Genomic DNA, 255,886 nt, shown 5'->3' with positions numbered 1-255,886 from the left:
CACTCCACTATCTGCATTGTCTTTGAGTGAGTTTGCTTCCTGGAACGCGTGGCTACAACACACTGTTAACTACCTAGGCTTAAGGCATATGAATCACGGGTTAACTGTGATTGTATCTTTCTCTTCCTTCCTTCAGACTAGTTTCAGGGAGTTTGGGGAGGTGGGTTTGGGCACGTACACTTTGGGTATATAAGGTTTTCACAAAAACTGGTTGTGGTCCTTGACTATTAGGAGACTCTACCTTGGGCCCACCGGTGTAATAAACTGCACTGAACTATCTGCATTGTCCTTGAGAGTGAGTTTGCTTCCCGGAACACGTGGCTGTAACATTTGGTGCATTGGCTGGGAATCTCCTCGCTTTGAGGGACAGGTCTCTGAGGCCACCCCGAGGCTTTGTGGCTCGAATCTCCTAGAGAGGGGAAGGCGCCTTGCTCCTTGGAAGAATTCGGCCTTTCAACGCCTGGTTTCTTCACTTTGGCAGGTAGTGAACGGCAGCAGGGGAACTGAGCGCTCAGGTGGGGAGGAGCCCAGCCTGCAGGGTGGAAGAGGGGGCCTGATCACCCCTCTGCAAGGAACCAGAAGAGAGACGCACAGGAAACTGGTTTAGGTTGGCGGCAATAGCTGTTCGGCACTCAGGTCGAGCACCGTGACAGGGATAAAGAAAGGGAACTTAAGGTTTGAGAAAGCCAGTTAGGAGGTGTGTCCATGCCGTCTTAGGGAACGTGCCGAGCTTTCTAAAACAGGGTTTTAGAAAGAGGCTATGGATTTCTGCCTCTGGTATTCTGCCCTCCCCAGGAGGTACCCATCTGCTCTGTGACCCATCATCTCCCCTATCAGTGAAAAGATAGATTGGTTTCTGGGGAAGGCCCTGGGACGTGGGAATCCAGAGATAAGGAAATGGGAGGGAGTGGCTCTAAGGCCACTGTATTGGAGAACATGATTAAGAATTTTAAGGATTCGATGGAGACTATGGGAGGAAAATGATGCCTGGCCAGCTGCGTACCTTTTGTGAAGTCGAATGGCCTTCAGTGGGAGTTGACTGGCCACCAGAGGGAACTGTGAGCTTAAATCATAAAGGCAGTCTATGCTATAGTTATGGGAAAGCCTGGACACCCCAACCAGTTCCCATACATAGACTCTTGGCTGGGAATAGCCCAAGACCCTCCCCCAAAATGGGCCGGTTTTATGCTCATGGTGGGGAAGGAAAGATCTTGATGGCCCCAAAGGTAACCAAGGATGAGGAGGAAATTTTACAGGACCCTGAAGAAGATGAGCTTCCCCCACCTTGTATTGGATGATGGTTCTGCCAGCTAGTAGCACCGCGGCCACCAGAGGCCCAACCGGAGGAACCAGCCGGAGACCGGTAAGCCTCCCAGACTCCTCAATGGTCCTGACAGCTCCACAGGTTGTAGAGCCGCCCTGCCCCCGCCAGACCCGGCAGGCTCCAGCCTCAGCTGGAGAGACAATGAGCCCACTGGACTCTACTACCAGCCCGAGTGCTGCCCCTACGTTCCCTAAACTCTACCCTCCACTCCCAGTAAGTACTCCCAGACAAGGGGGAAGAACTCCTGGGATTAAACAAAGGCTCCGCTCCGCCAAAGAGCCAGAGGAAAGAATACCCTTGCAGATGCCCCTCAGAGAAGCTCAGCAACCCCCAGTGATACGGGAGGGCAGTGACTATCAGCAGGCTCCTGTAACCTATTACTATTAGCCCTTTTCATCAACCGATATACTGAACTGGCGAAACACACCCCTCTTACTCGGTGGAACCCCAGAGCATGGCTAGACTAGTGGAGACTATTTTCCGCACTCATCGACCAACCTGGGCCGATATAATGCAATTACTAGCATCTCTCTTCAGTACAGAAGAGAGTTATAGTATCAACACCGAGGCAAGGAAATGGCTATAGGAGATGGTTCCTGAGGGCACTGCTAATGCACAGAGGTGGATAGAGCAAGGCTTCCCCACTGACAGACCTAATCGGGACTATAATACAGAGGAAGGAAAAATCCAATTAGACAGATAACAGTCGGAGATTATACAAAGACTTAAAAGGGGAGCCCAGAGGCCAGTGGACATGTCTAAACTATTTCGGCCAGAGTAGTTCAGAAGGGGAATGAGTCACCTTCCGAATTTTATGAGAGACTTTGTGAGGTCTAAAGACTCTATACACCCATAGATCCAGAAGCTACTGGCTCCCAGATTGTTATCAATTCAGCATTTATCTCGCAAGCATGTCCTGACATAAAACTAATGCTTCCAAAGACCGAGGGAGTTCTATCCGTGTCTAGTTCTCGGCTGATTGAAAGAGCAGATAAGGTGTTCTGGAACAGGGACACGGAAATAGAAAAGAAGTAGGAGAAAAGGTATAAAGACGAGCAGAGGAGAACAGACGAGAGGTTTGCAATGTTGGCTGCTGCGCTTGGAAAGTCTTCCGAAGACTTTTTCACCGCCGAAGCAAAGAAGCCCCCCCTCATCCCCCTAGCTTCGAGGTCAGGACAGCCCTCCAACCGGTCCCGACGGAGGCCAGGGGCTCAACTACAGCCAAATCAATGAGCCCGAAGCCGTGGGTTCGGTCATTGGAAGAATGAGTGCCCAGAAGGAAGTTCAGTTCAGTTCAGTTAGTCGCTCAGTGGTGTCTGACTCTGCGACGCCATGAATCGCAGCACGCCAGGCCTCCCTATTCATCACTTCTCCCGGAGTTCACTCGGACTCACATCCATCGAGTCCGTGATGCCATCCAGCCATCTCATCCTCTGTTGTCCCCTTCTCCTCCTGCTCCCAATCCTTCCCAGCATCAGAGTCTTTTCCAATGAGTCAGCTCTTCGCATGAGGTGGCCAACGTACTGGAGTTTCAGCTTTAGCATCATTCCTTCCAAAGAAATCCCAGGGCTGATCTCCTTCAGAATGGACTGGTTGGATCTCCTTGCAGTCCAAGGGACTCTCAAGATTGTTTCCAACACCACAGTTCAAAAGCATCAGTTCTTCGGCTCTCAGCCTTGTTCACAGTCCAACTCTCACATCCATACATGACCACAGGAAAAACCATAGCTTGATGAGACGGATCTTAGTCGGCAAAGTAATGTCTCTGCTTTTGAATATACTATCTAGGTTGGTCATAACTTTTCTTCCAAGGAGTAAGCGCCTTTTAATTTCATGGCTGCAATCACCATCTGCAGTGATTTTGGAGCCCCTCAAAATAAAGCCTGACACTGTTTCCACTGTTTCCCCATCTATTTGCCATGAAGTGATGGGACCGGATGCCATGATCTTCGTTTACTGAATGTTGAACTTTAAGTCAACTTTTTCGCTCTCCTCCTTCACTTTCATCAAGAAGCTTTTTAGCTCCTCTTCACTTTCTGCCATAAGGGTGGTGTCATCTGCATATCTGACGTTATTGGTATTTCTCCCAGCAATCTTGATTCCAGCTTGTGTTTCTTCCAGTCCAGTGTTTCTCATGATGTACTCTGCATAGAAGTTAAATAAGCAGGGTGACAATATGCAGCCTTGATGTACTCCTTTTCCTATTTGGAACCAGTGTGTTTTTCCATGTCCACTTCTAACTGTTGCTTCCTGACCTGCATACAGAATTCTCAAGAGGCAGGTTAGGTGGTCTGGTATTCCCATCTCTTTCAGAATTTTCCACAGTTGATTGTGATCCACACAGTCAAAGGCTTTGGCATAGTCAATAAAGCAGAAATAGATGTTTTTCTGGAACTCTCTTGCTTTTTCCATGATCCAGGGGATATTGGCAATTTGATCTCTGGTTCCTCTGCATTTTCTAAAACCAGCTTGAACACCTGGAAGTTCACGGTTCATGTATTGCTGAAGCCTGGCTTGGAGAATTTTGAGCATTACTTTACTAGCATGTGAGATGAGTGCAATTGTGCGGTAGTTTGAGCATTCTTTGCATTGCCTTTCTTTGGGATTGGAATGAAAACTGACCTTTTCCAGTCCTGTGGCCACTGCTGAGTTTTCCAAATTTGCTGGCATATTGAATGCAGCACTTTCACAGCATCATCTATCAGGATTTGAAAGAGCTCAACTGGACTTCCATCACCTCCACTAGCTTTGTTCGTAGTGATGCTTTCTAAGGCTCACTTGACTTCACCTTCCAAGATGTCTGGCTCTAGATGAGTGATCACATCATCATGATTACTGGGTCGTGAAGATCTTTTTGAACAGTTCTTCTGTGTATTCTTGCCACCTCTTCTTAATATCTTCTGCTTCTGTTAGGTCCAGACCATTTCTGTTCTTTATTGAGCCCATCTTTGCATGAAATGTTCCCTTGGGATCTCTAATTTTCTTGAAGAGATCTCTAGTCTTTCCCATTCTGTTGTTTTCCTCTATTTCTTTGCGTTGATTGCTGAAGAAGGCTTTCTTATCTCTTCTTGCTATTCTTTGGAACTCTGCATTCAGATGCTTATATCCTTCCTTTTCTCCTTTGCTTTTCACCTCTCTTCTTTTCACAGCTATTTGTAAGGCCTCCCCAGACAGCCATTTAGCTTTTTTGCATTTCTTTTCCATGGGGATGGTCTTGATCCCTGTCTTCTGTACAATGTCATGAACCTCATTCCATAGTTCATCAGGGACTCTATCTATCAGATCTAGGCCCTTAATTCTATTTCTCACTTCCACTGTATAATCATAAGGGATTTGATTTAGGTCACACCTGAATGGTCTAGCGGTTTTCTCTACTTTCAATTTCAGTCTGAATTTGGCAATAAGGAGTTCATGATCTGAGCCACAGTCAGCTCCTGGTCTTGTTTTTGTTGACAGTATAGAGCTTCTCCATCTTTGGCTGGATAGAATTTAATCAATCTGATTTTGGTGTTGACCATCTGGTGATGTCCATGTGTAGAGTCTTCTCTTGTGTTGTTGGAAGAGGGTGTTTGCTATGACCAGTGCACTTTCTTGGCAAAACTTTATTAGTCTTTGCCCTGCTTCATTCTGCATTCCAAGGCCAAATTTGCCTGTTACTCCAGGTGTTTCTTGACTTCCTACTTTTGCATTCCAGTCCCCTATAATGGAAAAGACATCTTTTGGGGGTGTTAGTTCTGAAAGGTCTTGTAGGTCTTCATTAAACTGTTCAACTTCAGTTTCTTCAGGATTACTGGTTGGGGCATAGACTTGGATAACTGTGATATTGAATGGTTTGCCTTGGAGACGAACAGAGATCATTCTGTCGTTTTTGAGATTGCATCCAAGTACTGCATTTCGGACTCTTTGGTTGACCATGATGGCTACTCCATTTCTTCTGAGGGATTCCTGCCCACAGTAGTAGATATAATGGTCATCTGAGTTAAATTCACCCATTCCAGTCCATTTCAGTTCGCTGATACCTAGAATGTTGACGTTCACACTTGCCATCTCCTGTTTAACCACTTCCAATTTGCCTTGATTCACGGACCTGACATTCCAGGTTCCTACGTAATATTGCTCTTTACAGCATCGGATCTTGCTTCTATCACCAGTCACATCCAAAACTGGGTATTGTTTTTTCTTTGGCTCCATCCTTTCATTTCTTCTGGAGTTATTTCTCCACTGATCTCCAGTAGCATATCGGGCACCTAATGACCTGGGGAGTTCCTTTTTTGATATCCTATCATTTTTCCTTTTCATACTGTTCATGGGGTTCTGAAGGCAAGAATACTGAAGTGGCTTGCCATTCCCTTCTCCAGTGGACCACACTCTGTCAGACCTCTCCACCATGACCCGCCTATCTTGGGTTGCCCCACAGGCATGGCTTGGTTTCATTGAGTTGGACAAGCTGTGGTCCTAGTGTGATTAGATTGACTAGTTTTCTGTGAGTATGGTTTCAGTGTGTCTGCCCTCTGATGCCCTCTTGCCACACCTACCATCTTACTTGGGTTTCTCTTACCTTGGGCGTGGGGTATCTCTTCATGGCTGCTCCAGCAAAGCACAGCCATTGCTCCTTACCTTGGACGAGGGGTATCTCCTTACCGCCCCCGTTCCTGACCTTCAACGAGGGAGAATAAATCCCTCCCGGTTGCAGAACTCATTAACATAGAGACTGAAGAGGGATGCCGGGGCTCGAAGACTTCAGGTCCCCGAGAGTCCATGGTAACTTTAAAAATTGGGGACCAAGACATTGACTTTATGGCGGACACCGGGGCAGAATTGTCCGTGGTAACTAAACCCGTGTGCCACTGTCTGGAAGGACCGCCGCCCTAACTGGGGTTTCAAGAGTAGAAATAGTTACGCCGTTTTGCCAACCCAGGAAATGTCAAATGGGGGGTCACCAAGTGACTCATGAGTTCCTCTCTATCCCTGAGTGCCCAGTACCCCTGCTGGGGAGAGTCTTAGTCTCCAAGCTGGGAGCACAAGTGACTTTCTCTCCTGAAGGGAGGCCCGCTTTTTGGGTGGGCACAACAACCTACTTACTCTCCCTCTCTGTGTCCCCTCAAGACGTTGGAGGCTACATGAGCCCCCTGGAGATAAACAAGACCAGGCAACAGAGTTGGAGAGAAGGCTAACTCAGCAGTTCCCTGAGGTCTGGGCTGAAGATAACGCCCCTGGGCTGGCCAGACACCAAGCCCCTGTAATAACAGAACTCACACCTGGTGCCACCCCAGGGAGAAAGCGTCAATACCCAATGCCCGTAGGCACCCAAACCGGGATTCTGCCTCCCATCAGCAGGCCTAAACAGGCAGGCATCCTGGCGGAATGTCAGTCAGCCTGGAAAACACCAATCTTACAGGTAAAGAAGGAAGGAGGACAAGGCTATAGGCCCGTACAGGATCTCAGCTTGGTCAATCAGGCCACTGTAACTCTGCACCTGTCTGTCCCAGACCCCTATGCCTTACTTAGCCTCCTCCCACCTAAGACAAGGATCTATACTTGCTTGGACCTCAAAGATGCCTTTTTCCATATACGCCTAGCACCTGCATCACAACCCATCTTTGCCTTTGAATGGGAGGACCCAATCAGAGGCAATAAGGAGCAGCTCACTTGGACACACCTCTCACAAGGATTCAAAAACACACCAACCATCTTTGGAGAAGCCTTGGCCTCGGACCTGGAACCTTTCCAGCCTGAAAGGTATGGATGTTGGCTCCTACAATATGTGGACGACCTGTAGCTAGCCACTGGGACCTGGGAGGAATGCTGTGAAGGGACCCCAGCGCTCCTCCACTTGCTGGCAGAGGCGGGATACCGAGTGCCAAGGAAAAGGCGCAACTCTGCAAGGAGGAGGTAAGGTATTTATGGTTTGTCTTAAGGGGAGGCACAAGGTTGCTAGACCAATCTAGAAAAGAAGTAATTCTGAGGCCCCCCACACCTAAGACTCGACGGCAAGTCAGGGAGGTCCTAGGGGCCACTGGATTCTGCAGGATTTGCATTCCAAGGTATTCTCAAATAGCCCAGCCCCTATTTGAGCTCCTGACAGGGCCTGGGGAAAATCCAGTAAACTGGACTGAGAAACAGCAGAAAGCCTTCGAGGAGCTAAGGCTAGCAATCACCTCCACCCCCGCCTTGGGACTGCCGGACCTCACCAAACCATTCACCTCGTATGTGACCGGGAAAGATAAAACAGCCATGGGGGTTTTGACTCAGACCTTGGGAACACTCCAGTACTCTTGCCTGGATTGCAAGGCAGTCTTAGAGGAGGTCTATGTTAGACGTCCAGACCTCCGAGACAGGCCGATTTCAAATCCTGACTGGACTCTGTATACTGATGGCACCAGCCTGGTAAAGCTAGGACAGCGACTGTCAGGCTAGGCTGTAGCCACAGAGAGGACTGTTGTCGAGGCCGGCTCCTTACCACAGCACTGGTCAGCCCAGCGAGCAGAGTTATGGGCCTTAGTCCGGGCACTGCAATTGTCAAAGGGTAAGAGAGTGAACGTCTACACCGACTCCCGATAAGCTTTCCGTATGCTCCACGTACATGGGGCGCTGCACCGGAAGGGAGGCCTTCTAACACCAATGGAGAGGACATTAAGAATAAGGAGGAGATTCTGACTCTGTAGATGCTGTCTGGAGCCCCACGGAGGTAGCAGTCGTGCACTGCCGTGGGCACCAGAAGGAAGACATCCCACAGGCTTGAGGAAATAGAGTGGCTGATGAGACCCCCAGACGAGCAGCCGAGGACAGAAAGGAATGCACGGAAATCCCCATGACAACATTTGTCCTAGCTGAGCTACCCGAGCTGGCCCTAGACTCCCCGACATACACTGAGGCTCAAACCCAACTAGCTGAAGCAGAGGGAGCCACCCAAACAGACAAAGGATGGTGGGAGCTGCCAGGTGGTAAGCTACTAGTGCCTGAGGAGACGGCCCCCTCTCTGGTGAGCCAAGCTCATCGTACGACTCACCTAGGACATGACAAATTGGAGGAATCGATCCGAAGGTATTTTCTGGTTCCTCGCCTCGCCTCTCTGTGTAGAACGGAATCCCAAAATTGCAACACCTGCTTTCAGATTAACGCCGCTCCAGGGTGCACATCAGAACCCCCAGGCATCCAATTAAAAGGTACCCTTCCTTTAGAACATCTGGAAGTGGACTTCACTGAGATGGAACCATATCGCCATTTTCGTTACCTGTTGGTCTTGGTATGTACATTCTCGGGATGGGTGGAGGCCTTCCCACCTGAACTGAAAGAGCATCAGAAGTGGCTCGGAGCCTGCTTAGGGAAATAGTTCCTCGATTTGGATTCCCCACCAGCATAGGATCAGATAACGGCCCAGCCTTCATATCAGCTCTGATACCGCAAGTAAGGAAAGCCATGAATATAAACGGAAGTTACACTCTGCCCACCGGCCTCAGAGCTCCGAAATGGTAGAATGAACTAACCGGACCCTAAAGGAGACGCTTTCTAAATGGATTACAGAGAATGACTGTTCCTGTGTAGATGTGCTGCCCACGGCCTTGCTCAAACTCAGGATGACTGCACGGATCCCATGGCTCCTCTCCCTACGACACTGCATGTGGGAGGCCTCCTCCCATAATAAGACAGAGTAACAGCTGATATACTTCAGGTGAGAGGAGACGGGATATCACAGCAGATGGAACAACTAGGTAAGGTAATGAATCCAGTAACTAAGTTTGTGCAAGAAAGAATACCGTTCCCCCTGGGGGAGCAAGTGCGTGAGTTTATACCAGGGGACCAGGTATGGGTGAATGACTGGAAACATGACCCACTAGCCCCTGATGGAAAGGTCCTTATGCTGTTGTTTTAACCACCCCTGCCGCAATTAAAGTTGCAGGAATCGCCCCTTGGATCCATCACACCAGAGCGAAGGAGGCATAGCACGCTGACCCAGAAGACGCCGAGCGGACCACCCAGAAGGACCCAACCGACTCCCGGGAAACCAGGATCATCCTGAAGAGGAAGAAGAAAAGGAGGTCCCGGACGAGCCCTCTATAGGATGGAGCTGGGTAAGCGACTCCTGCTACTCGGCCTCACCAAGGCAATTCTGAGCCTGATCGCTGTTCCGGTACAGGGCAACCTCTTCATCTCATGGGCACATTCTTATGCAAAGTTCCACAACTCCTCCAATTGCTGGGTATGCGGGGCTATGCCCCTGTCAGCAATGGACGGACTCCCCTGGTGGGTATCGCCACTTCAGAAAGGAGACCTTGTACCACTGTGCTCCTTCTTGGAACAAATGAAAAAAAGTTTCGTTAGCCTCAAAAATCATGATGTTTCTTTGCTCTCCTGGTGTAAGAAAGAGCCATCAACGGACCCGGGACATAGGGTTACATTTGACGTCGACGCTAGTTATGCAGCATTACGTAGTGCTTATAACTCATATATAAAACACTCAGATAAGAACAACACCTCTGCAAAAGAGAAAAAGTTCGCTCGGTACCTTGCAGAATACTACCAGGTCTGGGATGAACATTTCTGGATGACTTCTGAGAAAGGACAGGTGGCTGCTCCAGCTACAATTTGCTGGGAACAAAAAGAACACAAAATTGGATTTGCAGGTCGCCCCCTAGACCCAAAACATTTAAAATACATGGGTTATTTGTCCCAGCAACAATGTAAACAAATCTTGGACGTAACCTATCACCCCAGTCAGTCTACTCAGTGGCCCGGTTCTGATTGGAAATATGGTCTTGAAATCCGCTGGGTAGCCCCCAACGGGACCAAATGGATCTGTGGGTCTAACATATGGCCCTGGTTACCAGTCGGCTGGGTAGGGCGTTGCACACTAGGATTTGTTTTCGCTCCTGGCAGAATTAGGCCTAACCTACACCATCCTCCAGCAAACCTGCCCTATCTGCAGGCAAGATGGACACGATCCACGTTCCGATGGTATGACTATCTCGCTGCCGCGTTTGTACCTTCTTTAGGGACAGTGGATATCATGGTTAAGGTCAATGCCTTAAATAATTTCACTCAAAGGGCCCTCTTAGACACTAAAAAGCCATTGAAGCTTTGAACGAAGAACAATCTCAGATGAGGAAGGCAGTATTGCAAAATAGGATGGCATTAGACATACTCACAGCAGCCCAGGGCGGGACTTGTGCCATAATTAAAGTCGAATGTTGTGTATATATCCCTGACCTGTCTGGGAATGTATCTGCTGCCATGGAGGATATGCAAAATCAAGTGGATGCCATGTCGAATTTAAGTGTTCCCTTTTGGAATTCGGTCTTGTCCTGGGTAAAGTCAGACTGGTGGAAAACTGTTTTTACTATTGGTATAATAATCTTAATCATACTGCTTTGTGGGCCCTGCTTATTACAATTCCTTAAGAATTTTGTAACCCAGAGGTTGACAGCGTTCTCTCATGTGGTTGCCCAGAAGAAGCATAATGAATCTCTCGATGAATGATGCTCATTACGGAAACTAAGAGCATCAAGAGGGGGCAATGAAGAAGGAATTCACAGGGCCTGGACCACATCTCAGGCCTGTTTGTGCTGATCATGCTCGGCCACCTTTTCCAATGGACTCTGGACTTTGTGCCTATGGAAACTACAGCAGAAGGATAAGCCCCGCTCTGGACAGGGGAATCTTGAAGATCACTTCCAGGTTGCTCATCGCCTAAGAGAAACCATACTGTAATCACTGCTGCCTCCGGACAGGTCATAAATCTTTTCTGTATCTATCGGAATGTAGCCACAGGCTTGTCGATTATTAACTGGTTGGAGTGTAACCACGAGCTTATTGATTATTAACTGTCTGAACACATAAGACATGAGTGATGGGGTTATTGTGATTGTATTTACCCTTCCTTTGTTTATGTAAGTCTCAAGGAATTAGGGGTGGTGGGTTCAGACACGTACACATGGGGTATAAAGATTTTCACAAATGCTGGTCGGGTCCTTGACTAAGAGGAGACTCTGCCTTGGGCCCGCCGGTGTAATAAACTGCACTCCACTATCTGCATTGTCTTTGAGTGAGTTTGCTTCCTGGAACGCGTGGCTACAACACACTGTTAACTACCTAGGCTTAAGGCATATGAATCACGGGTTAACTGTGATTGTATCTTTCTCTTCCTTCCTTCAGACTAGTTTCAGGGAGTTTGGGGAGGTGGGTTTGGGCACGTACACTTTGGGTATATAAGGTTTTCACAAAAACTGGTTGTGGTCCTTGACTATTAGGAGACTCTACCTTGGGCCCACCGGTGTAATAAACTGCACTGAACTATCTGCATTGTCCTTGAGAGTGAGTTTGCTTCCCGGAACACGTGGCTGTAACATTTGGTGCATTGGCTGGGAATCTCCTCGCTTTGAGGGACAGGTCTCTGAGGCCACCCCGAGGCTTTGTGGCTCGAATCTCCTAGAGAGGGGAAGGCGCCTTGCTCCTTGGAAGAATTCGGCCTTTCAACGCCTGGTTTCTTCACTTTGGCAGGTAGTGAACGGCAGCAGGGGAACTGAGCGCTCAGGTGGGGAGGAGCCCAGCCTGCAGGGTGGAAGAGGGGGCCTGATCACCCCTCTGCAAGGAACCAGAAGAGAGACGCACAGGAAACTGGTTTAGGTTGGCGGCAATAGCTGTTTGGCACTCAGGTCGAGCGCCGTGACAGGGATAAAGAAAGGGAACTTAAGGTTTGAGAAAGCCAGTTAGGAGGTGTGTCCATGCCGTCTTAGGGAACGTGCCGAGCTTTCTAAAACAGGGTTTTAGAAAGAGGCTATGGATTTCTGCCTCTGGTATTCTGCCCTCCCCAGGAGGTACCCATCTGCTCTGTGACCCATCATCTCCCCTATCAGTGAAAAGATAGATTGGTTTCTGGGGAAGGCCCTGGGACGTGGGAATCCAGAGATAAGGAAATGGGAGGGAGTGGCTCTAAGGCCACTGTATTGGAGAACATGATTAAGAATTTTAAGGATTCGATGGAGACTATGGGAGGAAAATGATGCCTGGCCAGCTGCGTACCTTTTGTGAAGTCGAATGGCCTTCAGTGGGAGTTGACTGGCCACCAGAGGGAACTGTGAGCTTAAATCATAAAGGCAGTCTATGCTATAGTTATGGGAAAGCCTGGACACCCCAACCAGTTCCCATACATAGACTCTTGGCTGGGAATAGCCCAAGACCCTCCCCCCAAAATGGGCCGGTTTTTATGCTCATGGTGGGGAAGGAAAGATCTTGATGGCCCCAAAGGTAACCAAGGATGAGGAGGAAATTTTACAGGACCCTGAAGAAGATGAGCTTCCCCCACCTTGTATTGGATGATGGTTCTGCCAGCTAGTAGCACCGCGGCCACCAGAGGCCCAACCGGAGGAACCAGCCGGAGACCGGTAAGCCTCCCAGACTCCTCAATGGTCCTGACAGCTCCACAGGTTGTAGAGCCGCCCTGCCCCCGCCAGACCCGGCAGGCTCCAGCCTCAGCTGGAGAGACAATGAGCCCACTGGACTCTACTACCAGCCCGAGTGCTGCCCCTACGTTCCCTAAACTCTACCCTCCACTCCCAGTAAGTACTCCCAGACAAGGGGGAAGAACTCCTGGGATTAAACAAAGGCTCCGCTCCGCCAAAGAGCCAGAGGAAAGAATACCCTTGCAGATGCCCCTCAGAGAAGCTCAGCAACCCCCAGTGATACGGGAGGGCAGTGACTATCAGCAGGCTCCTGTAACCTATTACTATTAGCCCTTTTCATCAACCGATATACTGAACTGGCGAAAACACACCCCTCTTACTCGGTGGAACCCCAGAGCATGGCTAGACTAGTGGAGACTATTTTCCGCACTCATCGACCAACCTGGGCCGATATAATGCAATTACTAGCATCTCTCTTCAGTACAGAAGAGAGTTATAGTATCAACACCGAGGCAAGGAAATGGCTATAGGAGATGGTTCCTGAGGGCACTGCTAATGCACAGAGGTGGATAGAGCAAGGCTTCCCCACTGACAGACCTAATCGGGACTATAATACAGAGGAAGGAAAAATCCAATTAGACAGATAACAGTCGGAGATTATACAAAGACTTAAAAGGGGAGCCCAGAGGCCAGTGGACATGTCTAAACTATTTCGGCCAGAGTAGTTCAGAAGGGGAATGAGTCACCTTCCGAATTTTATGAGAGACTTTGTGAGGTCTAAAGACTCTATACACCCATAGATCCAGAAGCTACTGGCTCCCAGATTGTTATCAATTCAGCATTTATCTCGCAAGCATGTCCTGACATAAAACTAATGCTTCCAAAGACCGAGGGAGTTCTATCCGTGTCTAGTTCTCGGCTGATTGAAAGAGCAGATAAGGTGTTCTGGAACAGGGACACGGAAATAGAAAAGAAGTAGGAGAAAAGGTATAAAGACGAGCAGAGGAGAACAGACGAGAGGTTTGCAATGTTGGCTGCTGCGCTTGGAAAGTCTTCCGAAGACTTTTTCACCGCCGAAGCAAAGAAGCCCCCCTCATCCCCCCTAGCTTCGAGGTCAGGACAGCCCTCCAACCGGTCCCGACGGAGGCCAGGGGCTCAACTACAGCCAAATCAATGAGCCCGAAGCCGTGGGTTCGGTCATTGGAAGAATGAGTGCCCAGAAGGAAGTTCAGTTCAGTTCAGTTAGTCGCTCAGTGGTGTCTGACTCTGCGACGCCATGAATCGCAGCACGCCAGGCCTCCCTATTCATCACTTCTCCCGGAGTTCACTCGGACTCACATCCATCGAGTCCGTGATGCCATCCAGCCATCTCATCCTCTGTTGTCCCCTTCTCCTCCTGCTCCCAATCCTTCCCAGCATCAGAGTCTTTTCCAATGAGTCAGCTCTTCGCATGAGGTGGCCAACGTACTGGAGTTTCAGCTTTAGCATCATTCCTTCCAAAGAAATCCCAGGGCTGATCTCCTTCAGAATGGACTGGTTGGATCTCCTTGCAGTCCAAGGGACTCTCAAGATTGTTTCCAACACCACAGTTCAAAAGCATCAGTTCTTCGGCTCTCAGCCTTGTTCACAGTCCAACTCTCACATCCATACATGACCACAGGAAAAACCATAGCTTGATGAGACGGATCTTAGTCGGCAAAGTAATGTCTCTGCTTTTGAATATACTATCTAGGTTGGTCATAACTTTTCTTCCAAGGAGTAAGCGCCTTTTAATTTCATGGCTGCAATCACCATCTGCAGTGATTTTGGAGCCCCCAAAATAAAGCCTGACACTGTTTCCACTGTTTCCCCATCTATTTGCCATGAAGTGATGGGACCGGATGCCATGATCTTCGTTTACTGAATGTTGAACTTTAAGTCAACTTTTTCGCTCTCCTCCTTCACTTTCATCAAGAAGCTTTTTAGCTCCTCTTCACTTTCTGCCATAAGGGTGGTGTCATCTGCATATCTGACGTTATTGGTATTTCTCCCAGCAATCTTGATTCCAGCTTGTGTTTCTTCCAGTCCAGTGTTTCTCATGATGTACTCTGCATAGAAGTTAAATAAGCAGGGTGACAATATGCAGCCTTGATGTACTCCTTTTCCTATTTGGAACCAGTGTGTTTTTCCATGTCCACTTCTAACTGTTGCTTCCTGACCTGCATACAGAATTCTCAAGAGGCAGGTTAGGTGGTCTGGTATTCCCATCTCTTTCAGAATTTTCCACAGTTGATTGTGATCCACACAGTCAAAGGCTTTGGCATAGTCAATAAAGCAGAAATAGATGTTTTTCTGGAACTCTCTTGCTTTTTCCATGATCCAGGGGATATTGGCAATTTGATCTCTGGTTCCTCTGCATTTTCTAAAACCAGCTTGAACACCTGGAAGTTCACGGTTCATGTATTGCTGAAGCCTGGCTTGGAGAATTTTGAGCATTACTTTACTAGCATGTGAGATGAGTGCAATTGTGCGGTAGTTTGAGCATTCTTTTGCATTGCCTTTCTTTGGGATTGGAATGAAAACTGACCTTTTCCAGTCCTGTGGCCACTGCTGAGTTTTCCAAATTTGCTGGCATATTGAATGCAGCACTTTCACAGCATCATCTATCAGGATTTGAAAGAGCTCAACTGGACTTCCATCACCTCCACTAGCTTTGTTCGTAGTGATGCTTTCTAAGGCTCACTTGACTTCACCTTCCAAGATGTCTGGCTCTAGATGAGTGATCACATCATCATGATTACTGGGTCGTGAAGATCTTTTTTGAACAGTTCTTCTGTGTATTCTTGCCACCTCTTCTTAATATCTTCTGCTTCTGTTAGGTCCAGACCATTTCTGTTCTTTATTGAGCCCATCTTTGCATGAAATGTTCCCTTGGGATCTCTAATTTTCTTGAAGAGATCTCTAGTCTTTCCCATTCTGTTGTTTTCCTCTATTTCTTTGCGTTGATTGCTGAAGAAGGCTTTCTTATCTCTTCTTGCTATTCTTTGGAACTCTGCATTCAGATGCTTATATCCTTCCTTTTCTCCTTTGCTTTTCACCTCTCTTCTTTTCACAGCTATTTGTAAGGCCTCCCCAGACAGCCATTTAGCTTTTTTGCATTTCTTTTCCATGGGGATGGTCTTGATCCCTGTCTTCTGTACAATGTCATGAACCTCATTCCATAGTTCATCAGGGACTCTATCTATCAGATCTAGGCCCTTAATTCTATTTCTCACTTCCACTGTATAATCATAAGGGATTTGATTTAGGTCACACCTGAATGGTCTAGCGGTTTTCTCTACTTTCAATTTCAGTCTGAATTTGGCAATAAGGAGTTCATGATCTGAGCCACAGTCAGCTCCTGGTCTTGTTTTTGTTGACAGTATAGAGCTTCTCCATCTTTGGCTGGATAGAATTTAATCAATCTGATTTTGGTGTTGACCATCTGGTGATGTCCATGTGTAGAGTCTTCTCTTGTGTTGTTGGAAGAGGGTGTTTGCTATGACCAGTGCACTTTCTTGGCAAAACTTTATTAGTCTTTGCCCTGCTTCATTCTGCATTCCAAGGCCAAATTTGCCTGTTACTCCAGGTGTTTCTTGACTTCCTACTTTTGCATTCCAGTCCCCTATAATGGAAAAGACATCTTTTGGGGGTGTTAGTTCTGAAAGGTCTTGTAGGTCTTCATTAAACTGTTCAACTTCAGTTTCTTCAGGATTACTGGTTGGGGCATAGACTTGGATAACTGTGATATTGAATGGTTTGCCTTGGAGACGAACAGAGATCATTCTGTCGTTTTTGAGATTGCATCCAAGTACTGCATTTCGGACTCTTTGGTTGACCATGATGGCTACTCCATTTCTTCTGAGGGATTCCTGCCCACAGTAGTAGATATAATGGTCATCTGAGTTAAATTCACCCATTCCAGTCCATTTCAGTTCGCTGATACCTAGAATGTTGACGTTCACCCTTGCCATCTCCTGTTTGACCACTTCCAATTTGCCTTGATTCACGGACCTGACATTCCAGGTTCCTACGTAATATTGCTCTTTACAGCATCGGATCTTGCTTCTATCACCAGTCACATCCAAAACTGGGTATTGTTTTTTCTTTGGCTCCATCCTTTCATTTCTTCTGGAGTTATTTCTCCACTGATCTCCAGTAGCATATCGGGCACCTAATGACCTGGGGAGTTCCTTTTTTGATATCCTATCATTTTTCCTTTTCATACTGTTCATGGGGTTCTGAAGGCAAGAATACTGAAGTGGCTTGCCATTCCCTTCTCCAGTGGACCACACTCTGTCAGACCTCTCCACCATGACCCGCCTATCTTGGGTTGCCCCACAGGCATGGCTTGGTTTCATTGAGTTGGACAAGCTGTGGTCCTAGTGTGATTAGATTGACTAGTTTTCTGTGAGTATGGTTTCAGTGTGTCTGCCCTCTGATGCCCTCTTGCCACACCTACCATCTTACTTGGGTTTCTCTTACCTTGGGCGTGGGGTATCTCTTCATGGCTGCTCCAGCAAAGCACAGCCATTGCTCCTTACCTTGGATGAGGGGTATCTCCTTACTGCCCCCGTTCCTGACCTTCAACGAGGGAGAATAAATCCCTCCTGGTTGCAGAACTCATTAACATAGAGACTGAAGAGGGATGCCGGGGCTCAAAGACTTCAGGTCCCCGAGAGTCCATGGTAACTTTAAAAATTGGGGACCAAGACATTGACTTTATGGCGGACACCGGGGCAGAATTGTCCGTGGTAACTAAACCCGTGTGCCACTGTCTGGAAGGACCGCCGCCCTAACTGGGGTTTCAAGAGTAGAAATAGTTACGCCGTTTTGCCAACCCAGGAAATGTCAAATGGGGGGTCACCAAGTGACTCATGAGTTCCTCTCTATCCCTGAGTGCCCAGTACCCCTGCTGGGGAGAGTCTTAGTCTCCAAGCTGGGAGCACAAGTGACTTTCTCTCCTGAAGGGAGGCCCGCTTTTTGGGTGGGCACAACAACCTACTTACTCTCCCTCTCTGTGTCCCCTCAAGACGTTGGAGGCTACATGAGCCCCCTGGAGATAAAAAAGACCAGGCAACAGAGTTGGAGAGAAGGCTAACTCAGCAGTTCCCTGAGGTCTGGGCTGAAGATAACGCCCCTGGGCTGGCCAGACACCAAGCCCCTGTAATAACAGAACTCACACCTGGTGCCACCCCAGGAGAAAGCGTCAATACCCAATGCCCGTAGGCACCCAAACCAGGATTCTGCCTCCCATCAGCAGGCCTAAACAGGCAGGCATCCTGGCGGAATGTCAGTCAGCCTGGAAAACACCAATCTTACAGGTAAAGAAGGAAGGAGGACAAGGCTATAGGCCCGTACAGGATCTCAGCTTGGTCAATCAGGCCACTGTAACTCTGCACCTGTCTGTCCCAGACCCCTATGCCTTACTTAGCCTCCTCCCACCTAAGACAAGGATCTATACTTGCTTGGACCTCAAAGATGCCTTTTTCCATATACGCCTAGCACCTGCATCACAACCCATCTTTGCCTTTGAATGGGAGGACCCAATCAGAGGCAATAAGGAGCAGCTCACTTGGACACACCTCTCACAAGGATTCAAAAACACACCAACCATCTTTGGAGAAGCCTTGGCCTCGGACCTGGAACCTTTCCAGCCTGAAAGGTATGGATGTTGGCTCCTACAATATGTGGACGACCTGTAGCTAGCCACTGGGACCTGGGAGGAATGCTGTGAAGGGACCCCAGCGCTCCTCCACTTGCTGGCAGAGGCGGGATACCGAGTGCCAAGGAAAAGGCACAACTCTGCAAGGAGGAGGTAAGGTATTTATGGTTTGTCTTAAGGGGAGGCACAAGGTTGCTAGACCAATCTAGAAAAGAAGTAATTCTGAGGCCCCCCACACCTAAGACTCGACGGCAAGTCAGGGAGGTCCTAGGGGCCACTGGATTCTGCAGGATTTGCATTCCAAGGTATTCTCAAATAGCCCAGCCCCTATTTGAGCTCCTGACAGGGCCTGGGGAAAATCCAGTAAACTGGACTGAGAAACAGCAGAAAGCCTTCGAGGAGCTAAGGCTAGCAATCACCTCCACCCCCGCCTTGGGACTGCCGGACCTCACCAAACCATTCACCTCGTATGTGACCGGGAAAGATAAAACAGCCATGGGGGTTTTGACTCAGACCTTGGGAACACTCCAGTACTCTTGCCTGGATTGCAAGGCAGTCTTAGAGGAGGTCTATGCTAGACGTCCAGACCTCCGAGACAGGCCGATTTCAAATCCTGACTGGACTCTGTATACTGATGGCACCAGCCTGGTAAAGCTAGGACAGCGACTGTCAGGCTAGGCTGTAGCCACAGAGAGGACTGTTGTCGAGGCCGGCTCCTTACCACAGCACTGGTCAGCCCAGCGAGCAGAGTTATGGGCCTTAGTCCGGGCACTGCAATTGTCAAAGGGTAAGAGAGTGAACGTCTACACCGACTCCCGATAAGCTTTCCCTATGCTCCACGTACATGGGGCGCTGCACCGGAAGGGAGGCCTTCTAACACCAATGGAGAGGACATTAAGAATAAGGAGGAGATTCTGACTCTGTAGATGCTGTCTGGAGCCCCATGGAGGTAGCAGTCGTGCACTGCCGTGGGCACCAGAAGGAAGACATCCCACAGGCTCGAGGAAATAGACTGGCTGATGAGACCCCCAGACGAGCAGCCGAGGACAGAAAGGAATGCACGGAAATCCCCATGACAACATTTGTCCTAGCTGAGCTACCCGAGCTGGCCCTAGACTCCCCGACATACACTGAGGCTCAAACCCAACTAGCTGAAGCAGAGGGAGCCACCCAAACAGACAAAGGATGGTGGGAGCTGCCAGGTGGTAAGCTACTAGTGCCCGAGGAGACGGCCCCCTCTCTGGTGAGCCAAGCTCATCGTACGACTCACCTAGGACATGACAAATTGGAGGAATCGATCCGAAGGTATTTTCTGGTTCCTCGCCTCGCCTCTCTGTGTAGAACGGAATCCCAAAATTGCAACACCTGCTCTCAGATTAACACTGCTCCAGGGTGCACATCAGAACCCCCAGGCATCCAATTAAAAGGTACCCTTCCTTTAGAACATCTGGAAGTGGACTTCACTGAGATGGAACCATATCGCCATTTTCGTTACCTGTTGGTCTTGGTATGTACATTCTCGGGATGGGTGGAGGCCTTCCCACCTGAACTGAAAGAGCATCAGAAGTGGCTCGGAGCCTGCTTAGGGAAATAGTTCCTCGATTTGGATTCCCCACCAGCATAGGATCAGATAACGGCCCAGCCTTCATATCAGCTCTGATACCGCAAGTAAGGAAAGCCATGAATATAAACGGAAGTTACACTCTGCCCACCGGCCTCAGAGCTCCGGAATGGTAGAATGAACTAACCGGACCCTAAAGGAGACGCTTTCTAAATGGATTACAGAGAATGACTGTTCCTGTGTAGATGTGCTGCCCACGGCCTTGGTCAAACTCAGGATGACTGCACGGATCCCATGGCTCCTCTCCCTACGACACTGCATGTGGGAGGCCTCCTCCCGTAATAAGACAGAGTAACAGCTGGTATACTTCAGGTGAGAGGAGACGGGATATCACAGCAGATGGAACAACTAGGTAAGGTAATGAATCCAGTAACTAAGTTTGTGCAAGAAAGAATACCGTTCCCCCTGGGGGAGCAAGTGCGTGAGTTTATACCAGGGGACCAGGTATGGGTGAATGACTGGAAACATGACCCACTAGCCCCTGATGGAAAGGTCCTTATGCTGTTGTTTTAACCACCCCTGCCGCAATTAAAGTTGCAGGAATCGCCCCTTGGATCCATCACACCAGAGCGAAGGAGGCATAGCACGCTGACCCAGAAGACGCCGAGCAGACCACCCAGAAGGACCCAACCGACCCCCGGGAAACCAGGATCATCCTGAAGAGGAAGAAGAAAAGGAGGTCCCGGACGAGCCCTCTATAGGATGGAGCTGGGTAAGCGACTCCTGCTACTCGGCCTCACCAAGGCAATTCTGAGCCTGATCGCTGTTCCGGTACAGGGCAACCTCTTCATCTCATGGGCACATTCTTATGCAAAGTTCCACAACTCCTCCAATTGCTGGGTATGCGGGGCTATGCCCCTGTCAGCAATGGACGGACTCCCCTGGTGGGTATCGCCACTTCATTATGGAGACTTTCTACCACTGTGCTCTTTCTTGGAAGAACAGAAAGGAACTTTCGTTCTCTCAGCAATGATAATCTCTCTTTGCTCTCCTGGTGTGACTAAGAGGCATCAAATGGCCTGGGATATAGCGTACATTTCACATGACCACTAGTCTTTCAGGGGTAACAAGGGCTTATACCTCATGTATGAAAATTAAAACGGTGAACAGTGCCATGACAAAAGAGGGACAAGACTCCGGTACATTGAGCAGTACTACCAGGTCTGGGATGAACATTTTGGGTGACTCCTGAGAAAGGACAGTTGATTGCTCCCACTACAATTTGCTGGGAATGAAAAAAACACAAAGTTGGATTTGGAGACCACCCCGTAGACCCAAAAGAAAAAACATGTGGGTTATTTGTCCCCTGAACAATTTCAAGAAATCTTGGACTTAACCTATCACCTCAATCGGTCTGCTCAGTGGCCTGGTTCTGACTGGAGATACAGTCCCAGAATCCGCTGGGTAGCCCCCAACGGGACCAAATGGGTCTGTGGGTCTAACATATGGCCCTGGTTACCAGTCGGCTGGGTAGGGCGTTGCACACTAGGATTTGTTTTCGCTCCTGGCAGAATTAGGCCTAACCTACACCATCCTCCAGCAAACCTGCCCTATCTGCAGGCAAGATGGACACGATCCACGTTCCGATGGTATGACTATCTCGCTGCCGTGTTTGTACCTTCTTTAGGGACCGTGGATATCATGGTTAAGGTCAATGCCTTAAATAATTTCACTCAAAGGGCCCTCTTAGACACTAAAAAAGCCATTGAAGCTTTGAACGAAGAACAATCTCAGATGAGGAAGGCAGTATTGCAAAATAGGATGGCATTAGACATACTCACAGCAGCCCAGGGCGGGACTTGTGCCATAATTAAAGTCGAATGTTGTGTATATATCCCTGACCTGTCTGGGAATGTATCTGCTGCCATGGAGGATATGCAAAATCAAGTGAAAGTCATGACGAATGTAAATATTCCCTTTTGGAATTTGGTCCTGTCCTGGGTAAAGTCAGACTGGTGGAAAACTGTTTTTACTATTTGTATAATAATCTTAATCATACTGCTTTGTGGGCCCTGCTTATTACAAATCCTTAAGAATTTTGTAACCCAGAGGTTGACAGCGTTCTCTCATGTGGTTGACCAGAAGACTAACGTATAATATATCTCTCGATGAATGATGCTCGTTGCGGAAACTAAGAGCATCAAGAGGGGGCAATGAAGAAGGAATTCACAGGGCCTGGACCACATCTCAGGCCTGTTTGTGCTGATCATGCTCGGCCACCTTTTCCAATGGACTCTGGACTTTGTGCCTATGGAAACTACAACAGAAGGATAAGCCCCGCTCTGGACAGGGGAATCTTAAAGATCACTTCCAGGTTACTCATCGCCTAAGAGAAACCATACTGTAGTCACCGCTGCCTCCGGACAGGTCGTAAATCTTTTCTGTATCTATCGGAATGTAGCCACAGGCTTGTCGATTATTAACTGGTTGGAGTGTAACCACGAGCTTATTGATTATTAACTGTCTGAATACATAAGACATGAATGATGGGGTTATTGTGATTGCATTTACCCTTCCTTTGTTTATGTAAGTCTCAAGGAATTAGGGGTGGTGGGTTCAGACACGTACACATGGGGTATAAAGATTTTCACAAATGCTGGTTGGGTCCTTGACTAAGAGGAGACTCTGCCTTGGGCCCGCCGGTGTAATAAACTGCACTCCACTATCTGCATTGTCCTTGAGAGTGAGTTTGCTTCCTGGAACGCGTGGCTACAACACACTGTTAACTACCTAGGCTTAGGGCATATGAATCTCGGGTTAACTGTGATTGTACCTTTCTCTTCCTTTCTTCAGACTAGTTTCAGGGAATGTGGAGAGGTGGGTTTGAGCACGTACACCTAGCGTATATAAGGTTTTCACAAAAAATGGTTGGTGTTCTTGGCTGTTAGGAGACTCTGCCTTGGGCCCGCCGGTGTAACAAACTTCACTCCACTATCTGCATTGTCGTTCTGAGTGAGTTTGCTTCCCGGAACACATGGCTACAGCATTTGGTGCATTCGCGGGGAAACTGCTCTCTTTGAGGAGAGAGGTCTCATCTGAGGCCACCCCTAGGCTTTGTGGCTTAAATCTCCTAGAGGGGGGAAGGCGCCTTGCCCCTCCGGAAGAATTCGGCCTTTCAACGCCTGGTTTCTTTCCTTTGGCAGGTAGTGAACAGCAGCAGGGAACTGAGCACTCAGGTGGGGAGGAGCCCAGCCTGCAGGGTGGAAGAGGGGGCCTGATCACCCCCCTGGGATGGACTAGAGGGAGCGGGGACCCACAGGAGCCTGGAATAGACAGGCTGCAATTGCTTGGTACACAGGTCGCCAAGCGTGTTAGGGCTTAGAAAGGAAATTTGAAGGTCATTTAGGAGGTGGTGTCCACGCCATCTTGGGGAAGATTATTACCAAGCAATTGCCAGGGGATTTTTAGGAAAAGAAAGTTGGTCCTTGTGTACTCGTATTCTACCCTCCCCCGGGATGTGTCCCATCTGCTGTGAAATTCTTGACCCCGTCGGAATTGTCAGGCTAGAAGGAGGGAAATATATAAGTGAGTACGAATTGGCTTTTTCAGAGATGGCCTAGGACATGGGATATTAAACCCATCTGTGTTTTCATCTGCACCTGATCAAGTCCACCAAAGCAGAATGGACTTTGAAAGTTAAGGGGAGAAACAGTCTTGGACCATGTGGTGTTCTGGTTCAGCTGTGCTGACCGGCAGGTGAAGACACGCCGATCCCCCTTCTCCCTCTGGGATCTGGCAGGTAAGGCTCTTCTCACCCCAGTTAGGAAGGAGGCGGAATGGCAATTTAAGTGTTTCATTGAGTGGAAATATCAGAAGTACATAGGATACTGAGAACTTTGTAGACAGAACGAAAAGGAAAAGTAGAAGTTCCCAGAAGGTAAGCAAGATGAGGGGAAGTGAATCTAAGGCAACTGTATTAGAGTACATGATTAAAATTTTAAAGAAGGGATCTGGAGGAGACTATGGGGTGAAGATGAAGCTTAACTGCCTCCACATACTCTGTGAGGTCGAATGGCCCCCTGTGGAGTAGGATGGCCACCAGAGAATACCATGAACTTAAAAATAGAGGAAGCAGTCTATGCAGTAGTCACAGGAGGGCCAGGACACCTGGCTCAATATCCATATACTGACTCAAGGCCAGGCTTAGCTTGAGACCCTCCTACCTGGACAAGGTTCTGTACCCAGAAGGGAAAGGGAAAAATATTAATGGCACAAAAATTGATGATAAAAAGGGAAATTCTACAGGATTTTGACGGGGATGACCTGACCCCTCCCCCATAGTGGATAATGATGTGCCGGCCGCCCAGTGCTCCACCAGGACCGGAGGCCGCCTTACTGCCTGATCCAGGGCCGAGTGAAGTCCTGCAGCAGCCGCTGCTCCTCCGCCAGCTCTCCCCGAGGTCATAGAGCCGCCACCTCGGCGGGCTCTGATCCCAGTGACAGAAGCCTCTGGCCAACACTTCCAGGATCCGGCTCCAGCTGAACCACCCAAGCTATACCCGCCTCTCCCGGTGAGTACTGATAGGAAGGGGAGGGAGACATTGGAATTAAGCAGAGACTGCGCTCTGCCAGAGAGCCTGAGGGAACGAAAGAGGACAAGAGATTTGCAATGCTAGCTGCTGCTTGGGAAAGTCTATCTCAGGCCCTCCAGAAAACCTCATCTGCCCCAGGGACAGGACAGTCCTTCCCCGGTCCCAGAGGAGGCCCCAGGCCCCATTACGGCCAAACCAGTGTGCCCAGTGCCAAGCTTTTGGACACTGGAAGAATGAATGCCCTAAGGCAAGAAAGGAGAGGAAGCTCCCGCAGTTGTGGGGCTTGCTGACTTGGAAATTAAATAGGTCTGCTGGGGCTCAGAGATATTAGGTCCCGAGAACACATGGTAACCTTAAAAGTGGGGACCAAACATTCTTGAGTGCCCAGTACCCCTGTTGGGAAGAGACTTGCTCTCCATACTAGGAGCACAAGTGACTTTCTCCCCGGAGGAGAGGCCCACCTTCCAGATCGACACTATGACTTATTTGCTCTCTCTCAATACCCCTGCAAGACAAGTGAAGGTTGCATGAGCCTCCGAAGGAAGAACCAGGTGGGCTGGAAAAGAATGAGAGAGAGCTAACTCAATTATTCCCTGAAGTCTAGGCGGAAGACAACCTCCCCCACCCCGCCCCTCAACCAGGCTGGCTAAATAGAGGCCCGGGCTGGCATACTACCCCACATCAATAGATTGAAACAAGCGGGCAGCCTGGTAGAGTGCCAAGTAGGCTTGGAATACGCCAATCCTGCCAGTCAAAAAGGAAGGAGGACAGGACTATAGGCCTGTACAGGATCTCAGGCTAGTCAACCAGGCTACTGTGACTTTACACCCCACTGTTCCAAACCGCTATACCTTACTTAGCCTCCTCCCGCCGAGGACTAAAGTTTATACTTGCCTAGATCTCAAGGATGTCTTCTTCTGCATACACCTCGCCTCAGCATCACAGTCCATCTTTGCCTTTGAATGGGAAGATCCAGTCGGGGACACCAAACAACAGTTCACCTGGACTCCCCAACAAGGGCTTAAGAATTCCCCAACCATCTTTGGGGGAGCCTTGGCTTCTGACCTGGACTCATTCCACCCGGAAAAGTATAGATGTTGGCTCCTACAATATGTGGATGACCTGCTGCTGGCTGCTGAGACCAAGGAAAAATGGGAAGGGGCAAAAGCACTGCTCCAGCTGCTGATGGAAGCAGGGTACCGGGTGTTGAAGAAGAAGGCACAGATCTGCAAGGAGGAGGTATGGTATCTGGGGTTTGTTTTAAAGAAGGACACAAGGTTCCAGTTTATAGTTGGGTCCTATATACTGATATCACTAGCCTGGTAAAACAAGGACAATGGCTGTCAGATTAGCCAAAGCAGAAGGGGCCATCAAGATTGAAAAGGGATGGTGGGAATTGCCAAGTGGCAAATTATTGGTATCAGAGGAGCTGGCACACACTCTGGTAAGCCAAACACACCAAGCGACCCACCTAGGCCATGCTGCCTGCTCACAGGTTAATGCTGTCTCTCAACATAGACAAAAACCTCCAGAGATTCAGCTGAAAGGCACGCTGCCCTTTGAACACCTGGGAGTGGACTTCACTGAAATGAAACCTCACCGACACTACCATTACCTGCTGATCATGGTATGTACTTCTTGGGATGTGTAGAAGCTTTTCCTGGACTGAAAGAGCATCCGAAGTAGCCTGGTGCCTGCTTAGGGAAATAGTTCCCAGATTTGGATTTCCTACCAGCATTGGACCAGACAATGGCCTGGCTTTCATAGCTGATCTAGTACAACAAGTAAGCAAAACTTTAAATATCAAATAGAAACTGTACATGGCATATAGGCCCAGAGTTCTTCTGAGATGGTGGAATGAACCAACCGGCCACTTAGAGACTCTCCAAGTGGATCACAGAGACTGACTGCTCCTGGGTGGACTTGCTTCCGATGGCTCTGCTTAGACTCAGGATGACCCCACAGTCCCAAGGCTATTCTCCATATGAAATTGTGTATGGGAGGCCCCTCCCATAATAAAACAGGTGTCAACAAATTTGCCTCAGGTAAGGGGAGATGGGATTTCATAGCAGATGGAACTAGGTAAGGTAGTAAATTGGGTAACTAAGTTTGTACAAGAAAGGGTGCCGTTCCCCCTTGGGGAAGAGATTCACGAATTTGTGCCCAGGGATCAGGTATGGGTCAAGGACTGGAAACACGACTCCTTTGGCCCCACATTGGAAGGGTCCCTGTACTGTTGTTCTAACCACTCCTACGGCAGTTAAAGTTGCAGGTGTCACTCCCTGGATCCACCACATGAGGGTGAAGAGAGCATATCATGCAGACCCAGAAGACGCCAAGGGGTGAAACCAAGATCACCTTAAAGAAGAAAAAGAGGTGAAGCTCTACAATCAACTGCTGCTACAAAGACTTGCTGGTATCATCTTGAGAATAACCATAGTTTCAGCATAAGGAGGGACCTGTGCTATAATTAATGTTGGATGTTGTGTATATATTCCTGATTTATCTGGCAATATATCAGCCACCCTAGGTGACATGAAAGGTCAGGTGAAAGCTATGTCTGATGACGATCTTTCTTTTTGGACTTCGGTCCTATCTTGGGTGAAGAGTGATTGGTGGAAAACTATATTTACCATTGTTATAGTTGTCTGGATAGTTCTGCTTTGTGGATCCTGCATTTTACAATGTGTTATGAACTTTGTAACCCAGAGGTTGGTGTCATTCTCCCATATTGGCAGTCAGAGAGCCAGGGTGCAATATATCCCTAGGAGTGATGCTCATACTATGAGTTAAGAGCGTCAAGAGCGGGAAATGGACAGAACAGGCTCCATCTCGAAAGCACGACTCCATCTTGGGCCGGACTGTGAACTTTGAGCTCTATGCCCAGTATCTATGGAAACGACATACCAACTGGAAAACAAGGTCCCCCGGATGAAAGAACCCCAGGGCTCATACCTAGACTCTCCATTGCGTAAAAGAATACCTTAATTATCTGTGTAACCAAATAGAATCATAAATTCTATTATGCTTATTGGGGTATGACCACAGGCCTATTGATAATTGTCCACTGTTAACTACCTAGGCTTAAGGCATATGAATCACGGGTTAACTTTGATTGTATCTTTCTCTTCCTTTCTTCAGACTAGTTTCAGGGAATTTGGGGAGGTGGGTTTGGGCACATACACTTAGGGTATATAAGGTTTTCACAAAAACTTACCTTGGGGTAAGTTTGGTTGGGGTCCTTGGCTAAGAGGAGACTCTGCCTTGGGCCCGCCGGTGTATAAACTGCACTTCACTATCCGCATTGTCCTTCTGAGTGAGTTTACTTCCTGGAACACGGGGCTACAACAATATGAGAGAAGAGGAGCAAAGATTACTGATAACGGATGGTTATGGTCCGAGGATGGACAATTAATAATTCCTGAGAATGCTCAATGGAAAATTCTTAAGGGTTTACACCAGAGTTTTCATTTAGGTGTAGAGAGTACTTACCAGATGGCTTCTCATTCATTTGAAGGTAAAAATGCAACGAAAACTTTAAAGAACATCATCAAAAGATGTGAGGTTTGTCAGGAAAATAACCCAAAGCTGAGAAGCTAGCAAAATCTGGATTACAACAAAGTGGAAAGCATCCTGGAGAGGACTGGGAAAGTGATTTTACTCATATGTCAAAAGCTAATGGGTATTCTTGCTTACAATTTTGGTTGGATATGTTTACTGGATGGATTGAGGCTTTTCCCTGTTGTAGTGAACAGGCTAAGGAGGTTATAAAGATTTTAATCCATGAAATTATCCCCAGGTTTGGGCTGCCATGGAGCCTTCAGAGTGACAATGGCTCCACCTTTAAAGCTGCTGTAACTCAGGGGGTATCAAAAGCTCTAGGAATAGAATATCACTTACACTGTTCCTGGAGACCCCAATCCTCAGGAAAGGTTGAAAAAGCTAAGGATATTATCAAAAGACATCTGCTCAAATTAACTCAAGAGACACAGGACAATTGGATTAAAGTTCTCCCCATAGCCTTAATGAGGCATCTTTCATGGTTCAACAACCTTTCACCCCCAAGACCCTCCCATGGAGACAGCCTGGATCTGCCACTGCAAAGAGTTGACCTTCACAGCAGAGGTTAACATCGGAGCTCTGAGTCAGACCTGAATTTGAATCCTGCTGCTTGTTAGCTGTGTGACTGTGGGCAAGACGGCTTGGCTCTGGGGCTCTTTTACCTGTATAATCAGGATAACACACTGGGACTTAACTGGGGTGATTCTGTCCTCTGGGAACATTTGGTAAATTCTGGAGACATTTTCGGTTGTCACCACTAGCAGAGGGCACTACAGTCATCTAGCCAGGGATGCTGCTAGAATATCCCACGGTGCAGCCTGGTCCCACACAACAAAGAATTACCTGGCATGAGCTTCTCTTGGCTCAGATGGTAAAGAATTTACCCGCAGTGCAGGAGACCTGTATTTGGTCCCTGGGTTGAGAAGATCCCTGGAGAAGAGAATGGCAATCTGCTCCAGTATTCTCGCCTGGGAAATCCCATGGACAGAGGCGCATGGCGGGCTACAGTCCATGGGGACACAAAGAGTCGAATACAGTCAACTAACACACACACAATGTCAATAGTACCGAGACTGAGAAACCCTGAGGATAAAGTGATCCCCACATCATAGGGTTATGGCGAGGATGAAGTTCTTGAAGTAGCCCACACAGGTGTCAGGATTGCCGATGCAGCTGCTGTTCCTTCCTGTTTACTTCCCCCTCCTCTCTCCTGGCCCAGCCTATCTCCTAGCAGAATGTCAGGGCACTGCAAGGTCTCTGCAGGGAGAACCCCGCCTGTGCTATTTCCACATTCCAACCTCAAGTGCATCCTAGGGCCGCCTCCTCACTGGTCTCCCTGCCTCCATGCTTCAGCTCTGTTCAGTTCAATCTCAAAGTCGTGTCCGATTCTTTGCAACCCCATGGACTGCAGCACGCCAGGCCTTCCTGTCCATTACCAACTCCTGGAGCTTACTCAAACTCATGTCCATTGAGCCAGTGATGCCATCCAGCCATCTCATCCTCTGCCATCCCCTTCTCCTGCCTTCAGTCTTTCCCAGCATCAGGGTCTTTTCCAATGAGTCAGTTCTTCACATCAGGTGTCCAAAGTATTGGAGCTTCAGCCCCAATCCTTCCAATGAACACTCAGGACTGACTTTCTTTAGGATGGACTGGTTGGATCTCCTTGCTGTCCAAGGGACTCTCAAGAGTCTTCTCCAGCACCACAGTTCAGAAGCATCAATTCTTCAGCACTCAGCTTTCTTTATAGTCTAGCTCTCACATCCACATATGACTACTGGAAAAACTGTAGCTTTGACTAGATGGACCTCCATGCCTGCTCCCTTCCAACCCTTTCTTCACATCACCACCATGGCGAGTCCCTAAGCACCAGTGATTTTGAGCACTATAAAGGTTCTAGGTTTTCAACCTGTGTTGAGCCCTTTATATACATTATCTTACTTGGTCTTTAGAAGAACCCTGAGAGACAAAGATTAAGATTGTCTTCATTTTAGAGACGGGGAAACTGAGGCTCAGAGAGATTCAGTAAGTGTCCTAAAGTCACACAGTGAGTGAGTGGCAGAGCTGGGATTTGCAGTCAGGTCTGGCTGAGCCCAGACCTTTAAACTAGAATGTTACCCAGCATCTCTGGACTCACTAGAACAGTGGGTGTGCCTCAGAATCACCTCGGAGGAGGGTGAAGAGAAGAGATGAAGAGCCCATCTATGTTAGATCCCAGGAGTCTGTGGGGCATTTTTTTGCTGGGGGGGGGGCTCATAGGAGCATTTATTAATTATGGCTGCACTGATGTGCGATTTTACACAAAATGGAGTTTCATTGATTTATAATTCCTGTACTTTCCCCAACATGTATATTTAAAACTGTACTGCCTGTTATATTCTGAAGCATCCATGAGTGGTTAACATTTCTTTGCTGTTTTTTTAAAAATAATTTTTATTGGAGTATAGTTGATTTCCAAGGCCAATTTTACCTGTTACTCCAGGTGTTTCTTGACTTCCTGCTTTTGCATTCCAGTCCCCTATAATGAAAAGGACATCCTTTTTGGGTGTTAGTTCTAAAAGGTCTTGTAGGTCTTCATAGAACCGTTTAACTTCAGCTTCTTGGAATATGGAATGTTGCAGGGCAAAGACTAATAGTCTTGCCAAGAAAATGCACTGGTCATACAAACACCCTCTTCCAACAACACAAGAGAAGACTCTACACATGGACATCACCAGATGGTCAACACCAAAATCAGATTGCTTATATTATTTGCAGCCAAAGATGGAGAAGCTCTATACTGTCAACAAAAACAAGACCAGGAGCTGACTGTGGCTCAGATCATGAACTCCTTATTGCCAAATTCAGACTGAAATTGAAGAAAGTAGGGAAAACCATTAGACTAAATCAAATCCCTTATGATTATACAGTGGAAGTGAGAAATAGATTTAAGGGCCTAGATCTGATAGATAGAGTGCCTGATGAACTATGGAATGAGGTTCATGACATTGTACAGAAGACAGGGATCAAGACCATCCCCATGGAAAAGAAATGCAAAAAAGCAAAATGGCTGTCTGGGGAGGCCTTACAAATAGCTGTGAAAAGAAGAGAGGTGAAAAGCAAAGGAGAAAAGCAAAGATATAAACATCTGAATGCAGAGTTCCAAAGAATAGGAAGAAGAGATAAGAAAGCCTTCTTCAGCGATCAATGCAAACAAACAGAGGAAAACAACAGAATGGGAAAGACTAGAGATCTCTTCAAGAAAATTAGAGATCCCAAGGGAACATTTCATGCAAAGATGGGCTCAGTAAAGGACAATGGTCTGGACCTAACAGAAGCAGAAGATATTAAGAAGAGGTGGCAAGAATACACAGAAGAACTGTTCAAAAAAGACCTTCACAACCTGGATAATCACGATGGTGTGATCACTCATCTAGAGCCAGACATCCTGGAATGTGAAGTCAAGTGGGTCTTAGAAAGCATCACTACGAACAAAGCTGGTGGAGGTGATTGAATTCCATTTGAGCTGTTTCAAATCCTGAAAGATGATGCTGTGAAAGTGCTGCACTCAATATGCCAGCAAATTTGGAAAACTCAGCAGTGGCCACAGGATGGAAAAGGTCAGTTTTCATTCCAATTCCAAAGAAAGGCAATGCAAAAGAATGCTCAAACTACCGAACAATTGCACTCATCTCACACGCTAGTAAAGTAATGCTCAAAATTCTCCAAGTCAGGCTTCAGCAATACGTGAACCGTGAGCTTCCAGATGTTCAAGCTGGTTTGAGAAAAGGCAGAGGAACCAGAGATCAAATTGCCAACATCCCCTGGATCATGGAAAAAGCAAGAGAGTTCCAGAAAAACATCTATTTCTGCTTTATTGACTATGCCAAAGCCTTTGACTGTGTGGATCACAATCAACTGTGGAAAATTCTGAAAGAGATGGGAATACCAGACCATCTGACCTGCCTCTTGAGAAACCTATATGCAGGTCAGGAAGCAACAGTTAGAACTGGACATGGAACAACAGACTGGTTCCAAATAGGAAAAGGAGTGCTTCAAGGCTGTATATTATCACCCTGCTTATTTAACTTCTATGCAGAGTACATCATGAGAAACTCTGGGCTGGAAGAAGCACAAGCTGGAATCAAGATTGCCGGGAGAAATATCAATAACCTCAGATATGCAGATGACACCACCTTTATGGCAGAAAGTGAAGAGGAACTAAAAAGCCTCTTGATGAAAGTGAAAGTAAAAAAGTAGGCGTAAAGCTCAACATTCAGAAAATGAAGATCATGGCGTCCGGTCCCATCCGGTCTATTTCCCATTTCCCATGGGAAATAGATGGGGAAACAGTGGAAACATCGTCAGATTTTATTTTTTTGAGCTCCAAAATCACTGCAGATGGTGACTGCAGCCATGAAATTAAAAGACGCTTGCTCCTTGGAAGAAAAGTTATGACCAACCTAGATAGCATATTGAACGGCAGAGACATTACTTTGCCAACAAAGGTCTGTCTAGTCAAGGCTATGGTTTTTCCACTGGTCATGTATGGATGTGAGGATTGGACTGTGAAGAAAGCTGAGCACCGAAGAATTGATGCTTTTGGACTGTGGTGTTGGAGAAGACTCTTGAGAGTCCCTTGGACTGCAAGGAAATCCAACCAGTCCATTCTGAAGGAGATCAGCCCTGGGATTTCTTTTGGAAGGAATGATGCTAAAGCTGAAACTCCAGTACTTTGGCCAGCTCATGTGAAGAGTTGACTCTTTGGACAAGACTCTGATGCTGGAAGGGATTGGGGGCAGGAGGAGAAGGGGACGACCGAGGATGAGATGGCTGGATGGCATCATGGACTCGATGGACGTGAGTCTGAGTGAACTCCGGGAGTTGGTGATGGACAGGGAGGCCTGGCGTGTTGCGATTCATGGGGTCGCAAAGAGTCAGACACGACTGAGCGACTGAACTGAACTGAACTGATAGTTGATTTCCAATGCTGTGTTAGTTTCAGGTGTGCAGTAAAACGAATCAGTTATCCATATACATCTATGCACTCTTTCTAGATCCTTTTCACATACAGATCATTACAGAGTATTGAGTTCCTTGTGCTATGCAGTAGGTCCTTATTAGTTATCTATTTTACATATAACAGCATGTACACCTCAATCCCAACCTCCCAGTTTATCCCTCCCCAGGAATCTGTTTTGACTGCCTTCTCCTCATCCCCACTGTTGTTCTCATGCTGATGGTCTGGGAACCACACTTGGAAAGAGACTCTCAGGTCTAGCTGGTCCTCTTCCTAAAAGCATCAGTGGTTTCCCTTTCTCCTCAGAATTGAGTCCAAAGTCCTGGGTATGTGACGTAGCCCCCTTTCTCTCCTCCGCCTGAGTTTCCGAGTCTGTGTCCCGCCTCTCACCCCCAGGCATTTACACACACCACAGGCCCTGCCTGCAGGGTTTCCTCTCTTTTTGCCAGGTTGGCTGCTACAGGTGCTGGGCTGAGGATCGTAGCCGCGTCGGGCAGCATAACTCTGGACAAGGTCTTCATTCTTTTTTGGGTCTCAGTTTCTCCACGCAGACCATGAGGATTTGAGTAGATATCAGCTCTGTGAACAGGGACAGTTAAAGCAGGTTTGAAAATCAGGCATCTGGGACGCCCCTCCTGGTCGTGAGTCAGCAGCCCGTTTTCCTGGCAGGTGCTAAGTTCCAAGTCATGCTGCTGAAAAGTTCCAGAAAAGTCCAGACCCAGCGCTTTGGCCAAATCAGTGTTTCCCCACCTTATCTCCAATTGGCTTGCTCATAATATTTAAACACTTGACCTTAAGTTGAGAAATCTAGTGACTCAGAAAGAAAGCAGCTGCAGCTGTCCCCTGCCTCCACCCCCAAACCTCTACCCCTGACAGGGACACGCCCTTCTAGATAGAGAATGCACTTTCCCCAATAACTGTTCTTCATGAAGGCAGGAGGAAACCAAGCCTCAGAGAGGGAAAACAACTTCTCTAAAGCCACGCAGTCAGCCTGTGGCATGCGTGCATTAAATATTTACTGAGGACCTCCTGTGTGCAAGTCCCTACTATGTGGTGGGTGCTAGGAAGACAGTGGTGAACAGGACCAAGATGATAGCTGTCCTTCCGAGGAGTTGCATCGTAGCAGAAATGTCTTGATCATATTAAAACCTACCGTGTGCTGGTCACCCTTTGAAGTAATCTTTATGTGATTAATGTATGTAATTAATTTATTTGATCCTCATAATAGCCTACAGAGGTGGCTCCTATCATTTTACAGTGAGAAAAATGACACACAGGAAATTTAAGACCTGGGCTTAATTTGCCTGGGCTCCCACAACTAGAGCAATGGGCTAGGTGGTGAACTTCTAAGATATCAGGTCATAAATTCCTGTGAAGGTTACCCTAATATGGTGAAGTCTTTGCAGGTGTGGTTAAATTAAGGCTTTTAAAAAATATTTCTTTACTTATTTTGGGCTGTGCTGGGTCTTTGTGGCTGCGTGGGCCTTTCTCTAGTTGTGGCGAGCAGGGGCTCCTCTCTAGTTCCCGCACGTGGCCTCAGAGCTTGTTTGTTTCAGAGCACGCGCTTTAGGCGCGTGGGCTTCAGCAGTTGCAGCACGGGGGCTCAATAGTTGCGGTGCAGGGACTTAGTTGCTCCACGGCATGTGGGATCTTGCCAGACCAGGGATCGAACCCTCATCTCCTGTACTGTCAGTGGATTCTCTACTCCTGAGCCACCAGGGAAGCCCAAATTAAGGCTTTTGAGATGATATTCATCAATAATACTCTGGACTGTTCAGGAGGGCTGTAAGGGCCAGCACATTTGTCGTTATAAGAGCAAGGCTGAGGAAGCGTAGATGGACTTGCAGACAAGGAAACAACTTGAAGACAGAGGCAGAGGTGACAGTGATGTGGCGGCAGGCAAAGGAATGCCAGCAGCCACCAGGAGCTGGAGGAAGGATTCTCCCCTAGATGCCCCAGCGGGGGCTCTACCCGGCCAACATCTTGCCGTGGTGCTCTGATCCCATGAAACTGATGTTGACCATCTGGCCTCCAGAACCATGAGAGAATGAGTTTCTGTTGTTGCAGATCACCAAGTCTGTGGTAATTTGTGGCAGTCACAGGGAACTAACACAGCTAGTAAGTGGCTGAGTTAGGGTTTGAACCTTAGCAACCTTTCAATTTTCAACTTTACAAATGCACGTTACCTCTGTTCCCTTGCCTTCTGTCAGTTCCAGTCCCACCAGGAAGATAAATAAAATTATTCAAAAGCAAACTCTTGCTTCTTCCCATTTTCTGATGGTTGGAGGACATGTGTGATGGCAGGTGCTAGAGCAGCCACCCTGCACCCAGAAGGTGAAGCTGCATGGGAGGAATGGCTGAGGCATCCCTGGATCGGTGATCTCTAAATTGTTACACTAGAGACAGAAATAAATTTCTATATTGTTAGAAAGAAAGAAAGGAAGACATGAGGGAGGAAAGAGGAAAGAAAGAGAAAGGATCTCATTATCTGAGTTCCTCTCAGAAAAGCCTGTGAGTTCATAGGCTGCCTTTAACTTTCATGGGGAATGAAATGAGTAGCATCTACCATAAAGACCTTTTTTTTTTTTTTTTCTCCTGTTAGATTCCTTATGTAAGAAGCCCTTACTGCCATCTTGGAGTCAAGGCTAGAAAAACATTTGTCTTCAGACAGTCTTGGATATAGTTTTGTTTTTTCTTTCCTTAGATATAGTTCTTTTCAACCTTGAATATAGGTCTTTTTCCTTTTTTTCTTTCCTCCTTCTCCCCCACTTCCTTCTTCATTAAATATCAAGTAAAGAGATTGAAGCAACTCAATACATTTCCCTTTTTACCTTGGCTGCCAGGAAACTCAACTAAAATCAGTATTCAACTGTCATGATTGATTCATCTCAGATGCATGATCACATTTGTGTCCATGTTCCACTGAATCCAGGTTCATAACTCAATTTTTGTACTTGTTCTGGGAAACTTGGACCAGGCTGAAGGGCAAATTGATTTCTCTCTCACTCACCAGTTGAAGAAACTTTCTGAGCTTCAGTTTCTTTACTTGCAAAATGGGGATGATAATTGTAGAGTAAGAAATAATAGATTGCCCAAGATTCTTCCTGCCCTTCTGGTAATAGAACACATGTCTCCTCTTAGCAAGCACCCCTCCTCCACTCAGTCCACATCATTCCAGTGGACTGACCCCTGTATCTGTCAGTTTTTGGTACATAAATTGTCCTGAATCTCAGTGGCTTAAAATAATAAGTATTGGGACTTCCCTGGTGGTCCAGTGGTTAAGAATCTGCCTTGCAATGCAGGGGATGCGGGTTCGATCCCTGGTTGGGTAGGTAAGATCCCACATGCCGCACAGCCACTAAACCCATGCACCATGACTACTGAGCCCGTGGGCCACAACTAGAGAGTCCAAGTGCTACCACAGAAAGACTCTGCATGACACAAAGATATGGTGTGCCACAGCCAAGACTTGAGGCAGCCAAAAATAAATGTATAAATAAAAAGTATTTATCGTTTCCCACAAGCGAATGGAAGCACGGAGCAGTTTTCGTCTCAGCTTGTCTCATGCATCTGAGATCAGCTTCAGGTCGGCTAAGCAAGTCTGCTGAGTTTGGCTGGGCATGCCCACATGTGGGGAGGTCAGGTGGCTGTCTGTTGGTCTAGGCCAGCCTCTGCGGGGGACTGGACTCTCTTCCCTGTGGTTTCTCATCCTCCAGGCTGATTCTCACAGTGGTTATGCAGGGTTCCAAGAAAGAGCAGAAACTGCAGAGATTCTTGAGGCCAATGCTGGGAACAGGTACAGCATCACTTCCCAGCCTTCTATCACTCAGAGCACGTCTCAAGGCCAGAACATGTGGGATAAACTCACAGTGCAAAGGACTTGAGTCCAAGCAGGCCACTAATTACTCATCATTGTAGTGAAACTACTCCAGTCTCCAACTCCACCTCCAGAAGCTGGCAGGAGATCCAGCCTGGCCCATGTGAGCATCCCATATGGCTTCAGGGATTAGTAAAGGGATTTGCATCTGACTTAGATAAGGCCGACCTGAATAAGCCTCAGACTTTCACTAAGATTATTGACAAAGAGACGCTTCTCCCATTGTGGTTGCTGAGCCCCCAGCAAGTGAGCGCTGCTAAAAGCCAGCACGATGCAACACAGGAACAGACTGTCTATCGGTGAAGCCAACACAGAGGAAAGAGATCTGAAAGATGGAGTGAAATGAATCCTGACATCCTTGGGGTTCCTGCTGTACCTGAAGCTGTTCCCCTCATCCTGCCCTTCTCCTACTCCCATCTCCCCAATGCCAGGGTTGCAATCCTGGAATTTCCCTGTTTGAGCTAATAAGTTACTGTTTTGTTTGTTTGTTTGTTTTTGTCTCAAGCCAGTTTGAGTTGAATTCCTATCATTTGCAATGAAAAACGTAGACAAATGGCTGTCATACTGAACACATCTTGTGGATAGGGTAGAAAAAGCTTTTCCTTTAGGGAGCAAGTGACATGGCCACTTAAAACTGAGAAGCTACTGAATCTTGTCCCAACACTGGGAAGGGATACAGAGTTGATAGGAGCAGAGGAAAGCCAGGCTTTGGAGTCTGACATGCTGGAATCTCATACGTGTGCATTGCCTGCAAGCTCCCCAACACTGGTGCAAGGAGTCGCAATTCCTCCCGCCCAGGGCTGGTTATGAGCACTCCTTGAGCTCACACACCTGCTGCTGCTGCTGCAGGGGGGACACTCACTAAATGGCACTTCAGAACCTAATATTTCTCTTGGATGAGAAGCCAACTTGGAGAGGAACAGGGGACAACAGGGAACTGAACAGCCATGCTTGTCCCTGAAACACCCAAGTGAAGGTGGTCTTCCCTAAACAGTTTAAATGATTAGCCTGGCTTAAGGTTTTGCTTTTTTTTTAACCACATGAATCTCATGACAAGATCGGACCAAGGACCAAGGACAATAGCAGAGCCTTTTGTAGTCTTTACTATATGTGATGCTGGGGAAGATTGAAGGCAAAAGGAGAAGGGGGCAACAGAGGATGAGAAGGTTGGATGGCATCACTGACTCAGTGGACATGAAATTGAACAAACTCCAGGAGATACTGAAGGACAGGGAAGCCTGGCATGCTGCATGGAGTCGCAAAGAGTTGGACACAACTTAGTGACTGGACAACAGCAACAACAAAGCCACTGTTTACGTGTGTCCCCACACCTCACCAAGGGAGGCTGGGGCCCAGAGAGGTTAAATGACTTGCCTGAGGCCACACAGTATGTGTCAGAGCTGGGGATCTGAACCCAGATTCTCTGGCTCCAGAATACCCCTCGCTCATAATTGCTGCACTTGATTTTTCTTGGCATGCCTGAATTCAAAGTGAGGAAGTCTGCAAGCCTAGCACAAGCCTAGTAGTATCTATGAATATAGGGCTTTAACGTTTGTGCGCAGAAAGGAGCATTCCAGGACTTACAAATTAGCCATCTTTGGGCTGCCTCCAACCCAGACATGTTTTATTTGGTCCATGCAGTGCTTGACATATTGGAAAAATAGGCTTTTCCCCCTAGGCTTCTTCTAAAAACCTTAGGGCTGGAGTTGAAGGGCAGGGCCACATGTGAAGGGGGTCTGGTCTGTCTACGGTAAGAGGAGCCAAAAGAGGAGGTCTCAGCTCCTGAATGCAGCTCAGTGTGAGGTGGTTTCCTGAGCCGCAGAGGCCTCATCTGGGTCAGGGCACGTCCCCAAGAGCCAGCCATTCATCCCTGCCAGAGTCACAAGGCCCTCTTGTTCCCCTGCCAGCCTGGAGCCCCAGGAGGGGAAAGGCAGCTGGGGCCTCCAATCGGATCCCAGAATCCACTGTCCCTGGGCTCTGTGGCCTTGCCAATCCCTCTCTGTCTCTGGGCTTCCCTTTCCTCATCTGTGAAATGGGCATGTGGCCATCCCTGCCCAGCTTCCAACCTTCCCACCCCACGTTCTGGTCCTCCTGTGGGGACTCAACATTTCACACCTTGTTTGACTGTCCATCCAGATCAGTGGGTGGGCACATGACCTAAACTAGCCAATCAGACTTTCTCTTGGGAGAACCAGAAACTTAAGGGGAACCAGTGCTAAGCAGAAAAAAATATTGGCATCCTACACCCTTTGATTCCTATTCCCCAAGCCCCTGCTCCCACTTCTCAGTTCCCTAGAGTTGATCTGTTACTATCATTTCCAAGTATTTCTAGAAAATACAACTAAGATCCCACATGCTGCTTAGCGTGGCAATAAACAAAACAACAGCAACAAAAAGAAAACCAAGATAATACAACGTGCCACATTAACTTCATCACATCCTAAATTCCTGAAAGGATTCGATATATTTCTGGGCTTTCAGTTTTGTTCCATTAATCTATCAAGACAGCCCAGTACCACAGTGTCTGAATTACTGAGATTTTATGACATGGTTTAACATCTGATAATGTTGTTCCCCTCTCTTCCAGAGATTTCTTGGATATTTTTGCTTAATTTTTCATAGGATTAATTTTAAAATTAGCTTCTCTGTTTAAAAGGCTGATGGTACTTTTATTATAATAACAAGGATTTATAAATCAATTTAGGGATAACAGACATTGTTTGCATGGATGAAACTTGCCATCTGAAATCATGGTGTACCTTTCAACTTGTTAAGTATGTTTTGGGTCATTCCATAGTGAATTCAGGTTTTCTTTGGGTAGGTCTTACTCACCTTTTGTTTAGTTTTATTCCTAGGTTTGGTTTCTCCAGTAGTCGTGTACAGTTGTGAGAGTTGGACCATAAAGAAGGCTGAGCACCGAAGAACTGATGCTTTTGAATTGTGGTGTTGGAGAAGACTCTTGAGAGTTCCTTGGACAGCAAGGAGATCAAACCAGTCAATTAAAAGGAAATGGACCCTGAATATTCACTGGAAGGTCTGGTGCTGAAGCTGAAGCTCCAATACTGTGGCCACCTCTTTGGACTTCCCTGATAGCTCAGCTGGTAAAGAATCCGCCTGCAATGCAGGAGACACCGGTTCAATTCCTGGGTCTGGAAGATCCCCTGGAGAAGGAATAGGCTACCCACTCCAGTTTTCTGGCCTGGAGAATCCTATGGACTGTACAGTCTGTGGGGTTGCAGAGAGTTGGACACGACTGAGTGACTTTCACTTCCCTTCACTCTTTGGAAAAGACCCCGATGCTGAAAAAGATTGAAGGCGAAAGAGAGAAGGGGCCGACAGAGGCGTGAGATGGTTGGATGGCATCGTTGACTCAATGGACATGAGTTTGAGCAGCTGTTGTCCATGGAGTCACAGAGAGTCAGACACGACTGAACAACAACAACATTCAATCTTAATTTTGTTACTGTAGATGGGAACTTTCCTTTCAGTAAATCTTCCAACTGATGATTGCTGGAATAAACGAAAGCTACTGATTTATACATGTTAATTTTGTATCTCAACACTTTCCGGAATTATCTTGTGTTTCCTACACACAGAGTCATTTTATTATGTGTAACACTGACAATTTTATGTCATCCATTTGTACTGATTCAGTTCAGTTCAGTTCATTTCAGTCGCTCAGTCGTGTCCGACTCTCTGCAACCCCATGAATCGCAGCACACCAGGCCTCCCTGTCCATCACCAACTCCTGGAGTTTTTAGTACGTCTAATACTATCTTAAATATGCAGTTCCGGGTTCAACTACAGCAGTGAAAATGGACATTTTTGTCTTGGTCCTCTAGTCAAAATGCCCCAAGGGTTTTTCCAATTAAGTATGATGTACTCCAATATATTTTACCATGTTAAGAGGTAAATATCTATTTTTATTTTACTGAGTATCCATGAATTCTTATTGAATATGTGTGTGAGTTTTTTATAAAGAATGGACGTTGAGCTTTCCCAAATGCCCTTTTAGCCCTAAGAAGAACTATATGACCTTTCTCCTCATGAATTACATTACTAGGTTTTCTAACATTGAACTAGCTTTGCATTCCTAGAATAAAACCCACTTGGTCATGATGTATTTTTCTTTTTTCTTTATTTTTGTATCTTTCTTATGGTTCTGTTTACTAAAATTTTATTTAGAATTTTTGCATTACAGGGAGCTATATTCAATATCCTGTGATAAAAAGAATATAAAAACAGAATGCCTATATGTGTATAACTGAGGCACTTTGCTGTATAGCAGAGATTGGCACGGCACTGTAAATCAACTATACTTCACTGGAAAACTTGAAAAAATAGAATTTTTGCATTATTACTCACAAGTGAAATTTGTTACTCTGTGTAGTTCTTGTCAGGCTTAAGTATCAACATGATATCTGCTTCATAAAAAGAATTGTAGAGTTTTCTTTCTTTGCCTTGCTTTCAAAAAATTGGACTACCTTAGAATTGTTATCGAAAGAGTGTGGTGGGTCCAACTGCTCGCCACTCAAAAGCCTGTAAACAAGCCAGATTGGTGGAAAGGAAAGTTTGCTTTACATCAGATGCCGGCAGCTGGGGGTGGAGGGGAGTGGCGGGCGTCTGTCCAAACTCCAACTCTCCCTTACTGGCAATCAGAGGAGCAAGAACTTTTATAGACAGAAATGGTGGAGGGGTGAGGGGCTACATGCAGAAACAGCACAGAGATCTCTGACCGTCATCTTCAAATTGGTCATCAGTGGTCTGAGCAGCAGCTTGTTTCTTTTAGGTCCAGTTAACCTTCAGTTCCAGGGCCCATTTGTTCCTATTTCTTTGTAGCGAGGGCTTGGAACTGCGGCAGCTCATGTCCTGGGTCCAGTCTGGTCGTCGTGTGGTTAAGTTCCTCCGCCTGGGGTTTCAGTATCTATGACAGCTCACAGGATATGGCTCAGAATATTATCTACCGTCCTCGAGAAGGAACTAAAGGTCCTTGACTGTGCTTAATGACTATATTATTATTACTTGGTTTCCTTTCACTGTTTTCCTTTGTGTTTATATGGTCACACTTCCTTGATTAAACTTGTTCTTTGACTCAAGTTTTCCACAGGCAAAAAATAGGCAGAGAACGCGGTGAAGGGGGCAAGGGCCGTAGAGTCCTGCTCCGTTTCCGAATGATCTAGTCTTTAAAAGTTTCATAGAATTTGACTGCACAATTCATGAGATAGGTTTTTTTGTGGCCAAATTTTTGTCAGCCTTTATTTCTTCTACGGCCTTGACACTTACCAAATACAGCAAGAGCATCTCAGGACTGTATAGAATTCAGGATCCCGGGCAAAATCCCAGAACCAGAGTCTGAACTTGAATATGAACTTTGGGTGAGGAACCTCCCTGTTGGTCCAGTAGTTAAGACTTCACACTTTCACTGCAGGGGGCGCGGGTTCAATCCCTGTTAGAATTTTAGTCAGGGAACTAAAATCCTGCAGACCAAAAAGTAAAACAGCAGCCCTGAGAATTAAAAAAAAAAACAAAACACAAAACAAACTTCAGGTGCTTTCTGTGTCCATTAAAGTTGGAGAAGCATGTCTATGGAGCTCTGTTTTCTGTTTGTTCTGAAGCCAAGTAGTAAATTATATTTTCCTGACAAATTATCCTTTTCATCCATATTTTAAAATTTAATTATATAGAGGTAAACAAAATAGACTCTTGTGACCCTTTTAATTTTTTCTTTTTTCCCCCCCTGTGGTTAATTCTCTCCTTATCATGTCTTACTCCACATACTTACACTTTGTCCATTTTTCCCGGATTGTGTGAACTGTTTATCTGTTTTATTGTTGTTGCCTCCATTCCCTGCCATCATCAAAAGAGCAGCTTTGGTTATTTTCCTTTTTTTTTCTTTTTTGCATCTCCACGATTTCTGCTTTATTCATATTAGTTACTTTTGCTTTCCTTCCATTTGTTTGGTTCAGTCATTCCTTTTCATAAAACTTTTTGAGTCAAATGCTTAATTCAGTTTCTTCTTTTTCTTTTTTTTTAGTGATAAAATGAAACTGTTAGTCACTCAGTCGTGTCCTACTCTGCAGCGCCATGGATGGTAGCCTGCCAGGCTCCTCTGTCCATGGAATTCTCCAGGCAAGAATACTGGGATGGGTTACCATTTCCTTCTCCAGGGGATCTTACTGACCCAGGGATTGAGCCTGACTCTCCCGCACTGCAGGCAGATTCTTTACCCTCTGAGCCAAGGCTAATAAGGATATTTATGGCTAAATATTGCTTTAGATGAATCTCCCAGGTTTTGATGTATAGAACTTCTATTATCATTATTTTGATAATTCTTCAATATTGGGTTTATTTCCTCTTTCATTAAACAGATAAGAGATAGGTTAAAGCATTTCAAGGTGAATCAGTTCAACTACTCAGGCGTGTCTGACTCTTTGTGACCCCATGGACTGCAGCACGCCAAATCTCCCTGTCCATCACCAACTCCTAGAGTTTACTCAAACTCATGTCCATTGAGTCGGTGATGCCATCCAACCATCTCATCTCTGTTGTCCCCTTCAGCTCCCACCTTCAATCTTTCCCAGCATCAGAGTCTTTCCCAATGAGTCAGTTTTTTTTGCATCAGGTGGCCAGAGTATTGGAGCTTCAGCTTCAGCATCGCTCCTTCCAATGAATATTCAGGACTGATCTCCTTTAGGATGGACTGGTTGGATCTCCTTGCAGTCCAAGGGACTCTCAAAAGTCTTCATCAACACCACAGTTCAAAAGCATCAATTCTTCAGCGCTCAGCTTTCTCTCAGGGCTCAGCTTTCTTTCAGCGCTCAGCTTGAAAGCTCAGCTTTCAAGGTGAATATACCCTCTTAAATCAGTGTATTATTTTTTCCTAGCCTTATTGCATTGTGACCTGAGAGTATCATTTGTACTATTTCACTTAAAAAATTATTGAAGCTGTCTTTCAATATCAAAGCTGTAGTCTGATATATGTTCATTATTTTTGCTTCTATGTCCTTATTTTCTGTCTTCTTGATCTATCAAAGGTGGAGAGAAGTGCCTTAAGTTCTTAAATGACTAACTTTGGGGTTATTTGGTATATAGTTGCTCACATCTTCCTATCTTTAATGACAGTTGAACCCTTAGCACTAGGCAGAGCTCTTCTTCATCTCGCTTACTACTTTCCTCCTCTAATTTCATCTCACAGAAGACTGCAGTCTCTCCCTCCATCATGTTTGCATTTGTGTGATATATTCTACCTCTCCTTCTTTCTCAGACACTTATTTTTGTGACTGTCTTCTATAAAACATATAGACTGTCTTCTATACAACATAAAATCAGGTTCTGTTTTGTGATTCAATCTGAAAATGTTCTTTCTTTCCACGACTAAGCACATTTATATTTCTTGCTATGTTGTTATGGTTCTGTGGCTAAGTCGTGTCTGGCTCATAGTGACCTGATAGTCTGCAGCACGCCAGGCTTCCCTGTCCTTCACTATCTCCCGGGGTTTGCTCAAACTCATGTCCATTGAGTTGGTGATGCCATCCAACCATCTGTTGCCCACTTCTCCTCCTGCCCTCCTGCCTTCCCAGCCTTAGGGTCCGTGTAGGATCTTAGTTCCCCAACCAGGGATTGAACCCTCGCCCCCTGCATTGAAAGTACAGAATTTTAACCACTGGACTACCAGAGAAGTCCATTAATTGCTATAGTGATACAGTTAGTCAGAATCCTTCCATTTTGGGTTTCTTTTTGTGGGGGGAGTGGAAGAAAGTAGTTAAAAGTATTCCACTATGATGTCTGCTTTTTAAAAATTTGCTTTGTTTCTTGTAGATAGTTCTTCCAATATTTAGGAAAGTTTTTGTCTGTTTTTGTTTTTGTCTATTGTTTAACTTTATGCCTATATCTTTAGTCCTTTATTTTTTAAGACAGTGCGTATTAGTTCCTTCTCATAAAATTACATTTTCTCATCCTCCCTTTTCTTTCCCTCCATTTTCTAATTTCAGTTGATCTTTTTTACTGCTTAGTTTTGTGTTGTTAAATAGCCTTGTAGTATAATCACTTGATGTATCAGCATTGAGTTCTACACTCTGGCTCCCTGATACTGCAAATGAGACCATCTGGGGTTTTTTTTTGCCCAGTTGTCTAAAGGATTCTTTCTTTATCTTTAATGTAAAATAACTTTACAAGCCTGTGGTTTAGTGTCAGCTATTCTGGGTCGTTTTCCCTGGCACATGGTGTTGCCGTTCACTGAGCAGGCCTGGGGCTTCTTTTATATCAAGCTTTCCTGACTTGGATCTACATATTTGTCCCGTTCATTTATTTTGTGTTTCTCTGCTGAAGTTTCCGATTATGCATACACTGGCTCCCCCTTACCTATTATTTCCTTTCTAGTCTTTCTTCCGCTATTTTCCCTTCTTTTTCATTTTTCCCTTTTCTCCCGTCTGTCATCCATGTCCCTCATTGTATTTTCTGCAAGATCTGTCCTCCTTCATGCTCTTTCCAAGTCTTCTTCATTTCCATAGTTTTCTCCCTTCTGTTTTTCTCTTGAGCTCTGCCAGCTCACATTCATTACCTCCTTTTGCCTGCCAGCTTCTTCCTGAGTTGTTCAATTATATCTGTTTTATTATTTTCCTTCACAGAGGTAATTGCTCATTCAATTTTTTAATTCATGCCAAAATTATTTGGATATAACATTTTTCATTTGTGATAGATTTTTATGCTCTTTTCTGCATAGTTTATTATAATATCATGGTATCAAGGCTTTTACACTTGTCTTTCTTTTAGCATATCATTGAAAGCGCTTGGTCTTCCTGGGTCAGGTACTTACTGACTGTCTCTATGGGAAGAAGGAGGGTACTTTCTTGGACTTTGTAACTAAAAGATTATCTCATCTCTGTCAAAGAGACACACTGTTCCCTAAAAATATGTCTCCTTTTTCTAATTCTTTGTTACATCATCTCTGTTTCTCAGAATCAAATCAGGTCTAACAGGGCTTCTGCTACTCACCCTGGTTCTACCTTCAGTTTTATAAATAAAGAATCCAGTTGTTCATCTCAAGATAAACACTCCTCCCCAGAAAGTACATCTTTGCTGATACTTTCTAAGATTTGCCATCTCTGAACCCACTCGCTACCTCCTGTATGACTTCTGCCCTATTTCAAAGCCACTTTTGGAAATTTCGCACATAGTATGAAGCTTATGAATTACAACTCTCTCCTGTGTGTGTTAGTCACTCAGATGTGTCTAATCCTTTGCAAGCCATAAACTGTAGCCTTCTGTCCATGGGATCCTCCTGGCAAGAATACTGGAGTGGGTTGCATTCCCTTTTCCAGGGGATCTACCCAACCCAGGGATCGAACTTGGGTCTCCCACAGTGCAGGCATATTCTTTACCATTTGAGCTACCTGGGAACATGGTTTTCCTAAAAATGGAGTTTGTGGGGTTTTTCCCTTTCATTCTCTTCGATACTTTGGTATAATTTCTAGAAGGAGGAGGGGAATATGTTACCTTCTGCAACCATTTTCCTATTCCCATCCTCTTATTGGGCCCTTTCATCTCTGAGACATAAACAGAGTAGTTTTGACTGTTGTCCCCTTTTTAACATGAGAAAGCAGAGGTCTGAAGGCTCTCAGGGCGCTGCAGGTGGCAGCAGGGCCAGCACTTGAGGTCCGTCTGTGAATCTGACCAACACAGGTCTTTTATCTCCTTATCTTCTGGGTCAGGCTAGCGCTCAGGCAGGGCAGCAGGGAGTTGAAGAGACTGAAGTCTGGCAGCCTCATTTTTTCCATTCCAAAGTGCCAAGGCAGCTGGTTGGGAGCCATGAGGCCGCCTTGGCCCCTTTTCCTGGGGCATCAAAGGAGCGCACACTTGCTGCAGCCCCATCTCCCCTAGCCCCCAGCCCCATCCCTCCCCTCCCCCTGGCAAATAGCCTGGAACATGGGCAGGACAACCCCCAAGCATCATCTCTCAGCCCCAGACTAGGCGCAAGTGGAATTTGCCTGGGAAAGTGGAACAGAAGCCCGCCCAGCTCAGTTCTGCTTCCATCTGGGCAGCTGCACCCTCCCCCACCGCCACCCCCCACCGCCCCCGCAACTGCCCACCTCTGGGCTTTCTGCCGACTCCATTCCCTACATAATCCTGGCTCTCCTCAGGGAAGGACGCTGGAGGCTGGCCTTATTACAGCTGAAATCCTTGTTCATTAGAGACCCTCAGGTGTCCTAATCCACAGACATGCCCCCACCATACAGACAATTCAGCCCCAAGGCCTGGATGTCAGAAAAGAGGTCATTTCCTCCATCCCTCTGCCTCTAATCCTTTTCTAATCCTGTTGGAAAATGGAAAAAATGGGGGAGGTTGGCCTTCTCTATTTCTTCCTCTAAAATTCTTGACAGAGAGGCTAACAGAGTGCTGGTAAGTATATGGTCAGCAAGTGAGTGCTGAAAGAATTATACTTCTCTAATAAAATCCTTTTATTAAGGGCCTACTATATGAACTAGATCCATGACCTTCTTGAGTCCTTTCAGCCACCATGGGAGGGAGGCCTTGCCATTATCCCCTTGTACAGATGAGAAAACCAAATATGAAAAGTATGGAAAGTAGCCTATTCTGTGTCAAACTGGTACAAAGAACATCTAACCAAATGGACTCCAAGATGATAAGAGATAAAGCCTAGAACAGTCAGTTTTTGCTGCCTAACAAAATCCTCAAAACCTCCATGACTTTTAATAGCAAATTTTCATTTTCCTCACTCACAGCTCTACAGGTCAGCTGTGGAGTCTTGCTTTAGGCTGCAGGCTAAGTTCAGTCTTGTTCCATGTATCGTGGCCAATGGCAGAAAGCAAGAAGGTCACATGGAGATACGTGGTTCCTTTGTATGTTTTGGTTTTTTTAAGGTGTACACATTTAAGGTTTTTTTTAATATAAAGTAACCTAATTTTATTTATTTATCAGTCACATGGTGTGGCATGTGAGATCTTCATTCTCTGCTGCTGCTGCTAAGTCACTTCAGTCGTGTCCGACTCTGTGTGACCCCATAGACGGCTCCCCAGGGAGCCCGCCAGGCTTCCCCGTCCCTGGGATTCTCCAGGCAAGAACACTGGAGTGGGTTGCCATTTCCTTCTCCAATGCATGAAAGTGAAAAGTGAAAGTAAAGTCGCTCAGTCATGTCCGACCCTAAGCGACCCCATGGACTGCAGCCTTCCAGGCTCCTCTGTCCATGGGATTTTCCAGGCAGGAGTACTGGAGTGGGGTGCCATTGCCTTCTCCGACTAGGAATCAAACCCACAGCCCCTGCAGTCAAGCATAGAGTTTTAACCACTGAACCTCCAAGGAAGTCCCCCTTCTCTTGTATCTTTACTCAGAACTGGCACCCCATCATGGCTGGGTGAGGGGGATATTCTCTGTCCATAATGGGAGGGACTGCAGACATGTGGCAGAGAGTGTGTGTGTTTAATTCCAATACAGGGAAAATGTCAGAATTAGAGACCGAGTTCCAATCTACCACAGGGCCGTTCTGGGGTAGTTAATTAGCTGTGTGACTTGGCGATGACTCTCCTCAGGGTCTAAGATGGCAGTCAGTCACTGAACCAATCTCCCGCCAGCCTCACCCACTCACGCACTACAGATGTGGGCTGATAGTGTGACCAGCTCTCGTGCTTGTCCAGGACCGAGGGATTTCCTGGGATGTGGGACTTTCAGAACTAAAACCAGGGAAGTCTGGGTAAGCCAGGCTGAGTTGGTCATCCTGTGTGTGTAGCTGACTGTTTGGTTTGTGACCTTTAGGATGCAGACATGAACCTGGAAGAGAGGAAGCAGGGGCATGGGGTAGGAAGGGCTGCCCTTTCCCAGGCGAAGCCCCCTCGTTTTCTGAAGGAGTCGGGGCTTGACATTATCCTTATGACCCGACAGCAGTCAGATAAGAGAGTGGAGATCGGGCGGGCTCGGGGATTGGCCCAGATGTCTCCACTCTAGTGGACAGCAGACATCTGGACGTACCGAGACGCCTACAGGGGAAAGTCCAGGATGCTTGTCACTGGGTGGCAGCCTCTGGTGGAGCTGGAGGGAAGGAATCATTTCCTGAGGTCCACCTGACACGTGGGCTTCACTTTTCAGATGAAGGCTGAGATGCTTCATCTTCCACTGGATGTCTGCCTGCAAACATCACTACCAGCAACATGCCCATTGCACAGATGAAGTAGTTGAGGCTCTGAGAGATGAAGTGACTTGCTTAGGTTTTTTTTTTTTTTCAGTTCAGTTCAGTCGCTCAGTCGTGTCCTTATTTATTTATGGCTGTGCGGAGTCTTCACTGCCACACACAGCAATGACGTTGTGGCAAGTGGGGTCTACTCTCTAGTTGCGGGGCGCAGGCTTCTCACTGTGGTGGCTTCTCTTGCAGAGCACTAGGGCATGCAGGCTTCAGCAGTTGTGGCTCACGGGCTTGGTAACCCTGCTGCATGTGGGAACTTCCCAGACCAGGGATCAAACCTGTGTCCCCTGAGTTGGCAGGTGGATTCTTAACCAGGGAAGTCCTTGCTTAGGTTTCATACAGCAAATGAGTGGACAATGTTTGGGTTTGAACCTGGTTCTCCAGCCGTTCTTCACGGGCTGAGGGGTCACCCTTAGGGCTGTCGCCCCTCCTCTTTATTCCTGAGGCCACACCAGCCCTGCCCTCTGCAGGGCCCTGTCAGTCCTCATGGGTCAGGAGAGTTTGGGATTTTTCTACTGCTTTTCAGAGCCTGCCTGTTCCTGCAATACTCTATAACTGGAGAGCTGGATCCTCTGTTAGCCTGATAAGCACAGAAAGACTGAGCTGTTAAAAAAAAAAAAAAAAAAGGCAAAACTAACGAGGAGAAGTGACATTTTTGAATGCTCCCCGGGGCCAAGGCACTTTGGACGCCCAATGAGATCATGTGGTCCTCAGCACAGCCATAACTGAAGTCATCTTAATTGGGGAAGGTTTTGGCTGCAAGGAAGAGAAAATCTGACTCATGGTGTCCTCAGCAACACAGGCGTTTGGTTATCTCATTAAACAAGAAGTTTGGAGGTGAGTGGTTCCAGGGACAGTTCTTCGGCAGCTCTGGTTTGGGGTTCTGTCATTTTCCTGCCCCCTCAGGAGATGCCCCCTTCACTAATGCCTTACACAATGCCCCCCACCCCGCCAAAGATAAGGAGGCAAATAAGGAGGAAAAAATTCCCAGAAGCCCCCAACAAATGTCCAGATGGTGCCCACATGGCCAGCCTTGACCGAGTCTCTATCTAAGAGGGATGTTCCTGGCTGGCTCAGGCCGTCGCTGGTTCACTCCATGGGAACAGGGGTGGGGCCATCTCCCTAAACACCTGTTTGATTCCTGAACAAAATCAGATTCTACTAGATTCCACTCGCGAGGGAGAAGCCCGCAAACGTTCTTCTCTCCTTGGTATGTGAGCTTTGACCTCCTTCCCCTGGACTGAGAGGGGAAGAAGGACATCTCATGGCTGGGGGGCATTTGGGCTGAGGCGATGGTGGTTTGCACTCAAGGGTGTGGGATTGCAGAGATAACATTTATTGAGCACCTACTGTGTACCAGGCCCTGTGCTAAGGGATTTCGTTCCCTCATTTAATTCAGCCCTTATAATAGTCTTATGAGGAAAGAACTGCCCTTCCCATTTTTCAGACCAGAAGCTGAGACCAAACCTTGATCTCGTATGGTGAGAGGCTGGGCTGGAATAAGTGCTAATGGCAACCGACTCCCACTGCCGTTCACTGGGGGTCTGGCCCCCTGACAGGTGTACCACCTGCATCAGGTCATCTCCTCCTCACCTCAGCCTCATTTCACCCACGAGGCACCTCGGCTCGAGGATGAGGCGCAGACCACCCGGGGTCACCCTGTTTAGCACTTGCCCGGATAAGCTGTGAACCCCGTTGCCAGAAAGCCGCCCTGTGGGGCTCCCCAAATTTGGAGAAAACCCTCCAGGGCCCGTTCCATGGCCTTTTTGGGACTATTGGCTTCGCCGGCGGGTAAGCTGGATAAATAAACAAGTGGTTCAAGAAACTCCTTTTGACTCTTGATGTTCTAAATCTGCTGGAGGCCACACGAGGGTCATCCAACTGCCTTGACAGCCGACATTAAACAGGCAAATAAATGAATCTTTAATATGATAGCAGGAAATGTTAAGTACTGTCAAGAAAAACAAACCGGTTCAAGGCAACAGACAAGGTTGATGGGGCTGCTTGAGACCAGACAGGCAGACAGGGAGGGCTTCTCTGAAGAGATGACAACTGAGCAGAGACGGAGGGGCGAGGGGTGCAGTGGAAAGAGCCAGCTGTGCACAGATCTGAGAGGAGTGTTCCAGCCAGCGGGAGGAGTGAGTGCAAGGGCCCTGAGGTGAGAGTCTGGCACACTCGTGAGGGCACAGGAGGTGGGCGTGGCTGGAGGAGAGCTAGGAGAGAGGAGGGCAGGGAGGTAACAGTGGTTGGGGGCAGGTCAAAGTCCTTACAGGACCCTGTGGGCTGAGCGACGTGGAGCCATGGAGGTTCTGAGCAGGCTTCACTAGAGGATCTGACTGAGGTTCTACAAAAGCTCTTCTGAGAATGAATTGCAGAGAGATGAGGGCAGAAGCCAGGAGGCCCGGGGAGAGTAGCAACTCCTCCAAGGGCTATCAGTAAGATGAAGCAAAACCTGCCTTAATTCACCAAGCAGCGAGTGGCAGACACAGGATTAGGATCAGACCTCCTGGGCCCTACCTCCACGCTCTGCCCCACCGCCTCAGAAAACCCCCATGTGCGCAGCACTCCTAGTTTGCAGTTCCCTTCACTGACAAGCTCTCATGGATTCTTCACAGCAACCTGCCAAGGTAAAGTGCAGCTCTGACCTCTCTGTTCCCAGACAAGGAAGTGGCTTAAAAGAGGTGAAGCTCCCTGGCCAAGGTTAGTGCTAGTAGCTCAGCTGTGTCCGACTCTGTAACCCCATGGACTGTAGCCTGCCAGTCTCCTCTGTTCATGGAATTTTCCAGGCAAGAACACTGGAGTGAGTTGCCATTCCCTTCTCTAGGGGATCTTCCCAACCCAGGGATTAAACCCGAAATGGCAACCCCACTCCAGTGTTCTTGCCTGGAGAATCCCAGGGACGGGGGAGCCTGGTGGGCTGCCGTCTATGGGGTCGCACAGAGTTGGACAAGACTGAAGTGACTTAGCTTAGCTTAGCCTGCACTACAGGCAGATTCTTTACCATCTGAGCCACCAGGGAAGCCAAGGTTTCCCAGGTGTAGGTCCAGGCCTTCCAGCTGGGAGCCCAGTTCTTGCCAGCGCCCAGGGGTGGTCTCCTCCAGAGCCACTGGCACCAGAGACCAGCACTCAGTGTGTGCTCCATCGTGTCTGACTCTTGTGACCTCATGGACTGTAGCCCACCAGGCTTTTCTGTCCATGGGATTTCCCAGGCAAGAATGCTGGAGGGGGTTACCATTTCCTTCTCCAGGGGATCTTCCTGACCCAGGGATCGAACCCATGTCTCCTGCACTGGCAGGCGCATTCTTTACCACCGAGCCACCTGGGAAGCCCAGCCAGCCCTCTAAGCACCAGGTGATGGTAACAATGGCCACCGTATTCTGAGTGTGTACTGTGATCCGGAACAGGTGATGGCTCAGGCTCATTGATTGGTCCATTACAATTGAGAATGGGCGACTCAGAGCCAGATGCCCTGAGCTCTTGTGTCCCCTCCACTGTAGTTCAGTTCAATTCAGTTCAGTCACTCAGTCGAGTTGGTCTCTTTGCAACCCCATGGACTATAGCACGCCAGCCCTCCTTGTCCATCACCAACTCCTGGAGCTTACTCAAACTCATGTCCATTGAGTCGGTGATGCCATCCAACCATCTCATTCTCTGTGGTCCCCTTTTCCTTCTGCCTTCAATCTTTCCCGGCATAAGGGTCTTTTCCAGTGAGTCAGTTCTTTGCAATCAGGGGCCCAAAGTATTATTGAAGGCAATATAGGGGCGATATAATCCAGCCCAACCCCACTGCACTTGGACCAACAGAATCGAAAACTAATTAATGGTCTCTAGCCCTTCTGGGGTTGGGGGAGGGGGCGAGGGGAGGGCAGGGGGAGAGTCTTCCGTGGTGGCGGATACTTGGGTGGAGAGTGGAGGAAAGGCCCCTTCCCTCCCCTCCCGCTTCTGTCTCTCCTCTCCCACCATGGGACCCCTCATCGTAGCACTTGCCTCTCTATCCCCGCCACCCCTCCTTCCCCCCATACTCCTTTCCTTCCTCTTCTTCGGGTCCCCCATCCCTGCTCAACAGCCCCCCAACCCCCGCAGGATCCCTCCTTCTCTGTAGTCACCCCCCTCTCTCCTACATCACCCCTCCCGTCGTCCGCCTTTCCTTCCAGCTCGCATCTCCCCTCCCCAGCAGCCGCACTTTCCGCAGCTTGTCCGGCCAAGCCCCCTCTCCCGGGCCAGCGGTTGGGAGCCTGCCCCCTGGAGCTGAGCCCGGGAGCAATCCCACCCGCCCTGGGGACCCGGGAGCGCTCGCGGGCCCCGCCCCGGCGGGTGGGCGGGGCGAGGGATGGGGGCGGGGTCGCCCCCGGGACTGGGTCCCCTTGGCCCCGAGGCCCCCGAGCCAGCCTCCCGCGCTCCGCCGCCTCAGCCTGGACGCTACCCCTGCCATGTCCTGGGCCGTGGTCTTCGGCCTCCTGGCCGCGCTGCTGCTGCTGCTGCTGCTGACCCGCCGGCGCACGCGGTGAGTGCCCCCCAAGCCGGCCGGGTCCCGGCTCCCCCCACACCCCGCGCGGCCCCGGGCTAGACAAAGGGGCGTCTCCGCTCGGGCGCGCGCCTCCCGGCTGCAGCCAGGGGGTCGCCCAGCCCACTCAGGCCCGTGTTGGAGTCCCCCACCCCGGCTCCAGTTCCCCGGGCAGGAGGGGGTCACCTTCCCGCCGTCCCCACCATCCCCCAGGCGAGCCTGGAGTGGGGGTCCAGGTTCCGGTCAGGGGGACTTCTGCGCTCATCTCCCGCCCTGGGGAAGGCGCCAGGCCCAACGTTGGGGAGATGCGCGCGGGAAGGTGCCGGGACAGGGGTCCCAGAGGGCTGATGACCCACTGCACACACTAACAAGGCTGGACCGCAAGAAGCTCAGGCCTGGCCCAGAGCTCCGCGCCAGTACCTGAGAAGGGGTTTCAGTGAGAACCGGGGTGCAGAGTGGGTGCGTGGGCAAGCTCCGTGTGACTCCCGGGGGAAGAAGCTCTCTCCTGCCCTTCACCCTGTGACTGCGTCCTGCACCAACTCCTCATCAGCCCCCAGCCCTGCTCTTAGCATCGTGTGGGCAGCCTTGTTCCTCACCCCATTACACAGATGGCAGGGTTGAGGCTAGGAAAGCAGAGGCTCTGAATGATGCCCTCTTACCAGGCCTGGAACCACCTTCCACAGGCTTCCCCGACCCAGGGGAAGGGGCTGAGTAGTCTCGGTGTTTCCTTCTGCCTGAGAACCGCACTCCCGGAAAAGGGGCTCCCTTCTGCTGAGGTCTGGTAGCCTGGCAGAGAAGGAGAAACAGATGTCTCATCTTCCTAGTCCTAAAGATTCTCCTGCTCCTTTGACAATCTGCCATTTAGGAGAAAAGTAAAATTTAAATCAAGGAGATGGCAGTTAAGTCTCTTTTTAAAAGGTGTTTAGAAGATTAATTTAAACTGAACAAGGAATTACATTTGACTTAAGCATTTATCCCATTATAGATAAGACTGAAACCCTTCTAACTACCCTCCCAACAATTCGGTACCTCTCCTGTTGATTAATTTGGGAGGAACTTTCCAGATCTTTTTAAAAGTACGCCTTTTATTTTACATTGGTTTTATATTACAGGAAAGTTGTACAAAAAGTTCCCAGATACCCTTCACCAAATTCCAGCTATTGTTAATGGCTTACGTTATCGTGGTACAATCATTAAAGCTAAAAAAACCAACACTGGCCTGTTAAAATTAGCCAGACTCCAGGCTTTATTTGAATTTCGTCTGTTTTTCCATTAATGTCTTCTTTCTGTGCCAGGATCTCATCCAGGGTGCCTCGGTGCCTTTGGTTGCCATATCTTCTCAGCCTCCCAGCTTTCCTCATCCACGCAGACATTTGCCCATAGATAACTCAGGGCAGTGAAAGTGTGTTTAAATCAGTGTGTCTGAAGCTTGCAGAAATTTTCTGGAAACCTTTTAGTTTTAAACAGTGTTGGCTGAATTTCCAAACAATGATTTCACCCTAGTTTTCTTCAACCTCTAGACATCTTTCCAGGTGAAACTTAAAACCATACATTCAATCATTTGCCTGGAAAAATGAAAAAGAAAAAAAAGACCACAGATAAGTTTCCCCATGGATTATGAATTATTTTTCCTAAGTTGTCAGGCTTTTTGGAAATGCTGTAAAAAGTTGGTTTTGGACTGCACCTCTGCTGTTTCCCTCTGGAGTTTCATTTTGACATCTGTCCATGTAGCTCTATGGACTTCCCTAGTGGCTTAGCTGGTAAAGAATCCGCCTGCAATGCAGGAGACCTGGGTTTGATCCTTGGGTTGTACAGATCCCCTGGAGAGGGAAAGGCTACGCACTCCAGTATTCTGGCCTGGAGAATTCGGTGGGCTGTATAGTCCATGGGGTCAAAAAGAGTTGGACACGACTGAGTGACTTTCACATATAGCTCTATGGTGGGTATGAGGGTCACTGACAGCTGGTGGGGAGCGTTATGTAGACCATGGGGGCAGTTGCTTGGACCCTTGGAAGACCTCACAGGGACCCCAGTTGAGACCCCCAGTCTCATTTTCTTCTTCCAGCTCAGCGAGGGGGGTACTCTTGTTACCCCTGTTTTACAGAGGAGGAAACTGAGACTGAGTCACCTGGATTAAAAATCTAGGCTGTAAGAATTTTTAATTTTCAGAAGAAATGAATTTTCACTCTCCCCACACATTTTATTTGTGATCTGAATGCCCAAAAGTCTTAAACCACATGTTGTTAAGATAGTAAGAGAAGCAGCTACAATCAGATTCTTCAGTTCAGTTCAGTTGCTCAGTCATGTCCGACTCTTTGCGACCTCATGAATTGCAGCACGCCAGGCCTCCCTGTCCATCACCAACTCCCAGAGTTCACCCAAGCTCATGTCCATCGAGTCAGTGATGCCATCCAGCCATCTCATCCTCTGTCGTCCCCTTCTCTTCCTGCCCCCAATCCCTCCCAGCATCAGAGTCTTTTCCAGTGAGTCAGCTCTTCGCATGAGGTGGCCAAAGTACTGGAGTTTCAGCTTTAGCATCATTCCTTCCAAAGAACATCCAGGACTGATCTCCTTTAGAATGGACTGGTTGGATCTCCTTGCAGTCCAAGGGACTCTCAAGAGTCTTCTCTAACACCACAGTTCAAAAGCATCAATTCTTCGGCACTCAGCTTTCTTCACAGTCCAACTCTCACATCCATACATGACCAGTTGAAAAACCATAGCCTTGACTAGACGGAAAGAAGGACAAATAATCAAGTGCTGGAAAAGAGAGACATGAGACTGATGCTGTGTAGACAGTGATTCAAAGTTTGAGTCAAAACGCTCAAGGCCATGCTTCTCCCACAGCTCATTGCTCGTGCCTGCTCAGCACCCCAGGGAGGTCCATTACCCTACCCGACAGCTGGGACTTAGGAAGGCTAAGTGACCTCCTTACGTCTGCACGAAAGTTATACTGTACATCTAGCTGGTTCCAAAATTGTTGCTTTTCTCACTCAAAGGGAAAAAAAAAGCACTACTTCAGTCAGTCTGGAAAATCCCATGGTCGGAAGAGCCTGGTAGGCTACAGTCCGTGGGGTTGCAAAGAGTTGGACACGACTGAGCAACTTCACCTCACCTTCATCTTCAGTCCAGTCAGTTACTCTTGTCTTTACCTTTGGCCTTTAAAAAAAAAAATCAAAACATTTTTAATTATAAAAAATTTCAACTATATAGAAAAAATAAAAAGAATTGTATAGGAAACCCTTGCACCCACCACTTCATTTGACAGTTGATAATATTTAAAATTACAGATATTATGATATCTCAACACTAAGTATTTCAGCATACATGTTAAATTTTCTTTTTTAAAAAATAAATTTCTACTGTCTTTTTTTTTTTTAGATGCATCACACATCTTGTGGGATTTTAGTTCCCTCACCAGGGATCAAACCTGGGCCCTTGGCAGTGAGAACAGAGTCCTAACCACTGGACTGCCAGGGAGTCCCCTAAAAGATAATTCTTTTTTTTTTTTTTTTCAGTTTATTAGTTTTTTGGCTGTGCTGGGTCTTCATTCCTGTGTGGGCTTTTCTCTAGTTTGGGTGAGCAGGGGCCACTCTCTCGCTGTGGTACGCGGACTTCTCATGTCGGCGGTTTCTCTTGTTGAGGAGCACGGGCTTTAGCAGCCGTGGGCTTCACTAATTGTAGCTCCCAGGCTCTAGAGAGCAAGCTGAGTAGTTGTCGGATGTGGGATCTTCCTGACCCAGAGATCAAACCTGTGTCTCTTGCATTGGCAGGCGGGTTCTCTACCTTTGAGCCACGAGGGGAGCTGCCCCCCTACCCGACCCAAAAGATAATTCTTAGTATCTAGTTCCCAGTCCAAATTCAAATTTCTGCCATCAAGGTAAAGATTTTTCAAACCTGGCTCAGTTACCATGAGTGCTTTCCCTGGTGTGAGTGTGGAGTTAGGAAGTCTTGGGTTGGGACTTGGAAGTCTAACTCCTGGGCCCTCTGGGGCTAATGCTCTCCCTGGTGAGTATCAGAAACATCCTTCCTACATTCCAGGCCTCAGTTTCTCCATCTGTGCTCTGAGATCGCTCACGCAGCTGGTCTCCCATGCCCCATCCCACTGCAGCAGGCTGAATGCATTGGTCTTCCTCTTTGTGCTTGTGTGGCTGCTGCAGGGAGGATTGGAAGAGGTCTCCTGGGTGGGAGACCCTTTTCGGTGGTGGGTAGGGGGGGGCGGGCGGGGAATCAGAGGTCATGGTGGCATCAGATGAGGGTTCTGAGAGGCACAAGGGCCACTCTGGGCCCTTCCAGGATATAGAATTACTGGGCACAAATAATTCTGTCTCATTTCAACGTGCAGTAACTGGAGGTCCCCAAATGGTAGTCCATGGCTGAATTCAGACCCAAGTGGGTCTGGTATGGACCACACAGTACAAGGGGGGAAAACTGGGGGCGTCCACACACACAGTTCCAGACTTCCCGCCTCTCCTGGAAGATCTCCCGGCAATTGCCTGGCACTCAGCAGCAGAACCCTCTCTAAACCTTGCCACAGTCCCCACCACTCCCTATTGCCTCTCCAACGTGCAATTTGTCTACTTATTGCTGTGCTTGCTCTACTGTCTCTTTCTTTTGTTATGCTGAGAAACAATTCTGTGAGTCTGTGTCCATTGCAAAACTGGGAAAACAACAAGCTAGAGCAAGACAGCCATGTGGTTTTTCTATACCCTGGAGGCAATGGGAGGGAAAAGTGGAAGAGGGTTAGGGGGAACCCTTGGTGAGCAGCCAGCAGCCTGCAAATGAATCCTGGGAAAGGAATGGGTTAAGCAGTTTAAATAGAAGCTCAGGAGGTTCCAACTCAACTTGGCAGCAAAACTCTGGTCCCCCATGAAACCCTCCCCGAGGCCCTGAAGGAGTTGAGACTCCGGAGCAGAGAAGTCCGGCAATCCACCTACCCACACTGCTCAGCTAAACGAGGAGCTTCTGCTCTGGGCCGTCCAGAACATGGGCTGTGTGTCAGGCGTCTGACCTGCACTAGCTCTCTGAACCCTCTTTCAAGTCCAGAAGGCAGGTGCTGCTCACTGAGCACTAACTGTGTGCTTGACTCATTCATCTGAGACGTATGCATTAAGTGCCTGCTATGTCCCAGACAGAGAAGGAAATGGCAATCCACTCCAGGATCCCCACTGGTCTCAGTACTAGGTCTACAAGAAGTGTCCACCTTCTGTACAGAAAGGATGGGATACGCCAAGGGGCCCAAAGGTGGGTGATATCCAGGCATGACTTCCTCCCTGATTCTCTCAAAGTTTCAAGGGAGAGAGAGATGGGACAGGATGTGGGGTTGGCAGTGGGGTCTGTGAGCAAAGAATGAGCAGGTTTTGAGGAACTCCCATGGTGAGAATCAAGGCTCCCGGGAGGCATCAGAAGAGCTGCCTCCATATCTGAACCAGGAAGGGCGGGCAGTGATCAGCCGAATTGCCTGGAGCTGTGGATGAGAGGGTCAAGCCCAGCATCCCTGTCCCCCAGGGCCTGGCGGTGCCTCAAATCAGTGAGAGTGTCGGTGGGCGAGGCTAGAGACCGCAGACCCCAAAATAGAGCCTCCTCCGCCCTGCTGGCCTCCTGCTGAGTCACCCTGGAATGTGACTGGGGCCCAAGTTGGATTCCAGGCCCGTGGGCTGAAGGAGCCGCTGGCACTTCAAGGGTCAGACGCCCGGGCCCCCAGTTTCCTGCCTTTGTCTGCGCCTCCTCGGGACTTTTCTGGGGAAAGATGAGTGATGCCAGCAATAACAGCGGGCTCGCTGGGGAGCTCCGGTAGCAGCCTGAGTGAAAGGCATGGAGAGGAAGCCCCACCCACTCCCTGAAAGATGTCTTGGGCGAAAACCTCCTCCTGCATCTGGGCAGGTCACTGAAACCTCTCTGTGTCTCAGTCTCCTCACCGGAAAAGTGGGGGTCCACGTGGCCACTTGGGGTGAATTGGGGCCAGGGTTGCATGAAGACTGTGGGCTCCGTAGTCAGGCCTGCCTGGATTAGAGACATAGACTCTCCACGGTGGGCCCTCGGGCAAGTGGCTTAGCCCCTTCTGGGCCTCAGTTTCGTCTGCTGTAAAATGGGCTTGATAGGAGAACTTCCTTCTGCAAAGAATACTGAAAGGTTGTTGCTGAACCACGAAAAGACGCTAGGATCCTTGCCCTCTGGAGGAGAAGAATTCAGTCCGGGGTCAGAGATAAGGCTTGATCGCTCAGAGCTTTTGTGTAATAAAGTTTTATTAAAGTATCCAGCAATTAGACTGATTGTGGAATGCAGCGTAGGAATGAGCCCAGGACAGGAAAGCATTGTCTTGAGGGTCAAATGGCAGACTCAGGACTTTTGGAGTCAGCAGAAGTAGGCTCACATAGATTATCAGGCCCATCTGAAAAGTACAAAGTCAGCACAGAAAGTAAAGACATAAAATGATGTCACTTAGTTCTGGTCAGGGTGCCACCTCGTAACTCGAGTGTGCTGCACCCATGAATCAATTCCTGGCACTTTGACAGCTGTGGGAGAAGAAAGAATAACCTGGTAAGGGCCTTCCCAGAGGGGCCTGAGAGATTGGCCCCCAGACCCCAATGTTTTTATCAGGACCTCGGTTTCTGGCTCAAATAGAGGCTTGCTTTGACTAGGTCAGGAGTCATCTCCCAGAGTTCAGTTAGTGCCTGTCGGAAAGCTGAGAGCTGAGTTACATGATTAGTTAATTCTAAAGCTTTAGAAAAACTTTTCCATTGAGCAATTTCAGGAATTACTAATTGTCCATCCTCAGACTGTAACCATCCTTTATCAGGCATCTTTGTTCGTCTCTTCTCATATCTTTCTAATTCTTCCTCAGCGTACTGTGGTTTTTCCTGTTCACAGCACCTATCCAGATCAAAGGCGTCTGCAGTGAGGGGTTTCGTAAAGTGCCGCTTTTCTGGCTTGACAGTCTGGTTACCTTTGGCTTCTTTACTTGCATCCCTGCTGTGCCTTGCAATGCATAACAGCTACTTCTTTAGGACAATATATAGCAGTTAAAAGTCTCTGGATCTCTCTGAAATGCTTAATAGGTTCTCCTGTTGCCATTTTGAACTCTTTCTTTCCATGTTGCAACATGAGCATGTAAAGTCAAGTAAGCACACTTAGAATCAGTGTAGATATTTACACGCTGCCCTTTGCTTAACTCTAGAGCTTGGGTCAGAGCCACAAGCTCTGCTAGCTGAGCGCTGGTTCCCTGGGGGAGAGGTTTTGCTTCTAAAATCTGTTCAGCCATCACCACGGCATAACCTGCTTGACTCTTCCCCTTCCAAACAAAAGAACTGGCATCTGTAAATATTTCCATGTCAGGATTGTCTAACAGGGTGTCCATTAGGTCTTCCTGAGCTAAAGGAAGGAATTGGGAACACAAAGTTAGGAATTGGGAACAATTGTGATCAGGTGTTTCATTTTCCTTCTCAGGAAGGAAAGTGGCAGGATTTGAATTTCCACAAACTTTAAGCTTAGTTACTGGTCCTTCTAACAACAATGACTGATCTCTCATCCAAGTATTAACCTTAGAATTTAAGATTCCACTCACATCATGAGAAGTCAATACAGTAAGATTTCGTCCATGGATTATTTTTAAAGTTTCAGGAGTTAATAAAGCCATTGCCCCAATTACTCCTGGGCAGTGTGGCCACCCGCATGAAATTACGTCTAATTCTCTGCTTAGATAAGAAATAGGTTGCAGGTGAGGCCCTCTCAGGGTTGTATCAAAACTCCCAAGGCCATACCTTTTCTTTCAGTGACTAACAAATTAAATTCTGACCCTGTGGGCAAGCTCAAAGTGGGAGCTTGCAGGAGAGCAGTCTGAAGAACCTTAAAAGCCTTTTGAGTATCTGGAGACCAAACCAGTCTGTTGGCTTGGGCCTGCTGAGTCTCAGCTCTAAGTTCATACAAAGGCCGGGCAGGTTCCCCATAACCTGGAATCCAATGCAACAGTAGCCTGTGATTCCCCCAAATCCTCTCAATTGTCTTAAAGTCATAGGTAGGGGATGATTTAGTATAGGTTTAATCCTCTCGGGGCCTATGGCCCTAGTCCCTTCTGATACAATTAGGCCCAGATTGTTAACAAAAGTGAAGTGAAGTGAAGTGAAGTCGCTCAGTCGTGTCCGAATCTTTGCGACCCCATAGACTGTAGCCTACCAGGCTCCTCTGTCCATGGGATTTTCCAGGCAATAGTACTGGAGTGGATTGCCATTTCCTTCCCGACCCAGGGATCAAACCCAGGTCTCCCACATTGTAGACAGACGCTTAACCATCTGAGCTACTGCTGAGCCTTTTCTCTTGATGCCTGGTAACCGCAGCCTGCCAGAAAGTTTAAGAAATCTTCTGAGGCTTGTGAACAAGCTTCCTCTGTCTCAGCACAGAGCAGAATATCATCTACATATTGTAGCCCCACTGCTTCGGAGCTTCTTATCAACCTGTCTGACTCTCTCAATACCAGTGAGCCTCAGGCCGCATCAGGCATCAGCTGTTATTACCAAGCAAGGAAACCTCTGGAAAATTCATGCTGTTGTTGTTTAGCCACTCAGGTGCATCCGACTGTTTTGCGACCACATGGACTGGAGCCCACCAGGATCCTCTGTTCGTGGGATTTTCCAGGCAAGAACTCTGGAGCGGGCTGCCATTTCCTTCTTCAGGGGAATCTTCCCAGCCCAGGGGTGTATGTTCCTCGGTTCTTTGTCTCATCACAACAAGGATTTGGAGTGATGGACATTAAAGCCCCCTCGGCGTGTCACAGCTCTCAGGTCTTGGATAGACCGTGTTATAGCTCTCAGGTCTCGAATGGACCATGTTATAGCTCTTAGACAAATCAGTGTTACAGCTCAGTGTTACAGCTCTATTTTATTTACAAGATAGCAGGAAAGTCCATCTTCGAGGCGTGAGGGCACATCAATCCAAAGACATGAGGAGAAGAGCGCCCCAGTGCAGGGGAGAGAGAGAGAGAGACCTGGCTTTGGCTCCTCTATTTATATGTTTCTCTCTCCCTGGGCCTGTCCTGTGTAAATTGGGCCAGCCAGGAGTGTTGTTTGTTTTACCTGAGGTCCTCCTTCAGGTCCTCGGACCTTCTTTTGTTCTATTTTCGTGGGCTTTTCCCTTCCTTGTCTTTTTAGCCACCACCATTTTGGACTCCTTTTCCCTATTTTACCTACCTAACATTCCCCCCTCAAAAGATGGGAGGCCCAATTCTTTGGGAATAGGGGTGTTGAGGTCTTTCTGGCTACTTTCTGCTGAACTGGGATGGCAAGGGGTATTGGGCCTCCCCTTCTTGCTAATCTCAAGCCTCGGAGTCCTTATAGCGGTGCCCATCTAAGCGTGTGTGATATTTTTCGTGGTCGGCTGTAGTTTTATATCTTTGTTGAAATGGCACTGCATTTTGTAGCTTGTTGACCTGGGCAGAGACAAAACAGGTTAGACAGTTGACAGTACATGGTATAATCATAAGCATCATCAATATAGCATAACAAGGACTAGTAGGGGCATTAGTCAATTTTAAATTCACATCGCCAGGATGGCTCAAGTCCCTCCTTGTTTAGGGATCAGAAGATCTATCTCTTGTCTGTTTTGGAGTACAGTCTCTGTCAAGCTGTGTTGGCTCTTTAGAGCTATCCTGAGAAATCTTATCTCCAGAAACCAGATTTTGGGGGTGTTCATTAGAATGGCACTCATTGGTAGTCCTGAATAGGTATCTGAGATCTCCCAGGGGCTCACAGGTGTATTGAGTGTTCTCTTCTGTTTTTTTTCCACGGCTTGACTCGTGAGTAGTGAATCCAGGAGTCATGTCCTGGTACCTTGATTGCTGTAGGGGTAGAAAAGTATTACAGGGTAGGGGCCCTTCCATGTGGGCTGGAGTTGAGCCTTTGGGGACCCATCTTTCCAGACTTTAATTAGGACTTGAGTCCCTGGAGCATATAGTGGTGACTCCTTAGAATCTTCTGGGTCCTGGTTCATACCCCACAAGCGTATATCCTGTTGGAATTGCCCAATGGCCATGGTGTAAGACTGGAGCGTCTGAACCTCTGGATCTAGGAAGAGGTCATTGACATAAACGAAAGGTCTCCCATATAGCATCTCATAAGGACCAAGACCAAGCTGTTCCTTAGGGGCAATGTGGGTGCGGAGGAGAGCTATTGGTAAAGCCTCCTTCCACCCTAGGGAGGTCTCCTGGGTGATCTTTTTTATCGCTGATTTTAAGAATTGATTGGCTCTTTCTACTTTTCCTGAAGATTGAGGCCTCTAGGCACAATGGAGATAATAAGTAATGCCCAATGCTTTTGAGACCCCTTGGGTGACCTTAGAAATAAATCATGTCCCATTGTCACTTTGTAATGACCTGGGCAGACCAAATCTTGGAATGATTTCATGGAGCAGTTTTTTTACCACTTCCTCAGCCTTCTCAGTCCAGGTGGGAAAGCCTTCAGCCCATCCTGTGAATGTATCTATCATGACTAATAGCTATTTATACCCTTGAGAAACTGGCATCTGGGTGAAGTCCATCTGCCCGTCCTCTCCTGGGTAGGCCCCACGTCGTTGGATAGGCTGGGCCAGCTGAGGTCTTCAAGCTCCTTGGAGGTTGTTTAATTGGCAAGTGGGAGAAGAGGAGACCACCTGTCTTATGGTTGTTTGGAAGCCTGTTCCTCCGAAGGACCTTTCTAGTAGTCTTTGGAGGGCCTTTTCTCCTAAATGAGTACTGGCATGTAAGGAGTTAACCAACCTCCATTGGAGGTTCCCAGGCAGAAAAAGGAGCCCCTCTGTTTGGAACCACCCCATATGATATTTTTGAAAGCCCTCGTTCTTAGCTTTAAGAGTCTCACCTTCAGTATATGAAGGATTTTCTGGCAAATTAGTCTGTGGAACTAGGGTAGCAACCCCTATTAGGACATGGTTCTGTAATGCTGCTCTCCTAGCTGCCTGATCAGCTGCTTGGTTCCCTCGTGCCACTTCCGTGCTCCCTTTTTGGTGTCCTTTGCGGTGGGAGACTTAAACCTCGGTGGGCAGATGGACTGCCTCCAAGAATCTAAGAATCTGATCACCATATTTGATTGGGGACCCTCGGGTGGTCAAGTGGCCCTTTCTTTCCAAATAGCAGCAAGTGCATGTAGCACCAGAAAGGCATACCCGGAATCAGTGTAAATAGCTATTCTTTCTCCTTTTCCCAGCTCTAAAGCTCGAGTCAGGGCTATGAGCTCAGCTAACTGGGCTGAAGTACCTGGTGGCAGAGGCTTAGCCTCTATGGTCTCAAAATTGGAGACTACTGCATACCCGGCTCTTCTTTCTCCATCCAAGACAAAGCTGCTTCCATCAGTGTACTAGATTTCCTCAGGGTTGGTCAGAGGATCTTCTGACAATCCTTCTCGGGGTTTTGTCCATTGGTCCAAGGTTTCTAGATAAGAGTGAAAGGGGAGAGAGCCCTCGGGGGTAGGCAGGAGGGTGGCTGGGTTAAGAACCTCACAAGGGGATATAGTGAGGCCTGGATTTTCCATCAGCATTACTTGATATCTGAGGATTCTTTGATCAGACATCCATAAATGGCCTCTCCCATTTAGGAGTTGTTTTACTTGGTGGTTGGTAAAAATAGTTAGTTTGCCCCCCAAAGGAAAGTTTTAAAGCATCTTCTATCATGATTGCAATGGCTGCAAAACTTCGAAGGCAGGGAGGCCAACCTCGGGTAGTTGGATTGAGCCTCTTGGATAAGTAAGCTACAGGCTGGGGCTCAGATCCCAACCTTTGAGTTAACACTCCCAAGGCTATTCCCTCTCTTTCGTGGACGTAAAGTTGGGATGCTTTTTCTGGGTCTGGCAACCTCGAGGCAGGTGCCTGAGTTAAGGCCTGTTTTAGTGTAGCCTCTGCCTTTTTTTGAGGAGTTCACCACATCAGTGGGATTGAATCGTCTCGTCCCTTTAAGCTTTCATATAAGGGCTGGGCAATTAGACCATAGTTGGGTATCCAGATTCTACAATATCCAGTTAGCCCCAGGAAAGCTCGCAATTGTTTTCGAGTCATGGGGGAGGGCAACTGGAGGATTTCTTGTACCCGATCAGAGGACAGCCTCCTGGACCCGTGTGTAATTTGAACTCCCAGGTAAGTGACCTTTGTCTCGACCATCTGTGCCTTAGCACCGGAGACTTTATATCCCCTTTCTGCCAAGAAGTTTAGAACCTGAATTGCATGTTGTTGGGCACTTTTCTCATCTGGAGAGCAGATTAGTAGGTCATCTATGTATTGTAATATTTTTCCATTATGTCCCAGGTCCAGATCTAGGAGATCCCGGCTAAGGGCTGGTCCAAACAGGTGGGGGCTATCTCTGAATCCCTGAGGTTCAGTTCAATTCAGTCACTCAGTCATGTCTGACTCTTTGTGACCCCATGAATCTCAGCACGCCAGGCCTCCCTGTCCATCACCAACTCCCGAAGCTCACTCAGACTCACATCCATCGAGTCAGTGATGCCATCCAGCCATCTCATCCTCTGTCGTCCCCTTCTCCTCCTGCCCCCAATCCTTCCCAGCATCAGAGTCTTTTCCAATGAGTCAACTCTTCACATGAGCTGGCCAAGTACTGGAGTTTCAGCTTTAGCATCATTCCCTCCAGAGAAATCCCAGGGCTGATCTCCTTCAGAATGGACTGGTTGGATCTCCTTGCAGTCCAAGGGACTCTCAAGATTGTTTCCAACACCACAGTTCAAAAGCATCAATTCTTCGGCGCTCAGCTTTCTTCACAGTCCAACTCTCACATCCATACAAGACTACTGGAAAACCATAGCCTTGACTAGATGGACCTTTGTTGGCAAAGTAATGTCTCTGCTTTTGAATATGCTATCTAGGTTGATCATAACTTTTCTTCCAAGGAGCAAGCGTCTTTTAATTTCATGGCTGCAGTCACCATCTACAGTGATTTTGGAGCCCCCCAAAATAAAGTCTGGCACTGTTTCCACTGTTTCCCCATCTATTTCCCATGAAGTGATGGGACCAGATGCCATGATCTTCATTTTCTGAATGTTGAGCTTTAAGCCAACTTTTTCATTCTCCCCTTTCACTTTCATCAAGAGGCTTTTTAGTTCCTCTTCATTTTCTGCCATAAGGGTGGTATCATCTGCATATCTGAGGTTATTGATATTTCTCCCAGCAATCTTGATTCCAGCTTGTGCTTCTTCCAGCCCAGCGTTTCTCAAGATGTACTCTGCATATAAGTTATAAGCAGGGTGACAGTATACAGCCTTGACGTACTCCTTTTCCTATTTGGAACCAGTCTGTTGTTCCATGTCCACTTCTAACTGTTGCTTCCTGACCTGCATATAGGTTTCTCAAGAGGCAAGTCAGGTGGTCTGGGATTCCCATCTCTTTCAGAATTTTCCACAGTTGATTGTGATCCACACAGTCAAAGGCTTTGGCATAGTCAATAAAGCAGAAATAGATGTTTTTCTGGAACTCTCTTGCTTTTTCCATGATCCAGGGGATATTGGCAATTTGATCTCTGGTTCCTCTGCCTTTTCTCAAACCAGCTTAAACATCTGGAAGTTCATGGTTCACGTATTGCTGAAGCCTGGCTTGGAGAATTTTGAGCATTACTTTACTAGCATGTGAGAAGAGTGCAATTGTGTGGTAGTTTGAGCATTCTTTGGCATTGCCTTTCTTTGGGATTGGAATGAAAACTGACCTTTTCCAGTCCTGTGGCCACTGCTGAGTTTTCCAAATTTGCTGGCATATTGAATGCAGCACTTTTACAGCATCATCTTTCAGGAGTTGAAAGAGCTCGACTGGACTTCCATCACCTCCACTAGCTTTGTTCGTAGTGATGCTTTCTAAGGCCCACTTGACTTCACATTCCAGGATGTCTGGCTCTAGGTGAGTGATCACACCATCGTGATTATCCAGGTCATGAAGATCTTTTCTGTACAGTTCTTCTGTGTATTCTTGCCACCTCTTCTTAATATCTTTTGCTTCTGTTAGGTCCAGACCATTTCTGTCCTTTATTGAGCCCATCTTTGCATGAAATTTTCCCTTGGGATCTCTAATTTTCTTGAAGAGATCTCTAGTGTTTCCCATTCTGTTGTTTTCCTCTATTTCTTTGCACTGATCACTGAGGAAGGCTTTCTTATCTCTTCTTGCTACTCTTTGGAACTCTGCATTCAGATGCTTATATCTTTCCTTTTCTCCTTTGATTTTCGCTTCTTTTCTTTTCACAGCTCCCCAGACAGCCATTTTGCTTTTTTTTTTTGCATTTCTTTTCCATGGGGATGGTCTTGATCCTTGTCTCCTGTACAATGTCACAAACCCTCTGTCCATAGTTCATCAGGCACTCTATCTATCGGATCTAGTCCCTTAAATCTATTTCTCACTTCCACTGTGTAATCATAAGGAATTTGATTTAGGTCATACCTGAATGGTCTAGTGGTTTTCCCTACTTTCTTCAATTTCAGTCTGAATTTGGCAATAAGGAGTTCATGATCTGAGCCACAGTCAGCTCAGAGGTAATACTGACATGATACTGTCCAAGTCATCTGCTGGCGTTTTTCTCCTGGGACCTCCCACTCAAAGGCAAAAAGATATTGGAATTCTTTAGCCAGCGGTATGCAAAAAACTGTATCTTTGAGATCCAAGACTGTAAACCACTTGGCACTGGGTGGGATTTCTCCCAAGATTACATAGGGATTGGGTACTATGGGATGGAGGGGGACTATAGCTTCATTTATGATCTGGAGATCTTGAACCATTCACCAGGTTCCATCTTTTCTCTTTACTTAGAGGATTGGGGTGTTACATGGCGAACTGGTGGGGACCAATAGCCCAAAAGCAAGGAGTTGATTTATTAGGGGCTGTAGTCCCTCCTGAGCCTCTCTTTTGAGGGGATATTGTTTCCGGTTAGGAAACCAAGTGGGATCTTGGAGGACAATGATGACAGGTTCAGCTTGGTGGGCTCGTCCAGGAATCCCCTGGTCCCACACCTGGGGGTTAATTTTGTCTTCCCATAGTTTTTGGTCCCTCTCTATTGAAGGTGTAATGGGTTCTTCAGTAGTAACCAGGAGCCGTAGAGCTGTAGGGGCTGAAAAACTTCCCATCACAAGGGTGGTCTCCAGTTTAGTGAGTATATCTCTTCCCAGTAAGAGAGTAGGACACTCAGGGACCACCAGACACTGGTGGGAAAATATTTGTCCATCCCAGCAACAAAGAAGTGCTCGGGTGAATCTTTTAGTAGTTGCTTTTCCTGTAGCACCCCAAATGGTACAGGTTTGGGAGGAGACGGGTCCGGAGTAGATCAAGACAGAGTAGGTAGCCCCTGTGTCAACCAAGAAATTCTCGGACCTACCTGCCACATCCAGTCGCACCCTTGGCTCCAGCCCCGTGATGGTTATCTGTGACAGGCGGGCTGGCTGGAGCGGGCCGCTTTAGTCCTCTTGAACCATCGTGAGGGTAGGCTTGGCGCTTGACCTTGAGGCTCTTGCGTCCTGAGGGCAGAGTGCCACCCAATGTCCCAGTTGAAGGCATTTGTGGCAAGCCGTTCTAGACTTGTCACGGTTTGGACACTCTTTGGCTCAATGCCCCACCTGTCTACAGATCAGGCATTTGTCTCATGCCTTGTCCTTCAAGGACTCGGGGTTTGCCATAGGGCTTCTCTGGAGGGTGGCCAGCATCTGGGCATGCCTTGTCTCTTTCTTTTTCTCTTTTCCTGGGCCTTGGCCTCCTTCTCCTGTTCTGTTATAAAAGGTATTGGTGGCTGTCTGGACCATCTCATCTAAAGAGGCAGCAGGGTCCTGCTTTTGTAGCTGTTGTAACTTAATTCTGATATCTGATGCACATTGGGACAGGAATTTGTCCTTTAAAATCACCTGTCCCTTGTAACAGTCTAAGTCCAGATTGGTAAACTTTTGGAGTGCCTCTTTTAACCTTTCCAGAAAGGCAATGGGGTTCTCATTGGGCTCCTGAGTTATTGTTGAGACTGGGCACAGTCCCATGAGTAATAGGCTTCCTTCTGTTTCCATGGGTGGACTTCCTTAGGGGTGAGTCTTTCTGAAGCTTATCCTACCCAGAACTGTTGCAACCTGAGAGCCAGGCATCCCTGGGTCAGGATGCAGATCCCCAGGCAGGCTGAGGTGTGACAGCCTCCTAGAGATTGAATCCCCAGGCAGGTCGAGGCATGACGGCCTCCAGAGAGTTGGGTCCCTGGGCAGGTCGAGGCGTGATGACCTCCTGAGACCCCTGGGACTAGCGGATCCCCGAGCAGGTTGAGGCATGACAACCTTTCGAGGACCAGATCCCTAGGCAGGTCAAGGCGTGATGACCTCCTGGGACCTCCTTGGAGTTGGGCGTCCCCAAGATCTCCAGTGTAACCAGTACTGGGTAGGATTAGGGGTTGGATATTATAGAGTATTTCCCTCCCAAGGCCAGGTATTTTCTGGTTGTCTCTCCAGAGGATTGTAGAGGCAACCTTGTGGGTCTGGATGGGGCTCAGGAAAAGAGCATGAAACAGGAGGGAAGGGGGCAGAGCACAACCTTTGAAAGAATGACATTGCACAAGGGTATAATGTAAACCAATTAAAATCAATTGGGTCCAAGATGACAAGTCAAATTCAAGTAAACCTTAATCCCCAATCTGTAAGCCAGCAGACATACCCAGAGGTGGCAGGACAACTCCAAGTGGGTGGTTTCCCAGTGGTTGGGATGATCCTCCCACTGATTAGAATATGAATTCACCCGCTCGCAAAACCTAGCCAGGCCGCATTTCATGGCCAGTACCCTGTAGAATGGGCGCTTTTCTCTGAATCTTAAGTCCACCTCTTATTGCTTTCTCTCTCAATGAATTTTTGCAATGAGACCTCAGAACCTGAGCTTTATTAGGTACCCAAAGCCATTCTGGGTTTTGGTCGGGCTCAAGTCCCGGGAGAACGCTGAAGGACAGGAGGAAAAAGCAGTGGGGAAAACGTGCCAAGGAATCCCCTTCATAGCCCGCTGGAAAATTTGCTAAATATCTGACCGGTGCTCACAATTTCACTGGTCTGATCCTTGGCACAGAGAAGAGAAAGGACAGAAGAACCCCCACCAGCTTGTGTAACAGCTACTGGGGCTCGGCAGATAGCGCCTTTGGGACATGCTGAGGAGAAGCCTCTCCAGAGTCCCTCAATCGTGCCCCCTGCCACCTGCCTGTTTGCGGGAGGTTCGAGGGAACAAGAAACGAGAGATTGTAAAGGAATTAAGATTTCGTTAGGCATGTCCCTCCAGCCATAGGAACAAGGACCTCTTACCTTAACCGGAGGTCTTCTGGGATCTGAGACTGGGCCGCGTGGGCTTTCCGCTGTCCCGGTTTCCAGCACGATGGGCCTTCCCCTGTGCTGGGTCTCTCACCTTCTGCTTCTAGTGCGGGAGCTTTGCTGAGTTGGGCTCCTGCTGTGCTTGGCCTCTTCCACGCAGAGGTTGTTTCAGCCAGGTTACATCCGAGTCACGGCACCATAGATGTCACGCGAGTGTATGTTCCTTGGTTCTTTGTCTCATCACAACAAAGATTTGGAGTGACGGACATTAAAGCCCCCTCGGCGTGTCAGAGCTCTCAGGTCTTGGATAGACCGTGTTATAGCTCTTAGACAAATCAGTGTTACAGCTCAGTGTTACGGCTCTATTTTATTTAGAAGATAGCAGGAAGGTCCATCTTCGAGGCGTGAGGGCACATCGATCCAAAGACACGAGGAGAAGAGTGCCCCACTGCATGGGGGAGAGAGAGAGAGACCTGGCTTTGGCTCCTCTATTTATATGTTTCTCTCTCCCTGGGCCTGTCCTATGTAAATTGGGCCAGCCAGGAGTGTTGTTTGTTTTACCTGAGGTCCTCCTTCAGGTCCTCGGACCTTCTTTTGTTCTATTTTCGTGGGCTTTTCCCTTCCTTGTCTTTTAGCCACCACCATTTTGGACTCCTTTTCCCTATTTTACCTACCTAACAGATGGAACCTGCGTCTCCTTCACTGGCAGGTGGGTTCTGTACCACTGAGGCACCAGGGAAGCCCCCTTGGGGAATGCATAGGACCTGCCATATAGACGATGCACCCAAGAGTCATGTTGGTCCTGCTTCTCAGACCTGCTCCAGCTGTTCCCCGGTTGCCAGGCACCAGGCACTGTTCTGTAACCCACTTCATCTTTGTCACAGCCCGATGTGGTCAGTAGTGTCAACACTCCAGTTTTACAGACAAGGAAACGGGCAGGGAGAAGCAAAGTCTCGTGGCCAGCAAGAAGCAGGGCTGGTTGGAAGCCAGGAGGTGCTCAAGTCGGGCCCCTGACCTGGCCTGTCCCCTCTGAACCCCTGCTCTGGTGCAAAAGTCTCCACTCCTGTGTCCCGTCCTTGGGCTCAGACCTGAGGTGGGCGGGGGCTGGTGCACACTGGGCTCCTCCCACCTGTGCTCTGCCATCCTGGAAACGGAGCCTTCAGGAGAAGCTGGCTCCCAGAGAGATGAGGGGCGAACAGAAGGGTCCTCTGCTGCACCCACTTCAAGTCCCAGAGCCGCCTGCACCTTTGCGAGTCTGCTCAGTGAGGGGCTCAGGGGCAGGGTGGGGGTGGGGAGAGGAAGCGGTGGGTAGGGAGGTGCTTCCTGCTGCCCTGCACCCTCACCCCTGCTGGGGCTTCCAAACTGCCCAGACTCCCACCCTCCAGTCTAGCTAGTCTTGCCATACACCACCTGTCTCCTCGTTTGGGTTATGTTGGGGGACAGTCAGACCAAGGAGGCCAGAGGCCATGGTGGAGGAAGGTAGACTGGGATGGGGAAAAGAATGAAGGGAAGGTGGTCCCCTCTGGTCTGCTGGGCATGGCACCGAAGCCCCCTGTCCTGGGAGTGGGAAAGTCGGAGGCTAGGCCTGGCTTGGTCTCCTGACACATCTTCCTCTTGCGTCTCGCTCTTACAGCCTTTTTGGGGGGCTGGGGGTGTGTTGCGCGGCATGCACCATCTTAGTATCTTAGTTCCCCGACCAGGGATGGAACCTGTGTCCTATGCAGTGAAAGTGCAGAGTCCTAACCACTGGACAGTCAGGGAATTCCCTCTTGCAACCTTTTAAAAGCATAATCACATTACTTCCTAAATCCTATTTCAAACCCTCCAGAGGGTCTCTGGACTGTCCCCTTGGCCACCGGCCCTCCTGGTGCACAGGGTGTCTCCAGCCTTTCAGCCCCACAGTCTCCTCCATTCCAGCCACGTGGGTTCCTGCCACCCTGAGAGCCTCACCCTGTGTGCTCCTACCCCAGGGCCTTTGCACGTGCTGTCCCCTCTGCCTGTAAAGTTCACCCCTCTCTTTCTTCAGGTCTCTAGTCACATGGCACCTCCTTGGAGAGACCCTCCCCGACCACCATCTGTGAACTAGCCCTCTCACTGTATCATATCACCTTCTTTTTTTTCTTTAATGAGATATAGTTCATCTACTATAAGATTCAGTCTTTCAAAACGTATAATGAATTATGTGTTTTTAGTATCGTTTTTAGTATCATCACCGGTGGTGTAGCCATCACCGCTATCTAACTCCAGAGTGTTTTCATTTCTCCAAAAAGAAACCTGGTCCTGATGAGCTGTCCCTCTCCATTCCTTTCTCCCCTCAGACCCTGGAGACCACAAATCTCCTTTCCCTCTCCATTGGTTTGCCTTTTCTGGACATTCCATATAAATAGACTCACACACTGTGTGGCCTTTTGTGTCTGGCTTCTTTTGCTCAGCATGGTGATTGTGAGGTGATTCCACTTTGTGGCAGGAATCCGGATTCCACTCCTTTTCATGACTGCATAATCTTCCACAGCATGAATACACCAGGCTGTGTTTGTCCATTCATCAGTCAGTGGGCATTTGAGTTGGCTCCACTTTGGGGCTATTATGATTAATGTTACTATGAACAATAGTGTGTGTCTTGATGTATGAATGTGGTCCACTGGAGAAGGGAATGGCAAACCACTTCAGTATTCGTGCCTTGAGAACCCCATGAACAGTATGAAAAGGCAAAATGATAGGATACTGGAAGAGGAACTCCCCAGGTCAGTAGGTGCCCAATATGCTACTGGAGATCAGTGGAGAAATAACTCCAGAAAGAATGAAGGGATGGAGCCAAAGCAAAAACAATACCCAGCTGTGGATGTGACTGGTAATAGAAGCAAAGTCCGATTCTGTAAAGAGCAATATTGCATAGGAACCTGGAATGTCAGGTCCATGGATCAAGGCAAATTGGAAGTGGTCAAACAGGAGATGGCAGGAGTAAACGTCGACATTCTAGGAATCAGCAAACTAACAAGGACTGGAATGGGTGAATTTAACTCAGATGACCATTATATCTACTACTGTGGGCAGGAATCCCTCAGAAGAAATGGAGCAGCCCTCATGGTCAACAAAAGAGTCCGAAATGCAGTACTTGGATGCAATCTCAAAAACGACAGAATGATCTCTGTTCATTTCCAAGGCAAACCATTCAATATCACAGTAATCTATGATACTATGCCCCAACCAGTAAAACTGAAGAAGCTGAAGTTGAACGGTTCTATGAAGACCTACAAGACCTTTTAAAACTAACACCCAAAAAAGATGTCCTTTTCATTATAGGGGACTAGAATGCAAAAGTAGGAAGTCAAGAAACACCTGGAGTAACAGGCAAATTTGGCCTTGGAATACTGAATGAAGCAGGGCAAAGGCTAATAGAGTTTTGCCAAGAGAATGCACTGGTCATAGCAAACACCGTCTTCCAACAACACAAGAGAAGACATGTGTCCATGTCTACACATGGACATCACCAGATGGTCAACACCGAAATCAGATTGATTATATTCTTTGCAGCCAAAGATGGAGAAGCTCTATACAGTCAGCAAAAACAAGACCGGGAGCTGACTGTGGCTCAGATCATGAACTCCTTATTGCCAAATTCAGACTGAAATTGAAGAAAGTAGGGAAAACCACTAGACCATTCAGGTATGACCTAAATCAAATCCCTTATGATTATACAGTGGAAGTGAGAAATAGATTTAAGGGACTAGATCCGATAGATAGAGTGCCTGATGAACTATGGACAGAGGGTTTGTGACATTGTACAGGAGACAGGGATCAAGACCATCCCCATGGAAAAGAAATGCAAAAAAAAGCAAAATGGCTGTCTGGGGAGGCCTTACAAATAGCTGTGAAAAGAAAAGAAGCAAAAATCAAAGGAGAAAAGGAAAAATATAAGCATCTGAATGCAGAGTTCCAAAGAGTAGCAAGAAGAGATAAGAAAGCCTTCCTCAGTGATCATCAGTGCAGAGAAATAGAGGAAGACAACAGAATGGGAAAGACTAGAGATCTCTTCAAGAAAATTAGAGATCCCAAGGGAACATTTCATGCAAAGATGGGCTCAGTAAAGGACAGAAATGGTCTGGACCTAACAGAAGCAAAAGATATTAAGAAGAGGTGGCAAGAATACACAGAAGAACTGTACAAAAAAGATCTTCATGACCAAGATAATCACGATGGTGTGATCACTCACCTAGAGCCAGACATCCTGGAATGTGAAGTCAAGTGGGCCTTAGAAAGCATCACTACGAACAAAGCTAGTGGAGGTGATGGAAGTCCAGTCGAGCTCTTTCAAATCCTGAAAGATGATGCTGTGAAAGTGCTGCACTCAATATGCCAGCAAATTTGGAAAACTCAGCAGTGGCCACAGGAGTGGAAAAGGTCAGTTTTCATTCCAATCCCAAAGAAAGGCAATGCCAAAGAATGCTCAAACTACCACACAATTGTACTCTTCTCACATGCTAGTAAAGTAACGCTCAAAATTCTCCAAGCCAGGCTTCAGCAATACGTGAACCATGAACTTCCAGATGTTCAAGCTGGTTTGAGAAAAGGCAGAGGAACCAGAGATCAAATTGCCAACATCCACTGAATCCTCGAAAAAGCAAGAGAGTTCCAGAAAAACATCTATTTCTGCTTTATTGACTATGCCAAAGCCTTAGACTATGTGGATCGCAATATACTGTGGAAAATTCTGAAAGAGATGGGAATTCTAACCTGCCTCTTGAGAAAACTATATGCAGGTCAGGAAGCAGCAGTTAGAACTGGACATGGAACAACAGACTGTTTCCAAATAGGAAAAGGAGTACGTCAAGGCTGTATACTGTCACCCTGCTTATTTAACTTCTATGCAGAGTACATCATGAGAAAGTCTGGGCTGGAAAAAGCACAAGCTGGAATCAAGATTGCTGGGAGAAATATCAATAACCTCAGATATGCAGATGACACCACCCTTATGGCAGAAAATGAAGAGGAACTAAAAAGCCTCTTGATGAAAGTGAAAGGGGAGAATGAAAAAGTTGGCTTAAAGCTCAACATTCAGAAAACGAAGATCATGGCATCTGGTCCCATCACTTCATGGGAACTAGATGGGGAAACAGTGGAAACAGTGTCAGACTTTACTTTTGGGGGGGGCTCTAAAATCACTGTAGATGGTGACTGCAGCCATGAAATTAAAAGATGCTTACTCCTTGGAAGGAAAGTTATGACCAACCTAGATAGCATATTGAAAAGCAGAGACATTACTTTGCCAACAAAGGTCCGTCTAGTCAAGGCTATGGTTTTTCCAGTAGTCATGTATGGATGTGAGAGTTGGGCTGTGAAGAAGGCTGAGCACCGAAGAATTGATGCTTTTGAACTGTGGTGTTGGAGAAGACTCTTGAGAGTCCCTTGGACTGCAAGGAGGTCCAACCAGTCCTTTCTAAAGGAGATCAGTCCTGGGTGTTCTTTCGAAGGAATGATGCTAAGGCTGAAACTCCAGTACTTTGGCCACCTCATGCAAAGAGTTGACTCATTGGAAAAGACTCTGATGCTGGGAAGGATTGGGGGCAGGAGGAGAAGGGGACGACAGAGGATGAGATGACTAGATGGCATCACTGACTCGATGGACGTGAGTTTGAGTGAACTCTGGGATTTGGTGATGGACAGGGAGGCCTGGCGTGCTGCGATTCATGGGGTCGCAAAGAGTCGGACATGACTGAGCGACTGAACTGAACTGAACTGAACTGATGTATGAACATGTGTTTTCAATTCTTTGGGATCTATTGCTGGATCGTATAATCACTCTTCCTTTCAAGAAACTGCCAGTTTCGTTTCTGGAGTAGCTGCACATTGTACATTCCCACCAGAAATATATGAGGATTCCATTTCTCCACATTATTGCCAGCCCTTATTTTCCTTTTTTTGTTTTTACAATGATGGCCATCTCAGTGGATTTGAAGTGGTACCGCATGTTGTTTTGATTTGCATTTCCGCAGTGATTCATGATGTAGGGCGTATTTTTCATGTGCTTACTGGCCATTTGTGTATCTTCCTTGGAGAACTGTCTATGCAGATTCCTCTGTGTATTTTTAAATTGGGTTATTCGTTTTGTTCGTTGCCATGCTCGCCAACCTCATCCTCTCTTGGTGGACATGACAGGAAGTGTGAGATGACCAGGACCCTGGTCCTTGCTGGCTTAAACAGAGAGAGAGCTCTGTATCCTTATACACCTGCAGGGAGATGACCACCTTGATTGGACCCCCTGATATGTTGCAACATCAACTGGTTCCCCAGCTTCTACTCTCAGCCCCGTGTGGTCAATTCCCTAATCAGCAGTAAAAGGAATCTTGTAATAACCTGAGCCCAATCCAGTCCCTCCTCTGCTCCCACGTCACTTAGAGAAAAAGCTAAAGACCCCAGCGTTGCCTGCAAGACTCCATGTGGTCTGGCCTCTGTTACCACCCTGGCTCAACTTCCGCTATTTCTTGCTTCTGCCAATCCAGCCACACTGGCCCCCTCACTGTTCTTCGAACACACCAGGCATGATCCAACCTCAGGGCCTTTGCTCTTGCTCTCTCTGCCTGGGAGCTCTCCTTCTAGCCATCCATGTGGCTCCCTCCCTCTCTGCCTTCAAGTCTTTGATCAAATGTCTCCTCAGGGAGGCCTTGTTGTTGTTCAGCCACTAGGTCATGTCCCACTCTTCGTGACACCATGGACTGCGGCGCCCCAGGCTTCCCAAGGTCTCAGCACTGCACTGTTTATCTTCTTCTCGGCTTTATCCAATGGTGACAAGTGCCATGACTTCTGCAGGCGACCTGGCGAGCCTCCCCTGGACCTGGGCAGTATCCCCTGGCTGGGCCACGCCTTGGAGTTTGGAAAAGATGCTGCCGGCTTCCTCACTAGGATGAAGGAGAAGCATGGTGACATCTTTACTGTAAGTGCCTCTTGGGAAGGAAGGGGATGAGCAACTGGACCAGGTGTACCTGCTGTTTACTGATTTCTTCAATATCCATCCATATGCTAACTGTCCAGTGGTCCAGCCAACCTTCTGTATGCCTATCCAACTGTATATCCAACACTCACCTAACACACATCCCTTCATTACCCCTCCAGCATCTTCCCAACACCCAGCTATGCATTCAAGATCTATCAAGTGCATGTACATTCATCTAACTGACCTCTATCCATTCATTCAACTTCCATCTATCACATATCCACCCATCCAACATCTTATCCTCCTGCCTCTCTGCCCAGTATCTAAGCAGCCTTCTTCCATCTTAGTATCTATCTAGTATTCATTCGTATATTCCATTTCCATCAAACCTCTATCCACCTTTCTAAACATCTATCCATTATCTCTCTATTCATGTATTTGTCATCCAATCCTCCATCTGCCTACTCAGATTTATCTGGTATTCTTCCACTCATGGACCCAGAATCCCTCCACCCTCCATCCACAGATTCAATTTCCACCAGCTTCCATTCTTCTGCTTACCTGCCCACGCTGCCATTCATCTGCTGCCGCCACCCAGCATTCAATTATCCATCCTTTCAACATCCAGTGTCTGTCCGCTTCATACACGTCTATTTATATCTCTCTCCATCCACCACTTCAGCATCCCAACAGTCACCTGATCCGTCCACTTCCATGTATCCTTCTAACTTTCATCTATCCAGCATTCTCCTTTCAATCTGTTGATCCAATGTCCACTTAGCACCCTTCCATCTGTCTACCCAACATGCATTCATACATTTAGTTTGCAACCAACTTGTAGCCACCCATCCATCCATCTTTCCATCCAGTGTATATTCAGTGATCTGTCCTTCCACTTATCCACCCATCTAACTATCCATCCAGTAGCATTTTTTTTCTTGGGTATTGGGCCTGCATTTTATAAGAATTCGATTAACATGACTCATGGACCACATTTTGAAAACAGGGCCCAGACAGTGGGTGGTTACAGCTGTGACACCCTCCACCGACCTCTGAGGGGAAATACCCTTACCTTTGTTGACTACAAGATCACAGTTCTCCAGTTTCCTTCCCATCTTGAGTAGTGTGTTATATACAGAGTTCAGCCCCCCAAGAAGTAGATAGTGCTTTCACATCCACTAGCATTTACCCAACAATATCCTTCCTTCCTTCCATCCACGTGCGTGCGCACACGCACACACACACACACACACACACACACACACACACACACCCCTGTAATGGACCCACTACCATTTATCCACCAACATTCTTTCATCCATCCATCCATCCATGTATTCATCCACCCAGTTCATCCATTTGTCCACCACTCTTTCTGTCCTTAACCCATTCATACATTCACCCACATGAACGTATAATGTATCCACCAGCATTTATCTACCAACATCATCCATCCCTCCATCCATCCATCCTTCCATCCTTCCATCCATCCAGTCCCTCCACCTGTGATACACACAGGTCCATCTGCTGCCTTCTATGGACAGACTGTCTTCTGGCTTCTGGAAATACAACAACTAAGACAACCAAGGCAGATGCTTACAAGTGAGGTAGTTAAGAGCATAAACTCTAGTGCAAAAAATTGCTGAATCCAAGTCCCAGCTCTGCCCCTTCTCAGCTATGTCATCTCGGGCACAATTTGTGCCCTCTCTAAGCCTCACATGTCAGCTTTAAGTGGGTAAATGATAGTCCTTGCCTCCCAGGGTGGTTGTGAGGGTAGATGAGGGGACCTTGTCTGTAACGTACTTGGTGGGGCCAGCGCCTGGCACAGGGAAGCCCTCGGTCCCTGGGAACCGATGTTGCACACGGCTATGCTCCTCGCTCCATCCCCACCCGCTCCCCAGGTGCTGGTGGGCGGCAGGTACATCACGGTCCTCCTGGATCCCCACTCCTACGACGCGGTGGTGTGGGAGCCCCGCAGCAGGCTGGACTTCCACGCCTACGCCGTCTTCCTCATGGAGAGGATTTTCGACGTGCAGCTTCCACATTATAACCCCGGTGATGAAAAGTCCAAGATGAAACCGTGAGTGGCCTCAGACAGCACCCGATGGGTGGGCCAGGGTGGGCAGTCGGCTTCTACCTGTGTGGTTCAAGTCCTGCATGGGCTGAACCACTCTCCACAACAGGTGTCCAGTAAAGACATTTCGTTCTGGACTTCCCTAGCGGTCCAGTGGTTAAGACTCCTTGCTGGAATGCAGGGGACATGGGTTCAATCCCTGGTTGGGGACGATCCCACATGCCTTGTGGTGTGACCAAAAAAAAAAAAAAAAAAAAGATGTTTTGTTTTGAGAAAACAAAAACAAGGCAAAAAACAAAATGCAGGGAATTGAAATGAAGAAGAATTCTTTCCTTTTCAAGAGGCAGGGCTGATTTTTAGTAGAAGACTGGGGTTGGTGTCAGCCAGACATGGATTCAAATCCCAGCTTTCCCACTGCTTATCTTTGTGACTTTGGGCAAGTCACCCACCCTCTCTGAGCCTCTGTTTCTGCATCTGTCAAATGGAGGTAGTAGGGTGATTAATGTTTTTGAGTCCATACTCTGTGCTGGGCATCATATGATCTCATGAGACTTCCTAGCAATTCTGAAGGGTAATTTATGGCCCCATTTTATAGATGAGGACACGGGGGCTCAGAGAAGAGAAGCAACTTGCCTGAGGTCACACAGCAGGTCCCAAAACATAAAGGATGTTCACATCGACAAAAGGACCTGTGAGCACATCTGCTGTCTTCACTTACATGCTGGACATTGTCTTAGATTCACAAGCACAGAATGACACCAATTTGCAACCCCAGGGACTGTAGCCCACCAGGCTCCTCTGTCCATGGGATTGTCCAGGCAAGAGTACCAGAGTGGGTTGCCATTTCCTTCTCCAGGGGATCTTCCCGACCCAGGGATCGAACCCAGATATCCCGCATTATAGGCAGACGCTTTGCCCTCTGAGCCACCGGGGACGTCTGGTGGCTTCCCTTTGAAGACATCTGCCAAATGCCAGGTGTTTTGATAGGCACGTGTTCATATCTGTGCAGCAGCCTTAGAGGTAGTTATTTTTTTAATCCATATTCTACAGATGAGGAAACTGAGGGTCAGAGAAGTGACATGACATACCCAAGTCAACTACTAGCAAGTGGCAGCCCTGGGATTTGAACCCGGGTCTGCTGTGTCCACAGCCCATTCTCCTCCCCACGAGATACTGAGGAGAAAAGACTGCATCTGCGCCTCAAGAGTGCATACGGCCTGGCGGTCATCTTTAGAAAGAGTCACCTCCTGGAGTCAGGAAAAGCATCTAGGGGTCTGGGTTTTGCAGGACCGCTAAAGCTGAGGAGAGGCCAGCATCATAAGGTGAATATTGATGAGAGGCAGTACTCAGTCTGACCTTGGCTTTGTGGAGCAGATTTTAGGAGTATTCCTGAGCCTGAGTGTCCTGGATCCCGCTATTCCAACGGTCCCTTTAGCAACAAGAGTCCACAGTTAGTTCACTGCATGCTATCCCCTGACCCAGGGAAGATCCCAGGTTCCTCCAGTGTCTGCTCCCAAGAGCTTCTGGGCTTTTCTCACAAGCTGGCATGAGGTCCTCTGGGCATGGCTGCTGCACCTGTCAATGACCACAGTCCCCACTGAGGACTCACGCTTGGAGTAGGGTGATCAGTGTTGATCGCTGAGCCAGCTGCCAGGTGCTGAGCACTGTGTTAAGCCCTTTAACATATTGTCTCACGGGGTGATGTCTATTGTTTTTCCAGTAATGAAACATCCAAAAGCTTTTATTATCTGGAAGTTCACAAAACCCCCCTGGAAGTTTTCCCATCTTGAATTCTCAAAAAAAAAGAAAAACAACAACAACAACCAGGGGCTTGCTCTATCTAAAGGGATCTATCCTATTTCCAAACAGCAGGAGGCGACAGAGAGCTGGAGCACCTGATTGTGACATTAGTACTGTTCTCGTTGTTGTCACCAGGTGGCGCTGTTGAACACTGGCTCTGCACCACCCCGTGGACTCTTCGCTTGACGCAGTGGTCTAGGTTCTTGCAAACTGTAGAGGGGCCTTAAACTTAGATAGAAGACCTCATCTTTCCCAGCTTCTAATCATATGCTCAGTCATGGCTCAATGTTGAATGTTGTGGAGGCTCAGTACAGAGAGGCTTCTAGCGTCAGCCACACATTCTCCCAGAACTGGTCCTCTCCGCAGAATCCTAGGTACATACATAACGAGACCAGATCACCAGCCAAATTCCCTTACTCTGCATGTAGCCTTCACTCGGAGTCATGTCTTATCAGCAGTCCTTGGTTGGGGACACTTTATCCAAACAGATCTCCCTAACTTTGGATCTCAAGGAGAAATGGTTGGTTTCTTAATTATAACTCTTCTGTAAGTCTATGGGCTCCTTATCTAAGCAGGGACGACTATCATGGTTGAGCATTCGGACTCTGGAGACGGGCAGATCAGGGTTTCAGTCTCAGCTCTATCACTTACTGTCTGAGTGACCCTGGGCAAGTCACTGTCTTCTCTGTCCCTCAGTCTCTCCATCTATAAAGTGGGTATCATAACAGTAACTGCTATCCCTCGTGTGGTCAGAAGATGAAGTGAGATCATTGTGCTTGGCACAATAAATAGTAACTCTTGCTGTTGTTGACAGTGATAGAAATAATAATATCATTCTGTTTAAGCTGGTCATCCAAAGAGGACGGGAGCCCTGGGACTCTTGAGGTCTGGGGAAGGAGGTGCTTGTGTGCATATAGATATATTTTTGGAAGCTACACTCTCACTCCTTTGCTCCTTGCCCCAGGACTCTCCTCCACAAAGAACTGCAGGCGCTCACAGATGCCATGTATACCAACCTCCGCACTGTCCTGCTGGGTGACACCATGGACGCGGGCAGTGGCTGGCATGAGATGGGGCTCCTCGAGTTCTGCTACAGCTTCCTGCTCAGGTGAGCCCAGCACTCTGGACCGCCGTGAATAGTGGCCAAGGGGACCAAGAGGACTTTATGGGTGCAGAAGCAGTTTGGGATGCTCCAAAGCCAAGGCTGCAAGATGACATTTTGTACCTGGGACTCCGAGTGGTCGCCTGGTCCTCAGCCTATGGGCCATAAAGGAGACACAGGCCAGGAAAGGGGCCTTGCTGGTTACCCAGATGCTTGGAAAAGAGGGCCAGTGTGACTGGAGCCTAATGAGCTGAGGAGATGGGGCAGGGCAATGAGGATGAAGTTGGCAGAAACCAGGTCTCATAGAACCTCAAAGCTTCTAAGTAAGATGAGAGACATTGGGGGTGTAAGCAGGGGACGTGACACTATTGGACTTAGAACTGTTTTTCTGAATATTTATTTATTTCTCTGGCTGTGTTGGGTCTTAGCTGTGCACGTGGGGTCTTCATTGCTTCATGCAGGATCTTCACTGTGATGTGCAGGCTCAGTAGCCCCATGGCATGTTAGCTCCCCAGATCTTAGTTCCCCAACCAGGGAGCAAACCTGTGTCCCCTGCATTGGAAGGCGGGTTCTTAGCCACTGGACCACCAGTGAAGTCCTGGACTTAGAGTTTTAAAAGCTCTCTTTGTCTGCCAGATGGAGACTGGATCGTAGTTTGGGTGGGTAACAACAAAAGAGAGGCCGGGGGACCTGTTAGAAGGCTGCTGTAGCTGCCCAGGTGAGAGGATGGCGCTCTGGACTAGGCTGTGGGGAGAACGGGGGCAGCTTTGGGCTTCCTGATAGCGCAGTAGGTAAAGGATCTGCCTGCAATACAGGAGACCCTGGTTCAATTCCTGGGTTGAGAAGATCCCTTGGAGAAGGGATAGGCTACCCACTCCAGTATTCTTGGGCTTCCCCTGTGGCTCAGCTGGTAAAGAATCTGCCTGCAATGCAGGAGACCCTAGTTCGATTCCTGGGTCAGGAAGATCCCCTGGAGAAGGGAAAGGCTACCCACTCTGGTATCTTGGCCTGGATAATTCCACGGACTGTATAGTCCATGGGGTTACAGAGTTGGACACGACTGAGGGATTTTCACTTTCACTTCACTCTGGGGGATGAGGTTGATGGGACCTGCTGAGGGACTTGATGGTCTGATGGATGGAGGAATATGGCCACAGGTAGTGAGGAAAAGAGAGTCAGTAAGGACAGTGCGTTAATTTTTGGTGGCACCATTAATGACCAGCACCTCATAAAAGCAAGACATTTCAACCGCTCGAAAAAATTACAGCAACACAGTTTCAGAATAAAGGACAGGCGTTTCCTGACACATATGAGTACCCTGGGACGTTTATGATGCACGTGTACATGTAGGCTCAATGGGTGCTAATCATTTAATCTGCACAATAGCTCTATGAAGCAGGTGCCTCAGAAACCCCATTTGATGGATGAGAAAACTAAGGCCTGGAGAGCCTAGGTCATTTGCCCAGAATCTCACAGCTGGGGCCCTGGGAGGGCTGGCTGCAGAGCCTACACCCTCAAGCACAACCCTTGCTGGGTTCACTTTTTCTCATTTCACCCTGGACTGGTGCAGACACCTTCAAGTGCTGTGACTGGTCTGGGTGATGCTGGTCTGGTCCACCCTGTCATCATATGGTGGGGAGACTGAGGTCCAGAGAGGCTCTCCAAAGCAAGATCACAGTGGGGAGCCCCTGGATCTCCTGGTTCCTGCCATCCTGTATGCTTGTGAGGGCAGAGAAGTCAGAGGAGAAGCTGAGGCTCTGGGGGAGGTAGGGGCCGTGTGGTGGCAGCTGGGTCTGTTTCAGTTCAGTTCAGTTGCTCAGTCGTGTCTGACTCTTTGTGACCCCATGAACCGAAGAATGCCAGGCCTCCCTGTCCATCACCAACTGCCGGAGTCTACCCAAACCCATGTCCATTAAGTCAGTGTTACCATCCAACCATCTCATCCTCTGTCATCCCCTTCTCCTCCTGTCCTCAATTTTTCCCAGCATCAGGGTCTTTTCCAGTGAGTCAGCTCTTTGCATCAGGTGGCCAAAGTATTGGAGTTTCAGCTTCAACATCAGTCCTTCCAGTGAACACCCAGGACTGATCTCCTTTAGGATGGACTGGCTGGATCTCCTTGCAGTCCGAGGGAGTCTTTTGTTTAGGACCGTGGTAAGAGCAGGCTCAGTGCCGGGGGCAGGTTTAAGTGGATTCCTGTGTTTTCAAGGCCTGACCCCTGGCTGCAGCTTCTGCCTCCAGGCTTGGCAGCAGCCTCCCGCCTTTCCATAGCCACCTGCAGCCCCTGGGGCAGTGGGCGAGCTGGACAACAGGTGCACTGACGGGGAGGCATGTCTTCACGGAGCCCAGCTCACGGGATCCTGCCTGTCCTGTGTGTACCCCAGCCCCTCTCAGTCCCATCCAGAGTTCGGACTTTGATTCCTCTGGGGTCACCTCACCAGCCTCCTTGCTGAGCAGGCCAGACACGCTCCCGCCTCAAGGCCTTTGCAGTTTCAGTTCCCTTGCCCAAGAATGCTGTTCTCTACACGTCTGCACGGCTCCTGCCTCCCTTCATTCAAGTCTCGTCTCAAGGGTTATCTCCTCAGGGAGGCCTGTCCTGACCCCTCATTTACTATGATGTCCCCGGGGCTTCCCAGGTGGCTCAGTGATAAAGAGTCCATCTTCCAATGCAGGAGACGCAGGTTTGATCCCTGGGTCGGGAAGATTCCCTGGAGGAGGAATTGGTAATCCTCTCCAGTATTCCTGCCTGAAAAATCCCATGGCCCGAGGAGCCTAGGGGGCTACATCCAAGGGGTGGCAAATAGTCGGACATGAGTGAGGGAGTGAGCACACAGACCTCGTATTCCCAGCGTTATTCCAGCTTTTTCTGTCTGGCCCCTAGCGCCACCTACGGGCCAAACATGTATTTACAGGTCATGTAATCACTTCCTGCCTGTCTTCAGCTGTTAGGTTTTATTTAAAAGCGAAGGAGCCTTAGAAAGGGTGTCACGTCCACAGTGTGAAATCTCATGGTTCTTCCTGCTTTTCTTTTTTTTTCTCTTTTCTTTTTTGGAGGGTTTTTTTTTTTTTCATTGCCTATTTTTGGTAGAAATTTTATCTAAGGAACTAGTTTTCTGCTTTAAGAAAAAAAAAAACAAACCAACACCAGTACAAGTAGGATGACAAATGGTGACAGGCGTTTAACTGCCGTGTCACAGAGACCTCAGGGCCGGGGAGGACCGTGTGACTCTGCCAGCTCGTTCCCGTCTGAGAGGGGTGGCAGTGTCTCCACTCCTGCCCGGGGCTGCCAGGCAGGACTGCAGGCTGCCAGTGGCCAGACTCTCCCCTTTCTCAAGACGAGATGGAGGGGGAAATTCAGATTTTGTGTTCAGTTCAGTTCAGTCGCTCAGTCGTGTCCGACTCTTTGCAACCCCATGGACTGCAGCACGCCAGGCCTCCCTGCCCATCACCAACTCCCGGAGTTCACTCAAACTCATGTCCATTGAGCTGGTGATGCCATCCAAGATTTTGTGTGAATTTCCCCAAATGTTTAAACATGCATTCAGTTTGTTTTTAGGAAAACACGATTAACCAAACCAAACACATTTCTGGACTGAATCCAGGCTGTGGGCTGCACCTTTACTACTTCTGCCGTAAGGGGACTGAGGGCGTTTGTCTGGAGATGAGGACCCAGGGCTTACACGTTTGGAGGAGAAGGAGCAGGGAATTCCTTCCGGGCTGATGCAGCGGTATCAGTGGGGCCCGGAGGTAGACTCTGGAGGGACCTCGTTCCAGCCGCTCTGAAGGAAGGGTTGCTTCCTCCTAGTCCAGTGGGATGGGCAGGTCTTGAACTTGCCATCTCTGGGGGACGTGGAGGCTAAGATGGGAGGAGGGGAGGGGAGTGGGATGCAGGGAAAAGGTAGGAGAACAGCTCGGATAACTGAGCTCAGAATCATGGTGGCCCTGTATTTTCTTCTAAGATCAGTGTTCTTGGGATTGTGTTCTAGCTATCCATCCATCCACCCATCCTCCCATCTACCCAGTCTCCCTCCCTCTTTCCCATCCATCCATCCACCCATCCACCCATCCATTCATCCATCCACCCGTCCTCCCCACCTCCATCCCATCCATCCACCCATCCATTGATAGAACGTTCATTGAAGACTTATTGCACATCTGCACTGTAAATGAGGGGTTAAGTGGGGACTAGACAGGCGTCTCTCAGCCCCACCCCCCTCATCCCTGCTTCCATCCTCTCCTCGGGAGAATCCCTGACCTGGGCGATCCAGGGACTTAGGAGAAGCTGCGGGAGGCTGGTCAGGGCCTCTCAGTGTCTCTCTCAGAAGTCCTGGCCCCTCTCACCACGTGGAAAAGGTGAAAACCTGTGGTTTCCCTCCCAGGACTGAGGCCGGTGGGGCTGGGCTCCTGGAGCTTTGAAAGGGAAAACTTGGGTGGTGGAGACATTTCCTCTGGGAGCATTCCTGCGGGCAGTATGAATGTGTGTGTGTTGTGTGTACGGTGTGTGTGTGTGCACGCACATACTCACACGAGGGCTTACACTTGCTCTTGTGTCTCATCCTCTCTCCCTGCTCCCGCACCAGCCCCTGGCCCTCTCCTGCTCAGGCGCCTCCCCCCCGCCCCTCCCCCGCCTTCCCACGTTGACGGCCAGCCCTGTGTGACGGGCTCTGGCGACTCCCAGGCCACTCCAGCCCAGCACCTGGCAGTCCTCGGACGCAGCCGTGGCTGCTGCCTTGGCCCCAGGCCTTCGCCTGGGCTGTGCCCTCTGCCAGAACCCCTGTCGCCCGCTTATGCTGCAGGTTCCAGCTCAGATCCTGCCTCCTCCAAGGAGCCTGCCCTGACTTCCTCTCCAGGGGCAGGAGCCCCTTTTCCTGACCCAGGGCCCCCATCTCGCGCTTCCACCTGCTCTGCTTACTCGCTTCCAGCAGCGCATCCGCGCTCCTTCTGGCGGCAGAGGTTGGCTCTTCCCTGCGCCCTGGACCCCGCCCTCTGCCCATCCTGCCGCTTAACGGAAAGAGCGCTCCTCCCTCGCTCCCGCGTTGCGCCTCCCTCCGAGCCCCGGCTGGCCCACGACTCCTCCGCTCCTCTGTCGTGAGGGTTTTGTGTGTTTGCCTCTCTGCTGACTCTCTGGCCCAGAACTGTCCCTGGCACAGGGTAGGAAAACCTGGTACTCCCCAGGGGTACGAATGAAGAAGAGCTTGTAGGCCGCCCTGAGAGCTCAGCTGGGACCATTCAGAGACGGCCTGCTGACCCTCTGCTTGCCGCCCCCAGAGCCGGCTACCTGACCCAGTACGGCGTCGAGGCACCGCCGCACACCCAGGAGAGCCAGGCCCGGGACCGCGTCCACTCAGCCGACGTCTTCCACACCTTCCGCCAGCTTGACCTGCTGCTCCCCAAGCTGGCACGTGGCTCCCTGTCAGCGGGTAAGCACCGCGGGGTCTTCCGTGAGCTGTGGGGCTGGCACAGGGGCCCAGAGAGGGAGTCCACCCTCAAGCCGAAGGATCATAGACGACACGAGAAGGAAAACATTCTAATGCTTTTTGAGGTGGTGAGGTCCCCGTCCTGCGGGAGGTATGTAAGAGCGCACTGGTGGGGAGGCAGGGCCTGGACTAGGGCTGGGGTTCCTGTTGGAAATTCTGAAACAGCACATCCGGAGTGGGGCTTGGGGACCTTTGTGTGTGTGTCTTTCCTTTCCAGGTTTAAGATTTAATTTGCTTTAAAAATTCTTTTCTTGTTTTCTTTAGAAACTCTTATAAGTACTTTATGCTGGTTATAAGAACTTCAAGCCAAATAGAATAACTTAGAGGGAATAATAAAAGAGTCCTCCACCTCCTCCTCATCCCGGTCTACCACTTCCCTTCCCCTCCACAGAGGTGACCTTTATTCCTAGCGTGGAGAGTTTTCTCTAAACACACACACAGAATTCTTTTTTTTTTTGATTGAGGTATATTTTATATACAGGAAAGCACACAGTCCTAAATGCACAGCTGAGAGATAAATCTAAACTTTCCATGCCCTGTCCCAGTCAGTATCCACCCCCTAGAGTCAGCCACTGCATGGATTTCATCCGCCTCGGCTGGTTTTACCTGTTCTTTCCTCTAAAAAGATTCATGGAATATGTGTACTTGGATGTCTGGCTTTTTTCACTCAACTTTATGTCTGTAAGATTCATGGAGATTGTTGTACGTGTCTGTGGTTTCTTTTTCGTTGCTCTGCAGTATTTCATTGGAGTAATAATCGCAATTTGTTACATGTTCCTGGTGAGGGGCACCTGGGTGGCTTCCAGCGTGTGGCTGTGAATTAGGCGGTTGTGTGCGTTCTTGTCCGTGTCTTTCTGAGCGCAGATGCCTTCATTTCTCTTAGCGTTTAGCCCTGTGCTTTTGTAACGTCGGTGTAGCACTCTGGAGCAATTGTTGTGCTACAGAGTTTTCACTGAGCTCCTCATCTAGAACTTCCCACGTGGGTTTACAAAAACCCACTGCCTTCATTTTCATGGCTACAGAGGGGAATCAATATCGGTAGAAAGCTTCCTGCTGCATTCAGGGCATCAGGCTCATAGGAACCCCTGGGATTCAGTCCCCCCCAGCCACTGTGTCTCAGACTTCCCCAGGGAGAAGAGTCCTCTCCGGCCCTTGTTAATAAGTCTCCAAGCGCCATGCCAGTTCTTTTGATTTGAATGAGCTTCCCTGGTGGCTCAGAGGGGAAATAATTTGCCAGCAATGTAGGAGTTGTTCAGTCACTCAGTCGTGTCTGACTCTTTGTGACCCCATGGACTGCAGCACGCCAGGCTTCCCTGTCCTTCACCCTCTCCCGGAGCTTGCTTAAACTCATGTCCATCAAGTCGGTGATGCCACCCAGCCATCTCATCCTCTGTCCCCTTCTCCTCCTGCCTTCAATCTTTCCCAGCATCAGGGTCTTTTCCAATGAGTCAGCATCAGGTGGCCAAAGTATTGGCGCTTCAGTTCCAGCATCAGTCCTTCCAGTGAATATTCAGGACTGATTTCCTTTAGGATGGACTGGTTGGATCTCCTTGCAGTCCAAGGGACTCTCAAGAGTCTTCTCCAACACCACAGTTCGAAAGCATCAGTTCTTCGGCGCTCAGCTTTTTTCACAGTCCAACTCTCACATCCATACATGACTACTGGAAAAACCATAGCTTTGACTAGACAGACCTTTGTAGGCAAAGCAATGCAGGAGACCAGGTTCGATCCCTGGGTCGGGAAGATCCCTTGGAGAAGGGCATGGCAACCCACTCCAATATTCTTGCCTGGAGAATTCCATGGGCAGAGGAGCCTGACGGGCTACAGTCCGTGGGGTTGCAAAGAGTCAGACAGGACTGGGCGACTGACACTTTCACTTTCTTCAGGAAGACTGGGACATGCATTTTTGACAAGTTCCTGACCACTCAGCCATGGGAAGGTGGAGAAACACTGTGTCCTGGTCTCAGAAACTTGCAGCAAGACCCGGATTTGAATCAATACTTTGCTTCTTCCTTGCTGGTGATTTAGGGCAAGTTACTTAACTTCTTTTTGCTCTGGGTCTTCTCTTTGGAGGGGCAGTTGAAGGCAGTGGTTAAGACAGACTCTGGGTTCAGGTGGCTTGAAGTGGTTTACTGGCTCTTATGTAGTTTCTCGGTGCCTCAGTGATCCCATCTGTAAAATGGAGAGAACAGTAGGATCTTCCTAGAAGGTGGCTGTTAGGACTAGCTGAGGTAATAAGAAAAAAAAAACATTATTTGTTGAGCAGTTTCTTTGTGCCAGATACCAGGTTGAATACTGTGTCATTCAAAGCTTACAACAGTGCATGACCCCATTTCCTTTATTTATATATTAATATTTTGAAAAATCAAACTTTAACACATTATATTATTTAAGTTAAAACAAACAAACATAGGGGACTTCCCTGGTGGCCCAGTGGATAAGAATCTGCCTGCCAGTCCTGTCTGACTCTTTGCAACCCCACGGACTGTAGCCCGTCAGGCTCCTCTGCCCATGGAATTCTCCAGGCAAGAATATTGGAGTGGGTTGCCATGCCCTTCTCCAATGCCTGGTCTGGGAAGATTCCACGTGCCTTGGAGCAAATAAGCCTGTGTACCACGACTACTGAGCCCTCGCCCCAGAGCCCGCACGCTGACCCACTGAGCCCCTGACAGCAGCTGCTGAAGCCCGCTCGCCTAGAGCCTCTGCTCCACAGCAAGAGAAGCCACCGCAGTGAGACGCCCGAGCGCCACAACAAAGACTAGTGCTTGTCGCAGCTAGAGAACGCCCGTGCAAAGCAACGAAGCCTCAGTGAAGGCAGAAATAACAATATAACAAAAGTAAGATAAGTAAACATTTAAAGTTATATACATATAAAAAAGAAAGAAACACAGGAACTTCCCTGGTGGGTCTAGGGGCTGAGCCTCTGTGCTCCCAATGCGGGGACCGGGTTTGATCCCTGGTCAGGGAACTAGGCCCCACATGTCTCAACCAAGAGTTCACATGCTGCAGCAGCCCTCGTGTCACAACAAAAACTGAACATCCCGTATGCCACAGTGAAGACCTGACACAGCCACATAAATATGTTTTCAAAAAGAAACACATTCTTGTGATACATGTAGACAGGAAAAAGAAATAATACTCTTCCAAACCCATCTTCCTATGGAAACCAGTGTTAACATGCTGATACATCCCTTCTGTGTTTTGTAGGAATACTCTATTTAAAAAATGGAGACAAATATATATATCTGAAGTGTTACTGTGCGTATTTACAAAAAGGGATTATATTTATTATCTACAACTTAATTTTCTAATCTAACAACATAGCTGCACAATCTCCCTTGTTAATTCAAACATCTTCTAGAGGCATTAGCCAATGCAATTAGATAAGGGAAATCAATTACCGATATAATAATGAATAAAGAAAAAATAAAAGTATCCCTATTTGCAAGTGATCTGATACTATACTCAGAAAACCCCAGAAAATCTATAAAATTAACTCAAGCATACTATATATATATATACATATATATATATATACACACACACACTGCATAGCAAAGCAGAAGGATGTGAAAATCAACATAAAAAATCCAGACATCCTTCTGGCTCTTTCAGGTCACTATTTAGACGGCCACCCCCTCCAAAGGATATTTATAATTGTTTCCTTTTTGTGTGTGTGACTGTTATAGCACTTCATTGTACTTGTTATCTCTTCTACAATCTGGTGATTTTATTTTTCTCTAACAGTTTCCTGGAAGTGGGTTTGCCAGGTTAAAGGGCATACACATTAAAATTTTTATTAGCTGTTGCTGTATCTTTTACAAAACCATGGAGCAATTCATACGCCTACCCAAAGGGAAGGCGTCTGCTCATTCCTCACCAGATTTTATCAGTCTTTCCAATGGTTTGCCAGTCTAATGGGCAGAAGTGGGTAATTGGTCGTTTTAATTTGCATTTTCCCACAACCTTGTGAGCATGCAGTTATGAGTCTTTAAATCCTTACTAATCTGATGGGCAAAAAAGGGCATCTGGCTTTATGGGCATTTCATCCTGTGATGAAAAAACATGTTTTAGTGTTACCAGCCATTGCTTTTCCTCTTTGTGAGTTGCTTGTTCATGATTCGTAATGTGTTTTTTGAGACAGCTCCTTATCTTATTGAATCCTGACATCGTGCAATCGCTAAGTTGTGTCCAATTCTTTGCGACCCCACAGACTGTAGAATGCTAAGCTTCCCTATCCTTCACCATCTCCTGGAGTTTGCTCAGACTCACGTTCATTGAGTTGGTGATGCCATCCACCATCTCATCCTCTGTCGTCCCCTTCTCCTCCTGCCCTCAATCTTTGCCAGCATCAGGGTCTTTTCCAATGAGTCGGCTCTTTGCATCAGGTGGCCAAAGTATTGGCACTTCAGCATCAGCCCTTCCGACGAAAGTTGGTATTATTAAACGCTTTCTCCAGGTAAAGAAACTGAGGCTCAGAGAAGTGAAGTCATTTTTCATAGACACAGAGCTGGTAGGTGGCAGAGCAGCAAGATAGAAGCTTGATCTGTTTGATTGCGAAATCGAGTGCACGGATGGCACTGATTGCTTCTCCAGGGAAGAGTGGTTTCTCTGTTGCTGTTTCTTCCATACAGAAGTATGGAAGAAGTATACAGAAGTCTTCCATTCCAGACTCCCGGGGAGTCTGGGTAGATGCAGAGAGGGACCCTTCCTTTTATCCCCGGAGCAGCTCTGGGCTGGGTATGGGAAGGCTGCATTTCTCAGTATGGGCAGCAGGTGGCAATGTGGGGGACGGTTTCTCAACTTAGGACAGGAGGCTGGGGTGCAGAAGGGCCCCCACAGCTTGCTATGGGGCATGTGAAGCTATGCAGCTACTTTGGAAAAGCAATTTGGTAGAACCTATCAGCATAAAATACACACACCTTTGATCCCGTACTTCTGCTTCTTGAAGTTACCCCGCAGAGATGCTCCCATGTGTCTACAAATCCACAGATATTCATTGCCATGTTATCTATGGAAAACTGTTTTCCTTGGAAAATTGAACTGATCCCTGGTGCCAAAAAGTTTGGGGACCACTGTCTTAGAATTACTTGGTTTTTCTTTTATTATTGTTGTTGTTGTTTACTCTTTTCATGCATTATTCCTCCTCTGGTTTTAGAAATATAAACATTTTAAAAGAAGATTGAGCTTTTGGGGACCCTTAGATAATCGAATTTGGTGCTTCTCATACAGGAGAGAATTGGGAGGCAGTAGGGAGTTAAATGGAGCCCTGAGCTAAGCAAACCGCTTCTTTTTGGAATAATCATTTCACCGGATTATTGGGTATTTTATTTGAATATTGTTTTGGGGGGGAGCATTCTTATATTAAAGAATCACAGGGTCTAATGCAAAAATCAAATGCATTTTAAAAGTGAAACACAAGACTTTAAAAATATGTCTCCACTGGGTGCCTTTCTGAACTGTACTCTTGGGTCTCCAGGGGACAGAGGTGTTTCCAAACCTAGACCTCTTGCTTTACAAGTGGGGAGACTGAGGGACTTCCCTGGTGGTCCAGTGGCTACTCTGAGCTCCCAATGCAGGGGGCCCTGGTCAGGGAACTAGATCCCACAGGCCACAACTAGTTCACATGCCACAGCTAAAGATCTGGCGTGCCTCAGTGAAGAGTGAAGACCCGAGTGCTGCAGCCAAATGAAGAAAGAAATATTTGAGGAAAAAAAATGCGACTGAGGCTCAGAGAGGGACAGGGCCTCAAGCCAAGCCCACACAGCATGGGAAGTCTGGGACTGAACCTGTTTCTCCTGCTTCCGACCAAGTTACCGATCATATGAACTTGGCGGTTCTGATTCACAGCCTTGAGTCATTACATGGGGGCTGATAAATAATACCTTATAAGAATGGCGGGATATAGCCAGTGCAATTTGCCAAACCCCTGCCAGTACGGAGTGTGCTCCGTGTGTGATCTTTTTGAGTCCTCCTAATGGTCCTCTGAGCCAGGTTGCCCCCGTTTTTCAGATGGGGAACTGAGTCTCAGAAATAGAGAATGATTTACCCAAGATTATCCTCCTAGGAAGGGGCAGAGCTGGGATCTCAACCTGGGTCACTGTGGCTGCAAACTAGGTGATCTTTATTTCACCATTTATTATTTCTTAATTATGGAAATAATACATGAATACATTCCTCTTGGACTAATAATTTACTAACATTCATTCAGCTTTGTTTAATAGTATAGCTAATGTTTATTAGGCCTGGGCCAGGCATCACTCTTCAGGCTTTATATGTGAATGCATTCAATCCCTGTACAACCCTATGTGGTGAGTACTCTTACCCTAATTTATAGGCGAGGAGACCAAGGTGTTCAGAGGTTATAGGCGAGGAGACCGAGGTGTTCAGAGGTGAGGTGCCTTATTCAAGGTCAGGCACTCTGCTCCAGAGCTTGGGCTCTTAAGTGGGCTCCCCTGCCTCTTGTGAAAAAATAAAATATTGCAGAGAAGGCATATACTGTTTTGACCTCACTCCCTCTACATCTATCTCCAAGGTAACCATTGTTATCAATTGAGTGTTGTACTGCTATGGTTCATGGGGTCGTGAGCAGTTGGACAAGACTGAGCAACTGAACAACAACAGCTGCTAGAATAGCACCGTCCTGTAGAAATAGAATGCCGGCCACATATGTAACTTTACATTTTCTAGTAGACATGTTTAAAAAAAAATAGTGTTAGTCGCTCAGTCATGCCCAACTCTGCAACCCCATGGACTGCAGCCCACCAGGCTCCTTTGTCCATGAGATTTTCCAGGCAAGGATACTGGAGTGGGTTGCCATTTCCTTCTCCAGGGGATCTTCCCAACCTAGGGATCGAACTCGGGTCTCCTGCATTGCAGGCAGATTCTTTACCTACTGAGCTACAAGGGAAGCTGTAAAAAAGATAAAGAGGAATTCCACAGCATTCCAGTGGTTAAGACTCCAAGCTTCCACTGCAGGGGACACTGGTTCAATCCCTGGTTGGGAAACCAAGATTCCACATGCCGCAGGGAACAGCCAGAGGAAAAAAAAAATCCCATAAAAATAAAATAAATACACAAAATTAAATTTAAAAAAGAAAGAGGTGAAATCAACTTTAATAATATTTTTCTTCAACCCAATATATCTAAACTATTAGCATTTTAGCATGTAATTAATTTAGAATTACTGCGAAATTTTACATTTTGTGTCTGTCGCCAAGACTTGAAACGTGGTAGGTACTTTTGACTCACGGGACATCCCCATTCTGAGTGGCCACATTTTATGTGCTCAGTCAGCATATGTGACTTGTGGCTTTCTTTCTGGACAGAGTTAGTCTTGACCCTTCTCCAGGTATACATGTGAAATACGGTACACCCCGGTTATACTCAGCTCCAAATACAGCAAGCCCTGGTTTTCCCAGCAGGAAGGGCTTTTTGTTTTTTGTTTGGCTTGGTTTGTCTTTTGAGTCAACCTAAATGTGGAAATAATTAGCACTGGAAATGAAACAAAATCTCCTTATCGATGTTGTTGAGCAACCATGGTTAAGCGTTGTATAAACTAACCGTTTAGAGACGTCGCTCTCTTCTCACCTCACCTTTCAGGAAGTGGCCTATTCAGACTCCATCTCGGGCTCCTGTGTCATCTCTGTCAGCGGGCTGCCAGGTGGAGTCACCAAACTCGGTTTTCTAGAACCTCTTTCTTCACTCCTGTATCATCTGATTGAAATACAGAATGAACTTTTGGAATCTATCCATCCATGAATCTATGCTCTTCCACTGGAAATCCTTTATAGGGCTGGGCTTGGTGCCAGATTTTGGTTCACGTGATTAAACGTTGAGAGTATAAAATGGTGACAGTGAGACATCTCCCATCCGTCCTTCCACCCTGTCCCCCCGCCGCCCACCCACAGTCGGCTGGTGTTACTAGTTTCTCCTGGATCCTTCCAGAATTCCTTCATGCGAATACAAGCAGACATGATGTTAGTCTTTCTTTTCTCTTTTGCCCACAAATGCATGCTAAACACACTGGTGTGGACATTGCTTTTTCCTAATAGAGTAGCCATAATGAAATCTTGTGTAAGATTTTGTGTGTCCTGTACAATTCCAAGGGCTCTAAAAATGTTAAGCTGATTTTACCAAATTGCCAATATAGTTGTTGTGGGTTTGTTTTTTTTTTGCTTATTTTTTTTAAAGACTTTTTCCTGGATCTTTTGTTTTATTTATTTACTTTATTATGATCCCTTTTTTTTTAAAGAGCTGCTGTAGGTCTTCGTTGCTACAGGGGTTTTTCTCTAGTTGCAGCAAGCAGTTGGCGGGGGGCTACTCTCTAGTTGTGGAACAAGGGCTTCTCACGGTGGTGGCTTTTCCTGCTTCAGAGCACAGGCTCTAGGTGTGTGGGCTCAGTAGTCACAGCTTGCACGGGCTTAGCTGCTCCGTAGCCTGTGGGATCTTCCCGGACCCGGGATAAAACCTGTGCCTCCTGCCTTGGCATCTTTACCACTAAGCCACCAGGGAAGCCCCGGAAATACACATAACACGTAGCAAATACACATAACAGGAAAATCATGTATTTCAGACAAACAGGTGGCCCCACTGCTTTAAACTGAGAAGTGTTTCACCTGAAAAAGTGTCTAGAGGTGGAAGAAAAGCATGTGGAGCAGATTACATGAAAACCTAATTAATATGCTCAAATAAGTTTCACCTCCATTTTACGCTCGGTCACATGAGGCCTGATTTCGAGACACTGGGCAGATGGGTCTTCCTGAAACACTGCTTTATGGTTCAAAAAAGTCAGTGAGACAGTTGCTAGTACTTTGGAATTTCATAGCAATCCGAGTGACTCCTTTTCCAAAGGGTGATTTTGGGGAAAGAAACGAACAAATTTTACATTTGCACACGTGTCAATGCAGCATCGTCTGGTAGCATTAACAAAATATATGAATAGCAAGCACTGACTTTATGCCTTCGATGGCCTGCCTGTGTGGGCCGCTGCACAGTTTTCCGGAATGTAAACACGCCATCATTTATTTAATAGTGTTTGTGAACTGGTGATCTGGGTGCCAAAGCAGACCCTCAGAGAAGTTTTTGTGACCCGCGCGGTGATTAAAAATGACTTACTGAGATGCTGACTTTAAAACACATGAGAGGATTCCACGTGAACATTTGGGTTTCAGCTTCTCCTGGAATCACAGGCTCCCTGGCTGTGCCTTCTTTGTCAGGCCGAGAGGCTGGGCGGTGGAGCTGGGGGCTGGGGGGGTGGAGCTGAGTGCAGCCCCGGCACCCTCCCATCGGGCCCTGCCTGGCCCTCCGCCCTCGTGCACTCAACCTGCCCTTTCCTGCAGGTGTTGAGTTTGAAGCTCAGACCCATCTGTCCCCTCTTGGTGGTCTGCTTGGTCATTTCTCCTGGCCGACGCTGTGCCCTCTGGGTCTCTACACACACGTAGGCTGGCTTTTCTCTGGGATCAGACCCCGGGAAGGAAGCACACGGCTCCCTGTTTCCTGTTCCCTCCCCCGCTCTGCGAAGAAACCCATTCATTTAACAAATGGTGGCGGAGCACCTCCTCTCAACCAGGCCCGCATTTCAGGACTGGGGTCCCTGGAGCTTTCTCCTGCAGGAACTCCCCACCCACCCCCCTGGGGTGACACTCCCCACCCACCCCCCTGGGGTGACACCCAAAGACCCTTGGCCTCAGGGGGGAGGGCGGGGCAGGGTGGCACTGGGCTGGAGGTGGAGCTGTAAACCGCCCCCCCCCCCCAATCCCCTGTGCTCCATCCCTGCAGGGGATAAGGACCAGGTGGGCAAGGTCAAAGGTCGCCTGTGGAAGCTGTTGTCCCCAGCCAGGCTGGCCAGCCGGGCCCAACGGAGCAGATGGCTGGAGAGTTACCTGCTGCACCTGGAGGAGATGGGCGTGTCAGAGGAGATGCAGGCCCGCGCCCTGGTGCTGCAGCTCTGGGCCACGCAGGTGGGTGCCAGCGGCTGCGGATGTGAGGCTGTGCATGTGAGTGCTTGTGTGTGTGTGTGCACTCACACGTGTGTACTATGAGGCACACTAAGGCAGCGTGCCTGCGAGTCCGTGTGCATGTGCTTGCATGGGCCTGTGTGTGTGCCTGTACACATGTGAGTGTGGGCCACTGTGAGTGTGGGTGTGGGCCTGTGCACACACACCCAGCTATCTGCCCCCGTTCCCTCACTCTCTCAACTGTCAAAGTGTCTCATGAACAGGACCTTTCATTCAATATATAATTTTTAATTTGGAAAAATAGCAAACTTAGAGAAGCTGTATGAATAGTTTCATGAACTCATATATACTTCACCTTAATTCTTCAGTTTTATTTATTTTTATTGGAGTATAGTTGATTCACAATGTTAGATTCCCCAGTTTTAAACATTTGACCACATTTACTTTCTCTCTCCCCTACTCTGATTATCTTATTGAATCATTTGCAAGTTAGTTGCAGGCATCATGATTCTTTGCCCCTAATTTCTTCATTGTGCGTCTCCTAAGAAACAAGAGTATTCTCCTCCATCTCCACAGCCCAGTGATCAGATTCAGGACAGTTAACCCAGAATCAGGACCATTATCTAATATACAGTCTGTGTTCCAGTTTTGCCAGTTGCTTTAATAATCTCATCTTGGTCCAGCACCGAACCCAGGATCACAGACTGCATTTAGTCATTATGCCTTCTTAGTTTTCTTTAGTATGGAACAGGTTTGGTGCCTTTCATTGTTTTTCATGACCTTGAGATTACTGAAGTGTGCAAACCAGTTGTCTTGAAGACTCATGTAGAAGTTCCAGGAGGTCTATTCTGTGCTCTGAGTTGATCTAAATGGGAAGGATATCTCATATATATCTATGTATGTGCATATGGCTAATTCACTTTGCTTATCATCCAGAAACTAACACGACATTGTAAAGCAACTATACTCCAATAAAAAAATTTTAATTAAAAAAAAAAATGAAAACAGACCTAAAGTCCATTTTGATTGAAACCAAACTTGGTTGAATCCTATTTACAATGACCTTAGATAATTTTGCTTCATTATTCAGTGTATTATGTTTGCATTGGGGATTCTGAAAATAAATTACTTGCTCAAGAAAAATATAAGTTCCACCGAGAACTTAGCATGGACCTCAAAGACACCGCTCTGTGTTGCTCATATTTTAGCAAGGAGTAGAGGTGGGAGAAACGTCAAGAAAACATGCAGGGTGATTTTAGGTGCTCACATGAAGGATATAAAACAAGGTCATGACTAGATAGGTCCTGGGGGTCTACTCTACTCTGGCCAGGGTGGCCTCGCTGGGGAAGAGACGACTGGGCTGAACCCTGGATGATAAGAAGGAGCTAGATTTGGGGACTTTGGGGAGGATATGGGGATAGAATATTTCAGGAAGGGGAAACAGCATGTGCAAAGGCCCTGGGGTTGGTTCATGCCAAGTGTTTGAGCAGCAGTGAGGAGTTGAGTGTGGCCAAAGCAGAGTGGGGGCCGGGGGGTGGGCTGTGGGACTGAGGGCAGGGATCATGGAGGGCCCTTGGGCCCTACTCAGTAAAGACTCGAGATTTTTTTTCTGGGTGAAGTGGAAGCCCTGGCAGGGTTCTGAGCAGAGGAGGGACAGGATCTGAGAAGCGGGGACATGGTGAGCAGACGGTGGTGGCCGTGGAGATGAGGAGGCACTAGACAGACTCTGGGAACAAAGGGGAGGCCACGCCAGTGGAGCTGGTGATGCCCGCACGCTGCTGGCAACGAGAGCGAGCCGAGTGAGGGCACTGCAACTCCAGGCCTGGCCCCAGCCCTCACCCCAGCCCAGAGCCCCTCCTTCTCTCGGCCCCACCTCGCAGTGGCAGTGACGGGCGGTTGCACAGGCTGATGTTTCTGGGTAATTCCTCTCCTATCGACTTATGACTTATTTTTAGTTTTCTCTCAGAATGGTAAAATGTCCTTGCAGGCAGAGGCTGGCAAGGGATGGAGTGGGTTTAGTCAGCAGCTGGGGCCCCATCAGTGTCTAATAACATATTTATGGGCAGTGACTTGGAGCTCCAAACTGTCCCCAGAATCCCTTATGGAAATGGCCTCTGTCAGCGGAACTGGATGCTGGCCTGGGGGCTTGAGTGGCAGCAAGTCTGGGGAACAGCCTTTGGCGGCACTAGGAGAACCGGGAAGGAGTTGGGGTCCGGATGTCCTCTCGGGTTGAGTTGTTGGCAGCGTCCACCATTCAGGCCAGTAGAAGACCCTTCGAGATCTTGAGAGCAGGGCCAAGAGGTTGATTAGCTCAGCAGTTTGGGGCACAGGCTCTGTGACCAACCTCCCTGAACTTGGATCCTGAATCTCTGCCACTTCCTGGAAAGTCAGAGCCTTAACTTCTTGGTGCCTCGGTTTAGAGTGAAAGTGAAGTCGCTCAGTCATGTCCGACTCTTTGTGACCCCATGGACTGTAGCCCACCGGGCTCCTCCGTCCATGGAATTTTCCAGGCAAGAGTACTGGAGTAGGTTGCCATTTCCTTCTCCAGGGGATCTTCCTGACCCAGGGATTGGACCCGGGTCTCCTGCACTGCAGGCAGACACTTGACTGTCTGAGCCACCAGGGAAGCTCATTTTACTCCTCTGTAAAACAGAGACAGCAAGACCTTCCTTAAGGCGTTATGGGGAGGGTGAAAGGAAGTGATCCAGGTAAAGTCCTGTAACTGTGCTTAGCTGATAACCAGAGCTTAATAACCATATTCAAGGGACTTCCCTTGTGGTCCAGTGGCTGAACTCTGTATTCTCAGTGCTGGGGGCCCAAGTTCAATCCCTTGTCAGGAAACTAGATCCCATGTGCTGCAACTAGGAGTTTCTTACTGAAACTCAAAGACCCCACGTGCCAGAGCTAAATATCCTGCATGCTGGAGTGAGGACCTGGTGCAGCCAAATAAATACACAGCTAGATAGATAGATACAATTATTAAAAAGTCATTTAAAAAATTCAAGAAGTATTTAGTGTGCCACCCATGTGCCAGACACCATTCTAGGCGGTGGGGATAGAGCAGTGAGCAGAACCAAGATCCCTGCCCTTAAGGAGCTGACATTCTGGTGAGAAGACAGTGGACAACCTTGTAAGATGTATTGCAGATAATGAGTTCTATGGATAAGGCAGAGAAAGGGAGTGAAGAGGGGCTGCTTTTTTTGAGTGGTCAAGGAAAGCCTCACCAGGAAGGCGGCATCTGAGCAGAAACTCAAAGGCAGCGGAGACATGAGCCATGTAGATGTGTAGGATGGGGAGGGAAGCCAGTGAGTGCGAAGGCCCTGAGGCGGGGACGAGGGTGACAGGGCAGGGAGGTGGCAGATGCCAGACCAGGGAGGGCCCTGCAGGCCACGGGGAGGACTTGAAATGGGAACGCTTTAAAGGCTCTGAGCAGAGAAGGGACGTGGCCTGCCTTCTGCTTTAGGGGGGTTATTCTGGCTACGTTGTTGAGAACAGACTGTAGTAGGTGGGGAGTGGCTGCAGGGAGACCAGAGAGGGGGTCTACAGATGCTCGGCCGACGGGAAATCACCATCGTGGAGGTGCTGCACCAGGAGGATGAGAAGCAAAAGCGGTGTTTCAGGTCAGACTGACTCGGGTGGAATCCCAGCTGTGCGACCTTGAACAGGTCACTTCAATATCACCATCTGCAAAGAGGAGGTCAGGGTAATAAGAATAATAGCTGTGCACAGAACTGGGTTTTCCCCCTTCGGTAGTTTGATTTTGAGATAATTTTTGGTTATAGGAGAGTCACAAAGATAGTACAGAGAGTTCCCAAATACCCTTCACCCAGCGGCCCCCAGTGTTAACCTCTCACAGAACCACAGCGCATGCGGGGAAACTAAGCCATCAGCACTGCTGACTAGTCATTGAAAGTCCGTACTTTGTTCAGATCTCCCCAGTTTTCCCACTCATGTCCCTTTTCTCTTCCAGGGTCCAGTCCAGGACCAGCTTTGCACATATTCTTTCATTCCCTTAGGAAAAAAATTTTAATCCCCCCGAAAATGAAATGCTATCTGTGATCTCCCCCACCCCTCAGTTCTGGGCTCTCTTGAGCCTCAGATGGACTTGCCCCGAGGGCAGCAGGAAAGGCCACCAGCAGCTCCTGGCAGCCACTCCTCCCAGTGGCCAGAGGGCTTCTCTCTTGAATTCTAGCGCAGATTCTAAATCTGGTACCCACTGGTCCAGCCCAGGTCACCCGTCCCCTCTGAGTCCATCACTGACTGACTGACTGGACCAGGCCGGCTCCTATGACCACACTGAGGTCTGGAGGGGGTTTGTTCAGCCCCAGACAGTCCACACAGATCTCGAGTGAAGTGGAGGCAGTTCTCCAAAGGAACATGGGCTGAGGAGCGATGCGGAGCAGGCAAGGCTGCAGGCCAACCCCGCTCCTGTTGACGGACAGTGCGGTGAGGAGGCCACAAGGTGGCGCACGTGAGTCACCACGCACCGGGTCTGGCCCCCAGTAGCGCCCCCTGGAGGTCAGCTCCCAGGTGACGTTCGCAGAAAAGGTAGAAGAGAGCTCGGATGCTGTTCTGGGTGCTGTTCTCTGGATGCTGCTGGGAGGGGGACTTTGCTGTGGGCGGGGATGAGATGAGACCAGAAGTGTCCTCCTGGGTGAGCTGAGGCAAGGCGCCAGGGGAGAACACTCAACGTCCAGGGTAGTGGTCTAAAGATCTCAAGGTTGTGTGATCAGACACGCGCACACTCACACCTCTGTGCAGCTGGGTAGAAGGCAGTCTTTGTCACCTCGCTGACTCTCCACAGCTTCCTCCTGAAAGCAGAGTTGACTGAGCAGCCTCCTTTCCCAGTCCTGCGTTGTAATTAATGAGCGGTGGCTCCCATCTGACCATCTGGACAAGATAAAAGGGCCTTGGCACTGAGTTAACCCAGAGCTGAATTATTTATCGCCTGTATTCCACCGGCTGTTCAAGTGATGGACAGCAAGTGACCTTGCTTGTCTCAGCTGGACCTGAGGTGCTGGAGGAAACCTCAGAGAGAGTCCAGGGCCCCCATGGGTTCTCAGCCTGAGGGAGGGGCCGGTGAGAGGGAGAGACCATTTCTGAGCTCAGCCTGAGGAGGGAATCCTTTATACTCCTTGTAGCTCCCCCAGGAGTGAGTGTGTTTTTACTCCCATTTTACCAAGAGGGAGGTTCTGAAACCCAGAGAGGGGAGGGGCTTGTACAGAGTCACAGGAAGTGGGCAGCCGGGATTTGCACAATTCTGCCTGGACTTGGTCCTGGTCCAGGGCTCTGCCAGCCCACTTCCAGGCTTCCTTGGAGGTCCCCAGCCCAAAGGGACACAAATAATTTATTCAACAATATCATTAAGCCCTCACTATACGCTGGGCAGTGGGCAGGACTTGGATGTGCTTAGATTTCCTTTTCAGTTAAAGGTGGGGTGATACCGGTGCCTGCTGGACGAGGGAACCTGGCACCTCTGAATTCACGAGAAATTCAAGAGAGAAAATCCATCCCACTGTCACTGATGCCCCTCCCAGCTTCTGTGCCAGAGGCAACCTCAGCTGCCAGGTTCTAGAGTCTTTCCAGAGCTGGTCTGTGCTCTTCATATGTATACGTCCCTCTTTAAATACACACAAGTGGTAGCACACTGAGCCCCACCCTGCAGCTTGCTTTGGTGTGTCTTGGCTCTAGTCACACATTTGAATGCAGTCAGTTCCTTTCTAACCACTTCCGGTATCATCATCCTATGGATGGATCATCGTGATCTCACTGATCTCCTGTTGCTAGATATTGAGGCTGCTCCTGGTCTTTTGCTGTTACATCAGCACTGTGATAAATATCCTTGTGCAAATGTCCTTTTGTCCACATGCAGTTGTGTCTGTAATAGAATTGCTGGGTAAACATGACGTTTGATGACTACTTAATATTCCATTATGAAGATTGGATAGGAGAGTCATTTATGGTAGATGAAAATCTTCCTCCAAATCAAGGTTAATTTGTATTCCAGCCATGTCTGTAGTTCATTTAAGGGTACCCCATACATATTTAGCCACACGCTGAATACCTGAGTGTTACTCAGCCAAGGATGCAGTCTTGGAGCAAGATGTTTTTATCCATTTTCCTAATTACCTAACTCCTGAGCAGTTTTACATAATTTTTGTTCAGGAAACAAATAGCTTTCACAATCACCATTGGTTATTGCTGCGTTGCTATATCCACATACGATACTCAAATATTTGAAAGCAAACATTCAGATATTGTACCAGTTCCCTATTGTTGCATGACAACTGACCACAAAAACTCAGTGGCATGCCCTGATGAGTGTTTATTTAACTCACCAGTCTGGGGCTGCTAGGAGTCAGCTGGTCTAGACTGGGCTCAACTGGATAGCGCAGCTCTGCTCCGTGTTTCTTGGCCTCCTCTTGGGATCAGGTAGCTCGCCAGGCAAGTGGAAATGCACAAGGTCTCTTAATGCCTGTGTTCAGTTCTACCTCATTCTGTTGGCCAAAACACATCACATGGCTGAGCCCAAATCCATGGGGCCAGGAAATACATCCTACCCCTTTAATGGGAGGAAGTACAGAGTCACATGGTAAGAGGCATGGATGTACGGAAGCATGGGGAATTGGGGCTAAGGATGCATCCATCCTCAGATTTAACAATAATCTTTGTTTTTAAAATCTTTTCTTGAATTTATTACAATATTGCTTCTGTTTTATGTTTGGGTTTTTCGCTGGCAAGGCATGTGGAATCTTAGCTTCTTGACCAGGGATCAAACCCATACCCCCTGCACTGGAAGGTGAAATCTTAACCACTGGCCTGCCAGGGAAGTCCCAACAGAAATCTTAATTGATACATTGTGTTCTTATTACCAACATTTTCACTGATTCAGTTCCTTTCAGTTCAGTCGCTCAGTTGTGCCCGACTCTTTGCGACCCCATGGACTGCAGCAAGCCAGGCTGCCCTGTCCATCACCAACTCCCGGACCTTGCTCAAACTCATGTCCATCAAGTCAGTGATGCCATCCAATCATCTCATCGTCTGCTGTCCCCTTCTCCTGCCTTCAGTCTTTCCCAGCATCAGGGTCTTTTCCAGCAAGTCCCTTCTTCACATCAGATGGCCAAAGTATTGGAGTTTCAGCTTCAGCATCAGTCCTTCCAGTGAATATTCAGGACTGATTTCCTTTAGGATGGACTGCTTGGATCTCCTTGCAGTCCAAGGGACTCACAAGAGTCTTCTCCAACACCATAGTTCAAAAGCATCAGTTCTTTGGTGCTTAGCTTTTTTATAGTCCAACTCTCACATCCATACATGACTACTGGAAAAACCATAGCTTGGACTTTACTTGTCAGCAAAGTAACGTTTCTGCTTTTTGATATTCTGTCTACGTTGGTCATAGCTTTTCTTCCAGGGAGCAAGCATCTTTTAATTTCATGGCTGCAGTCACCATCTGCAGTGATTTTGGAGCCCCCCAAAATAAAGTCTGTCACTGTTTCCATTGTTTCCCTATTTGCCATGAAGTGATAAGACCAGATTCCATGATCTTAGTTTTTTGAAAGTTGAGTTTTAAGCGACTTTTTCACTCCCTTCTTTCACTTTCATCAAGAGGCGCTTTAGTTCTTCTTCCCTTTCTGCCATAAGGGTGGTGTAATCTGCCTATCTGAGGTTATTGATAGTTCTCCCAGCACTCTTGATTCCCCCTTGTGTTTATCCAGTGCAAAATTTCTCATGCTGTACTGTGCATATAAGTTAAATAAGCAGGGTGACAATATACAGCCTTGATGTACTCCCTTCTCAATTTGGAACCAGTCTGTTGTTCCATGTCTAGTTCTAACTGTTGCTTCCTGACCTGCATACAGATTTCTTAGAAGGCAGGTAAGGTGGTCTGGTTAGCTACAGAGATTCACTGAAATCACTGTGAATAGTTCACTGATTAGCTGCAGAGATTACATGTGTGACCTCAGTGCGGTCATTTTGCTCAAGGTCCGGGACACCAAGAACGGCCTTGAAGTAGGCCCGGGGCTATGCCAAAACCGCAGAGCATGTTTGAGCCATGTCCTGGTAGACGGGGGTCATGCGGGGGATGGAGTGGGAACCCAGGCTTCCCAACCCCTGCACCTGGGCCAGGGCTCATGGCACAGACCAATCAACTCTCACCCCAGCTTTGCCCTCTGGGGCTTCTTATTGCAGGGGAACATGGGTCCTGCCGCCTTCTGGCTCCTGCTCTTTCTCCTCAAGAACCCTGAGGCCCTGGCCGCCGTCCGTGGAGAGCTAGAGACTGTCCTCTTGGGAGCAGAGCAGCCCATTTCACAGATGACCAGCCTCCCGCAGAAAGTTCTGGACAGCATGCCTGTACTGGGTGAGACACCCTCCAAGAGAGCCCTAAAGACCTGGGCATCATGGGTACCCCCCAAGCCCTTCCTCCCCATTATGGGTTCCCATCAGTTCCTCTGACCTAAGGCCCCTGCCCTGGGCCTTATCTTCACAGACCTGGTGTCTCCATGCCCCGGTCTTCACTACCTGAGTCTCATGGTCTAGTGGGCGGCTTTTGGTTGCAGATGGCAGAAAACCTAACTTAAAGGGGCTGAAGCAGTAAAGAGATTTCATTGGGGGCAGGTAACTAAAAAGTCTAGAGGGACCAGCTCCAGGGCCAGGTAGATCCAGGTGGTTTAACGACACCCTCGGGTCTCAGTCTCTCTCCGTCCTCAGCTCCATTTTCCGCTCCAGTCTCGAGCTGGCAAGATGGCCACCAGTGGCGCCAGGTTGCCTGCCTGGGGAGGGTGTGCGTCCCTGCCCGGTTCCTAGCCAAAGTCCCAGGAATGGCTTTCATTGGCTCTTTTCAGGTCATGTGCCCATCCGGAGCCAATCATGAGGTTCGGAGGGTTGGGCTGCTCTGATTAGCCAGTCTCAGTGCAATCCCAGGTGTTGGGTGTGGAATGTGCAGCCCAACCCCTGAGGGCGGTAGCGGGGTGGTCCCCGGAAGAAAATAGGGCACTGTTTCCAGAAGGAGGCCGTCTGTTGGGCAGGCAGACATAGCCAAACCCCGCTGTCTCTCCAGCCCTCTCTGATATCTGCCTGCCTCCCACCTTCCCACGCAGCTTCTTTTAGGATCAGACCCAGAACTTTATGTCCGAGGTCTCTGCGGCAAATGCCTCTCATCACGCGGCCGGTTTTGACCTGGCTTTGTGATGGCAGGAGAGCCATGTACCTTTTCTGTCTCTGCACCTGCCTCTGTCAGATGAGGGCCAGGGGGTGGCATTTCAGTGGTGGAGGGGACGCCGCTGACCGTTCCTGCCTTCAACCTGCCCCGTGCAGACAGCGTGCTGAGTGAGAGCCTCAGGCTCACCGCCGCGCCCTTCATCACCCGCGAAGTCGTGGCCGACCTGGCCTTGCCCATGGCGGATGGGCGGGAATTCAGCCTGCGACGTGGGGACCGCCTCCTCCTCTTTCCCTTCCTGAGTCCCCAGAAGGACCCGGAGATCTACACAGACCCGGAGGTAAAAGGCACACCAGGGGTCGTGGGAGGAAATGAGCGGATTCACGTTCAGCGGCAGCCCGTTGGGCTCTTTATTTGCCGTGAATCCTGGCCCAGATTACTGTCACCTCTGTGTGTCTATTTCCTCACCTGCGAAATGGACCTCGTAATAGCATCTACTGCCATGGGGTTGTCAGGAAGATTACATGTGATTATGTTAAGAAAGATCTTCACAGCACCTGGTACACACTAAGCACCTTGCAAGAGCCAGCTGAGCAATTTTTCCTATTTTTAGCATCTTATAATGTTAGCTTCTCAACGCTTTTCCATCTCCCCAGATTTCGAAATGTGGCAAACTTTCACGATTTCTAACAGTTGGGGATGTTTACTGTGTGCCATGTTCTGTACTGTACATGCATGCACCCACCGCCTATCCATCCATCCATGCATGCATCCACCCGCCGTCCATCCCTGCATCCATCCATCCATGCATGCATCCACCCGCCGTCCATCCCTGCATCCATCCATCCATGCATGCATCCACCCGCCGTCCATCCCTGCATCCATCCATCCATGCATGCATCCACCCGCTGTCCATCCCTGCATCCATCCATCCATGCATGCATCCACCCGCCGTCCATCCCTGCATCCATCCATCCATGCATGCATCCACCCGCTGTCCATCCCTGCATCCATCCATCCATGCATGCATCCACCCGCCGTCCATCCCTGCATCTATCCATCCACCATCCATCCATCCATCCATCCATGCAGCAATCATCAACTCACTCTCCCATCTGTCCACTGGTCCAGTCATCTATCCTTCCACCTACTCTGTCCAAAAAGCCCCATGCTCAAATACACTCTTCACGTTACCACTCTACAATGTAACCAGAGGAAACTGGCATTCTCTTTTGTAAAAAATCATTTTAATTTCATTTATTTTAAATTGTTTTATGTTTAAAATGATATATACTTTAAGACAGAAATATAGACATATATATATTTACAAATAAAAATCTGTCTTCGTTCCCCTTCCCCTCGAGTTCTTCAGGGTTCCATAACCGTGGTTGGGAGCGTGTCCTTTAGATATTTATGTCTTTTTATAGACACACAACATGCTCACACTCATGTGAATAAGTATGTGTTTGTATAGTCACAGAACACACAATATTCTGACACTTTGTTTTTTCATCCAACAACCAGTCTTGAAAGTTCTTTCCAATGTCAGCACACACAGACTAAGCTCAGCCTTATCATTAGCTGCCACCATTTTTAGCCAGTCCCCGTCAGTTGAGCTTTACATTATGTCCACTGTTTCTTTCTTATAAACAAGACTGTGATAAACATCTTCAAACATTTTTCTCCATACATCCCTGTTTTGGGGATGGAGTTAGAAAGGGACCTTCTTCCTGTTTCAGGTATTTAAATACAACCGATTCCTGAACCCTGATGGATCAGAGAAGAAAGACTTTTACAAAGATGGGAAGCGACTGAAGAACTACAGCCTGCCGTGGGGAGCAGGGCATAATCAGTGCCTGGGGAGAGGTTACGCCGTCAACAGCATCAAGCAGTGAGTACCGGGCACATGGAGCCACGGGCCTTGTGCGCTTTGGCCCTCAGATAACAAAACGGGTATGACATCGCCTGTCCTTCTGTTCAGCTGGGTAACCTCTGCCTCTGTTTCCGCAACTGTAAAATAGGGGTACTGATCATCTTATATCCCAAAGGTGTCAGGATGAGTAAATGGGAACTTTCTAGGTACTTCAGCCACTGCCTGGCTCATTGTAGGCTTTTAATACAAGTTATGATTGTAATTACTACTATTACGACTTTTATGTGCAGGCATTATGCTAGTGAATGGGCACATTCCATTAACCTTTGGCCTCAGTTTTCGCAGCAGTAAAATGGAGATCATTTACAGTTAGTTCCACTCTAAAACTTCCAGTGCATTCTTGAAAATCCCTGCGCTGTGGGAAACCACACAATAAAAACCACAGGACTGTGGTGGAGATAGGGCCGGGGCCCAGCACTCAGAAACCTCATCAATGTCGCAGAAAGAGAACGCACCCTGGAAAATACGGTAGCACAGGTTTATTGTTGTTATTCAGTCGCTCAGTCGTGTGACTCTTTGCGACCCCGTGGACTGCAGCACGCCAGGCCTCCCTGTCCATCACCAACTCCTGGAGCCTACTCAGACTCATGTCCATCGAGTCGGTGATGCCATCCAGCCATCTCATCCTCTGCCGTCCCCTTCTCCTCCCGCCTTCAATCTTTCCCCAGCATCAGGGTCTTTTCCAAGTGAGTCAGTTCTTCACATCAGGTGGCCAAAGTATTAGAGTTTCAGCTTCAGCATCAGTCTTCCAATGAATATTCAGGGTTGATTTTCTTTAGGAGTTACTTTAGGGCCCTACCACAGGTTTACACATGTTAAATGGAATAAATAGAAACATCTAAGTGGGACAATAAATACGGTGCTTTACTTTGGCGATGACCTGACGTTTGCCATGGAAGTGGGCATTGGATGGAGCGTTGAGTCACACTGAAGCCTGGGAGGGGGGTTATCTGAGGTTGGACGCCTGATGGGAATGGTGTGACTCACCACCCACCTGGTGTACTGAGGTAGCTAGGGGACAGAGTTTAGGTGTGTGCATTTTGTGAATTCCTGCTCAGCTTCATTCAGCTGGGTGCAGTTTTTCTCTCTCTTAGTGTTCCTTGCAGATGAAGTGACCACAGGCAAACGTGAAATTTGCGTTACGCTTTGTTTGCACCCTGATGGATGAATTGTTCAAAACAAATGTTACAGCAGAACTGACTGTAGCTCCTACTCCAGGAAGTTTTTACACATGAAAGACATAATGGATACGACATGCTTAGCAAAGTGTCTGGCACACAGAGTCCAATAGGTTAGCTAATCTGTTATTTTTGTCTCAGTTCATCGTCATGATAACTGACTCTACAGGTCAAAGCATTCCTCACGGACAGGTCAAAGCATTCCTCACGGTCAGGCACCTGGTGAATGAAGGTGCCAGGCTCCAAATCTGCGTGTGGGTACAGACCCCCCAACACACTGGTATAAACTCCCCCTCTACCACCCTGCAGCTTCAGAGCTGGAAGGAACACAGCCCACCCCTTTGACCCTCCTTGACCAGACGGGGAAACTGAGGCCCAGGGTGGGGAAGAAACCCGACAGGAGTCACATGCCCTTAAGAGGCAGAGCCCGAGTCTGCGCCCAGCTCCCCTGCCCAGAGCGCTGACTTTGCTCTGTCCTCATCTTCCCTCTTTTGCACTTGTCTAGTCAGATGAAAGGGTCTTCCTTGCCGTGTGTTGTGCCAGCATTGGGCACCTGGGTGGCAGTGGGGGCGGGGTGATGGTAGGGCCCAGAGGAATAGAGGATCAGGCTGAGCTTAACTAACACAGGCGGAGGTACGATCCGGCTGGTGGAGCCAGTTCACACTGCAGGGGGTTGGCCTGCCACCCCTTTTATGGGCCCACCGATAGCACCATCACACGGTTCGTGTACTTGTCAGGACAGCGTCCAGGCGATGGCCGTGCCTACTGTGCGTCCTGCTCTCCCAGCGTCCCCACAGCTGTCCGGAGGAGGGGTGCCTGCTTCTGATCTCATGAAGGCGGCTGTGGTTTAGCAGCAACCCAGACCAGGGTAGACAGTTGGGGTTCCAGGAGTTTGCTGGGGCCTGGGCTGAGGATAGTGGGAAGAATCAGGAAGGGTCAGTGTCCGTATTAACCAGGAGAAGCTCAGTTTTGCTGCTGTGGCAAATGACACCCAAGTCGACCCCCAAGCTTGTACAGGTTTGGTTCCCACTCATACAGTGTCAGCTGTGGGTTTGGGGGGTTGCTCTTCACCTCCATTCAGGGGCCAGGTTCTTCCCGTCTTCCCACCCCGTCGTCTCCACATGAAGCCCAGGCAGCCAGGAGAGCTGGAGAGCAGGCACTGGCTCTGAAACGCTTTGGTTGGAATTGACGCATGTCACGCCTGCCCACAGCCTGTCAGCCAGGACTCAGAAGCGTGTGGCCTCTGTGCTCTGCTTGCTCACCCTCCTTTCCCAGTTTTCCCAGAGTGAGAGCTGGGGTCAGACCAGGAGGAAGCCCTTGTTTTCCTGCCTGACTTTGAACGGACGCCCCTCTTTCCCTCTTCATGCCTCTGACACTGCCTCTCTCCAGATTCGTGTTCCTTGTGCTGATGCAGTTTGACCTGGAGCTGATCACCCCGGACGTGGACATCCCCGAGTTTGACCTCAGCAGGTACGGCTTCGGGCTGATGCAGCCAGAACACGATGTGCCCGTCCGCTACCGCATCCGGCCGTGAGCTCCACTTGCCCAGCCTACCCCATCACCCAACTTCCCGTGCCTGCGTTCAGCCTGGGTGCCAGGCTTTGAACATCCAATGGTTCCAGCATTACCCCTTCCCTGCTGTTTTTCAGAAGACTGTGCCTGAGGGTGGTGGAGGGGGGCGGGGGAGAAGGAGAGTGAAGAAAAGACACCAAAAGCTGCACAGATTATCTGCAGCAAAGTTCCAACATGAGACTCTCTCTGCTCCCAGCTCCTCCCACCGTTATGAAATCCGCTAAAGCTACGGGTGCCTGTGCTCAGTCGCTCAGTCGTGTCTGATTCTTTGTGGCCCCATGGACTGTAGTTTGCCAGGCTCCTCTGTCCACGGAAATGTTCCAGGCAAGAATACTGAAGTGGGTTGCCATTTCCTGCTCCAGGGGATCTTCCCAACCCAGGGATTGAACATGCATCTCTTGGGTCGCTAGCACTGGCAAGTGGATTCTTTATATTGTGCCACCTAAAGCTGCAGCAGACAGGGCACACTAAGAGACCTCCTAACTGCTCTGTCCCCAACCCCTAAGGGATTGCCATCCAATGCCCTGGGTGTGGTCCAGGTCATAACGAGTCAAAGCAGACGCTGGCCATAAAAAGGCCATTCAGGGCCTAGCAGTACATGTGTTGATATAAACTCTGTCCCTGAACTGTTATTAAACTACCTAAAGCCAAAGAGTCTCTTAGCATATCCGCTTTCCTGGGTGTCCCCTTCACTGGACACCTCCCCCATCTCTCCGTTTACACCGATCCTTGAGAAAATGCAGGAGGGTTTCCCGAGGCTGGGGCTTCCACGGGCTGGGGGCGGCCTCTGGATGCAGGGCTCTGAGGAGCAGGCTTCTCAGCATTAAGAGTTCCGGGCTCCACATGGGATGGGCTGTCCCGGCGCTGGGACTCAGGCAGGGAATTAGCAGGACACAGCCCAGACTGGGTGGCCCCTGTGAAAGCAAGCAGCCAGAACTCCTGGGGCTGGTGGAGCCAAACAAGAGGAGACCTTGGTTTCCTCCATTCTAGCTCAGGAGCTCCAGCTCTGGGCCCCATCTAGATTGCAGGCCTGTTTCGTTTGGCCCGCATTTATAGAAAATACGGTAATGTTACCTTGTCATCTTTGGAAGAGTTGATTGAAAATGTCCAACTTCTCTTGAAGGCTTGAAAGATCTGTCCACACTGGGCCTGTGTTCCCGAGGGCCACTGTTAGCCAGAACCGAGTAGCAGCTGTCTGCCTTATCCGGTGCCCATCTCTGGTTCGCCAGCATTTCTACTTTCTGCTTTTCCATCCACAGTACCTCCTGTCCCCCAAAGGCACCGGTTTGAGAACCCTGTTCCTACTTTTGGAGGTGGTATTGTAGGAGGTGTAGGACCCTGCTGATGGGTTGTTTCTCAGACCACCGGTCCTTCCTGTCCTGGGTGTGCCACCCTTCGATCAAACAGATCAGTGACGACAACTTGCCTTTGCATTTAGGGAGGAAAAAAAAACAGATCAAAGAGAAAAATTACCTGGAAGCCGTTATTAGGATGATAAGTATTCTTGTTAACATTAGGTCCTGCTTATTGAAGACCCTCTAAATGCCTGTGACAGGACCAGCTTCTATTTTGACGGCATCTCTGGGAAGAGAGGATGGTTACATGCTCTTTATAGATGAGGAAATGGGCTTCAGAAAGGTGAAGTGACTTGCACAGCTTACAAGCTGATAGAATCTCACAAACAGACTTACTCTCCCAGCAGCAAATGCTAGATGGGCAGCTCTGTGCTCCTTGAGCTCAGAGGGGTAGTGGAGGGGCAGTTCTGTTTGGCATCAGACAGCAGACAGAGCCAGAGGCACCCATGGGTGGATGCATCTCATGAGATGCAGACACACGTACACACACATAACTAGGTTTCTTTAGCTTTAGCTGGAGGGATAAGAGAAGACGTGAAATCTCTGAATGTTCTGGGGTCTCTTCTCAAAGAGGCACCAGGGCTTGGGGGCTTCCCTGGCCCCCAGCCTCCAGGCGGCCCCAGGATTCCCAGACAGTCTGTGATTGGCAGGAGGCAGGATATCCCTAGGGAAACCCATCTTCACGCCTGGGTGACCCCCGCTGCCGCCTGCTTCTTAACTCTGCAGGAAATCAGAGCTGGCAGTCTCCTGTGGGAGGAGGAGCCGGTTTCCGTGGCAACCCTCAGCTGCCTTATCCTGACTAGGAAGGGAAGGAAGGAGGCCGGCAGAAATAGCTCCGGGAAGATCTCTGGCGCGTGGCTTCTACCCTGATGCGCTCGGGAAAAGCCCTCTGATTATCCCCTTCCACATTAGGGCTGCTTTGTCGCTGAGACTAGATCTCACCCATGTTCAAAAAAGAGCCTGTTCCCTTTAAAGGGGACACCTCCTTGGAGCCACAATCATTAGGAAGAGACAATTCTCCCACCAGACAGCCCCAGCTGGTATCGGAGATCAAGTACAGCTTGAGAGAAAGTGCTTTGAACCCACCTTTGTTTTCATCTTTTTCTTTTTTCCCTTTCTTCTAAAAATATCGAGGTCGGAAATACCCGGACATTGACCTAATGGAGTGTTTCTGTACCACATCATGATTATTATTTTTTGCTGTATTTTGTATTGTTGTTTACCAGTTTATTTCCTTTAAATGGTCCCATTTTTTTAAACTTAAATTTGTTTAAAAAGGGAGCTTCTTTCCCACTGCCGGTAACTAACAACATGTATCACTTGCTGCCAAAAATAGAAAGTGACTGTGAAAGATAAATCTGCTGGGGAGGGCTCCCCTGTGCTGGTGTCACCAAGGCTCAGAGCCTGAGCTCTGTCTCTTCTGAGTTACAAAGGGAACAGACAGGTGTTTGAGTGGCGTTACGACCACACCAGCAGCACCCTGAGACTTGGTCCTCGACAGTCACGGGGTAAAGGGGACGGGAAGAGGAGCGAGGTGCCCACCCCACAGGGGTGCATCATGCCCAGCACGAGGGCCACACTGGGTCATCTCCCACCGGTGCTTCCCGCCCACAGTGAGCGGGGGACATCCCACCTGCCCGTTCTCCAGGTGGAGAAACCGGCCCTGAGAGTTGAATCTTCTGGCCCAGCGACATTCGTCTGGATGTTTTTTTGTTGTTGTTTTTAAAGACGGTGTTTTGTGAGTAGCAGTGATTGTTCCGCCTTGCTGTTTTAATAAAGAATTCTATTTTTATATGATATTGTCGAGCAGAAATGTGCTGAAATACATCAAATCATTCTTGTTTGTGGACTGCCTCTGACTGAGTCAGATTAAGAGCCGACTATGAAAAAAAAAAAAAGAGTCGACTATGTCCAGAGAGGCGAGCTTAGCGCCTGGGAAGGGAATGGAGCACCTGAGTGCCTGGCTCTGGGACACAGCCTTTCATGGACAGAATCAAGTCACACCCCCCAGCCTCCTGCCAAGTGACATGACCGTCTCCATTTTAGAGGAGGAAACTGAGGGTCACAGAGTGAAGTGGCTGGCCAGGATCACGCGATTAATAAGTAGTAGACCCGGGATTCAATCACAGGCTCCCTGCCTCCTGAGACCAGGCTCAGAATCTATCAACAATCCTCCTGAGGGCAGAGGAGGGACCAGGTGTCCATAGAGGACCTTGGGGAAGAGGCTTACCACCCAAAGTAAACCAAGCAGAGAGAGTCTCTTACAAATTTGCCACATGTTCCCAATGCTTCATGGAAATATATGCATTTGTTTTAATATTTAAAAGAAGGGGAGAGAAGTTCTTCTTCTTTTTTTTTTTTGGCCACACCTCGAGGCATGTGGGATCTTAGTTCCCTGACCAGGCATTGAACCTATGCCCCTTGCAGTGAAATGCAGAGTCCTAACCACTGAACCACCAAGGAATTCCCAGGAAGAAATTAATTAAATTAGCTTTGGGAAAACTTGAAAAGGGAAAATTGCTTTTTTTCCCCTCTCAAATCTTTGAGAAAAAATGCTGTCCTGAGGCAAATGTCGTATCAGTTTCCTCATCTGTGGGGGGCCACGGAGGCCCATTTGGTGGGATTGGATTGGGCTGTGACAGACATCCGAAAGTTACACAGCACTACTTCACACATTAAGACGTTTATATTCAATACAGCAGACATTGCTTTCTCTCTTATACAGATACAGGAGATCAGAGGTGGTATGGCATCTCCACACCAGGCTCTTCCTTTTGGTCCCTCCAGCATCATCTGTAACCAGTGCTTTCTACCTCAGGGTCCAGGATGTCTGCTTGAGCTCCTGCCATTTTGTCCACATTCCAGCCAGCAGGAAGGAGAGAGGAGCAAAGAGAAAGATCTGCTTCTATCTCATTGGTCACAGTTTAGTTGCATGACACTCCCTACTGCATAGGAGTCTGGGAAATGTAGTCTTTATCTCCGGGAGACTGACATGTGCCTGAGGAGGGGACCGTACCCCAGCTTGAGAAGTGCTGCACTATGCTCTCTTGTTTACCAATCCTGCTCTGAGCCACATGCAGGGCCAGAGGGACAACACTTGGCTTCTCTGAGCCATTGACTATCAGCAGTCTGCAGCTCCAGGGTTTTGACCTTTCAGATTCTGTTCCATAAAAGTTAACAGAAAGACTCCAGAGTTTTATTTTGCCAGGTAAGAACACTAAGAAATGCATTTGTCATTTACTTCCATTAACAATCTGTGAATGGACATTTGAATACCCCTAACACAGAAAAGTAGCTTCCATATCAGAATGAAATAGTCACTCAAGAGTCAATATTAAATAACTGCAAAGTGGAAAAAACCCCAATGTCCTCCAGCTGAGGAGTGGATAAACACAATGTGATATGTTCATACAACGGAACACTAATTGTCAATGAAAAGAAATGATGTACTGTTCCATGGTACAACATAGATAATCTTCAAAAAACATATACCTAGCAAGAGAAGCCAGTCACAAAAAGTGCACATTGTATGACTCCATTTATGTGAAATGTCCAGAACCGGTAAGTCAATAATGGCAGAAAGTAGGTTAGTAGTTTCCAGGGGTTAAGGAGTGAAAGTTGTGGGGAGAAGGAGAGGCTTTTTTACACCCTGATGGTAAATATCAGATCAGTTACTCCCTTGTTTAAAACCCATCAACTCCATTGCAATAAAATCCAGACACCTCCAGACAACCCTCACCTACATGGTCTTTCTCTCCTCTGTTTTTCTCTCCCACTCCTCAGTCCATTCTTGCCTTCCCATACTCCGCCCTAGCCACAGCTGCCGTCTTCTATCTCCTTCAGCCCTCTAGCTGCCCTGGGCCTTTGCACCTGCTCTCCTTTCCTTTATGGCTGTATGATCACTCTGGCTTAAGACTCATCAGCATCATCACTCTCTCAGGGATTTCTTGAGCTGAAGTCACTGCCTTACCTTCCCATTCTTCTTTTTTTTTTTTTTGATTCCCTATGCATTTTTATTCTCCAATTTAGTCAATTTTTCATCTTCCCTGCACTTAGAGGCTGCCTATGAAATCGTTACCACTGATTGTGTTAGCTGTTGTAAATAAATAATCATTGCTTGGACTGTCTGCATGGTGGGAGGTGGAAAGGACTACTTCTGAGCACAAACTTCCTGGGGCTGAGCCCAAGAAGGAGGACGGGGAGGATCACCATTTTCTGCACAGCACAGCAGCAGATGTTTTCTAAAGGAAGGAGGGTTTTAAAGCAACAATGAACCTTTCAGCAGAAATGATACCACCATCCTGACAATCGCCCATTTTGTTCTGGCAGAAGATTGTATTGATTTGGGGGCTTCCCTGATGGCTTAGATGGTAAAGTATCTGCCTGCAGTGTGAGGGACCCAGGTTTGATTTCTAGGTCGGGACGATTCCCTGGGGCAAGAATGGCAACCCACTCCAGTATTTTTGCCTGGAGAATCCCATGGACAGACGAGCCTGGTGGACCAGGAGCCATGCAACCATGGGGTCACAAAGAGCTGGACATGACTGAGCAACTAGACAGCATGACATGACGTGATTAAAATCAGAACATGAGGATAGACTGTCATGACACGCGTGATTCTTGGATACATGCTAGGATAATCAAGAGGGAAATATTTCACAGCCCACCTTTAAAAATTAGATAGTATACAATACGATATAATGTTCCATGCATGCTCAGTCGCTCAGTCATGTCCGACTCTTTGAGACTTCATGGACTGTATCCCACCAGGCTCCATGGAATTTTCCAGGCAAGAATACTGGAGTGAGTTGCCATTTCCTACTCCAGGGGTTCCAATTATTCGTACTCTCGCACTTTTACTTCCTTCCTTTACAGTGAGTATCGATATTAGATTATTTTTAAATCTCTCTGTTTATGTCTCCTGTTTAAATGTGAGCTCCAGGAAGGTAGGTTGGTTTCACCACTGCTGCATTCCCAGGATGCCACCTAAGCTCAACACCTAGTCGGTGCTTGGGGAATATGTGCTAATATGTAAGTGAACAGCCTTTTTCTCAACTTGGGAGAGTTTTTCCTTTATCTAGACAGTGAGGAGTCATAAAGGATTATAAGCAGGGGAGTGAGTTGGTCACACTTATCCCTTTAAAGGTCAACCCTCGTCACAGCAGGGAGGTTGGAGTCAAGGAAGTATACAACTAGGGAAGGCAGATGAGAAAGGAGACAGAGATCAGGTCAGCGTGGACAAGGGCGATGGGAAAGAGGTAGAAGAGAGATCAGTCCCCAAAGACCAGGAGGGCTGGATTTAATGAAACATTATCTTCGGAGAATCAGTTAATTAGCTCTTGATCTCTGTGGCTTTGATTTCCTCCTTTTGCTGACTCGTGCCTTTTCTGTTGCATCTTGGAGTTCCCAGGCTCTTCTGTGGGGAAGAGGTATCAGTTTACCTGTAATTGCTCTGCTGGAAGGCCGTGCCTCAGTCCATCCTGTATTTCATCATTGTTTGGCCACAGACCCTGGATGGAAGTCAGTGGCTTTGGTAAAGTCCAGGCCAGCAAGGAGCTCATGGACTACGTGCAGGTTTACCAATCTCCCTCTGTGAGGACCCTCTGGTGGTGTCCACATTTTCTCCCAGGGAGGGAGTTCAAGAGATCAGGCCATGGCTTAGCACAGAGCATTACCTGTAGTAAACACTTCAAAACGGTAGGTGGTAGATGGTGGGGATGTCTGAGAAAGTGCATAGATTCGTGGGTGACTAGGTGGGTAGATGCGTTAATGTCTGGGCTGGATGAGTGACTGGGTAGGGATGAATGAGTAGGTAGAGGCATGGGTGAGTGGATGGTAGGTGAATGAGTGAATAGGTAGCTAAGTGATTGGGTATATGGATGGATGGGTGAATGACTGGATGGATGAATGGGTAGAATGATGGATGGAAAAAGATGCTATATGGGTGGGTAGATACATGGATAAATGGTAGGTGAGTGAATGAGTGGGTGAAAAGATGGATACTGGGTAGAATACATGGATGAATGGAAAGAAAGATGGATGAGTGAGCAAGTGAGTGCCCGGATTGATGGGTAAGTAAGTAAATAAATGGGTGGCTGTATATCTGGGTAGTTTGGTGGCTGAGTATATGGGTGGACACAAAAGATGAAAAGAAGAATGGGAAAATGTTTAGGTTGATCAGAAAACCAAGCACACCCACTTTCCAGAAACCTAGGCCAGAAACTCAGGGCTTGATAAAGGTAATCAAGCTAGCATAGAACAGGCGCTAGAATCAAACATCTGGTCACTCAAGGATCATCCAACAGCTAACTGCTTAATGTTAGCTGCTGTTATTGTGCTTGTTAGTATTGTTACTAATGTTGTCTTGATATGAACTTGTTAGTGCTATGTATGGTGCTAAGCACTTCATGTGCCTTATCTCATTAGTCCCTCCCAGCAACCCTGGGAGGTAGATTCTATCATTAACCCCATTTTACTCATGATTATGATTATGATTATTTGATTTTATTATTATTATTGGGTCAAAAGAAAAACAGGCAAAAAGACCAGAATCCAAGCTACTAGAAAAATCCCTGGGGCTACTGGAATTGTATCTGGGCAGGGCCATAGCATAGAGCGGTTGTCCTGAGTGACAGCCACTCAGAGATGTCAGTTATTTCCCTTGAGCCTTTGAGTACCCCCATAGCCACTCTCAGAAAACAATGATTCCTTCCCAAGGGTCCATGGGCAGAGGCGGGAGGGGATTAATTAGTTTGCTCGGTACACAGAAGTGCCCAGAAACCTGAGTAAGACACTTAGTGGGGTTATAAATAAGTGATGCCTGGTAGTTTGGAGTCCAAGAAAAAAATCTGACTCCAAACGGACATGTCTCTTGCCAGCCCAGCTTAGAGGGGGATTCACTTGTATTTACATGGATGAATTAGGCTGACTTGACCTCACACAGCCTCAGGGAAGCTCTCAACACCTCTCAGCGGGCAGTCTGCCAAGAGGGTCTGAGCAGAAGGTAGTTTGTGACTTGGTGCTGGTACTCGGCTGCCCACTCACTGGTTGACCTGTAAAATGAGATGGTTATACTTGAACTCTCAATGCAAGTCTCCTTCTCTGTGGAGCATTCTAAGTTTTATTACTCTTTTTGCACTGGTTCCTACAAGTACATTATAAGGAAATGGTAAACTTCTGATTAGTGGAGAGAATCGAATCAGCTGGGCTCTTTGGAACTTCAATGACGTAAATCACAAGTCAGTCTGGCTTAGGTAAGAAGGGATATTTACTAGTTCCCACAAGTGGAAAATCCAGAGGCACTGCCTTCAAGCATGGCTGGATCCAGGAGCTCTGTGACATTGACAGGACTCAGTATCTCAGTCTCTGGGCTCCACAGTCCCTTCCATTGGCTTTATTTCTAGACAGTCTCTCTTCTCCTGATGATGGAAAATTCTAAGAAATGAAGACCAAAGGCTTTCAAACAATGTATAGTCTTTTCATTCAGAAAATAAAATTTCTAAGCTGGGCACTCTGCAGAGCCTGGGGAAACAGAGAGCAGCAAGACAACTTCTTTGGACTTCCATGGCCTTTGTGCACAACAAGCATGAGCTTAAATTTATACTAAGATGAAGAAAGCAACATAAATGAGAAAAGTGACTTGAGTGAGGAACATTAAGGAGTGGTAGGGACTGTAGCCAAGTAGAGAGCACATTCAGCCTAAAGGGTACAGCTGTGATTCAAGGCCAGCTACTCCTCTGTGCCAGCTGTAATTGCCATGTTACACAGGAATGCAGGCCAATGTTAATCAGTTCCTCTAATTTTTCAAGAGAATCCAGAAATCCAAATTTTCATGTAAACTCCTTTGATGTTGACTTAAAAACAAACCAAAAACCCTGTGATGGCTACACAACCAAAGACTGCAGATAACCAGCTCATAACCCACATTATTTAGCATAGCAGATTGCCCAGAGGACTTGTACTGGTTCCTATAAGTACATTATAAGGAGATGCACACTGCTTACATACTAGCCATTTCTTTTAGAAAGATATGTACAAATATGAGTTCAGCTGATCTGAGACTGTGAATCATCTCGGGGAGACTGCTCATGAAAGGCCTGGAGTCAGAGAAAAGGGCCATAAGAGAATTCTTTGCCAGTTTTATTGCCTATGTACCTTGCCCCCATCCTCACCAATCGGACTGAATATGCGTGGAGTCAGAGATGTACGTTATTCATAGGTGTTTATATACCTTCCTATAAGAGGATTTATTTGTTCATTCAATAAATATTTATTGAGCATTTACTCTGTCCTTAGCATTTTCTGGGCACTGGGAATAGTGTGGCAGACACTGTTGACTGGCTACCCAACTTTAATCTCCACTTCTTCCTTGTTAAATAAACTTCAGTTTTGTAAAGGCAGTAATTGGCCTAGGCTTCTGGTGTGAATCTTATTTCCTTTGGCAGTGATTGATATGGAAGTGACCCATGAAATGGAACTTGGTAGAGACTGCTGAGGGATAAAAGCATAAAAGGAGAAATATTTTTTCCACATTGGCTATCTCCTTTCTGCTTTTGAATATGGTTTTGTGGAGGCTGATGCCTGCAGTGGTGGCAGCCATTTTGTGACTATGAGGCAACAAGCTTGGGACAAAAAGCCAATGTGTTGAATAAGGCAGAGCAAAAAAATGGAAGAAGCCAAGGTCCTTAATAACATGATGAGCTGTTTAATCAATGTTCATCCCACCCTCTTCCTGAATTTTTATGTGAGATAACCAAATATCCTTATTCTTTAAAATCCTGTTAATTAAGTTTTCTGATAGTTGAGATGTGCAAGACAGACCACTTCCTGCCCTTGGGTAACCTATAATTTATCAGATGATGGGAGCTAGCGATGAGTACATGCTTTCTATACATTCCTCATAATAATTTTCATCCTTATTTTACCCAGAAAAAAATCAAGACTCAGAGAGGTTAAACTACTTGCCCAAGGTCATTCTGCAAGAAATAACACCAGTCACCAGTTGTTCTGACTCCAAAACTCACTCTCTGAGACACTAGCCACACTTCCTTCTTGAGTAAGTTTGCACTTAATCCTTTGCACTGAATAAACGAATAAGCAAGTAGTAGCAACATGACTTTTGCAAAAAAAGCTACAGAGCTGTTTGTACTATCTGTGCTTTTAAGATCCACTGCCAGTTCAGTTCAGTTCAATCGCTCAGTCGTGTCCGACTCTTTGCGACCCCATGAATTGCAGCACGCCAGGCCTCCCTGTCCATCACTAAATCCCAGAGTTCACTCAGACTCACGTCAATTGAGTCCGTGATGCCATCCAGCCATCTCATCCTGGGTCATCCCCTTCTCTTCCTGCCCCCAATCCCTCCCAGCATCAGAGTCTTTTCCAATGAGTCAACTCTTTGCATGAGGTGGCCAAAGTACTGGAGCTTCAGTTTTAGCATCATTCCTTCCAAAGAAATCCCAGGGTTGATCTCCTTCAGAATGGACTGGTTGGATCTCCTTGCAGTCCAAGGGACTCTCAAGACTCTTCTCCAACACCACAGTTCAGATGCATCAATTCTTCGGTGCTCAGCCTTCTTCACAGTCCAACTCTCACATCCATACATGACCGCAGGAAAACCATAGTCTTGACTAGACGGACCTTAGTCGGCAAAGAAATGTCTCTGCTTTTGAATATAGTATCTAGGTTGGTCATAACTTTTCTTCCAAGGAGTAAGCGTATTTTAATTTCATGGCTGCAGTCACCATCTGCAGTGATTTTGGAGCCCAAAAAAACAGTCTGACACTGTTTCCCCATCTAGTTCCCATGAAGTGATGGGACCGGATGCCATGATCTTCATTTTCTGAATGTTGGGCTTTAAGCCAACCTTTTCACTCTCCTCTTTCACTTTCATCAAGAGGCTTTTTAAAAAGCTCCTCTTCACTTTCTGCCATAAGGGTGGTGTCATCTGCATATCTGAGGTTATTGATATTTCTCCCAGCAATCTTGATTCCAGCTTGTGTTTCTTCCACTCCAGCATTTCTCATGATGTACTCTGCATATAAGTTAAATAAGCAGGGTGACAATATACAGCCTTGATGTACTCCTTTTCCTATTGGGAACCAGTCTGTTGTTCTATGTCCAGTTCTAACTGTTGCTTCCTGACCTGCATACAGATTTCTCAAGAGGCAGGTCAGGTGGTCTGGAATTCCCATCTCTCTCAGAATTTTCCACAGTTGATTGTGATCCACACAGTCAAAGGCTTTGGCATAGTCAATAAAGCAGAAATAGATGTTTTTCTGGAACTCTCTTGCTTTTTCCATGATCCAGCAGATGTTGGCAATTTGATCTCTTGTTCCTCTGCCTTTTCTAAAACCAGCTTGAACATCAGGAAGTTCACGGTTCACGTATTGCTGAAGCCTGGCTTGGAGAATTTTGAGCATTACTTTACTAGCATGTGAGATGAGTGCAATTGTGCGCTAGTTTGAGCATTCTTTGGCATTGCCTTTCTTTGGAATTGGAATGAAAACTGACCTTTGCCAGTCCTGTGGCCACTGCTGAGTTTTCCAAATTTGCTGGCATATTGAATGCAGCACTTTCACAGCATCATCCTTCAGGATTTGAAACAGCTCAACTGGACTTCCATCACCTCCACTAGCTTTGTTCGTAGTGATGCTTTCTAAGGCCCACTTGACTTCACATTCCAGGATGTCTGGCTCTAGATTAGTGATAACATCATCATGATTATCTGGGTCGTGAAGATCTTTTTTGAACAGTTCTTCTGTGTATTCTTGCCACCTCTTCTTACTATCTTCTGCTTCTGTTAGGTCCAGACCATTTCTGTCCTTTATCGAGCCCATCTTTGCATGAAATGTTCCCTTGGGATCTCTAATTTTCTTGAAGAGATCTCTAGTGTTTCCCATTCTGTTGTTTTCCTCTGTTTGTTTGCATTGATCGCTGAAGAAGGCTTTCTTATCTCTTCTTGCTATTCTTTGGAACTCTGCATTCAGATGCTTATATCTTTGCTTTTCTCCTTTGCTTTTCACCTCTCTTCTTTTCACAGCTATTGAATCTGGAGCCAGAGTAAGAACTTTGCAGGAGTCAGGCCACTGGGAGTGATGAATCTGAATGACATGGAATTTCTAGCCTTGGGCTTGCAGAGGACTCTCCCTTGTCAGAGCCCTGTGACTGTGAAATTGCCCGGCCATTCCCACTGCCACCATCTCAGTCCAAACTGCATTATCTTTGACCTGGACAATTGTGGAAGCCTCATGATGTGTCTTCCTGCTGCTACCTTTTGTCCCCCAAATTCTGTAAAGCACACAGCAGCTAGAAGAATCACCACAAAATATATAGCAGCACATGGATCTTCTCTGCTTAAAACTCTATCATGGCTTCCCCTTACGTTTAAGAAAAAGGCCAAACTCATTCCTTAACCTTGAGAATAAAATTCCAACAGAGATCTGCCTGGCCTGATCCCATCCACCTCTCTAACCTCTTTTCCCAAATTCATTTCTACTTTAGGACTTTTGCTCTTTCTGTTTCCCCTGCTTGTGCCTCCTTCCCTAGAACTTCACATGGTTGTCTTCTCCCTGCCCTCAGGTTCTCACCTTAGATATATCACCTCCTCCAGGAAGCCCTCCCTGCCTTATCACCCTATCTAAATTTGCTGATGCCTCTTCCAGTCATGCTCTCTCTCACTTCCTCTCACTTCTTTTTCTTCACCGCATTTCTCACTATTCAAATAATCTGGCTTATTCATTCACTTGTTCATTAACTGTATCCCCCACTAGAATAAAAACCTGTGAGTATAGAGCCTGCCTGATTTAGTCTCACTGTATCTCCAGTGTTTAGAGTAGTTGCTGTTTAGTCATTAAGTTGTGTCTGACTCTTTGTGACCCCTTGAAGTGTAGTCTGCCAGGCTTCTCCATCCATGGGATTTTCTAGGCAAGAATACTGGAGTGGGTTGCCATTTCTTTCTCCAGGGGATCTTCCCTACCCAGGGATCAAACCCACGCCTCCTGCGTTGACAGACAGATTCCTTACCACCGAGCCACCAGGGAAGCCTGTTAACCTGGCACATAACGTAGTAGGTGCTCATTAATTACTGGCTGAGAGAATAAAATTTTCAGACTGGGAAATACCTTTGCCTTCTATTAAATTGATCTAAGGTTTATCGACCTTTACACTATTGACATTCAGGGCTGCAGAATTCTTTATTGTGGGGCTCTGACCTGGGCACTGGAGGATGTTTAACCGCATCTGCGGCCTCTACCTACAAGAGGATGGCATCTGGGACACGGATCATGATAATGGAGATGACGAGAAATGAACCGATTAAAATATATAATAATATTATGTGCAACTATGTGAAAATGAATCTTAACTTTAGAAATGAAGGAAAGGGTCTGGGTGGTGGGGGGGACTGTGCCTTAGGGCACTGTGGCTTGTTCAGTTTTTGCTCCAGCGCAAGGGGCTCACTGCTGTGTCGGCAGCATCCATTTGCTTACCAGGCAGGAGATATGTATTTGAAAGAGCAGACAAGTGGGGATTTCCCTGGCAGTCAACTGGTTACGACTTCGCCTTCCAGTACAGGGAGTGCAGGTTCCATCCGCGCCCTGGGAGCTAAGATTCCATATCCCTCACGGCCAAAAAACATAAAGCAGAAGCAATACTGCAACAAATTCAATAAAGACTTTTTAAATGGTCCACATTTTAAAAATCTTTAAGCAAAAGAAAAGAGTAAACATGGGGGCCCAACTGTGGCATCCTTAGGGCGGCCTTGCTCACTTCTCTAGGTAAGTTATTCAACACTTTTATTCATTTCTGGAGATTATTTGATCCATCCATTCTCCCCCACTGGACAGGGAGCTCCAGGGAAGGACATATTCCTTGCTGAGCCTGGCATAGGACCCGGCACACAAGAAGCTCTCAAAACCAATTGTCCAAAGTAACATGAATGAATGAATCACCAAGGTTTATAAGCTAGCTTACCCCTCACTCTCTCTTCCCACCACCTTGCTTTATTTCTCTTCTTAGCAGTTACCACCAGCTGCCACGCTGGATATTTATTTGTTAATATACTCATTGCTCACCTTCCCCCACTAGAATCTAGAATTCATTTCTAGAATTAGAGTTTAGAGTCTAGAACGAAAGCGTATGAAACCAAGGGCTATTTAAAATTGCAATTCTCCCCACTCACTCCATCTCCCCTCCCTCCTCACCCCCCATCCCCCATTCCCTTTCCTCTGACATATTCTTTGACTTTCTTGGTTTTGATATGCTTCCAACCAGCTCCACAAGGGCTGGATGTTTGCGTTTGGTTTACAGCTCTATGTCAGACGCTTATCTCAGGACCTTGCATAGAGTAGGCACTCAAGCCACACTGATGACTGGATGAAGGAAGGTGGAATTGAGAGGCAGGCAGTCTTTAGGGGCACATCCATTGCCCAAATCCGTAACCCGCCCCCAGCCTCACCAACCGGCCGGGCCGGGCAGGCAGGAGTTAAGCGGCGCGCACGCTTCCAACCCGCAGGTGGCGCCGTCCCGCCTCGGTGCCCGACTCCGGGCACTCAGAAGTGCGGGACAGAATCGCAGCGAGCGCGGAGCCAAGCTCAGCCCCGACTTGTTGATCTCGCCCAAGCAGCCGCCACCGCTGCCGCGGGAGCAGAGGAGGAGGAGGTGGATCGCGAGGCGCCGCCCGACCTCAGTCCTGCCACCCGCGCGCCCAGCGCCCGCCCGCGCGCCCAGCGCCCGCCCGCGCCCCCAGCCTCGGAGAGTGCGCTCCGGCCCCGCAGCGCCTTGCAGCTTCGGCGCGTCGCCTGCCCGGCCGGCGTAGGCCGGGCCCAGCCCGGCCCCGGGTCCGCCGCTGCCCACGGGCGGGGGCGCCCGGGCGACCGCGGCAATGCGCGGTCCCTGGCCCTGGGAGGCGGCCACCCTGGGGGTGAGTGTTGGGGCGCGCGGCGGGGACGCAGGGGTCCCAGGAGATGGGGCTCGCTTGTCTCGGTTCGGCCTGTTGGTCTACCCAGGCTCCGCGGTTTCAGGCTGGGCGGTGGGGGGAGGGATGGGGGGGCAAGAGCCGGGGCTAGGGGGAGACGCGCGATCCTCATTCTTGGGTGAGGGGGTAGGGCGTGAGCTTCACATGCCTAGGGGCTCAGAGGAACCCTGAGATCACCAGTGCGCGGAGGGAGGAGGGCTCGTTTTGAAAAGGCCAGAAAATTCAGCTCCTTTCCCCGCCTCCCACCTCCCCCACCCCTTCCCTTCCAAGCCCCGGGAAAGGCGCAGAACCCGGAGTTATAAAAAGCCATCGCAGGAAAGGAGCGAGCAGGAGGAGGAGGTGGAGGAGAAGGAGAAGGGGGCGGGGAAGGAGCTAGGGGAGGACGGGCCAGGTGGGTCCCCCCGACTTTGTGGGCCAGCCCCCGCCGTGGGGCAGGGGGCGCGGAGGGAGGGGCAGGACCCGGCGCAGAGCTTGGCTTTGCGTCTTCAGTGTTCACCTCGTCTCCGGAGAGACCTCAAGAGGTGCTCCCGTGTGGCTTGGGGAGAGGGGTCGCTCCAGGACAGTGGGGCTGTCGTGACTATCCGGTCTGTTGTGACCGACAGGTGGGCACCTGAAACGCTCCAGAATTCCCCCAAATATTTAAAGGTTTAGAAAAAGCAATCCCCCTGTCACCGCCCCGCCGCCTCCCCCCCCGCCCCAGCCTTCAAATCCTAATTATCTCGGAGCAGGGGAAGGAAAAGATAAGTATTTTTTTGAAAAAAGAAAAAAAGTTTTTTCATTCAGCTGCCCTCCTCTCCGCATGGCGGGGCCAGGTGCGGCCCTCGACGGGGAGACCCACAGAAAAGCGAGTTTCAGCACTCGACGGGGCGGACAGCGCCCCAGGCGGCAGAACAGAGCCAGGGCGGCGGAAGGCCCGGGGTGGGGCCTCCCGGGTCCCCCCGGCGCCTCTTGGGGGCCCTCTCCCCGCTCCGGAGGGCGGCCCCTCCCTCCAGCCACGGGGTGGGGCGGACTTCAGCACCGGCGGGAGGGACAGCGCCCAGCCCGGCTGCGGCCCTGAGCCGCTTAAGCGCGGGGAAGGTCAAGGCCGGCAGGGGCCGGGGTGGAGAGGTGGGGAGGGGCCGCGCACAGCTCCTCGTCCGCTGACCTGCGTCCGCTTTCTGCCTCGCAGCCGTCGGGATGGAGGTGAGAAGACGGCCGTGACGCGCGCCCGCGCGGCCCCCTGCACCCCCAGCAGCCCAAAGCGCTCCCTGCCCCCCTCCCCCGCGGCGGCTGGCCTCGCCGTCCAGTGACAGCGGCCTGGGGGGGCAGGGGGGGCGGGGGCGGCCGGACCAGCGATGCCGGCGGGCATGACGAAGCATGGCTCCCGCTCCACTAGCTCGCTGCCACCCGAGCCCATGGAGATCGTGCGCAGCAAGGCGTGCTCGAGGCGCGTCCGCCTCAACGTCGGTGGGCTGGCACACGAGGTGCTCTGGCGCACCCTGGACCGCCTGCCCCGCACGCGGCTGGGCAAGCTCCGCGACTGCAACACGCACGACTCGCTGCTGGAGGTGTGCGACGACTACAGCCTCGACGACAACGAGTACTTCTTCGACCGCCATCCGGGCGCCTTCACCTCCATCCTCAACTTTTACCGCACCGGGCGGCTGCACATGATGGAGGAGATGTGCGCACTCAGCTTCAGCCAAGAGCTGGACTACTGGGGCATCGACGAAATCTACCTGGAGTCCTGCTGCCAGGCCCGCTACCACCAGAAGAAAGAGCAGATGAACGAGGAGCTCAAGCGCGAGGCAGAGACTCTCCGCGAGCGGGAGGGCGAGGAGTTCGATAACACGTGCTGCGCGGAGAAGAGGAAGAAACTCTGGGACTTACTGGAGAAGCCCAATTCCTCTGTGGCCGCCAAGGTGAGCGTGAAATCCGGGCGGTGCTGGGCTGGGGCGGGAGGAGGGGGGGTTGGTTCCGCCTGTGTGTCCAGATCGAGGACCACGGTTGAGGGACTGTGGCTTAGTTCCCACAAATATGAAGACCAGGAAAGAGAAAGGGCTGTGGCTGAGACCTCAGAGGTGAGAACCAACAACCCCTTCAGACTGTTCGTTCCTGTATGGCTCTGGCCACCTCATCCTTTTATTATTCAATACTTTATACCCCAGCTTTGCTGGAGAAAAGGCTTTGTGGAGACTTACGAAAACCCACATCAAAAGAATGGACACTGCAAATAACGGGGCACAGAGGGACAATAAAGCCTCGAGATGGAGTAGAGTTGGGTTAGGTCTGTTCTACATAATGCTCCCTTGTGGATGCCTAGACCCAGGCTAGAGGAGAGTCACACTGCAATTTTAATACTTATCCCTATATTTATAACCCCACTTTGCTCCAAGGAGGGAATGAAGCAGCTTACAGACCTACTTGGAGGACACTGAGATACTGTGAGGCAGTTTTAACATAAGTGAGAAAAATGAGGCAAAGGGACTCTGAGGGATGGGTATGTGTGTGCATGATGCATGCAGCTGGTTATGGATGCCTGTGGGCGAAGGATCACCCCTGGTTTGCTCTGTCTTCATTTATTTGGTGAATTGATTCCCAGAATGCTTGATGCAGCTGCTAAAGATGCTTTGGCTATCGGAAGAAGATGTAAATTTTGAAATAGGGGAGAAAAAATGAGGCAATGTGAAAAAGAGAAAGCAGGAGAAAGAGGCAGGAATGGGTCTCATCACAATGGATAGAACTATGTGCTGCCAGGTTAAAAAAAAATGGGGGCTGTAAGGGATGAAGGCTTGGGGTGCGAGCCAGAGCAGGGCAGGAGGTCATTTGCTGATGAGCAACTTGTCTGTGTTAGGCTGGGACTCGGGGATGCCTCAGAGAGATGGGGGCCTATCTTCACGTGGCCAAGGTGCTGGAGGTTGCAAGGAAATGACAACACACTGTGTGGAGTGCCACAAAAGAGGCCCTGCGGGGCCCAGAGGGGGCCAGAAAAGAGGGGCGTTAAGGTCAGAACCCAGGAGGACCGAGCTGGGAAAGATACGTTGAACATAACTTGTTCCTGGAGAGCAGGGCCAATAAGACAGGGGAAGAACAGGTAAATGTATTCATGGCAAAAAGAAAAAGAGGGAAGGAGATCTGCATACCAGCCATGAGGTGTGAGCTCAGGCTGCCTCCTGGCCAGCCTACTGTCCAGAGGCCTGTCCTGCCCTCTCATTGTGGGTGCCCCTGGCTCAACTGGCCCCTCACTGAAGGCCCATGTGGAGGGCCAGGTCTAGAGGGGGTTCTGAGGAGGCCCTCTCTCCAGATCTGGCTGCCCAAGGAGAAGCCTTTAAGAGTGTGAATGTAGGACTGAGTGGCTTGTTGGAGCACGGAGAGAGGTTTTCTCTTTTTCCTGTCCACCCTAAAGAGGACGCAGAGATTCCTAGGCCCGTCTCCTCTTTGCAGGCTGCCTCTGGCCATAATCCTGCCCCAGGTTTCGTGTCCAAAAAGCCTCTGTCTTAAGACATAGTCACTCACCCTTAACCAGCTTAGGATCAGCAGACTTATTTTGCTATTTCCAGGCCTGACCAGGTTTCTCCCTTCCACACCTGGTTTAGACCCAGATATGACTCCCTCCTCTCTGTTCTGTCCCTAAGACAAGAGAGTGAGGGGCAGAGCAGGGGAGGGCCCGTTTCCCAGAAGAAGTAGGCAAAGGGCTCTGTTTGGGTTGGTGCCTGGCAGCTAGGCAGTGGCTAAGGCTTGTAAAAGGTGTTGGTTGGGAATAAACAGCTTCATCGCTCCCTTGGGTTAATCCGATCACAGGGACGAGTTTCATGACCTCTCTGTGATCCTGGGCTGGGGCTGCTGGCTAGTCCTGGCAGATGGATGGTCTAGGATGTTTGCAGCTGAGGCTGAAATGGTGTGGCAGGCAGGCTCATTGGCCCTCAGCATAGAAATCCTGCCATTGATCACATATCCACTGTATATGGACAACACATTTAGCCTTGTACCAGTTCCCTATTATTATATCCTACCTTTCAAAGAGAGGGAAGATCAGAGAGATTAAGTAACTTGCCTAAGGTCACACAGCAGGCAAATGGGAGTAGCCAGAAATTCACACTCAAGTGTGATTTTGAATTGCTCTTCTTTCCACAGTGATTAAGTGCCATAGTCTCCTTCCCAGTCCCCCTGCTTCCACCTTTGCCTCCTGCAATCCATTCCCCATTCAGCAGCCAGAGTCAGCTTTTCTAGATGTAATTGGATTACATTATTCATCTGCTCAAAATGCTCCAGAGAGTTTTCCCATTACAGAATAAAGTCCAAACCCTTCACCACGAATTCAGCTCCATGACCTCTCTAAACTCATCTCTTTTCTCCTCTGGTTCACTCAGTTTCAGCCCCACTGGCCTCCTTGCTCGTCCCTACACAGATCCGTCTTTGTCCTAACTCAGGACCTTTGCACTTGTTCTTGCCACCTGGAATTCTCTTCCCCATATTGTCCCATGGCTGGTCACTCTTTCTCCTTCCTTTTAGGAGCTGGTCCCCGCTCAGATGTCCCCTCCTCTAAAAGACCTTTCCTGACCCCTATCTAAGACAGCCTCTCTCTTCTTACACTGACATCTTGCAGTGTCCTTCTTGCTCGGGGCTTGAGCACTATCTGAAATTGTACCTGCTTCCTTGTATTTCTCAGTTCCTCCTCTACAAGAATATGAGTATCATGAGTTGTATTCACTGCCCCATTCCCAGTATCCATCATGGTGCCTGGCACAGAGCATCTCCAGATAAATCCAGGTGGAATGAATGAATGGAGTGGTCAGTCACTGTGTCTCATGGACCTGTCACTCCTTGCTGTCAACCCACCTGTAGCCCAGTTCTCTGTGCCTCTAGCCCCCTTGGGGGATTTGTTCTTTGCCCTCCCCACCCGCCCCCAGCTCCCCAACTAGGAAGCTTCAGTTGTTAGAACAGCAAGGCCTGTAGAAATTTCTCAGAGTTCACAGGATAAGAAGTCGAATGGAGGATCACGGCTGGGTGATTGTGAGATACAGAAACGCCATATCTTATATATGTAGGACCAAAGACAGACCTGGGTTTTAAGGCCAGGTTCACCGTCTCGCCAGTTTCTGGCCTTTGGTGAGTTCTTCCCTTCTTCAAGCTGTAGCCTCCAGCCTGTAAAGCATAGATAAAAGGCCCACCTTGAAGGGTCATCATGTTTGCCAGAATTGAGCACAGTGCCTACCCAACATTACATAGGGCTTGTTTTCATAAATAATAAGCAGCAGAGTCCTTTCTCTATGGCTGGCTGGGCTGGGTTGCGGCAAGTCTTTTCCTTCTGATAGCAGCACTGAGTGGCTGAGCTGCTGCTGTTAATAATTGATGGATGTTCTGGCAACATGGAGACAGACCAAAGCACAAGCCCTTGCCTTCCCCATCAGGGGAGTGAAAATCAAAATCCATTAGACAAAAGGCAATGTGATTGATTCTAGTTTGGAAGCTGGGGTCAGTCTCATCCGAGTGATGGGGTTGTGGTTCTGGGCCACCGCTGGGTTTCTGCTTTCTGGGAAAACTACAAGCTTTTCTCAGTAGGAGAGACAGAGAGCTAATTTGCCAGGCCAGGAGGGTCTTTGGTGCCTGGAAGAGTCTCAGGGTTAAAGCCTGAGATAATTTCCAGAGGAGCTGCCGTTTGTTGTGCCAGGCACCGATTAGTGATGCTTTCTATGCACTAGCATTGAAATCCTTTCAATAATTCAATCAAGGTAGTCTTCCCACTTGGGCTACAAGTCACGGAATAGGAAACCGGAAGTGGCTTCTATAAGGAGGAAGATGCATCTTCTCACCTAACAGGGAGTTTCAAGGTAGCTGGCTTTGGGCTAATGGTTCCCTGATGCCATTAGGATTCTAGATTCTTACTTTAAATTAATTAATTAGGCTGTGTCAAGTCTTAGTTGCAGCATGAGTAATATTCGTTCAGTCATGCAGGATCTCTCATTGGGGCACATTGGACTCCCTAATTGTGTCAAGCGGGTTCCAGAGCGCTTGGGGCTTCATGCAGCACACAGTTTAAGCTGTTGGGCACGTGGGATCTTAGTTGCCGGACCAGGGATGGAACCCTAGTCCCCCGCACTGCAAAGCAGATTCTTCACCACTGGACCACCAAGGAAGTCCCGGAATTCTAGATTCTTTCTGTCCTGCTCCTCCAGCTCCTGCAGGTAGCTTGGTCCTCAGGCTGGATGCCTGGTATCATGAGATGGCTACCCAGTTCCAGCCTTCAAATAGAGACACATGATGTCCAACCGGTGAAGAGGGGCATGCCCTTTTCTATGCCAGTTGTTTCCCCACCCCTCTCCCCAGCCTAACCTTTTCCAGCAGGCCCCTGGCAGACTTCTTTTTAAATCCCATTGGTCAGGTCACATGCTCATGCTTTATCCTCAGGGAAGCCTGGGAAAGCAAGTGTCTGGGCTTTTCAGATGAAGGGGGGGAATGGATTCTATGAGTGGTGTTAATATTATTTTACAAAGAAGAAGTGGAAGCTCTGAGAGGGACAGTCACTTTCCGGAGCTCACACAACTAAGGGTGCTCAGTTAATATTTGTTGAAGGAAAGAAAAGAGCAGAGCGAGGGTTTGAACCCGGGTTGGCCTGGTTCCCGAGCCTGTGCTTCTTCATCCCAGAATGTTGGGCAGATCATTCAAGCTCTCTGAGCTTCAGTGAACTCCTCTGCCAAATGGTGATGGCATAAGTGCCCACCCCTTGGGATTTCAGAAGGCGAATGTAATTTGCAAATGAAAGTACTTTATGAATATGAATCATTGTTATTATATTCCAAAGTGGAAGTATCCTTCATTTAGAGACGCTGGTCAGTGGTTTGCCCACCACAGATTTGATTAGGAATCAGCTCTGGGGCTTCCCTGGTGGCTCATTGGTGGGGAGTCCGCCTGCCAGTGCAGAATGGGTTAGACCCCTGATCCAGGAGGATCCCACATACCACAGAGCAACTGAGCCCATGAGCCCTGTCTGCTGAGCCTGCGCTCCAGAGCCTGGGAACTGCAACTACTGAGCCCAAGTGCCCTAGGGTCCAGGCTCTGCAACAAGAAAAGTCACCCCAGTGAGAATCCCACACACAACTAGAGAGTAGCCTCTGCTCGCCACAACTAGACAAAAGCCATCACAGCAAACAAGACCCAGCATAGCCAAAAATAAATAAATAAATAAGAACTTAAAAAAAGAATCAGCTCTGGAGTCCTACAGATATGGTTCATTTGACATTGATTACCAGGAATATGACACCTTGGGCAAGTTCCTTTCCTCCTCTGAGTCTCTATTTCCTCCTCTAGAAAATGGCGAAAATGGGAATTATAATGGAGCTCACCTCTTAGGGCCTTCACAAGATAACCTGGATAGAGAGCTTAACCCAGTGCCTGGTATATGGTAAACATTCTATAAATGACAATAGTGATTATTTGTGTTATCACTGGATTCCTCTATTTTAACCACTCCCTCGGTTGGCCACATCCCTTGTTACAGTGTTGTTGATTGTAGGCTCACTGCCTGCCCCCTTGGGATTTCACGGCTTTAGTGTGATGATGTTTCTGCTTCCCTCATCTGATCCTGGGGGCATTCACGTTTTATCATCGAGAAAAATGAGGCAGGGAGTTCTCTGGTGGTCCAGTGGCTAAGACTCCGTGCTCTTAATACGTGTGGCTCAGGTTCCATCCCTGGTCAGGGAACCAGATCCCACATGCTGCAGCAAAGACTGCAGAGCCTGCATGCCACAGCTAAGACCTAGAACAGTCAGATGCATAAATACATACAGTTAGAAAAGAAGAAAAGTGAGGGAAACCAACTCAGAATCCTTGGGGCCAAGCCGGTGCCGTGAGTCATCTGGCTGAGGCACCTGCTGGCCCTGGGTCAGTCATCCTGGATGTTTGCATTTATTCCTGGGAAACAATATGCCAGAGATTCAGAATCCCCGCTGTGGGGTCACAGAGACCTGGATTTGAATCCCAGCCCCGACATTGCCTAGCTCTGGATTTTGGACCAATCTCTTCACCTCTCATAGCTTCTGTTTCCACCTCTGTAAATGAGAATGGACATAAAGCCACCTCCCAGGGGCGCCTGGAGGATTTAGTATGCCAGTGCATGGAAAGTGCTGAAGCCTGATAAATCCAGCATCCTGATTTGATAAAGGGAAACACGAAGGATGCTTCAAGGACTTGCCAGGGTCACACAACAAGTTGGGCAAGATCAGGGGCTGTTTTCAGGCCTTTCTGCCCCCGCTCCCCTGTTACCCTTACTGAGGTTGCCGGGCCTTTCCTTTCCATTCCCTGATCAGGTCATACCTTGGCAGCTGGTCTCTCAGGGGTTTTGAAAGGCTCTAAAAAGCTAGAGATTGTCAAAATGCTTTGGAAGGAAAAGTCCTGGACAAATGAGCAGTTTGGCCAAAGTTTAATTAACTGAAAGAGAACAAGCCGCACACGAAGCACCAGCTCCATCCCCAGCACTGGGCGTCCTTCTCATACTTGACAGCGTCATGGATGGGAGCCCTGATTTTAGAACTGGATCGCCCAGGTTCAAGGTCTGACTCCTCTACTTACTCACCACGCGATGTGTGGTAAACCGCTTGCCTCCTTGCACCCCAGTTCTCTCACATAAAGTGGCAGCAACAGCAAGATTGTCTCATTGCATTGATATCAGAACTAAATGAATTAATGCACACAAAGCCTTTCAAACAGAGTTTGGCACATAAAAAGCCCTCAGTAACTCTTAGGGGGTTTTGTTTTGCGATGTTTTTTCAATCAATATTTTATTTTTTTATTAGAGTATAATTGCTTTCCAATGTTGTGTGACTTTCTGCTGTGCAACAAAGTGAATCAGCTATATGTATACACATATCCCTTCCCTTTTTTGTTGTTTGTTTTATAACAGGCTTTATTGTATAATATGTGTTTAATGCCTTCCATGTCAAATTAGGGTTCTATATCCTTCATCTTAATGACTTTATTGTATGCCAGTTGTGTTTGTCTTAATTTTTATTACTTATTCCCTAGTCTGGAATTAAAAAAATTTTTTTAATGTTTTATGTTTTGTTTTTATGTTTTATGTTTTTATGTTTATGTTTTGTTTTGTTTTTAATTGTCGTTTCATTTAACCCTCCAAACTGTCCTGCAAGATAAATCAGATCCTTTCCAAAAATTCATTATTCTTACAAAATGATACATCATAAGGATGAGATGGTTGGATGGCATCACCGACTCAATGGAAATGAGTCTGAGTAAACTCTGAGAGTTGGTGATGGACAGGAAGTCCTGGCATGCTCTGGTCCATGGGGTCGCAAAGAGCTGGACTGGACTGAACTGAAGGTGAAGTTACATAACTTGGTTCAACATCACACAGGCAGCTGGAGCAGAAAGGGGACCCGATCATGATGGAGAAGATACGGTCAATGTCTCGACCGCGTCCTTTTAGCTCTTAACTTTTGCAGGGTCACTAGCCCACTCCAAGCTACAACACCTGCAGTTCTTTGCCTAGAAGCTTCCTCTGGCCATTGGAATCCAGTAAAGACAGGGAGTTCTGCCCTACCTGGAGGAAGCAGCCCTCAACTGATAACTGATGGAGAAGGTGTATAAATACTTCAGCTCCCTCCCCTTGGTACATGCTTGCATGCATGCTGAGTCGCTTCAGTCATGTCTGACTCTGTGACCCCATGGACTGTAGCCCACCAGGCTCCTCTGTCCATGAGATTCTCCAGGCAAGAATACAGGAGTGGGTTGAAATGCCCTTCTCCAGGGGATCTTCCTCACCCAGGGATAGGGCTCAAACTCACGTCTCTTACGCCTCCTGCATTGGCAGGCAGGTTCTTTACACCTGGGCAGCTGCCTCCCCCTGGTTAGGGGTATAATTCCGAGGTGCATGGTCCACAGTGGCCCCCAGAGGTCCTCAGTAGAATTCAGCCCCAGGTGCCTGTAGTGGTTCCTTGCTTGACAGTACACTCTGGCCTCTTTCCCTTCTCTGTCTCAGATCTCCTCTGGTAGGGGCAGTGGTGTGTCCTGGGATCACCTCCCACCTAAACCACTTTACTCAGATTCTTGTCTTAGGATCTGGTTCTGGGGCTGCAACCAAAGACTTGTGGGAAAACTCAGACTCCTATCTGGGATCATGTTTCTTTTTTTAAAGTATTTGTTTGGTTGCATGGGGTGCAGCACGTGGGGCTGTCATTGCCGTGCACAAAGTCTCTAGTCGTGACACACTCACTCAGCAGCTTGCAGCACGTGGGCTTAGTTACTCTGCAGTGTATGGGATCTTCATTCCTCTCCCAGAGATCGAACCGCGTCCCCTTCATTGGAAGGCGGATTCTTAACCACTGGACCACCAGGGAAGTGGCTGGGATCAGCTTCAAAGAAGACATTCCAGGGCTGACTGGGCTCAGTCAGCCTCACCTCCATCTCCTGCAGAAAATAAAAACAGCAGCAACCGCAGCAGCGGCCACTCCTCTGCTTGCTGAATGCTGGGTGCAGTGCAAAGAGCGTTGGATGCACAGTGGTATCCAATTCCCACAGTCACCCCACTAGGGAGGGGTAATTATCCTCATCTCACAACTCTGGAAACTGGGGCCCAGAGAGGTGAAGTCACTGGCCCAGGGTCACACAGTGAATGGGAGGTCTGTGAGCCTGTGATCTGGCCTCCATACCAGGCAACTGACCGTCAGGAAGTGAGAAGAAAGTTTCACGCGGCCTCTTCACCTTGGAGAATGGAAATGCTCTGGATGTGAGAGGCCTCCAGGGTCTCCCATCTGACTTCGGAGCGTTTCTGGCTTCTGCTCCTTTATGAGCTTGGCCCCAAAGGCCTATGGGCCAGAACTATTGGAGACACGGTCTTAGCAATAAGCTTTATTTTCATGGATAATTTAAATAGATCAAGCTCCACCTTCTTGGGCGGGGGGGGGGGGTGTTCTCGATTTTGGTGTCGCTGGTAGAGGTGGGCCCAACAAGATGGGGTCAGGGACAGATGGACACCCCAGCTCCCACATTGGAGGAGGAGCTGAAATTCACATGTTCGTATCAGGAGCACCCATTCTCCTTTAAAAATTTCCCTGAAAAAAAAAAAAAAATTCCCTGATGACATCAATAACACATAAGACATAATGTAACCACATGAGACATATTCCTGCGGGTATGGGAATGGCCTGGGTTCAATTCCACCCGCACTGCTTCCTGGCTGTATGAACCCACTAGGCTCCTCACTTCTGCAAGTCTGGGGGTGGGAATAATAGATAGGGTGCTGCTCTTCACTGAGCAGGGATGTTTACCCCCATCTGAACATTTGGGTCACCTGAGCTTCGACAAACACCTGTGCCCAGGCCCCATGATTGAAACAGTCTCTGGGTGATTTAATTAATTAATTTATTAGGCTGCCTCAGATCTTAGTTGGGGCATGTAGAATCTTTGTTACATCGTGGAGGATCTTTTATTGCAGCGCCCTCGGACTCAGTCATTGGGGCATCTGGGCTCCAGAGTGCATGGACTTAATTACCCCAAGGCACGTGGAATCTTTTCTGGGTCGGGGAGATCCCCTGGAAAAGGGATAGGCTACCCACTCCAGTGTTCTTGGGCTTTCCTGGTGGCTCAGATGGTAAAGAATCTGCCTGCAATGCAGGAGACCCCGGTTCAATTCCTGGGTTGGGAAGATCCCCTGGAGGAGGGCATGACAACCCACTCCAGTATTCTTGCCTGGAGAATCCCCATGGACAGAGGAGCCTGGTGGGCTACAGTCAATGGGGTCGCAAAGAGTCGGACTCGACTGAGCAAGTAAGCACAGGACAGCACAGAGACAGACCATTCCAAAAAAACAAATACAGATACTTCCCTGGTGGTCCAGTGGTTAAGAATCTGCCTTGTAATGTAGGAGACTCGGGTTCCATCCCTGGTCAGGGAACTAAGGTCGCACATGCCGCAGAGCAATGGAGCCGACCCACCAAACCAGAGAGTCTGTGGGTCACAACGAAACATCCCACCTGCCACAGCTAAGACCCGGCACAGCTGAATGAATACATAAACAATTAAAGAAAAGAAAGTGCCAATGAGGCAGAAACCTGAAGGAAGGGAGAGAGGGAGGCAGGTGCACTTGGGGCGAAGAGTGTTTCCAATGGAGAAAACAGCGCGTGCTGAGGCCTTGGGGCAGAAGCACACCTGGGCGAGTCAAGAAACAGCCAGCAGCCAGGATGGCGGGGGGAGTGGGGCAGGCGTGGGCTGGGGGTGTGAGATCAGAGGGACCACACTGTTGCTGTGGGACTCTGGCCTTTCTTCAGAGTCTGAGCTTCTACACTGGCCTCCCTGCCTCCAGCTGTCCCCTTCGAGGCCATCCCCTGCTGGGAAGCCAAGCCGTCTTTCTCAAAGATGATAATTTGCTCATGCTCACCCTTCCGTGGCTCTCACTGCCCCCAGAGTCAAGTCCAGACTCTTCAGCCTGACCTTCAAGGCCTCAATTCACCGCTCCACCGTGGTCTCCTGTCTGTTCCCCGTGGTACCCTCCGCCCACATCACACCCACCTTTTCACGCTCCCCGAATACTCCAGCCTGCCCGGGTCCTGCTCCACGCTTCCATCCAGCCAACTTGTCCGCCCTGCACCCCATTCTTCCTCCTGTCTGCCTGCAGCCTCCCTCTCTCCTTGCCCTTCAAAAGCCGGCTTCTCCCTCCCATGCCACCCACACCCGCTTCAGGCAGCGCTGCCTGCTCCTCCACCCCTGTCCAGGCTCCGGAAAACTGATGTTCATACCTTCCTGGCACAAAACGCTCTGAAGACTAGCTTGTGAGTTGTTCTGTGGATGCCAGGCCCACAGAGAGAAAGGGAAGCGTAAGAGAGCAGGCTCAGCAGCCCGACTGCCTACACTCACATCTCAGCTCAGTAGCGATTCAAACTGTGGGCCCTTGGGGGAATGACAGTTTCTCCGGGCTTCGATTTCCTGAGCCGTAACTCGGGTTCCTCTGGAATCATCATGACAATTCTATAGGAAAGCCGTCCCTGGCGCTCAGCAAGTGTTCAGTACGAGTTAACTGCTGCTGCTGTTGTTATTTTTGTATTGCAGTTAAGGGTTCATAAATGTTTGTGGAGTGAATGAATGAGCCAATTGGCATGATCGTATGGTGGTCAGAGGGGTCTCTCTTATCAGGCAAGGGTCTCCCAGGCGAACCCTCCCCCCACCCCCAGTCTCCTCCCATCTTCCTAGTCGACCTGCCCACCACCACCCCCACGCTTCCTGGGAAAGGACTTCTGAGCTTCCATTCATAGCAGGGAGGCATGGTTAAATTAGATACTTGAGATGCTCTCTTGCATCTTGACTGCTCCATTTTTGCTCTGTAGCTGGGCTGGTCTCCACTGTAATTGCCCACCATGGCCTGGCACGCAGACACTGTCTTTGAGAGAATAATGTTACACTGGCCAGTTTCACGCATCATTCCCATCCGCCAGGTAATGGGCCTGGAATCAAACAGCTTCTAAAAATAGACCATTATATTTCTCTAATTGCTACCTAGGGCCATCCCTGAGACTTTCCAAGGCTTGTGTGATCCTTAGGGCCCTCGACCTTGGCCAGCATTGATTCTTAGAGTCTTTGTAGACCCAATTGTACTTAACAAAGAGGCAACCTATGATTGCCCTGCCAGGGGCATGTGAGAAGAGGAAAGACAGGTGGTCCGACTCTCTGGGACCCCATGGACTGCGGCACGCCAGTTTCCTCTGTCCTCCACCATCTCCGAGTTTGCTCAAGTTCCTGTCCATTGAGTCGTGATGCTATCGAACTATCTCATCCTCTGCCGCTCCCTTCTCCTTTTACCTTCAGTCTTTCCCAGCATCAGGTCTTTTCAAATGAGTCAGCTGTTCGCATCAGGTGGCCAAAGTATTGGAGCTTCAGCTTCATCATCAGTCCTTCCAGTGAATATTCAGGATTGATTTCCTTTAGGATTGACTGGTTTGATCTCCTTGCAGTCCAAGGGACTCTCAAGAGTCCTCTCCAGCACCACAATTCAAAAGCATCAATTCTTTGGTGCTCAGCCTTCTTTATGGTCCAACTCTCAAGTCCATACATAACTACTGGAAAAATCATAGCTCTGACTATATGGACTTTTGTCAGCAAACTGATGTCTCTGCTTTTTAATACACCGTTTAAGTTTGTCATAGCTTTCCTTCTAAGGAGCAAGCATCTTTTAATTTCATGGCTGCATTCACCATCTGCAAGAAAATAAATTCTGTCACTGTTTCCACTTTTCCCCATTCTTTTTGTCACGAAGAGACTGGACCAGATGCCATGATCTTAGTTTTTTTCTCCAATTCTCACACCCATTTTCTGGCTTTTTTTTTCTTTGCACTTAAACGTTTTAATTATTTATTTTTATTTCATTATTATTTATCTTTAAATTTAAATTTCTAATTATTTATTTATTTCTAGTTTCTAGTTATTTTATAGTTTTGCAGAAATTCTCATTATTTGGGGTTTTTTTTCTAAGCACTCTCTTTAAATAAATCCATATTATCCACTTTTGAACACTTTAATCATTTTTTGTGTGCTCAGCCAGTCAGTCATGTCCCACTGTTTGAGATCCCATGGACTGTAGCCCACCAGGCCCCTCTGTCTATGGAATTTTTCAGGGGAGAATACTGGAGTGGGCTGCCATTTCCTACTCCAGGCATGATCTTTGTTTTTCGACGTTGAGTTTCAAGCCAGCTTTTTCCTATTTCCCATTCTCAGTCTCATCTCAGATCCAGCCACTCTCACTCTCTTTTTTCATCCTCATCAAGAGGCTCTTTAGTTCCTCTTCACTTTCTGCCATTAGAGTGGTATCATCTGCCTATCTGAGGTTGTTGAAATAGACTTAAAGTTCAAATGGACTTAAGCAAAAAAAAAAAAAGATAATTGAAAAGACCTGTGTTAGGTAAGGCTTCAGGTAGGGCTGGATCCAGGGGCTTAACTATGTCATCAAATATTGGTCTCCAATCCATGGTTAGTTTCTTCTTAACCATGCTGGCTTCTCAGCAGGCTGTGCAAACATGGCTGGAAAGATAGCATCCAGCAACTGTATGTTTCCATTCTGGGGGAAAAGAGAGTTTCCTTCCCAATGATTCCAGCAAAATCCCAGGGCTGATTCTCACTGGCCCATCCCTAAGCCAATTACTTAGCCAGGTCTGGGTCATGTGACAATGGCTGGCTCTAAAATGAGACTGAGAATAGGAAATAGATAGTTCTTCAAAGGAGAATTGAAATACTGTTGCTAAGAAAGGAGAGAATAAATGTAAGCTGGCAAAAATAACCCATAGCCATTAGGAAACTTATAGCCTCTGGAGGGAGATAGGCATTAAACAAATAGAAAGTTAAATGAAAGAATAATCACAATGTGTAGCATGTATGCTGGGAAGGAAAGAAGGTGTTTTGATAGAGAGTAACAGGCCAAGGTCAAAGAGGGGCGCAGGTGGCCCTTTCTGAGACCCTGAACTTGATTTCTCTCTTTTCTGAGCCACAGAAGTGATCGTCTTCTACAAATTCTGTTTCAACCTCTCCTGCACCATTTAGCATGCTCCCTCTTGTGTTCTATTTTCTTCTCATCCTGTCTTATAGCTCCAGCTACAGCAGGATATTCTCAAAGTCTAGGACTTTATCTTACTCATTTCTGTGTTCTAAAGCAGGAGGGGTGCCCAGTTTTGTAAATAAAGTTTTACTGGAACATCATCATGTTCATTTATCTATTAACGAGAGCCACTTTTGGAAACAACAGCATTAGAGGGAAAGCTTTCTGACCTGTGTTCTAAAGTCATCCCAGAGTCTGATGCAGGCGAGTGGCTGGCTTTTTCAGAGGGAGTCTGTTGAAGGACAGGAGAGAGGGAGCGAAGGCACAAGCTAGCTGTGTGACCTTGAACAAATCACTTAACCTCTCTGGGCCTCTGGCTCTGTATCTTGCGATGCTAGCTGCCCCTTCTCCTGCAGATCTTGGCTTATATGGCACCTCTTCAGAAAGACTCTCCCTGACCTTTAACTACCAGTTTGGACTTGGTGACATTTCCGCTCTTTCCATGATAAAAATCTCTGGTTTATTTGAGATTAGGCCCACTTGAGGCAGGCGTCCTTCCCCTCCTCTTCACCAGTGTTTTTCCTTGTCTCCTATGCCATCACCCTGGTGGGATGAGTGGAAAGAGCTTTGACTTGGAACTCTGGAGGCCTGTGTTCATGACCCCAGCATCACCACATAGGAGCTCTGAGACCCTGGGCAAACAGATCCAGCTCTTCTCTGGTTCCCAGTTTCTTTACCTGAAAAATAGGCCTGGTAACTTGTCAAGCAGGACTGCTGGAGAGACAGCTGCACTCCCGTGTGCTGTAGTGGACAGCACTGCGCTGGCCAGGCATGGATGCTCCACTCACGTTGCTTATCTTCCTTCTCTCTTCCTTTTCTCAAGAGGAAGAGGGGGAGGAGGGGCTACCCTAAACCTTGCCTTAATCAGGCCTTTGTGTGCTCAAACCCTTCATGCAGTGACTGTGCCAAGGAGTAACTGCAGAGTTGCGGGCGGGGGCTTAGACACTCCCCTAACCTTCTCCCCAGTGTCCATCACCCCTGCATCCTTTGATGTGGACGCATGGAGCTTTCCCCATTTTACACGAAGCCCCAAGCAAATGCAACCCAAACTAAGTCCCCTAGGCCCTCTGCCTCCCTCCAGGTTTCTACCTGCCAGTACGCCCTGCATAAAAACTGTAGATTCTTGCTGGCCTCATGACTGGGAGGATAGGCCAATCCAAAGAGGTGGTTTTCAACACTCACCCTTAGTGTCAGGGAGGCAGGAGGAAGTGGTAGGTACCGCGGTGACCCGGGGCAGACGCGCCCTTCTAACGAGGCAGCTGGATTCAGGTCTAGGTTAGATTCTGCATCCAGCCTGGGTTCTGGGCCCAGCCAGAAACGTGAGCTTTCACTGAGATATCCCAATTTTTCAATGTGACTGAAGAATTTTTAAAAAATTAAAAACATGTGAGTGAGCCAAACAGAATGCCTCTGAGAGCCATATTCAGCCTTTGGGGTTCCACTTTTTAACCCCTGCAGCATAGAACCTTCAATGGCTAGAAATGGCAGGGGAGATCGCTTCTTGCCTCTGAGACCCTCCCATCTGGAAGGGAGTGGGGTGAGCGGGATAGAGTTTGAATGGCAGAAGCAACAGTTCCCCTCTCCTTACTCCTGGCATCAAGGACAACACAGGGTGGCAAGTGTCTGTTGAATGAATGACTGTCCCACACAGATGGAACTTGGCTCCAAAACTCGAGGCAGCCCATTCCTGGTGAATGCCAACACATGTCAGGGAAATCCATGGGTTGTCCTAAACTGACTAGCTAATAGGATCCTAGGTCCCTCTCCCCAGTCTCCAAAGAGAGCAGGAAGAAAAATCTGCTGAAGTGATTAGTAAAGCACTGAATATTGAATCAGCAAGCCAACTTGACTCTGAGCCTCAGGTTCCTCATCTGTAAAATGGAAATAGTAAATTCCTGGGTTGGTCCAGAGGATAGAATGATATATAGCGTGTGAAGTACTCAGCAAAATACAACAAATAATTGTTAGCTAGAGTACATCATGAGAAATGCTGGGCTGGAGGAAGCACAAGCTGGAATCAAGATTGCCAGAAGAAATATCAATAACCTCAGATATGCAGATGACACCACCCTTAATGGCAGAAAGTGAAGAACTAAAGAGCTTCTTGATGAAAGCGAAAGAGGAGAGTGAAAAAGTTGGCTTTAAGCTCAACATTCAGAAAACAAAGATCATGGCATCTGGTCCCATCACTTCATGGCAAATAGATGGGGAAACAGTGGACACAGTGGCTGACTTTATTTTTTGGGGCTCCAAAATCACTGCAGATGGTGATTGCAGCCATGAAATTAAAAGACACTTACTCCTTGGAAGGAAAGTTATGACCAACCTAGACAGCATATTAAAAAGCAGAGACATTACTTTGCCAACAAAGGTCTGTCTAGTCAAGGCTATGGTTTTTCCATTGGTCATGTATGGATGTGAGAGTTGGACTATAAAGAAAGCTGAGGGCCGAAGAATTGATGCTTTTGAACTGTGGTGTTGGAGAAGACTCTTGAGAATCCCTTGGACTGCAAGGAGATCCAACAAGTCCATTCTAAAGGAGATCAGTCCTGGGTGTTCATTGGAAGGACTGATGTTGAAGCTGAAACTCCAATACTTTGGCTGCCTGATGCGAAGAGCTGACTCATTTGAAAAGACCCTGATGCTGGGAAAGATTGAGGGCAGGAGGAGAAGGGGATGACGGAGGATGAGATGGTTGGATGGCATCACCAACTCGATGGACATGGGTTTGGGTGGACTCTGGGAGTTGGTGATGGACAGGGAGGCCTGGCGTTTTGAGGTTCATGGGGTCGCAAAGAGTCGGACACAGCTGAGCGACTGAACTGAATGATTATTCATATTCTTGTTTTCATCCTCTTCATATCATCCAAGCTGCTGACTTGTTTCTGGGGGCTGTGGGCCTGTGGGAGAGTTTATTGTGTAGAGTTCAACTTTAAATCCTTGTGGAGTCATGTTGGCTCTCCAAATTCAGGTGGGAAATCTTGAGATTTCAGAAATTCTTGGTGGAGACTAGGGTACCTGGGATTGGAATTCTGGTGTTCAGGGTTGGAATTCTGTCACTCAAGATCACTGCTGTGATTGATTGTTCGTTCTTGGAGCATCGCCATTCAAGGTCACTGCTCTGTGGTTCAAGGTCAGAATCCTCAGATTTGTCACTGTACCCAAAGAAGTACACAGCCAGAGTGATCAGTGAGGTTGAATTCCTGATGTTTCCAGTGGAATTCATGAATGGAGTTGGAATTCTGAGGTTCAAGGGCAGGGCACCTCAGTGGCCCTCGTGATTGGAATTCTGGCAGGCACATTTGGAACGCTGGTGTTTAGAGTTGGAACTCTTGTTTCCAATTTGTTATTTGTGGGTCTCATCCCTTGTATGTGACATTACCACTCATTATTCACCTTCCTGGCAGAGTTCCTGAAGAAATGCAAGCCACAGGAGGCCCCCAAACCTTGATTTAGCCAGCAGGGTTCTATTATAGCTCTTTCCATTTCTGACGCCCAGCCACTCAGGTGGTGCCATTAGAGGTGACGTGCCTCAGGAAGGCAGCCCAAGAGTGACTCCCCTGCCCCACCCTTGCCAAAGACCCTTCAGCCAGTTGTCAGCTCCACTTCTTCTTGCTGGTGGGCCTGGAGCAGGGCCAGAGGCACAGTCCTGCCAACCCCTTGGGGGGCACCTGGATGATCATACCACCCTGTTATTCAGAGAAAGACAAACGGTGTCAGGCAAGGTGAGAACAGAGTGCCAAGGGCTCATGGCTTCCCCACATGTGGCTGGCAGCAATACGGGGGGACGTGGAAGAGTTTGCTAGTCACTGTGGTCACCACAAATGCATTCTTGGTGCCAACAGGAGGGGAAGCTTCAATGATTGTGGGGTGGAGAGGTGCCAAAAAATCATCTTTAAACTCTGCTTCTTGTTGTTTTAGTCACTAAGTCATGTCTGACTCTTTTGCAACCCCATGGAGCATAGCCCACCAGGCTCCTTCTGTCCATGAGATTTCCCAGGCAAGAATGGTGTGAATGCCGTTTCCTTCTTCAGGGGATCTTCCCGACCCAGGGTTCAAACCCATGTCTCCTGCATTGAAAGGCAGATTCTTTACCACTGAGCCACCAAGCAAGCCCCAAAACTCTGCTTACAATGGTGCAAATAATGGACACTCAAGGGGCACTGAGTGGGGAGGGGTCTTGCAGGGACAGTTTGCTGGGTTGCATCCACTAGAAAATGGTTACAGAGCCCCCTCTCCCCACCTTCACACAGTGCATTCCTTTACCTTCCTTTGTGTTTTCTCGTAGCCCTTTCCACCACCTAGAATGCTATATGTTTATCTGGCTCTTGCCTGTCTCATTCCGCTGGATTATAAGCCCCATTAGACAGGAACTTGGTCAGGTTTTACTTCTATCTTCCCAGTGCTAAAACTGTGCCTAATACTTAGCAGTTCATAAATAAATGTTTGTTGAACAAGTGAATGAATGACTTCTGATGAATGGCCCCTTCTAATATAGTCTTTTTTAAAATATTTATTTTATTTTTTTGGCTGCACCAGGTCTGAGCTTTGGCATGTGGGATCTTCAGTCTTCACCACAGCACGTGGGGTCTAGTTCCCTGACCAGGGATTGAACCCGGGCCCCTTGCACTGGGAGCGTGGAGTCTTAGCCACTGGACCACATGGAAGTCCCTAATATAGTCTTAGAGAGTTTTCTAAGCTCTCAGATCATGAGCGCTCTCTCATGCAGAGCCCTCCTACAGCAGCATCCACTCCACCTGGACAGTCTTTAGATGGGGATAAGGGGGAGCAGCGACAGGAAGAGGCTCCACGCCTCCGGGGCTCATCACTGTCCTCAGGATAATTTCCAAAATCCTTATCTGGCTGCTAAGGGCTTGTAAGAGCTGCCACCCCACCTTCATTTTGCACACATGTCATATGGCTCCTTATCTCCTTTCTCAAATCTTCCAGACACCATCCCGGGTCTCATCTCAGGGCCTTTGCACATGCTGTGCTGATTAGAACAATCCAGTTGCTCCCACCCTGGCCTCTTGGCCTCCTTAACTCATCCTTTAAAACTCTACTTGAACACCCTTCCCTTGACTTCCCAAACTTTTGATTCTTCTTTACCCCCACCGCCCTTTTTAAAAAAAAATTTTTTCCCCACACTTTTTATTTATTTATCTATTTTTTAGCCATGCTGCATGGCTTTTAGGAATCTTAGTTCCCCAACCAGGGATTGAACTCGAAACTGTCTGCAATGAAAGTGCAGAGTCCTAACCACTGGACTGCCAGGGAAGCCCCCTGACTTCCCAAACTTGATGTCATTCATCAAGCCGTCCAATGGGCCCTGATATTTCTTTCAAGGATTTGTCATTAGATCCTCCTCGGTCACTGCTGGTGGGTTCCCAAGTTCACAACTCAGAGATAATCTTCCCTGAACTGGAGGTTCCTTGGAGGAGGTGCCCAGAGTCCCTTCCCTTTCACTCAGAAAAATGCAGAACTTGGTTCCTTCTCCCAGATATGAGGCGTTCTCACTCCAGGGAGGAGGAGTTTTCATCTCCCAGGAAGACTTCTTAGCTGCCCTCCTGAGTCTGTCTCATACTAACCCGTCACTGTGGACCCTGTGTCCGCTCAGCACATCTCACCCACCAGCTGTCCAGGCCTCCCTGGGGACTCTGAGGACCTCAGAGGCACCACCCCGCCTATTTCTCTGACCACATCCACATAGCTGCACTCCTGCACCCATACAGATGTTAACTCAGACAGCCCTCACGTCCCCCTCTGAGGAAGAGACTGTGTTTTGTCATTTTAAAATATTTATTTCTTTATCTGCACTGGGCCTTAGCTGCAGCACGTGGGATCTTTCAGTTGTGTCTTGTGGGGTCTCATTCCCTGACCAAGGATTGAACCTGGGCTCCCTGCATTGAGAGCATGGAGTCTCAGCCACTGGACCACTGGGGAAGCCCCGAAGGTACAACAGTTATCCCCATTTTACAGATGTGAAAACTGAGCCCTAGAGAGACGGAGTAATACACACAAGGATGCAACTAAGATGGGGCAGGGCAGCGTCTGACTCCGGCGGTCACCTGCAGAGCCCAGACACTGGGCCAGCACCGGCTCTGTTCTCCTTCTCTCCACAGCTCTCCCTCGTGTGCTTCTTCCTTTCCTTCTTGGAATTCTTGCCTTTCTCTTGTGATTCGTCTCCCTTTTCTCCTTAAGTAGCTCAAACACCCTCCAAGTTTTAAAAAGAACCCCAATTATGTGGATGTTTTGCTGTATTTTTCAAATTCCAGAAAGCATCGAGCAGTCGGTGTTTTCCACCTTTGTGACGTAAAGTGGGTGGAGGGGAAAGGTGATGGTTTCCAATTGCTCTGCTGGAGGAGAGGGTGGAAGGGGAGGCTAAATGTCCTCCTAGGGTTGTGCAAGGCCTCTCACCTCTCTGACTTCATCTCTGCCACAGTCTCCTGGCTCCCTGTGTCCAGCTACATTAATCTCATACTAAATTCCTTCCTGCCTCAGGCCTTTGCACATGCTTGCCCTCTGCCTGGAATTCTTTCCCCACTCTTCCTCACCCAGTTATTGCCTGTTCATCCTGAAGCTCCCAGATCAAATGTCACCTCCTCCAGGAAGCCTTCCAAATGGGTCAAACCTCCCAGTAATGGTTTTCAAAGTTCTGTGCCCCTCTTTTGGATGGCCCTTGTTCCCACTGTGATTTCACATCCATTTTGGTGACTATCTGATTACTCTGCCTTCCTTTGCACATGCAGATTGTGAACCGCCCAATGGCAGGACTTTGCTGTGCTCCCCTGTCTCTCCTACACCTAGCCCTGTGCCTACCTCCATGTAAGCACTCTGTAGGATTGTGTTGAATGAATTGATGAATGGAAAAATTCGGAGGTTAGTCACAATCGGCAGGAAGCAAATATCAAACTCTTTTGAGTGAGGAATGGGTGAAATCATTTGAAATGTCTGGCTGGAACTCCAACCAGAAGGCTCTTATCATCCAAAACTGAAAGGAACAAAGGTACCAGATTCTTTCCAAAGAGCCAGATATCTTCTCTGGTGCTCAGAATGTACTGATTGATATTTAGAGTCTTCTATCAGCTTTTTTAAAAGGTGCTTACTTGCGTTATCTTTTATAGGGTGCTATTGAGCTTTTCTAAAGCAAATGCCACATTGGAAGACTCTAAACCCAGGAAACAGAAGTTCTGAGGGAGGTTTCTAAATGAAAGATCCCAGAAGATTCACCAGAAATATGGTGCAGTTGGAAGTTAATGCTACCTTTGGGGGCAGATGGACTTGGTTCAAATCCCAGCTCCATCACAAGTGCCTGGAGCCTCCAACAGGTCACTTCCTCTCTCTCTGAGCTGACATTTTCTCTGAACCTCATCTTCTGAGACCAATGCCAGGAGAGAGACTCCCTTCCTCTTCCCTGGCTGTTTCCGCCAAGTCCCAAGGTTGGCTCTAATTGGCCACACTTGGATCACATGCTCATCTCTGAACCAATCCCTGTGGCCAGAGGAGGACATCATTGAGGGGACCCGCTTAGGTCAGAAACCACCGCTGAATGCAGGGGAAATACCTGAAACGTATTTATTAAAAAATATTTACTTAATATTCTTCTTTAAGTTCATTAATTTATTTTAATTCAATCAAATTATTTTAAGAGAGTTATCATGAAGAATTGGCACCATTCGCCATAAATCATGTTGTGATATTCTAGCCAGATGCTGGAGCCTGACCCTTGCTTTCTTTGGATTCAAAGGGGCCACGTTTGTGTGTTAGAGAGTTGTGACAGTCCTAGTAGCTTCCAACACGGACTTTCCCCTTGAGGGAGTCTGAAGGTTCAAAGGAGAATCGGAAAAGCCAGCACCATCTCACTTTGAATCAATAGGATTTGATGTCTTTCCCTGAACAGCTAAACCCATCTTGGCTGCCTATGAGAATCACCTGAAGATCTTTGAAAAATCCCAATGCCAGCACCCCTGACCCAGACCAATTAAATCAGATTCTCTGGGGGTAGGACCCAGGGACTGGTATTTTGCCAAGCTCCTAGGTGATTCCAGTGTGCATCCTGATTGACAAATCAGATTTCAATGTGTCTGGTACTGGCGGTGTGTGTTCTACACTGGCACGCACAGAGGTTCAGCAACCCCACTGGGCTGCAGGTAGGGGCTCACTGAGAAGCTAGGGTGCCCTGGGCTGGTCAGAGTGGTCCAAAGGCAGGTTCCCTTTTCCTAAGAAATTAAGTGAGCAGGCATCCAGGGAGGATCATTTAACACACTCAAAATGGAAGGAAACACTCATCTATCTCCCAGTTCAGCAGGATAAGATTCCTGGAAAGAAATTCAACTCTCACCCTGACCCTACCGTCTGATATCTGAGGTCTGACTGCTTGCTATCTGAACCAGCTGCTACCTTTTCATCCATCTGTCAGCCATCCCAGACCCAGCTCTGGGGCAGGCTAGCTGTGCGGCCCCAGGCAAGCCACTCAGCCCCTCCGATCTTCAGGTTCCTCGTCTGCACCCTGGGGACACGTTGCTGGGCTGTGTGATCCTTAAGGGCATTTCTACCCTGGGGATCCATGGATCTTCATCAGGGAGGCAGCCACAGGCTCCTCAACCGCCCACCCAAGCCCTAGGTCAGGGATTGTCAAACTCCAGCAGAATACAGATTCCCAGGTCCAGGCTCCAGACTACAGAATCAATGTCTCTAGAGGCAGTCTGGGATCTGCATTCTGAACAAGGATCTCAGTTGATTCTGATGCTGGTGGTCCTCGAAGTACACTTTTAAAACATAGTGTCTCTGCCTTGGGGCTCACCATAAAAACCTCTTCTTCAGCTCAGATGAGCCACACCCTTTTCCCAGTAGCTTCTTTTTTATACTAGAGTAGGAAATGGCAACCCAATCCAGTATTCTTGCCTGGAGAATCCCATGAACGGAGGAGCCTGGTGGGCTACAGTCCACGGGGTCGCCAAGAGTCGGACATGACTGAGCGACTTCACTTTCACTTTCCTTTTTATAGGTGGGGAAACTGAAGCTCAGAGAGGCCAAGTCCTTTGCCCAGAGCTCTGCCATGAGTACATGGCATAGCTGGGATTCAAACACTGAACCTGCCTAACTCCAAAGCTGGAGTTCTCTCTGCATGCATTTTTAATTTTTCCCCGCGCACTGGCATGCAGGATCTTAGTTTCCTAATCAGGGATCAAACTCATGCCTCCTGCAGCGGAAGCACAGAGTTCCTAACTGCTGGGCCGCCAGGGAAGGCCTCACCATCCATTTCTAAATGGCACCTTCTGCTCCTGCACTCTTTCAGCCTTCCCTGTTTTGTTGTCATTTTCTTCCATAGCAACTGTCCCCTTCTGGCCCACCTAACTCCCAGCCTACTTGCATATATGCTCCATGTGAGCAGGGCTTTCTGTTTTGTTTATTAAAGTGTCCCTAACACCTGAACTAGGGCCAGACACCCAGCAGGTATTTAATCAACACATGTAATGGACTGCAAGGAGATCCAACCAGTCCATCCTAAAGGAGATAAGTCCTGGGTGTTCATTGGGAGGACTGATGTTGAAGCTGAAACTCCAATACTTTGGCCACCTGATGCGAAGAGCTGACTCATTTGAAAAGACCCTGATGCTGGGAAAGATTGAAGGCAGGAGAAGGGGATGACAGAGGATGAGATGGCATCACCGACTCGATGGACATGGGTTTGGGTGGATTCCGGGAGTTAGTGATGGACAGGGAGGCCTGGCGTGCTGTAGTTCGTGGGGTCATAAAGAGTCAGACACGACTGAGCGACTGAACTGAACTGCTAATGAATGAAGTCACCATACCTCTCTAAGCCTCAGTTTCCCCATGCATAGACTTTGACTCCGGCTTCCCAGGTGGTGCTAGTGATAAAGAACCCATCAGCCAGTGCAGGAGACATAAGAGACATGGGTTTGATCCCTGGGTCAGGAAGATTCCTTGGAGGAGGGCATGGCAACACACTCCAGTATTCTTGCCTGGAAAATTCCATGGACAGAATTCCTGGCAGGCTACATATACAGTCCATGGGGTCACAGAGGGTCGGACATGACTGAAGCAACTTAGCATGCATGCACGCATGCAGAAGTTAAACTTACCCACTTCAAAATTCTGAGCTAATGGGTGTTTTGCTCACTGTAGACTGCTGTTCCCAGGGAAGGGGGTTTGAACTTGGCATGAGTGAAGGGGAGATGTGGGCCGGCTCAGTGCCGAAGGGTCTGGTGCCTTAGCAGCCGGGGTGGGGGCAGGCCAGGCCCTCACCTCCCCAGGACCCTCTGCCTCACCTCTCCTGCTCCACCATGCCCCCTTCTCACAGGATCAGATCCCACCATCCTCCCATGGCCTGTTCTGGGGCCTTCCCCGAGGCCCAGCCAGGCCGCTTTGTCTTTCTTCACCTTGTAACTTCGTCCACACTGCCTGTTCCTCCAGTCTGGCCCCCATACCGACCTCCTTGGGTGAGGCCTCCCCAGTGAGCAAATTAGCTCAGAGCATCTGATAGCAATGATTCCGACGTGCCACCCTGAGTGCCTCGCAGATTCTAGAATCCTACAAACAGGATAATTCTAACTTGTACTCTGTGGACCCAGATATGCAAAGTGCTGTTTCGTTTTTAATTTCTCATTTTTTCAAATACTAGATTCCTTGGCCTGCCATGCAGGGAGGATGGTGGAAACTGAGCCTCAGCTCACTCCAGTCTTTTCCTCATTTTCTTCCAAGGGTCAAGCCCTGATCAGGGAGGTTTAGGGCTTGATGAGTTAACACAGTAAGTCTACAGGCTGGGTGCTGTAGGAACCTCATCTACATCCCTTTCCGGGCCTCCCTCACTCACTGTCTCCTAAAGTTCTTCCTCAGGGAAGCTTGGGCTTCAGGCTCTCAGTGTCTGCTTCTAGGGACACCCACCTAATGGTCATCAGGGAAGTGATTGTGTTGACGTTGTTAAAGATAATTGTATTTATTTACTTAGCTTTAGTGTGGGCTGTGCTGGGTCTTCACCGCTGCCCCGGCTTCTCTCTCGTCGTGGGGGGCACGGGCTACTCCCGTCGCGGTGCACAGGCTTCTCGTTGCGGCGGCTGCTCTTGGAGCAGAGCACAGGCTCTCGGGCACATGCACGTCAGTCGTTGCAGTTCCTGGAGCTCAGGCTCATTAGTTATGACGCAGGAGCTTAGCTGCTCCTCGGCATGTGGGAGCTTCCAGGATTAGGGATTGAACCCAGGTCTCCTGCACTGGCAGGCGGATTCTTTACCACCGAGGCATCTGGGAAGTCCCCATGGTTCAGACAGTGGTAAAGCATCTGCCTGCAATGCAGGAGACCTGAGTTCGATCCCTGGGTTGGGAAGATCCCCTGGAGGAGGGAATGCCAGCCCATCCCAATATTCTTGCAGAGCCTGGTGGGCTATAGTTCACGGGGTCACAAAGAATCGGACATGACTGGGCAACTAACACACACAAGTACTAGGGACTGACAACTAAAAGCGATCCTCCATCTAGGGCAGTCCACCCCGTCCCCAGCATTCCTGCCCTCCTCCTATCTCCCTTCCATCTTCAGGGTGACCCCAGACCACTCCCCATTGTCCTGCGGGGCTGAAAGCTTTAGCGTCTTCTGCTGACTCGGTGGGGACAATAGCCAGAGTGGGCTGCAGCTCAAGCCTTCGTGTGCAACAGGCTTTGAAAGGCTGGCCTGGCCCTCCTTCCCCACCCTCTCTGCCAGGAACACCTCCCCTCCCCAGTAGAAAGCGCTGGCAAGCTGGGCCTTGTTTCCCTTTGGCCTGGGTGTTTTCTAAGGTTTGGCTTGGCAGCCTCCGAACCGACCTTGGACTGCGCAATGAATTTGGGAGAGGCTGTGTGCCAGGTCCCATTAACATGGCCCTTGAGGGTGTCTCAGGGGCTCCCGAAAGATTTTGGCCTGTTCAGGTCAGGAAGTAGAGAGGGTGAGCCAGGCAGGAAGAAAATGATAGATTCAATGGTCCTAAGGCCCTGTTTGACCTTGGACAAATCACACCCCCTTGCTGGGTCCCTGATCCCCCAACTCTAAAGGAGGGCATTGGGCTGGGTGATTCCTCCCAGCTCCCTGATGCACCCATTCATTGGAAAAACATTTACGATGTGCTGAGTATATGCCAGGCACTCTTCTAGGTTTTGGGACTGGTGGTAGTAGTGTTAGTCGCTAGCCGTTAGTCATGTCCAACTCTTTGCAGACTGTAGCCCACCAGGCTCTTCTGTCTGTCAATAAATGAAACAAAGTCCCTTCCTTGTGGGATAGCATAGCCCTACTTGGGAGAATAGAAAGAATGTGAATTTTGAATCAGAAGACCTGGATTTTTTTTTTTTTTTTTTTTTTTGCCACTGACTTCTCCAAGCCTCAGTCTCTTCATCTGTAAAGGAGGGTTGCGCTGGGACATCACTGAGATAGGGAATGCAAATGTTCTTGGTAGTAGCCACATCTAACATTTATTAAGCGCCTACTATTTTTCAGGGCATGCTGCTGCTGCTGCTAAGTTGCTTCAGTCGTGTCCGACTCTGTGCGACCCCACAGACGGCAGCTCACCAGGCTCCCCCGTCCCTGGGGTTCTCCAGGCAAGAACACTGGAGTGGGTGGCCATTTCCTTCTTCAATGCATGAAAGTGAAAAGTGAAAGTGAAAGAGAAGTCGTGTCCCATTCTTAGCGACCCCATAGACTGCAGCCTACCAGGCTGCTCCGTCCATGGGATTTTCCAGGCAAGATGTAGATAATACTTTGGCCACCTGATGCAAAGAACCAACTCATTGGAAAAGACCCTGATGCTGGGAAAGGTTGAGGGCAAGAGGAGAAGGGGACGACAGAGGATGAGATGGTTGGGTGGCATCACCAACTCAATGGACATGAGTTTAAGCAAATTCAGAGAGATAGTAAAGGACAGGGAAGCCTGGTGTGCTGCAGTCTGTGGGGTTGCAAAGGGTGGGACACAACTGAGCAACTGAACAACAGCTGTGGAGATAGTAACCCTCATAGTCTCTCCATGAGGAGGGGTCCTCTAAGGATGGTGAATGAAGGCTCTGCTTGTACATGGTACATCCATGCACGTATGTGCAAGTAAGATGGTTGGATGGCATCTTACTTGAATGTGTCTGAATATGTTAATAGTCATCATCTCTATATGAGCTTCAGGAACAGGCAAAATGAAATTTGTTGAAAGAAATCAGAACAGTGGTTGCCTCTGGGAATGTTGACTGGAAGGAGGCCCCGAGGGAACTTTCTGGGTGATGGAAATATGTGTACCTTAATTGGGATGGTAGTCACGCAGGTATATCCGTTTATCAAAAGATATTGTGCTGAAACACTTAAAACTTGTGCATTTTATATGCGTAAATTATATTTCAATAAATAAAAGCATTTCGGAGGAAAATGATCAGGATGCGATCTCGTTCACTGAGGGTGAACTAACCACATGCCAGGCACTGTTCTGGGCGCCGTACTGGTGTCTACCACTTACTCCTCACAGCAGCCCCACATAGCATGCCTGTGTGTGCAGTCAGGTACACGGATCTGTGTGTACCTTGTCTGCAGCTCTTTCTGTGCAGACGTAGGAGTGGGTCACCGAGCACACACATCCACTCATTCATTCCCAAACTTGAGGGCCTCAGCAGGCAGGCACGAGGGTGCACACGTGTCCACAGAGACACGCACAGGAATAGATGTCTACCAGCACCTGTGTGCTATGTGCAGGAGCATCACTGGACCGTAGCCAGATGCTAATGGCGTGCCAGGCCCTGATCTGTGTAGACAAATCATACGCTCTTTCAGACAATAGTGGCAAGAGACCGACAGCCCGCCGCCTGTGCCAGGGAGGGGTGGGGACTCATGGGCACCAGGCAATTAGCATCTCTAAAGGGCATCTTGGCTGACTGGTGGCTAATTTGCAGACATGTCCCATCAGCCAAGCACAGTAGGGGGGTGATGGGCCTCCACCAACTTGTGAGCCACTCTTGGCTGTTCCTGGAAGGAACCCACACTTCTAAAAGCATGAACAGAGCCTGTCTACTCACGCCAGCCCGGCCTCTGTCCTTTCTACCACCTTGTGAGTTAGGGAGGACATGGAATCTCAGAGAGGCTTAGCAACTTGTGCAGGGTCAAACAGCTAGCAGGCCAGGCACCCAGGACCCAGAGCCTTGCAGTCATGCGTGTCTCTCACCACCATCAGGCACTCACATGCAGTTTTCAATTTTTTTTTTTTTTTTTGCCTTTTCCTTTTACTAAAGCTGCTATTGTTTTCTTAGTATTTTTCCCATAAATGGTTCACTTAAAATTTTTAAATAAGTTTATTTTCAAAGGACTCTATCATGAATGGAAAATGAGGATCAGATACCCATAAACTGAAGGAGGGTGACCAACCTTCCCTGTCCCCTGGGACTGAGGCAGTTCTCTGGACATGGAAATTTTCAGTTTTAAAATTGGGATGGTCCTAGCAAATGGGGTTGAGTTGCTTACCCTGAATGGAAGGCAAGTTTAAACAGAAAACTGTAAATGAGCCAGATTATTATACTGTGGCCTGCCACAGGCTGGGAGCCTGGAGTTTGGGACTTGGAGAACCTCTTTCCTGCCATCTCCTCAAAAGTCCTAGGGTCCATTCTGATTGGCTTGGCTTGGTCATGTGCTCCAACTGAGCCAATCCTTGTTGCCAGGGGAATGCACAGTTCTGATTGGTGAGCTCAGCTCAATGAGCCTCACGGCTCCAGAGCCAAGGGATAGTTCCTCCAAAGAGGGAGTGGGGAGTCCAGTGGTTAAGATTTCACCTCCCAGTCAGAGGACCCAGGTTTCGATCCCTGTTTGGGAAACAAAGATCCCACATGCTTGACACAGCCAAAAATTAAAAACTAATTTTTTTTTAAGATGAGGGCATTTTTTACCAGGAGGAAGCCCCCCAGGCAGACACGAAACAGCAGTTGACACCCCAGTTCTCATAGGAACAATCTCCACTTACTCTCCCAGGCCTTGGTTCCCAACCTGCTTCTTGCTTCCTGTGCCCCTTCCCTTCTCTGCATCGACAAAATCGAGGGTTGAGGGAGGTTGACTTGAATGATCTCTAAGAATCTTCCAGGCTTTGACATTGTGAGATTTGTCTTCCCTGGAACAATTATTAGGTGGAATATAGTGGTTGTTACTGTTTTTCTCCCTTTCAGTTGCTCAAAGATAGATGAGAAAAGGGGAGGTCAAATAGCATGAATAAAGGAGCACAGACCTCTCCAGACTCAAATCCCAGAGGTCACTCTTCCTGGCTCTGTGATTTTGAACAAGTTACTTCATTCTCTGAGCCTGTTTCCTCATCTCTAAAATGTAAAAAAGATAAAACCTATTTAGAAAGGTCACAATGAGGATTAAAAATGGCAGAAAGTCTTTCTAAAGGGAATATGTCTGCAAGGAGGCATTTGGGGGCAAGAAACAGAAAAGCAAGTCAAACTGGCAAATGCAATGAAGGGCATTTATTGGATGGTGTAACAGAAAAGTCTCAGCGAGTTTTGATCCAGGGATGAAAGAGGAGTCACGTGTCTTTTTAGTGTCTATGGCTCATTCTGCTTTGCCCTTCTCTGTGAATCAGTTTTGCTTTTGGGCTGGTTCCCCTCATGAGAGCCCTAAAGGTAATTCTAGACTTCACATTTGCATACAATGTCATCCAGAAGAAAAGAGAACTCCCAGCATTCCAGCAAAAGTCTCAGAAGTCAATCTCATTGGACTACTTTAAGTCACATGTCACACTCTGAGCAATCTCAGTGGTTAGAGGATGCAGTATGCTGATTGGCTTATCCCTGGGGCAGGAGTGGAGTCAGCTTCTTGAGGACCAAATGGATCTCTAGCTGACCAAGAAGAGGCTGGGAAGGGAAAAATGCATGCTGGGAATGATGCGATAAGAGGCTGAAGATTACCAGAGACTCTAGTGGTGGCAAGGATGAAAGAATTCTCAGGGACATTTCTTGTCCTTCACTATCGTTTACACAAGGGGAAACAGGCTCAGGGAAAAGAGGTACCAGGTGGGTGTCACCTAGAAAATATGAGCTGAGATCTGCCTTTGGTGGGTTGCTGTTAGATCACATTGAGATAATAATAATGCTTTAGGAAGGAAAAGAAGGATTAAAACGCATTGTATACCTACTCCACGCTAGGCTTTCTACCCTCATCACGGCATTTAATCCTTGTATTCATTATGTAGGTTCTGTCATTGCTCCCACTATACAGATGTGAAATGTGACATTGAACAACTCAAAGTGACCTGCCCAGAGTCACACATGCTAGGAGATGGTGCAACTGGGGTACTAAGCTGGTTGTATATGAATTCCCATCAGAAGGACACTTGCATCTCATGGGACTTCCCTGGTGGTCCAGTGGCTAAGACTCTGAGCTCCCAATAGAGGGGGCCTGGGTTCAATTTCTGGCCAGGGACCTAGATCCCACTTACTGCAACTAGAGCCCCCTCATGCCCCAAGGAAGATCGAAGCTCCCACACGCTGTAACTAAGACCCAGTTCAGCCAAATAAAAAATTTAGAAAAAAAGGCCGCTTGCATTCCCTGTGGACCGCCTGTGTGCCAGATGCTTCCCTGGACACCATCTCTTGCTTGAGGACTCAGTGGGCCTGTCCCCATTTTGCCAAAAACCCGGTCTGTCTGTGTGCTGTTATGTGCTAAGTTGTTTCAGTTGCCTCCAACTCTTTGTGACCCTGTGGTCTGTAGCCTGCCAGGCTTCTCTATCCATGGAATTTCCCAGGCAAGACTACTGGAGTGGGTCGTCATTTCCTCCTCCAGGGGATCTTCCCAACCCAAGGACTGAACCCACGTCTCCTGTGCCTTCTGCATTGCAGGCGGATTCTTTACCAGCTAAGCCATAGAGTAGCCCCTGTGGAATGGGGCTTGTTCTCCAGAGATATCAGAAAACCCTTGGTGGCTTCCAGAAACAGTCTGTTTTTCAAGTTGTATTTGCTAGCGGGGACTTTGTGACTTCTCTCTTCCTCTTTCTTTATCCTGCTCCTCATACCCTGCCCCCAACCTTTTCTGGCCTGGCAGTGCCCCATTGGGAGGTTCTGAATCTCTCAGCCTCCTGATACTCAGCCCTGGGGCTGGCCGAGGAAATTTTTCTGGACTCCCCAGCCTTTGTCTCCCTGGGCTCCAGGGCTCAGCCCCGCCCCCAGCTGCCCCCTCCTGGGCCCCTCCCCAACACTGGTTTGGGGCCAATGTTTGGGCTGCTCTGGCCCTGGCCAGGCTCGAAAAAGGAATTATTTCTGTCTCCTTGCATAGTTCTCAGACCAATTCCCAAAATGGGAAGTGGCCTGGGAGGTGGGGAGGGCCTCCCCACCCCCAGCTCCGGTGAAGGAGGGAGGAAAGGGAGAACTTGGCAGAGCTGTGAGAAAGGAGGGGGCCCAGCCAAGGACTCCACGCACCACCCCCAAACACACACACACTACAGCCCTTCTCCAGCCCGGCAGCCTGTAAAAAATAGGAAGGCTGTAGGGTGGTCCCAGGCCCTTGGCTACTTCATAGGAAGAAAGGGCTCCAGGGATGGAACAGGGCATGGTGAAAATACAGACACTGAGGAACGTGTGTGGACCCCATGCCCAGTACAATTAGGGAACTGAGGCTAAGGAAAGAGGAGACACAAGCTGGAAAATCGCCTCCAATCCTGGCTGAGGGATGGGCAGCTAGCCCACCCGGAATGCTGTGCTCCCGCCTGTTGAGCCTGGTCTTCCCCGCTCCTCTTCTGGGAAGTCTTCCCTGACTGTGCAGGTGTTTGTATCAGGGTCCGGCAAGGGGTGTTCAGACCCCCAGATGGTTATTCCGTGACCACCTGTTTCCCGACATCCTTCACGGGGTCCGGTTACTACTCTGCCCAGCCTGTATCATTATGATGACCAGCTGGGTCACTGGCAGGGGTCGGGGGCAGGTTGGGTCGGACTGGCTGGATTGTTGACCAAACCACTGACTAGAGGAGGAGTGCCTGAGTGATTGGCTTGGCGGTTGCCTGTCTTCCTGATGACCTGTTCATCTAACAAACCGGTCACACGCCCAGGTCACTGTTGGTCTGCCTGTCTTCCTGCCTGGGTGTCTGGTTGACTGGACGGTTAACTGACTGGATAAACAGTTGTCTGGCTGTGTCTTTCTGTCCAGCGAGGTGTCTGCCTGACTCACCTGTGCTGACTGAGCGGGTGACAGACTCTTTTTCTGTCTCCAGGCTGGCTGAGCGGTTGCAAAACTGAATGGCTCCCTGTCTGACAACATTGGCAGAGCTCTGACTAAAAGGATGACTGACCGACTGAGTGTTGTATCTCACTAATTGATTGCATAACAGGTTGTCCGTCTCCTTGTTTAAACACCTTTGTGAGCCTCTGACAGACTGGCCGTCTGTCTGCCTGGGTGTCTGACCCCAGTGGCTTAGTGACCGCCTGATGATCTGCCTGCCTCCGTGTCTCTCTGACTGGCTGACAGTCTGTTGGGCTATCAGTTTTCCAGGGTGTTTGGCTGTAATTAGATGTATGACCAAATGTATTTCTTCATCTCCTGGCCTGCCTGCCTGCCTGCCTGCCTGGCTGTCTCCCTGTCTCCATGTCTGACTGGCAAGAGGGTTGACAGCCTGTTTGTCTGTCTGTCTGCTGGGTGTCTGTTGTATCTGACTAATAGATGATGACAAAGTGTCTGTCTGTCTGTCTGACTGACTGACCGTGTGCCTGCTCAGATGGCTGAATGACTGGCTTGTATTTGCCTGTCTCTGTGTCCAACTGACAAGATGGCCGACAGGATGACTGGCTGTTTTCTCACCTCCACGTGACTCCCCAGCTAGGACACAGCTCACAGGCTGTCCCAGCTAGTGACAGGGCTTGAAGGACGCCCGGCTGGAACATCCCCAGCCCACCTCAGCAACCATGCTTCCCGCCATCTCTCCACGCACCGCCCCCATTTACCCCCCGCCTTAGCCCCCGCCACCCACAGGAGCTAAAGTCCTTTCCCCTCCAAAGGAGGGAAGGGAACTGGGTGGGAAACAGCATCTGCTCATCTCCACGATTTCAAACTGTCTGCACTCTGGGCAGGGGGAGGAAGTCGTGATGAACGTGTGTCCCTCACCCCATCCCTCGGCCCTGTCTTCAGGGAACCCCAGAGGCCTTACAGAGGAAACGTGCTTCAGGGAGATCACAGGGTCGTGCTCGCAGAGTGCTGAGTACCGCCCCGGCCCCGGCCCTGCCGCCCTTGGAAGAGGGGGATCCTTTTCAGTCTTTACACTCGCGTTGTTCACACACGACGGCTGGATTCCCAGGCCGGCCGTCTGAGGGGCAGGCAGCTGCCGCCCTCCCGGGGAGACAGATTCCTTCTGCCAGCAGCCCTCCTCCTCCCACAGGGAGCTCCGCGGCCCCTCAGAACGGAGTCAGGCTCTGGGGAGTGGGTCAAGCTCAGCGGAGAAAGAGGAGGGCCCTGTCCTTTCCCACTGGCGGAGCTTCCTCCTGATGACAGAACTCTCCCAGCTGCAGGGCGGCTGTCTGACCTCCCTTCCTTAAAGACAGAATCCTGCCAATGGATTTTATTTCAGGGTAATTACTGTGCATGACTATGGGAGGAGATGGGCAGGGAGAAAAAGGAGGGGTTTGAGAGCCTTTGGATGGAAAGGGACCTCCCAAGAATCCAGCTCCATCTAAATCATGGCTTCCTTAGCTTCTTCAGGGCTCCCCATGTCTCACCAGGCTGCCCCCCTGCCTCCCAGAGGCGGCAGCCTGGACGATGCTCATGCAGGTGAAGGGATGGATTGGTCCAAGCTCAGGGAACTGTGGGACGAGGGCATTCTGGAAGCTCTCCAGACCACTGGACGGTAGACTGCAGCAGCTGGGGATGGGGCTCTGTAGCTGAGGTCAAGGTAAAGCTCAGCGTGTGCCCAGGAGCAGGGCTCTCTGCCTGTGACCAAAGTCACGGCTCACCCTAGGGCCAAGTCAGGGTTAGCTCTGTGGCCAGAATTCGGGATCTGTCAGGGACGAGTTTCCGGGCTCAAGTAATGAGCAAGATCAGGATTGAGAGTGTGACTGGGACCAGGACTCAGGGTGATGCAGGTCAGGGCTAATTCTTGACAAGGATCAGAGCTAAATCGGAGACTGAGGTCAGTGTGTGACCTGGATCATTGTTCTTAGCGTAACACTAGGTCTGTGACCAGAACCAGGGCTCAGACCGTGACCGAATTGAGAGCTCTGTTGTAAGCAGGGTCAGGGCTTAGACTGGGATCAGGGTCATGAAGGAATCTGTGGCCAGAATCAGGATTCAGTGTGACCAGGATTAGAACTTAGTTTGTGACCCAGGGCAGGGCTCATGTAGGGACTGGAACTAGATTTAGTCTGCATCCTTGGGCTCTAAGAGCCAACTCAGGTCCTTATCCTAAAGGACAGGCAGGCAGAGGCACTGTGAATTCCTGGTGGTTCCTGCCCATCCTGCTCCCTCCTGCCCCTGGGCTCCGAGGGCAAAGCCAAGGTGCCACGTGCGCCTTGGGGTCAAGTGAGCTACAGAGGGGTGCTCCCTCGCCTTTGTGTATTCTGCTGGAGGTGGGACCAGAGAGCCATCCTCAGGTCTGGAGGAGGGTGAAGAGGCAGAGGAGTGCCCCTGATGAACAGGGAAGAGGAAGAAAAAGAGAAGAAAGTCATGAAAGGAAGTATTTACAAGCCCAGGTTTCAGTTCTGGTTCTGCCACTTACCAGCTGTGTGACCTTGGGCAAGTTACTTATCCTCTCTGTGCCTTTGCTTTCTTATCTACAACATGGGGATACAAATCCTATTGACTTCATGAAAGTGAAAATGTTAGTCACTCAGTCGTGTCCACCTGTTTGCAACCCCATGGACTGCAGCCCGTCACGCTCCTCTGTCCATGGGATTCTCCAGGCAAGAATACTGGAGTGGGTAGCCACACCCTCCTCCAGGGGATCTTCCCAACCCAGGGATCGAACCCAGGTCTCCTGCATTGCAGGCAGATTCTTTACCATCTGAGCCACACTTTAAGTCCATTTACTTCATAGGGTTGAAGTAAGGATTAAGTAAATTAATATGTGTAAAATGCCAACAGAGTGCCTTGTTGTTGTTCAGTCACTAAGTTATGTCTGACTCTTTGTGACCCCTTGAACTGCAGCACGCCAGGCTTCCCTGTCCTCCCCTATCTCCCAGAGTTTGCTCAGACTCATGTCCATTGAGTCTGTGATGCCATCCAACCATCTCATCCTCTGTCGCTCCATTGTCCTCCTGCCCACAAAGTGCCTGGTAGGTTGTAAGTTCTGGGTTTTAATTGTCTTAGTTCCAAAGCCACATGGGGCCACACTCTGTGAACAGCCTAGGAGGGAAGTCCTATCAGGGGAGAGAGGGCTTGAGCCTAGGCTCCTGACCCCTGGTCAACTCCTCAGATCTGTAAGCCCTCTCTCTGTTAAGTTCCAATGCCTCTGTAATCTCCTGGACACCATCACTGTATCACGTATAATGCTGGTAGTTACTTCTCCAGTGGATCTGTGCTCCCAACTATAGTATCCACCCCTTGAGGGCTGGTTTTTCATCTTTCCTGCTTAACACTGTATTCTTAGCACCCAGTGTAGCAGCTGCACACAGTAGGTGCTCAAGAAACAGTAACTGAATATGTGATCATAATAAAGGTATCCAGGCACTGTGCTTTGCCTCTGATTTTTTGATCCAATCTTAAAACCTGATCATTAAAATGAATTCACCTACCCAGTGAAGACTAATTCAAATGATACCAAAGGGTATAAATGGAAAGATAGCGATCTTACCCCCACATCTCCAGGCTCAGGAAAAAAAAAATTTTTTTCTTATACTTCTTTTAAAAATCTTTTTCATGTGTTTGTTATCTTCATACTCAAACATTTCACAAGCACTGCAGAAATAAGGATTTTTGTCTGTTTTGTCCACTGCTATATTCCCACTGCTTAAAACAGAGCCTGGCAAGGAGCAGGTTTTCAATAAGGGCATGTTAAAAATTCAATTTTTTCCTAAATACCAATAGAATTATGTCATACATCCTGCTCTGTACCTTGCTTTTTAACTATTAATAAATTAATAAACCTTAGAGCTCTTTCCACATCAGCAAAAACACATTTACCTCATTTGTTTTTAATGGCTACATCATCTTCCAGGCCATGGATGAACCATAATTTATTTAAGTACACCCTCCATTGAGGTAGTTTCTGTTTTTCTCATTTTTCTCTTAATTTAATGTAATTAATTTATTTATTTTTGACTGAGCTGAATCTTTATTGCTGCATGAGGGCTTTCTCTAGTTAAGACAAGCAGGGGCTACTCTCTAGCTGCGGTGTGCAGGCTTCTCACTGAGGTAGCTTCTCTTATTGCAGAACATGGGCTCTAGGGCTATCGAGCTTTAGTAGTTGGGGCTCACAGGCTTAGCTGCCCCGGGCCATGTGGAATCTTCCCAGACCAGGAATCAAACCTGTGACCCCTGCATTGACTGGCAGATTCTTAACCAGTGGACCACCAGGGAAGTCCTGGCTTCCATTTTTGTGATACCATGCATTGACTCTGCAAGCAGTTGTCTCTGATTCTGACTGAAACAACATCTCAGACGGGTTGTCACTTGCCCTAGCTCACCCAGCACACCTCCAGACCCACTCCACCACCACACTGAGGCCCACCACTGAGTTTTTCCATCACCAATCTCAGAGAAAGCTGCCCTGCAACACTTTGATCTCCTGTACAGGGTATGGACCTTCAACAAGGGTCTCTCAGACTTTGCAATGTTTCCCGAGAGCCTAATGCAGGCTCAGGAGAGTAAGAGCCCCTAGATGGACCTGGGATCCATTCCTCCAGAGCTGTGGTTAAGGCAACAGTTCTCACCCAGGGGTGTTTTGGCACCCAGGGGACACTTGGCAATGTATGGAACACTTTTGGTTATCCCACCCAGGACAATGGGTGCTATTGGCATCTAGTGGGTAGAGGACAGGGATGGTGCTAAACATCCTCCAGTTCACGGCTCTCTAAACAAGAAAGATCCAGCCCCATGGTGCCGTGGTGGAGAAACCCTGTGTGAAGGGCATGGACTCTGGCCCAGACTTCCTGGAACCAAAGGAAGTTTATCAGCTGGGCAATCTTAGGCAAGCTGTTTAACCTCTCTGTGCCTGTTTCCTTATCTGTAAAATGGGGTAAGAATAGGCACTCTCGGGACTTCTCTGATGGTCTGGTGGCTAAGAGTCCAAGCTCCCAATGCAGGGGCCTGGGTTTGATCCCTGGTCAGGGAACTAGATTCCCACACGCCGCAGCTAAAGACCGTGCGTGCCCACACTGAAGATTCCATGGGCTGCGACTAAGACTGGGCATGGCCAAATAATAAATAAATAAATGAGCAAATAAAAGAAGATGCCCTTTCTTCCAAATTTATACGTATTAGGTTTGTACAGCACTTTGGCAAGAGCTCACCTATGGTAAGCTCTCAGTACATGAGACCATAATTGGAATCCTTGCCCTGAGAATCTAGGTGTCAGAGTGAGCTGGAGGAAGATGTGCTCTGTAGCGAAAACAGGGCAGCCAGGCCGTTCCCTGCTCCGCAGCCCAGCCTCCCTCAGGGAGTGTGACTATAGTCCACAGATAGAAATAGAAGCCCCTGGATGCTACTGACCTCTGATCGGTCAGGAATGGAGAAAAAACTGCTCAGAAGACCGTTTCCATTTTGGGGGCTGAAAAAGCAGCTCCCAGGGGACCCTCAGATGTCGGGGATTTTCCAGAAGCTGAGCATGGAAAGGTCTTAGAGACCAACAACCCCAAGCTATTAATTTTACAGATGGGGAAACTGAGGCCCAGAGAGGGGGTAAGACTTGTTCATACAGCAAGGCAGCGGCAGATCTGAGCAGCTCCACCCAAAGGCCCTTCTCAGGCACAGACCGGTATCCAGGTTATAGTCATTCTTCCCTCTTTGAAGAGAGCCTCTGGAGTCCAGCCTGCCTGGAAAGCAATGTCATATAAGTGTTCACAAGCACAGCTTTGACCTCAGACGGACCTTGGTTCAAATCCTAGTTCTACCAGTTACCTGCCATGACCTTGAGTAGGCCACGTACAATTCTCTGAGCCTCAGTAAAAAGGGCATTAGAATTTTTTGTCATTGGAAGGGTTAAGGCAATGCCTGGGGGCTCTAGCACTTTGCTGGTGGAACGCAAATTGGCCAAATTTCTTTGCAGGATGATCTGACATTTGGGAACACTTAAAAGGCATCTGGGGATGTCCCTGGTGGTCCAGTGATTAAGACTCCACGCTCCTAATGCATGGGGCCCAGGTTCCATCCCTGGCCAGGGAACTAGATTCTGTATGCCAAAACAAAGAGCCTGAGTGCTGCCACTAAGACCCAGCTCAGCCAAATAAGTAAATAAAAAGAAATATTTAAATTAAAAAATAAATGACATCTGCCATTTCTACTCCTGGATCTCCTGGAAGGCATGGCAACCCACTCCAATATTCTTGCCTGGAGAATCCCACGAACAGAGAAGCCTGGCAGGCTACAGTCCATGGGATTGCAAAGACTCAGACATGACTGACTAAACACACACACACACACAGAACACACACATGTACATAGCTATGCCCTCACATGTGGGAAATATATGCACCTGGATAATCTTTGCAAGGTTGAGAAATGTGGCCTAAGAGGGGGCTGGTTGAAGGACTTATGGGACATGAATACAAAGTCTTTGACACAATAATTTAATTAACTTTGAGACCTTTTGTGTACTGATCTGTAGCAACTTCCAAGACATATCATTAAGTGAATAAGTAAGATCCTGAAGAGTAGGTATAAAGAGTGCTACCTTTTCGTGGGGAAAAAAGAATACGAAGTGAAGTGAAGTTGCTCAGTGGCGTCCGACTCTTTGCGACCCCTTAGACTATGGCCTACCAGGTTTCTCCATCCATGGGATTTTCCAGGCAAGAATACTCGAGTGGGTTGCCATTTCCTTCTCCAGGAGATCTTGCCAACCCAGGGGTTGAACCCAGGTCTCCCACATTGTAGGCAGACACTTTACCGTCTGAGCCACCAGGGAAAATATAAATGCTATGTGTGAATGGTACATTAGCCGGGAAGGCATGCGGCTGCAAGGAACAGAACATTCAACAAACAATGAGGGGGAGGGAGGTGGGAGGGGGGTTCATGTTTGGGAATGCCTGTAAGAATTAAAGATTTTAAAATTTAAAAAATAAATAAATAAATAATTAAAAAATTAAAAATTAAAAAAAAAAACCAATGAATGAACAAACACAACAAAAGTCCAGAGTTGGGTAAACCAGTGCCAACCCAAATTCCCAAGGATTCAAGCATCTTCCTTCTTCCTTCTTCCCCATTCAGAGTGTGTGGCTTTGATCCTTGTGGTTTCAAAATGGCTGCACTGCCTCCAGGTATCGAGCCCACATTCCAGGCAGGAAGGAAAACGAAGGACAAAGAGCAAAAGGAAAATAAAAAGACGAGTCTTCTTTTCTAGGTGCTTTGTCTTTGGGGGCAAGTAGAAAGGGATGCTTTGCCCAGAGACTTTTGCCTACATTTCATTGCACAGAACTGAGGGCTGATCCTTGTTGGGATTCTGTCAGTAAGCTGGAGGATGGATATTGAGTTAGGGGGTCCACCATTCATAGCTCATCAGTGGGAGGATCCATAAGAAACTAGGAACAGTGCTTGGTTCCAGGGAGGGCAGCTGAACCACAAGGAATGGGGACAGAGGGAGTCCCCCCTTTAGCTGTATGTGTATCGTCTTGTACAGTTTTGATTTTCAAATGATATACATGTATTACCTTCTCAAAAAATATTATTTATGTAAAAATGTAATTTAGAAAAGAGGCAATGTCTACAAAATGCCTGGACTATAATAGGCTCTCAGTAAAGCTGACCTTCTATTTAAGCACCTGTTTTAGCATCAGCTGTGGATTAGATGGCCAGGTCTGCCACGTCTAAGCTTTGTGATCTAGGGCATGTATCTTCATCTTTCTGTGCTTCCATTTCCTTGAACAAGATACAGAAAAACACATTCTTTGAGCGGCTGGCAGAGAATTCCTCCCAGAAGCCCGGTGCTGTTGCGGAGACCTCTTTAAATAAGTGAGCTTCTGGAGGCAGTAGGGGTGCAGCCAATGCTTCCCAGGAAGGGAGTGAAATTATGCTTCATGAGATAAACAGAAGAATTGCTAGTGGGAATAGGGCATTGTTGTTCAGTTGCTCAGTCGTGTCCAACTCTTTGCAACTCCATGGACTGCAGCACACCAGGCTTCCCTGTCCTTCACTATCTCCCAGAGTTTGCTCAAACTCATGTCCATTAAGTTCGTGATGCCATCCAACCATCTCATCCTCTGTTGCCCGCTTCTCCTCCTGCCCTCAACCTTTCCCAGCTTCAGGGTCTTTTCCAATGAGTAGGTTCTTTGCATCAGGTGGCCAAAGTATTGGAGTCTCAGCTTCAGCATCAGTCCTTCCAATGAATATTCAGGATAGGTTTCCTTTAGGATTGACTGGTTTGATCTCTTGCTGTCCAAGAATCTCCAGAATCACAATTTGAAAGCCTCAGTTCTTCCGTGCTCAGCCTTCTTTATGGTCCAACTCTCACATCCATACATGACTACTGGAAAAACCACAACTTTGACTATATGGACCTTTGTTGGCAAAGTGATGTCTCTGCTTTTTAATACACTGTCTAGGCTTTTCATAGCTTTTTTTGAGTGCCAACCATGTGCCAGGCACTGTTCCGAGTGCTCTTACATCCATTGGCTCACTTAACCCAGACAACAGTCATTCAAGGGGTCAATTATTATTACCACTTTATAGATGAAGAAACTAAGCCTGGGGACTTCCCCAGGTAGTCCAGTGATTAAGACTCTCAGTTTTGACTGCAAGGGGCGCATGTTCCATCCCTGGTGGGGAAACCAGGCTCCTGCATGCCATGTAGTCTGGCAAAAAAGAAAAAAGAAACTGAGTCTGCACTTAAGTCTGCCAGAATGGCAGCCCTGGATGGAGTTGGGTTTCTCATGGAAATTGGTAGTGGAGGCTGAGCCAGGGCCCAGGCGGGAACAGGGACACTTGGTCACAGGAGAGGGACGCAGCAAGGATCCTGAGTCTATGCTTTCACAGGAGATTTCAGGGTTCTGGGTAGGGTCTGTGGATTGGGTGTTGACCTTGGACAGTGCGAGGAATTCAGACTGTTCATTAGGTAGGAAGCCCCCTCTCTAAAAGTCCCTGCAAATGTCAGGGCTGTAGGGAGGTGCAGGCAAGTCCAGGGATGGGACAGTGCACTCCACACCAGCCCCTGAGCACTTCCCACACCTCCTCTTTCAGCCTCCAGGCCAGGCCCCCATCATCTCTCGCCTTGGTCCGTCATGGTAGCCTCCTCCCTGGTTTCCCAGCTTCCCTCCTGCCGACTTCCACCCCCGAGTCCACTCTCCATCCCCAGCCAAAGGGCGTCCAAACACCTGAGTCAGAACCCATCCCCCCTCTACTCTCAACTGCCTCACGCTCCCACCTCGCTCAGAAGCTCAGAATAAAGCTACCATTCTCAGCACGGCCTACCAGCCCCTCCATGATCCAGCCCCCATCAATTCTCTGGTGTCACTTCCTGCTACCCTCCCCCTGACTCCTTACATTCCAGCCCCACTGGATTTTTTTTTAAACTTCTTTTTGGTGAGGGGAGAGGGGAGCTGCATGTGATCTTTAGTTGCAGCATGTGGGATCTAGTTCCCTGACCAGGAATTGAACCCAGACCTCCTGCATTGGGAGTGTGGAGTCTTAGCCACTGGGCCACCAGGGAAGTCCCCAGCCCCACTGGATTATTGCTCCTGCCTCAGTGCCTTTGCACTTGCTGTTTCTCCAGGTGCTGTCGCACCAGATATCAGTGACTCCCTCCATCTCTTTACTCAGGTTCAAAAGTCACCTCCTCAGAGTGGTCTCCCTGAACCTCAGTGCCTCGCCCTGCCACCTATCCCTGTCTTCCCTTCCTGCTTTATTTTTCTTATCTCCACAAGTCAAATGACACTTTTGCTTGTTCCCTTGTCTCCTCTTGTTAGCTTCCTGAGAGGCCAGGCACTTTGTTTTGCTCACTCAGCTCATAAATATCTCTATCTGTCTGCATACACGTCCACATATATATAACAGCTCTGTTGAGATATTGAGATGTGCCATTCACCCATTTAAAATGTACAATTCAATCATTTTTAGTGTATACAGAGCCATCACCATAATCAATTTTAAAGCATTTAAAAAATAGTTTTGTTTGATAAGAAGAGAACCTTGCTCACATAAATGCTCTATCATTTTATTTTTTTGGCCAAACCACACAGCATGTGGGATCTTAGTTCCCTGACCAGGGATCGAACCCAAACCCCCTGCAGTGGGAGCACGGAGTCTTAACCACTGGAACAGCACAGAAGTCCCTGAAGCATTTTTGTCATCCCAGAAAGAAAACCCGTACGCACTAACAATCACTCTCTATTTCCCCCTTCCAGTCCTCGGCGACCACTGATCTACTTCCTGTCTCTGTGGCTTGCTTCTTCTGGACATTTCACACAAGTGGGGTCATGCAACATGCAGCCTTCTGTGTCTGGCTTCTTTCAGGTGCATAATGTTCTCAAAGTTCTTTCACGTAACATATATCAGTAGCTCATTCATTTCTATGGCTGAGTAACATTCCGTTGTATGGAAGATGCCCCATTTTGCTTATCCTTCAACAGCTGATGGATATTCAGGTTGTTTCTTCCTTTGGCTATGATAAATAATGCTGCTGTGAACATTTGTAAACAAGTTCTTACGTGGACATAGGTTGTCATTTCTCTTGGGTATATGCTCAGGAGTGGGATTGCCGGATCATTTGGTAACTCTATGTTTAACCTTCTGAGGAGCTGCCAGACTGTTTCCCAAAGTGGCTGTGCCTTCTTGCATCCCCACCAGCAATATCTGAGAGTTCCAGTTCCTCTACACTTGTTCAGATCAGTTCAGTTCAGTCGCTCAGTCATGTCCGACTCTTTGTGACCCCATGAACCTCAAAACACCAGGCCTCCCTGTCCATCACCAACTCCTGGAGTCCACCCAATCCCATGTCCATCGAGTTGGTGATGCCATCCAACCATCTCATCCTCTGTCGTCCCCTCCTCCACTTGCTTTCAATCTTTCCCAGCATCAGGGTATTTTCAAATGAGTCAGCTCTTCTCATCAGGTGGCCAAAGAATTGGAGTTTCAGCTTCAATATCAGTCCCTCCGATGAACACCCAGGACTGATCGCCTTAAGAATGGACTGGTTGGATCTCCTTGCAGTCCAAGGGATTCTCAAGAGTCTTCTCCAACACCACAGTTCAAAAGCATCAATTCTTCAGTGCTCAGCTTTCTTTATAGTCCAACTCTCACATCCATACATGACCACTGGAAAAACCATAGCCTTGACTAGATGGACCTTTGTTGGCAAAGTAATGTCTCTGCTTTTTAATATGCTGTCTAGGTTGGTCAAAACTTTCCTTCCAAGGAGCAAGTGTCTTTTAATTTCATGGCTGCAGTCACCATCTGCAGTGATTTTGGAGCCCAGAAAAATAAAGTCAGCCACTGTGTCCACTGTTTCCCCATCTATTTCCCATGAAGTGATGGGACCGGATGCCATGATCTTCATTTTCTGAATGTTGAGCTTTAGGCCAACTGTTTCACTCTCCTCTTTCACTTTCATCAAGAGGCTCTTTAGTTCTTCTTCACTTTCTGCCATAAGGGTGGTGTCATCTGCATATCTGAGGTTATTGATGTTTTTCCTGGCAACCTTGATTCCAGCTTGTGCTTCCTCCAGCCCAGCGTTTCTCATGATGTACTCTGCATAGAAGTTAAGTAAGCAGGGTGACAGTATACAGCCTTGACGTACTCCTTTTCCTATTTGGAACCAGTCTGTTGTTCCAGGTCCACTTCTAACTGTTGCTTCCTGACCTGCATATAGGTTTCTCAAGAGGCAGGTCAGGTGGTCTGGTATTCCCATCTCCTTCAGAATTTTCCACAGTTTATTGTGATCCACACAGTCAAAGGCTTTAGCATAGTCAATAAAGCAGAAATAGATGTTTCTCTGGAACTCTCTTGCTTTTTCCATGATCTAGCGGATATTGGCAATTTGATCTCTGGTTCCTCTGCCTTTTCTCAAACCAGCTTGAACATCTGGAAGTTCACGGTTCACGTATTGCTGAAGCCTGGCTTGGAGAATTTTGAGCATTACTTTACTAGCATGTGAGATGAATGCAATTGTGCGGTAGTTTGAGCATTCTTTGGCATTGCCTTTCTTTGGGATTGGAATGAAAACTGACCTTTTCCAGTCCTGTGGCCACTGCTGAGTTTTCCAAATTTGCTGGTGTATTGATTGCAGCACTTTCACAGCATCATCTTTCAGGATTTGAAAGAGCTCAACTGGACTTCCATCACCTCCTCTAGCTTTATTCGTAGTGATGCTTTCTAAGGCCTACTTGACTTCACATTCCAGGATGTCCGGCTCTAGGTGAGCGAGTACACCATCTTGATCTACACGTCTTACTGTCTGTTTTGTGTGTGTGTGTGTGTGTGTGTGTGTGTGTGTGTGTTTTAATTCTAGCCATCCTAATGGGCATGAAGTGGAATTTCCCATTGGTTTTTTTATATAATTTAAAAATTTTTTTTTTATTTGACTGCTCTGGGTCTTAGTTGCAGCATGCAAACCCTTAACTGCAGAATGTGAGATCTAGTTCCCTGACCAGGGACTGAACCCAAGCCCCCTGCATTGGGAGTGTGGAGTTTTAGCCATGGGATCACCAGGGAAGTCCCTTTCCAGTGTTTCTGATTTGCCTTTCCCTGATGGCTAATCATGAACATTACTTGAAAGAGTGAATTCAATGACAAAATCTACATGGCTCAGCCAACTCAACTGCTCTCCAGATTAGGGCAGGGCTGAAGCCTGATGCTGAGAGGACTACCCCACCCCTGCAACACACACACACAAACACACACTTCATGGGCATTGACTTTAAACCAGAAAAAATAAGGAGCCATGTGAATTGCAGCATGAGGGCACTCCAGAAGTGAAAGCAGCAAGTACAAATGTCCTGGGGTGGAAATGCATTTAGTAGTTTCTAGGACTAGTAGGGAGGCCAGTGTGCAGGTGTGGAAGGGAAGGGAGGGAGCAGGAGGTGAGGTCAGCAGCTTGAGAGGAGGTGCAGATCAGGGTAAGTGACCTCGCAGGGAGACCTCTAGAGAGAACCCAGATTTGAACCTGGCTCTCAGGACCTGTAGCTCAGGGCTCTCTCGGGGGCCACACACTCTTCTCTGTCACACTTGCTCTCTTCTCCACTCCCAAGAGAAGGCATCTCGTGGGCGGCTGTAGCTCTCCTGCCCAGTGGCTGGGAGGACACAACGTGACCCTCTTCTCCCAGCCCTGTTGGGGCCCAGCATCAGCCTTCACTGGAGCCCAGGTCCGCCACTTCCCGACTGCGTGGCCTTGGCCAAGGGACCTGACCTTTCTGGGCCTCAGGTTCCTCCTCTGCCAAATGGAGATCTCACCTCAGAAGGTCTGTGTGAGAATTAACACAGGCTGAGATCGCGACTTCCCTGGAGGTCCAGTGGTTAAGAAGCCACCTAGCAGTGCAGGGGATGCGGCTTCGATCCCAGGTCGGGGAACTCAGATGTCACATGCCACGACGCAACTGCTGAGCCCTCGAGCTCTGGAGCCGAAGCACCACAACTGGAGAGTCCATGCACTGCAACAAAAAGACCCCCCATGACGCAGGGAAGATTCCGAGTGCCGCAACGAAGACCCGATGCAGCCAAATACATACATGTATTAAAAAAAAAAAACACATTCAAGTGAAGCTTTAAAAAAGTAGGGTGAGATAGACCCAGTGCTTAGACTGGCACCTTGTAAATGCTTAACAAATCTGGCTTTTATTATTTCAACTGCTTTTTCATTTTTTTTTTTTTTACTCCTGCCCTATACTGTGTGTGATGGGCAGGGGTGGGGGTGCTTCTGGTAGGCATAACTTGGAGCCAGGGATCTGGGGGCAGAGGGAGGAGGGGGAGGGTCCAGGGCACAGACCCCCAGGAGGGGTCTCACCTGACATTGTAGGCCCAGTGCTAAGAGGATAAGTGAGTGAGCTGTGAGTCAGGAAGAACTCTCAAGGGCACTCCCCTGGTGGTCCAGTGGTTAAGACATCCCCTTCCAATGTGGGGGTTGCAGGTTTGATCCCTGGTTGGGGGAGTTAAAAGTTTACTTGCCTCATGACCAAAAAAATTAAAATAAAACAGAAACAATACTGTAAAAAATTAAATACAGATTTTTAAAAATGTAGTCCACATAAAAAGAAAATTTTTTAAAGAAGTTTGCAGGGTACCTATGATGTGCCAGGCCTGTGGCTAGGCATAAGTGGAGTGGGGATGTAGAACCAGAGTTAGCATCACTGCGGACACCTCCCCCTCCCACTGCCACCCCCATCCTCAGGCCAGCAGCTCCAAACCGACCACAGGCACTGTCTCGAGCTCCCAACTCCTGCAGTAGCGCTGGGCTCCACGCTTGGAAGGGCCCCACACTTTGTTTATGCTCTGCTGTCACTGTCTGGAAAATCATAATAATTTCTGAACAAGGGGCCCTGCATTTTCACTTGGCACTGGGTTCTGTATATCAGGCATCCAGCCCTGGCTGACACGGAGCTGAGCTAGAAGGCCCCCCTTTCCTTGCCAGAGCCAGCCAAATGGATGCTTGCTTTCCGTTGGGACCTGGAGACATTATTTGATCTCTCTCATCAAGCGGCTTGTGAGTTTCCTCTAAAAGACAAACCAGAGAGCCCAGGAAACAGGGAGAGAGAGGGCCGCTCAATGCTCTAATAGGGAGGAGGTGGGGGCTGCAAAGAGTTGGATATGACTTAGTGACTAAACAACAGCAACAAAAAAAGATGGGGGCGGGGTGCTGATTATCAGGGACTTTGTCCCCTGAGGTTTTTCTATAAATCACACCTCTGACTCCCAGGACCCCAGAACCTCCTGGAAGGAAAGGGAAACACCACTTGTCAGCACCACCTTGTGCCCAGAGCTTTGCCTATTGTTATTTCACCGAACCATCATCATTGTTATTATTATAAGTCCGTTTTGCACAGGATGAAGCTGAGACTCCGCAAGGCAATGCTGTTGCTTAAGATCCCCTGGCTCGTGGGAGCAGGGGAGGCAGATGGAGCAGCGGGGCGTGGCAGAAAGCAGGACCATGTTACCCATTTCACAGGCCCTGAGAACTTTGGCCTTGCTCCCCGAAAACTACTAAACGTTACAGTTGATGGCTGCATTGATACAAAGGTGAACAGAGTAAGATTACATATGAAAACACCTTCTGCAGTCTAAAAGCCCGTCGTCTTTCGGGGATTTCCCTGGTGGTTCGGCAGTTAGGACTCCTTGCTTTTCACTGCCAAGGGCCCAGGTCTGATCCCTGGTCGGTGACCTAAGATCCCTCAAGCCATGCGGCACAACCAAAAAAATTAAAAATTCATGGTCTTCCTTCTAGTTATAACGTAGTGAGAACACTGGGGAGAGGTCCCTAGAATCCACGTGAGCCCCACGCTCTGCCCCTCTGGCGTTTCATAGAGAAGTTGGCGCTGGCAGGTGTAAAGACAGAGAAAAAAGAGAAGAGAGGAGCAGGGAGAAGGCAGAGGAAGAAGAAACACCGCGACTGCAACGAAACAGGACTGGCGGCAGCCAGAATCTCTGCTCTCTGCCGGAGCATTTGCACCCTGGGACTCACCTCCCCTGATACTCCCCCTCTCCCTGACCACGTGGACTCACCTCCCCTGGAAGCTCTCTTTTTTTTTCTTTAATTTATTTATTTATATTATCACACTGCATTAGATGTGGGATCTTCATTCCCAGACTGGGGATCAAGCCCACGTTCCCTGCAGTGGAAGGGCAGGGTCTTAACCACTAGACCACCAGGGAAGTCCCATCTCTGGAAGCATTATCTTCCCAGCCTGCACCTGTTGAAGCTACATCTAGATCAGCCCTGTCCCAGGACCCCCAGCCCACCTGTTCTAGAAGCCACTACCCCGCTTCCCAGACTGGACCTGGGTCTTCTGATTTATGTCATCACCTTGGCGGGCCAACCAGTCACACAGCCAACAGCACTGTCACCTTTTGCTGCCATCAACACGGCTCTTTACTCTCGGGAAAATTTATCAGGCATTATGACTAATACCAGATGGTTACGGCCATTAATATGTATGGTTTTCAGTCCCAGGAGGGGACTTGGGCGCTAACTGGCACTCTTCCCTTTCCTTTTTTTCTCAATGCGGCTGCCGATTTCCAATGTTCTGGGTTTCAGCTTCTTCGTTTCAAAGGGAAATATCGCGTGAGGCATTTTCTTATTTCTGGATGGTTCTCTCATTCCATTCCCTCATTTCCTTCTGATCCTGTAAGCAGTCTAGAAACACGCCGGATGCACTGGGGGCTCCGGGATACTGCCGAAGGGCTGAGGTCGCGGCTGAGCGGAAGATGGCTGCGCTGAGCTGCCAGGAGAGGCAGTGCTTCTGCCCGGAGGAAGGGGAGAGGGAGGGAGACAGTAGGGAACGTGTACATTTGCCCAGAAACAGAGCCCCGTCTCAGACACCCACGCCTTCCTCTATCTCTAATCAAACACTTTCTGGTCTTTTTATATAAGGTGGAATCTAATCAACCCCTCCCAACACCCCATCTCTGGGTTGGTTGGACAAATGGGGGTGTTTGGGGGCTCAGATTGGAGAGGACAGATCACACTCCTCCTCTGGCTCTCAGATTTGGGGGGTACTGGGAGCTGATGTTGCCGGCGCTAAGAGGGGGGTCCTTTCATTTCTCGGTTGCGAATGGAAGATACGTTGCAACTGGCAGCCTGTTGCCATGGTGACTAAGGCGCTTCCTTCTGAGGGAGGGTGGGGAGTGGCCTGCCGGGGGGTCCCCGGACGGCCTCGCCCTCTCCCGTATGGGTTCCCTCTGCTGGGGCTGGACTCATCTCAGAACGCCTTTCTGGAGCTGCAGGCGAGTGAGGTGCCCCTGAGCTGGGATGGAGCGCTGGTATCCCGACTGAGGCCACAGTCGAGCTCCGGAAAATGGCAACCGTGCCAGAAAATGGGCACAAAGTACTGCCAAACCTCCCGATTATCTAAATGAGAAGCTTGGTTTATAGGCTCACTCTCCCAATTACTTTTATTGTTGGCAAAGATGGCACATCGTAAAAATTTTAAGAACAGCGTGGGCCAAACAAAACACGTGCGTGGGCCAGCCATTTTGTCTGGCCAGTTCCGCGACCAGAGCGGAGCAGCGTCATCCGCGCTTTTGGGGTCGCGAGGTCAGTGAATCCAGGATAACCGCTTTGTGAGGAGACACTGGCAGGCAGATTCTTGGCCACTGCTCTACCGGGCGAGTCCCTGTTGGTGTTGATCCTGGGCTCACAGAGGGGCGCGTGGCCTGCGTCTGCCCCCAGCTTGCCGAGTGCATTTGAACGCTCCGCCCTGCCAGGGTCTCCCCATCCATCTGTACCACGATGGGGCTGGATCATTTCGGAGGGTCTGGCTACTGCTCACGGACTGCCCCTGCTATGCTCATGTACTCTGTGTGACATGATGTCCACTCTGTGTGATGCCCAGAAATTTCCAGAGATTCCACAGTCAAAAGACTGTTGCCTCCGTCCATTCACATCCTCATTACCAGTGACCTGTCGAACAGCCTCTGTGACCGTGGCTTTACTGGGAATGGGGATGGAGCCCTGAGGAGGATAGGCAAGATCCCTGCCCACATGAGCTCAGCTCCTGCTGGTAGAGGCAGGGAAAATGGAAGGGTCATCTGCATTTCTGCTCAGACACTGGTGAGATGCTAGCCTCGACTCATTACCTGGATTGGTTTGGACAATGTCCTGTCTTTTCAGACTCAGCTGAGCTCTTACAGCCTCCAGGAAACCTTCCCTCACCAATTTCCCCACTCCTCTTCCACCTGCCACCCCATGAGTCCCCAGGATTTGCCTCTGATTTTTCAACTTCTGCACTGTTGACATCTGGATAATTCTGTAGTGGGGACTGTCCTGTACACTATCGTATGTTTAATAGTATCACATACCTCTACCTACTAGATGCCAGTAGCATCCCGGATATGCCCTCACACACACACACACACACACACACACACACACACACACACACACACACACACACAATTATTGCACCAAAAATGTCCTGTGGAGGGGGAAAAAATCACCTTGGGTAAAAACTGCTGGTTTGAGACCATTACAGTGGCCCCATTCCTTTTGCCAGTGATGGCTTAGATGTGGATATGTGATGCCACCCATCGGATCTGCTGGGACATTTCTGGAAGGGTTGTCATCTATTTCAGAAAATGATAGGAGGATGAGAAGGACTTTTTTCCTGTTCTTGGTAGTGGTCATGTCTTCACATGATGGTCAAATGATGGCAGCCACTTTGGGTCCATGAGGTGAGTGAGCCTGGGAAAAGAGCCAATCCTCTGAGGCTGGTAGAGCAGATGGTAGAGAACTTGGATCTCTGATAATATTGTTGTGAACCTCAGTGATGGGGTAAGTCTGTCTCGGGACATTTTGTTATGTGAAGCTATAAATCTCCTGCTTGTTTGACCCTTTCTTAGTCAGAATTTTCTATTTCATGAACCAAGAGCATTTCTCACTGATAAATCATGCTTTAGACCTTATCTCACATGTCAACTTCCTCACAGAGATCTCCTTTGCTCCCTGGTAGAAATTAGGTTGCCCTTATTATTCTGAACTTTCCTCTGGTGGCTTTCATCCAGCTTGTGTTAATATTTCGTGCATCTGTTAAGACTTATCTTCCTCTACTAGTCTGTGAGCTCCATGAGGACAAAGAACCTGTTTTGTCTTTTCTTTCCACCATACCCAGTGACTAACACAGTGCCTGACACGTAGGAGACCCTCGATATATTTTTGTTGAAATAATGAATGGGGAAATGGATGGGCATATGGATAGAGATATGAAAAGGTGTGTGTTTGAAGCTGTGCCTGTACACTTTGGTGGGGAAGTCTTCTGAGGTCTGCAAACCCCACAGCTGAACCTAGAACTTCAAAAGTAAAGGGAGGGCCCCTGAAAAGCATCTCATTCAGCTCCGAAGAAAGCACGCCTGTGAAATCACATTATGCAAATGCTTCACAAGACAACAACCTTGTCTTCCTTGAACCTAGACATCAGGGTTATTTGAGAAGTGGCTACAGAGGCCGCCACAGTGCAGAGCAGCCTGCCAGGCAGTGGAAGGACAGAGTCGAGAAAAACAGCACAGATTTAGCCTAAAATCCCTGGGTGGGTGGAGGTCTGAGGAAAGCTGGCTTTGTTCAAGTGAAATCTGATGAAATGTGGAGAATCATTCTATCAGAGGTAGTGAGGAGTGTTCTAGCTGAATCACCCACCTGGACAGTGAAGGGGGCAGTGAGCTGGGATTTTGTGGTTCAGATGGGGAAACTAAGGCCCACAGAGAGCGAGGAACTTGACTGGCATTCCCCAGCAAGTGGCCCCAAGTCACCTGGCTAGTTGCTTGTATTGTGCTATAGCTGAAAGCATCACACCCTGTGTGACCTTGGGTAAGTCACTCCCTTTCTCTGAGCTTCCATCTCTTTGCCGGGATAATCGGGGTGGCGAGGTTCTCTCAAACTAAGCAAGGTGGGTGGCTTCAGCAAGGCATCAAGAAACAAGCCCACAGGTGAAACGTTGGGGCTTGGGATTGGAATTCTGTCTTGAAAGCCTTCTTGAGACATCCAGAAAGACAGCATAGGGCTGCCTGAACTGGGGATATTTTCTTATTTGTGTGTTTCCCTTTCTAACTAAAACTCTGTTGTCATGGAAATGCTTCTCTTGGTAATTTTTTTTTAACGGTTTGGTTGGGATGTAATTCACGGCATAAAATTTACCCATTTAAAAAGTATAGCTCAGGGGTTTCCCTGGCAGTCCAGTGGTTAAGATGTGAGCTGCCACTGCAAGGGGCATTGGTTTAATCCTTGGTCAGGGAACTAAGATCCCACATGCCTCAAAGTGCGGCCAAAAAATACATAAATAAAATAAAACCCTGTGAACCTATATATTTTTTAAAAGGTATGACTCAGTAGTTTTTAGTGTATTTGCAGAGTTTGCGCAGCCATCACCTCAGTCTAATTCTAGAACATTTACATCATCCCCCAAAGAAACCCCATTCCCATGAGCAGTCACGCTCCGTTCATGGGTTCCCCCTGCCCCTGGCAACCAGTAACCTGCTCTCTGTCCATCTAGAATTGCCTCTTCTGGACACTCCCTATAAATGGGTCCTACACCGGTGGCCTTTTGCGTCTGGCTCCTTTCACTTAGCATCGTGTGTTCAAGGCTCATCCCTGTTGTAGCAGGTATCAGCGCTCCATTCCTTTTTATGGATGAATAATATCCCATCGTACGGATATGCCACATTTGGCGCATCCTTCGTCAGTTTAGGCATTTGGGTTTTTTCTGCCTCCTGGCTTTTATGACTAAGGCTGCTATGAACATTCGTGTACATGCTTTCGTGTGGAAAGAGGTTTTCGGTTCTCTTGGATCTATACCCAGGAGTGGAACTGCTGGCCCGTAGAGCACCTCCGTTTAACAGCTTGAGGAACTGCTCTCTGGGTCTCTCTCCCCGCAGACTGTGGAGCAGAATTCAGGTCAGAGCTGCTCTTGTGGGCCAAGGCTTTCACCTCGTAGTTGGATGTTACCAAGCTTTCTTCCTCTACTTGAACATTCTAAAGGGATCCCACAGTAAGACATTTGGGATTCAGGTCTGCTTCTTCAAGGTTGTGCGATCTCGGGTAGGTGACTAAATCTCTCTAACCTCCATTTCCTTCCCTGCAAAATAAGGAAAGATGCCATTCCTAGCTTGAAAGATAATTATGACAGTCAAAATGAGGACACATGTGAAAGAAGTATTTGTAAAAGCTAAAGACAGCTGTGTGTTACTGTGCAGCTGCTATGCCGTGTCCAACTCTTTGCGACCACATGGACTACAGCACACCAGCAGAGATGTTATTTATTCATTCAACAGATATTTATCAAGAGCCTATTATTTGCCAGATACTATGTTATGTGATGGATATGGACCTGTGACCAAGGCAAATAAAATGCACGCCTTCTGAGATTTTACATTCTGGTCTTGTGGCCAGCCATTCTATAATCTTGAGCAAACCATGCTTCCTTTTCAGGCCTCAGTTTTACCACCTATTAAAGGGGTGTGCTGGATACATCCAGGTGCAGTCCATCAGTAAATGAACCATACTGGGCACAAATGAACCATACTGCACGGACACAAACTCCCAAACTGCAGGGATCATCTTTAGGAAAAAGGAGAGTGGGCTCTTCCTAGACATTCAGAATAGTTTAAGATGGTCCATCCAGGAAAGGTGTGTGGACTAGAACAAGCTTCCTTCCCCCTCTCTTCCGCATCTCTGGGACTTGGTGACACCACTATCCCCAGGCAGCTCCCAGCCTAACAGGCATGATTCTGCTACATCTGCTGGCTCTTTCCTGTAGTGGAACCCAGCCTGGTGGTCCAGACCTGCTTGCTGGCCACAACTGAGAAAGGGGCCCCTCTGGGAGTGTGTGTTCCTCACGAAGAACAGAGATGTAGGCAGCAGTCTAAAATAGATGCGGAAAAACACTGCTTTTTGTTTTCTCTCTGGAAGGGTGGCTGAGCGAGCCACGGCAGGGAACCCAGAACGTCTGTACTGAAAACACTGTTATTATAAGACAGGGAGAGAAAGCAGCCAGGAGGGGCTGTTGGAAGACACCCCCCTAATCACCCCTGTATGCTCTCCAGACTGGAGTTTGGCCCCAAGAGAACGCTGAGCCAGACTTGATACCAAGGGTGATTCTCACTCCTGCTTCCCCACACCCCCGCTGGCCCTGACCGCGTCCCTTGCCTTGCTCCACAATCTTCTGTGGCTCCCCACTACCCTCAGGAGAAGCTGCAGGGCTTAGCAAGGCATTCAGGGCCCTCCAGGTTCTTGTCCCACGTGACTCTGCTGGCCTCTTCCCACTCCAGGCCACTTCTTGGCAGTCCTAGAACTTGCCCTACACTTTCATGCCTTTGCTTACCCACCTGGAACCCCTAGATTAGTCCATCAACTCAATTCTATGTAATAAAAGCAAAAAAAAAGTCTATGTTCCACTCCCTCCCTCCCAAACCAAGCTTAGTGACCTCAGCCTAGAGACCTGGCTTGAGAGTATAAAATTCCCCAGAGACAGCATGTGGTCAGGTAAATGAATGAAGGTGACCAAGTGGGGTGCCCAGCAGACAGAAATTCTCAAGCTCAGTGTAACGGAGTGGATGCTTCTCAGCCCTCCCCAGTTGCTGAGATGCAGGAACATGTAGCTTGATCCTCCAGTTTTGCAAGAGAAGGTGAAAATTGGGGTTATAAAATGAAATCTCCTCAATTTTATGAATGTTAGCAACTAATTCAATGTTTTGGAAACACTGTTTAGACCAAACAAAATGTATCTGTGGGCCAGATCCAATTTACAGGCCACCAATTGTCAATTTCCCTTTCCTTGTTACAAACAGAAGAAGCTAAGTCACAGTGTGTTATATGTCAACAGTCTCCAACCTTTTAGGCACCAGGGGCTGGTTTTGTGAAAGACAATTTTTCCACGGACGAGGGGAATGGGGAGATGGTTTGGGGATGATTCAAGTGCATTACGTTTATTATGCACTTTATTTCTGTTATTATTACGTAAGCTCCACCTCAGATCATCAGGCATTCAATTCCAGAGGTTGGGGACCCCTGTTATAAGTGATACAGACATATTTGGCCTTATCCTTGAGGCTGGGTTGGGTGCTCTCTCCTAGGGTGGTCTTGACAGTATCTCTCTGAGGAGATGAGATTTGTGCAAAGACCTAAAGGGAGTGAGGGAGTCAGGTTGTGGCTAATCTGGAGGAAGAACTTTCCAGGAAGTCAGAACTGCAAACGCAGAGGCCCTGAGACAGGAAAGAGCCTGGTGTGTCTGAGGCATAGCAGCAAGACTGTAGGCTGGGGCAGAGTAGAACAGGAGGCGAGGGGAAGGGGATGAGGAGTAATAACCAGGTCCACATCTATACAGGGCCCGTGGGAGCCTGAATTTAATTCAGAATGAACAGTGAAGACAACGAATGGATGAGTGGATGAATGAATGGGTTCCAAACTGCTCACCGGAATATCCATATTTGCTGTGGGAGTGTGGGTGTGGCTGCTTTGTCTTAGGGTCTGAAGTCTTCAGAATTATGCTGGAAGACGTTGGTCTGTGGTTAACATCGCCAGGTTGCCATCAGTCTGGAGGTGTTTTAATGGTGCTTGATTAGAAGCCTCAGATGGAGAGGGGTCTTCATGAGGGTGGGTATGTATGAGAAAGACAGACAAATGGAGAGGAACCAGGCAGAAAGAGATGGGGCTCACCAGAGTGCCCGTCTAACACCCTCATCCCAGCAGGCCAGGGACACCCGGCCTCCACTGGGGGACTCTGAGCTCCCCAGCGTGCCCATGAGACTTCTGATCACCAAGTCCTCAGGACTCATGCAGCCACCCCTGGTTAACCCACTGGTGATAGCATGTGGCAGACCAGCTCCTGTCCTTGGCCGCACTCGGCCTATGAGACTATTTTCTGCCTTGACTCAGGCACTGGCGTCCCAGCTGCTGGCAAGCGAGTCTGGTGGGGTTGCCATGGCGACCCTCGGGCATGGATTCCCAGAGATGCTCCCTGCATCCTCCCGGAGCCTGCCACTGCTGATTGCTGGGGGAGAGCGTGACTCACCGTTAAATATATCGAGGCCATCCCAAATTGGCAGCTCAGCCCTGGCAGCCGGATGTGGGGACAGGCAGCATCTGGGGGCGTGTAGGGTTGGGAGGCTGAGAGGCACGACCTCCTGAGCGTCTTCAGAGACTTCGGCTCCTGTCTCTCCTGGGCGGTACCTTTACCAATCCCCTGCCCAGATCTCCTGCCTTTCCCAGTCTGTCTGGGTTTCAGTCCCAACTCCGTTCACTTGCTAGCCGGGTGACCTTGGACAAGCTTTCCTTCTCTGGGTCTCAAAGTCCTTATCTGTAAAATGGGGGTGATGTGAACACCGATGGTCAAGAACTGTGGAGGGTCTGAGCTTTCACTTGGCTTGCAAGCTAACAAGTGAGCCTGCGACAGTTGAGTGGATACTGGCAGGAGACATCAGCTGGCTGTGTCAGAGACAAAGGACTATTACAGCCCAGCAGGCAGCATGAACTTCATGTTCCCATCAGCCCTCTTTGCCCCCAGGTTCCGTGGGAGCCCTGCAAGGTGTCCCACATGGCTGCTGCACCACCTGGACTTGTCACAGCTGAGGATCCCTGGGCTTAGGAAACCCCCAATTTTATAAGAAAGCTGCTGGCAAAGCAGCTCAGCCTTTGCCCTGGTAGGAGACCTCATCTTTATTATACTGATGGGGAAACAACTCTCATTGTACTATTTCTATCTTCCAAGGCTGCTGGCTAGACATCCTTGAGAAGAGAGTCCAGAACAAGGCTCTCATTGTCTCTTGCTCAGAAGACAGGCAGACATGGAGTGACCCATGGAGAATCGTCTCCTGCATCAGTCTGTAGGGCTGTTGGGAGAGCTAAAGAGTTCGTACATGTAAACTGCTTCACTCGACCACCTGGCAAAGAATAAGCACTTAATAATGTCAGCAGTTATCATATGACTCTCAGCTTTTGCTGTTGTATAGTCACTAGGTCGTGTCTGACTCTTTTGTGACCCCATGGACTGTAGCCCAGCAGGTTCCTCTGTCCATGAGATTTTCCAGGCAAGAACGCTTGCCTGGACTGCAAGGAGTTGCCATTTCCTTCTCCAGCGGATCTTCCTGACCCAGGGATCAAATCCACATCTCCTAAATTGGCAGACGGATTCTCTACCCCTCAACCACCAGGGAACTCCCTTCATAATATAATCTCTCTTTAGTAGGAAGTCAGAGGCCTTCTGCTCTGTGGTTTCCCAGTTAGGTGACTAAGAAAATCCCAGCTTCTATCCTTTCTCACTAGGACATACCCACCTATCTCCTGGGCTCCTCAAAGCTTTAACAGCCCCTAGTCCACACCCCGGCTCCTCCCTCTGACTTCTCTGGGTTCTTTGTTTTTAATGGCTTTCTTGGAGAAATAATGTATATACCATAACATTCCTTCATTCTAAAGAGTACAATGCAATAGTTTTTAGTAAATGTACAGAGCTGTGCTATGACCCGATTTCAGAACATTTCCCCAAGAAAAAACTTCCCTCCTACTTGCATTCACTCCCCATTCCCACCCACAGGCCCAGGAAACCACACATCTGCTTTCTGTCTCTCTGGATCTGCCCCTTTTGGACATTTCATAGAAACAGACTCACACAATACGTGGCCTTTTGCGTCTGGCTTCTTCTGTTGAACATAGTGTTTTAGAGGTTTGTCTGCAGCGTCACATGCATCAGCACTTCATTCCTTTTTCATAGCTGAGTAGTGTTACATTCTTTGTCCAGTCCACACTTTGTATCCAATAACCTTCCCTAGGTTCCTGATGAGAGCTTTTGGGATGCTGCCATTTCCAGCAGAGGCACTGACTGTCCCAGCTGGGATCCTGCCGTTGGCACTCCTTAGGCCTTATCCTGTCATCTCGGCCCTTTGGGGAGTCCTGGCGAGCTGAAAATAAGAGAGGAGCAGTTTGGCAGATGGAGTTTTAGAGACTTTTAAAACCACATGGCACATCTACTTCCATGAAAAGCAAGCAAACCCACTTCCATGGAGCCAGTCCAAGCCCTGGAGAAAGAGGCATTCATGAAGATTTTACAGGCCAAATTCCCCTACCTCTTCCCAGCTCCATCTCCACAGCAGTCCCACACGATCATCCAAAGGGAAGAGCAGGAGAGGTTTCTGGTGCTTTCCTATCCAATGGCCTTATCTCCTTAGACATTCCAAATAGGACAAGAACTCCCAGATAATTTCATGTTCCTTGAAAAATATGTGCAATGCGGAATTAAAGGAAAACATCTGTTCTCCACCTCTGCCACCTTCACCCCTGACTATGGAGGCTCTGGGGGTGTGTTTGGTTAATAAAGGATTCTGTCTCAAAAAAGGAAGAGTCCACGACTATTCTTAGCTATTCTGGTTGATGAGCTGGAGAGAGACGGGGGAAAAGTCAGCAGGTGAAGTTTTCTGGCCTGATTTATTGACCTTCCTTCAAATAACCAGGAATCAGGATTCCCTGATGGCTCAGACAGTAAAGAGTCTGCCTGCAATGTGGGAGACTTGGGGTCGATCCCTGGGGTCGGGAAGATCCCCCGGAGGGGGAAGTGGCAATGCACTCCAGTACGCTTGTCTGGAGAATCCCATGGATGGAGGAGCCTGGCAGGCTACAGTCCACGGGGTCTCGAAGAGTCAGACACGACTGAGCGACTTCACTTCCTCCTTTCCTCAAATAGCCAGGCTTCTCCATTGTTATTCGCATCCTACATCTGGATTTAGGGTTCCTGCAAGATGTAGGAAATGCCTTCCAAGTTGGGGAGTGTGTTGGGGAGGTGTTCTGGTTACCTATTGCTGTGTAACAAGCCACCCCCAAGACTTAGTGGCTTGAAACAAAATCATTGACTTGTTCATGAATCTGCAATGGGTACAGGGATGGGTGGGGCCAGTTCATTTCTACGGGGCACGCGATGCCCACTGTGACACCTCAGCTGGGGCTCCCTCACACAGCCCAGCCTAGGAGTCCTTCCTCTGCATGGAGCATCTCCTCACAGCACGTTACTGGGCTCCAAGCGTGATCACACCAAGAAACTGGAAGTGATAGGTGGCCGTTTCTCATGGCTCGGGTCCTGAAACTGCCAGCACATCATTTCGACCACACTCTATTGAACAAGCGATTGCAGAGCCCAAATTCAGGAGGAAGGAACATCAGCCGCCCCTCGTGACAAATGAGAGGCAAAGATCGTGATGGCAGTGTTTTGTTTTGGCCGTGCTGTGCAGCGTGTGGGATCTTAGTTTCCAGATCAGGAATTAAACCCGCGCCCCCTGCCACTGGATCACCAGGGAAGGCCCTGAACGTGAAGTTTTAAGACTCACGTGGCTAGCAAGTTCATGGCACGTCAGTAGGTCAGGAGGTTTTGGAGGAAGTTGTGATGGGACAATCAAACCTAGAACAAGACCCCCCGACTGCCTGTGTTGGCCAACATGGCATACCTGCTCGGTCACTCGGTCGTGTCTGGCTCTTTTTGACCCCTTGGAATGTAACCCCCCAGGCTCTGCTGTCCATGGGATTTTCCAGGCAAGAGTACTAGAGTGGGTTGCCATTTCCTTCTCCAGGGGATCTTCCCAACTCAAAGATCAAACCTGCGTCTCTGCATTAGCAGGTAAATTATTTACCACTGAGCCACCTGGAAAGCCCCTGGCCAAAGTTGGTTTCAGCCAAATTTCATTTTGTCCCATGGGCCAAACGTAAAGCAGGACCCCACCCGGCCAGTGTCTTGCCTTTGGAAATCCAGGCCTTCTTGCTCAGTCTTGGCCCACAACATCCTCTCACAAGTAGGGAAACCCAGGGAATTTCCTGGCAGTCCAGTGGTTAAGCCTTCCAATGCAGAGCATGTGGGTCCCATCTCTGGTCAGGGAACTAAAATCCCACATGCTTCCTGGCCAAAAAACAGAAATGATGTTGTAACAACTTCAATAAAGACTTTAAAAATGGTCCATAGCAAAAAAAAAAAAAAAAAATCTTTAAAAAGAAAAAAAAAAAAAGAATGGGGAGACCCACTAGTGAGTTGGTCTGGCAACACACAGGTGCCTGCGCCAGGTCCCTAAGCCCCTGCTTTAATGGAATCCAGAAAAACCTCTCCAGACACACCTTTCATCAGAGCTTTTAGGGAAAATAGCTAGAGCTCTCCAGCTTCTTCCAGGAACACGTCAGCAGTGAAGCGTAACCCCCCTGAACTCAGGGTACCACATGATTAGACACCCTTGTCATCTGGATTTTCTAGAATCCCTTTTCTTCAGACCCTGGGCAGCAGGCCTGTGCTTACCTGCATGGCTGTCTGAGCAGCAAACTGCTAACACCAGTGTGCTTAGAGGATCTCTTCTTGGATAGGAGGGGACAAGACCAGGTTTAGGATGCTGTCTTCCACTGTTAGTGGCTGTGGGTCATCAGGCAAGTGACTTCACTTCTCTGAGTCTCCGTTTCCTTTTCTGGTAGGCAGAAATACCATTCCCAGATAGTGTGAGAATGAAGTAGACAGTGTACCTATTATACTCCATACAGTGCTTTGCCCCATAATAGCTGCTCAGTTAATCGTAACTATCGTTATGATGAATGATCATTTTCTGCCTAATAATGGTCTTTTGGAAAGGGGAGCCAATTCCAAGAAAAGCCAGTTTTGCGTAAGATCTCATTTGCTGGGACTTCCCTGGGGGTCTAGTGGTTAAGACTCTACTTTCCAAAGCAGGGGGCCCCAGGTTCAATCCCTGGTTGGGGAACTAGAGTCCACATGCCACAATGAAGATCAAAGATCCCGAGTATCACAGCTAAGACCCAGTACAGCCAACTAAAGAAATAAATAATATTTTATTTAAAAAAGATTTCATTTGTTGTTTACAAAGGAACATTTCCTAGTTCCTTAGTAACCATGCATTTGGAGCAGTATGTTACTATACAAATATTACCTTGAGCCCAAAACAGTTCTCATTGTGTTTCTTGACTAGCTTGCTTTGCCTCCAATCAAACACACAAAACAGGTATTGTTACTGCAGTGATGTGGGCAGGTGGCCAGCAGAAAAACTGGCAACCCCAATGGGAACTCAGATCTGCATTTCTTGGAAGGAAAAATCCACAGGGCATTTCAGAGCTCCTTCGTCCAGTTGGAGTACTAAGAAGTCTGGATTCCCTTGTTTGTTCTCCAACAAATCTCTCTGTAGTGTCTACTGTACACCAGCCTCTTGCTAGGCTCCGAGCCTGCAGTGATGAAGGAAAAGAGCCAAGGCCCCAGAGCTCATGAAGCTTACAGTCTAGAAGGGAGAGAGGAACAAAAAACAGGACACCATGGAATATATAATATCTGTCCACAGATGCACTTCCCTGGAGGCTCAGTGGTAAAGAACCCACCTGCCAATGCAGGAGACACAGGTTTGATCTCTGGGTCAGGAAGATTCTCTGGAGGAGGAAATGGCAACCCACTCCAGTGTTCCGGCCTGGAAAATCCCATGGGCAGAGGAACCCAGTGGGCTATAGTCCATAGGGTCACAAAAGAGTTGGCCATGACTTAGCAACTAAACAACAATAAATCCACAGATGTAATAAGGAAGCACACAGATTTTGAGGGAAAGTTGGTGGCATTTGAAGGAGGTCAGGGTAAGCCGTTCTGGGGATGTGACATTTAAGCAGAGATGCGAAATAAGTGAAGAAGAGACGAGTGTTATGGGGGGGGGGGGGGGGGCGAGGGGTGGAGTGTTGTAGGCAGAGGGAGTGGCTAGTGCAAAGGCCCTGAGGCTGGAAGTGCCTGGTGTGCTCCAGGAGCAGCAAGAAGGCCAGTGTGGCGGAGCAGAGTGAGCAAGGGGAGGAGCGGAGAGAGGCAGGCCAGAGAGGGAAGAAGGGCCCACCACGCAGGGCCTTGCAGGCCTCGTAAGGACGTCAGCCTTTGTTCTGAGTGCACTGGGAGACAGTAGGGTTTTGAGCCAAGAAGAGAGAAATGAGCCAGCTTAGGTTCTGGGACCCCTCAAATGAATGTGGAAAATTTTAGGCACAAGGACAGAAGCAGAAAGATAGTGAGGAGGCACCTGCCACAGACCAAGCAGAAGAGGATAGTGGCCTGGCCCAGGGCATCAGTGAGGGCAGGGGGAGGCGGGTACATTCAGGATACCTCTTTTTATTTTTTGGTCCACACTGTGAGACATGGGATCTTTGTTCCCTGACCAGGGATTGAACCCACGCCCCCTTCTGTGGAAGCCCAGAATCTTAACCACTAGACCGCCAGGGAAATTCCCCCCAAACCCCTTGAAAGTAGATGTGACAGGTCTTGCTGATGCATTAGCTCTTCTGAGATTCCCTGTCACTGGTGCCTCCACCTGCTCCCCCATCAGCAGACTCAGCAGCACAACCCAGACCGGCTCAGCTGGGCTCTGCCCACCTGGGGAGACAGCAGCCTTGTCCACCCATGCCCTGGGGACCCAGGCACTGGGCAAGGGCCTCCCTGGCTTCTCCCAGGTGGTGTCTCAGAAAGAGTTCTGGACTGAAGAGCCTTACCTTACCATGGGTGACACCCCACCACTGCGTGACCTTAGACAAGTCCCCTTCCCCATGCTGAACCTCAGCTTGCCTATCTGTGAAGTGGGAATTTTGAAACCAACCCTACTTCCTCCTGGGGTGGCCGTGCGAAGTCAGATGCAGGCTGGGCATGAGTTCCGAGGACAATAAAGGGCCACGTTCACAAAGGGGTTAAACTCAACCACGTTATCAGTAGTGATGTTTGGTCATTTCTGCTGTCCTGCGGGCTGCTGGGGAACTTTGACCTTGGTTCAGGTCAGGCCACAGCTATGCTAAATGAACACATCTCACTTTTTTATTGAAGTATAGTTTATTTGCAATATTAGTCTCAGGTGTACAACCTAGTGGTTCTATATTCTCACAGATGACACTCCATTTAAAGTTATCAGAAAAGACTGTCTATATTCCCTGTAGCGTTGGTGTGTGTGTTAGTCGCTCAGTCGTGTCCGTCTCTTTGCGACCCCATGAACTGTAGCCCGCCAGGCTCCTCTATCCATGGGATTCTCCAGGCAAGAATACTGGAGTGGATTGCCATCACCTTCTCCAGAGGATCTTTCTGACCCAGGGATCGAACCAAGGTCTCCTGCATAGCAGGCAGATTCCTTACCATCTGAGCTACCCTGTGCTGCATATTAAATCTTTGTATCTTATTTATTTTATACCTAGTAATTTATCTCTCTTAATCTGCTACTCGATCTTGCCTCTCTCCCCACTGCTAGCCGTGAGTCCATTCTCTGTATCTGTGAGTCTGTTTCTATTTTATTATATTGATTCATTTATTTCATTTTCTTAGATTTATAAGTGAAAATAAATACATCTTTTACTTCAATGTTGTGGCTAAACAGCCTGGGCTGCATGTGGGGTCGGACAGAACTGGGTGGAGCTTCTAACTCAGTTTCTGGAAAGTCAGCTAAAAAAACCCCAACGATCCCCTCAGTTCACAGGCAGACCAGCCTTCCAGCCTGGTATTCCCTCATGCCCTCTCTCACTCAAGGTTCCCAGAGGGGAGCCAGGCCCCGCGGCTGCATCCTGGTGAATTTGTCACTGTCCCCTGGGAGTGGCTAAATGTGGATCGTGGGCTTACTGTTCCTCTTCTCTAAGCTTCCCTGGTCTCTCCCTTAGAACTGGGTCCTTCGGGCCAAGAGAAACCTCAATCCAGTTCAGTCGCTCAGTTGTGTCTGACTCTTTGCAACCCCATGGACTGCAGCACGCCAGGCTTCCCTGTCCATTACCAACTCCCAGAGCTTACTCAAACTCATGTCCATCGACTCAGTGATGCCATCCAACCATCTCATCTTCTGTCATCCCCTTCTCCTCCTGCCTTCAATCTTTCCTAGCATCAGGATCTTTTCCAATGAGTTAGCTCTTCGCACCAGGTAGCCAAAGTATCGAAGACTTTAAGACTTCTATTTTTTGAGATTCCTGGAATATGAATTTATTTTCTTAAACCCCCCAAATGAAGACCTCCCAAAATTTGCATAACATTTAAAATATTAAATTGAACAAATTCCTGCTTTTGACCTACCTGCACAAAATTACAACACAGTGTATGTGTGAGGTTCACAAGAAAACCACAGGATTTGTTTTATATTTATATTTTAAATTCATACTGTTCTCGTACCCTGAGCCAGCAATGGGATGCAAGAGTGGTGAGGTCTGGCGAAAGAAGTCTTTTCTCATCATCATCACTTGTGTCCCTGTTTGGGTATGTTACCCATTTAGAGTTAAGGTCAAAATTCTAAAAATATTGGGACGTCAGTATTTTAAATAGGTGATATATTTTCTTGATGTGAAAGTTAGTGTTAAAAAAAGGCACACAGTGAAAAGTCCTTCTCCCACCCCTGTCCCCAGCCCTCCTCCCCAGAGGCAGCCACAATTACTAATTTCTTCTGATTCCTTCCAAAAACAATTTAACCATATACAAGCTCATCCTAATTCACGTGTGCACAGATCCTTTTTCTTTGCTTTATTGAAATGGGGCTGGCTACACACATTGTTCTCATCTTGCTCTGTCTGCTAACATTATTCCTCAGGGATTATTCTCTGCACATATTGAGCCATCCTGCCCCTTCTTTACAGCTGCATAGTATTCCATTGCATGGCTGACTCATTGTTGATTTAACTTGCATTGTTGATGGACACTGAGGTTGTTTCAGAACTTTCTAAACTAATAAACAACAATGCAGTGAGTAACTTTATGCTTACATCATGAAAACTTGTTGAAGACCCTTAGGGATTATGAGGTCTGGGAGGAATGGCTCCTTTTTTACATACCTTCAACCCCTTCCTGGAAGCTGAAGCTTGATTAAGGACAGCATCACAAAATGGACGGAGAACATTTCAGGCAGAGGGGACTGCAATCCAAAGGCCCTTGTGCAGAAATGAGCTCAATTTATTCGGAAATGGCAAACAGGCCATTGTGGGTGGGGTGGAACCTGTGAGGGGGAGAGGTTAGAGAGGACTTCAGCGGGTAATTGAGCCATGGTGAGGTGAGGCAGGAGGGAGCTGATGAATGAATGAAGCCATTCACTGACATTCATTCAGTGACAACTGAAGACATCACATTCCAAGAGACAGGCATGGCCCTCCCCTGACCTCTGGGAAGATTGGTGGCCGCCCGCCTTGGGTCCGCTAGAGCTTTCCCCAAGGTCACCCACAGAGAGGAAGGAGCCCAGTGACCCGCCACGGGGCTGGAACCCGCTAGGTCTTCAGTCAGCTGGGTTCTGGCCTCTCTCAGTGCCAAACTGGCATGGGGCAAGCACTTTTGTTCATTATTTTTATTGTTATTTTATTTATTTTTTGGCTGTGTTGCGTGGCATGGGGCAAGCACTTCTGTTCATTATTTTTATTGTTATTTTATTTATTTTTTGGCTGTGTTGCGTGGCATGTGGGATCTTGGTTCTGCACCAGGAATCAAACCCATGCCCCTGGCATTGGAAGCACAGAGTCTTAACCACCAAAACCAGGGAAGTTAACCACCAGGGAAATCTCACAGGTTTTTTAAATGATGGGAACTCATGGGTGCTAAAGTGGGCAGAGCCCAGAATATCCCACTGCTTCGGCCCCCCTAAAACACTCTCATCCATCTTTGCATGGCCAGCCCATCTCTCTCTGAGCAGCTCACCTTCTTAGGCCACAAATGATCCATTACCTCCCTCCCCTGGTCCCCACCCACCTGCCCAGCTTGCTCCCATCTCCTCACCGGTTTGGAGCCACGGGGAAGCCTGGTGGTTTCACAGCCCCACTCTCCCCAGACAAGCTGTGAGCAGCCTGGTTTCACTGCTCATAGGGTTGAAGGCAGTACTGGCCCCCACCTTTCAGGGCTGGAGCGAGATGCTACAAATGCCCATAAAGTATTCTGAGCAGGGTCTGGCACAGAGAGTGCTCAGAAGGTCAGGCATTGCTTTTCCACCCAGGGCCTTAAATCTCATCTCCTTTCATTCATTGAATGTGTGTCATCGGGCTCCTGTTCTGAACCGTGAGCTCAGGAAGGGTTCAGCCCTTGAACCCAGGTGGTATTTAAAGAGACCTTGGAGGAGAAGTCTAGAGTTATCTGGGGCAGGAGGGGTGGGGGGAGAGCAGAGCCCGTGTGTGGACCCTGGAGGCAGCCCAGTGGGGAAAGGGGAGGGGGGCCATGGGCTGTGGGGCAGTGAGGAGAGACATGCTGACCAGAGGGGGAGGGGGGCAGGAGCCAGACCCTGCAGGGCCTTGAGAGCCACAGCTCTGGGGTCTGAGTTCATTCCCGAGGTACCGGGGAGCCATAGGAAGTTCCAAAGCAGAGGGGTGAGGGTTCAGATCCCGCAGACAAGTCTGATCTTGGGGTTCTCCGGGAGGAGGGGTTAGAGGAGGCAAGAGAGTGGGCAGCGCCGACTCAAACCATGACTGCCTTCTCGGGTGTGTCTGTCCGTCTGTCCCGCTCCTCTGTCCCCCTTCCCCCTCTTTTTATTCTCTGTCTCTCCCACTCCTCCCTTCCCTGTTTCCTCCTTGTCTCTTCTCTCCTACCATCGTGTCTCTCTCGTACTCACTCACCTTCCCCTCTCCCGCCGGCTCCATCCCTCCCTCCCTCCCGCGGCTTCCCTGAACAGAACTCTAATTCATCTTCCCCACGCTGGCTGGCCCTGGCGCCCTTCCTTTGGCAGAGCTCATTATTTTAATTAAACTCTGGGATCTGTTTTACTAGCCTGACATCTTGCTTAGGGAAACCAAAAGAGGATCTGCCCGGGGCCGGGACTGGGAAGCCGCCGGGCATTGTGGGAAGGTTTCCAACGCCCGGTCCGGGAAGGGGCCCGGCTCTTAAAGGGGCAGCTGGGCGTGGCGGCTAGGGATTGAGGTCTGGCTTGGCCTCAAAGCCCCATCACTTCCTCGGGCAAGCTCCCTCCTGGGCTATAAAATGAGGTATTAATAATTCTTCTTTCATAGGGTTTTGAAAGGTTTAATTGAGTTAACACAGTACTTTTCAACCTGAGGGTCATAAAATCAATTTAGTGGGTCACAACCACCACTGAAAACCCAAGAACATCAACAGCAAACAAACAAAAATGCCAGAATATGTCATCACTAAGAATCCATGTTGTGTGAGGAGCCTTTATTTCAGAGCAGGAATGCTCTCTGGTTTGTTTTGAAAATGCCTCTCTTCCTCAGGCGGCCCTTCTAGAAGGCTTGAAAGTACAATTAAAATACTCAGCAAAGTTCATACAGTAGACACTCAAACTGTGGTGGCTGATGTTTTCTTGTGGGTAGCAAGAAAAGACTTCCTGTTTTCTTCTCTACAGTAGCAGTAGTTTCACCCCACCTTACACACAGGAAAACTGAGTCTCAGAGAAAGAAGAGGCTGTCTCATGGCAGCGGACCAAGCAGAGCTGCAAACCCTGGCCTGACCAGGCCTGAGTACTGCCTACCCTCCCCCATCTAGGTCTGCAGGCACGCATGCATGCTAAGTCATTTCAGTCATGTCCGACTCTTTGTGACCCCATGGACTGTAGCCTACCGGGCTCCTATGTCCGTATGATTCTCCAGGCAAGAGTATTGGAGTGGATTGCCATACCCTCCTCCAGGGATCAAATCTGTATCTCTAAAGTCTCCTGCATTGGCAGGTGGGTACTTTACCACCAGCTCCACCTGGGAAGCCCCAGATCTGCAGGAGGTGGAGGGGTAATCCTCTGACTGCTAATGAGAACTCCGGCCTGGCAGGACTCGGTCTGTCTGGGCAGGGGCTTCTGGGGCTGGGGCTACCCTTGGCTGTGACCCCAGAGGCAGCACAAACCCCAATCCAGTTATCTTGCCTCTCTAGTACCCCACCCCCATGTCAGAGGGGAGAAGGCTGTCGTTTTTCTGCTTCTTTCTGGACTTTCCAAAAGCCAGCAAGTCTAGGGGAAATTCCCAAGGGGAGCAAAGGAAGACGCAGTGGCTTGTGCAGGGCTGTGAGGAGGGGCAGCCAGTCTGGCAGGGTCTGCAGGCTGTGGAAATGCAGGGGTGGGGGGTGGGAGGGGAGGGGAGAGGAGGGGAGAGAAGGGAGGAGGGGAGGGGTCCACTATGAGGTCACAACAGAAAGCAGGCCCTCAGCTGAGAGGTGGGAAACCTGGGTCCCAGGTGTAATTCTTCCCCAGCAGGGTTGTGCGCCTGAGGGCCAGTTCCTTCCCCTCTCTGGGCCTCAGATTCCACACTTGTACAATGGGCATGTTGGCTCGCAGGCCCTTTAGGAAACTCACCACTCAGATGTCTCAAAAACCCTCCCATGAGCCTGCAATTCTGATTCTGAGAAATCTCCTCAACTTCCCCAGTGGGGAAGGCCTCGTGTAGTTATTCATCCAACAAACATTTGCTGAACACCTCCTGTGTACAGGGAGCTGGGGACACATGGGGGATCAAGGCAGAACCAGTCCCTGCCCCTCATTCTAGTGCATGAGACAACAAGCCAGGAAAGAAATGACCGAGTGCTTTCAAATCCCTGGAAGAGGGTCTTGGGATAACAAGTGAGGGTCAGGTCAGGCTGCTTTACCAAGATGGTCAGGAAGCTTCTCTGCGGAGGTAACATCTGAGCTGAAACCTGAAGGGGGAGGAGGAAAGAGACCTAGGGAGACCTCAGGATAGTGGACCGCAAGTGCCAAGGCCCTGAGGCTGAAGGGCTAAAAGGCCAGGGTGAGGAAGAGGTGGGTGAGATGGGAGAGGCAGCCAAAGCCAGATCAGGCAGGGCCTTGAGGCCTTTGATCAGCTTTTGTTCCCAGTGCACCGGGCAGTCACAGAATCATCGTGTTTTTAAAAGATGCTTCTGAGTGGAGAATGGGTTGCAGGGGTGAGGGGGGACACCAATAAGGGGACCACTAACGTTGTCCTTGCAGGACTCAGGAACGTGGAGCAGGGTGGTGGTGGGGGATGCGGGGACAAGCGGTCAGACTCTGGGTCCATTTTGAAGGTGGAGAGAGCAGTCAGGGAGGGCTCCCAGGTTGGTGGCCTGAGGCTCTGGGAAGACGGGAATGCCCTCTGCCACAACAGGGGAGAGCCAGTACAGAGCAAGTAGGGGCTTGGCTTGGCTTCATGAAGTTGGAGACACCAGTGGGACATCTAAGTGTCAAAGCCAACCTCCTGCCACCCAGCCCGGCCCTGCCTGCCCAGATGGCATGTGGAGGGGAGCCCGCCTTGCGGCAGAGATTAATTCCCATGACCCAGTTCTGTCTGCCGGTGGCTATGTGGGTCACCTGGACTGCAGGGCCTTGCCCGCAGAGCTTGTCCCACACCTACCCTCCCCTCTCTGGCGTTCTCAGTTCTCTGGACCCTGCAGCCCCAGGATCACTGATGGAGGGAACCCAGAGCTTTGCGGTTCCCCTGGCCCGTCTGTGAGACCTGGATCCCCCTGTCTCTGCTCTTGTTGTACCCTCTGCCTAAAATCTCCTTTCCCCTCCTTTTCTTCTTCTTCTTCTTCTTCTTTTTTTTTTTTTTTTTTAAATTTTTGGCCACACCCCACAGCATGTGGGACCTTGGTTCCCCAGCCAGGGATGGAACCGGTGCCCGCTGCACTGGAAGGTGGAGTCTTAACTCCTGGGCCTCCGGGGAAGTCCCTCCACCCTACTTCCCCTCTCAGCTCTCACATATTCTCTCCATCCCTTTATGTCAAGCCCAGAAGCCGCCAAGAAACCTTCCTGGCTTTCCACTTAGAATAATAGGTACCATATTTTAAATGCCTATTAAGTGCCAGGCTCTGTAAAAAGTAATTTATCTTGCTGGTCTCATCTAATCTTTGGAGATAGAGATGACTGCTTCTGTTTTACTGATGAGCAGGTTAGGGCTGAAGGAGGTGAAGTCACGATCTTGAGGTCATGTGAGGAAAGCGGCAGGGGTGGCAGAAATTCAAACTACACTGTCATGTTTTCCAGAGCAGCTTAGGTACTTCTGTGCCTAAGGGACTCTGGGCTCCTCAAGGGCATAGATTGAGTTTATTTAGTTTTTGCATCCCCAGAACCTGGCACAAGCCCTCCATACATGCTGGCTGGCTGGCTGGCTGGATAGATAGATGGATACGTAGGAAGATAGATGGATGGATACCTAGTAGATGGGTGGGTGGATTTGTGGATGGGTGGGTAGATGAATTATAGATGGACAAGTGGCTAAATGATGGATGGATGGTGGATAAGTACATAGATGGGTAGATGGAAGGAAGGAAGGACGGATGAGGTGGATGGTGTAGAAAAAGACAAGAAAGGTGTGAGAGAGAGACAATTTCCACATGAGAAAGCTGTTCTTACACATTAAGTCATTGGTGATGCTCCCTTCTGACCTCAAGGATCAAGCAGTTCAGAGGCCAACTCTTTTCAAAGAAGATAGGAAACAGATCCACCATGTATTCAGCACCCATTATGGATCAGGCACCATCCTAAGAATCTTATGTGCATTAATCAATCCTCACAAAAGCCCTATGAAGAGAGTACTATTCTTATTTCTCAGATGAGAAATCAAACCACTTATCACAGGAGAGAGACCCCTATGGATGATCATAGCACTGTCTGCTGGTGGGATGTGAATCGGAAGCTACAGTAATTCCAAGGTGGCACAGAGGTAAAGAATCTGCCTGCCAATGCTGGGGACATGGGTTCGATATCTGGGTTGGAAAGATCCCCTGGAGTAGGAAATGGCAACCCACTCCAGAATTCTTGCCTGGAAAATCCCACAGACAGAGGAGCCTGGCGGGCTACAGTCCATGGGGTGGCAGAGTCAAACAGAACTGAGCATGCAAGCATCATCTCAGCTCTGAAAGGTTTTCTGACCCCAGGGCCTTTGTACTTACTGCTCTCTGCCTGGGGCCATCTGCCCCAGGCTCCTTCTCACAGTCAGATCTTAGCTCAAACATTTCCTCTTAGAAAGGCCGTTATCAACCACCTTGCTCAGCAGCCCCCCAACTATTCTAAGAATTACTTTGGGACAATACAGATTTGGCTGCTGTGGTAGAGACCCAAGTAGACGTGACTTATGCAATATCAAATATGTTTCTTCTCTTTCTCAGTAAGGAGAGGTCACTGGTTCTTGAAATGCAGTATATACATCTGAGGTGTGTGAGGCCCCCACAAAGCGGGCAGGTGCAGTGGTTGAGAGAGGGCTCTGAACCCAGCTCTGCCTGAATCCAAATCTCACCACCACCTCTCACGACTGAGGTCAGGTGGACCTGGCACAAGGATCTTAGCCTCTCTGAGCTTGCATTTCCCATCTGAAAATTCAGTTGTTAATAACATCCTATTTCATAACGATCCCAGGAATGGATACACACAAAATGTCCAGAGCAGGGGTCAGCAAGCCAAGGCCTACTGGCCAAGTCTAGCCCACCACCTGTTTTTGTATGGCCTGCAAACTACAAGTGGTTCTTACATGTTTCACTCACTGAAAAATATCAAAGAAGAAATCTCAATTCAGAGAATATGAAAATTATATGAAATTCAAACTGTACTGTCCCATAAAGTTTTATTGGAACACAGCTCATTTGTTTCTGGCTGCCCTCATGCAAAAGACGCTGCTTCCCTGGGGGCTCAGATGGTAAAGAATCTGCCTGCAATTCAGGAGACCTACCTGGGTTTGGTCCCTGGGTTGGAAGGATCCCCTGGAGAAGGAAATGGCAACCCACTCCAGTGTTCTTGCCTGGGAAATCCCATGGATGGAGGAGCCTGGGGGGGCTACAGTCCACGGGGTCGCAAAGAGTCAGACACGACGAGCGATTAACACTTTCACTTGTGCCAAGTGCAGAGTGCAGTGATTGTGACAGATTGTGTGACCCACAATGTCTGGCCCTTTACAGAGAAAGTCTGCCGAAGGCTCGTCTAGAGAGCGTTGCCTGGTACACAACAAACCTCAGATGGTGTTACTCACTGAGGCCCTTGGGAAGCTGCTATGGTGCAGGGGCCAGATTGGGTTTTAATTGTGGGCTGCGCCCTGGGCTAGAAACATTATGTGGACAAATCTCATCTCAGCACTTGGAGTTAGGTGTGACTATGTCCATTTTATAGATGAAGAAACTGAGGCTCAAAGAGGTGTTGGCGCTTGCCTGAGATCACCCAGCTGGGTGAGTAGCAGAGCTGAGATTTAAACACAGTGTCTTCCGGTTCCACTGACTGCCCCCTTCCCTTCCCCTCCATGTACACACCCACCACCCACCCCACTGCCTGAGATGGCTCTGCAAAAATGCCAGCCACTGTGTCTCCAAGGCCTGGCAATGGAATCATCTGGAAGAGTTTGCTGAAAATGCAAGTTCCTGGGATTTCCCTGCTGGTCCAGTGGCCAAGACTCCGCACTCTCAAGGCAGAAGGTCTGGGTTTGATCCCACCTGCTGCAACTAAGACCTGATACAGCCAAATAAATCCTTTAAAAAAAAAAAAAAACAAAGGCAATCCCTGAGTCCTACTGCAGACCTCCTGAATCCGCCTCTGTGGGGAGGACCCGGGATGCTCCATCAGCAAGAGTCCCCAGAGGATTTCAGGGGTGGTCAGCCGGAGGAGTCCCCACGGGCTGCAGCTGGTGGGGGTGGGGAGCTTCCTGAGGAAGGGTGAGCTGAGGAGGAGTTGGACAGGTGAGCGGAAAGCAAGGGGTGACCCAGGCACGGAAGCCTGCCTGCGTGGAGTCGAGGAGGCAGTATTGAGGCTGGTCTCCGCGAGCCCTGGAACTCCGGGGAGAAAGGCAGCTCTCCTACCCGGGAAGATCTTCCTTTCCTCTGGGATTTTAAGAAGAAACTGGAAGCACCTCACTCCAGCCTCCAAAACCCCGCGCGATCTGCTTCCCGCCTGCCTTTCTGTCATCACCTCTGACCTTCCTTTCCTCGCTTCTTTCACCCTGGTCTCCTCTCTGGTCCTGAAATATACCTCCTTCCTGCCTCAGGACCTTTGTACTTTCTGCTTCTTCCATCTTGCTCATCCTCAGACTTCAGCTCAACAGCCACCTCCCAGGGGCCTTTCCTGACCAGCTGCCTTCTCCCTCACAGATCTCTCTCCCCACAACCGCATCCCTGCTGTTATGTATCTGTTTATTGGCTCCTCCTCGCTCCTAGGGCTTCCCAGACAGTTCAGTGGTGAAGAATCTGACTGCCAATGCAGGAGAGGCGGGTTCGATCCCCGGGTCAGGAAGTTCCCCTGGAGGATAAAAATGGCAACCCACTCCAGTATTCTTGCCAGAAGAATCCCATGGACAGAGGAGCCTGCGGGCTATGGTCCGTGGGTTCACAGAGTCAGACACAACTGAGCGACTGAGTACACTCGCACCTCTCTCCTGAGAAGTGACTTCCTGCTTCCTTCACGGCTGTGCCCCCCAGAGCCCAGCACAGTGCCTAGAACTCAGAAATTATTCAGTACCTGGTGACTGAATGAACGAAAAAGGTGGAACATGCCCCAAAGAAGGGCTGAGCCAAACTTCTAAGCTCTTCTCCTGGCGAAGTACTCAGCACCCAGGGGGCGGCCGGCTAAGGTTTGAGATGAGACCTCTGTGGCATGAAAGTGGGTGGAGAGGGCCTTCCCTGGTGGTCCAGTGGCTAAGATTCCACACTCCCAATGCCGGGGCCCAGGTTCCATCCCCTATCGGGGAACTGGATCTCTCATGCCGCAACTGAGACCCAGTGAGGCCAGATAAACATTAAAAGAAAAAAAAAAAAGTTGGGGAGAATTCCTGAAAGAGAAAACAAGGCAGCTGAAAGAGCCTTTTCCTTCCTCTTATCCCCTGGAGAGGAAGACATGCTGTTGCCTTCTGGAATTCTCCAGTCATCTTCCTGCCTCCACAAACCCAGGAGCTACCCCAGCTCCCTTTACCGAACAAGCCCTGGACCAGCCCTCCACAGGCACGCTCCCGTCAGATCCTCATCACTCAACGAGTGACGAAGGATCCCTGCGCCCATTTCACAGATGGAGAAACAGATTTGGAGAGGGAAAGGAATTTGTCCTGGGTCCAGGGTGAAACGCAAACACTGGAACTCAGCCCTCTCTCTAAAGCCTCTCTTCTCGGCCCCTGTGTTGCCTGCCACTCAACCCCACCATCCATGCCACTTCTGCATACTTCCCTACGTGCCACTGTCAGAAAGTCCCTCTGCAATCTAACTCAAAGCCAGGAGAGAGGCAGCTTTGTTTCTGTTTCACATGCAAATTTCGGGCTCAGTTTTCCCCAGAAAGGCAAAGAGAGGTGAAATATTTATTTGGCTGCGGTGCGTCTTAGTTGCAGCATGAGAACTCTTAGTTGCGGCCTGTGGGATCTAGTTCCCTGACCAGGGATCGAACCTGGGCCCTCTGAATTGAAAGTACAGAGTCTTAGCCACTGACCTCTGCCTCAAGGTTTGAACCAGAGAAGTCAAGGAGTGAGCAGGAGAGGCAGGCCACGCTCCCAGTTTTATTCCCAGTCACAAAATTAGGCTGACTCTGAAGGTCATTCATTGTACATATGGGGAGGGTGAGGCCCAAAGGTGGGGAAAGACTTGCTGAGGTCACACATGGCAGAGCTGGACCTAGAACCAGACTCAGTTTCCCCAGCCATAAAATGGGTTAGACTGGATGGGATGGGGGGCCTGGCAACTGTTCTCTCCCAGGCCTCAAGTGGTGCCTCCTGTAGGAAGTCTTCCCTCCTGCTCCCAGATGGACTCGGTTTCTCCCAGGCAGTGGGCTCTCCCCTTCTCCCCTGGACCCTCTCACTCTGCTTTGCAATAAGTTGTGTCTGCCCCTCTGCTACCAGACAGGAAGGAGGGTTGGGTCTTACTTGCTCTTGCAGACCTGGTGTCTGGCCCAGAGTTGATCTCCTTTAGTTAAAATGTATGCATTTTTATTTAGGTGTATATGCAGTATACCAGGCCTTCATTCATTCAGTGGGCGACCCCCGTGCATCAGGCACCACAGTGCTAGGAGCTGCAGGTTTGGCGATGGACACAATGAACACGGTAGACTGGGCTCCACTGCACAGTGCTCCTCGCAGAGCGGTGGAGATGCGCATTGCACCTCATCCTGCAAACATTCCAACTCACGTTGGCGTGGCCAGGAAGAGAGGGAGGCGCCCAGGGTGTAAAATCTAAGATGTTCACTCTTGAGGTGGTACAGTGCATGCCCCCTCCTCAGCCTGGCCCTGAAAGCATGAGCAGAGAGACGTGCCCTTATCAGGGAGGCAGGAGAGGGTCATGGAAGGCAGCCCTGAGAAGGGAAGATGTATAAACACACACATCACTCAGGGTAATGGTTCTCCACTCCCTAACCAATCCAAGCCCCTTTTATATGACAAATATTCTGTGAACGCCTCACCACTAAATGAAAGTCATAGATAATATACTTGACTTGGTCAGGAAGATCCCTTGGAGAAGGAAATGGCAACCCATTCCAGTATTCTTGCCTGGAAAATCCCCTGGACTGAGGAGCCTGGCAGGCTACAGTACCTGGGGTCAAAGAGTCGAACACGACTGAGTGACTGAGCGACTTCACTTTTCCCTGGCAGTCCAGTGGTTAAGACTCCGCATTTCCATTGCAGGGGGCACTCCCAAGGGTTTGATCTTTGGTTGGGGAACTAAGATCCCACACGCTGCACAGTCAAAAGAAAGAAAAGAGGTAGATAATAGACTTTGCCTATTCATCCCCCAGCCAAATCAATACACGTAATGCCCTAAATTTAGCAGAAAGAATTACAAGGAAAATAATTTATATGAAACTTCTATGCATTTCAATATACAAATGCCTGGTCACGACAGTGACTCCAGAAAACACGATGAAGCGTCAGGTGCGTACCCTATACATAGAAGCGCTGCAAGTGTGACGGAGTGGAAAACAGAGCCACAGGTGTGTTGGCAGCCCAGATACCATGAGTGGCGCTGCCATCAGTCACGTGGTTTTTCCAATGTGGTGAGTAACTCTCAGTAAAGTTCTGAACAGATGAAAGTACAGTTCTACAGCTGTTTCAGTCAGTGGTTGCATTTCTGGAAAATTCGGGATATGTTAAACCTTGGCACTGGTGGAAGATATTTGATGTGTTTAGATGTAAAATGAAGTCAGAGTCTAGGTTCGAGAAATCGTAAGCAGCCCTGTTTTGTGCGGTTCAGGTCGCCCAGCGTACCAGCCTCTGCCCCCTGGGTGCCCGAGTGTCCCCCCCTATCCTCGGGACAGCCTCACACTTTTCCAGGCCTTCTGGGCAGAATCACTGGAGACAGCCTCCAGCTCACACCCAGTGTCCAAACAGAAGGCCACTCTGTTATCTGTTGGTCCTTCTATTCTCAACCTAATGGCTTGTTTACGCTTTATTTACATTATCAGGGGCCTGGCACGCTGCCGACAGTAGCCTTTTTTTTTTCCAATCTGTGCACGTCCTAGGCAATTAGCCTTCTAAGTAAAGGAGACAATATCAGCAGAAATTTCCTCCCAACCGATCTGAACCAGCCTTGTTCCCAAGAAGTCAGCAGCCCCTGGCTGACTCCACTGTGAATTCTCAGCTGCTCCAGACCAGCCCTGTGGACATTAACCAGCTCCACTGTGTGCTCACAAGCAGAAATGGCAGCTCATGAGGTCTGGTATCCCTGCAGTTGTTTTTTAGAACCAGAACCATAGTGAGTTCTTCTATGAGCTAAAGCCTTTTTTAAAAAAAATAATTTTGTTGATTTTTCTTTTTTGGCTGCCCTGGGTCTTAGCTGTGGTATGTGAGATTTTCAGTCTTCATTGAAGCATGTGGGATCTCTAGTTGCGGCAGGTGGGATCTAGCTAGCTCATCAGGGATCGAGCCCGAACCCCCTGCATTGGGAGTGCTGAGTCATAGCCACCGGACCACCGGGGAAGTCCTTATGAGCCAAAGACTTAACTCATCAGACTTCCTTCCCCAAGCAGCCAATGCATAGCTGGCTTTCTCTCCCTTGAGAAGGAAGAGACAGGAAAAGAAAATTTCTTTTATTTCCTCCTTCATCCTTTCACCTTTCCCTAACAAGCCCCGCCACCCACCACAATTAGACATGCACCTCCTGGTCTCCAAGAGGGCGATCTTTTCCGAAATAAAGTACTTCTCTTCTTGCCTTTAGAATGTCCAGATTTTAAGTCCTCCCGATTGAAAGCTAGGAATCTTTTAAGAGTAAAGGATGATGATTCATGATTCATCTTATATAATTATCCTTGGAACCAAACCCATGAGGCATGCAGACCTACTGTGTGTTATTCTACTCATCCTCACCACCTCCAGGATAGACCTTTCTCATCCCCGTGTTGCTGATGAGGAAACAGAAGTTCAGAGAGGGCTGCGACTCACCCAGGGTCACACAACAGGTCCACTGCAAAGCCGAAGTTCACCCCAGATCCACTGTTCTCAGAGCCCACCCTTGTTACAGTCACCCCACTGCAGAGTCCTTTTCCTTCTCCCAGGGTAGAAATAGCTGTTTACCCTATTTTCTATGAACAGGTTTCCATGAGGCCTCCAGAATGTGTGTGATCAAGCCAGGGAATTCAAAAATACAGCTCTTATTACGGAACTTAGTATTAACCAGCCACCCACCCGCCTGGCTCTAATTAAAGGCCTGTCTGTCTTCGGCTTACAAATCTCGGCTTTCTGGGGCCTATAATTTAACCAGTTGCAATCAAGCCCCAGAGAGTTGCGAGTAGAAGACTGGCCTCTCTACTCCCTGTCTGACTGAGGCTAGTGATAGAGAGACAGGTTACCATTAATATTGCCTTGGGTTCAAACCCTGACTAGGCTGCTCAGGGGTGGGGCTCAGGTGAGGCCAGCAAGGTACAAAAGTCCAGAATCAATATTATTGATTTTTCCTTTTCTTTCAGACTCCAAGATGGCTCAACATGGCAGATCCTGTCTTTATATAAGATATAAATATTTTGTTCGTCATGCTTTTTTTTGCATTAAGTATGATTTTCTAAAATAGTGCCCTAAAATATTATGTATCTTGATTTCTGAGTTTTGGGAGACTTCAGTTTTGCACCTTAAATTTTTTCACTCTAGTCTTGGCCCTGGTGCCACTCCATATAACCTTTGTCAAGTTACCACCCACTCACCTCCAAGCTGCAGTTTTCCCACCTATAAAGTGGTGTTACTAATAGGACCTACCTCACTGTGTGGCTGGATCTCAATCCCTGGCATACAGCTGGCACACAATAATAGCTGCCAGTGTGGGGGAAGAGAGAAACTGGCATTGGCATTGGGGGTGGGATGAGACTTCAATGCAAGACTGTGCATCACAGGGCTTCTCCTGTCCCTTGCTCCCACCCACTGAATACCAACCCCACATGTGACAATCAGAAATGCCTGCCCACCTGCAGTTTTCCCAATGCCTCCCAGAGGACAGTGCCACCACCACTAGGCTAGGTCACGGTCTTGGAGTCACACAGACCTGGGCTCAAATCCAGGTTGTCATTTAGCTATGTGACCTTGGGCAAATTCCTTAACCTCTCTGAGCCTCTCGGTTTTTTTTTTTTTTTTTCCCTTCATTTGCAAAATGACACCAGTATCTCATAGGGGTGATTTGAGTGTTTGACTATCCAATTTGTGGTAGTTGCTGCTGTTATGATTATGTCATTTGTATTCAAAGCAGTAAGCTCTTTTTGGAGCAAAGCTCTCTTGTGGCAGTTTGTGGGGGAGGAAGGAACCAGCTACCAGATGAAGTTGTGAAGGAAGAAGCATATCTAGCCTGCTAATGTGTATTGTTTGAATTGAACTGTATTTACATATTTTAATTAGCTGCCAGCATTAACAATTTGGAAGATTTCATGGGGAAAAACTAGACTTGTTTTTTTGTTTGCTTCTCTTAAGAAGTCGGAAAATGAGGCTGCCTTTGGACCACCTCTTTTCCCTCCAGGAGCTGGTGAGAGGGGCCTGAGCATCCCTTCCCACTCTGGGAATTTTACATCCAGCCGGCTGGCTGGAGCTGTTTGCACTTCCTGCCTGGGTCTCGGTGGCCACCCCGTTTGCAACCCCTGGCTGGCTGTGAGGGAGGGGGAGTGATGGAGCACTCCTTAGGAAACTGGAAGGAAGGGTTCTAAGAGAAGCGAGGGAGAGGGTTGTCAGGGAAGATAAGAAGCCCTGGCGGAATTCGGAGTGCCTCAAAAGTGGCTGAGAGAATCAGGTTTTATTTGCTCAATCTTGCAAGCTCATCGCAAATTGCTAAGAGCCAGGAAAATGTTAACATTCTAGGGATGGAGGCTGAGAAGAGGCATAGCGAGAGCAAAAACCTGGATGCTGGAATCTTCCTAAATTGCCCAAGGAAAGTGGGCAGAGGCTGGGACCAATCAGATAGGGATGGAGCACCAGGTCAGGAGACCCCTGATTTAGTCCTGCCCTGCAGCCAATTGGCCTGGAGACCTTGGTCAGTCACTCCCCTCTTTGGGCTGATCTTAGACTCTTACCTTAGAATGAGTAAAAGGGAAGCATTGAACCAAGGAGGGGCCTTCAGGCTCTGAAATTTGAGGTCATCTTCTTCATTACACTCATCATCATCCCAGTACACAGTAGGCGCTTAAGCAGCATTGGACTGTTTTTCCACACAGGTGCATGGAGCTGTGTGGCAATTTGGCCCCATTCAGGGCTGTATTCTCTGAAGGCAGGACTTAACAGCTCTAGGAACAGCCGGAGAAAGTAGCTGTGTTTATAATCTCTGCCTGGGCTGTGGGCTGGAACTCTAGGGAAGATTCCAAACACAGGCAAGACCAAAAAAAAAAAAAAAATGTTAGATGAGAGCTGGGGTCCTTGGAGGGCTGAGGGCTCAGGAGACAGACTGTAGGGACGGGGTAAGGGAGCCTGGTCCTGAGCAACCACTGGTCCGGCTCAACTGTGATCTCTCTGAGGAGGGAATCGAGTAGTGAGTACCTTACCCATGGCAGCTGCCACAGGGCCTGACATGCTCGAGAGATGCGTGAATAACTGATGAAAAGAAAGATGGAGACAAAGACGAAGATAGGGAATGAGAGAGGAAAGGATGGATGGATGGATGGATGGTAGAAGACTAAAGGATATTGGATGCTGCATAAGTGGATAGAAGATGGATGAATTTTAAAACGCAGAATGAGTGGAAGGAGGAAAGAATGAAGGGAGGGAGGGAAGATAAGGAAGACAGAAGAGGAAAGTAGAACTGCCAGGTGGAAAACTGGGTGGATGAATGAACAGGTAGGCAGTAGGGCAGTGAGAGGGAGGAAGATGGACCGTATCTAGCTGGATGGATGGATGGATAGAGGAGTGGACCCATAAATGTAAACTGGCAAGTGGCTGGCTGGCTGGCTGAATGTAAGGATGGAGAGTAGGTGAAAGGAAGGAACTGATGGACGGTAGATGAATGAATGGGTAGAAAATTGAGTGGATAGATGAAAGGATGGAAGAAAGGAGGCTGAGGTCTGCCTCTGAAAAACAATCCACTGATAAGCATTTATTGAGCCCCCACTGTGTGCCTAGCCCCATTCTAGGCACTGTACAGACAGAGAAATAAAGTCAGGCTCCTTCCCCACCTCACTTCTGTATTTCAGAACCCTCTCTCCCACCCACAAGGAATTCACCGTCCAGTTGGGGAGAAATATTCAGAGGCTAGGTCCGTTGGCTAAGACGGCTCAGATAACAGCTACAATCCACAGCAGTCCATCAAGTCAGCCTGCAAACCGGGCTCCTCCACTGCAGTCTCAGAACCCTGAGTAGGAACGGAAGATCCTGGCCAGGCTTCTTGTGTGGGCTGCGAGGAAGCTTGCTGAAATGTCTCCCTGACTGGCAGCTTGGTGAGGGCAGGAACCACGTCTGTGCTCACCGCTGCACCCTGGCATCTAGTGGAGCCCATCCTCACAGAGAACGCGGTCAACGGCGTTTCTTCCATAAATGAATGAGTAGGTGAGGGAATGAATGAATGGAAGCCTAGCAGTCCTATGGCAGGAGGCAGACTCCATCACCTTTGCAAACCTCAGTGCCCTTGCCCCTGCCATGGATTATGAAAGAGCTTTGTGGGATTTCCCTGGTGGGCCAGTGGGTAAGACTCCAAGCTCCCCAGTGCAGGGGGTCTGGGTTCGATCCCTGGTCAGGGAACTAGATCCCACATGCAGCAACTAAGAGTTCACATGCTGGGAGGAAGGTCAAAGATCCTGTGAACTGCAACTGAGATCCGATGCAGCCATATAAATGAATAAATAAATATTTTTAGAAGGAAAATGCTTTGTAAACTAGGGAGAGGTTTATAGATGGAAAGTGTGACATTAATAGAGGCAATAGTAGTAACATTAGCACCTATCATGGGAGCAATAATGGCCCCAGAAGTGATTACGTTGGTGGTGGTGATGATGGTGTTATTACTGGCGGTGGTAATAGAAGTATTAATGAAAGCAGCGATTTTATTGATGATGACAGTGATGGTTATTTTCTTGGTGATAGGAAGAACAAAACTATCAGTAGCTGGGGAAACGGGAAGGGAGGACGTTCTAGGAGGAAAAAAAATATTCTGAGTTCAGTTGCAAGTGACAGAAATCCAATTCAAACTGGCTTATGCTCGAAAAGAAAGGGAGGGATGATTTATTGGCTCAAGCAACTGGAAAATCCAGAAGTAGCTCTGGCTTCTAGCCCAGATAAACAGGCCCTCGAACCATATTGTGAGGACTTGTCACTGCAACTTAGTCTCTCTCCATCTTTGGTCTCTGCCTTCCCCTGGGTAAGCTTCATTCTCAGGCAAGCTCTCTGGGTTTCCTGGCCTCCCATCTCCCAGCTAGACATTCCCCTTTGAAAGAAAGCTGCTCCTCTCCAGTCCCAGGATGCCACCCAAAGTCCCAGAGTTTGTTCTCATTGGCCCATTTTCTATCACATGTCCATCACGCAGCCAATCACTGTGTCTAGGAGGGTCAGAATATGCTGACTGCATCAGCCCAGGTCGTATGGCCACTCCTAGAACTGGAGGTGGATAGGTGACAACAGGGAAGGAGGAGAGAGATGTACATGGCAGGAAACCAGTGGGTGGCCTTCAGAGGCAGGGCCGGCAGGTGCCAGAGGTCAAAGGGCCTGGTGCTTGGTAGGTGCTCAGCAATTAACTTTTATCCTCCCTGTGCTCCGGGGATAGGGAACAACTCTTAAGTTGGATGACAGAGCAGAGCTGGGTTCACATCCTGGCTCTGCTATATGCTAGCTGTGTGACCTTGGGCAAAGTACTTAACTTCTCTGTGGCTCAATTTTCTCATCCATAAAATGAGATGACAAAAATGAGTTACTTTGAGCGTTAAACAACTTATTGCTTAGAGCAGGGCCTGGCACATAGTAAGTACTGAATAAATAGAAGTAATGTTGCCAATTTATATAACTTATGGGGGTTAAAATCTCTTCTCTCTGACTGGACACTTGTCTCCTAGATCTTCCTACAGCTGTATCCTTCTCCTTCAGGTCTCAGTTCAGATGTCACCTCCTTCAGGAAGCCCTCCCTGACCACCACAGCTAATAATACCCTCCCCACACCCGGTCACTCTCTATTCCATTCACCCATTTTCTTTGTAGTATCTGAAGCGACCTTGTTAATTTATGTTTTCTCATTTAATATCTGTTCCCCACACCCAACTGTCAGAGACTTGAAGACAAAGTCTGTGTTGGTCACTGCTGTGTCCTGAGAATCTCAAACAGGGCCAGGCACATAGCTTTGGCTCCGTAAATGTTTGCTGAGGGGACTTCCCTGGTGGTCCAGTGGTTGAGACTTCGCCTGCCAGTGCAGAGGGTGTGGGTTCAGTCCCTGGTCGGGGAGCTAAGATTCCCCCATGCCTCTCAGCCAAAAAAAATCAAACCATAAAACAGAAACAATATTGTATCAAATTCAATAAAGACTTTAAAAATGGCCCACATCAAAAAAAGAAAGAAAAAATCTAAAAAAAACATTTGCTGGATGAATGAATGGATTCCTCTTTTTCCCCCCGACACAATGTCTTTGTACGGTGCCTCCCACATCAGGAAGGACTCTGGGATAGAGATGCGGGCATGGGCGAGAGGTGCAGAGCCTCACTCCCCACAATGGCAGGGGTGGAGCGGTGGCCGGGGGGATGGGGGGGGGGCCTGGATGAGCCTGTCACCCTCTGCTGGGCTGTGTGCAGGGTCGCAGCTCTGGGGGGCCTCGTCGGGCCAGGGTGTCCACCTTGACTTGGGTCAGCCCAGCCAAGGTCAGGCTAAAGCCGGGAGGCTAGAACGCTCGGATTACACATCCTTACATGTCCGGCTGCTTAGCGGGGATTAGTGCAGACACCATGCCTACTTGTCCTGTCCAGGACCGAGACAGGGGCCCAGGAGGGTGGGTCATAGGCTACCTCTGTGTCCCCACCTTTCAGGCCCATCCTGTCTGACCCAGCAGACACTGGGCAGGGGCTGGCAGACAGCATGCCTGTATTTTCCGAGCATCTTCATTGCCATTTGCTAAACATCTCCTATGTTCCAGGCCTGAACCCAGCACTTGATGGTTTCTCATTTGGTCCTTCGAGATGGCAGACTGGGTGGGGGAACTTCCCTGGTGATCCCATGGTTAGGAATTCTCGCTTCCATTCCAGGGGGCACGGGTTCAATCCCTGGTCAGAGAAGTAAGATCCTACATGCCATGCAGCCAAAAAATGAATTTTTTTTAAAAAAAAGATGGCTTTAAAAAAAAATGTGGTTCCTCAATAGTCATGGAACACCTACTGTGTGCCTGGTACAGGTCTTGGCACTGGGGACACAGAAGTGAGAAAGGTGGTTGCTATATTCTTGGAGCTTTTAGAAGGCAGGACAGACAGTCAGTGAGGAAATGAAGATTGTTTTTAAATGCACTTCAGCTCCTAAAGCAGGGGATGGAGGAGGGGAAGGGAAGCCATGGGTCAGCGGGTGAGACCTCCCTTATCCTTGCTCTGGTCTCAGGAAGGTGATTTGTGCCTCGAAATCCTTTGTTGGTTGGGAGGAGCATCGTTGTCTGGAAGAGAGTTAAATGTGCCCCTCTGCCTGTGGAATTCTCCAGGCAAGAATCCCGGAGTGGGTTGCCCACTCCTTCCTGCAAGGGATCTTCCCGACCCAGGGATCGGACCCGAGTCTCCTGCATTGCAGGCAGATTCTTTACCGTCTGAGCCACCAGGGAAGCCCGAATGTGGATCATTGTCCCATAAACGTTGGCTGAATGACTGAGTGACTATTCTGCTGTTGCTCAAAAGCCCTCCATGGCTCCCCGTTGCCTGCAGCGTCCCCTGCAGGCCCCGCAGCCAGTCTTCACGGCCCCCGGTCCTCCTCTGGCCTCACCGGCGTGTTCCTCCCTGTTCTCGCCATCTCAGAAGTGGCTGCCACCGGCCTGCTGGTGGCTCAGGACAGAACCCAGATTCCTCCTTGACTCTTCTTTCCCTCACCTCACGCATCTGAGCCGTAGGCAGTTTGGTTCGTTTCACCTTCAAAATATGCCTTGAATCTGTTTTCTGGATTCTCAACAGCCACCGCTGTCTCTCACTCGGACACCTGCCAGGTCCTGTCACTTAGATCCTTGCTCCCGTGTCAGTCTCCCCACAGGCCGTTTACCAAATGCAGCTGGAGGGTCTTAAAGCCCTGCGTGACGCTGTGCCACTAGTCTGCTGAGAAGCCCTCTGCGGCTTATGTGGTTCTCAGAATCTAAACATCCTATCAAGTCTTCAAGGCTTTCTTCACTTCTCTCTAGGACCTCATCTCCGACACCTCTTGTCTTCCTCCCAGCTCTGGGTGCATAGCTCGCCTTTCTCTTCCTCTTAAAATCTGTTCCCTGCCTCAGGGCCTTTGCACTTCCTGTTATCTCTCCCTGGGACACCTTGTCTGCACGTCTTCCCATGCCCGGCTCCTTTGCATCCCTCAGATCTGCCCCCAAATGTCAGCCCCTCAGAGAGGTCCTCCCTGGCCACTTGTACTAAAGTAGTCACTCCTCCCCTCCCTATTTTTTTTAAATCCCATTACTTTGTTCTATTGGCAGGATGAGGAGTGGAGAATGGTGGTGGGGAGGGCTTCAGGGAGGTCTGGAAATGGAAGAAAATGCAAAGATGGGTCTAAGGGCAGGAGGAGAAGGGGGCAACATAGGATGAGATGGTTGGATGGCATCATCGACTCAATGGACATGAGTTTGAGCAAACTCCAGGAGATGATGAAGGACAAGGAAGCCTGGCGTGCTGCAGTCCACGGGGTCACAAAGAGTCAGACACGCCTGAGCGACTGAACAACTGAGGAAGGCACAGCACGACCAGGAAGAGCAGGCCGTAGCACAGAGCGGTGGGGGGCTAGACCGGGGAGGACTCCAGCCCCACACCCCTGATCCGGAGTGCCCCATGGGCCCAGCTGCAGACCCAGCATCCTTAAGGGGCCCGTGACTGCTTCCTTGGCACTGCTTGATCCTTTCCCTCATTGCTGGCCACACTTCTAATGATTTATTCCTAGGCTCACAGACCAAGATCCTGCAGAGGCCAAGCAGGCCTCATAAACAGCTTGCGTGGGCCGCCTGTAAGACTTTAAAAGCTCAGGCTTGGACGAGCTGGCGCTCAGCCCCAGCCTGGGGTTCACAGAGGAACATGGGCCCAGAGGAGCCAGAGCGTCATTTTTTTTTTTTTAGAAGTTGGAAAGCTGGGTTCATAGCGAAATAAATGTTGGCAGATAATTACTGTGTGGGCTCAAATTACCCATCCATAGGCAGGTGGAGCCCTCCAGTTGGAGGGTGGTCTCAGTTCGTACTTGGCATGGCCACTCACCCTTCACCGGTACCAAGTGGCAGTCTGGGGTGTGCATGCTTCCCCCATGGTTTCATCCCTGCCTCCCAAACACCCGTGTGGTGGCGACTATCCTGAACCCCACGTTACAGATGAGAAAAGTGAGGTTCAGAGAGAGGTGTGATTGTCCATGCCAGGGCTCAGCCTCTACATGGCACTCACTCATGTGGCCCCGATGCTAAAGAGATTCTAAACTCTGAACTAAAAGGTTTCGCCCAATTTGCCTGATTTCTTCCTCCATTCCTGTCCCCTTCATACAACAGGAAACTGAGGCTCAGAGAGGTGTCCCAGAGGTCACCCGGCTGGCAAGAGCCAGGATTACAGCCCAACTTCTGCCCAGTGTCAGAGCCTGCAGATTAAACCCTTTATTATCTGTCCCGCTCCAAAGAAAAGCAGCTCTGAAAAGAGCCACAGAATCAAACGGCCACAGAATCCTTGACAATGCTGAAACCGTCACCTGTGTACACATCCAGTAAGAGTTAAGTTTCTAAGTGCTAGGACCCTGGGCCCTTCCCTGGAAACCCTGGGTTGCAGCCAGGACCCTCAGATGGCATTTTTTGGAGGGACTGGAAATCTCAGGAGTTTTGTTGAAACACTGACATCCTGGCAGCTGATTCATTTTATTTGCCAACTCCGAAGCCTTGGTTCCCACTCCTACCAGACCCCAACACAGTTTGGAGGTTTCCAGATGGAATCTGGAACCTGAACAACAGCTTGGAGCTCCGCATGGTGTATCTCTTCCAGTCCTCCATCCACCACCCTGTGGTTTGTGGGGGAAGGGAACGGCATTTACTGAGGACTTACTGGATGCCAGACAGCTTCTGTGTCGTATCTCAGTGTGGCTCTGTCACTTTCTGGCTGTGTGTCCCTGGGCGAGTCACTTTTCCTCCATGAATCTTAATTTTCTTGCAGGTTAAATGAAGAGAAAAATTTTGTTAGCCAGGTCACTGTTTATTTGAAAGAATCAGAAACCCAAATCAAAAAAAGGGCACTGATGCATTCATATTATTTCAAAGTCCAGGAAGTGATTTCAGGAATGGCTGTATCCAGCTGCTCAGCTAGTGTCATCAGAAACCTGCCTTTGTCTCTTAGCATGGACTCCCTCTACACTGGCTGTATTCTTGGGCAGATTCTTTCCAGAGGGCCAAAAATTACTCTCTGGCCCCCATAGGTAGATATCCTGTCAACTCAGCAGTCTCTGATGAAATTGTTTCCCAATATTTTCAGAAGCAATCCCAGAACAAAACTTGATTAGCCAGTCTGAGACAGGCCTACACTGCTAAACCAATCATTGTGTCCAGGGGGAATAGATGAACTGTGGCGTTGGAGAAGACTCTTGAGAGTCCCTTGGACAAGCAAAGAGATCCAATCAGTCAATCCTAAAGGAAATCAACCCTGAATATTCATTGGAAGGACTGATGCTGAAACTGAAGCTCCAATACTTTGGCCACTCACTGGAAGAGTCGACTCATTGGAAAAGACCCTGATGCTGGGAAAGATTGAAGGCAGGAGAAGAAGAGGATGGTAGAAGATGAGATGGTTGGACGGCATCACCGCCTCAACTGGACATGAGTTTGCACAAGCTCTGAGAGATGGTGAAGGACAGGGAATCCTGGCGTGCTACAGTCCACAGGGTCACAAAGAGACGGACGCGACTGAGCAACTGAACAACAACAACAGCTGGTAAACTTGGATCTCGTTCCTACCCTCCCTGGGACTGAGGACTACAGTCACCTTCACTCAATCAAAAGAGTGGAGGAGGGTTGATTTCCTCCCTAAACGCTGAAGTCTTAAACATCAAAAATGACATGGGACCTCCCCGAAGGTGCAGTAGTCAGGACTCAGCGCTCTCACTGCCAAGGGCCTGGATTCAATCCCTGGGTGGGGAACTAAAATCCCACAAGCTGTCTGTGCAGTGCAGAGAAAAAAAAAAAAAAACGAAAGTTTCTACCTCCTAGGTACTTGTGAGAATTAGAAGAGATAATATGCTGGGCTTGGCTCTTAGTACCTGCTCGGTTAATAACTTGCCTTTGTCTTCTCTCTCCTGAACCCCTGACTATACCCTTGACTCAGCATGCCCACCCTAGAGTTAGGCAAGGCTGGGTTCAAGTTCAATCCTAATTCTCCTGTGTGAATTTGGGCACGTTATTTAGCTGCTCCAAGCCTCAGATTGGTCCTCTGAAAAGTGGAAGTGATAAAACTTACCTCCTGGGATGGTTGTGAGTAAAAGCCTAGAGTGAGTAAACGGTACTCAGTAGGTGTTCAACAGGTGGCCGCTTCCACTCTTCCAGCCTTCCCTCTCTGTACACACCTGCCCCAGCCAGACTGGACTGACTCTCAATCCCTACCTCCAAACCTTTGTACCTGCGGTAACCTCCACCTGAAACACCTCCTCCTTCCTTCTCTACCTGCTGGAATCCATCTCAAGTCCTTAAGTTCAGATGAGTCCTCCTGATAAGGAGGGCTTCCCTCTCTGTGCCTTGGTTTTTCCCAACTGCAAAATCAGAATGAGAGTGTTTTCATCTTAGGGTTGACTTAAGGAGTTAATAAGATGGAACTGCCGGTGGAAAGCAGTTGGCACTCTACCTAGCATGAGTAATCAATAAACACTAGCTGTTATTATTATATCATTGTTATTAGATGTTCAGCTGCTAATTCCAGCTTGTGTTTCCCCATAATGCCTCACGCAGGGTGATGACTCAATAAACTTGCTGCTTTTGGGTGGTCTAGTTGGGGCCACCGTTTCTGAACCCACCCACTCACCCATCCATCCAACAACCATCCACTCATCTGTCCATTCATTTGTTCATTTATTGCACCAATATTTTTGAGCGTTACAAACTCCTTACCAAGCTCTGTGATGGGCAATAGAGATCCAGCCTGGCGAGAGAGACACAGTTGCTGCCCTCACAGTGCTAATCTGGGTGGGTGGGCAAGGAAAAATAAATGAGTGGGCAAACGAATAAACAAGATAACTGCAGACTTTGGCTCATCCCCAACAAAGTGAAAGAGTGTGTGGTGAGACTGAGTGAGTAGGGAGGAGTTTACTCTGGATCAGGTTGTCAGCGGCACCCTCTCTGAGGAAGAAATGTGAGGAATAAGAAGGAGCCAGCCACAGAGAAATCTGGAGCGAGGGCATTCGAGGGAGAGCAAATAGCAAGTGCAAAGGTCCTGAGGCAGGAATGATCCTGGTATGTTAAGGGGCAGCTGGACGCCAGTATGATAGGAGAGAGGGATCGTGTGGGAGAAAGCAGAGGAGAAGAAATCTGAGAGGCCCACGTGGATCAGATCAGGCAGGGTCTTGTAAGCCCCACAAGAGACAGGACCTTATTTTGAATGCAATAGGAAGCCGCTGGGGGGTGGGGTGGAGGGGGCAGCTATAAGAAGGGGAAGGACAAGGCCTAACCTTAAAAAGGCTGCTATGACAGGGACAGTAAGAGTTGAGCCACACATCAGAAGGGCATTTAATTCAGTCCGGGGAAAGTTGAAAATGCTTTTTTGAGGAAGTGACATTTCAGCTGGGTCCTGAAAGAAGTCAGGAAGCAAAGCTGTGTGAGGGAGAGGGAGGGGGAAAGGGCGCTCCAGCCCAGGGGCAGCAAATGAGAACATGCCGAGGGGTCCGCTGACCCCTTTAAGACAGGAAAATGAGAGGCTGCTGGGATCCAGAGGAGGAAGGCGTCAAAGAAAAAAATCAATGACACTTGTTAAGACGGGGAAGCCGACTTTATTCGGGACCCCTGAGACCAGCGTGGGGACCACTGTAATGGATGGGGTTTTACAGAAGGAGAGAGACGGGGGTCAGCTCGGGGCACGGCCAGAGCCAGTGGGAGTTATAGCCAACAAGCAGTGTGGGCTCAGTGGAAGGAAGATCACTAAGAGGAAATACCAGCGGAAAAGGGGGACTCTGCGGACTTCCCTCGTGGTCCAGAGGCTAGGACCCCACACTCCCAGTGCAGGGGGACTGAGTTCAATCCCTGGTCAGGGAACTAGGTCCCACAGCTGCAACTTTAAAAAAAAAAAAAAAAAGATCCCTCGGCTGTAACCAAGACACAACACAGCCAAATAAATTAAAAGATAAATAAAAATAGATGTTTTTTGTAAAAGGGGGGATTCTAGCCAAACTGACCTGACAGGATCCTTGGCTGAATATCTGAGGGACTCCTTTCCAAAGCAGATCCTTGGTGGGGCGGGAAGAAGCGAGTCAGAGTAAAATTCCTGCTACTAATACTAAATGCTAATCACGATCTGTCCTGCCCTTAGTGTGTGAGGCCCAGAGATCCTTTCCCATCTGCCCTCATGACCTCTCTCACCTAGTCTCCTCTCCCTCTCCCTTTCACTCACCCTGCTTCAACCACACTGGCCAACACATTCCCACCTCAGGGCCTTTGCACACGCTGTTCCCTCTGCCTGGAATGCTCTTCCTGCTGATGGTCACATGGCACCTCCTCCTTATCATTCAAGTCTCCGCTCCAATGTCACCTCCCCAAAGAGGCCCTCCCTGACCCCTGCAGCTGCAGTAAACTCATCTCATGGGCATCTTCTTTCCCAATAACCTGCTCCATTTTTCCCTAGCAACTGTCACCACCCAAAATTATCCTGTTGGCTTGCTACTGTTCACTGCATGTCCCTTCCCTCTACAAGATGATCAGCTCTGCACAAGCTGGGATTTTTGCCCGGTTTGTTCACTGCTATATCCCTAGAGGTTAAAATGGTACCTGGCATCATTGAACAAATGAATGAGGTCAATCTTAAAAACCTCACCATGTTGATATTATTATTCCCTTTTTACAGATGGGGAAACTGAGCCTCAGAGAGGTGAAGTTCCTTGTGTAAATTTTCACAGCTGTGTGAGGGATACAAGCTCTTTGGCCTCCCTCCAATGAACAACAGCAATAGCTAACTGTAACAGTCCCACCTTAGAATAGTTTTATGTTGGGATTTCCCTGGTGGTCCAGTGGTTAAGACTATGCTTCCACTGCAGGGACCCCAAGTTCAGTCCCAAGCTGGGGAACTAAGATCCTGCATGTACATGGGGTAGCGAAAAAAGAATACTCTTATATTGAGCTGAAGTCTTCCTCTCAGTTTTTTTTTTTTTAATGAGCCACTAACGTTCACTGAACCCTTACTGTGTGCCAGTCATTATCTCAGTGAATCTTCAGTGAAGTAGGAACTGCTTATCCCCATTGCAGAGATGAAGAAATTGTGAGGCTCCGAGAGGTTAAGAAACTTGTCCAAGACCTCACAGCTGGAAAAATCAAGAAGCTGGGATTAAAATGCAGGTCTAGTTCTTAACCAGTACATTCTAGTACCTCCATCTCACTGGACCTAGTTCATTCATTCACTGTTTTTAAACTCACTTATCCCACTTTCTGCTTATATGTGACGAATGAATGAAGCCAGGCTCACTGTTAAAGAAAGTGGATGAAAATCCATATTACAGAGTCTCCCCGACAATGACGATCTGCCAAGATCATCATTGTTTTTAACCTCACAGTACTATTGAAAGACTCACAGCTGGAGGAGAAGCATCAGTTTAGCATTTGTCTTGCTGATCACCTGAGCTTGCATTATTAATACTATCTCCAAGCGGTTGTTTCTTTGCGAGGATCTTTGTAAGCCATTCATCTTTGTCTGTGGTCTTCCCTGGTGGCTCAGCTGGTAAAGAATCCACCTGCAATGCAGGAGACCTGGGTTCTATCTCTGGGTTGGGAAGATCCCCTGGAGAAGGGAAAGCCTACCCACTCCAGTATTCTTGCCTGGAGAATCCCATGGGGTTGCAAAGAGCCAGACACGACTGAGCTACTTTCATTTTCACTCTTATCTTTGTCTTCAAGGAATAGTTTGGTTAACACCAGAGTATAGAGAGGACTTCCCAGGTGGTGCTAGTGGTAAAGAACCCGTTTGCCAATGCAGGTAGACGTAAGAGAAGAGGATTCAGTCCCTCGGTGGGGAAGACCCCCTGGAGGAGGGCAGGGCAACCCACTCCAGTATTCTGGCCTGGAGAATCCCACGGACAGAGGAGCCTGGCGGGCTGGAGCGACTAAGCACACAGGGCACAGAGTAAAGAATCTGCACTTCAGCTCCACCAGGCGGACTCGGATACCCGAGATTATGCTGCAGCACACACACACACACACACACACACACAGTCTCATGACTCTCCGTCAAAGTTTATTCCTGACTTGTGCCATTTCCACCAACGAACCAGTAACAATCCCGCACAGCTCTCTTCTGAGTGACTTGAGAACCCAGTAGCTCCATCCTCTCCACATGAGACCTCCGTTTCTGCAGCAACAGATCCTCAGTGGATATTGTGTGAGACAGATCAGAAATGTGAAGACGCTTCACTTGAGAATGCCTGTGCTAAGTCGCTTCAGTCCTGTCCGCCTCTTTGCAACCCCAGGGACCGTAGCCCGCCAGGCTCCTCTGTCCACGGGATTCTCCAGGCAAGAATACTGGAGAGGGTTGCCATTCCCTTCTCCAGGGGATCTTCCCGACCCAGGGATTGAACCTGCGTCTCTTAAGTGTGCTGCATTGGCAGGCGGGTTCTTTAGCACCAGCGCCACCCGGGAAGCCCTAAGAATGCCCAGCCAGAATTAAAAGAAGGCCTCTCGACCATCCACACATCCATTTTACTTCAATATGAATCTCTAGAAAGACTAAAACGCTACATGAAAAGGAGCTATTGACAAGCCGCCCAAATGCCCCTTTCTAGATGTGTATTAGAGGAACTCCCTGGCAGTCTAGTGGTTGAGACTCCATGCTTTCGCTGCCCAGGGTCCAGATTCAGTTCCTGGTTGGGAAGCTGAGATGCCACAAGCCATGCAGCACAGCCAAAAAAAAAAAAAAAAAAAGAGTAAAAGAAAAAATACATTGGCCATTAACCAACAAACCTGGCTATTGTCAAGAATGACCACTATGGACCATCATCCTGACATTAGCCAGAGTAGTACCCAAAATCTCAGCTTCCAGACTGACATATTTAGCTTTTTCTAGCAACCCAGCCACCTCGGCCAAGCTCTCAGACATGATCCTTCCCACCCCAATCCTGCCAGACTCAGCGGGCAAGGGGACAGGTTTGGGGCTCAGCAGAGCCTGTGGACACTGTCCTGGTTTAACATCTGGTACGCGCCTTTTTTTTTTCATTCCAAACACTGCTCTCTGCAGCAGAGATAGACTGATGCCATTCATCACTGTTAAGACTGACAGTCCCTTCTTCAGCTCCTCCTCCCTCAGCAGATATCAGGACTTGGCGATCACTCAGGCAGGAAGGACATTGCCCCACATTTTTACCCATCACGTCCTCCTTCTACCAGGATCCGAGTCAAGTTGCCTCCCCCATCTGAGGCATTGTCCTCAGATGGGCAGGACGTTGTAACATCACCAGCTTCTAGAATTCCTGCTTTGGCAAAGCTCATGGGAACTTAGATGACATGTTAGGAAGACTCAACCCAGAGCTTGTTGGGAAGAGAGAGGTCATCTAGGGGAGATGGTTTAAGTGAGGGCATATATTTAAAAACATAACCCAGACTGCAGGATGGTAGCATAAGATGGTAGGAGTGGTCCTTGGTTTCTAAAGAAAAGGGGGGACGCTTCAAAGTCTAGTAAATGTTTAACCTGCCTCTGCCCCTTTCCTGTCACTTTGGATACTGTCTTTCTAAGCCTCAGTTTTCCCAACTATAAAATGGAGAGAGGGGTCACAGCACACCCTGCAGGTTGTTTGGGGGGTGAAAATGACATCCTTTATTTCATAATGTATTGAGCACCTATGGTGTACTCTGAAGATTCAAGTTTGAGAAAAATCAGACGCAAGCCCTGTCCTCCGGTTGCTTACATACTACAGAGGAGAACGTTATTGTAAGATTGCCACTTGGACAGCATCATGAGAAGGACGTGGTACTATAAGAGCCGGTGATGAGGGATTTGACTTGGTCTGGGATGGCTTCCCTGAGGAGGTGGTGCCTGAGCTAAGAAAGAGGATGTGGAGTTAACCAGGCAGAGAGGAGGGAAAAACATTCCAGGCAGAAGGAACAGCGAGGGCAAAGTCCTCATAGTAAGAAGGATCACGGAGACTACGAGAGACCAAAGAAAAGGTAATGTGTCTGAGATGAGAAACCAAAGGGGAACGTGGAACAAGCCGAGGCTGGAGAGTTAGGCAGGGTACAGGCTAAGCGACTGTAACTATGAGACCCAAAAGCACAGTGGCTTCAACAAGATGGATGTTAGCAGGAGTTAGCAAACTTTTCCAGTAAAGGGCCGTTCTATGGCTGGAATTAGCTTCCATCTCAGATCCAAGATAGCTGCTCCAGCTCTGCCCATCACATCTGCCTCCCCTCCAGCAAGAAGGAGGAGGAGAGAGGGCAAGCATCATTTTTGCTCACATTCCACAGGACAAGCTTAGTCATATGGCCGTTTCTAACTACAGGGGAAGCTGGGAAATGTAGTCTTCATTCTGGGTAGCCTTTTGTCCTGCTAAAACTCTTACAGTGAATGAAGGGAAAGATAGCTATTGAGGATATCTAGTGGTCTTTGCCACAATGGGCCAGAGTGGCTTTGGGGACACCAGAAAGAGGTCTGTTTGCAGTGGTCCAATGGGAGGTGATGCTGACTTGGGACAAGGTCATGGCTTAGCAGGTGGGGAGAATGGAACAGATCTAAGATGTTTGTGAGCCCAAATGAACACTTGACGGTGGTTTGGATATGGAGGCAAAGGATAGAGTTGGATGAGGCAAATGTGACCCCTAAGTCCCTGGTTTGTGCAATTAGATGCAGGTCTTGTCTGGAAAGTTCTTTGTATATGGTAGCAGGTCAGTTAAGTGTCACTGTCTTCAGTGAGACCAGGATGGCAAACCCAACACCTAGCAGAGACCTGACAAAATAATGAAACAGGTAGAGGGGCCTGTGGACCCTGGGGAGCACATGCCCTGTCTAAAGGGGCACTTGCTCCTTAGCGCCAGCAAGTGGCTGCCATAGGGAAGGCAGGCTGAGTGTGGAGGCTCAGCATCCGATGTTCCAAGGGCAGTCTGAACATCTAGAGATTTATGTGAAGCCTCCAAATTTGGACACTTGGGCAAATAAGTAAAAACAAATTTCTCAGCCCCAAGGCCTCTGGCTTATGATGCCTGGGACACCCCCCAGCAATGCCACTGCACCCTGCTTACACCTTTGTGACTTGGTTGCCTTCTCACGGTGAAGCCCTCTGTTGCCTGGCTCAGCCTCAGGCTCTCATCCTCTCCCATCCCCACATTCCTGTCTCTTGTGCCCATGAGCGCCTCCTGCAGGCTCCTGACTCCATTTTCCCACCAGACCCCCACCAGAGGCCCCTACCTCTAGAGAAGACAGTCAAAACCATCAGCCTGCTCCCAATCCCCTTAATCGGATCTGCGCCAGTGACCCTTCTGATTAAAACTCCCCATCTGTAAATCCCCCTTTAAAGCTGGGGAAGCGGAAACACCATAATAGGAGAGCAAGGCTCGATGGTCCGGAAACTGCTACCTCCTACGTCCTTGAAAATGTCTTGGGGAGAAACACAGACCTGAGCTGGGAGTCCCAGATCTAATCTTTGCAAGCTGTATGGCCCTAGAAAAGTCACTTCATTCTCTGAATCTCCTTTTCATTCATTTGCTTGTTCATTTCCTTAACTATTTAGCGAGCACCTGCTCTGTGCCCGGCACCATTTCAGTAACTGGAAATACAACAGTACCAGACAAGCCTGGGCCCTCCTGCAGCTGACATTCTATTTCAGGACACAAAGGGGAAAATCCCAGCACAGCAAGATCAATGCTGTGAAAGGAGAAATTCAGGGGCTGTGAGAGCCCCGAGGGCGGATATTCTCAACCTACACATCAGGGTCAGAGAAGGTTCACTGGGGTTTCAATGGGCAGTAGAATCAGCCAGGAGAAGTGGAGGAGAGGGACTTCCCTGTTGGTCCAGTGGTTAAGAATTCATCTTCCAATGCAGTGGATACAGGTTCGATGCCTAGTTGGGGAACTAAGATCCCATATGCCTCGGAGAAACTAAACCCTCGTGACATAACTAAGACATGAAGCAGCCAAGTAAATAAATAAATGTAACTAATTAAATATTTTTTAAAAAGGGTGGGGGAGAGAAAGGGTACTCCAGGCAGAGGCAAGTATCTGGAGGTGTGAGCAACCATGGCAGAGCGGCTTGAGACTTGAGAATTGTACGAGGTTTTGCTGGGATTCATTATGGAATATGCAATGGGAAATGGAGAAAATGGTCTGGAGAGAGAAGGAAGGCGGTCTTAAGACAAAATCCAGATCTCCTGTTGCGCCTCCTGCCTCTCTGACCTCATCTGCTCCCACCCTCCACCTAGCTCATGCAGCCCCACCCACGCTACTTTCTGTTGCTTGGTATGCCAAGCTCATTCCCACCCCAGGGCCTTTGCATATGCTGTGCTCCTACCTGGAATGTTCAGATTTTTGAATGACACACTCCTCACCTTCAAGTCTCAGAACCAGGACATCTCCCATGAAAGGCCTGCCCTGACCACCCAACCTCATGTGGACGCCACTAGTGCTTCTCTGCTTCTTGGTTAGTTTTTCTCAGTAACATGTAGCGCATAATACTATCTGACATCATTTTGCTCCTTTATTGGTTTATGGGTTTTTTGGCCTGCCTTTACCTACCAGTTATTTAAGGCCAGGGAAATTGTCTTTCTTATCCACGCTGCATCTCCAGCAAAGAGCATAGCACTTAGTAAGTGCTCGGTAAATACATGCCTAATAAATGCCAGAGATAGGAACTTAACAGGGAGCTGTTGCAGGGTGGACAGCAGGGCTGCGGCTCGCTCCGATTTCTGCTTCTCTCCTGTAACCCATCAATGTGATCGTGAGGATTAGAAGCAATGGGACAGTCTTTATGGAAAGCAGCCTTTTATTTAACTTATTTGAGGCTTATTTTACATAGCACAGAATTCACCCTTTTCCAGTAAGCAATTCAATGACTTTTCAGTAAATTTGCCAAGTTGTACAACCATCATCCTCAATCAGTTTTAGAATGTGCTCATCATCCCAATGAGATCCTTCATGCCCATTGACTGTTACCCCTTGTCCCTTACCCCAGCAACAGCTAACCTGCCTTCTGTCTCTATAGATGCACTTTTTCTGGGCAATTCATATACATGGAATCATACACTATGTGGCCTTTTGTGTCTGACTTCTACTCAGCATAATGTTCTCAAGACTTATCCATATTTTATCATGTATCGGTATTCCATTGTATAGAGAGATCACAGTTTGTTTCTCCATCAGCTGATGGACATTTTGATTGATTTCCTTTTTTGCCTCTTTCAAATAATGCTCCCGTGAAGGTGGAGGTATATGAAAACAGTTTGCAGGACCTGAACACTCGGTACAGCCCTCAGCCCTTCAGAGTTTCTAGTGTCACTGCACAGACTTGACTCCAATGAGCTGTGTGACCATCAGCTAGTCCCCTCCCCTCTGCTTGAGTCCCTTCATCTTCCCAGAGAGGAGCCTGGGCCCTTTTTTGCACAGACATTCTGTGCTTTGTCCATATTCATGGAAGACCAGGGGAGTGTTCAAAGCAAACAATAAACAGCCTGTTTATTGCTGGAGCCAAAGGTAGTCATCCCATGGTCAACCACCAGAGGCAAAAAGAAATTCTTTTTAGGATGCCAGAGGCCTGGGTCCAACACCTCTGAGTCCCTCCCTGGGCGCTCTGACCTGCTAATCTCTTCTCTCAGAGGACCAAAGCTCCGGGCCACATTTGGTGCAGACAGGTGGGCTGCAGGATTCCGAATCTCTTCGCAGGGAGGGAATTTGGGGACAGTCTGCAAATTCTGGTCCTGGTTCCTGCCTCCCTGCTCCCTGGGTTCCTGGAGTCCTGCCCAAACCTGATTGGGCTCAGATCCCAGGAAAGCAAGGCTGGAGATGCAGAGGCCTGGTCAGGAGTTTGAGCTGGGGTCAGAAGGACTGGGCACAAGCTGCTCCCCAGTCCCTGGGGCCCATCCCAGAGATCAGATCAGCACTGTCCATTGGGGAACTTTCCTGCTGGTCCAGTGGTTTAGAATCCATGCTTCCAATGCAGGGGACACAGGTTTGATCCCTGGTCAGGGAACTAAGATCCTACATGTCATTCAGTACAGCCAAAAAATAAAACAGAATCACACAGCTTGAAAAAAATTAAAAGCAAAAAGAACGACTGAGAACTGAGGGAAAAAAAAAAAAACCAGCTTAAAAAAAATAAAAACAAACAACAATAACAATAACAACAACAACAACAAACAAAAAAAAAACAAACGCTGTTCATCTGGGCTTAAGACTGTTTAGAGGATGCTTGTTGCCTTAGCCAGGCACTGGGGTCCACATACCTAGTCCTGGACTTTCAGAAGCCCCCAGTCCAGAGGCTGGGAGAAGGGGGGACAATAAATTACCCAAATAATAATTTAATAACATAAAACATATATTAAGTGACTGTTTCGTGGTTCAGTTCAGTTTAGTTGCTCAGTCATGTCTGACTATGCGACCCCATAGACTGCAACTCTCCAGACTTCCCTGTCCATCGCCAATTACCAGAGCTTGTGGTAGGTGGTTAATTACTTTCTTCTCCACTTTAGAGATAAAGAAATGGAGTCTCAGAGAGGGGGAGTGACTTGTCCAAGGCCACACAGCCAGTGGGGAATAACACTAGTGCTCAAAGCCAAGTTCAACCAGCTTATAAAGAAGATGCTGTGAAATGATAAAAGCAATCAAAGTTGAGCCAAAGGCCTAATGAATTCATTGAATTCTCTTTGCCACCTTGCAGTGGCCACCCTCCCATTCTTACAGATGAGGAAACCGAGGCGCAGAGGGTTCAACTTACATTGAAAAGCTCCCCAGTCAGGAAGTCTAACCCTGACCCTAAGGGTTTCAGCAGGTCTGGAAGAGAAAGCAGTCTCATGGGCAAGCCGAGGAGAGTGGGTCTCACTGTGTTAGCACTCAGGATACTTGATGCATGGGTGCACCAAGGCAGGAGGCGGGGCATGCTCTGACCCTCCCAACCCAAGCCTCAGCCCCTCTCCAGGATGGGGTGAGCCTCTGCCCTAAGCATCTCAGGCTGAGAGGAGGGGAGCGAAGAGCACATTCTTAGGTACAAAGTAGGGGGAGCCGCCCTGGAACAACAGCGCCAAGGACTGTACAATAGGTGGGTGCATAATTCATGCAACTGTCAGCCGACATCAATTATGTGGGCCTCCCCTGGAGTTGTCTGGGGGTTAGAAACTGGAGCAGGCTTCCCTTGCCAGCCTCTGGGGGAAACCAGACCTCTCAGTTCTTAAAGCGGCAGACTCTCCAGGAATCTGCTCCGTCCCCTGCAGCCGCCCTCGGCCCTTGGGGCCAGAAGTCAGAGACAGCAGTGCCTCCCCGTGGAGGGAGGACTCAGCCCAAGGTCCCCGGCAGGCCACCCTGGAAGGTCGGACCCTCTATGCCCAGCTCTGGGTTAACAAGTCTTTTCCCTCATTCTCTGGCTTCTGAGAAGCTGACTGCTGTATATCCCAGAGTTTCTCAACCTCGGGACTATTAACATCTGGGACCTGATCGTTCTCTGTGGCGGGGGCTGTTCCGTGCATTATAGGATATTTAACAGCATCCTTGTTTCCACCCACCAGCTGCCAGTAACACTCCTCCTCCAAGTCGTGACAACCAAAAATTTCTGCAGAATTTGCCAAATGTCTCCCAGGATGGGGCTGGGGCATACCTAGTTAAGAGCCACTGGAAGACCCTCATTTTACAAAGAAGAAAACTGAAGTAAGAAAAGTTGCACTGTCCAAGGCCTCTTGACCAAAAAATGGCAGAGCGGAATTCCAACTCCAGGGCCCACATCTTTTTTGTGTGTTTTTTTTTTTTTTTTTTTTTTGACCACACTGCCTGGCTTGCAGAATCTCAGTTCCCCGACCAGGGATTGAACCCAAGCCCCGGGCCTGAGGACACCTAACCAGGGGACTGCCAAGGACTTCCCCCAGGTCCACATTGCTAACCTCAATGCGAGAGTTCCACATGCTTATTCCAATGATCACCTATATATTTTAATTAATATTTAATACGTATATCATTAGCTATGCAAAATCAGCAGTTTTGCAAAGATTATTTCTTAGGACAAGGCTAAAATAAAACCAAGTAAGTAGTGTTTGTTGTTTTTTATTCTTAAGGGAAGTGTAGTACAACTGGTGGTGGCTTCCCAGGTAGCACTAGTGGTAAAGAACCTGCCTGCCAGTGCAGGAGATGTAAGAGATATGGGTTCGATCCCTGGGTCCCACACCAGTATTCTTGCCTGAAAAATACCATGGACTGGAGCCTGGTTCAAAGCGCTGCAACGAGTCAGACATGACGGAGCGACTAAGCGAGCAAGCAGATAGCACAGAGAGCTCTATTTAATGCTCTGTGGTGACCTGGATGGGAAGGAAGTCCAAAACAGAGGGAATATGTGTTTATGTGTGACTGACTCATCTTGAAGTACAGTAAAAACTAACCCAACATTGTAAAGCAGCTAGACGCCAATAAAAAATCAATGAAAAAGTAATAATTTGTTTAGGGATACATACATTTGTATTAAAACCTATACAGAAAAGGGACTTGGATAAAAGTTCTGATTGTCTCAGGCTTGGAGAAGGACACACCGGAAGTGTCAGTGTCATTGCTCCTTGCCCTGTGTTTTGGGTGTTGGTTTGAATACGGTTCATAAAGGCACATAAATTAGGTCTACTTTTGTATGTGTCAGATATGTCACTTTAGAAGGTTACTATAGAATTTTATTTTTTTTAATTTATTTTTATTGAAATATAGCTGATTTACAATGTCATTCCAGTATACAGCAAAGTGATTCAATTATGCATGTATAATTTTACTTTTTCAGTGAGTGCTAATCAAGAAATTAAAACACAAAAGTTTTCTTTTTACGATACGGAACATGTCAGACAGCTATGCATGCGTGCTAAGTCACTTCAGTCGTGTCCAGCTTTGTGCAACCCTATGGGCTGTAGCCGGCCAGGCTCCTCTGTCCATGAGATTCTCCAGGCAAGAATACTGGAGTGGGTTGCCATGGCCTCCTCCAGGCAGCTAAAGCAAAAGAAACCAAAAACCCAAAACAAGAAGGTGGTGGAATAACAGGCTGTGGAAGTTCTGCGTGGCACGACACTCCCTTTCATCTTCTGAGCTGGCCTGGAAAGACGCTAGAGCCCTCCTGCTACCTGTGGTACCCCCAGCGCCTTTCAACACGCCTCAGTCGTCGAAGATGGTTAACAAACAGTAGACCAAATTGAAAACTGACTCTGATCCTGACCTTTCCATGGGTGCTCCGAGAACTTGAGCCCCAGCCAAGAAACACCATGGGAACCAGCTGTCCTAGGCGCTGGGGGTGTAGAGATGAATCTCAGAACCCATCCCTGTCCCCTCCAAAGCTCACAGGTTCTGGGCGGTGGTGCACACACACACACACACACACACACACACACACCCGTCATAGGCTGTGTGTGCTAAGTGCCCCCAAGGCTTGGCAAAATGAAGAGGGGGCCCCCGTGGATGGAGTGGTTGGCCCCTCTAGGGACAACCCCTGCAGGGAGAGGCCATGTGGGCTGGATTTTAAAAGATAGATTGGAATTCACTGGACAGAGAGGAAGAGGCACAAACCTGCAGAACTGACCAACAATAGTGTGGTACCTGTGGTAGAAGAGACCAAAGAGAGGAGTCAGAGTTCAATCTAGAGGGACTTGCCAACCACGCGTCCTGATGGCAGAGTCATTGCAGGGGCCTGAACCCACTCATGCTCACCCAAACAGCACTGGTGTTTCCTTTCAGGATACGGCAGGCAGTTTCAGGTCAAGGGTGAGAAGCAAAGCCTAGCCAGTGGCTCAGATGCCGGGTGGTCTGGGCTGACAGGGTGGCCTGTGCTGAGCTATTTCCCCTGTAATGACAGCTGGCATTTATTAGACATTCACTAGGTGTTGCTGGAAGCTGTCCTGAGTTCTCTGTGTGTGCTAACCCATACAGTTTCACAGCAGCCCTCTGAGGTAGATACTGTTATTATCATCCCATTTTGCAGATGAAGAAACTGAGGCTTAGAGAGGTTACATGCCTGGCTCAAGGTAAGAAAGTGGAAGCTCTGAGCCGTGAACCCGAAACAGCCTGACAGCAGAGCCCAAGCTCTTAACTGCAGCCCTCTCCACCCTTTTTCAAATCCTCTGTGTCCTCTCTGCCCCTTTTTCTCTGCCTCTTCCCTTTAACCCCTGGCTTCTCTCAAAGGTTCAGCTTTCTCTGATTTTTTTTTTTAAATGTCTTTTCTGATCCCCTACAACTTGGGAATAAGTTGCTTGGGGCTTTGGCTTACCATGAAGCTCGTTCAGGCCTAGGTGGTACTCGACCATTTAATTCAGAGGCTCACCATCCCTGTAACCTACCCTCACCTGGATCCCTGAACTCAAATCTCCCATGGTGGACTGGTTCGGCCCAGCCTGGATTTTCTATCCACCCCTGAGTCATTCAGCGGTAGTCAGGATCGACTAATACAGGCTTGGAGCCCTCACCCCCACCCCCAGCTCTTCAGCAGAGGCAGAAGAAAGAGAGGGGCAAGCCTATGAGAAGAGGACAGTTTGGGGGAGAAGTGAGGAGGGCTGATAGATAAGTTTAGAAGTTTCGACTTTCTCCTGAAGAGGCCTGGAAATTTATTAAGCAGGAGAGTGATGTGATTGGATTTGTATTTTTGAAGAAAAAAAAAAAAAGACCCTAGAGCAATGTATTACATCTGCTTGCATTTCTGCCTAAGCTGTGGTCTAGCCTAGGTTCTATTAATTTCGATAAACATCCAGTGAGCCCAAATATCTAGAGTAGACCCTTTTCTCTTTTTTTAAAAAAAATGTATTTATTCCTTTTATTTTTGGCTGTGCTGGGTCTTGGTTGTTGTGCAGACTCTTCTCTGGTTGCAGAGGGCAGAGCCTGCTCTCTAGTTGTGGTATGCTGGCTTCTCATTGCAGAGGCTTCTCTTATTGCAGAGCATGGGCTCCAGAGCTCTCAAGCCTCAACAGTTGCAGCGAGTGGGCCCATCAGTTGGGGTTCCTGGACTCCAGAGCGCTCCAGCCCAGCTTCTCTGCATCATGTGGGATCCTCCTGGACCAAGGATCAAACCCATGTCTTCACTACCGGCAGGCAGACTCTCTACCACTGAGCCACCAGGGAAGCCCCCAGATCCTCTTCTTGATTCCAGGAACTCAAAAGTAGTTAAACTGTGATCCTTAGCCTCAAAAACTCATAGTCATACTCTGGAATTACTAACATGAGACCAGGATGTCTATGCCTCCCTGAAAATCACCTGCAAAATCTTGAGTGTTTAGCAAAAAGGTCTGTAGTTTTTATCTCATTTCTAACATAACCTTAAGAGCTCATGTACTGGGGGCAGACAAACCCAGGTAAATATCCTGGCTCTGAAGCTGACTAGCTTTGGAAGCCTAGGTTTCCTCATCTCTTCTCTGGAGGTACAATACGATAATGGGATTGTTGTAAGAGTGAAATAAGGGGACTTCCCTGGTGGTCCCAAAGCAGGGGATCCAGGTTTGATCCCTGGTCAGGGAACTAGGTCCTACATGCCACAACAAAGGCCTGGAACAGCCAACTAAATAAATATTCTTTTAAAAAGGGAATGAAATTAGGAGCTTCTTGGAAAGTGATTAGCACAGTGCCTAGCATACAATGAACACTCAGTAAAGGGTAACTTATTATCATTAGTATCATGTCAGGAAAGCGGTACCCCACTCCATAATATTATGAACCACTGGTATAGATCACAAGACAACAAATTATAACTTGCAGGTTAAATTCAATCCACTGCCAGTTTTTATAAATAAAGTTTTATTGAAACAACTATGTTCATTAATTTTCGTGCTACAGCTGCAGAGTTAAGTGGTGGTAACCAAGAATTCATGGGCTTCAAGGTTTTAAATATTTACTATCTTGCCCTTGACCCTTGGGCTTGATGATTAGCTTTAAACCATTTCAATTATCTGGACATCAGTTTCCAAGTCTAGGGCTTCCCTGGTGGCTCAGAGGTTAAAGCATCTGCCTGCAATGCGGGAGACCTGGGTTTGATCCCTGGGTCAGGAAGATTCCCTGGAGAAGGAAATGGCAACCCACTCTAGTATTCTTGGCTGGAGAATCCCATGGATGGAGGAGCCTGGTGGGCTACAGTCCATGGGGTCACAAAGAGTCGGACACAACTGAGTGACTTCACTTCACTTCACTTCCAAGTCTATGTGATAAATGGATTTGAATAAATATTTTTATCTCAAACATCCAGCCATTAGCTAATTCACGAGATATGAAAATGCTCTTGAGAGTTCAGGAATGTCCTGCAGAGCCAGAGTATTAGGATGACCATCCCATTGCTGGTTGTTAACTAAATCCCACTCTCTTCTCCTCACAGATCCTTGCCATAATTTCCATCATGTTCATCGTCCTCTCCACCATTGCCCTGTCTCTCAACACCCTGCCCGAGCTGCAGAGCCTTGACGAGTTCGGCCAGACCACAGACAACCCCCAGCTGGCCCACGTGGAGGCCGTGTGCATCGCATGGTTCACCATGGAGTACCTATTGAGGTTCCTCTCCTCCCCAAAAAAGTGGAAGTTCTTCAAGGGCCCGCTCAACGCCATTGACTTACTGGCCATTCTGCCATATTACGTCACCATCTTCCTCACTGAATCCAACAAGAGCGTGCTGCAGTTCCAGAACGTCCGCCGCGTGGTCCAGATCTTTCGGATCATGCGTATTCTCCGCATCCTTAAGTTGGCACGTCACTCCACTGGCCTCCAGTCCTTGGGCTTCACCCTGCGGAGGAGCTACAATGAGCTGGGCTTGCTCATCCTCTTCCTCGCCATGGGCATCATGATCTTCTCCAGCCTTGTCTTCTTTGCCGAGAAGGATGAGGATGACACCAAGTTCAAAAGCATCCCGGCCTCTTTCTGGTGGGCCACCATCACCATGACGACCGTTGGGTATGGAGACATCTACCCCAAGACTCTCCTGGGTAAAATTGTGGGGGGTCTCTGCTGCATCGCAGGGGTCCTGGTGATTGCTCTTCCCATCCCCATCATTGTCAATAACTTCTCTGAGTTTTACAAAGAGCAAAAGAGGCAGGAGAAAGCCATCAAGCGGAGAGAGGCTCTGGAGAGAGCCAAGAGGAACGGCAGCATCGTATCCATGAATATGAAGGATGCATTCCCCCGGAGCATCGAGATGATGGACATTGTGGTTGAGAAAAATGGAGAGAATGTGGGTCAGAAAGACAAAGTGCAAGATAATCACTTGTCTCCCAGCAAATGGAAATGGACCAAGAGGACACTGTCTGAAACCAGCTCAAGCAAATCCTTTGAAACCAAGGAGCAGGGATCCCCTGAGAAAGCCAGATCATCTTCTAGTCCTCAGCACCTGAACGTCCAGCAGTTGGAAGACATGTACAACAAGATGGCCAAGACCCAATCTCAACCCATTCTCAATACTAAGGAGTCAGCCACCCAGAGCAAACCAAAAGAAGAACTTGAAATGGAGAGCATCCCCAGCCCCGTGGCCCCTCTGCCTACTCGTACAGAAGGGGTCATTGACATGCGAAGCATGTCAAGCATTGATAGCTTCATTAGCTGTGCCACAGACTTCCCTGAAGCCACCAGATTCTCCCACAGCCCTTTGGCATCACTTCCCAGCAAAACTGGAGGTGGCATGGCTCCAGAGGTTGGCTGGCGGGGAGCTCTGGGTGCCACTGGTGGTAGGTTTGTGGAGGCCAACTCCACCCCTGATGCCAGCCATCACTCCACTTTCTTCATCGAGAGCCCCAAGAGTTCCATGAAGACCACCAACCCCTTGAAGCTTCGAGCTCTTAAAGTCAACTTCATGGAGGGTGATCCCAGTCCATTAGTCCCCATTCTGGGGATGTACCATGACCCTCTTAGGAACCGGGGGGGTGCTGCAGCAGCTGTGGCGGGACTGGAGTGTGCCACCCTCTTGGACAGGCCTGTGCTGAGTCCAGAGTCCTCCATCTACACCACGGCAAGTGCTCGGACACCCCCCCGGTCGCCCGAGAAACACACAGCAATAGCATTCAACTTCGAAGCAGGTATCCACCAGTACATTGACGCGGACACAGATGATGAAGGGCAAGTCCTCTACAGTGTGGACTCCAGCCCTCCCAAAAGCCTCCCTGGGAACACGAGTCCCAAGTTCAGTGTCGGGACGAGGTCAGAGAAGAACCACTTTGAAAGCTCCCCCTTACCCACCTCCCCTAAGTTCTTAAGGCAGAACTGTATTTACTCTACAGAAGCATTGACTGGAAAAGCTCCCAGTGGTCCGGAAAAGTGCAAACTTGAGAACCACATCTCCCCGGACGTCCGCGTGTTGCCGGGGGGCGGAGCCCACGGAAGCTCACGGGATCAGAGCATCTGAACCACCCCCACACTGAGAAGAGACTTCTGGCAGGGTCCAAAGAGGGGTGCTGTTCAGCTTACCTGCCGCGGAGGTTTTCTGCATGAACTCTGAAACAGAAAGGCTCTGCAAAACCCCCAGAAAGAAGAGAGACTCCAGAGGACACTCCCTTAAAACCTTGAGAGCTGTTAACGGGTCCATCAGAAGCAAAGCCGGCCAAGCCATGGGGTATGGCGCCTCCTTGTAACAACTCTACTGCCCTCTTTGGAAGATGACAAGAACAGAACTCGCAGCCGCCACTACCACGTTCCAGACGCCACCGAGGCCACCTACTCCTCATTCTGTTCTCATGGCTCTCCATCACAGCCTCCGAGGGCAACATCTTCATCCCTCCTGGCTTCTGCTGAAGAAGGATGCTGGAACAGGTGGCCGGTGTTTGAAGAGTGGGTTGACCATTTTGTTTTGGGGCGTTGCCTGGCCACCTCTAGGAACTTCTGTCCGTCACCTGCTGGATGGATCCCACTGTTAGAAGGCTACCGGGCATGCTCATATCCTGGGGAAAGCTGCACCGTAAGCCAGGATCCCAGCGCAAAACCCTTCCTCAAATGTCTTCATTGACTTCAGTATTCCATAGTACCTGAGATTTTATTTTGAGATATCATCAGGGTGAGTTGCACCACTTGTACTCAATTCTAATTGCCCCCTGGCAATCTGGAAAGGGTTCAGAAGGCGGGTGCTCAGGCAACAGTATGAACTCTGAGCATTGCTTTAGGGTGGAGAAGGAAAATGCTTTCTGTACATCGCTAGGGTAGACTCAAAAGATATGCAAGTGTCAAATATGCAAAAGAATAGCTTCTTCAAAGTGACTGAATGTTACTGAAGAACAGAATAAAATCTGTTTTTTTTTTTAATCTGAAAAAAACAAAAGGAAAAAAAAAAAATCCCCAGTCGAAATGCCCAGTTCAGACTTTTGAATCCTTCCTGCTGAGGCAGGGAAAGTACTTATTATAATAGAATTTCTTTTTTGTTTCCTGTGGTATTTAAGTTTTAAGAAAAAAGTTAAAATAAAAAGCACTTTATGTTTTACAACAAAAAAAAAAATAGGTTTTACCAGGGACAGTGTCAACATCTCGCACTTTAAAACGAGCATGATTTCCCGTGGGCCACTTCATTGGGACTACAGCTGAGTTTTTGCTCCAGGCATGTGTCTGGCCACGGTGGGTGATACTGTGCTGGTATTGCTGTCAAAGTCTGTGGGCTCCTTCCTTGTCCCCCTCAAGCTTCCCCTTAACCCTCTTGCATCAGAAAGGGTACTTGGCCCTTGTGTGGGGTCCTGTGCTTAAGTCATGTGTACAGGAAACACGAGCATCTCAGAAGAAGGATGTAGATGGTTGGGCATTGGGTGTTGTAGTCTGTTCTCTTTCTTGTCCACCAGGTGTGGGTGTGTTTTCAGTGTCACTGTCTGTACTAACAGCTCAGCTCTCCTTTCTGCAGCCATCAGTGCAGCCAGTACAGACAAAAGCAATAAGTATTTGTGTGCATTGTGAGCAGTTCTGGTCACTCTCTCTCGGTGTTGGTCTTCCTGTCTTAGTTTGATAACCTGGCGTTGACCTGCCTGATTTTAGCTCAACAGCGTGGTGGTGCTGGCCATTCCCCAGTTCAGGAACACTGGGTGGAGCCACTGGTTAGCACGATGCCATGCTGTTGGCCCATCTGTTAGTGAAAATGACACATTATTGATCTCCTTGTCTTCAGTACAATGGGGCAATGTCGTTCTCCTAACACAATGTTGATGGATGGTGTCCCAAGTACAATAGTGTAGCCCTGCCGATCCTCAATATAGTGCCAGGCATTCGTCTTCCTGATGGAACAAAATGTGGTTTGCCTGTCCTTCATAGAATCTGTCGCTGATCTGCCTGTTAGTACAATGGCACAATCCACCTGTCAGTACACAAGCATCACAGAATCGTTCTGTCTGCCCTCTGCACAGTGGCATGAGATTGGGCCGACTGTCGCAGGTATGATGACACGGGGTCATTCCACTGCCCTTGAAAATGTTGTATCCTCTGCTGCATACGCACCCGGTTCGTACTGCTTCTCAGCATCTCCAAGGACTGTAGATCCCTCCAAGAGGGCGCAGTCCTGTTTTCTGCTGCGTTAACAGTGTCTTGACTCCGGAAGTACCAGAGTACTCTTGCATCAAATCCTAAGGGATTTAAGGGGCAGGGAGTACAAGGTTATCCTGGGCTGGTGGCTCACCGGAAAGAGGAAGCGCAGGGCCCCCCAGGTGCTTTGCTGAGCACACAGTACAGGCTGGGGGCCGGTGGAGGAGTGGCTGCAAGACCGTCTTCCCAGGGCCATCTCTCGCGTCTCTTTGTTTCTGTCACCATTCACATCTGCCATCAGCACAAACGTGAAAATTCAGGGAAAACAAACAAATGCTTTTTGATAAAAGTAAATAGTTGTGATTTCCGATTCAGATATTTTTAGAGCTGATGCTATCTGTAAAAATTAATAATAATAATAATATAGTCTATTTTACATATCAGGAAAGTGAACATGTTTAAATATAGCCATATATAGTGAGAAGGAACTTATCACCCCTTCTTCAAATCGAGGCATTTCATTTGCTGGTTGAAGCAGTCGAGAAGTGTACAGATTAGAAATGATTTCTTTTTTCTTTTTTTTAAAAAAAACTAAGAACCAATTGGTGCAACTCTCCTTGTAACCAAAGGCCCTATCTGCCTTGCGTGGTCATGCAGGACCTATCCCTTTCCTTCCTCATGTATTTTGTCTGAACTTAAAGTAGCATTTTATTGAGTCACTTTTGAAGGATGAATTCAGAAGTATCATGAAGAACCTACCTGTTCAGGCTTAATAGCCAGAGTCCTATAGAGTTCTTATAGAAACAGAATAACTGAAACTCAGCATATACTATGCTTAGAAAGTATTGCATTTTGTTTTGGGTTTTCCTTTTACGTGTGGATGTTATCGTAGGAATATAGTTTTTACCCTGTGCCGATTCAAAATAGAGTATTTTAAGGTTTCCCAGGCCCCCACCCGCCAAAAAGAAACATGCCCAGATTTTTAAAGATGTGTACACCCTACTTGTACATGTACTGTGTACGTGCACTGGGAAATCTACCTAAGAGTCTCCACTGAGAAGCTAACCTTGACAGACTGGTATTGATGGAGGAGAGAAAAGCAATGGTTTGGAGGCAAATACTGCTTTAACCTGGTGGTCCCACCCATTCCTGAACCAATGAAAGTGGGAGAAAAAAAAAAACAAACAAACAAGAAATGGTATTTCATCCCAAAGAAATGAATCTAGGGGCTGGAGGTGGACGGATGCCTGGCCCGTTCGGCACATTCAGTAAAACTCATCAAGAACCCCAGCAAACTTCCACCATTATCAAAAAGGGCTAGGGACCAGGTCCGGACACAGCTGAGTGTGTGTTTCAAGACATAGGCTACATGGGACAACAAAAACAAGGGACCAGGTAGCTGTGCACCCTGATCACCCAGGGGGCCGTCGCCGACCAGCAGAGAGAGGTGGGCAAGCTCTGGAGGAGTCCATTTACTCACCTTTTTATCTTGGGGTAAAGAAAACAATAGGACTTCCGTGCAGTAGATTTCTCAGTGCCTTCTTTAGGAGTTTTATCTTAAGCACACTCAATGGGGAGAGAAAAAAGAGGAAAGAACATTCATTCCCAGAAAGCCCCTTTCTCTCAAGGCATCGGGGATCGAGAAGGAAGAATGTGACGTTGGTGAAACAGCAAAATCCTGAGGAGGCCATTTCCTTTCAACCCACCTGGCTCGCCCCTGAGAATTGCTGGTGACACAGACTTTTTCAGACTGATTACCCAGCCTCTCCTCCACCGTGTCTTGGTATCTGTAAGCCTCATCCTTGCCCTTTCTCCTAATAAGACCCACATTTCTAACAAGAAAAAAAACAGAACAGTATTCTCTTCTGTAAAACTGTAATGTATTGTTGATGTTTGTAACTATTGTATATTTCTGTCTTGCTCCAAGTCTTGGCTGGAGTGTGTAGTCCATGGGCACGGGGGGAATTTAAAATTTACCAGACAAGGCTCACTAAAGCCTGGTCTCTCTCTCTCTCCCTCTCTCCTTTCCTCATTTCTCTGCCAACTAACTAGTCTCAAGTAACATGACCCCAAGCCTCAGCCTCCAGTCAAGTAACTTTGAATCCTCTGCGAGGGAGGCGAAAAGCCTCTAGCACATGATCCTTTGAGAAAGGACTTTTTCTACCACCATGAAGTTGGCAGGACTTGAAAGAGTCCTCCCGTGACTCCCCCAGCAGGACAGTGGAGAACCTCCAGCCCTGAGCTGAAATTTCCTCACCTCCCACTGCTTACATGACAGCATCCAAATGCTTTTACTCAACCCCGGGCGACCCAAACCAGCGCTGGCTACATCCAGAAATAAGAGTTACCTCTGCGTTTTCTGTTGCCATTTTTCTGGCTCTAGAAATATCTGATGCGTGACTACATCATAGGATGTCCACGCATCTCAGAGTAGTCTATTTTTCTGTTCAAATAAAATATATATATAATATATATATATATATGTATTTTTAGCAAATTTATAATTGGGCCATTGAGTCTACTTTCTTCTTTTGTAATACACAGTAACAGCTTGGGAGTTCTATTGTTGGTCATTATTGCAGCTGATGTCTTCTGATCTCTTTCATTTCCTCCCATTGTTCCTTGGACTGTTTTTTTTTCTTCTTCTTCTTTTTTATTCTGATTTTCTGGAGGTGGGGAAAGACTTTGGGGTTCTGACTGCCTCATGCAGGCATTTTCTAACACAAGGCCTAGAATCTGTTGACCTGTTACTTTCCTCATTCTGTCTGTTCTTGTTTATTGTTCTCAAGAATCCAGAGCACAGATACAAGAGTGAGACCAGGGGGAGCAGGGCTACAGATGGCCCTCAAAGTCGGGATGGGATGTGGGCAGGTTTAGCTCATCCCCCACACCCTTCTGGGGTTTTAAAGGGACTGAGTTTTCTTCTTCCCAGAGATCTTGGAGTCTAAAATCTCATGCAAGAAAGCCTCCCTCTGGCATTTCTGAGATTCAGAGGACACCGAAACCCCTCCTGGCTGGCCTGTCACTGCATCCGGCGCCCTGCTGCCTGTGACATCGATTGGGTCTGAAGATCAGAGCACTTTCAGGTTCTCAAAACCCAGAGAAAATCCTGGGCCTCAGATATCATCCACTTTTAATCAGTTCTGCATTTCAACCCGCGTCCAACAGCCTCACCACCACCCTCGGCCAGACAAGCTTGCAGCCAAATCCTGAGAAGGGACTGTCCCCAGAATCTGCCATCTCATCTCCCCTTCCCCCTCCAGCTACCTGACTCCACAGAGCCAGAGATTCATGGCAAGGATGGTAGTGTTTTTCCAGCTTCCACCTATCAGGCAGTGTCTGGACTGTACGGATAATTCATTCCACCAGGCGGTTTCCAGGCCTCGGGTAGGCTGGCAACATCTTGTGAAGCAGCATCTTCACCAGAAGATAATTCTCCATCCGTCAGTTCGTGCGAGAAGAGAAAGAAAGCCCAGATCATCTCCAGCGGGCATCTGTAGACTGTCATATCCCACCTGCCTTGCTGGGCAGAGCTCTGGCCTCTGCCCAGGTCAGAGATCTGAGCCAAGTCAGGACCCCCTAGATGGCAGTGAACCATCGCCCACTGAGTCATCAACCCCAAGGGGAAGCCAACAGAACAACGAACGTATCATTCTGGTGTGTGTGTTCATCACTCAGACGTGTCCAACTCTTTGCAACCCAAAGAACTGTAGCCTGCCAGGCTACTCTATCCATGAGATTCTCCAGGCAAGATTACTGGAGTGGATTGCCATTCCTTCCACCAGAGGATCTTCCTGACCCAGGGATCGAACCCTGATTCTTTACCATTTGAACTACATTCTGGGCTAAGGCTCTAATCAGAGTTTTCCCACCTCCCCAATTCCCAGTAATCTGGTTTGAAACAAAGCCAAATAAAATAGACAAGATTAAAAAAAAAAGAAAAAGAAAAAAATCTTTTGCACAAGAACAACAACAAAACTGTCTCCCAGCAGTTTGCTAGGCTTGATGGTCAGAAAAGCAAACACCCTTGCCTGTGGGTGTCTGTGGGTGGTTCATCTAGGAAAACGTTGTGTCTCTGGGGTTTCCATCCACTGCCCCTGATATTGTCTGAACCTGGAATTTCTCCTGAACTCCCCCAAATGCCAGCTTGAAGAAATGGATGTGGAAGGGAGTCTGTTTGTCAAGTAGCCCCTCATCTTCACTGCTAACTCTTAACTCTCCATTCCTTCTTGAGGGGATCCTGGAAATATCTAAAGGCTGGAGGGGGATGGGATGGAGTGGGACCATTCACCTGAAGAAGGGACCACCTAACCACAGGATGGCTCTGCAAGTTTCTCCTGTATGAAAGGGACCTGGCAGTCAATTCAGCTCAGATTAAGAAAGTCCTTCTACTAAGCAGGGCTGCCTCCCCATGGAACTTGGTGCCATGTTGGGTCATGAGATCTCTGACATCACAGGTGTTTTAAAAGAGGCTATTTGATGTACGAAATGGATGTTGCTGAGGGCACCTAGTACTGCATACCAACTGCATACCGGACTGAATATCCAGGGAAAGTCTCTCTCTACCACCCCCTCCCCACCCCCTTCCAGTGTATGCCTGTGTGCGCACGTGTGTGTGTGTGTGTGTGTGTGGTCTGAACATCTGAGCACAGGCTTAAGCCACGGGGGCAAAGGCAGAGGGCGCAGTTAGCAGAAGCTCAGATTCTAGAGTGTGGAGCTTTCTGAGAGGGTATCAGGGAGGGAAGTGGCAGCAGGACACCCCGATCTTCTCTGCTCCCTGTCTTGGACGATTATTGTGGCACCGCTGGTTGCCTGTCCGTCCCCAGTGCCCTGACAGGGACCACACTGTGTTGGGATGAGGCTCCTGCTTCCCTCCCACAGGCCAGCCACGGAGTGAACCCCCCCTTCTCTGGCTGGCCTGCTCACGGTGCTTCAGCCTTCTGCCCAGGTCCTGCACCCTCGTGGGCCTCAGGCTTTCTGTACAAGAGACACAGTTAACTTTTACCCACTCGCCAGCTGCCTAAGGAACCGACTGGCCAGGCAATGGCAAACAGCATCATCCCCAAAGGGCTTTTTTTTTTTTTTTCAACAAATAAAACAAGAAATCCCATTCCAGACCCTTGAAAGTCCCCACCCAATGAAGGAAGTCCAGAAGGGCCAAAAGAGAGAGACAGCTGCAATCTAGTTTTACTACAAAACGAGGCTTTGGCTACGGCGGCCTACAGGTGGAACGTCCACATCCAAGGACAGCATTTGACAAAAGAGGTTTTAAATTTCCTCCTAATTGTGGATGGTGGGCCTGGAGGAGCAGGGACTTCGTCCTCAGGGTGACCCCACATCCAGGAAGTCTCAGGTTGCTTCATCATAGGATGAGACAGAGGTTTGGCTGGATAGTCTGAGCAACTGCCTTCCTCCCAAACCAAAATTAAACAAAAGCCCAGTTTCCAAGACCCCCCTTGAGGCCCTGTCCTGCAGAAGCAGTGCAAGTGGCTGGCTCCCATGACATGAGCGTTCTGGAAAATGAAGAGAACTCCCAATTCTGTCCCACTGGGATGCCCTCCGGAGTCCTGCATGGATTGCCACCCACTTCCTGCCTCCCTAAGCTCATCCAGGCTTGGAAAACAAGGAAAGAAGCATGGGAGAAGATGCCCACAGGATCTGGACTTCTCAGTGTGGCTCAGGCCCCCTCGTCTTCACTAGGACTTTGGGGGTCTCTCTCCGATGAGCTTGACATCTGAGCTCAGAGTGCCTGGGGGTGGGGATGAGGAAGACCAGCAGGGGTCAGGCTGTATGGCCCCTTTGCTGTCCTGGCTTCAATCCAAGGTCAAGGAACTCAGGGTTAGCCCCTAACATATGACTTTGGCATCCAACCTGTAGGTTTTGGTTTTGTTTTGGTGTTGTTTTTTTTTTTTGAATGAGTGAGTAAATGTGAAAATGATTGACTTCCCAGTGAATGAATGGATGAGTAAATGGGTGAGTGGAGAGTGGAGTTCATTCTGGGAAAGAGGGAGAAATGGGGAACCCCTCCCATTGAAGCCTGTAACCCCCAGCATTGCCATGTGTTCTTTGACTCAACTGGGGGCCAAGATGACAGTCAAATTTTCTGCCCTGAGGGTCTTCTCAGAGCTACACTTCCAGGGGCCCATGAGGGCAGCCCCAGTCTCTTTTTGGCTCTCCTGCCCTGCATTTTCACCCTCAGACCCTACTTTAGCTCACCCTAGCCCATAGCACAAGGTGGTTTTCCAGTAGGCTAAGCCAAGGGTCCGAGGTCACGGCTTCCCCTGGGCTGGGACTTGCTGGGGGCAGCAATGTGGGAGCTGATATCTGGAAACTGGACTGCATTCCCTGAGCCATGGCAGTTGAGCTGGAAAGCAAGGCCAACCTGTTCTCCAGTTTTCAGAGCCAAGGGTCTTCCTTTTTTTCTGAGCCCAGTGCCCCCCATGGTAGCATGCTTCCTGATCCTGCCAGCTATGACCCTCTGTCTCTCCCAGGAACCATGGGGTGAGGTTGAGGCTTTTCTGCCAGCAAAGCCATTCTGATCGCCCCGCCCATAACAGGGGCCAAGCCAATCACATTAGCCATAAACGACCAATGTCCTTAGCCACTCTTTTCTTGGAGTCACGTTCATGGGTTCTGTTCATCTCTGGTCAGTTGCTGTCTCTAGTCCTTCCTGTAAAGGTGAAAAACAAGCATCACACACACACACACACACACACACACACACACACACACGGAAACCAAACAACAAAAAACCCAGTGTCTTTTTATGCATGTGATGAGATGAAATTGTGACCTCCAGCTGCTGTCCTGTCTTGTAAAATACGTCCAAATGTTTAAGAATTTCTAAGCAAATGGTCCCTTAATGAGTCTGCAGAATTCAATAAAAAGGTATGGAGAAAATAGGCGTGGTGGTTTATTTTCTGGAGGGGACAGGGGCGTGAGGATGTGAAGATCCGTAAGGGAGGCTGAATTGGAGAGCCTGGGGACCTAGAGGAGCAGCGCTAACTGTTACTCTTCATCCGAAAGAGAAGAAGCATGAGAATCTAGCTGACTTGCCATCCCAATATGCAAGCAGTGGTAACCCAACCCATGCTGTGTCCATGGAACTCCTGTTCTGGTCATTTGACACTCCTGTCAACCATGCCTGGGTATTCCTGATCTTGATACCTCATAAAAATTCTCCTAGTACAAGTTACAAGCTCAAATGCCCATAGGAGTCAAGCAGGTAACATAAATGAGTAAAGCGACCCAGGTAAGAGACATAAGGGAATGGTGGTGAGTGTGGCAAACGGAAAATCACATTTCCTGTCTAAAAGGGTGAACTTGGGACTTCCCTGGAGGCCCAGTGGTTCAAACTTTCTGTGCTTCTAATGCAGGGGACTCGAGTTCAATCCCTGATCAGGGAAACTAAGATCCCACATGTTATGCAGTGCTGCAAAAATAAATAAATAATTTTTTAAAATAAATAAAAGGGTGTACTCTATTCATCTGCAGCTGGTTGTCACCAAATAGAAATGCAGGCCCAGCAATGCCAGATCTTCAGACCTTTTCAGAGAAGTGAGAAATCTTGATTTTTATGGGAACTATCTCACCTTTTTAGTGTTAACAACTAATTCTATTTTTTTCCTTTGATCCTGTATTAGCCGAATGAAAATAGGTGTAGGCAGGCCACCCCGGCTCACACGTTGCCTTTCTGTGATCTCCACCTTGATTGACAGGATTTGATGATTTCTATATTAGTTATCTACTGCTGTGTAACAAATTACCCCCAAGTTTATTATCTCACCCAGACGTTTATTATTCTCACTCCCAAATGTTTTTCTGGGTTAGAGTTCAAGAGGGTCTTTAGCTGGATAGTTCTTGCTGGGGTGGGGGCAGTATATATCATGAGGTTCAAACAAGATACCAGCTGCAGTCATCTGGAGGCTTGACTGAGGCTGGAAGATCTGATTCTGATGTAGTTCAGGAGGCCTTGGGTCCCTGCTGGCTGTTGGGAGGAGGTCTCATTTCCTCACCACATGGACCACTCCATAGGACTTCTTGAACGTTCTGACAGTATGGACAGCTGGCTTCCCCCAGAGTGAGTGATCCAAGAAAGAAAAAGCAAGGAGGAAGTGCAAGGCCTTTTGTGACCTAGTCGCAGAAATCAGACAGCATCATTTCTACCAAGTTCTATTCGTTAGCTCATACTCAAGAGGAATGGCAAAAAAAGAAAAGAGGGATTGCACCTCATACATAGAGATATATCAAGGAATTTGTGAACATATTTTAAAGCCACTAAATTTCATTTACTGGAAAGAGTAGTTTCCAACTTTAGAATTTCATAGGCCAATATAATTGCCTGCTCAGTTTGGGAAAGTACAAAAGCCTTGCCAGCACTCTATTTTGTCAAGTAAAGATGTTGAAAAGTAATGACCGTGTACTATCACTATTTCCTAGTGAAACGAAAGATTTCATGTCTTCCTCCAAAAATATAATCTCAGAATAAAAGACTATCTTTAAAAAAAAGAATGTTTGTTTTCTTCCATAGGTCAGGGTTTCCCGGCCTCAGCCCTACTGACGTCCGGGGCTGGATCATTCTTTGAGGTGGGGGCTGCCCTGCACACCACAGGATACTTAGCAGCGTCCCTGGCCTCCACCCACTAGATTCCAAGGACACCCTCTCCTCAGCTGTGACAGCCAAAAGATGTCTCTAGACATGGCCAGATGTCTCCTGAGGGACAAAATCCCCTCAGTTGAGCACCCCTGGAGGAGGTACCAAGTTCAAAGTCCAAAAGGTACCGTGAAAAGTGAAATTTCCCTCACACCTCTAGACCCCAGGCTCCCTGTCCCCAGAGGCAATTACTGCTACCAGGTCTTTCTATATCTTTCCACCGACATTCTTAACAAACACACATGTACAAGTGTGTGTGTGTGTACAGGTGTGTGTGCTTTGTTTTGTTTTGTTCCCCCCACCCCACCCCCACAAACAGTAACATTTGCACTTTGCTTTTTTCTTTTAAAGTATCTTGAAAGTCATTCTGTGTGAAAACACAAAAAGCTTCCTCATTCTTTTGCAAGCCTGTGTCCTGTTCTATTGTGCACAGTAATTGTTAGTCTCCCAGAGCTGAGCATTGAGGACGCTTCCAAACTTTTGCTGTAACAAACAGTGCTGAAATGAACGGCCTGTCAGCAGAGTGGTTCCTGTGGGCTCTGCCTTCAAAATAGATCAGGAATCTGCACTTCTCACCCCTCCGCTGCTACAGCTCCAGGCCACCTCATCACTGTCTGCGGCCTAACGATTGCAGCAACCTCCAGATCAGGCTCCCTGGCTCTGCCCTTGGTCCCTTTCAGGCTCTTCTCAACACAGTGGCCAGAGGGATCCTGTCAAACTGTCAGTCTGATCACATCACTTCGCTGTCAAAACCTTCCAAAGGCTCCCCATCACGTTTTGAATAGAATCCAAAGTCCTTGGCATAGGCTACAAGGCCATACGTCCCCCAGTCCCTGCCTGCCACTCTGAGTTCGTCTCTGTCTGCTGCTCTGAGTTCGTCTCTGTCTGCTCTCCCCGGATGGCGTCCTGCTCCATCGTCACTGGCCTCCCTGCTGCCCCTCAAGCATGCCCACCACTGGCTCACCCAGTGATGCAGCTCCTTTCTAGCCCCCTCCCAGATCCTTCCACCCTCTGATCTCCTTTCTTATTTCTTCCTCCTTCACCACCCACCTCACAGACATTAGGCCCCAGCCAACTTTCCAAGACGTCAAGCACACTTCCACCCTAGGGCCTTTGCCCTGGCTCCCCGCCCCCCTCTCCCACCAGGAACATCTTCTCCAGGCGAGTCATGTGGCTCACTTCCTATTTATAGCAGCAATACCCCACACCACCTCCCTCACAAGCATACATCTCCCAGTCCATCCCCTTCTCTGCTTTATTATTCTCCATAGTCGATTACCATCTTCTGACATACTATATTTTATTTGTTTATTTTATTGTTTACTCCTTCCAGTGGAACGTAAATTCCTTCCCTCCAGCAGAGCAGAAACTCAAAAGCAGAAAAGCAAAGAGAACAAAGACTGAAAAGAAGAGAATATACGAGGACAGACTCAGTGGGCTTGAGTTTGAGCAAACTCCAGGAAATAGTGAAGGGAAAGGGAAGTGTGACGTGCTGCAGTCCATGGGATGACAGAGAGTTGGACAGAACAAGGAACAACAAAATTCAAGGATGGTAGGGTAACTACAAAAGGTTTGACATGTGTGTAATGGGAGCACCAGAAAGAGAAGAAAAAGAGAAAGGGACAAAAGACATATTAGAAAAAAAATACATTGATTGAAAATTTCTGTATAAGTAATGTCAGACACCAAACCACAGATCCAGAAAGCTCAGCGAACACCAAGTAGGATAAATGCAAACAAACAAAAACCTACACCCAGGCAGGACATCTAGCAGCTGCTGTCTCACTGCGGGAAGGGCGAGATTGCCATGGTTCACTTCTTGCACCGGGCCTTTCACCTCTGGACCCTCAGAAGGATGTCCTGGGCTGCAGTGGGTGCAGATGAACACCAGTGTCCATGATAGTAAAGTCTGAAGAGGCTGAACCCCTGCCAGGCTCTATATTCACCAGGAAGTGCGTGTGGTAGGAGTTTCCCTGCCCTGGGGCATCTCAACCTCAGCCAAGGGCATTGACTTTGTGCAGCTGAGAGGAGGCGCAGCAGGGTGAGGCCCACCTCCCACGGGACCTTGGGCAAGTCCCTTTCTCAGGTCTCAGGTCTCACCTGTGCCTGCCAGGGTGGCAGCTGTTTTGCAGGGTGATGTTGGTTTAGATGCAAATGCTAGGCATGGCATTAGGCTCTGCTATTATCCCGATGAACCCAAATGCCCCCAAGCCCTCACTGTACTCCACGTGCATTGGGGACATTTTACTCCCCATGGTCATTAACAGGAAAACTTCTGAACCCGGCTGGAGGAGCTGGCACCACTACCCCCCACACTCCAAGACAAATTCCTTAAATTCCATGTATTCCTTCACCCCTTTTCTGCCTCAGAATGCCTATTAAACTGAACTTAGCAACATGCCCCCCCAAAAAAAAAATCCTAAAAGAAGCCTAAGGAAAAAATCATCTCATCTCTGGAGGAACAAAGAGAAGGATTACATCTGACCAGCAAGAAGAGACTGGAATGCAAAATTTAAAGTATTGAAAAAAAGCAAACACTACCAGCCTAGAATTCTGGACCATGCAAAATTATTCTTCAGGAGGGGAGAAATTGTGATTTTTTTTTTCTCAGACAAACAAAAACTGAAAGAATTTGTTGCCTGTAGTCCTGTCTTGCATGAAATGTTTTCTAAAAGTTATTTAGAGAGATGGAAAAAGATAGAACTTATAAACTCAGAACTTCATAACGATGTGGGAGTTCCCTGGTGGCCAAGTGGTTAAGATTCCAGCTTTCACTGCCATGGTTCAGGTTCAATCCCTGGTCGGGGAGCTGAGATCCTGAAAAACTCAGGGTGGAAAAAAAGAAAAAGAAAGAAAGATACCTGTTACCACTGGGGAAACTGAGATCCCACAAGCCCCAAAGTGCCCAAAAAAAGAAAAACAGAAAGATATCTGTTTGTATAAGGAACAACCATCAAAGATATAAGCGAAGACAAAATAAAACTTTAATTTTCTTGTTATCAGTTCAGTTCAGTTCAGTCACTCAGTTGTGTCCGACTCTTTGCGACCCCATGGACTGCAGCAAGTGAGGCTTCCCTGTCCATCACCAACTCCCAGAGCTTGCTCAAACTCACATCCATTGAGTCGGTGATGCCATCCAACCATTTCATCCTCCATTGTCCCCTTCACCTCCCACCTTCAATCTTTCCCAGAATCAGGGTCTTTTTCAAATGAGTCAATTCTTCGCACCAGGTGGCCAAAGTATTACAGCTTCAGCATCAGTCCTTCCAATGAATATTCAGGAATGATTTCCTTTAGGATGGATTGGTTGGATCTCCTTGCAGTCCAAGGGACTCTCAAGAGTCTTCTCCAACAACACAGCTCAAAAGCATCTATTCTCTGGAGCTCAGCTTTCTTTATAGTCCAACTCTCACATCCATACATGACTACTGGAAAAACCATAACTTTGACTAGACAGACCTTTGTTGGCAAAGTAATGTCTCTGCTTTTTAATATACTGTCTAGCTTGGTCATAGCTTTTTTTCCAAGGAGCAAGTGTCTTTTAATTTCATGGCTGCAGTCACCATCTTTCACTCTCTTTTTCACTTTCTGCCATAAAGGTAGTGTCATCTGCATACCTGAGGTTCTTGATGTTTTTCCCAGCAATGTTGATTCCAGCTTGCACTTCATCCAGCCTGGCATTTTGCATGATGTACTCTGCATATAACAGAAAATAATATTAACTTCTTATTATTAATTGATCTAATAAATAACAAAGATGGGCCCACTCAAGACAGAAATGGTATGGACCTAATAGAAGCAAAAGATATTAAGAAGAGGTGGCCCAGAGGGATGGGGAGGAGGGTTCGGGATGGGGGAACACATGTACACCCGTGGCTGATTCATGCCAATGTATGGCAAAAACCACCACAATATTGTAAAGTAATTAGCCTCCATTAAAATTAAGAAATTAATTTAAAAGGAAAAAAAAGAAGAGGTGGCAAGAATACACAGAACTATACAAAAAAAGATCTTAATGATCCAGGTAACCACAATGATGTGATCACTCACTTAACAGCCAGACATCTCAGAGTGTAAGTGGGCCTTAGGCAGCATTACCAAACAAAGCTAATGGAGGTGTCGGAATTCCAGCTGAGCTATTTCAAATCTAAAAGATGATGCTGTTAAAGTGCTTCCCTTGAAATACCAGCGAGTTTGGAAAACTCAGCAGGGGCCCAAGAACCAGAAAAGGTCAGTTTTCATTCCAATCCCAAAGAAGGGCAATGCCAAAGAATGTTCAAACTACCGCACAATTGAACTCATTTCATATGCTAGCAAGGTAATGCTCAAAATCCTTCAAGCTAGGCTTCAATAGTATGTGAACCAAGAACTTTCAGACATACAAATTGAATTTAGAAAAGGCAGAGGAACCAAAGATCAAATTGCCAACATCTGTTGGATCATAGCGAAAGCTAGAGAATTTCAGAAAAAAATTCTCCTTCTGTTTCACTGACTGTACTAAAACCTTTGACTGTGTGGATCACAACAAAGTGGAAAATTCCTAAAGTGGGGGAATACCAGACCACCTTATCTGCCTCCTGCGAAACCTGTATACAAGTCAAGAAGAAACAGTTAGAACTGGACATGGAACAATGGACTGGTTCCAAATTGGGAAAGGAGTATATCAAGGCTGCATGCTGTCACCCTGCTTATTTAACTTCTATGTAGAGTACATCACGTGATATGCCAGGATGGATAAAGTACAAGCTGGAATCAAAATTGCTGAGAGAAATATCAATAACTTCAGATACGCAGATGACACCACCCTAACACAGAAAGCAAAATGGAATTAAAGAGCTTCTTGATGAAAATGAAAGAGGAGAGTGTAAAAGCTGGCTTAAAACTCAACATTCAAAAAACTATGATCATGTCACCCGGCCCCATCACTTCATGGCAAGTAGATGGGGAAACAATGAAAACAGTGACAGACTTAATTTTCTTGGGCTCCAAAATCACTGCGGACAGTGACTGCAGCCATGAAATTAAAAGACACTTGCTCCTTGGAAGAAAAGCTATGACAAACCTAGACAGAGTATTAAAAAGTAGAGACATAACTTTGTTGACAGAGGTCTGTATAGTCAAAGCTCTGGTTTTTCCGGTAGTCACATACGGAACTGGACAATAAAAAAGACTGAGAAGCAAAGAATTGCTGCTTTTGAACTATGGTGCTGGAGAAGACTCTCGAGAGTCCCTCGGACTGCAAGGAGATCCAACCAGTCCATCCTAAAGGAAATCAACCTTGAATATTCACTGGAAGGGCTGATGCTGAAGCTGAAGTTCCAATATTTTGGCCACCTGATGCGAAAGCCAATTCATTGAAAAAAGACACTGATGCTGAGAAAGATTGAGGGCAGGAGAAGGGGACAACAGAGGATGAGATGGTTGGATGGCATCACTGACTCAATGGACTTTAGTTTGAGCAAACTCTGGGAAATAGTAAAGGGCAAGGAAGCCTGGCATGCTGCAGTCCATGCGGTCACAAAGAGTTGGACACGACTGAGCAACTGAACAACAGCAATAATGTATTCCATTAGTATGCTTATATATGTACACACATATGAAAATACAGGAGATGTAAGAGAGGCAGATTTGATCCCTGAGTTGGGAAGATCTCCTGGAGAAAGGCATGACAACCCATTCCAGTACTCTTGCCTGGAGAATCTCATGGACAGAGGAGCCCAGCAGGCTACAGTGCATAAGGTGGCAAAGAGTCGGACACGACTGAAGAGACTTAGCACACACAAGCACACATGTGTATACAGGTACATGTGTATATATATACATTTCAATATATATATGTGAATTGAATAACAGTAATGATACAAGAGACAGGAAGGAGAAATTTGGATTAGTTACTATAAGGTACTCAAACTATGTGCCAAGTTTTACAGTGTTATTTGAAAGTGAATTTGTATTAGTTGTAAATGTATATTGCAAGTTCCAGGGAAACCACTAAAAAAGTTTTGCTTGTTTTTTTTTTTTAAGTATAATAGGACTTCCCTGTTTTTAGAATAGGACTTCACTTACATATCGTGAAATGTATATACATACATATACCTGTATACACATGTGTGCTTGTGTGTGCTAAGACTCTTCAGTTGCGTCCGACTCTTTGCCACCTTATGGACTGTAGCCTGCTGGGCTCCTCTGTCCATGAGATTCTCCAGAGCCTAAGAGTCTGTGCTCTCAATGCAAGGGGCCTGGGTCAATCCCTGATCAGGGAACTAGATCCCACATACTGAAACTAAGAGTTCACATGCTGGAAGTAAAAGATCTCATAGGCCGCAACTTAAAAAAAGATTCCACGACCACAACTAAGACCCAGTGCAGCCAAATACACAAGTAAATAAAAATAAAATATAAAAAAAGAAAGGATGGGAAAGATATCCCATGCACATGAAACCAAAAGAGAGCAAAGATAACTGTACTTATAGAAGACAAGACAGACTTTAAGACAAACACTGTGAGAGACAAAGGCTTTATATAATGATAAAAGGGTCAGCTCATCAGGGAGCTATGACAGTGGTAAATATATAGGCACCTAACATGTATTAAATAAATACCAACAGAGCTGAAGGGAGAAATAGATAGCAATACAGTCGTAGTGGGAAATCTAAGTAGGGATTTGAGTGGATTAAAGTGCTGCTTTCAACTACGGATAGATCATCCAGACAGAAAGTCGATGCAGAAACGCTAGACTTGAACGATACTTTACACCAAATGGCCCTCACAGACATGTATAGAACATTCCATCCCCAAACCCCCAAACTCACCAAGAACAACGTCCAGGATAGATCATGGATGCACGCTCAGTCATGCAGTCTTACCCGACCCTTTGCGGCCCCATGGACTGTAGCCCGCCAGGCTCCTTTGTCTGCAGGATTTTCCAGGCAAGAGTAATGCAGTGGGTTGCCATTTCCTCTTCCAAAGATAGATTATATTAGGTCACAAAATACGTTTTAACAAATATAAGAAAATTTCTACCTTAGCAAATATCTTTTCTGAACACAGTGCTATGAAACTAGAAACCAATAACAAGAAAAATGGAAAATTTCTGTGTGAAAATGAAATAACACCTTCCTGAACAACCATTGAGTCAAAGAGGAAATCGAAAAGTATCTTGAAAGAAGCAATAATGGAAATGCAATATTCTAAAACTTACGGAATACAGCAAAAACAGTTCTAAGAGGGAAGTTTATAGCTATAAACCTGAACATCAGCAAAAAAAAAAAAAAAAGTCTTAAAAAACAACCTAACTTTACACCTCGAGAAACCAGAAAAAAGAAGACAAAAGTAAGCTCAGCGTCAGCAAAAGGAAGAAAATGAAGAAGATCAGAAAAGAAGTAAATGAAATCAAGACCAGAAAAGCAACATTAAAATCAAGAACTATTTTTTTAAGATAAAACTGACAAATCTTCAGCTAGGTTAAGGGGGAGAAAAAGAGATAAGACTTGAATAAATAAGTAAAAGGTGTACATGTTGGGAAGGAAGACATAAAACTGGTTTTGTTCACAGATGACATGATTATCTAAGTAGAAAATCCGAAAGAACTGACATAAAAAAATTCCTGAACTAACAAATGACCATAGCAAAGTCAGAGAATACAAGTTCAGTATGCAAAAGTCACTCACTTTCCTACAAACCAGCAATAAACAAGTAGAATCTGAAATTTAAAAAACACAATACCATTTACAGTATCAACCAAAAAACTGAAACAGGTATAAATCCAACAGATATGTATAAGATCCAAATTTTAAAAAAGAACAAAGGATGTGCACAATAAAGGACAAAAACGGTAAGGACCTAACAGAAGCAGAAGAGACTAAGAAGAGGTGGCAACAATACACAGCAGACATGTACAAAAAAGGTCTTAATGGCCCTAGTGTCCACAATGGTGCAGTCACTTACCTAGAGCAGGACATCCTGGAGTGTGAAATCAAGTGGGCCTTAAGAAGCATTACTAAGAACAAAGCAAGTGGTGGTGACGGAATTCCAGTTGAGCTATTTAAAATCCTAAAAGATGATGCTGTTAAAGTGCTGCACACAATATGCCAGCAAATTTGGAAAACTCAGCCGTGGCCACAGGACTGGAAAAGGTGAAGGGGGCCTCGAAGAAATCACACATACACACACATAGATCACGGGTGCCTGCAAGAAACGTGCTGTGACCCAAGATCTCCTGTGTTCCAGGAGCTTTGCTGACCCCTTTCCATGTGCCATCTCCCCCAGTCCTCATGAAACACTACTAGGAAAACATCATTATCTGCATTTGGCAGCCAAGGAGGCTGAAGCAAAGCACAGTAAGGTGACTTGTCCAAGGTCGTCTAGCTACGAACAGGCACAACCAAGATTTTAAGCCGAGTCTGTCCAATTTTACTAGGTTGTGTGCACGCTAAGTTGCTTAAGTCATGTCTGACACTTTGTAACCCTATGGACTATAGCCCGCCAGGCTCCTCTGTCCATGGGATTTCCCAGTCAAGAATACTGGAGATGGTTGCCGTTTCCTCCTCCAGGGTATCTTTCCGACCTAGGGATCATGCCTGCATCTCTGAAGTCTCCTGTGTTGGTAAGTGGATTCTTTATTTTACCACTAGCGCCACCTGGGAAGCCCCTTTACGAGGCTGTTGTTCAGTCGTGTCTGACACTTTGCGACCCCATGAACTGCAGCACCCCAGGCTTCCGTGTCCTTCACTACCTCCTGGAGTTTGCTCAAATTCATATCCACTGAGTTGGTGATGCCATCCAGCTCTCATCCTCTGTTGCCCCCTTCTCCTCCTGCCTTCAATCTTTTCCAGCATCAAGGTCTTTTACAGTGAGTCGCTTTTTGTATCAGGTCCCCAAAGTATTGGAACTTCAGCTCAGCATCAGTCCTTCCAATGAATATTCAGGGTTGATTTCCTTTAAGACTGACTGATTTGATCTCCTTGCAGTCCAAGGGACTCTCGAGAGTCTTCTCCAGTACCACAATTACCTGGTAAAAGAATCGAACATAATAATTTAGTAGATGAAACTGTGCGGTTTGTGACAGGTCTGGTCTGGAGCCAGACTCAATTCAGTCGCTCAGTTGTTCCCAACTCTTTGTGATCCCATGGACTGCAGCACGGCAGGCGGCAGCTGGACTGCCCGGGTTCAAAATCCTGACTCCTCCACTTAGTGGTTATATGGCATCAGGGGGTTCTCTACCTGCTTTGTCTCAGAGTTTCCATCTATAGAAAAAGGCTTGTTTCCTTAAGCAACAGTTATATATTAAACCCCTCGGGGCCAAGAATAGGATGAGGTGACTGAGGCAGAATTGTACCAGTGAAGAGTTGGATTCTGTCATTATCTGAAATGTTGATATTTTGTTCATCATAGCTTTTTGGCATTAATTTTTTAATATGTTTTACCTAGATTGCCAAGTTTGGGACACACCCTTAAATCTCTTGAGAAATGAGTGCCTCACTTGAGAAATTTCACCTCATCTTGGTCCCATCCCTGCCCTTGGGGGACTCTGCTGCTGCTACTGCTAAGTCACTTCAGTTGTGTCCGACTCTGTGCGACCCCATAGACAGCAGCCCACCAGGCTCCCCCATCCCTGGGATTCTCCAGGCAAGAACACTGGAGTGGGTTGCCATTTCCTTCTCCAGTGCATGATAGGGAAAAGTCAAAATGAAGTCACTCAGTCGTGTCTGACTCTTAGCGACCCCATGGACTGCAGCCTACCAGGGTCCTCCATCCATGGGATTTTCCAGGCAAGAGTACTGGAGTGGGGTGCCATTGCCTTCTCTGACTCAGCCTTGAGCAAAGCAAATTCCTACCTTAAAGAGATGCACATCCTAGAGGCGAAGGCTGCCAATCAACGGAGTTTAAATGTATGGCGTATCTGAAGCTAAGAAGAAAAACAAAGTTGGGGAAAGAGAGAGGCATGAGGCAAAAAAGAAATAGAACCCATCTCACAAGGTTGGTATAGAGATTAAAATAAATAATTCATATAAAGCACCTAGTATAAAGGCGGGCACCTGCTAAAGTGCTCTGCAGACACTGGCCATTAATGTGACTTCAGTGTTGGCTCTGGGGGCACATTACAGAGACTGCAGGGCTCTGCTCTCCTGCAGCTTGCTGGGGCAGTGTTTGTTTCATAAACTGGGAGCTGAGCTCCACTGGTGCCAGGATTCTTAACCTTTTTGTGGACCCTCAGGCAGTCCAGTGAAGCCCACACACCCCTCCTCAGATAATAATTTTAAGTGCATAAAATAAAATACATAGGTTTACAGAAGAAA

General features: G+C 48.4%; 3 protein-coding genes, 1 long non-coding RNA gene and 1 pseudogene across 10 annotated transcripts; 4 read left to right on the top strand and 1 right to left on the bottom strand.

Moving 5' to 3' along the window:
- The first annotated feature begins 6,739 nt into the window (after nt 1-6,739).
- LOC121816245 (endogenous retrovirus group PABLB member 1 Env polyprotein) lies at nt 6,740-10,486 on the top strand. Its single transcript, XM_042230258.2, has 2 exons — nt 6,740-7,216; nt 9,219-10,486. Exon 2 carries the CDS (start codon nt 9,387-9,389, stop codon nt 10,404-10,406), a length of 1,020 nt encoding a protein of 339 aa, XP_042086192.1. The 5' UTR covers nt 6,740-7,216; nt 9,219-9,386; the 3' UTR covers nt 10,407-10,486.
- A 7,576-nt stretch (nt 10,487-18,062) lies between these two features.
- Nucleotides 18,063-27,590, top strand: LOC121816244 (endogenous retrovirus group PABLB member 1 Env polyprotein-like; annotated as a pseudogene).
- Nucleotides 27,591-51,161: 23,571 nt separating this feature from the next.
- Nucleotides 51,162-115,295, top strand: PTGIS (prostaglandin I2 synthase). Of its 2 annotated transcripts, none has more exons than XM_027977311.3 (10): nt 51,162-51,344; nt 77,771-77,894; nt 79,796-79,974; nt 82,733-82,876; nt 88,136-88,287; nt 98,125-98,306; nt 106,494-106,662; nt 107,619-107,800; nt 109,200-109,351; nt 111,961-115,295. In XM_027977311.3, exons 1-10 carry the CDS (start codon nt 51,181-51,183, stop codon nt 112,103-112,105), a joined length of 1,593 nt encoding a protein of 530 aa, XP_027833112.2. In that variant the 5' UTR covers nt 51,162-51,180; the 3' UTR covers nt 112,106-115,295. The 2 variants fall into 2 exon arrangements, with proteins under 2 accessions (XP_027833112.2, XP_027833113.1); XM_027977312.2 differs by lacking the exon at nt 51,162-51,344 and adding an exon at nt 53,573-53,690.
- Nucleotides 115,296-128,622: 13,327 nt separating this feature from the next.
- Nucleotides 128,623-245,443, top strand: KCNB1 (potassium voltage-gated channel subfamily B member 1). The gene is made up of 2 exons (XM_004014630.6): nt 128,623-129,371; nt 232,842-245,443. The coding sequence occupies exons 1-2, from the start codon at nt 128,805-128,807 to the stop codon at nt 234,849-234,851; spliced, it is 2,577 nt and encodes an 858-aa protein (XP_004014679.1). The 5' UTR covers nt 128,623-128,804; the 3' UTR covers nt 234,852-245,443.
- LOC105609542 (uncharacterized) lies at nt 184,105-195,491 on the bottom strand. Of its 6 annotated transcripts, none has more exons than XR_009596135.1 (7): nt 194,483-195,491; nt 193,555-193,715; nt 189,047-192,702; nt 186,846-188,659; nt 186,392-186,680; nt 184,799-185,615; nt 184,105-184,320 (listed from the first exon to the last, which is right to left on the bottom strand). It is a non-coding gene; the product is annotated as an uncharacterized LOC105609542 (long non-coding RNA). The 6 variants fall into 6 exon arrangements; XR_009596136.1 differs by having other exon boundaries at nt 184,105-185,615; nt 186,846-186,989; nt 189,047-189,209; nt 189,684-192,702; XR_009596137.1 differs by having other exon boundaries at nt 184,105-185,615; nt 189,047-189,209; nt 192,530-192,702.
- Nucleotides 245,444-255,886: the final 10,443 nt, after the last annotated feature.

This window comes from Ovis aries, chromosome 13 (genome assembly GCF_016772045.2).
Source record: "Ovis aries strain OAR_USU_Benz2616 breed Rambouillet chromosome 13, ARS-UI_Ramb_v3.0, whole genome shotgun sequence".
NCBI lineage: Eukaryota > Metazoa > Chordata > Mammalia > Artiodactyla > Bovidae > Ovis > Ovis aries.
Note: the sequence above shows the minus strand (reverse complement) of the source record. Positions and strands in the feature narration are given on the sequence as shown.

Coding starts and splice junctions, on each gene's coding strand:
- LOC121816245 (XM_042230258.2), top strand. CDS start 9,387: ATGGAGCTGGGTAAGCGACTCCTGCTACTCGGCCTCACCAAGGCAATT.
- PTGIS (XM_027977311.3), top strand. CDS start 51,181: ATGGGGCTGCTTGAGACCAGACAGGCAGACAGGGAGGGCTTCTCTGAA. Junction 106,663..107,618: donor GGACAGCATGCCTGTACTGG/GTGAGACACCCT, acceptor TGCCCCGTGCAG/ACAGCGTGCTGAGTGAGAGC. Junction 107,801..109,199: donor AGATCTACACAGACCCGGAG/GTAAAAGGCACA, acceptor TTCCTGTTTCAG/GTATTTAAATACAACCGATT.
- KCNB1 (XM_004014630.6), top strand. CDS start 128,805: ATGCCGGCGGGCATGACGAAGCATGGCTCCCGCTCCACTAGCTCGCTG. Junction 129,372..232,841: donor ATTCCTCTGTGGCCGCCAAG/GTGAGCGTGAAA, acceptor TTCTCCTCACAG/ATCCTTGCCATAATTTCCAT.